This window comes from Pristis pectinata, chromosome 4, assembly GCF_009764475.1.
Source record: "Pristis pectinata isolate sPriPec2 chromosome 4, sPriPec2.1.pri, whole genome shotgun sequence".
In the NCBI taxonomy this organism is placed as follows: domain Eukaryota; kingdom Metazoa; phylum Chordata; class Chondrichthyes; order Rhinopristiformes; family Pristidae; genus Pristis; species Pristis pectinata.
Window position 1 is genome coordinate 14,839,253 of NC_067408.1, and position 255,766 is coordinate 15,095,018.

A 255,766-nucleotide genomic window follows, 5' to 3' on the forward strand; every position below is an offset into this window, starting at 1 on the left:
ATCAGGATTGAGTATTAATTCTGCAGTATTGCAAAACAATTGAAGTTCTATCATACTCAGTTGTGGTGTTGGGGAGATGCCAATTGTAATGACTGCATGAACAAAACTGTCTTCACGGCCATACAGTCTGGTATAATCATCTATTTTCACAGCAAGCTGCGTGGTTTCAGGGTGCAACCCCTTTCCCATGACAAAATGCTTGAATGTTTGCCACTATGTTCAAAAAGGTTAGGGACGTATTATTTAAATTGCTTTTCGTGGCTCACAAATGTGTCTTCTCTTAAATGAAAAAGATCTGGACTTTTCCTCAAAATATTCGCTGTTTTTTTATTTTAAAATTAAACTTCATAAAAGTATATGCAGGAAATACAATGCAATCAATACAATACGTGCCTTTCTTTACATTTATCGTGCTATCAAATCAATACATTCGTTGTGTCATCAAACCAATACATTCTTTTACACTCATGTCTCTTCTTTCAAGAATGCACCCTTGATGTGTTTGAAGGCCATTGCACAGGACCCGGCCTTCAGTGCCAAATGACAGCAGGACCTTAGACTGTGGTCTTTTTCCACAAAGTCTTCATGTTGGCTGCACCAAGCTTCAATGCACCCCACCGCATATACTCCTGCAGCCTGGAATGTGCCAGCTGGCAGCGCTCCCTTTGGGCATCTCATTGCACTGGAAGACCAACAAGACAGACCAAAATGTGTCTTTTACCATGTTGATGATCTTCCCACAGCAGTTGACGCTTGCCTCGGTATGCATCCCTGGCAACAGGCCATAGATAAGAGAGTACTCCATTATGCAGCTGCAGAATGCTGCTTATATGATGCTCTGTGTCTGAGATGCTGCTGCAAGTAAGTTTTTCATTGCACCTGTGCATACATGTGCTTGTTCATATGACAATAAACGACCTGATTTGAATCTCGACAAGGACTTTTGTATCCTTTTCCTTGACAAGTACTGACTCCACATATTCATAGTCATAGACTTACACAGCATGGAAACAGGCCTTTCAGCCCAGCTTGTCCATGCCGACCAAGGTGGCTACCTGAGCTGGACCCATTTGCCTGCGTTTGGCCCATAACCCTCTAAACCTTTCCCATCCATGTACCTGTCTAAATGTTCTTTAAATGTTGTAATTGTACCCACCTCTGCAGCTTCCTCTGGCAGCTCATTCTATAAACCCACCACCCTCTGTGTGAAAAACTTGCCCCTCAAGTCCCCTTTAAATCTTTCTCCTCTCACCTTAAACCCATGCATTCTAGTTTTAGACTCCCCCACCCTGTGAAAAAAAACATTCACTTTATCTATGCCCCTCCTGGTTTTATATACCTCTATAAGGTCATCCATCGGCCTCCTTCGATCCAGGGAAAAAAGTTCCAGACTATCCACTCTCCCCTTATAACTCTATAGACCCGGCAACATCTTTATGAATCTTTCTGCACCCAGCTTAATGACATCCTTCCTATAGCTAGGCAACCAGAACTGCACACAACACATCAAGTGTGGTCTCACCAGTGTCTTGTAACATGACGTCCCAACTCTTGTACTCAGTACCCTGACTGATGAAGGCAATTGTGCCAAACACCTTCTTCACTGGTAATTGTTACAACAGCCTAGGCAAGGGGCTGATATACAGTTAAGTACCAGTATCCAAAAGTTGCTTCCTTCCACCTTTTTATACTGGCTATATCCCCTCTTTCTTTCAGTCCAGATAAAGGGTCTTGACCCAAAATGTTGACTGTCCATTTCCCCCCATAGGTGATACCCGACCCATTAAGTTCCTCCAGAAGTTTGTGTGTTGCTCCAAAAGTTGCTGCCCCAGCTTATGTCACTCTACATTTAGGTTTGTGAGATTTGTAAGTAGCAGTCAGCATCATCATTTGAATTTGTGGGATAGGTGTGAAATTGCTGTATTTGCAGGAGATCTCTCTGGTAGCAATCCTGCTAATTGTTAATTACTCCCTGTTAACCTGTCCTTGAAACAAAACCTTACAAACATTTTCAGATATCAGCTATTGCTGGGAATTAAAAATGCGCCAAATATTAAATATAATTAATCTTAATGATTTAATGGGTTATTTTTCTCTCTCACTTAAATCCATTCTTTTTATCTTTTACTCTTCCTGTTTCAGGTTCAACATTGAATCACCAACCTACTGGTGCTAATTTTACATCTTGTATTCACCATGATTATGGAGATGAAGTTCCTTGCCTTGATCGCTCAGGTGCCAGATGCCCCATTTTGAGCTGTAGGATGTAGATCCTAATCTAATCTGATCTAACGTTAAACACAATGTCATCATCAAAAGCAAGTAATGTACGGAGAAAATATGCTTGAGCTTTCTGTATCCTGCTCTGTCCTCCTCTGAACATCTAATCCTGGTTTAGCAAGATGATCTTCATCCAGTTTGGAAACACTTTTATTTAAAAGATGACATAGAGTGACAACAGATGATTCCCCTGCAAGTCAAGCTTTTTGACATCCCAGGAGACACAAGAGACAACTGGTGCTGAAATCTGCAGCAGCAAACAAATTGCTGGAACAACTCAGTGGGTTGAGCAGCATCCACAGAAGGAAGTGGACAGTTGACGTTTCGGGTTGAGACCCTTCACCTGAACCAGAAGAGGGAGGGGAGATAAGCAGTATAAAGAGGTGAGGGGAAGGGGTGGAGCAAGAGCTGGCAAGCGATAGATGGATCCAGGGAGGAGGGGTGAGATGGAGGAGGGGAAATAAATAGCGACAGAGGCTGGGAGGTGACAGGTGATGGCAACAAAAGGTTGCAGATGTTGGAATCTGATAGGAAAGGAAGGTGGAGCATGGAACCAAATAAGGGGGGGTGGGGCGAGCAGATGGGAAGAGTGGGGGGAGCACACCCAGTGGGAGGAGTGTGTGGTGGGCAGGTGGAGTGGGTGTTTAATTCCTCTCTCCGTCGCCATTTCTCGGCCTCCTCCACTGCTGGAGTGAGGCCGAATGCGAACTAGAGGAATAGCACCTCACATTCCGCCTGGGTAGCCTACAACCCGATGGCATGAACACTGTGTTCTCCAATCTCAGGTAACCTGCTCCACCTCCGTCCCTTTTCCCTGTCCTCCTGATCAACTCAGTTCCTCCTACCTCCACCTCTGTCCCCTTTCACCCAGGTTCTTTCTTCTCCTCTGCCCATCTGCCCACTATCCACATGCTCCTCCCACTGGGTCCCCTCCCTCCACTAGTCCCTTCCCACCCTACCTCACTTATTTGATTCCATGATCCATCTTCCTTTCCTGTCATCAGATTCCAAAACCTGCAGCCCTCCACCAATCACCTCCCAGCCTCTGCCGCTATTTCCGCTCTTCCCTCCCCCATCTGCCTGTTACCCCTCCTCACCTGGATCCACCTGTCGCCTGCCAGCTCTTGCTCCTCCCCTTCCCCTCACCTCTTCATACCGGCTATCTCCCCTCTACCTTTCAGTCCAGATGAAGGGTCTCGAGCTAAATCGCCAACTGTCCATTTCCGTCTAAAAATGCTGACTGACCTTTTGAGTTCCTCCAGCGTTTTATTTGTTGTTCACGTCATATGTGTGCAGACTGAGATTAAATGTATGCAAGGAATTGATATGGAATTATCTTCCATTCACTGCATTTTCCTTGTAAAATTACCCTGCTTTTATTGGAACAAGTTGCTGTAGTTTCTGTTCCCTCCAATCTTTAAGCTGGCTCTGTTTTCTGCATAAATTAATTTTATTTGTTGTATGGTAGACTGTTAAATGTAAGTCACAAGCCTGCCCCACCTCAAACTCATTTATCATGAATAAGTATCCCTTCTTTCTATTTTTGCATGTGATATGAATACCATTGGTAAGGCCAGCATTTAATGCTAATCCCAAATTGCCCTTGAACAGCTTCTACACTGATGTTGTAAGACTCTTGGATGGACCTCTTGTGCGATACAGATGAACTCTTGATCTCTCAATCTAGCTCATCATGGTCCATGCATCTTATTTGTCTACCTGCACTGCACTTTCTCTGTAACTGTAACATTCTGCTATTGCTTTTCCCTTTGTACTACCTCGTTGTACTTATGTTCGGAATGATCTGTCTCGATGGCGTGCAAAACAAAGCTTTTCACTGTATCTCGGTACATGTGACAGTGATAAACCAATTACCAATTAACTATATGGCTTGCTGGGCCATTGCAAGGGGCAGTTAAGAATTAACCACATTGGCAGGCACGGTTGTGTAGTGGTTAACGTAACGCTATTACAGCACCAGCAACCTGGGTTCAATTCCTGCCGCTGTCTGTAAGGAGTTTGTACGTTCTCCTCGTGTCTGTGTGGGTTTGCTCCAGGTGCTCCGGTTTCCTCCCACATTCAAAAAGACATACGGGTTAGAAAGTTGTGGGCATGCTATGTTGGCGCTGGAAGCGTGGCAACACTTGCGGGCTGCCCCCAGAACACTCTCCTCAAAAGATGCATTTCACTGGGTGTTTCGATGTACATGTGACTAATAAAGAAATCCCATCTGTGAATCTGGAATCAAATTCGGACCAGACTAGGATAAGGGTAGTATATTCCGTCTCTGAAAGGCATTAGTGAACCAGATGGATTCTGATGACAGCCCATCACTTTTGTTATGATTTCCATTACTGACACTGACTTTTTAATTTCAGACTTATGCAGTTAATTGAATATAAATTCCTCAGCTGCCTTAGTGGGATGTGAATTCATGCTCTGGATTTTAGTTCAGGTCTGCAGATCCCACTCCAATATTAGAACTCCTACACCACAATTAAAGGCTGAAGAATAAGTTAATTTTGGAAATGGTATTAATGAAGTAATGAGAGGATCTGCAGAGAGCAGCTTACAATGAGTCACCACACTGTGGTGCTGCGGTTTGATTTTAAGTTATTGCCTTTGACCTGATCTCAAAACCCGTTAAGTGATTCCTCATTTCTCAAAATTGGGACCATGAAGGTAAGTGGAGAGTTTTAACTTTGAGTGTCCTGTTGATTTGCTTTCTGACTTTCTGACATCCACCTTGGCTAGAATCCCATTGCCACCAACCAGTACCACATCAAGTTCTACTCATCCAGTCCTTGTCGGGACCGATTTCACCCCTTTCCTTCTGGTGCATGGATTTCAAAGCCTTAATCTTGACTTTACAATCACTCAATGGTGCAGTAAGTAGAGCTGCAACTTCACAACTCCAGTGACCAGGGTTTCACCTTGACCACCAGTGCAGTTAGTGTACAGCAACAAACAATCTGCTGGAAGAACTGAACAGGTTGAGCAACATCTGCGGGGTAAAGGAACTGTTGACGTTTTGGGTCAAAACCCTGCATCAGGTCTGAGAGTGGAGAGGGGAGATGGTTGGTATAAAGAAGAGAGGGGGAGTGGTATGACAGGAGCCCGAGTCCACCAATCACCTCTGGAAAGGATGTTATTGAGCTGGAAAGGAGGCAGAAAGGATGGATGTTATCAGAAATGGAGGGCTTGAGATACAAGGAGAGGGTGGATAGGCTGGGCCTTTTTCCCCTGGAGCATAGGAGGTTGAGGACTGACCTTAGAGAGATTTATAAAATCATGAGGGGTATAGATAAGGTGCATGGTTACAGTCTTTTTCCCAGCATAAGAGAGTCTACACCTAGAGGGCAGAGGTTTAAGGTGAAAGATTAAAAAGGGACCTGTGGGGCAAGTGCTTCACACGAGAGGGTGGGGGGTATATGGAGCAAGCTGCCAGAGGAAGCTGTAGAGGCGGCTACAATTGCAACATCTAAAAGACATTTAGACAGGTACCTGGTTAGGACAGCTTTAGAGGGATATGGACCAAACACAGGTAATTGCGACCAGCCCAGGTAGACAACTTGGTCAGCACAGATTAGTTGGGCTGAAGGGCTTGTTTCTGTGCTCTGCTACTCTCTGGCTCCAATAGATTGGGCAGAGTCAACATGAATTTGTGAAGGGGAATCACTTACCTGTCAGAGTTTTCTGGCATTGCAACCAACAGAATCGATAAGGGGGAACCAGTAAATGCAATGTATTTGGTATTTCAAAAAACTTTCAATAAGGCGCTGCATGGAAGTTCATTAAAAAAGTTAGAGAACATGGGATTGAGGGTAATGCAATGGCTTGGATTAAGGACTGTTTAAATGACAGAAAACAGCAGGAATAGAAAGGCAAATTTTGAATTGAGAGGCTGTGTCTGGTGGGGTTTAAGGCTTAGGCTGAAGCTGTTTGCAATCTATCAGTGGTTTAGGTGAGGGGAATCAAGTGTAATATATCCAAGTTTGCTCACGTTGAGTTGGATGGTGATGTGAATTGTGAAAGGGATGTTAGAAAGGCTTCAGAGGGATAAAGGTGAGGACATGGGAGGTGGAATAAAATGTAGAAAGATTGTGAGGTCATCCATTTTGGCAGAAAAATAGAAAAACAGAACTTTTAAATGGTGAGAGACTGAAAGTGTTGGTGTTCAGAAGTCCTTGTACACAAAACACTGTAAGTTGCCATGCAGGTACAGTAAGCAATTAGGAAAGCAAACAGTGTGTTAGCATTTATTGCGAGAGGATCTGAATAGAAGAGAGAAGAAACCTTCATGAAATTATATAGGATTCTGGTGTTACTGCACCTGGAATATTCCATACAGCTCTGGAGTTCTTACCTAAGGAAGTATATACGTGTGATATGTCCTGATGCAGGGTTTCAACCCGAAACATCATCAGTTTTTTCCTCCCACAGATGCTGCTTGACCCTCTGAGTTCCCCCAGCAGATTGTTTGTTGCTCCTGATTCCAGCATCTGCAGTCTCTTGTGTCTCCATATACCTGTGATAGAGTGAGTGTAACACCAAAGGTTCAAAGGAATGGCACAGCAGACACAAAGGAACCATATGGCCTATTCCAGGTTCTATTTCTTGTGTTGGGCTGCATGGTAGTGTTGCGGTTAGCGCGACGCTATTATAGCGCCAGCGATCGGGGTTCGATTCCTGTCGCTGTCTGTAAGGAGTTTGTACGTTCTCCCGTGTCTGTGTGGGTTTCCTCCGGGTGCTCCGGTTTCCTCCCACATTCCAAAGACGTACAGGTAGGTTCATTTGGGTTTAAAAAGTGGGCTGCGCAGACTCGTTGGGCCGGAAGGGCCTGTTACCACGCTGTCAATAAAATTTAAATTTAATTTAATTCTTTTAATTGCGCAATCCTTGAAGTTGATCCATGCCTCAAAAAGCGTGTTAAGTCAGTGGTGTGTAAAAGCGATAGCTCATATCTTGTGTGAGAGATCCTGGCTGCAATATACTAATGTGCAGGAAGTTCAAGGTGCTCCAGGCAACAGAACAGACCTTGCTCACGACTACAGCTGGTAGAGGAACTGAGGTAGGTTGCAGGGGTGGGGATGTGGCATGGAGATGGACAGAGTGGCACAAGGGGACGAGAAATACAGTTTTAAGGGATCATGATTTTCAACAATGTGTTGGGATCAGTGGACTGGGACTGAAGGTGATTTGTACCAAACAGGGGGACACATAGAAGCAAGGGTTAAGTTAAAACCGGGAGACAGATCCTGGTGTCAAAATCCATGGTAATGAACCTGATAAGCCTTTAAGTAGTTCACACGGAACATAGAACATGGAACACTACAGCACAGTACAGGTCCTTTGGTCCACAATGTTGTGCTGACATTTTATACTGCTGTAAGATCTATCTAAACCTTCCCTCCCACATCGCCCCCCATTTCTCGATCATTCATATCAAGGGAAGCTTCACCTCCCTTGAGAAGACCTGCTTCTGCTTGAGTGATCTGTGTCATCCATGAACCAGGCATACACAAATAAATATGAAGCATCAAGTCACCTCATTGCATAGGCACATCATCTGATCATTGTTGAATTACATGAGCTGTACAATGTGCCAGTTTTGATCTAATTTTTTGACATAATATATAAGATTGTTGCACCATGCAACAGAATTTCTCTTTCAAGTTCCTTCCTGTTTCTATCTCCACTTATTGAGGCAAATTCATGCCTGAACAATTCTCCACGTAAAAAGATCTGACCCCTGATTTTTGCTTAACGTTGATTACCATACCCAAAGTGAATATGAAACAAACCAGAAAAATGCTAGGAGCACTCAGTTGTCTCTTGATATCCAAATACCTATTGTTCTCTGTCTTGAAAAAGTTAACACTTCAGAATCAGAATCAGAGTAAGATTTATTATCACTGACTTATATGATGTGAAATGTGTTGTTTTGCAACAGCCTTACAGTGCAAAGATATAAAATTACTGTAAGTTACAAAAAAGAAATAGATAGTGCAAAAAAGGAATAACAAGGTAGTTTTCATGGGTTCATGGACCATTCAAAAATTAATCTGTTTTATTCCAAGTCAATTTATCTAAATTCATCATGCTCTTTGCAATCTGCACTTTGTAGGAAAATGCCCTTAAATATTTTTAAAGGCAATTGCTTTCAGAGATGTGAAACTGTTTAAAATTTTTGGGTAAGGGAGAGACAAAACTTTGGCATAGATTCTTGAGCAGTGAAGAAATGAAACTGTGTAAATATGATGCTATATTGCCCTCAGTAGGATCAGTGGTGATATTACAACTCCAAGGCATTTATTGAAACTTCAATGAGTCACACAAGTCAGAGAGGAAATACAAACAGTTGCAGATAAACAGCAAACTACTTATGCACACGATCTGAAGAGATATGAAATATACAAAACACATTCAGTTATTTACTGTTTCTTACAGAGCATAGTTTAACTCTTTCTTTAATCAGACACTAAAATTGACTATATGACATGTAGAGAAGTGGATGACACAGGAGATTCTGCAGATGCTGGAATCTGGAGCAACACACACAAAACGCTGGAGGAACTCAGCAGGTCGGGCAGCATCTATGGAGGGAAATAAACAGTCGACGTTTCGGGTCAAGACCCTTCATCAGGACTGGAAAGGAAGAGGGCGGAAACCAAAATAGAAAGGTCGGGGAGGGGGAGGACCACAGGCTGGCAGGTGATAGGTGAGCCCAGGTGAGAGGGGGAAGGTAGGTGGGTGAGGGAGGGGGCATGAAAGGGAGTGATGTGAGAAGCTGGGAGGTGACAGGTAGAAGAGGCAAAGGGCTGAAGAAGAAGGAATCCGGTAGGAGAGGGCAGTAGACCATGGAATAAAGGGAAGGAGGTGGGCAACAGATGGGCAGGTCGTGAGGGTGGGGGAGGGGAAAGAGAAGGGGTGGGGGGGCCACAGGAATGAGGGAAAACAAAGGAGGGGCAAAGGAAAAAAAAGGAGGTGAAGAGGGGAGGGGTTACCGGAAGTTGGAGAAATCGATGCTGAGGCCGTCAGGTTGGAGACTCCCAAGGCGGAATATGAGGTGTTGTTCCTCCAACCTGCATCTGGCCTCAATGTGGCAGTAGAGGAGGCCATGGACAGACATGTCAGTATGGGAATCGGATGTGAAATTGAAGTGGTTGGACACCGTTTTGCGGCAGACGGAACAAAGTTGCTCGACAAAGCAGTCACCCGACCTGAATCAGGTTTCACTGATTTAAAGGAGGCCGCACCAGGAGCATCGGATGCAGTAAATGACACTCTCGGATTCATAGGTTAAAAAGTGCCTCACCTGGAAGGACTCTCTGGGGCCCTGAATGGTGGTGAGGGAGGAGGTTTGGGGACAGGTGTAGCACTTCGCATTGTTGCAAGGATAAATGCTGGGAGGGTCATCAATGGGGAGCAACGAGTGAACAAGGGAGTCACGGAGAGAGCGATCCCTACAGAAAGTGTTGGGGGGTAGGAGAAGGGGACGATGTTCCTGGTGGTGGGATCCCATTGAAGGTGGTGGAAATTATGGAGAATGATGTGTTGGATACAGAGGCTCATGGGGTGGTAGGTGAGGACAAGGGGTCCCTGTTATGTTGGGGGTGGGGATTGAGTGAGGTCAGACATATGGGAAATGGCGGAGATGCGGGCGAGGGCTGCATTGATGGTGGTGGAAGGAAAACCTCGTTTACTGAAAAAAGAGGACATCTTTAATGTCCTGGAATGGAAAGCCTCATCATGGGAACAGATGCAGTGGAGGCCGAGGAACTGGGAGAAGGAAATGGCATCCTTGCAAGTGACAGGGTGGGAAGAAGTTTAGTCAAGGTAACTGTGGGAGTCAGTGGGTTTGTAAAAGATGTCGGTGGATAATCTGTCTCCAGAGATGGAGACAGAAGGATCCAGAAAGGGGAGAGAAGTGTTGGAGATGGACCAAGTAAATTCAAGGGCAGTGTAGCAGTTGGAGGAAAAATTGATGAAATTGATGAGCTCAGCATGGATGCAGGAAGCAGCACCAATGCAGTCGTCAATGTAGCGGAGAAAGAGTTGGGGAGCATTACCAGTGTCGGCTTGGAACATGGACAGTTCCACGTAGAGGCGAAAAGGCAGGCATAACTGGGGCCCATGCGAGTGCCCATGGCCACACCTTTGGTCTGGAGAAAGTGCGAGGAGCCAAAAGAGAAGTTGTTGAGGGTGACTACCATTTCTGCCCGATGAAGGAGGGTGGCGGTGGAGGGGAACTGGTTGGGTCTGCTGTTGAGAAAGAAGCAGAGAGCCTTAGGCCCTCCTGATGGGGGATGGAAATGTACAGGGACTGGTAAAAATGAGGGAAAATGAGGGCCGGGGAACTGAAAGTTGTTGAAGTGATGGAAGGCATGCCAAGTGTCACAGACGTAGGTGGGAAGAGACTGGACCAAGGGGGACAAAATGGAGCCAAGATATGAGGACACGAGTTCAGTGGGGCAGGAGCAGGTGAAAGCAATTGGCCTACTGGGACAGTTACTTTTGTGGATCTTGGATAGGAGGTAGAAACAGGCAGTGCAGGCTGGGGGAACTATAAGGTTAGAGGCTGTGAGGGGAGATCTCCAGAGGTGATGAAGTCAGTGACAGTGCGGGAGACAATGGCCTAATACTCCTTGGTGGGGTCCTGGTTGAGGGGTAAGTAGGAGGAGGTGTCTGAGAGTTAACGTCTGGCCTCGGCAAGATAAAGGTCAGTCTGCCAGACTACAAACAGCATCGCCCTTATCTGCAGCTTTGATGGTAAGATTAGGATTAGTACGGAGAGAGTGGAAGGCAGTGCATTCAGAGGGGGTGAGGTTGGAATAGGGAACGGGAGTGGTGAAGTCAAGACAGTTAATGTCCCGTCAGCAGTTTGAGATGAAAAGATCTGGAGTGGGCAGAAGGCCAGGACGAGGTGTCCAGAGGAGGAAGAGGGTTTAAGGCAGGAGAAGAGGTCATTAGTGAGGGGTTGGGGAATCCTTGCTTGATGGTCAGATTAAGATTAGTACGTTGATGGTCAGATTAGGATTAGTAAGAAATGGATAAATCAAGTTAGAGAAATGGGTTATCAATATGGGTTGATCTCATGATTTATGGTCTATGGGCTTGACAAGTTTATCACTTTGGATAAAATACACCATTTCCTTTGGCTCATGATGAATGCTGTGTGTAAATGTAAATTGGTGTGTAATGTTTATAATATGAGGGCGTGTGTGTGTGAAATGGTATCTAAATATCAACAAGTGAGTGTATGATTTACTGTCTAATTGAGTAATTCCTTTGGCTTTGAACACTCTAATTGTAGTCTGTAAGTACAGAAATTAATGAATAAACAAAACATTGGATGTCTCTTGTAATCCCACATTCCCTGAAAGAAAAAGACCTGTATTTAAATAATGCTTACATGACCTCAAGATGTCCCGAAATGATTTACTTCCAGCAGCTAATTTGTGGAATCATGTCATGTCTTTCCTGCCCTTTTCAGAATGACCTAGAACACTCCATGACCAATGATGTACTTTTGGAGTGTTGCTGCTCTTGAAATGGAGGAAACATGGGAACCAAATTAAACAAGCTCACACAAAAAGCAGTGAATAGATACCTGGACGTGTGTAGGAATTTAACATTGCTGGGTTTTGGGAGGCCACAAAAGATAAGATATCTTTATTAGTCATATGTATATCGAAACACACAGTGAAATGCATCATTTGCGTAGAGGGTTCTGGGGGCAGCCCGCAAGTGCTGCCGCGCTTCCGGCACCAGCATAGCATGCCCACAACTTCCTAACCCGTACGTCTTTGTAATGTGGGAGGAAACCGGAGCACCCAGAGGAAACCCACGCTGATACATGGAGAACGTACAAACTCCTTACAGGCAGTGGCCAGAATTGAACCCGGGTCGCTGGCACTGTAATAGCATTTACGCTAACCACTACACTACAGTGCCTGCCCCCTTAACGCTATGTGTGTATATTCAAGAGTAGTGTGGGGTTCAAGATTGAATCTTGTAATCCATGTTAATCAGTGAGGTGGGTGACCAGTTTCTGATCCCTTCCCCCTTTTCCTTTCTGCTTGTAGATGCCTTTCCTCATGGATTCTGACTCCAGCTTCAGAGAAATTGGTACTAATCATTCACATTTTTCTGGAGGCATATCAGTCCACAAATGTATGTTTAAGATATACTGACAGACATCCTAGCTAAAGTGTTATTATTTAATCATAGCTAAGCTCCAGGTCATCAGTTCTCAAAGAGAGCAAGCCAAGTCCTAGAAGGTATAAGACTGCACTCTTTGTACTATGCTCTTAGGCCCTCCCCAGTCCTTTTAAGTTCGAAACTGATTCCTCCCTCACACTAAACTAGAACAAAGCGAGTGATAAGGATAAGTAAAATGGCAAACCATTATCGTCAAAGCTGTATCAGAGAAACCATGTTTAAACCTCTGAGCAAATCACAACAATCTGTGATTGTTCTGTCAGCTACTGTTTTTTTCTGATGGTCAGTGACAGGTAAAATCTATTCAAATTGACTTAAATAATTTTTTAAGAAGCATTTTTAAATGCATTTAATTAAAAACAAATGCTAAAAAATGAGAAGCATTGAAATAAAGTAAAATAATAGTAGTTCTTAAAGATTAAACTGCAGATGCTGGAAATCTGAAGTGAATGCAGAAAATGCAGGAAGTAGCTCAGGCAGTGCCTGTGGAAAGAGAAATTTGCATTAATGTTTTATCAGCCTGAAATGGTGGCTTTACCTTTCTCTCCGCAGATGCTGCCTGAATCATTGGGTACAGCATTTCCTATTTTCACTCCCTGGCTTAAGGTTGAGAGACCAGATGTGAAAGATGTTTACTCCTTACCTCCACTCACCCCCTCTCTCCAGCATGTCTGCACTCAGCTCAGTGAAAAGTCTGATTAAGCATGGACGGTCAGATGAGGCGACATGCACATCTGGGAAAGCCTGTTATGTGCCGAGTTCAAAACGGTCGATAACCTGGTGTGGCCTTACTGACTCAGTCCCATGTCACTCCTGCCATAACATCACTGCTGGTAATACGATAGTTATATGAAGCCATGCAAGCAAGAGTCAAATCAATTGACTGTATTAAGCTGGTGCACTTGGGTTTAAGCTGAATTCAAGATCAATGGAAACTGGCTGACAACTTTGAACATTGCAGAGAAGGCACAGCACTATTTTGTACTTAAAAACAAAAGCACTGCCAAAATCTGGGTGTTGGCAGTTGGGGTGTTATCAGCGGATGGCTGCAGACCTGAGTGGGGTCAGAGGCCGGGATGACAATGACATCACGTCGACTATTTCTTTCCTCCCACAGATGCTGCTCGACCTGCCGAGTTCCTCCAGCAGATTGTGTGTTGACAATGATGTGATATCGGGGGAAGTGAAAGAGTTTGGGCTGGGTGAGGCAGACGGTCAATGAAGCAGATGGAAACTGGGGACAGGAGGACAGTGATCTGGGGAAGTGTCTGGAGGAGGTTTAAATGCAGAATAATTATCACATTACTGCCTTCCAAACTCAACATTGAGTTCAGCAACTTTAGAACGTTTAGTATTTCTGGCATCTTTATTTCAGTTTTCCAGAATCCACTCTATATTCCTTCGGTAATTTTTGGTATTTGTTCTGCACCAACATTCCCTCCACTGACTTTAGTTCCCCATTACTCCCTCGTCAGTTAATCTCTACACCTGTCAATCCCATCAAAGACCTTATATTTTTCATCTTTTTTTAATAAGGTATCTTTATTAGTCACATGTACAGTACATCGAAACACACAGTGAAATGCAGCTTTTGCGTGGAGTGTTCTGAGGGCAGCCCGCAAGTGTCGCCACACTTCCGACGCCAATATAGCATGCCCACAACTTCCTAACCCGTACGTATTTGGAATGTGGGAGGAAACCGGAGCACCCGGAGGAAACCTACACAGACAGGGGAGAACATACAAACTTCTTAGAGACAGCGGCAGGAATTGAACCCGGGGAATAATGCCTTGTCTCCTCACTCTCCTTTGTACAGACAAAGGAGTTGCTTATGTTGGGTCATCCATTTATTGAAAAATTGAATAAGAAACAAAATTTGAAGATCTGTAATCAAAATAAAACCACGTTTTATTGAATTTATTACAAAATTAAAAGGAAAACACTTTCTGTACAAACATACAGAGAAACAATATATTACACACTGGCCACACAAATAAAACATGCCTAGAAATTCATGGTGCCAAATATGCTAGATAGTGGCATCAGTGTGTTGTCCTTTGCTGGATTTTGGAGACATGGTACAACACACTGTTATGATTATACAGTATACTTAACACTCCTGATTGGGATGAATTTCTGGGCTATATACTCACATTTTACTAAAATGGTTGAGATAACACATGTTAGCACACCTATACCAGTGAGAATGGAGATGTGCTACAACTTCTATCTCCAGTTTTAAAATCACTGTACAATGAGTGTCACTATATCACTGTAATGTTTACCTTGGCCACCAACGTGGGTCATTCTGGGAAGTTGATCAGTTTGCATCACCATCGGACACAAGACTCACATTGGTGTAGCACAATTTGTTATGAACCCTTGCAGACACAGAATTCTGTTAAAGTTCCCCCTCCCCTCCATAAAATATATGACCATGAAAGGCAGTCTCCAGGCTGTGGTCTTCAAACACAATAGCCAATTTTATATGTCAGTCTTCAGGCAGAAAGCCATATTAAAAAGAGAGACTGCTTTACATTCAAAGCCTAATTGAGGCCAATGGTTTGAATGGAATGGAGGGTAATGACTATAAGTGATTCTAGCATGTCATATAGGTCCAGGTATTTGATAGTGTATACTATTGTACATCATTACTAATTGTAGGAGTGTATTACATAAAATAAGTCTTGGTTCAATGTACAATAAAACTTAAGATGCCAGTTGTTGAAAGTGAAACCCAAGATAATATTAACTGAATGTTTCTGCATCAATTTGGATTCAAGAGAAAGTTTTATTTTGATACATCAAGTTCTGACCAATAATTCTTTGAGTATGTAGATAGTGCAACCACTTTCCTCCAATAAAATACAATTCAAGTCAGGTCAAGAAGCATATTATTGAAAGAAAGAAAAGCTTGCTTTTACGTAATGCCTTTCAGGATATCCCTAATAACTTCCAGCTAAGAAGTCTAGTCACTGTGAAAAGAAGGAAATATGGCAGCCAATTGTATAAAAGGTGCTTCCACAACAGAAATTGATAACAACCAAATAATCCGCTGTTTAGTAATGCTGAGTAAGGGATGAGTATTGGTCAAGACACTAGGGAAAATGCCCCTTCCGCTTTTCTTCAAAATAGTGGTGTGGCTATCTTTTTGTCCACAGGAGAGAAAACAGACAGGACCTTGTCTCATCTAAGTCAACCTAAATGTTTGTACTCAAGTCCTTGAGGTGGGATGTGAACCAAGAACATTCTGCTTCTAAAGTGACAAATCTACTAAATAAGCCAGAGTTTATATTACTAAGGGCCAGGGTTGAGTCCTTGCCTACAGTGCTTCAAGCCAGCAGCAAGGTACTCATCCAAGGCTGAGAGAAATGCTGAATTATCAAGTATCTAGGAATGCGCAGATGTTGCTCTCCCTCGGGCAGAGGAGAAGGCACTGCTTTTTTTAAAAAGTATTTTGCATATTAGAATATTATTAGATTTTGGATAACTTTACCCTTTTGTGGGGAACTTCTTTTCCTTCAGCAAACTCATTTGAAGCTCGTTCTGTTTGTGACTGAGGTTCACACTGTTACCTACTCTCACCAGCTCTGACATGCAGAAATATGCCTGTATTTCCCTGAACTACTCCTCAGTGATAAATTCTTTATGTAAATATGATTCTTTCCTTTTATAAGAATATCATCCACGACTTAGAATCCATTCCCACACATTTCGATAACTTGTTCAGTGGCCAATTGATTGAAATGGACATTGGACACAAATACATCTGCTTTATCACATCTTTGTTCTTTAAGTTGGAAGCCTGTTTTTACAGCTATAGGGGCTTGCCTGTAATTTCCTAAAGTTGAATAATTAATTTTTCATTTTGTGAATTGCTTGCATGAAGAAATGTAAAGAATGCTGGGGAATGGAATCATTTCTTTCTCAATTTATAGATAAGACTAATGTTTATTTCCTGGTCAGGTAGATTTAAAGTAAAGATTGTGTTCAAAGTAAAGACTGTCAGTGATTGCAGTATCAGTTCCCATGTAAAATAACAAAGGAGCTTTCTGCAACATTATAAACATTATCACAACCCAATCCCACAAAAACATGCTGAATTCAAATTGTGACAGTCAAACATGACAAGTATTAAATTGGCTTTCATGTTATTTTCAGACGTGCATAACCATTAAGAGCATACCTGATGCAAGTATCCATTAGCAAACAGACAGCATACAGAATATTGTCCACACTCTTATTATTTCAATACTTTTGTGGTTGGGGAGAGGTTATATTTGCATAGTACTAAAAAGACCAAATTTTCACAATCTCGCAAAGTTTACAGTGTGAAAAGTTACAATATGGTATGTGTTTTCTCAGTTTCTTGTCAGTCTTCGGAGGGATGTTAACACCCAATGTCATCTCAGTGCTGTGCCTGCTCTGCTGCTGTGCACACACATGGCCACAGGACCTGTCAGCCTGGAACACTAATAAATAGCCCTGTTGTCCAGAGGATGTCGAGACTCCCATTCCACTTGTACCCACAATGAATCTGTGAGGGTGGCCTTCCAGACCATGGCTTTGAAAAGTCATAGTGCATGATAAGAATTGTGAAGAAGTCGTCCCATTAAAACATCACCTCTTCACAGCTACCATAGTCACTCTCCATTAGATCAGAGTCTTCATAACAGGTGGGCACCACCAGGTGGGGTGTCATGCCCTGGGCATGCATGGGCCCACACTCCGCGTAGGACGGCTGGGCCACACTGAGACGGACGTGAACCTTCTGGTAGCCCTGATGAGGGGGGATGCCCGGCACCTGGGCCTTGAGCAGCTCTGCTGGGTAGTAGCTGATGGCAGTGTATTCGTTCTGGCAGCGGGATGGCAGTAAAGGCATCGGATTGCCGTCGGGAAAGTCCTCCAACCCCTGATCGTTGTACTGTGGAGGCAGAGGTGCCCGCTTGCTCCATTTGGGGTGGTGGTCCAGGGGGAATGGGAAGCCGTCAAATGTGTCAAAATGTTCGTTGCCCATTGGATGTTGGAGATTCTCCTCCATTCCTTCATAATGTGGGTATTCCTGTGTTCTTGAGGGCTGGTGCTGGGGAGACCAGACTGGAGGATCACCATGATAGACTGAAATTTCAAACAAATTGAAAGAAATGTTAACGTGCTTATTCTATCTCCACACAAATAATCATCAGGATTTTCAGAAAGAAACTGAGATTGTACACAGTCTTTTCTCTATTGTTACATAGTTTCTTGTGGCCTTTAGAGTTGTACCACACAGAAAGGAGCCCTTCAGCCCACCACATGCTTGCTGACCTCTTTGCCCATCTACACACATATTGATTCAATTTTTCTTAGCCTAAGCTAAGATAGAATCTTTATTAGTCACATGTACATCAAAACACACAGTGAAATGCATCTTTTGCGTAGAGTGTTCTGGGGGCAGTCCGCAAGTGCCGCCGCGCTTCCGGCGCCAACATAGTATGCCCACAACTTCCTAATTCGTACGTCTTTGGAATGTGGGAGGAAACCAGAGCACCCAGAGGAAACCCACGCAGTCACGGGGAGAATGTACAAATTCCTTACAGACAGTGGCCGGAATTGAACCTGGGTCACTGGCGCTGTAATAGCGTTATGCTAACCGCTACACTACTGTACCAGCTCATACAAGTCTGGCTTGTTAGGCAGGTTACTATTAATAACACAGGCCAAGAGGCAGGCAATTGCCCCCATGAGGCCATTTCAACTTTAATCACAGATATTCCCATTGTTCTACACATCCCTCTTCCACCTTCTCTCCTACTGAAAACTAACTGGTATCTGTCTCATGCATTTAAGGTGAGAGGGGAAAAGGTTAAAGGAGATGTGCTGGACAAGTTTTGTTTTACACAGAGACTGGCAGGTGCCTGGAACAGGCTGCCAAAAGTAGTAGTGGAACCAGATATGATAGTTGTGCTTAAGAGGCTTTTACACATGAACATGTAGGGGATGTGCAGGCAGGAAGAGATTTAGTTTACTTTGGCACAGACATAGTGGGCCAAAGGGCCTTTTCCTGTGCTGTACTGTTCTACACTCTATGTTCTTTCCTAGTTCTGCTGAAGGTTTGTAGACCCAAAATGTTGAGTGTTTCTCTTCCCACATATGCAGCTTGACCTGCTGAATTTCTCCAGCATTTTCTGCTTTTATTTCAGATATCCTGCATCTGCAGTTTTTATTTTTGATTTTCACTTACATAATTTCTCCCTTCTACCCAATTTAGAGTGTCCCTGGACTGTACCTCGATGGCTAATGCTGAAGATAAGGACCTTTCATCAGCTCAGCACACACGTGGTGAGGTATTCATATTCTCTACTGTTAATTTCTCTTTCCCTTCCAGGGTTCTGAACCACTATATCTTACTCCACTATTCCAGGTTTTTATGTTCACCCTCTCCAACATAACAAAGCCTACTCTAACCATTCACACATTATCTGGTCTCACCACGTTTCTTTCATTTGTCTGATTTCTCTCATTGCACCTTCTTTTGTCTAATGTCATTATCACTTGTGCTGGTTCTCCACCTGATCACTACACAGCTCATTGTTTCTCTTGTGTATGCATTTACATTCCTTCACTCACAGAATTATACAGCACAGAAAAAAGAGACACAACAGACTACAGATACTGGAATTTGGAGCAAAATTTCTGGAGGTACTCAGCGGATTCACAGAAGAAAAACATTCCAGCTATTGTGCTTGTGATAGTTCTTTGATGGACCAATTAGTCCCACTTTATACTTCTGATTTGGCCATACGGCGTGTCAATTTGAATTAAATAAGATGAAAGTTTATCTGGGGTGGCACAGTGGCACAGTTAATAGAGCTGCTCCTCATAGTTCCAGTGACCAAAGTTCAATCCTGACCTCTAACGCTGTCTATGTGGAGTTTGCATGTTCTCTCTGTGAACATGCGAGTTTCCTCTAGGTGCTCTGGCTACCTCCCACATCCCAAAGGTTAATTGGTCACTGTAAATTGTCTTAGTGTGAAGGTGATTGGTAGAATCTGGGGGGAGTTGGTGGGAATGTGGGAAGAGTAAAATGGGATTGGTGTAGGGTTAGTATAAATGGGTGCTAGATGATTGGCATGGACTTGCTGGGCCAATGGACCTGTTTCCATGCTGTATGATGATTTTACTGTTGGTCTCAATTCCATTTTCCTGTCTGGTTCCTCCACAGTCCCAGAGTCCAAAAATCTATCTACCTCAGCCTTGAGTTTACTTAATGATTCACAATGTTTAGAGTAGATAACTCTAAGTCATTCTCAACTGTTCTTTGCCCACAGACCTGAAAACTTTCTGTTCCCCTTCAGTTTTACAGCTGAAACATCTTCAAGTTCTGATGAGCATTAACCTGCCGCAAATGTCTACAAATCCTGTGCTGGACTTATGGTTTCTAGTTTTCTTTTGGTTTTGTTATCAAACAAAACAATTTGAGTTGTTGGCAGTTTTGTTAGTTATGTTCAAATTAGGAGCAGGAGTAGGTCATTTGATCCTTCAACCTTGTTCCACCATTTAATAACATCATGGTTGATCTGATTATCTCAACTCTGCTTTCCACTACTTACAGCTCACCCCCTGTCTTTTTAAGAATCTATTTAATTCTTCCTTAAAAATATTCAAAGACTCTGCTCCACCACTCTTTTGAGAAAGAGAGTTCCAAAGATTCACAACCCTCTGAGAGAAAACATTTCGCCTCATCTCTTTCTTGAATGGGCAACCCTTTGTTTGTAAGCAATGATGCCTAGTTCTAGACTCCCACATGACGAAACATCCTCTCCACATCCATCCTATCAAGCTACCTCAGGATCTTATAGTTTTCAATCAAATTACTGCTTACTCTTCTAAATTCCAGTGGATACAAACTCAGCCTTTCTAATACTTCCTCATAAATCAACCTGCCCATTTGATCTGCATATCCACACATGTTGTTACACTGAGCTGTATAGACCTGAAAAGTCCCAGGCTCATAGCCCGGTTTCTGCTGAATTTTCTGCCCTTTGCTCAATTTCTAGAATGCTTATATTTTAATATTTTTTATTTATTTTAATGTCTGATTTATTCTCTGCTTTATACATTTTGATTAATATTCACTATTTGATTCTTTCTTTACATTTTTTTCCTTTTCTTTAAATAATGCTTTTCCATTCATACTGATGATGAAGGGAGGTTCCAATTTGGCAACAGGACCTGACCTGCAAGACAGCTAACACCAAGGCGGCAGAGCCGCGGGGAGTGTAATAATGGTGGAGAAACAATTAAAGAACTGTCAAAAATTATCCAGGCTGTTGCAAGTGCCCTTTGGCTCTTGCATTTATCAGCAGCTGTGTCACAAAGATCAGGGAGGCCTGAAGTTAGACTTTTGGCCTCATTAACCACCTCAGAGCTAACAGGACTGAAGTGGAAGCAAATCAACCTCGACCCTGAGGCACTGTCTAAAAAGGAGAGAATGACTAAGTAGTCATGTGCAAAATAACTAACTACTTAATGGATGAAGATTACAAGAGAAACAGTCTACCTTCAATGTGGGGTTCAATAAGTTTCCTACATTATACTGATGGGTATATTTTAAAAGTACTTCGTTTCACTGGAAAGAGCTTTGGAATGTTTCAAAAAAGAGTTACATAAATGCAAATTTTTCCTTATCTTCTTGGTCTTGCTGGGGTAGATTTTTTTTCTGAACAAAATATCCCTAATTTACCTTATTCAGTAGATGACTAGGCAAAGTTGCAGGGCTCACTTTTAACTTTGGCACTGAGACAAAAACCTAGGAGAAAGAATTGTTCTGTTTCTGCAGAAAGGAGAGGATGAGTATGAACATTTTGTGTTATTCTGGAAGCAGATGTCACTGGCAAGTGCTATCCATCCTCAATTGCTCTTGGGAAGGTAATATAGAACATAGAAAATAGAACAGTACAGCACAGGAACAGGCCCTTCAAACCCACAATGTCTGTGCCAACAATGATGCCAAATTAAGCTAATTCCTTCTGCCTGCACATGATCCATATCCCTCCATTCCCTGTATATTCATGCGCCTCTCTTGAACGCCACTATCGTATCTGCTTCCGCTACCACCCTTGGCAGCATGTTCCAGGCACCTACCACTCTCCACATAAAAAAAACCCTTGAAACTTTCCCCCCTCACCTTAAAGCTATGCCCTCTAGTATTTGACATTTCTACCCTGGGGAAAATTTCTAGCTGTCTACCCTATCTATGATTCTCATAATTTTATAAACTTCTATCACGTCTCACCTCAGCCTCTGATGCTCCAGAGAAAACAATCCAAGTTGTCCACCTCTCCTTATAGCTAATTCCCTCTAATCCAGGCAGCATCCTGGTTCATGAACCACAGCAGGACTTCTAGTAAAGGTTCAGCCACAGTGCTCTTGGCAGGAGTTTCAGGATTTAGATGCAGCACCAATGCAGGAAGGGTGATATACTTCTGATTCAGGATGTTGTAATGCGCAGGTAATGGTATTTCAATGTATCTATTGTCCTTATCTTTCTTGGAAACAGCAGTTGAGGGATTGGGAGCTGCTGTCGAAGTAGACCTGTGAGAAATGCTAGTGAATTTGTCAAATGCTACACAGTGCTTTTCCTGAGCACTGATGTTGGAGGTAGCGAATGCTTAGATTCATGAATGAGGTCACAACCAGTGAGGTAAGTTATCTGTCCAGCAGAGTACCTCTTGAACAGCAAGGGTGAAAATTATTCCCATGTCCTTTAGTTCAAAATGCTAATAGATTTTCCTTTGCTTGTTCAATTCCGGAGATCTGTGACATGGGAACTGACTGTAATTCAGTGCCACTTTAGGAATCTGTTCTGCAAGTTGGGACAGGTTCGATTCTAAGGTTCTCAGGTGGAGAACAGTTGAAAGGCCTCCCAGGAATACTAAAATCAGAATTCAAAGTGGAACTTTCTTCATAAAAATAGGATTAGAGCTTAAGTAAAGGAGTTGTGCACCATTTTAATTCTGACATTATATGCTATCTCACAAGCAAACCAAGCGAGATTATTTCAAGATGTTAGCAAGACCATATTTAATGTCATGTCCAGGTATCCTAAGAAACTGGTCAGGTGCCTCTTCCCGAACTATCAGAATCCATAAATTAATGTTGCCCCAGCTTTATGTCAGGTAGGAATGCCACAATATTGGCTTAGATGTTGGATATTTAAGCCCATTTGGTTACTAAAGCCATTTCACTGTTCTATTGCAAGATTAGGTAACTAAGCATATACATGGTATTCATCCTGGAAATGTCCTGAGCTGCACAGATCATTTGCACTTAGATCAACTCATGAGTCTGATAAGAATATATCTGAGACAATTAACTGAGACAATTATCTGAGACAATTATAACTTGATTCAATAGATAAATCCAAAAGGAGGAGACTCCAAATGCTCTCACCCTCATACTCGCACTCCCAGGTGGTTTTTGGTATCGACTCATTATCCGAGTTAGACGAGGGAGGAGGGGGCAGGTTCGGTGCTACACTGCACACCACGGTTGGCCTGCCCTTGTGGGTTGGAGTGAAGGTGTTGAGTTCTGGCTGTCCCTGCGATCCGAATCCTTGGTAGGAATCTTTGTTTAGGTCATAAGTGGAGCCCTTGAGAATGTTGAGAGGGATGAGTGCTGATGAATGGGAATCACAGCAAAGGTTCTTGGCTGTTTCACTCTTGGAAAGCTCATTGCTGCCCAGAACACTCAGGGTGGGTTGCTTCTTCTTTTTGCACTTGAATTTACGGAAGACAACAAACAGTGCAACAAAGATGCAGACGGCCAGCACTGCCACTGCTATCTCAATGATTTCGTACTTGCTGATGATCAGTGGAGCGATAACAACGTGCTCTGACACAAGCTTCTCACACAAAGTGCCATTGTATCCAGGCACACAGGTGCAGTTAAAGGAACCATGAATGTTCTCACAGCTCCCATTGTTCATGCAAGGATGCTTCAGACATTCATTGAAATCCTCTTTGCACCTGGAAATTCAAAGCAATTAATGTTTAGGAGCTTTCATGGAGGTAACACTTGCATCTAAAGCTAACATCACTGTTTCTATACAAAGTCCTTGCCAACCCCAGCCTGGTCAGAGACTGAGAGCAGCTCCCCTGGGTTAAGGAAGGAAAAAAGGACCAGGCTTTATGGTCCTGTCACATAATGACTTTGGTTTTGTATTGTGTGAAGACAGAAAGCTTTGACTGTGATATCCTCCACAATTCAGAAACGTGGATAGCAAAGCCCATCAGGGAACAGGACTGATGCTAGCTTAGAATTGACAGATTTCAAAATAATCCTGATATACAAGAGTTGTTGACAGACAACAAAGGAAATTACCCTACCTTTTCCTTTTAAAACTTGTTATATTCAATTGAAATATTACTTTATGTTTCACTAGATCTCGAAGGGTATGAAGAACCTTGTGCGCTTATCTCGGAAGAAGCCGGAGATCTGAGGAAGGTCTTTAAAATTAAGAAGGGGTTCAATCTGACGGGCATGAAGGAACTGCTTCCGCTTGAGAGTGAGTAAGAAAAGGAGGCAAAGATGCAAAATAGTCGCAAGCAGATCAAATTAAGAGAAACAGATAGTGGTGAGAATATGAAGATTGTTGCCATATGGAGTAGTTGAACAGAATACATTTGGGAGAAAGTAATAGAAGGGTATGCTGTGCAGTTGAAGGTGAGAGAAGGCCCATTACTACTGCCATTGACATATTGTGCCAAGTGACCTGTTTTTTTCTGTCTACCATCTATAAAATGGAACTAAGAGAGAGTATCAGATATTATCTTCACTGCAGGAAGCTTTAGCACTACTTAACACGTAGTGTAATTCCTGTAGGTTTGGGTGGGTGAAGAGGTGAAAGTTATAAAAATCTTGGAGAGAAATAATAAATCAAATTCATTGTAAATCAATGCCAAGGAATGAGCCAATCAAAGAAGAATAAGGATTGAACTGTAAAATAAACAATGCCAATCTACAGAAAAAATCTACAGGTACATGGATTTGGGTATGGGTAGATCAGATACACAATGTGGAATGTTTGGAATGACTAAGGTTGACGGTCCCTGTAATATTATGCAGGGGCTAGGCAGGGATTTAGTATGATTATCAGTTGAGGGATGTACAAAGGGAATGCTGTTTTCTGAAATAAAGTGCTTTGTTTCAAGCAATGAAGCAACACATTGATATAGCCTGAAGCCAGTGATGTGAGAGATATTCTTTAATCTACCATAATGCACGGCCGTTCTCTTCATTAATTGGAGAGTTGGAAGGAACAGAGACAGGGAATGTAATTCGGTACTTACCTTGGTCCTGAAAACTCCTTTGTGCAGTTACAAGTGTAGCCACTCTTCTGTGGAATGCAAGACCCGCCATTTGAACAGGGCTTTGAGAGGCAAGGGTGGTTGATGTGTTCACAGTGTACACCAAGAATGTTCTTTGGACACTTGCAAAAATATCCTGGATTAAAGACATAAAAGAATAATATTTACATATTGTGTTATTAGCTGCACTATAATAGCCTTCTTTCCCTTTTCTGTTAATTTCATCTCAACCTTTCCATTAAACCAAGACACAAGGGACTGCAGATGCTTGAATCTAGAGCCACAAACAATCTGCTGGCTGAGTTCTGGCATTTCTTTTTTTGTAACTTCAAAATGAAATTAGATACTTGAGGAAATCATCACGTAAACATGTAGGAATAGGGAGGGGAAACGGATGCTGATTTGATTGGTGTATAAAGAGCTAGCAGAGACAGTGGCCTGACTGGCCAATCAGTCATGATGCAGGGTTTCAACCCCAAACCTCGACAATTCCTTTGCCCCACAGATGCTGCTCGACCCGCTGAGTTTTTCCAGCAGATTGTTGACATCATTGATACTTCCATTCTTCATTACGGAGCACAGACAATGAATGTTAATTATTCTACTGGTAAGGAGCATTTTAGTCATAAATCAGCTCACTGAGTTATGAGGTGAGGTGAGAGAAAAGCCCTTTAACTACTATATACAGGGCAAAACACCTTGTCTTTTACTGATGTGTGGATTACTTACCTCCAGATGGAGTTTCAATGCACATTCCTCCATTCTGACATGGTGCTTCCGTACACACTCCAGCAGGGGGGCAACAGGCTTCGATTCCGACAGATGTTTCAACAACCACATTTGGTTCACTTGTCACTTCCCCTTCACTCATGTTACCTCTCTGGAACTTAATAGAACCAAGGCAGCCTTTAAACTCCCTCATAATTTTTCTGTCATTATTGGGTCCTAGATTGTCCTCTAGAACTTCACCCCCAAAGAACACGAAAGCATTTCTGCGGCACGACTTGGAGAGTATGGCAGAACCAATGTGCACAGTGTCTAGCACCAGCATTGCTGACGTCTTGCTTATCTCAACCGCAACAGAGTGCCACAACCCATTGTTGACTGGTTCATTGTCCACTGACAAAACATTATTCTTTCCATCACAGGCATAAGTGAAGACCAGCTTTCCATTAATAATCTGTAAAACATAATCAAACAGAAAGATTTTAAAATATGGCCCTGGACAGAGTAGATGCGGCAAAGTTGTTTCCCATGGTAGGGGAGTCTAGAAAAGAGGGCACGACTTCAGGATTGAAGGGCGCCCATTCAGAACAGAGATGCAGAGAAATTTCTTTAGCCAGAGTGGTGAATCTGTGGAATTTGTTGCCACGGGTGGCTGTGGAGGCAAAGTCATTGCGTGTATTTAAAGCAGAGATTGATAGGTATCTGAGTAGCCAGGGCATCAAAGGTTATGGTGAGAAGGAGGGGGAGTGGGGCTAAATGGGAGAATGGATCAGCTCATGAAAGAATGGCGGAGCACACTCGATGGGCCAAATGGCCGACTTCTGATCCTCTGTCTTATGGTCTGCTAGATCTCTGGAAGTACTGATCCTAACAGCACTTGTTAATGTTATACTGACCACACAATCTCATCAGGTCACCTCCACTCCATTGGTTATTGGTCAGGTCCCCTCTTATTTCAGCAGTGTGTTTCCTATTTATTTTCTTTCTCATCACTTTTGCTCTATCCTCTACCAACAGTCATTCATTCTAAAGGTGCTATACCCCTCTCCATCCCTCACTGGGGTTAAGATAGACTCTTCACCACCTTGATGGATATTTAACGCAAAGGAGAGCTTCTGAGTAGGTACCTATATCAGCACCTGTTTCCACCTGGAACCAGATCATTCTTATAGGGTAGGAGGGCATTTGGCTCACAAGTCTGTGTAGGTTTCTAGAAGAGCACACAGAGGGTGGTGAATATCTAGAATGAGCTGCCAAAGGAGGTGGCAGAGGCAGATACACATTGTTTAAAAGGTGCTTGGAAAGAAAGGCATAGAGGGATATAGACCTAATGCAGGAAAAAGTGATTGGTGTAGACAGGCATCATGGTCAGCATGAATGAGGTGGGCTGGAAGGGCCACTTCCGTGCTGTATAATTCTATGATGGCGTATGATTCTTCTTTGAAAAAAGGCAGGCAGGTATTTATCGCTCAATCAATATTACTAAAACAGCTTATCTATTAACCATCTCATTACAGATGTGGAAGAGTGCTTTGTGGTTGAGAGCTCGATCCACTATGGCAGAGGGGAAGCCACATTTCAGGAAGAAAGAGGACATTTCAGCTACACAAGAGCTTTCAGGAATAGCAATTGCAGAGGAGATTCATCAGGATGTTGCCTCGATTGGAAGACTTCAGTTATGGGGAGAGATTGGATAGGCTGGGTTTGCTTTCCCTGGAGTAAAGGAGGATGAGGGTGACCTGATAGAGGTATATAAAATTATAAGAGACATAAATAGGGTATACAGTCAGAATCAACAAGCCTAATGCTGGGGCACTCAGGGGTCAGTGGTGGGAAATGGACAGTCAATGTTTCAGGTCAAAACCCTTCATTTAGACTGATAGAGAGCCAGTATGAAGAGTGAGGGGAAGGGGTGGAGAAAGAGTGGGCAAGTGACAGGTGGAGCCAGGTAAGGAGCGGTGATAGAATCTTTTTCCCATGGTAGGGGTATCATAACAAGAAAGCATAGGTTTATGGTGAGAGGAAGGAATTTTAAAGGGGATGTGAGGGGAAAGTTTTTTTTTACAGAGGGTGGTTGATATCTGGAACTCATTGCAAGTGGAGACGGTGAAGTCACATACAATCACTATGTTTAAGGGACATTTAGACAGGCACTTAAATAGGCAAGGTATAGAAGGATACGGACGTAATGCAGGTAAATGCGATTAGTGTAAATGGGCAAATAGGTTGGCATGGACATGGGGGCTGATGGGCTCATTCTGTGCTGGACAATCTATAACTATCAATAATTCAAAAGAACAAAATTGAGTGAATTTAGTCAAATATGATCTACCTTCTATAAAACTATGCTGACTCTCATTAACTAATGCAAACCTCTCTGAGTGCCTGTTCATATTTTCCCTGATCATTGTTCCCATAACTTTTTACATCACTGATGTTAAACTGACTAGCCTGTAGTTACCAATATCTTTAGCCATTTCTTGAACATCTTTCTTCCTATTGTGATTATACTACAAATAAAAATTCTCTGGGTTTTCCTGAATGTGAAAGACACTACTTAAGTGGAAGTCTATCTCTCTTTGCATTGAATAGATTACGTTTTTACCTCAAGGCGGCTAAAGTCAGTTCCGTGACTGTACATCACCACTGCCTCTGTCTGCAGTGTTTGCATTTGGAAGTTGATCTTTGTCTTCATTGGATCTTCTTCACTCAGATAACGATACTTCAAGTAACTGCCACCAGTGAATCTCAAAGAAGAATCTGAAATATTAAAATACCTTTGATGCATTTTTGGCTGACAACATATGTGGGTGAACTAAGCTCACATTCGAGCCATAATAGCGCAATACTTTGATGCTCATTTACTCTATGGGCCACATTTTCTGGCACAAGCCAGCACTTATACAGAGAATTGCCAGTTTACCAGAACTTAACAGCATACTCCCAAAGTCCAGTGTTGGCATTGTATTAATTTGGCAAGAGCTTTTTCCAACCTGCCATTTATGCTGCTAGCTGCCTGTGTATTCCATCTGTGGAGTCCTTGTGGACTCCAACCAGGTGGTGTGAACTTCCACAGACTTCTTAGCTCTCAGGCTGGGAAATATGGCCACAGAGCCCACGGCAAGTTAAACCTGACACAAATACAGCTGTCCCGTTAAAATGAATGGGAGAATTTGTTTTAATTAATTTAAATGTTTTTTAGTGCATGTGTGTTTGCGTGTGTGTGCATGTGTATATCTGTTTCTATGTGTGTGTGTTGTGTGTTTCTGTGTGTGTATGTGTGAAAGATATCAGGGATACAGGATTACAGCAATGAGTTTAGATTGGAGAAGCTGGGTTTGTTCTCCATGGAGTAAAGAAGGCTGAGGGGTAGAATTGATAGAAGTAAACAAGGTTATGACTGGTTTAGATAGGGCTGTTCACCCATTAGTGGATGCTTTGAAAACGAGATGGCACAGAACTACATCCTTTGGGAATAGATAAAAGGGAGATGAGAAGTAAAGCATTTCTTACACAGAGGGTCGATATGATTTGGAATTCACTGGCTGTAGGGGTGGTGGAAGCAAAATTGATTGATCAGTGCACTCAAAAGGAAGTTGGATAGGCATATGAGAGAGAGAGAGAGAGAGAGAGAGAGAGAGAGAGAGAGAGAGAGAGAGAGAGAGAGAGTCATTTGCGGAATTATGGTGAAAGAATAGGGGAATGGGTCTGGATTAATCTACTAAGAGCTGGCATAAACTCAATGGACTGAATGGCCTCCTTCTGTACCATAACAATTCTTTGATTTTGTGAATGCAATTAATAAGAATGCATTGGATGAATGTTTGCTTTTCTGGGATGCTGCTGAAGTTCAGATATTTGCTGTGTGACTGTATCACTTGGAACCCATTTATCTACAACTGGTTTATAAATTGTCCAAACAATCTGGATCTCTTAATATGTTAACGAGTTTGATTGGCTGACTGAATACATTTATATATCGACCCAGTAATGTTCTACGAGCATCTTGGCTGTGTTTCTATTAGACAAGATACTCATAAAGCATTGCTGGGCCCATATATTAATGTACTGATGATTCCATATACACATGATGTCTGACCAAATACCACATGAATTCCCTGAAGCTAACAAAAGAGATTTAGATCTTTAGCAAAACTTTAGCTGGTATTCTTTATTGCAGCCTTGACAATATAAGAAGATGAACACTGAATAAAAAGTTTATTCTTCACTGTTCACCAATCAAGAAGGGATTTTTATTAAATGCAGCAAGGTGTTATAATCTGAAATGCACTGACTGAAAGCACAGAGAAAGTAGACATGAAATCACAACTTAAGAGAATTGAACATGTAGCTGAAAAGAATAAAAAATTCACAGGTACAGAGAAACACCAGCAAATTGGGACTAACTGAATGGTTCTTTCAGAATCAACACAGCCATGATGGTATAAATGGCCTCCTTTTGTGCTATATGGTCCTCGAAATTAGTATTGAAGCAGTACAGCTCTGAACTGAAAGGCGGTTGTGTAAGAGTGATTGAAGGATGAGATCATCCTGAAAATCTTCTGCTTTATTTGCAGTCTGTGTACAGTTTCCTTGTGCAATAACAGTGGTGTCAGGGGATAGGCATGTTTGCCATTGGTTAAAGTGAACAGTCATTTTTATGGTTGACTCACGGTGAGCAAGAGGAAAAGAGAATAACAAAGATGTAATTATATATTGGTGAAGGCAATAAACTAGTGCAGTGCCGGCAAGACTTAGAAACAGCTTGCAAAACTGTCTAAGATGTGAAACAGGCTTAGCAAGAAACTAATGGACCATAGAGTTTGGTTATGCTTTGGAATAAATTGTAGATCACTAACATACATTCCTATAGCCCGTACACTGGTTCAGAGGGTGGTTAGTGCAAGAGGTTTATGTTGATAAAGATGGTGAGAAGGAGAGGGTAAGGAAGGGGATTGGTGCAGGAAAAAATGAAGATGAGAAAAAGGTCCTACTGAGGCAACTGAAGTCAGGGAGGGAGGTGGCAAGGTGGTAGGAGGGAGTTTTAGAGACCTGGGACTATGCCTGTACCAGCAGCAACGGAAGGTTGAGCAGGATACAGGAAATAACTCAGTGTTCAAAGAATGGATGGTTTGTTTCATAACACAGAACAGACGGGAGGGGATCAAAGAGATAGAAGGATTTGAATAAGGCAAGAATCTTACTTAATTTCCTAGCTCACAGGAACAAGACAAGCTTTGGCTGCTGTTCTGCAGGTATGTTTAGATATGCTACATTACATAGATGGGACTGCAATAGGTTGGATTCCACTAGACAGCATATAAAGGCTGGTCGGATGGTAAAATTAAGCACAAGTCTCTGATACAAAGAGCTTTCAAAGAACAAGTGTGTGTGCAGTTTTTTTTCTTTGCTGAGTCATATTTACTCTGAAGTCTCTATAAATCATGTTAATCACATTTTACAGAAAAGGTTGGAAAAACTCAGCAGATCATGCAGCATCTGAGGGAAGAAAAACAGAGTTAACGTTTGTGACTGAGAACCATTTGTCAGTTTTGATAAAAGATTTTCAACCTGAATCATTAACTCGTTCTTTTCTCCATGACTGCTGCCTGACCTGTTGAGTACTTCCAGCTATTTGTGTCTTTATTTCAGATTTGTAGCATCTGTGGTTCTTCATCAGTCATAGTTTAGGATGTCTCTTTTTATTGTGGCACTCTCGTAATTCTCAGTTGGTATTTATGAATGGTGTTGACAGAGACAGCCCAGGTATAGATCCTGGGATTCACTGTGAGAGCCAAAGAAGCCCTATAGTTGGCCTCAGGATTTCTGGAATATAGAAGGAAATATTCAGCAGGATTTTCTGCTCCTAATCACCACACAGGGACCCCAGCTAGGTAGCACATATGTGCATGAATCTTAAATAAGGGCAGGATTAGGCCAAATCATAATTAGGCTAAACCAAAGGGAGTATCCTAATGTCATTTGGTGTCTAGACTCTAGTATAAAGAATTTTCTGGAACTTATATTGATGGAGTAGCTGCCCAAAGAAAGAACATCGAAACAATCTAGTACTTATACAAGGTTGTATTTTCTAAACTTGTGTCCTAGTTAAATCGTTTCTGTAGTGAGTCACTGTAATGGAAGATTTATGCAAAATTCCATAGAGTTAAATGGCCAGGCAACATGTTTTGATGATAGTGGTCAAGGGATAACTGCCAGACCGCACTAGAAGAATGAACCCTCTCTCAATACGATGCTGAAGTGCAAGGCTGTGTGCTCATGTATACAGGTGGGGTCTAAACCCAGGAACCACCAACTCTAAGAAGACACTGAACCAGGGTTGGCATCCCCCACAGAAGTGGATAAACAATAAAGTGAATGGACACTTTGATTTAATGATCATGCCAAAACATCTTACCATCACATGAGCAGGTACGATGGCGTAGATACCGGGGAACAATGAAGCTCAGAATGGCGGTTGTGTACGTGAACACATTTCCCATGTCCAGTTGAAAGTTTCCTTGGCAGTGCTGTTGGTGGCAGTAGTAATCGGAACAGTGGTGAACCACCCTCACGATGTGAATTTCGTCCTTCCTTTCTAAATCCACAGCAGAGGAGACGAGCTTCTCCTGCAGAATGCCAGGTTCATAGAAAGACTCTTCCGATTTCCTTACCACCAGGAGCACGTCCAGGTTGGAAGAGCCCTGAGCTGGCTGCAAGCTGATGAGATCAATGTCATTCTTATTGACCAGGAGGAGACTTGCTAGGGATCTCTGAAAACTCCACCAATGGTCACTGATGAACTTTTCTGGAGTAACCTGAGCCAGCTCTATCAGAACAGCATGGTCTAGTGCATCTGGTGTCACACGCATGACATGTATTTGTGCTTCCACCGTGGTGATGAATTTTCGATCAGAGACACTGATATTAAACAGATAGTGACCCGTCTCTAAAGCATGCTGTGCCAACACTTTGCCATCAGTGCTGCCAACAGAAAACATGTTACTCAGGGGGAAACCTGGAGCAGTGCTGTATGTGAGAGTGTCATGTAGATCAAGGTCTGTTGCATGGATTTTTCCAACAAAGCCTCCGGGGAAATTGCTGCTTGAGGTCACAATGAAGACTTTCAACGGGAGCACGGATGGTGGGTACCGACTTTCCTTGATCACCCGGATGTTTATAAAAGATGAAGATGACAAAGGTGGCCAACCACTGTCTGTGACCTGAAGAAAGCACAGGTTTTTATTTTGAAAAACAACATTGCGTCAGTGTTCACGACCTTTTCCTTGCTGAAGTTAAGACAGGATTTAGTAAGTAAATGTTCTGCATAACAGTTCTGAACATGTGCCAAAACGAGACATGACCCAAGTCTTTGAGGTTTTCATTTGGTAAACCAACAGAATTATCCAATATCATAACCCAGCCTTTAATCCTCTTCCATTCAGAGTGCTTCACCCAGCAGAAATTTAGTGAAGTGGATTTATAGAAATATCAACCAAAGTTTTATTATACCTGTTACTGAAACAAGATGTTTTGAGAAAGCTGTGGCTGTACTGTCTAATGAGATAATTTTATATGCAAAGAATTAGGCAAGATCTTAAGCAGGGAGACATATCAATAGTGGTATTGTTTGCTGTGTTGTAATAATGCCAGTTAAAGATGTGCCTGAACAGGTTGTAGGTATGCTGTTTGCTGCAGCAGAAATAATCTTCTGCTGTATCTTGAAGGATCCGATGGTATGGGTCAATAGTACTGCCAGAAGTGTAGGACTATGGAGATTGCCTTATGTTTATTCATCGCCAGCAGTGTTAGATCATAAGGGTACATAATGTAAACCTATCATTCTTAAACACTGATATGATTGATTGATATGATTCACTGACCTGACTTCCCTTTACTTCTACCTTACCATAGGAAAGTATTAAGCAGAATGCAAAGTGCCTCGGTTAACCTACCTGGACCTGAAGAATGTATTGATCTCTCACTTTCTGTTGGAGACGTGCCTGAGTTTTCAGCAGTCCATGTTGGTCGATGTGAAAATTGTTCCCTTCGTTGCCAGCAGTGATAGTAAAAAGGAATGGCGGCCCATTGGAGGCAGAATCTCTGTCTATCACCAACAGTTGCAAGACACTCGAGCCAATTGCCTCATTCTCCTGAAAATGGAGAAACAACTTACAGTCTCTTGATTGGCATAAAGCTGACAATGCACAATACTTGTGCAAGATTGGTCATTGTTGCTTTACTGGCAATTAGCAATTCAGCCATTTAAAGGGAACAGATCAAATGTTTGGAAGGAATGCCACCTAGTTTTTGGCACTATCAACTCATGATTTAGGAATGCAATCAATCAGATTTGTACTGGCCTCTGGGGTTAATCTTCTGACCAGCAGTGCTTTTGAATATTACAGGGCCTAGTTCAATGCACGTTCCCCTAGTTTCCTATTCTATCCCTGAACTCCCCAATAAGAAAAGGAATTCACGATGAACCTTTATAAAACACTGGTTTACATTTGGAGAAATTCATCCAGTTTTGGAAGCCACAGAGAGGGAGAGTTTTTCCATGGCCTTAGAGAGGATACGGAAAAGAGATACTAAAATAATACCAGGAATGAGTACTTTAGCTGTAGAGTAATAAAGCCATACAGCACAGAAACAGGCCCTTCAGCCCACAGAGTCTGTGCAGACCATCAACCACACATTTACACTGATCCCGTTTTATTCTCCCCACGTTCCCATCAATTCTCACCCCCACCCCCCCCCCCCCCCACCGATTCTACCACTAACCTACACAATAGGGACAATTTACAGTGGCAAATTAACCTGCATGTCTTTGGGAATGTGGGAGGAAACAGACCACTCAAGGGAAACCCACACAGTCACAGAATGTGCAAGCACCACACAGGCCGTGCCAAGTACCAGGTCGCTGGAGCAGCGAGGCAGCAACTCTACCCAGCTGCACCACTGTGCCACCCATGGGTGGGTAGACTTTAGGATATAGGGCTGTTCTCCTTGGAATGGCGCGGGGGTGGGGGTGGGGTCTTGCAAGAGGATTTGACAGAACTATTTAAAATCATGAGGGAAATGAACAGAATAGATGGAGAGAAATTGTTCCCACTGGCGGAGGGGTCAAGAATTAGGGGACATATAGTGAAAGTGACTTGAGGAAAGCTTTCTTACGCAGTGGATGTGTAGGGTCTGGAATGCACTGCTGGTAAAGCAGATTTAAGCATGGTGTTCCAAAGGGAGCTGGATAAGTATCTGAAGGGAAAGAATTTGTAGGTTATGGGGAGAGTGTGGGGGAGTGGTTGGCACTCATAGAACAAATAACCCCTTTCCATGCTGTAGCCACACTATGCTTCTTTGAAATATGATGGACAAATGAAGTCTGCAATGGGTTTGAATGATGCATGCAAATGTCCCATCCAATTTCCCGATAGAACCATAGAACAATACAGCACAATACAGGCCCTTCGGCCCACCATGTTGTGCCGCCCTTCAAACCACACCTAAGACTATCTAACCCCTTCCTCCCACATATCCTTCTAACTTAAATTCCTCCATATGCTTATCTAACAATCTCTTGAACTTGTCCAATGTATCAGCCTCCACCACCACCCCAGGCAGTGCATTCCATGCACCAACCACTCTCTAGGTGAAAAACCTCCCTCTGACATCTCCCTTGAACTTCCCACCCAATACCTTATAGCCATGTCCTCTTATTTTGAGCACTGGCACCCTGGGAAAGAGGCGCTGGCTGTCCACTCTATTTATTCCTCTCAATATCTCTATTATGTCTCCCCTCGTCCTCCTTCTCTCCAAAGAGTAAAGCCCTAGCTCCTTTAGTCTCTCCTCATAATCCATACTCTCTAATCCAGGCAGCATCCTGGTAAATCTCCTCTGCACCCTTTCCAACGCCTCCACATCCTTCCTATAATGAGGTGACCAGAACTGGACACAGTAAAAAGCCGATGGTGAAACCAGTGCCAAAAATGTGTGCAAATGTTTGAAAATAGGGGAATTTTGCTTTCCATGAGCAACTTATTCATTAAAAAAAGTGTCCAATTTATAGGCAATTGTGTACATCTTTCTCTGAAGTCACGACATTGAACCATTAATTCCTACCTGAATAACCACGCTGTAGTTGAATTGAAAAAATGTGGGTGGGTTGTCATTCACATCTGTCACCTGGAGGTTTACAGTGGTATCACTGAATAGTGGAGGTATACCATTGTCTGTAGCTCGGACCACCAAGGAGTAACTGGATATCTGGGGAAAAGGCAGAGCATACATCACGGAACATGCTTAAATACTTATATTTCTATCATACTGCACATGCTGCAGAAACAAAAAGGAATCCTTCAGGTTTCACTGTACTGTGTGGAGTGGTAATGTTCTGTAACATGTTTAGAAGATTCCAAGTTTTATCAGTCGGTGCTGATTTAGTAGAGATGTACTTGGGGAGGAGACAAATGTTGGAGTTATTCTCAACAAGCCTGGCATTGGGAAAGGGAATAATCATCCAGGCTAGTCCTGATCCTATCTATTGACTTCTCCAGGCAAGTTCACTAATAAGGTTCAGAAGTAAACTGAGGTAGTCTGATATTCCTGGAGTCCAGTTGTCTGTCAGGATTCATTTTGCAGGTGATGAAACATGTGGAGGAACATTGGAGCCCTGCCAGTAACAAGAACACCTTGAATAAAACCCCTCTTATATTGGCCAATATTTTTTTTCATAAAGTACAAATACATCTGCTTTCAATATGACAATAGAAGCATCCAACCGTGAGACTAAATCCACTGCCCGTGACAATAACGTTTGCAGAATGTTCTCAACACTTAAGCAATAGTCCTGGGGAATGGGGGAGTGTAATTTATCACCTGACTCTGAAGATCCCTTAGGACATATGACCCACATCCGCAGGTAGCTTCAAAACAGTCTAATTTTGCCATGACAGGATGAAAGATACTCATAAACTGGGGACTTCTGGTCTCATTTGAAAAAAGAATGAAAGAATATTAACCTATAACAAATGGCAAAGCATTTGCACTCTTCAGTAAACACAAGATCAGAATTCCAGGAGTTTCCTATCTCTTTAACTGTCCCAATTTGTCAGAAAGGGACCTCAATCACTTCCTTTTGCTTATCATTTGAATCCTGGTGCCAGGACAGAAGAAGAGTTCTTCCGACCACTGCAAGGTCTACTCAAATGAGGCCTATACACTGTGCTATAAGGGCAATATTCTCATACAGACTACCACTTAATCATTCCTGCACCTATTCTCTTGGAAGGATATTGGCTTATTGACTCCACTTCCCAGTCCTTCAGTCAAAGTCTTCGTACTTACCTCCTCCCTGTCAAGATGCTGTGATAACAAAATCTCCCCATTCTTTGAGTTAATAGTAAAATGCTGGTTGGGATCTCCATTTATTATTGAATAATGGATCAGATTGTTAAGGGGTCCATCTTTGTCAGAAGCTGTCACCTGAGAAAACACAAGAGATTATTTTCAATGTGTTCAAAAATGGAAGAAAATCACTCACGTTGATTGCTCATTGGCTGAATGGTTCCATTGTATGCCATAAGGAAATATGAAAAAAAATGCAAGCTATTATCTTAACCAGAGGGTTCAGAGCTGACCCAATCTTTGTGCAGACTGCTGTGTCATCAGCCCAACGCTTTCCTCCACCTTTCTTGGTGCAATGGTCCCACTGACCTCCAACCAGCTTCCCATTGGTGAGAGCTAATTTCTGGAATAGGAAACTCTTCAACCTACCTTGCCTTCTCTCCAAAGCCAAAGTCCCTCCGACATCAGCAAGCTGCAGCATTCAGCTGAGATTGTGTATATACACGTTAAGGAGCTGCTCTCCAAATCATCATTGACATGTCAGAGAAGTCTTCATTAAAGGACTTTTAGTGATAACCCTAACTCTGTGTATTTGTTTATGCACAGTAACATATGTGAGCCTACAGACACTAAAGCCGCAGGTTGAACTCAGCCCTAAATATTTTACAACAATATGGATGTGAATGCACAAGGCTTGATCAGCAAGCTGGCAGGTGACACAAAATTAGAACCATAGAACAATACAGCACAATACAGGCCCTTCGGCCCACCATGTTGTGACGCCCTTCAATTAGGATTAGGAGGTGTTGTTGATAGTGAAGAAGGTTATCGTAGATTACAGGAGGATCTTGATCAGTTAGGGAAGTGGGTTGAGGAGTGACAAATATATTTCAATACAGATAAGTGTGAGGTGATGCATTTTGGAAAGTCAAACCAGCGTAGGACTTATACTATGAATGGTAAGGCACTAGGGAGTGTAATGGAACAGGGGGACCTAGGAGTACAAGTGCATAGTTCGTTGTAAGCAGTGTCACAGATAGACAGGGTAGTGAAAAAGGCATTTGGAATGCTGGCCTTCTTTGTTCACGGCATTGAGTATGGGAGTTGGGACATTCTGTTCCAGCTGCATAAGTTGTTGGTGAGGTCACACTTGGAGTACTGTGTACAGTTTTGGTCACCCTGTTATAGAAAAGACATGGTTCAACTGGAAAGAGTGCAGAAAAGATTTACGAGGATGTTGCCAGAACTAGAAGGACTGAGTTATAGGGAGAGGTTGGCCAGGGTAGATCTTTATTCCTTGGAATGTAGGAGAATGAGGGGCTACCTTATCGATGTGTTTAAAATTATGAGAGGCTTAGATAAGGTGGACAGTAATAGTCTTTTCCCCAGGATAGGAGAGTCCAGAGCTAGGAGCATAGATTTAGGGTGAGAGAGGAAAGATTTAAAAGGGACCTGAGGGGCTACTTTTTCATGCAGGGGGTGATGAGTATATGGAACAAGCTGCCAGAGGAAGTGGTTGATGTGGGTACGATAGTGTCATTGGATAGATACATGGAGGGGAAGGGCCTGGAGGGATTTGGGCCGAGTGCAAAAAATTGGGACTGGCTAGGAGGACATGGACTTGTTGGGCCGAAGGGCCTGTATCTGCGATGTATTGCTGTATGACTAATATAATAATAACTGATGACTCTCCAAAGTCTTTTGTTCAGTTTAAGATTCCAATTCTCACTCAGGCTAGTCAAATATTGAATTATGATTTTATTACTGGGGAGAAGAGTCACAGAGATTATTTTTATTTTGGAGTAAAAAGTTAATTTTAAAAGATTTTAGCTGACCTTTAATAGATCAGATATTTGCCTTCTGTGCAGTGAGGAGACACAGGGTAAAGGATTATGGATTTCTAGCCAGATCTTACATACCTGAGCTGTTTATATGCTTGAGGCAGGTGGGGTGGAGCTGGTGTCTAACTAATTTATCACCAGGATAAATTGTGTTATCATAGATATAAATTATCAGTGATACATGTTAACAACAGTTCCTTTCTTGTGTGTCAGTCTGAATACTATTTGATTGTAAAATAATTATAAAAATTTCCTTTACCACTTACTTTAAGGAGTAGCTCTCCCACTGGAGCATCCTCACTGACCTCAGCAGCATGTACGTTGTGGCCAAATGTGGGTGGGTTGTCGTTAATGTCTGTGACATTGATGATTACCGTCGTGGTGTCACTGAGCAAAGGCTTCCCTTTTCTGTTGCCATCAATTGACAGATAATACTCCTGGCAGGATTCATAGTCCAGGCTCCCATTCACATACATGGCTCCTAAACACAGGAATGGACATGACATTTACAGAAAAGGAAAAACTACAATAGATTTCTTTATGGAAAAAAAATCTGTCATATCTTCACTTGTGTGATTTAAAAAAGAACCTGAATATATAAAGAACAGTAGCAAATGTCTCAGAACTTCCAGAAGTTCTTCTTATGTAATGAAATTTAGAAAGTAAACTATACAAATGAATGTGGCACAACACACAAGATGCTAGGGGAATTCAATGGGTCAGGCAGCATCTATTGGAGGGAAATGAACAGTCAATGTTTCGGGTAGAGACCCGTCATCTGGACAAATGGTCATCAGTCCAGATGAAGGGTCTCAACCCAAAATGGGGACTGCCCACTTCCTTCCATAGATGCTGTCTGACCTGCTGAGTTTCTCCAACATCTCATGTGTTGCTCCCGATTCCAGCATTTGCAGTCTCTTGTATCTCCAAGTGAATGTGGCATTTGTTTTATACATGGCATTGTGTCACAAACTACAATGAAGTCTGAATGTTTCTAAGACAACAGAGTGTTTCCTGGAGGATTGCCTTCAATACTTGAACACTGACAGAACATGGGTTTTATACCTTACTGAAAAGCAGCAGTTTTAAGAATGCCGAAATGCTGTCTTCACTTGCAGAGGTGACAGCATGGAGTATGTGCCTCCACACCCAGCAGGTTTTGGCCATTCTACGCTGCTAGGCTGCCACTGGCAATATTTAAAATCAGCCATCATAGACTGATGCATAATAATGGTTTGTTTGACATACTGCATCTCAATGCAGACATAAAGAAAGTCTGTCGATTGGTGCAAGTGTTATTAGATTTGAAATGGCATCCTAGCTCTGGTTTCATTGTGTTCAAGGCTCAAAGAGAAGATTCTAGTACTGAGTATAAAATCATATTTCTCCTGAGGCAATGAACTGCTTCAGTATGCTTATGCAAATCTGGAGGAAAGTGATATCCTCTTCATGCTTTATTCCAGCCCATGTATATGTGTCACAATGCCCTCTAGTCTACTTACATAAAGAATGAGAGAGAATTCCTTCTGTATGTTGATGAAACAAGGAACAATGTTATTTTACTGCATGACCCCAAGCCCTTTATTTGTTGGTGTCCCTTGGGTGATAATGAGTTAATGACAAACAGAAAATTTACCAACAAGTCTTTCAGTAATTAAACAGAAGAACAGCAGGTTCACTGATGGAGTACACTACACTGCACTGCACTGCACTATGGACTACATTATGATTATCATTAAACAAATTTTAAGGCCTGTATATTTACCTGTTTCGGAATCAATGCGGAACTTGCTGTGCTCATTGCCATTCATAATGGTGTAAAGTATCTGTGCATTATTAGTGGCATCTCGCGTTAATGCTGACACACTGAGTATCAGTGCTCCATTGTTCACATCCTCTGGGACAGTGGCAACATACTCCCTTTGTACAAAGACAGGGATGAACTCTTCAATGCCTATGACTGAAACTATGACAGTGGCAAATGAAGAAAGACTCTGTGGAAGACCATGATCTCTGGCTTGAACAATAAGGTTAAAGGTTTTCTGCTGCTCCTTATGTAACGACTTTGCCAGGTATATGACACCAGAGAGTTCATCGATTAAAAAGTAGTCATTTGCTGATTCCACTAAGGAGTACGTGACCTCTGAATTGAGACCTATTGATGGAGAAAACCAGGTTAGAAAAAAAGTAAGCAAAGCTATCCAGTCACTCATTTTAAGCCAGGAAGTTTACTAAAGTGCCAGGGATCCCTCCTATGTTGTGCACACCATACAGTGCTGCACCATACCCCCCCCCCCCCCCCCCCCAACCCCACCTCAAACCACAAACTCCTCCAGGCAATTGTACAGTGCAGAGGCAGGGAGAATTAAGCTACTCACACCTGGCAGTCACAATTCAGCAAACCCATTACGTCTCCCTTTAGGTATTGATCTTGCCATATGTATCAATATGCTATTGGAGATCCAATCTCATTTATATATACCCCTTCTGGGAGAAAAACCCTTCACACATCTACAAATCGTGCTGGAAGAAGGTTAACTTCCTTTGTCACTAAATCCCTAGAGGGATGGTGAACCCTTACATTGAGCAATAAATTTGACATCAGTGCCCCAGTAAATTGGAAATACAGCCAAGTTTCAGAAGTGGTGCAAAATCACTATTAATTGCAGTAGGATCTGCCTGAGAAGTAATATCTTAACATATTCCAGCAACCCCAGATGCCATGAAGATCTCGAAGAGCACTAGTGGGGTCAAATGGAGCTTGGTTTCTCATGCAATGCCTGGAAGGCTTAGAATATAAATTGGCTAAGATTAAATTCTGCGTACTCAGTTAGAACCCAACAAGCCTGAATGAGAAAGCAAGGGGACAACACAGCTGTAAACAGATTTGGCAATCAGTGCACCATGAATTCAATAATAATTCAGTTCCAGCAGTAACAAAAAATAAGTCTGAAATTTGTAGTAGGTCAGTCAGTGGGGAAAAGAAATATAATTCAGGTGCAGATCCTTCTTCAAAGCAGAAAAAATAAAAAAGTGAACATGTATTTTAATGCAATAGAAAAAGAAGAGGGGGCAGATAAAATTATTGCTTATGTTTTATATAATGAAGGAATCATTAACGAATCAGGTCACCTCATATCATAATTCGACATGTTTCCTCACAGTAGATGTTTGTGTGGTCTGGCACTTATTCAACTATGAAGAAATCTTTGATGTTGGCTTGTCTATTGTCTCCACAGATTTTAGCTGGCCTGCCAAATGTCTCCAGTTGTATCTGTTATGTTTCAGATTTCCAGCACTGATAGTCCATTGCTCTCTTTGGCTAAATACAAACCATGTGCCCAGCGAATCCAAGCACCAGTTTTGTGAACTGCACAAGTGAGTGAGGGGCTGACCTACCAAACCAAATATCGATGCAGTAGCTGGATATCTAGGACCCTTAATCCAGTACCAAACACACTGACTGATCCACTTACCAATATCAGGATCCCTGGCATGGACAACTGCCACAGGGGTCTTAATAGTAGTGTTGTCAAAGACAGATACGGCATACTGAGAAGCAGAGAATTTGGGAGGGTTGTCATTCACATCCTGTAAAACAATGCTGATATCTGCCTCACAATATAGGCCATTCCCATCAGATGCTTTTGCAACCAGATTGTACACAGCTTGATTCTCACGGTCCAAAGTACCAACTGTCATCAGTTCCCCTAAAGTAGAGAAGAGAAACAGGAATTAATGTGATAATCTGCCATTCAAATCTTTAACAACACCCCAATGAGTCAAGTAAGTTCACCTGCTGTATAAATCAGCCATGTCAAACAGGAAAGTTCAGGTTCAATCCTTAGTCTGTATTGAGTCTACTAAACGCAGCTGGGACTGCTATATTGCCCTCGAGGTTCATGGGTTATTGAGAAGAAAGACCTGTATTTATATAATCACCTTCATTTGGTTTTCAGAACATCCCATGTTTTTTGTTGGAGGGAGATGTAGTATTTATGAAACAGATTCCCTGTTGTAATACAGAAAAAAGCAGTGGCCAATTTGTGCATGGTAAATTCTCACCAACAGCCAAGAGATATTAATCAGATAATCTGTTTTACAATTTGTGATTGAAGGACAAATATTGGCCAGCTTAGCAGAGAGAACTCTCCTGGTCTTCTTCAGAGTAGTGCTCTGGAATCTTTTACATTCACATGAGAAGACAGACTGGAGCTTAATTTAACATTTCATCTGGAAGCTGTCAGTTCTAAGATGTCAGCGCAACCTGTAGTGTCTGGATTCTGGTGTGCAAGTTCCTGGAGTAGGACTTGGTGCCAGAACCTGCCTAAGAGGCAAGAATACGATCACCTGAGGCACAGTTGATAATCAAACCAGAGTAAACGCATGCCTGGCTTCTCACTCCCAAGTTCTCTGCAGCAATCACGGCTTGAAGTGTGCATCTTTGGTTGACAGATGAAAACAGGACTGGGCTCTGTGGTTATGCCTCCACATATTAAAAACCCTATTCTTGCTCACAAATTCTCATAAACTCTCAGGCTCACATGAGTAAGCATCATTTTGGTGAGGAAACAATGGCTAACCTACCAACCAATGCCCACGGAACCATAGTCTATCTATATTGAAAAAAAGAGTGCAAGGAAGAAAATGGTATTACATACTGCTAACAAAGTGGAAGACAAAAACACTTACTTAAATTACCTCAGTTCAGAGTCCAGCCACTACTTTCTTGTTAACCATTTTTGTTTTACCTGAGGCTTAATTGCATGAATGTGTTTTACTTTGTCTTAGTTCTATTCCATATCTTTGTTTGTTTCAGTTTAACCAGTGTAGCGGTTAGCATTACGCTATTACAGCGTCAGCGACCCGGGTTCAATTCCGCTGCTGTCTGTAAGGAGTTTGTACGTTCTCCCCGTGTCTGTGTGCATTTCCTCCGGGTGTTCCGGTTTCCTCCCATGTACAGGTTAGAAGCTGTGGGCATGCTACGTTGGCGCCAGAAGAGTGGCGACACTTGCGGGCTGTCCCCCAGCACATTCTCGGTAACATAAAAAGGTGCATTTCATTGTGTGTTTCAATGTACAGATGACAAATAAATAAATATCTTAACTGAAAGTTTTACTCATATTTTCCTAAATTTCAAGGATGCAGGTGAGATAATTGGAGAAATGTTTATGGACACATATGTTTGGGCAGCACCATTGGTCTGTAGTTCAATGCATGAGGCCAGATGTGTGTACATTTAGAGTTATTGGCCTGGATTGTACTCATTTCCTCCGGCCATTGGTGCTCACATAGCATGTTAGCCTATTACTTTCACTAATCTTTTACAGCCACATGGCACCCAGTGAATTTGAGGCCTCAGTTCTATAACTGCCCTTCAGTGATCAGCACAGCAAAGGTACAGTCATTGAGAGTAGGAGGTGCAAGACTTGTCCCTACACCTCCTCGCTCATCATCATCCAGGGAGTTAAACAGCCCTTCCAGGTAAGGCAAAGCTTAATGTGCGTCTCCCCCAACCTGGTCCATTGCATTCAGTGCTCTCGAGGTGGCCTCCTCTCCATTGGCAAGACCAAGCATAGACCAGTTAGACCATTTTGCGGAGCACCTGTGCTCTGTCCCCAATGGCCATCTTGAGTTCCCGGTTGCATGCCATTTCATCTCCTCTTCCCATTCCCACTCTGACCTGTCTTTGCTTGGCCTTCTCCACTGCACGGTGAAGCCAATTGCAACCTAGAAGAACAACACCTCATATTCCACTTGGGTAGCTTACAGACCAAAGTTATGAACAGTAAATTTTCCAATTTCAAGTAACCCACATCCCCTGTGTTCCTTTCCCACTCCTTTCCCATTTATGAAACAGATTCCCTACTCTAATGCAGAAGAAGAGTGGCCAATTTGTGCACAGTGAGCTCTCACAAACAGCCAAGAGATAATAATCAGATAATCCATTTTAACAGTTATGATTGAAGGGCACATATTGGCCACCTAAGTTCTCTCTCTTTGTTCACCTTTCTCATTTCTACCTTCTCCCTCCCTTTTCCCCATCTGGCTCCATCTGCCTTTTTCTTTTTCTTTATCTGTTTCCACCTTCTGTCTCAATACTCCCCCCTCCCCCTCCCCCACGTGGCTCTGTTCATCATCCTCCACTTCACCTGGTTCCACCTATCACTGACCAGCCTCTGTCCCATCCCTCCCTCTCACTTCTTTATACTGGTTATCTTTCCTCCACACCCTCAGTCCCGATGCAGGGTCTCGACCTGAAACATCGGTCATTCCTTTGCCTCCACAGGTGCTGCTCAACCCACTGAGTTCCTCTAGTAGCTTGATTTTTGCTTGAGGACTTCTCATGCAGTTTCCATCACAAGGTGTGCAGGTTCTATTTCAGAACACGATTCTAGTTGTAAACTACCATGGAGTTGCTTTTACTGCATTTTTGCCCAATTTAATAATATTTCACTAATAGGCATCAGTGTTATTTGCGACACGTTTAACAGATCAACAATAAATTAAAATTTTAAAAACTGCACATGCTGGAAATTTGAACTAAAAACAGAAAAATGTTGGAAACACTCAGCTGGTCAGGCAGCATCTGCGGAACCAGAAACAGTTAACATTTCAGTTCTGGGACCTTTTGGCCAAACTCTTCCCCTGTCAGCCTTTGGATCAGCTGTTCTCTGGCTACCATGGAGTTGAGGGAACTGCAAGGGAGGGAGGTAGGATGGGGATCTCGTGTGTGGGCACTTCACACACCATCGGCTACCCAGACTGAGTCCCGAGTTGTGAGTGACTCCACGTTACCGTAAGGTTTAGGGATGACTAGTGATGCAGAGATCGCTGCACTGATCATTCCGGTTGCAGATAAATTGTTCACCGGCTGCGTCAAGCTTCATCTGATCCTTAGCGCATAATCCTGGCCCATAGTGTCTGCCTGAGTGCAGCATTTGGTCCTGGACAGTTCCATGCACAGGAAAGCAATGAGATTCAGGCAGACCAGGAGGGGTATTTCACTAAGATGATAATCTTCCAGCTGCAGCTGATATTTGTGTTAGTGTGAATGCCCTGGAACAGCCCATAGAGCACAGAGTCCTGTGTTATGTAGATGGTTTGTGATGAATCTCAACAAAAATCATTGTATCTCTTCCCAAACCTTCCCAGCTAACACTCATTCTAGGAATGGATGACGGTCTCATTTTAGCCACAGAAACATACCCAAAAAGCTAAGTTCTCCACTCAGTCATGCACTGGGAACCAATGATGCAAGTCTGCAAGTACTGCACATATAGCCAAGTGCAAAAACGAAGCGTGAAAGGGAACCTTGGTGGCCTAAACCCAGAAATATGCACTAAAGCAGAAACTGCGACATTCCCAATGGGAGCTCATGAAAATATCTGAACTGCAGCTTCTGTGTCAGGCTGATCACCGGGGAAGGTGCCAAACCTTAAAAGTGCATGCAACTTGGCACAGCATTAGGGATAACACCAATTAAAGTGATCGCTGAAACAATTAATCGAAATAAGTGGACCATGAGTCAGATTGTGGATTACTGATAGAGCAATCCTATAATTCTGCCTCTGTGTATGCTAGGAGTTGATGCTGTGATTGGATCCAGCAACTGCACAGCAGTTTATCCTGAGGCAGCTGCCATTATCCTGTCAGATTAAAAGTGAAATGAACTCCATTTTTATAAATGTTTGATCGCCACCCATGTCAGTTGAACAATTAAAGAAAGGCACGCATTGACACAGTCCCTTTCACATCATCCAAAAGTGTTCCACGGCTAATGAAGCATTTCTGAAGCATAATTACTGTTGTATTTTGGAAAGTGTGGCAGTCAGTTTGTGCGCAGCAAGCTCTCACAGCAGCAATGTGATAAAGACTGCTCTTCTTCACAATATCGCCAGGGGATATTTTATATTCACCCGTGGAAAGAGCACACAGGCTTAATGTTTCATCCAAATGGCAGAACCTCCAAAGTACAGCGCAGAAGTGTCCTGGGCTGTCTGGCTGAGGACTTATGCGAAACTCTCTGGAATAGAATGTGAATCAATAATCTGTTGCCTTGGAGGCAAGGACGTGACCAAGTGAGCCAAAATAACGCTTAGAACAGAAGAGCATTGAATATTTCACATCAAAGCTGAATCAAGAATATTATACCACGGATGGCAGAAGAAGAATAAGCTGGATGCCTATTTTGTCTTGTAGTTACTGTTCCTTACTCATGGCTTCACTGTTATCTTGTACTCTGGGAATTTCTTTTCAAAAATATAATTTACTCATAAAATATTACAAATGTATATAATACAGAACTTTCATGTCACCATTTTTAGTATAAACCAAGTCATTCCATTCATATTACATCAGCATGATCTCAGTTTCCTTTTACATACATTTCTTGAGCAAACTTTTCAAAAGGCATTTCTAACCAACAGAGACTGAGGCCATTTGGCCCATTGATTCAATACCAGTTCACAAAGCAATTCCATTCCCCTTCTAATTTTCCCTGCAAACTTTCCTCCCCCACATTGCGATCAATTCTACCACTCATACGGGGCAATCTACAATCACCAATTAACCTACTAATCCACACATCCTTCAGATGTGGGAGGAAATCAGAGCATCTGGACAAAAGCCATAACGTCACAGGAAAGTGCATATTTCACACAACTAACACTGGAGGTTAGAATTGAATGTGGGTCACTGGAGCTGTGAGACAGCAGCTCCACCAGCTGTGCCACTATGCTGCTGGCTTTGACACAGGTTCTAGCCCCTTCATGTGCAATGGTGGAAGCACCAATGGAGGAAGGGGTTTTCATGATGGGATAAGCAAGGCCTTGATATTTGTTTGAAAGATCTGGCAATGAAACATTCTGTCCAATGCCCTTGACAGCCTGCTCAGGTAACCACCCAAATTCATCTATCACCTCTGTTTCCTCAGGGCCTTTGACAACACTCATGCAGACCACGGCCTGATTGACTTGTGATCAAAGGCGTTCTTTATGGATGAAGTGGTCTATGAAGGACACATGGAGCGGCCCAGTCCACCTGAAAGGAACGTGCTGTGGCATTATGGCCAGACGATTGCCATTCTGTGGCCAGAATGAACTTCACTATGTTGTGTTTGTGTACCCAGCGTCTATGCACAGCTTGATGTGCATAGACATAAAAGGTAACCATTGGGATAAGGGACATATTTGATAAATGTTTCCTTTTTATCTCCAGAGGTGTCTTCATTGTGTTTCTAAATAAAATATTCATGGTGATTCTAAATAAAATATCCATTTTTGATCTCCAGTAAATAAAGGACTAAGGTGACACAGGTAAAGGGTGTAGTTGGGCAGGCACGGTAGTGTAGCCGTTAGCATGACGCTTTACAGCGCCAGCGACCAGGGTTCAATTCCGGCTGCTGCCTGTAAGGAGTTTGTACGTTCTCCCCGTGTCTGCATGGGTTTCCTCCGGGTGCTCCGGTTTCCTCCCACATTCCAAAGACGTACAGGTTAGGAAGTTGTGGGCATGATATGTTGGCACCAGAAGCATGGCAACACTTGTGGGCTGCCCCCAGAACACTCTACGTAAAAGATGCATTTCACTGTGTGTTTCGATGTACATGTGACTAATAAAGATATTTTCTTCTTCTTCTTCATACCCATACCACGTAAAGCAAAATCACGAACACCTGGGACCTAATGACCAGATTCCTTTTTGTGACCATGACTAGAAATGCAGTTTTCTCCTCATCTTAGCTTTACGCACCACCCAAATCTTGTACTCTTACAAGTACTGCTGAAAACTGTGCTCTGGATATGAGAAACTTGAGAACCTCCATAAGCTTCAGGCTGCAGAGTTGCTTATCACATTTTGTTTGATATGGGTAAACAACACCGTGCCATTTAAATATAAACTTCAAAATCAACTGTTTACTTCTTACCTGTCTGTGGGTCAAGTCGAAACCTGTTTGCGCCCGGCCCAAGCAGAGTGTAGGTAATCTGAGCATTGATGCCAGCATCTGGATCATCTGCAGAAACTTTCAAGATGAACTGCCCCCAAGGTGCACCTTCTGAAATGATCTCATTGTACATCAGCTGGGAAAGGAAAGGCCAAGGTCAAAATGCAAAATACTGAAGAATATTCTTGTCCTTGTTCTGAATTTGTAAACATAATGGAAAATAGGTGCCTTCTGCAATTGTTCCCTTTTTCAGGACATTGATGTCTGTGATGACTGAAAGAGGGAAAACCAACACATTCTTTGTAGAAGAATGGCCAATAGCATATTGTCCAGGTGAGCAACTGTGCCTCTCAGTTGGCTTCTGCACCTCTAAGATGGATCAGCAACATGGTCAGTTCAGATATCATGGGCCAAAGGCATGATCTTGGGGAAGGCACTGTAGTAAAGCGGTTAGCATAACGCTATTACAGCACCAGCAACCCGGGTTCAATTCCGGCCACTGTCTGTAAGGAATTTGTACATTCTCCCCGTGTCTGCGTGGGTTTCCTCCGGGTGCTCCGGTTTCCTCCCACATTCCAAAGATATACGGGTTAGGAAGTTGTGGGCATGCTATGTTGATGCCAGAAGCATGGCGACAATTGCAGGCTGCCCCTAGAACACTCCACACAAAAGGCGCATTTCACTGCGTGTTTCGATATACATGTGACTAATAAAGATATCTATCTACCTATCTATCTATCTACCTATCTACCTATCTATCAGTAAGGCCTAAACAGGCTCCCCACCAGTTAATTTGTGCTAAATTTCTTATTTACTGACTTTTATTTTAAATAGGCTACTGAAATGCTTGAAAGTATTGCACAAACGTAAATATGTTAATATAAATGTTTTTTTTGGTGGAATCTAAACTCTTTGTCGTGTTTTCTGAGTAGAGATAATTGCTAGGGATTGTGGTGGAGTTTCTTGCACTTTGCCATCATACCATTGCTGAAAGTTTAGTTATTGGTGCAGAAGTAGTTGTGGGATAATTACCGGTTGACAGTGTGGGCTGTTGTCATTAACATCACGGACAAGCACCTCGACCACAGACTCAGCCACAAACTTGCCATCAGTGGCCGTGATATTTAGAACATATTTCTCTCGCTCCTCTCGGTCCAAAGGTTCCTTTACATAAACCCGCCACTGGTCTTGGAATTTTTCAATAGCAAATTGGCCCAGGATGTCACCATCTATCAAAACAAATAGTTAATTCACAGGTTTTGATGCCAAACCATGTTACTTAAACTGTGACAGATCTAATTGCAGCTTTCAAATAAGATGCCGGAGGAACTCAGCGGGTCAGGTAGCAACTGTGGACAGTTGATGTTTCAGGTCAAGACTCTTTATCTGGACTCTGATGAAGACTTCATCTGGACTTCATCTGGAATTGTAGCCTTGTCTGACAACAATTAGATTTACTTAAACTGTTGATGTAAAATTTCATTCCAAGGCAATTCATAAACTAAAGGCTTGGAATTAAGAGAAGATATCCTGGCAATATTGGTAGGTTAGAAGAATGAAATAGGAGTAGGTCTGAGTTTTCTTTTAATGCTGCAGAATAAAAGGGGAAAATTGGGTTGTGAGCCCTTTCATAAACAGATGTACATATTCCTCCCATTGCTACGACAGACAAGACAACCTGCACTCCTATACTGCTAACCACATCTACAGAATGGGTGGCGCCAGCTGCATAATTTCTTTGGATCTCCACGGTTATTGCTGCTAGCTTCCTCGACTATCAAGAATGAGGTTTTGGCAAATGCTGAAGTGTACTTGTTTTAGGACTCAAACCTCTGGGCTTTTGGCAGAGATTCCACCAGGATTCTGCCGTGTATTATTAACGGAACTCTTCCACTTCCCCTCACCCCCAGGCCTAAAACAGGGCTGGAGAACGGGAGAATGCAACCTTCATTCCTGGTCACCAAGCACTGAAGAAATGCTTCTGTAAACTGAAGCCCATATTTCTTAATACTTGTATCAAGTATTGATCATTGCTTTATTAATGGTAGATATCCGGAAACAATAAAGATCTTTCTTTCTAACAAAGTATCTCAGTCCTGAAATGTAAAGACTGTTTCTCTCTTCACAGATGCTGCCTGTCCTGCTGAGTGTTTCCTGCATTTTCTAGTTTTGTTTAAGCTCTGAGAACAAATTATTATGATTGCTCTTTCAGCCATAGAGGATAGCAATTATTTAAAAGGAAGACAATTTGGGGAAAAGGTTAGGGTGAATTCGATCAACAATGAATAAAATTGAACAATTATTTCACCACCTTCACTGCCTGACAGTGAACTGACAGAACATATTTATTGTAAAATACGTCCAGTCAATGGGATGGAAATCAGGCACATTCCAGAATTGGTTGAATTCTACTCAGTGCAGATAGTGAAGGTAAAAATTACACCCATTATTTTGGTGGCATATAATTAAATTTCTAAACATCAGCAGTCATCACCTGAATGTACTTTGCCAAAGAGGTACCTGTAATGTAGCAGGTGGCTTGTCTGTTGGATTCTGTAATATCGGCATCTGTCATACTGAGGACAACAACCACTTCACCAGGCTTGCTATCTTCACTGAGTGAACCCTTGTAGATGTTCTTTGTGAATTGTGGGGGATTGTCATTTTCATCACTGACCTCAACTTCTACGATGGCAGTTGAGGACAGTTGCACTCTTCCGCCATGATCAAATGCCACCACTGCAAACTTGTACCTGCTCTTTGTTTCACAGTCCAGTTCCTTCAGTGTAGTAAGCCATCCGCTCACACCGTCAATGGCAAAAACATCCGCAACATCATCAAATTCACTGGAAAGGCTATAGGTCACGTGTCCATTGGTTCCTGTATCCTGGTCATTGGCAGTCACTTGTATGACCGTGGTTCCTGCTGGCATGTTTTCTGGGATGAAAGCTTTGTACGGATTTGCCTCAAAAATGGGTTGATTATCATTGACATCCTTCACCTGGATATTAATGGACACAGAAGAAGCAACCTCAATATCCCCATGGAAACACTGGGCAATTACATCAATCTGGTACCACTTTGTTTTTTCATGGTCAATATTCTTGCCAATTTTCAAGGTTCCAGTGTCCTTATCAAGTGTAAACACTCCATCCTTGTTACTTTCATCTGTATTTCCCTTCACCAGACTATAAATAACTGGTTGGTCAGACTCTGCCTTGATTAGACCAATTTCTGACCCAGCTGGGAGATCTTCTGAAGCTGAGAAGGAGTACAGTGGTTCCGAGAATCGTGGGATTGACAGTTCAGGTGGGATAACTTTGACAATAACGGGAACACAGGAGTCCTGCTGTGGAGAACCCCCATCCTGTGCCTTCACGTAGTAAGTGAATGAATTGTTCTCCAATCCAACCAAGCTCTCCTTGATTGTGATAAATCCAGTGAGAGGATTGATCTCCAGTATATCCTCGATCTTGTCATCATTGGAGGCAACAGAGTAGGTGACATCTGCATTCATTCCTTCATCAGCATCAACAGCCACAATCTGGACTATAGGGGCTCCCTTAAGAGTGCTGGCAGGGATGTGAACTTTGTATTCAGCAGCCTGGAACTGAGGAGCATTGTCATTTTCATCAGTCAATATAATATTCACAGTACAGAAGTCCACCTTGCCACCTCCATCTTTTGCCATTACTTTAATGGCAATGAGCTTTTCTGTTGAATTCTCACGATCCAATTTCTGTGAGGTTAAAATATGACCACTGTTATCTATGCTAAATTTCTCTCTTGCTAACTTATTTATAATTGTATAGTCGATGTTGCCATATGGACCAGAGTCTGGATCTACAGCTAGGAGTTGAATCACGTGTGTTCCCACCTCTGCATTTTCAGCAAGTTCAACCTCGTAGATGTTTTGATCAAACATGGGCTTGTATTTATTTGTCTTGGAAGTTCTAATTTGGACTGGAATAGATCGCCTGAAAACCCGGTCAGAAACAGACACATTCAAGTGGTAATGGTCTTCTAATATTTTCTTGCATGAATTAGACACAGAAATGATGCCCGATTTTGTCCCAATTGTAAAGTGTCTCTGTTCATTCCCTTCCAAGATGATATACTCAAGATTATTGATGTCCATGCTGTCTGAATCTCTTGCCTGTACCCGTATAACAAAATGGCCACAAGTAGCCACTTCACTTATAGTCGTCTCATACTGGTTCTGTTGAAATATAGGCGGATTATCATTAAAATCTGAAATGTTTACATTCAGAAGGACATCACTGCTTAATGGAGGAATACCATTATCCATTGCCCTAACTGTAAGAGTGTAATGCTGGATCTGTTCATAGTCAAGTTTACGTGTTGTTGTTACAAGACCATTAGAGGTGTCAATATGGAAGTATTCTGAGCCATTGGTAACAGCTGCAAACTGGTAGCTAATAACTTGATTTCTTCCAGAATCAGCATCAGTGGCACTCACTCTCACCACAGAAGTACCAATGGCCGAGGCCTCTGATATTGTTGCACTGTAGACTGTTTTTGTAAACACAGGAGGGTTGTCATTGACATCTTCAACTTCAATCTCAATGAGAGCCTCTGCATGAGATCCAGTTACTGAATCTGTGGCTCTCACTGTCAGCACGTGCTTTGTCTGGCTTTCATAATCTAAGGAATCAATTACACTCAGTACTCCAGCCTTGAACTCAATAGCGAATAAGTGCAATGCACTCTCAGTTACAATGTTGTAGATCACACGGAATCCTGAAGGGTTGTAGGCATGCACATGAAAAACTGGAGTGTGGGGAGAAATATTTTCAGGTACATTGACCTTGTAGTAGGCTTTCTCAAACATAGGGGTGATTTTATCTCTTACAGTAACAACCACTTCAGCCTGTGCATAAAGTGGAGGATCCCCTCTATCTTGAGCTATAACATTCAATATATACTTATCTGCAGCTTCGGAGTCAAGGTGCTCACTGAGTGAAATATCTCCAAGATAGGGATCAATCCAGAAGTACCTATGGTGATCCAGAAGGTTGTAATGGATGACTGCATTGTCTCCAGTATCTTTATCAACAGCAGTGACTTGGAATATAACATCACCTGGTTCTGCATCATCTTGGACAGTAGTTAGATAAGGCAAGTGGACAAATTCTGGTGCATTGTCATTCATATCCTCCACAAAGACTTTAACCAAGGTATGGGCAACCCTGGGAGGGTCACGCATATCACGGGCCTCAACAACAAACTCATATTCTTCCTGTTCCTCGCGGTCACACACCACTCCAGTTGTTTGAAAAGCACCTGATGTGTAGATTATCCTGAACTTTTCATCTGGATTTAATATGTAATAAAAGATGGGTTCATTCAACTGATTGCCAGAGGCTTTCACAACACCTAAGGTTTCAGCCAGAGTCGTGTTTTCTAACATTGAGAATGAATATAAGCTCTGAGCAAATGTTAGGCCACTTTCCTGTATATTGGATACTTTTATCTTTACCACAGTGGTGCTTTTATATGTACCATCAGATGCTCTAACTGTCAATTCAAAATGGCCCTTGAGACTGGCCGTGTCCTTGACAGAAATTAAACCAGTCAGCGAATCGATAGTGAATGCCTCCTCATTATTCCCATCCACTATACTGTACATAATCTTTGAGAAGCCATTAGAGTCTGCATCTGCTGCTTTAACAGTGAGAACAGCGGTTCCGTTGTGAGCAGGAGTCAGCAAAGTGGATTCATACAAGTCTTTCTCAAACCTTGGCGGGCAGTCATTAATATCCGTTACCATGATAGTGATACGTGCTACTTCCTTTGCAAATAGACTTGGATGCCCACGATCATGTACCTGCACTGTGAGATGAAAGATAGAGTTCACTTCATGGTCAATGACAGCAGCTGTGCTAAGTGTTCCCATATTGGGATCAATAGTGAAGTACTTCAATATATCAGGTTCCATGATCTGATACACCACCATACCATTGATATCTTTGTCTCGATCGGTGACTTGGATTATGAGAGGTGCATTTCTGTCATCCAACACAAGGCTATTTACTGGAGAATTCTCAATGATTCTACCAATGTATTGAGACTGAACAAAGACAGGAGCATTGTCGTTTTCATCCAAAATGTCTATTAATACCAGGGTGTTGCTGTACCGTCCAGCCATATTGGTACCCTGAATCCTTAGTTTATAAGCTGAAATTTTTTCAAAATCCAGCTTCTTATGAACTGAAATTACACCCGAAAATGAGTTGATATGAAATGTGCCATCTATGTTTCCATCCTTAATTTCGTAAGTGACTGCTGATTGGCTGGTTGCAGATACCATAACAACTGATGATCCAATGTCAGTTGCTTCACTGATTTCTGCAAAATACTCCTTCATCAGAAACTTTGGAGGTGAATTATCAGAAACAATGATGGTAATATCAACACTGACAAGTGTACTGAGTTGAGGATAGCCTTGATCCTTGGCTTTCACTGTCAAGCTGTAGGATCCTTTAACAGTTTGGTCCAGCTTCTTAGCCACAGTTATCTTGCCTGAAGCAGGATCAATATCAAACACATTGCCACTGTTGCCTGAAAAACATTTGGAAGGAACATTATTTTTTTTTACATGAACGGTAAATATGAGGATTTGCAGCTTAAGATATGAGATCTTTTGGGACTCTTTGAATTATCACCTGAAGTTTTAGGCAGTCTACTTCTAAATATCCACAGTTGTATAAACCTGTATATAAACTCATATACACTGTCGCTTCCATATATTTTGCTTGGTGTGTCTAACAATAAAGTTCCAAGGAAAAAAATTTTATGACCCAAAGTTTTACTGCCATGCACACAAACACTTGACAATTGACAACACACCTTCAACATCTCTTTCAGTCATAACTATGTAAAAAAAGGTAAAATGAATACTCCAAGATGCTATACACTGCTGAAAGGGAAATTATAGTGGAACATTCTATCTTGTCTTACACATAGTGCAGGGTCATTTGGGCCATTTGTTCACTTCTAGGTAGAGTGACAATTAAGGAATCAGTGAACCCCTAAAAGTGCAGAGCAAGGTCATGAGACCTATGGCTAGTTTGAGAGAATTGAAGAAAGAACATAGAGAACTGGGGAGAATTTTGCCTTTGTTCACCAGCTCAAGGTGCACAAATATCAGTATTCACTTGTGCACATTCAGCTCCATTGAAGTCAGCAGCACAGAGTGTGCGAAAGTCAGCACAACGCTGGCCAATATTCTCCCATGAGTAGCAGATGCATTTGATGCTAGTGACCAGGGAAAAAATTCCACCCATCCCCATTAAATTGTAAAGTAGAAGGTGGCATCATGGATTCAAGCCTGTGAACAGCAAGTTTAGGTATGACGTCCTTTGTTATACAGAATCAAGTCTTGGCATGATAGTACCTGGAAGAAACCCCCTGAAATTAGATAGCAGTTTTATTGCTGTAATGAAGGGAATGTAAATCTTTGTGGGCTAAAGCGTAAAAACATGTTAATTTTTTTAAAAATCCATGTGTAGCTATCCATGTTTAACAATTGCATGCAAGAAATGAGTGTCCAAGTTATCTTTAAGATATCTTGTTACCTGATTGAATGGAATACATGACTTCTGCATTCATTCCTGTGTCCTTGTCCAAAGCGGTTACTTGCAGAACTTCAGATCCAAATGGTGCATTTTCTATTATACTGCCTTGGTAAGCAGGGCTGGTAAACCTGGGTGGATGGTCATTGGAATCCTCCACATTAATATTGACTCGAACAAAGTTCCGCTTAACTGGAACTTCCTGGTCTCGCACCTGTCAAATACACACAAAAATATTATACCTGGAAAGATTTTCATTTCATTGACAATTTGGATTTTATCAAAAAAAAATTCATATATTCCTGAGCAAAATGAAACAGGTTAAGTCTGTTCTTCCAGTTCTTCCTTGTTTTATCACACCTCCTAAATAGGCATCAATGTATGCCCCATACCACTAACAATGCCCCATGGTGTAGCTTCACCAGATTGGAACCTTAGTTTATGGCATGCCTGGTGCCTCTTCTGGCAAATTCTCTTACCATTGTCATTGAACCAGGACTGTATCAAAGACTTGATAGAGGCAATAGAGTGGTCGTTATGTCATACCATGAGATTACAGTATTTGAGCTGTTATATCCATCTAAATCTCTCAAATCTACAAAGCTGGTAGTTCCACACAATGAGATGTAGGTTGCAACACTCAGCAATTCTGGCAGCATCTGTGGCCTGCTGAGTGTTTCCACTATTTTCTGTTTTTATTTCAGCATTTGCAGTTGCTTGATTTTCTTGATGAAGGCTGTCCTCAGTGCAAATATGAAACCTTACCTCCTCAAGAAATGTACGAGTGGTCTCTCCTACCAATACTACCAGACATTTTCATGAGCCTATGTAGCCTGAGGTCATGTAAGTTTTCCCCTATGTTAGCTCACTCACTTGCCTTAAGCCCAGCATTGCAGTTTTACCCTTCATTCTTCAGTCAACTTGGCCAGTGGTGGTCCTACCAAGACACTCTTGGTGATGGATTGAAGTTGCCCGCTCACAGTCCATTCTGCACCCCTGCTATCATCAGTGTTTCTACCAAGTGGGTTACAACATTGAAGAATATTGCTATTGGTATTGGTTTATTATTGTCACTTGTACTGAGGTACAGTGAAAAACTTGTCTGCATACCATTCGTACAGATCAATTCATTACACATATTGATTCATCAGCTAAGATAAGATATAAAACCATGATCAACAGTGAATAAACATTGCAGTAGATTGCCCTTTCACATGGCTCCTAATTAATCTTGACATTGTTCTGTACTTGATACATTGAATGAAAGCATTAACTTATCAAACCTGATTTTACAGACTGCAATTAATCTCTCTACAGTCATCATTTACAAATCACATTCTTCTGAAAGTGAAACACAGTCAATTTTATGATATTGGCAAAATATCCAAGAACACTATTGGAAGGCTGCCATTGTGTCCATCAAAGCCACTACTTACAGACAGAATCATTTACTGGGGTGAACAACAAACAAACTCAAGAAAATATATTAACCCTTAGAGTCAAGTCATTGTCTTTATGGTGGAACGTTATTGACACAGATCCAATGCCATTCCGCTTACCTCAGTTTGAAATGTTTCTATTACTTCATTGGTAAACAAAATGGAACCAATATTCTATGAATGATTTAACTTTTTTTAAAGACTATTCAAATGTCACTTGCTTAAACTTCTAATCAATGGATCTGATTACATTTCCGTTAAAGTTAATAATCCGTGCACCTGGTGACTTCTCATTTTCTTTCTTCTAATTTCTATTTAATAGGATTAGTGACAAAACCAAAACAAGAATAATCTGACCCTCAAAATGTTATTTATGATTTTTATGCAACAAACAGTCACTCAGCAGGTCAAGCAGCACATATGAGGGGAAAAGAATTGTCGACATTTTGGGTCGAAACCCTGCATCAGGACTGATTTTCATCTTTGTTTTCAAAACCAGCTGCAATATTTCTCTCTATCTCAGTGAAATCCAGCCAACAGTTCTTTGGGATATCTGTCCATTGTGAAAACTGGCCTCCTGATCATTCTTGAAAATTATTGCTCAATTATTGGCACCAGGAATTCCTTCCCTAAACTCTACTTCTCTGCCTCTTTCTTATGCTCTTTAAAACTAACTCCTTTGGCCAAGTATTTGATCAACAGCAACAATGACAACTTGCATTTATATCCTACCCTAATCCCTCTTTATACGGCTGAGTCAGATTTTGTTTAATAGCACACCTGGGAAGCCTGTTCAGGTGCTTCATTATATTAATGTCACAATGAAAATGCAAGTGGTTGCTGTTGTTGAATACCAGACCCACATTTGAAACAAACAGAGAAGCAAATGCCACCTCAGTTCCCTCGCTGAGCCTTGGCTACCATTCTGCAGAGAATGAATAATGGGAAACAGCAGCATAATTAATTCAAATCCAGATCCATCCTATCACTCTCCCTCTGCTGTTACAACAGCATGTCTCTATGTCGAACAACACTTGGAAGAAGCACACAAAATAACAAGGACACAGGATGAATAACAAGGGCACAGGCACAGATTGGTGGAATTCAATCTTCATTACTAAGGGTGGCTCAATAGGACCATCGATGTCTGAGCTGGCTGAAACTTGCGACACTTGTAAAGAATGTCAGTCATCATGACGTTATGTTGGCTACGTCAATGTGCTTTCTTACAAAGTTGCATGTCAACAACCTGCCGAGCTTTTCTAAGAGGCCAAACTCTGTTAATCAATGAATAATATGATGGAAAAGCAAAATAAAACTGCAGATGCTGGAAATCTAGAATAAAAATAGAAAATGCTAGAATTACTCAGCAGATCAGACAGCAACTGTGGACACAGAAACAAAAAAGACATTTCAGGTCAATGACGTTTCAGCAATATTGTGAACATCGTTTGAATAAGCTAAACCAAGACCCCATTTGTTTTCACGCATGGGTGTAAAAGATTCAACAGCATGTTTTACGAGAGCTCACCTCAGTGTCCTGGCCAACATTAATGCCTTAACCAACACTTGGAACAAATTATTTGATTATAACCACATTGCTCTTCATGCTGTGAGATGGTTTACGATGTCCTGAGGCCATGAAAAGTGTTGTATTAATGCATATTCATCCTTTCTAATTGAAAGCCACTTACAGAAGAGGATAAGTTTATCTTTGGTCAAAAGTACCAACCAACTATTGTCATGAAGTGTCCCTATTCAGCTGTGCTGAAGCCAAAGGAATTGAATACGTGGAAAGGAAGGGCGTATGGTGGACAATACTCTTACATGAGTTTAACACTAGCAACTATAGGCAATTTTCTCCTTTTTCACTGCTTTGTTAATGAACCAGATCTTTCCTGTGACATTTTAATCTATCCGTCTACTATCATATTTCCTGCCCAATACTTTACTAATTAGACATATGATTTAAAATCTCATCGTTGGCCATTAATCTGCCCAATTTCTGAACAACTTGATTTAAAAATCCGACTTCTTGAAATTGTTTTTGCTTCTTCATCTGAAATTTGTCATTCCATTAATAAAATGGATACTGTTGGTTGATTAGAACTGTTACAATGTCTTTTTGTCCGTGCTTATTGTCACTTAACCAGCTAACAATTCAACTTAAAAATATCATCTTAGATACTTTCAGCTGTTACTTTTCCTTAACCTCAGATACATTTCAGATGTCTATAAAATGTAGATCTGTCACCTACCCGTGTGTTATATTTAACAAAAGGGAGATAACTATTGCAAAATCAAGGTGAGATATTTTCAAAACAGGATCTTGATGCCGAAAAATGTTAAATGTTTGAGTCAGAAATGGAAATACCATATTCTATTTGAACAGATTTCCAGTTCAAACTCCTGAACAGTAGCCACAAAGAAAATATCATTCCATTGTTCCATTGTATTAAAGCCTACATCTTGGTTAAAATGGATGGTTTGATGTGCTAGGACATTGCATCATAGCACCTATGATAGAAAGTGAAATAGTTTGTCAGTTTGAAGATAGGGCGTGGTGAACACAGAATGGTTTACAACCAGGAAATCCGGCAAAGTAGGCTACAGAAATATTGTAGTTATGACCTTGAATCGAGATCGGGTTACCAGTGGTGCGGAAACTAATGTAATTTATCATTTTGTTCAATGACAGCAACCATATGGTGGATGGCACAGGTTTGGCTCAGCTCAGGGTTTTCCCATATGTTGCCAGGAATAATGAAAATTATTTCCAGTTCAAAAATATAATCCTCAGCCTCCGCAGAATCAGACTGTGAACCTTTCAATGGCACTGATGTGGAATCAAGTTGAATTGAAATTGCAATTCCCCAAGTAATTTATCTCAAACTGCAAATGGCAATGCAGTCCCTGAATACTAGTAGAAGAAATGAAGTCCAATGGAAATCACTGTCTGGTATAATCTCAGGCTTTCTGCAATTGCTATGGGTAGGTTATGGGTAAGCCTAGTAATTTCTAAGGCAAGGACATGCTCGACACAGCTTTGTGGGCCGAAGGGCCTGAATTGTGCTGTAGGTTTTCTAATCACAGTTGTCTGAAGCAAAAAACAATGTGCTGGAGGAACTCAGTGGGTCGAGCAGCATCTGTGGGGGGAAATCAATTACTGACATTTCGAATCAAACCTCTACATCAGGATCCTGATGCAGGGTTTCAGTCTGAAATGTTGACAATTCCTTTCCACTTGCAGATGCTGCTCAACCCACTGAGTTCCTGCAGCAGATTGTTGCTCCAGATTCCAGCATCTGCAGTCTCTTGTGTGTCCACAGTTGCCTGAACCTCATTTTACCTCCGCCCTATGTGCTATAATTCTTTCCAATCCAGCCTTCAATGCTTAATTAGCTTCCACATAAAATGGGTTTGGAGGGATCAGTCCAGTTCCCAGAAGAAATAAGAATCCAGCATACATCTGTACAGATTGTTACTTAGACCAGAGGTGGGCTGGCAGTGGAGGATAGAGAAATGTGTTGGTGGAGCAATATGCATTTGCTGCTCTGATGTAGACTATTGGGAGATGGAAGAAAGAAGAAATGTTAACTCTGTTTCTCACTCTACAGGTACTGACTGACCTGCTGAGAATACCCAGCATTTCCTGCCTTTATTTGTGGTTGATTGAAGGAGTTGCATTTACCTGACTATGGTAGACTTTATGAGGGCATATTTGTTGCCAATAATAAAGAACTTCCAAAGCTCTTTTTCACATTCATGAAAATTTGGTGAAAGCACCATTTATGCATCCAAATAGGCTTCCACCAAATTTCTGATGATGAAGTAGCGAGAGACCCAGGAAAGTTGCTGCATAAAATCTACCCTACCCAAAACATCCAAATGGATAAGAAGACTTTCTATACAGTCCACTGAAATTGTCAGGCTACCTAGTGCTTGATGGTAATATATTTCACCTACCATAATAGTAAGAGTGTGCAGCTGGATTGCTTCATAATCTAGTTCATCAGCAGTCAGTAGCACTCCACTGGCAGGGTCCAGGTAAAACAGCTTTAGGGTCTCAGCATCAACACTGCTCTGGATGGTATAAATCAGCTTGTTACTTCCATCCGTGTCTTGGGCACTGATCTGCAGAATTTCAGTCATGCGAGGTGTGTCTTCAGGAATCCATACGTCATATTTACTCTCTAAAAATTGTGGCCGGTGTTCGTTGATGTCAATCACCTTGACATACGCCTAATATATAAAAACAAAGAAATGACAAAGTGCTGATCTGAGTGTTGTTACTGAATGGTGCAAAAACAGGGGACCAAATTTTTCCCTTGGATTCAGACATAAACTGAATGGGCAAGCATGAGAAATAAGTCTGTTGACTTCTTGTGCCCATGACCCCAATCCTCTTCATAGCTTAACTCTTGGAATCAAAGCATCACTGAAATCTATGCTGCATTCTCTCTAATGCTCCTATATTTTTCCTGAAGTGTGGTGCCCAGAGCTGGTCACAGCATTCTAAGCCTGGTCTGATTTCTACCCCTTTTTATTCTGGTATCCTGGAAATTAAGACCAACAATCAATGAAACTTTTCAATCATTTTCTGTATATTGCCCATGACAGAATGATCCCTGAAATTGAGATGTTATGTCTTTTTGTTTCTCCACTGCCAGTATTTTTTCATCATTAAGAAAGCACTCCATTTTTCATTTTTTTGGTTTAAAGTAGATGACCTCATATGAGCTTTCTTTGAAATTTGTTCCCCACAATTTTGTCCATTCGATAATTCTTTTAATAGCTTTCAGAATGTTAACAGTTTTATTGCTCCGCTGCTTACAATACCACTACTTTTGTATCTTCAACAAATCTGGATAAATAATAACACAAGAACATAAGGAGTAGGTGCAAGAGTCGGCCAAATGACATTTCAGACCTGCCCTGCTATTCCATAAGGTCACGACTGATCTAATCTTGGTCACAGTTCCACTTTTTTCTCTGTTTTCCTTAACCTTTGATTCCTCTATAGACCAAAATGTCAACCACAGCATTCCAAACATTCATGTCTTCCTAAGAAAAGCTATTTCTTGTCATTTCCACCTTAAATGAGGAAGCTCTTATTCCAAAACCATGCCTTCCAGTTTTAGGTTCCCCCTTGAGAGGATGTAGCCTATCATTATCAACTCTGTCAAGTCCCATCAGAATCTGATGCATTTAAATAAGCTCATCACTCATTTCTCTAAATTCCAGTGAGCCGAGGCCTAATTTCCTCAGTCTTACCTTGTAAAACAACCCTTTTTTCTCAGGAATGAGTCAAGTGAACCTTCTTTGAAATACCCCCAGTGTAACTATATCCCTCCTTAAATAAGGAGATTAAATCAAGTCTCATTGTAGCCAGATTTCCCACTTTTGTACTCCATATATGGCTTTCTATTCCACTATCAACATCATTAATAAATACAACAAATAGTTGTGGCCACAACACTAATCCTTGCATGAAAGCTCTAGTCATATCCTGTCACCTTTAGCAAAAAGTTTTTTTGAGGAACTTTACAAATACTATCTGGAAGCCCAAATAAATAACATCCATTCCTGCGTCTACTGCATTAGCCTCCTCTGCAAAAGATTTATTTTATCAAATTTACCCACAGAAATAGTATTCAGTCTATTGCTTTGTTTGCACTTAAATAGATTTCATATATTAGAGTGCTTGTAATTGTATAAAATGGAACAATTAAGTCAGCTCCTGGTTTTCTGACCTTGTGCAATCTGATCTCTATCCAAGGACAGCACCTCCAAATTTACAAACACCCTCTCAGCAATGAACTGCTCATTCATCTCAGGACAGGCTTGATAACCCAACTCTCTACAGTGATCCATAAGCAGGGACAGGCCAAGTTAAATGCCCTCCATTGTGACAGCAAAGCTCCACAAACGTGTTCCAGATCCCAAAAAGCTAACACTGCAACTCTCTGCATTACGGAGCAAGCACCTTCTGCTGGTTGTGTCACAGAATGTTTCAGCACATGCCCTTCACAAAGCCCTGAATGAATTATGAAATAAATAGTGCACTCTGCCAACATTTTTTACTCTTATAGAACATAGAACAGCACAGCACAGGAACAGGCCCTTCAGCCCATGATGTTGTGTCAAATTAATTAAACTAGTAATTAAAAGCCTAACTAAACTAGTCCCTTCTGCCTACACATGGTCCATATCCCTCTGTTCTCTGCATATTCATGTGCCTATCTAAGAGCCTCTTAAATGCATCTATTGTATTTGCCTCTGCTTCCACCCGGCAGTGCATTCCAGGCATCAACCACTCTCTGTGAACTTAGCCCTCTCACCTTAAATGCATGCCCTCTGGTATTAGACATTTCGACCCTGGGAAAAAGCTACCAGCTGTTTATCTATGCTTCTCATTATTTTATAAATTTCTATCATGTTTCCCCTCAGCCTCCGCCACTCCAGAGGAAACAACCCAAGTTTGTCCAACCTCTTCTTCTGGCACATGCCCTCTAATCCAGGCAGCTTCCTGGTAAACCTCTTCTGCACCCTCTCCAAAGCCTCCACATCCCTTCTGTAATGGGAAGGCCAGAAATGAACGCAATGCTCCAGATGTGGCCTAACCAAAGTTTTATAAAACTGCAGCATAACTTCCTGACTCTTGAACTCAGTGCCTTGACCAATAAAGGCAATCATGCCATACGCCTTCTTTGCCACCCTATCAACCTGTGCAGCTATTTTCAGGGAGCTATGGACTTGAACCCCAAGATCCCTCAATGGTGTTAAGGATCCTGCCATTAACTATATACCACCCTTTACATTTGATTTCCTAAAGTGCAACACCTCACACTGGGCTGGATTAAACTCTATTGAACTTATACCTGAGTTGTGACGGAATCTGTTCCATTGGTCATTTGCACTGTCAAGTTGTAACTCGATGTCTGGCTGGCATTTAATGGTTTGGCAATGGTGATGGTGCCGCTATTCTTCTCGATTTCAAACTCCTCCTCATCATCCCCACCTGTTAGAGAGTAAGAAGAGATGAGTGGACCAGCCTGAAAGACATTTCAGATTCAAGGTGAGCTCAAGAAACCTTTCACAATGATACACTTAATTCATATCAAAAGTCGAACTAACCTTGGAACATAAATTGCACAAGAGAAAGCAACTGTGCTAATTGGGCATGTACTTGCCAAATAACACTGGAGTGCACTCTATGTAACCAGGTGAAGTAGTAAGACGAGGCATAAAAGTCTCACCACAAAGAAAAAGAACAGATGAAAGCATGTGGCTGTCTTTAACTGTCCTTCTCCCTACTCAGGGATCTACAGAGATACTATCGTCAGACAGGCCAATCCGGCAGCAGGTTCTTTTAAATTAATTTTTGGGGTGTGGATGCCACGTGCAAGCCAGCATTTATTGCTCATCCTTAACTGATCTTGAGAAAGTGGTGATGAGTGCCCTTCTTGGACTGCTCCAGCCCTTTGGGTGAAGTAACTCCCACAAAGCTGCCGGCAAGGGAATTCCAGAATTTAGATTCAGTAGCAACTGGAATATATATAATGGAATGACAATGTATTTAAAGGTCAGGATGGCGTGGGACTTGGAGGGGAATGTGCTGGTGGCAGTGTTCCCTTGCATGTGTTGCTCTTGTCCTTCTTGATGGTGGATGCCATGTGTTTGGGGAATGTTGTCAGAGTATCCTAATTAATCGCGAGAGTGCATTTTGCAGCCATGGTGTGTTGCTATTGGAAGGAATCAATGTTTAGGGTGTCAGTGCCAATGAAGTAGGATGCTTTATCCTGGCTGGTGTCAAACTCCTTGGATGTCATTGGAGCTGTCACCTTCACATCTCATGAATTTACCTGGTAGATGGTGGAAAGGCTTTGGGATGTCAGGAGATAAGTCACTCACCTCAGGATATCCAGCCTCTAATCTGCTCTTGCAGGCACAGTAGTTTTGGTGGCTGCTCCAGTTGAGTTTCAAGTCAATGATAACCTCCAGAGTGATGATGGTGGGGGACTCTGTGATGGTAATGCCACTGAATGTCAAGTTTGGGCTTTCTTTTGTTGCAGATGGCCATTGCTTGGCATTTGTTTAGCATGAATGTTACTTGCCTCTCATTAGCCTATGTCTGAATGTAACCAAGGTTTTGCTGCATATGTGCATGGACTTCTTTTGCTGAGGATTTTCTAATGAAACTGAACATTGTGCAAACATCAGCAAGCATTTCCACTTTTGATAAGATATCTTTATTAATCACATGCAGATCGAAACACACAGTGAAATACATCTTTTGCGTAGAATGTATAGGGGGCAGCCCGCAAGTGTCGCCACATTTCCAGCGCCAATGTAGCATGCCCACAACTTCCTAACCTGGACATCTTTGGAATATGGAAGGAAACCAGAGCACCCGGAGGAAACCCATCCAGATAAGGGGAGAATGTACAAACTCCTTACAGACAGCGGCCAGAATTGAACCTGGGTCACTGGCGCTATATGAGTGTTACGCTAACTGCTATGCTACCGTGCCTTTTACTGTGCATGTTAGCATTACCAATGTTATCTTCCATCACTCTGCTGAAGGTGAAGAGTAGAGTGATTGGATGACAATTAGTTGGATTAAACTGTCCTGCCTAATTAATTTTGACCTTCTGATGGAAGGAAGGTAATTAATTGACTAAATGGCTGAGGATTATTGTGTCCCGAGGACCTCCTGCATTGATGCCCTGGTGTTGAAATTATTGACCTCAACAACCACAACTCTCCTTTGTGTAAGGTATGATTCCAGCTATTGGAGTGTTTTCACTCTTATGCCCAAGTACTTCAATTTTACCAGGGCTCCATGATACCAAATTTGGTCAAATGCTGCCCCAACGTCACCTCAACATTTTAGCCCTTTGGCTCATGAGTGAACCAAAGATGTGATGGTCTGGAGGTCTGAGGCCAAATGGTTCCAGTGAAATTAGAATCAGAATTAGAATCAGGTCTATTATCACTGACCTATTTGATGTAAAATGCAAACTTGACAGCAGTGAACAGCTTATTAGAGAGTAAATACTGCTTGTTAGCATTGCCAATGTCATCTTCCATCACTCTGCTGAAGGTGAAGAGTAGAGTGATTGGATGACAATTAGTTGGACTAAATTGCTATTTGTGCATAGGATATACTTGGGCAATTTTCCACAGTGTCCGGTGAGCGCTAGTGTTGTAAGTATGTTGGAAGAGCTTGGCTAGAGGTATGGCTATTTCTGGAGTGCATCATCGATAGCAAAGCTGGTATTTATCTAGTCCCATTGCCTTTGCTTGGTAACACTGAAAGTGAAACAACTTGTGATAGTGGGAGTCGCACTGGGAGTCAGGATGAACCATCTATTTGGCACTTCTGGTTGAATATGGTCCTGAATATTTCAGCCTTGTCTTCAACACTCATCACTGAGGACCATTGTTGAGGACGGGGAGATCCTTGAAACCTCCGCTTCCTGTTCATTAGCCACCACCATTCACTGGCCACCACCATTGTTCATCCATGTGGCAGGACTGCAGAGCTTTTATGTGACATGGTGGTTTTGAAATTACTTATCTCTGCCAATTGCCTGCTACTTAGCAAACATGCACTTCTGTGTTCTAGCTTTACCAGTTTAGCACCTGATTTTCAGATAGAGCTGATGCTACTCCCTGCAAGCTCTTCTGCATACCTTATCTGAGCAGTGTTAACCCTTGTATTGAGTGCAATGGTAAAATGAGGGATATGCCAGGGCATAAATTAATATGTATATACAGGGAACGATTGAACAGGTTAGGACTTTATTGCCCGGAGCGTAGAAGAATGAGGGGAGATTTGATAGAGGTTTACAAAATTATGAGGGGTATAGACAGAGTAAGTGCAAGTAGGCTCTTTCCACCTAGATTAGGAGAGATAAGTATGAGAGGACATGGCTTTAGGATGAAAGTGGAAACATTAAGGTGAACTTCTTCACTCAGAGAGTGATGGGAGTGTGGAATGAGCTGCCATCTGATGTGGTAAATGTGGGCTCACTCTTAAGTTTTAAGGATAAATTGGATAGATACATGGATGGGAGAGGTCTGGAGGGTTATGGACTGGGTGCAGATCAATGGCAATAGTGGAATGAAGTTTCGGCACAGACTAGAAGGGCCGAATGACCTGTTTTCTGTGCTGTAGTGTTCTATGGTTCTACGGTGAACTAGGTGGGTTTTTACAACAATTCGGTAGTCTTTCGTCATCATTATTAGGGCGAGCTGAATTTAAACTCCACAGCTGCCATGGTGGGGTTTAAACTCATATCTTTGGACTGTTAGTCCAGCCTTCAAAGTCACTAGTCCAGAAATTTAACCATTGTGTCATCATTGGAGAAGCCTTAAGTATCATTTGAAGTGCAAACAAGATTAAAGAGTAATCAGTTTTGTGCAGTGAAAACAAATTCAAGAAAATCAACAAACTCACTCAGTTCCCTGACTACTTTCATCCCTAAATGACGACACCCTAAAAAGCTAAGATTCACCATTTATTCATTTGCTGCGCTTGCAGGTCATTGTAGACGCAGGATCACTACCTCATTGCCCTGTCTTCCAAATCCTACAACAGTCCTTGTCACTTTAAATTAAATAATGTTCATTCCTATATCAGCGTGCAACTGTAAGTATATCCTTGAGGGATTATCGAATGAGAGTATCTTGCAAACTCATGCTAATTGCCTATCATTTGATTGGCAACTCCTCATTGATCTCATCATCATCATTTGATCTCATCATTGCCTCTGAAATGGAAATAGAATTTCTGCTTGAAATGCCTATTTCCAAGTAAAATGGCTGTTGATTTATTCACAAATGAGTCTTATTCAGAATGTTACTTGATCTTATCAACTGTTCCATGTAAATGACTGTAAAATGTACATATACTTTAAAATAGTACATACAGTGAGATTGTACTGAATACTTCCATAAAAATATTATTCACAAGTGGAGCTTTATGTTTTCTAAAAAACATTATGAAATAAATTATTTCTAGCAGGCAGCAAAGAGAATAGCTTGTGCAACGAGAAAAGATTGTGCAATGAATTAATAATGTACAAAATAACTTCTAAATGGAAACTAAGCAACAGGAGACTTATTATATGTACAGCCAAGTGAAGGAATACACAGTGTGATGAGCAGATGGATTACCCAGTGGGAATGGAGGTCCTGCTAGATCCCAGATGGTAATACCATGAATGGAATGACATTGAGAGGGAGTAATGATGTTCTCAAAGCTCACTGAAAATGCTCTTCTACTTACGATATTCATTTTCATTTCCATACACTGAGCAGATACATCACTGGTTGCTTTACATTTTGCGCACAATTTGTACCTCTTGTCTCAGTGTATAAAACAACTTCTCCAACACTGAGACAGAGCTACCAAACACCAAGTAGGCATTGGGAGACAGAAGTGACTCCAGTGGTTAATTTGATAAATGAATGACTCAGTTAGAGCTGGATGGTACAGACCAGGAAAACACCAGGTACATGCTCTGCTATGTCCAAAGATGCTATTACTGATATGTTGGCATGCCATATTTACAAAAATGCAAGTCACCCAGGGTCTGAATGATATTCTGTCATAAGAACAGGATATTGTTCCAGGATACAGATGCTACAGGTGTGACAGAGGTGTAGGTATGAGAGGAGGAGGAGTTGCCTTCTTGGTCAAGGAGGACATAAAGTAATAACTGTCCTTAGAGAGGATAATCTTGGGGGAATCATCCAGTGAGGCCACATGGGTAGAACTTAGAAACAAGAAGGGGATGGTCACTCTGATGGGATAGTATTATAAGCCCCCCAATAGTCAGCGGGAATTGGAGGAGCAGATATGCAGGAGATTGCAGCTAGTTGTAAACTTAATAGGGTAGTATCAGTGGGAGACTTTAACTTCCCAAATATAGAATGGGCCAGCCATAGTGTAAGAGGCTTGGATGGAGTGGAATTTGTGAACTCTGTCCGAGAAAGCTTCCTTTATCAATATATGGAGGGACCTACCAGAGAGGGTGTGACATTGGACGTCCTCTTGGGAAATGAAGTAGGGCAAGTGGCAGAAGTATCTGTCGGTGAGCACTTTGGGTCCAGTGACCATAATTCTATTAGTTTTAAAATAGTTACAGAGAAGGATATGACTGGTTCACAGGTTAGGGTTCTGAACTGGGGCAGAGCAAATTTTGGAGCCATTAGATTGGATCTTGCAGAGGTTGATTGGGTGAGATTCTTTGCAGGGAAAAGAGCATCTAACCAAATGGGAGGCTTTTAACAGTGAGATGTCAAGAGTTCAGGACCTACATGCTCCTGTTAGGGTGAAGGGAATGCTGGTAGGTTTCGGGAACCCTGGTTGATGAGAGATATTGAGGCTCTGGTTCAGAAAAAGAGGGAGGCATACACTGTGCATAAGCAATTGGGAACTAGTGACTGTCATTGATGACTACAAGAAGTGTAGGAGTGCACTTAAGAGAGAAGTTAGGCGGGCAGAAAGAGGATATGAGAAGGATCTGGCAGGCAAGGTGAAGCAAAATCCCAAGAGATTCTATAGATATATTAAGAGTAAAAGGGTGGTTAGGGAGAGAATAGGTCCCCTTAAAGGTTGGCGAGGCTGTCTGTGTGTAGAACCAAAGGAAATGGGAGAGATTTTTAATTAATATTTCTCTTCAGTTTTTACTGTGGAGAAAAAGATAGAGGCTAAGAAAATGAGGGAAATGAGTGGTGATGTCTTGGACCACATACGAATCAGCAGGGAGGAGGTATTGGAGCCCTTTAAGTGCATTAAGGTGGATAAGTCGCCAGGGCCTGACCTGGTGCACTCTCGGACCTTGTGGGAAGCCAGAGAAGAAATTGCAGAAGCCCTTGCAGAGATTTTTGGCCACAGGGAAGGTTCCAGAGGACGGGAGAGTGGCTAATGTGGTACCATTGTTTAAAAGGATAGCAAAAACAAGCCAGGAAACTATAGGCCAGTGAGTCTGACATCGGTGATGAGTAAATGTTGGAGGGGATTCTGAGGAACAGGATCTGATTTGGGACAGTCAGCATGACTTTGTGTGTGGGAAGTCATGGCTAACAAACCTCTTGGTGTTCTTCGAGGAGGTAACCAAGAGGGTGGATGAGGGTAGGGCAGTGGACGTTATCTATATGGACTTTAGCAAGGCCTTTGACAAGATCCCTCATGGCGGTCTTGTCTGGAAGGTTAGATTGCATGGGATCTAGGGGGAGATAGCCAATGGGATTCATAATTGGCTCAATGGTAGGAAGCAGAGGGTGATGGTTGAGGGTTGTTTCTCAGACTGAAGGCCTGTGTCTAGTGGTGTGCCACAGGGGTCAGTGCTGGGACCTTTGTTGTTTGTAATTTATATAAATGATTTAGAGGTAAATGTACGAGGTATGGTTAGTAGGTTTGTGGATGATACTAAAATAGGTGGTGTTATAGACAGTGTAGAAGGCTATGAAAAATTACAGTGACCTTGATCAGCTAGGTATGTGGGCTGAGAACTGGCAAATGGCTTTCAATCCAGATAAATGTGAGGAATTGCATTTTGGGAGATCAAACCAGGTAGGACTTATACAGTGAATGGTAGGGCCCTGGGGAGTGTTATGGAACAGAGGGACCTAGGAGTGCAAGTGCACAGTTTGCTGAAAGTGGCACTCAGGTAGGTAGGGTGGTGAAGAAGGCATTTGGCAGCTTGGCCTTCATTGTTCAGGGCACTGAGTATGGGAGTTGGGAAATTACATTGTAGTTATATAAGACATCAGTAAGGCCTCACATGGAGTATTGTGCAGAGCTTTGGTCACCATGTTATAGGAAAGACATTATTAAACTAGAAAGAGTGCAGAAACAATTTACTAGGACGTTGCTTGGACTTTGGAGACTGAGTTACAAGGAGAGGTTGTGTACACTGGAACTTTATTACCTGGAACATAGGAGATTGAGGGGTGACCTGATAGAGGTATATAAGATCATGAGGGCCATAGACATTGTCTTTTTCCCAGGGAGAAGGTGCTAAAAACAAGAGGGCATAGGTTTGAGATCAGAGAAGAGAGATTTAAAGGAGACATCAGGGGCAGCTTCTTTATGCAAAGGATGGTGCATAGTTGGAATGAGCTACCAGAAATAGCGGTTGAGGCTGGCACATTAGCAACATTTAAAAGCCATCCAGATAAGTACATGGATAGGAGAGATTTAGAGGTCCATGGGCCAAACATGGGCAGATGGGACTAGCTCACTGGGCAACACAGTCAGTATGGATGAGTTAGGCTGAAGGGTCTGTTTCCATGCTGTATCTATGACTCCACGACAGAAAAATGCTGGAAAATACTCAGCAGGTCAGGCAACATGTATAGGGACACAAGAGAGTGCAGATGATGGAATCTGGAGCAAAAAAAACAAACAACTGGAGGAACACAGTGGGTCAAGCAGCATCTACGGATGCAAAGGGATAGTCAATATTTCTGTAGAGAGTGAACACAGTTAAAGTTCCAGGTCATGACCTTTCATCAGAACATGATGCTCTGTAATTTCGGCTGGGATATTTAAGGAATCAATAATTTACTGAGGACAAGCTCGCTTCCACAATAGTCACTTTTAGCCAATGCCTGCTTTTTGCAGACTCACAAATGACTCTGCACAGAGCATAGAAAGAGGCCATGAATCTTCTTTGAAAGAACTAATTAATTAGTTGTACTTAAAGCCAAGAGAATGCATTTTTGGCCCATTCAACTGATGAGCCAAAAAATTCAAATGGAGATATTTGAATAGATGAGGGTTTTTTTCTAAGCAGGACAAAACTGTTTCCTCTGACTAGTAAGAATGTGAGAGGACAAGTTTAAAGTAATTGGCTAAAGAATAGTAAAGATAAGACACAAACATCATAACAACTACTCAAAGGCAACTGAGGACAAACTTGAGAAGGATTGATTTGATGATTTATGGGAAATGAATTGGAGTTTGGGCCTAAATTGAGTAACTCTTTCAATGAGTCAGCACTCTCATGATGGACCAAAAGGCCTCCTGCTGTCCTGCCATGATTCTACAATGCTACTCTTTGAAATCCATATAGCATCTTAAAAAGCTTGATCAGATCACCCTTAATCTTCTCCATTCAAGGTACGTCTAATCTATGCAAATCTCAACCCAGCATTGTTGCAGCAGATCTGTGGAGTTCCCAGCCCCTTCCAACCTAAAATGTGGCACTTGGTACTGAACAGAATACTTTAAGTGGGGGCTTACGAGAACCTTACAGCATTGTAGAATATATGCCATTTTTGTATCGCCATTTTTTTGCACAATAGCCTATTGAAGCATCCCCATGAAACTCTTGTGAAAACTTATCTCCAAAGCACTAGCAGATATGAAAGCTTTTAAATTGATGTCAATGTTCCCAAGTTACATTTTGGATGTGTATCATAATGCTCGAGTAATCACAACCATCAGAGGGCACACTGCGCCATGGGTCAACCCTGTCTTTCACTAAAGTCAGAACCTACTGCCAATGCGTACTTTCTGAGCCTGTTTACTTAGTCAGCACCCAGCCAGATTATATCTACCTTCCCTGTTCTTAATCTGCTGTTACTTGGACTGAATGTTCGCAGGTGGTACACTCGAAGGAAACAGCTACTTTCTCGCAATTACTCGTCACTGTAACTAAATTTTATTTGGATCAGCAACAGAACAAAATTAACTTCACAGCAATCACAAACAAAGAGTATAAAAAGAATAAAGCAAGCTTGACAAAGCATCAGAAATTAAACCAATCATAAAATAGATCCTTATCAACAGGTGTAATGTAACTGAAAGAACCAACCTTCATGGCCCCACTTTCAAAAGCTAGGCTCGAGACAACACTTTAAACCTACAGAGACAGAAAAGGCCGGCACAGGCATGACAGGCAAATGGCCTCATTCTGTGTTTTATGATTCACTCTTACATCTCTCATTAAATCATGGGTTTATGTCTAAATATAGAGGTTTGAAAAAGCAATCTAAATTTGACTTTCTGCTGGATGATATATTGAACTGAGGCATGGACAAAGAAAGTCCTTGGCCAATAAAACAATGCATTATATAGGTGCAGTAGTGGAGAACAGCAGCAGCTTAATGTACAGAATTCCAGCATTATTCTGCAATGCACAAAGCCCAAGGCAACAAATGAAAACCATTACATATTAAAACTCACACAATGTCTTTCCTATGTTAGTTCTGTCTTTGCTGGGAGAGACCCTGGGAAATGGGGGGAAATGCATGGATAGAGGTGATTAGATACAGAGTTGGGGTGGGAGCTCAGGGGCAAAAATACAAATTTTGGGCAGCACGGTAGCGCAGCAGTTAGCGTAACGCTATTACAGTGCCAGTGAATGGGGCTCGATTCCCACTGCTGTCTGTAAGGAGTTTGTACATTCTCCGAATGACTACGTGGGTTTCCTCTGGGTGCTCCAGTTTCCTCCCACATTCCAAAGACGTACAGGTTGGTAGTCACTATAGGTTACAGGGAAATAAATGTGGGAAATGAGACTAATGGGAATGATCTGAGTGCTGGCATAGACTTGATGGGGCAAATGGCCTCCTTTGTTGTAAGAAAATATAAAAGTGTGGAAATAAAAGTTCCCGAGGCACTATTTTGTTGAAAAACAGGAAATCCTCCCTAATGTTCTACCCAATTGTTACCCCTGGTTTGACATCGGCACTCATGGAATCAAATTGGCTGTCACATTTCCATGTTAAACAATATTTGCACTTGAGAAGTATTTTATTGTTGCATAGCACTTACGCACAAATTGAAATTATAAACAGAGCAATATAAATCCTTCCTTTTACTTGAAATGATCTGTGCAATGTAGCTCTAATTGGAGCTTCTGAGTTAAATTGCATAATTAGTGCCAATTCAGGTCAAATTATGGGCAGATTTAAGTGTGAACATCTCTGTCACGTTTGTGCTTAAACAAGGTTATCAGAGAGGAGATATTTTTCTTCCTTGCAATTGGGAAATTGATGTTACATTAATAATCTGATGTGTTTTTCAACATGTTTATGCTTGGTTTGTCTAAAGTATATATTAAGTAAATTACAAAATTACGCTGCTCTAGGTCTTGATAACTTACCGATAATATCGAACCACAACTGGCTCTTTGTGAGTTCTGTGCTGGTCACCCCAACCATATGATTCACAGGGTCTGTCTCCATGACAGCAAAGTTGAAATGAGGCTCATCAAATACCAAAGGTTCGATAGATGGCAAAGGTTTCTGAATCCATTCAATGTGTAAACGAACTGTCGCTGATTTCTGGGGAGTCCCATTATCAGAGGCACGGATCTGAAAGAAGAGATTACAACAGTTGATGGCTTGAATTTTTGTTGTGATAGTGTCAGACTGTGAAATGAATTATTTAGTTCCACTGTGAATTGTCCTTGACTAAAGTGTGCTCTATAATCTGCTATGTGGTTACACTTTATGGTAGTTGTACATTGAACAGTGCAGCACCACATTGTAAAACACTGGCACCAAGACCAGGCTTATTGGCAGTTTGATAAAACTGTCCACTTCTGGAAGAGAAAGAAAACATTTTACCAATACACAAGTAAACGTGGTATGGACATTTCACATACTCACTGTTATCATTTACTCACACCTTAAGGTAACACCAAAGTGACATTGATTTCTGGAATCACTGGTGGCAAGGCAGAACTTGGAAGAAACTGATTACATTTCTTTTACTATTACTAATAAAGAATCTGTAATTTTGCCTGGTTAGTTGATGAATATAATTTTACTTGAAAGGCAAAATGCCAAGTTAGGAGATTTCAGATATTTTCCTCTGCAGTGCTACATCCTGGCCAAATTGTGCAACTTTAATAATAGACAATATTTACCTATGACAGTTCAGTTCTAAAGTTAATTAGCAATTTCAATGATAAATATTAACAAAAAATATCAATGAGGGTACGGAACTTGATGAAAGCATCAACACATTTTTATATAAATATTTCCATATCTATCTTTCTATCTATATGTTTGTGTGTGTGTGTGTGTGTGTGTTTATGTGTGTGTGTGGGTGTGTGTGGGTGTGTGTGTGTGTGTGTATGTATGTATGTATATATATATATATATATATATATATACACACACACACACATTCTTTTTCGATTTTCAAGCTATTAGTTATATTTGATAACAACATGAGAAAGAGAGCATTTTAGCAAGTTTTGCAATGTCACAATCCCCATTAACATGAATTAAATGTATTTTCAATTAATAAGCATTAAATTAGCTTTTTAAAAATGTGATCCCACGTATGTTTTTCAAAAGAATCTTGTATGGGCAACATTGTAACATAACCATAAGACTGTGGTTGTCTCCAATCCAAATGTGACATCCAACCCAACTTCACTTTAGCTGAATTATTTGTCTACCTGTTACTAGTTGTCAGCTCTCCACACCCAAATGATTTCTTTATAACTTTGATGTTGTTGCTAATCTCTGTAGCTGATAGCATAAGCCTGATGCTGAACATGAAGGAACTGGACTTTCCTAGCTGTTATGTAACTTGTTATTAACTGTTGGGAAACTGGATAAAATGTACACTTCTACCCAATGCCGTGCTCTGAAGCTGCACGGATGTGATAATGGAACATGTACTGCTCGTTATTTGAATGCCAGTTTGGTTGGGATTTCATGTGTAGTTTCTAGTTACTGTTGTGTCCTCTGCCCCATTTGGCAGGACCGCATGTGTGCTGTGTTAATGCTTGCCTGATGGATAAACAACAAACAGATTGTGACAACAATCCTCGTGTAAGATAATATAATGCCAGTGTTGCCAAAATGTACCCTAACAATCCAAGTAAAGGCATGCATTAAGCATGCAGGGAGCATCCAGCATTTGGCAACAAGATGAAGTTTCCTGTTCCCTTCTCAATTTGCAGAAATTCTCAGTTACTTTCAGGCTTGCTGGGAATTGAATGGAAGCCAAACTGGCTGTGGACACTGCTGTTTGAAATTTTGGACAATCCTATGTTAATAATCTTGATGGATTGCAATGACTGGAGATGCACTTCAACTTCAGTGAACCCCACTGCTGCCAGACATGGGTAACCTGCAGCGAAAGGCAGGAGGAAGAGTGAGGGGGAGAAGAGGGGCAGGGAAGCAGGACTTTTTCACAAATGTTCTTCTCCATCCAACTGTGCAGGCAGTAATGTTCAAAGAGACTCCATTTCTTGAAGGAAGTGCTCACAGGGATAAGACATACAGTATGCAGCAACCACAATGCAGCTACAGATCAGAGTGAGAACACTGGGAGTGGAAGAAGAGGAAATGGTGGATGAAGGAGGGAAGGCAACACCTGCTTTCTGACCAACCAATCAGGGAGCAGAACAGGAAGCTAATTCCTTTCATACTCTTCAGAGAATGAAGTAGTTGATGTCTTCCTGTAGCAAAACCTGGACAACAGTCAAGCATAGACTGATAAGTCTGGCAAATGCACTTTAAAACTAAATACAGGTAACATTTTCACCAACCAAGTGCCAGGCAATGTTCATCTCCAACGAGAGGACGCCCAATCTCCTGTTGATATTCAATAGCATCATCATATTCCTCAATCATCAATAACCTAAGGGTGGGGGGGGGGGGGGTATCACTGACCACAAACTTAACTGGACGAGTTCACTTCAGACAGAAGATGAATATTCTGTGACAAGTGACTCATCTTCCAGCTTTTCCAGCATCTACAAGATACATGCAAAGAAGTGGAGGTCTCACAATACTGAGGAAGTTCAATGCCATCCAGGAGAAAAAAATTCTGCTTGATACTCATGCAATGATGTCAGTTTTTGTGCAATGCTATTTTGGCATGTTAATGTCGCATTATACAACAACAGAACAAAGGCAATGCGTTTAAAAGCAAAGCAGGGAGAATTTGATTTATGTGATTCTTAACTCTCAGTATTACACATGCTGCTTTCTCTGATATCCAACCAAAAGCCCTTTATGTCAGAGGAGCCATCACTACCTAGTAGAAACAATATGCTTCCTTACAGATTAATATAGCAAAACAGAAAATGAAATGTATCACAGCACAAATGAAAGAGTCCAGGTTCTGAAATTCTCACACGAGATTAAAGCAGTTCCACCTCCACTAGATATGATAAGCACGTAAGCCATTTGCGATATAACCAGTTTATAAATGGATTGATAAATATCAGCATAGAAATACTCAAAGAAACCCATTCAAGCACTAAAAGGCCCCACATTGAAAGAAGAATGCCATGTTAGGACATTAGTGTAAATAGTCTGGAACTTATTTACCCTTGCTTAAGGGAATCCATACTTTCCATTTAATCTGGCTTTTCATAAAGAAATTGCAAGTTGACAGTGCAGTTGAGATCATAAGCCTGGTAAGGTTGTAATTACTATTGTATAACCAGTATTGCACCATTCCTTGGTCCGTCAAAACCTCTGCCGCCCGACTAATTCGGTCAAGCCTTACTTAAAAACTTTCTTTAAAGCAATCATTGCACTTAATTTGAAATTGCAATTGCTTATAATCTGCTAGACATTAATGAAAACTGCAAATGTGACTGAGCCACAAGTGTATTGACTCAGTGCCAGTATATCTGTTCACAATCTCCAGCATAATTAAAACAGACAGAAAAGGTACAGAACTATTGTCTATTCATGTATCTGGAACCCTCATAGGGGCATACACTCACAACACATCTGGCATTGATCAGTTCCAACTTACTCTCCAGCTTCCAATTATCTCAGTTTAACCATCTCCATCACAGTACAATTAATTTAATACAATTTTATTGCTCTTCTGGCCTCTTGTTCCTTCTAACTTTAAAATACACCATCCATCTCCTTATTGCTTCTCACCTCACTTTTTCCTGTATTATGCACTCTGGCCTTACCCTGGATTTCTTAAAGTCGAACAATAGCACACCGGATATTAATTTGTACACAGTACATACCATGCATCACTGATGTTGCTGGGATTCAACAAGAAAATTTACCAAAATTGACTGGAAAATCAAACTTGCTATTATCAGAGAAATTAAATTTGAGAGAGTCCATAGTGTCAGTTTTTCAAATGTTCAAAAGCACAGGGAATGTAATTGTAATATAGATCGCTGTTTCAAACTAGATTGGAGATCAGAGGAATCTTTAACACATAGTAGTAAACAGGGTGAACAGATTTTGCCTAGGGTGATGGCAGTTATTCTAATTGCTTTGAAATCTTGTTGGCCTAAAGGTTAATCCAGATTAGAAACATATCTTCTAGGGTTAAACATAGGCATGAATGATTAAGCAGTCCAAGATTCTGTAATATAAGCGTGAGAACGTCAAAAGGGAACTAAATTAATCAGGGCTGAAAAAAAGTAGATCATAATATTGGGTTGATTCTACCAATTTGTTCATTAGCTTGAGGGTTAGGTATTTCAAAGTTCACCCTGTGGTTTTTAACTTCTTTCAAAGATTAAATAGAAAATATCCATAACAAATGCCATTTGTAGTTGATTTTCTGAAATTCCAGGAAATGTTTGTTCATTCATGTTATTGTGTAATATCAGTTGCATCTAACTAGCTGTGTGAAATTCACATGAGTTTTGACACTCAAGGTTGTTTGCATCTGATATTGTACATAACGCTGATCTTTATTTTACGAAAAGAGAAATGGAGACGCTTGAGAAAGATTAACCAGAAGTGAAAGGTTACAACTAAGAGGAAAGACTGCACAGACTGGCAATCTTTTCTCCAAAGAAAGGCAAACTGGTGACTTAATACAGGTCTTTACAATTCTGAGGGATTCCGATAAGATAGTTAGAGAGAAAATATTTGCATTTGTGAGGGAATCCAAAACTAGTGGTTAAGAATGTAAAACATTCACTAGTAAATTCAGTAACAGATTCAGGAGAAGCTTTACCGTGAGACAGGTTAGAATGTAAAACTTCAGAGCAGATATATTGGTAGAAGCAGATAGCTGAGATGAATTTAAGAAGAAGTCAGATGGGATAAAAGAATAGAAGACTGCAAAGGGTAGAAGGAGAATCATGAAGAGCATAAACACTGTTCTCCATTTGGGCTAAATGGCCTTATTTTGTATGTTGTATGCAACCTCTCAGTTATAAATTTCAAGAAAACAAACAAATTATCAACCATCCTCAAGCAAAGGCACAGTTCAGAATGATTTTTACATTTCCAGTTTCCCCGAGGGCTCAGCAAAATCATTAACGTTTCAGTGTTCTTAAATAGAAGCCAAGAAGACAGTTTAAACATGCTTAAGCAATAATCCAAGCATTCCTTGCTTGTTCCTCAGCTATCAGATTTTACTTTTATATAATAGATTCCATGTCCACAGAAATTGTAAGTTAAAAGTTTCGAATTGCGCTATTTTTTAAATGTCATTTAGCATTCAACCAGCTATGCAAAGAAAAATTGGTAGAGCTTTTCCTGTTTTCCTACAAGCAGACACAACAGTGTGTTATCACGTTAATAACATAACTGCGCTCAAACATTCTTCTGGCTCTTCTCTCTGCCCAAATTAAGGCAGGTTTCCCAAGTTTTTCCAAGTCCCATTAAACAATCAGATAACAATGTTCAACATAATGATTTCCTCAAAGAAATATTTAAATTGATTAACTGGATGGCCACTTATTCAGCCACCACATCTAAGTTTTCTACCATTGTTTCTTTGCAATGATGAAGACTGAAGGGTAATTTGGTAGAGGTCCAACTATAACAAAAGGGAAATGATAGGCCATAAGTCAGACACTTACGTGTTTTTTTTACCTGTCATGGATGGGGACGAGGAAGCCCTGAAGTCATAAGTACAAAACAAATTCAGCATTCAGGATAAAATCCCTTTACTCAGAGAGTGTTCAGCATCTATGAGGCACAAATCAGTAATAAGATGTAATCCCCTCCAGTTGGCTGGATGAATGGAATTCTACAACTTTCTAAAACCTTGACACCATCTAGGACAAAGCTGCCTGCTTGACTGACATTCCATCGACTGCCCTAAACATTAATCCTTTCCACCACTGGTACAGAGATGGCTGAAGTGCATACCATCTACAAAATGCATCTGCCTAGGTTACTCCATCAGCAGCTCTCAGACTGGCAACCTCTACCACCAAGAAGGTCAAGGGCACCCCCCACATGAGAACATCACCACCTGCAGGTTGCCCTCAATACATACAGCTTTGTTATTTGTAAATTCATCACCAGTTCTTCATCATCACTGGGTCTAAATCCTGGAACTCCCTACCCAACACCTCTGTGGGACTACTTTTACCAAAAGGACTGCAGTGGTTCAAGAAGGCATCTTCTGATGGGCAACTAGGGATGGGCAATAAATACTGACCTTGCCCAGAAAGACATGAATGAATAAAAAAAATGGAGCTCTCTACCACATAGAGTAATTCAAAAGAACAATATTGATACACAGAAGGTGAAAGACACATTAATGCATCTGAAGACTGGGAAGAGTAGAATAAATGAACTAGTATGGAAGAAAGCTTGTGTGAAGCAAAAACCATCTGGGGTGAATGACCTGTTTCTGTGCAATTAATGCTTTTCCACTTTGGGAGAATCTAACTTATCTGCTCCAGAATTTTTTCCCCACAGCTTTGAGAGTGGATCTCATGGAACATAGGACATTACAGCACAGTACAGGCCCTTCAGCCCACGATGTTGTGCTGTCATTTTATCCTGCTCTAAGATCTATCTAACCCTTCCCTCCCACATAGCCCTCCATTTCTCTATCATTCATGTGTCTATCTAAGAGTCTCTTAAATGTCCCTAATGTATCTGCCCCCACAGTCTCTGCCGGCAGTGCGTTCCATGCACCCTCCACTCTCTGTGTAAAAAAACTTACTTCTGACATCCCCTCTGATCTCCTGCAATGAGCTCCATCTCCCTAAACTTCACCTCCAGAACCCTAGGAATCTCCCCTTAACTCCCTGCTGTTTCTCATCCACACACTGCCTCTTTCCATGAAGCAAGAGAGAGGTTGAAAGGGTGAAATTACTTAATACTGAAAAAAAGAGCATCAGAGCAACACGCAAGTCAAAATGACAAAGAAGATAATTTAGTGCACCGGCCTGTCAACTCTCTTGCTTTTGGTATCTGAAAGCCCTCGCTAGTTAGACAATAAAGAGAAAAACACAAGGAAAAGTGGGTAAAAATAAACTATCTTTAGCCATTGCCTGAAGCAAGTGTAAGCTATACAGCTTACTTTTAACAATGTTTATGTTTTTGTTAAGAGGTGACGCCTCAAGTATACAGCTTGCAACAAGGAATGTATATCCAAGATCTACTCCTTGATGACAAGGTTGGCTTAACTCCAAAATAATGCAGTGATATTTATAACAATTCTGGTAAGATATTCATTGGATGTCTTTCCTTATTGAAGCTGAGATGTAATGGGAAAATTAAAATGAGTTTTAGGAAAATTTGAAACTCAGGGACTGTTTTTAATTGGCAAGTTGATTTTCTGCCTGACACCACCAGTGATAAGATACTTGAACTTTAATGTCTACCAGTGTCACAAACCAGCAACAAAAGAAACACACTGAGCATGATTCAGTGTTAAAAACTATTTTATTAATCACTACTTATGATAATACGTAAAATAAAAGTAAAAATGTTAGTATGTTAGAATTCAAAAATGTTAAACCTCGAACGTTAACCCCAAAACTAAACTCTTCATGTGTGTGTGTGACAAAGTCCAAAACTCCCAGTTCCGGAATGGTTCTTAAAGTTCAGTTCCGCAAGCCATAAGGTGAAACATGAGCAAGGGCTTCTTCAACAACCAACGTTGTCTGAAGATAAGATGTAGATGTAGAAAAACATAGAGAGAGTACATACGAAATCCAAATGTTCCACGATGGAACCCAAACGACACTTCAGTGTTTACTCGGTAGTGACTTCCTCACCCCGAAAAGCATCCGAACCGTGGTTGTCCACACACAAATACCTGTTTCCTTCTACAGGTCAGCAACAAAGTGAACTCCACCGGATTACTTCCAACTTCCATACATGGATTTCAGTGGCAGACACAGTTATTGTTTCTCATCCATCGATAGAGAAAACAAGCAGGCTGGTGTCTCTCTCCCTTCTCTCTCTCTCTCCTTCTTCTTCTTCTTACTTCTTCAACAACGTCATTACGTCCTTTATCTTCTATTGACGCAAGCACGCCCCACACACACATACACACACTCTCTATCTTAAAGAGACTTTCACTGAGACCGTAACACCTCCCACCTAAAAAAAATTTTTCCCAAGAAAAATTTAACCGCGCATACAGTTAGTAATGTTAATAATTATCATGCTACACAACTACAGACTATCAGATTAGTACAGATACATGTTTCCCATTTAACATCGGGAAAGACAATCAGCAATCACATTATCTTTGCCTTTAATGTGAGTTATCATGAGATCAAACTCTTGCAAAATTAAACTCCAGTTTAACAGCCTTCTGTTCTTGTTTTTGACTCGGCTCAGAAACACCAATGGGTTATGATCTGTATACACAGTCAATGGTTTCTGAGCAGTGCAAACATATACACTGAAATGTTGCAAGGCTAAAACAAGCGACAGTAATTCTTTCTCTATGGTGGAATAATTCTTTTGATGCTCATTAAATTTCTTTGAAAAGTAAGCTACAGGATGGTCAATATCATCAAGGTCACCCTTCTGCAACAACACAGCTCCTGCAGCTTCATCACTGGCATCTACTGCTAATGAAAATGGCTTTTCAAAGTCAGGTGTTTTGAGCACAGGATGGTAGCATAAAATGGCTTTCAACTTCTCAAATGCTTCTTGACAAGAATCTGTCCAAACAAACTTTACTCCCTTCTTCAGAAGATTAGTTAGGGGAAGAGCAATATCAGCAAAGTTTTTACAAAATTTTCGATAATATCCAACCATTCCCAAAAATCTTCTAACAGTCCTCGTACCTGTGGGAATAGGGAACTCAGATATTGCTTGAACTTTTGCCTGAACAGGAGCTTGCTTGCCTTGACCTACAACATAACCAAGATACGTCACAGTGGCATGGCCAAATTCACTTTTAGCCAAGTTAACTGTAAGGTTAGCCTTGGAAAGTCTTTCAAACAACCTTTCTAACGCAGAGATGTGATCCTCCCATGTATCATTCCCAGTCACTAAGTCGTCAATGTAGGCATCTGTATGTTTTAACCCATGAATCGCTGAATTAATCATTCTTTGAAATGTTGCCGGAGCATTTTTCATTCCAAATGGCAAAACATTGTATTCATACAATCCAGAAGGAGTTACAAAGGCTGAAATCTCCCTTCCTCTATCTGTTAATGGAACACACCAGTACCCTTTTAATAGGTCAATCTTTGTAAGAAATTTTGCCTTTCCCACTCTGTCTATGCAATCATCCACCCTAGGAATAGGGTAAGCATCTGACTTTGTTACAGCATTCACTTTCCTGTAATCTGTGCAAAATCTAACAGTTCCATCAGGTTTAGGTACAATAACACAGGGCGAACTCCAATTTGAAGTAGAATGTCTAATAATATCATTTTCCAACATGTATTTGATTTCCTGATCAACAAGTTTACTTTTTTCTACATTCATTCGATATGGGTGTTGTTTGATTGGTTTTGCATCCCCAACATCAACATCATGGGTAATTATCGATGTTCTGTTTGGAACATCTGGGAACAGATTTTTAAATTTTAAAATTAATTCTCTCATCTGTTGTTTTTGTGAAACTTGTAAATGGTCCAACTTCCTTTCAAGGTTCTCCATGATATTTTGGTTTTTTAGTTTTGATGGAACAATATTTGGTCTAAATTGGCCTTCCTCAACATCAACATCAGGCATTCTAGAAACAACCTTTACACCATCCACCAAGGCCACAACTGAATCCCTCTCATAATAAGGTTTTAGCATGTTTACATGACAGAGTTGTGTTTTCTTGCGTCTATCTGGTGTTTTGATTATATATGTTAGATCAGTCACTCGAGATTCAATAACATAGGGTCCAGAAAAACGAGATTGCAAGGGATTATTTTGGCTAGGGAAAAATACCAACACCTTTTGCCCCACTGCGAATGTCCTAGGCCGAGCACGTCTATCAAAATATGTCTTCATTCTTATCTGGCTTGTTTTCAAATTCTCTCTCGCTAAGCTGGCAGACTCTCTCCAACCGAGTTTTAAATTTTTGGACATAGTCCAACAGACTCAAGTGAACTTCCTCATTAACCCATTGCTCTCTCAACAACTCCAAAGGTCCTCTCACCCTATGTCCAAACACAAGCTCAAACGGACTAAATCCTATTGACTTCTGGATTGATTCTCTAACGGCAAACAAAAGTAAATGGATACCTTCGTCCCAATCCTTGGTGTTTTCAAAGCAATAAGTCTTCAGCGTATTTTTGAGAGTAGAATGAAATCTCTCCAGAGCTCCTTGAGATTCTGGGTGATATGCAGATGATACAATCTGCTTTGCTCCCAGCTCATAGACTATTTGTTGAAAAATTTTTGACATAAAATTACTACCTTGATCAGATTGGATTTCTTTTGGCAAACCAAACAAGGTAAAAAATTTTACAAGAGCCTTTGACACCGTCTTGGCCTTAATATTTCTAAGGGGTATTGCCTCTGGAAATCTAGAAGTGGCACACATGATGGTTAACAAATACTGATTTCCAGTCTTAGACTTTGGTAAGGGGCCAACACAGTCCACAATCACCTTCGAAAAGGGTTCACCAAAAGCAGGAATTGGCTTCAAAGGAGCCACAGGGGGTTTTTGATTTGGTTTACCTACCATCTGACATGTGTGGCAGGTTCGACAAAACATCACCACATCTTTTCTCAAACCAGGCCAATAGAATTGTTTCAAGATCTTCCCTACATTTTTATTCACACCAAAATGACCACCCAAAGGCATACTATGGGCCAGGTTTAAAATCTCATCCCTATAAACTTTTGGAACAACAACCTGATGAATAACTTCCCATTCCTCAGTAACAGGAACATGAGGAGGTCTCCATTTCCTCATTAACACTCCATTTTTGACATAGTATCCAGTTGGCACTTTCTCAATCTCCTCACATGAGAGAGCTTTTTCTTTCAATTCTGTCAACTCAGGGTCCTTTGTCTGTTCCACCATAAAATCCTTCCTCGACAAAGACAAATCTTTAAATTCAGGCTCACTATAAGGATGTTGATCCTCCAATGAAGACAGAAAAGTCTCAGATAAGGCATCATAATTTTCTTCCTGTTTAGGACTGTCACAAGGAACTACATCAGACTGCACCGGACTCTCTGTCTTGGCTAATTCTTTAGCTCTAGCTCGAGTCACCGCACATGATGGGTAAACATCTGGATCATTCTCAGACTCATCAATCCTTGGTTTGGTCGTTAACCATACCACAGGAACAATTTCTCCATCTGCAAGGTCATTTCCCAATAACAAAGAAACTCCTTCCACTGGCAAACTAGGTCTTATCCCTATCTCGACTGGTCCTTCTACGAACTTTGACTTTCAAATCACCCTGTGAAAAGGGACAGACATGGTCTCACCTGTAACGCCTCGTACTAGATTTACTTCACCAGTGTCACTTTCTTCACCAAAATTTAAAACACTGTCCAGCAAGAGAGATTGACTAGCCCCAGTATCTCTAAGAATTTTCACTGGCACCTGGGGTGACTCATCATTCAGTGAAACAAAACCCTCTGATACATACGAACGGAATTCCTTTCTCACCTCCTCCAACTTTTCCGCTTTTCCCTCTTGCAAGGACTGGTCTTTAACAGCATCTCCTAAACCTTTTTGATTTTTAATTGCCTGAAAGCAAGCATTGGGCCCAGCTTCCTTCTTTTTCTTCAAAAGGGCACAATTAGATATCACGTGGCCAGGTTTCCTACAGTAATAACAAGTACGCTCAACAGGTTTCTCCAGCCCTGGCTTCTTTTCATCTTTTCCTTTTTGATTACCTCCCAATTTAATCTCCGGTTTACCTGGATTGTCTTTGTAACTCTTTTGAAAGGTTTTAGGTTGTCCCCATTTGGATTTATGGGTTAAAGCATAATCATCTGCCAACCTAGCAGTTTCTTGTAAAGTTTCCACTGCCTTTTCATTTAAATATGTTGTTAATTCAGCTGGAACACATCTTTTAAAGTCTTCCACCAGTATCAATTCTGTCAATTTATCATAATCCCCATCTCCATTTTTAGCCAGGCACCATCGTTCAAAACATATTCTCTTTCCATTGGCAAATTCCACATAAGTCTGATCTGCAGATTTCCTCAAGTCTCTAAATTTTTGTCTATAAGCTTCAGGTACCAATTCATAGGCCTTCAATATAGTTTGTTTTACCTTGGTATAATCAGCTGCATCCTCAGCAGACAAAGCAGAATAAGCTTTTTGAGCTTTACCTTTAATCACACTCTGTACCATAAGAGCCCATCCTTTCCTTGGCCAGTTTGAACTCACAGCAACCTTTTCAAAATGTTGGAAATACTGATCAACCTGATCTTCTTCAAAAGGAGGGACTAATCGAACCTCCCTGCTGGCTGAAAAACCATCATCAGAATCAGATTCCAAACTCCTACGCTTCATTTGTAACTCATGCTGCCTCTGTTTTTCCTTTTCCTCACTATCCAGCTCCATCCTCTTCAATTCCATCTGCTTCATTGCTAGATCGGCCTCTATCTTCATCTGAGTTAGCTTTTGTTCGGCCTCTATCTTTAATTGGGTTTGCTCTCATTCAGCCTCTAATCTCTTTTGTTCGGCCTCTAATTTCTTTTGCTCTCGTTCAGCTTCTAATCTCTTTTGTTCTCGTTCAGCCTCTATCTTTAACTGGGTTTGTTCTCGTTCAGCCTCTATCTTTGCCAGCTGCACCTGTGCCTCAGAAATTGCTATTTCACTGCCAGGAAACTGTTTTAACACTTCCTTCTCAAACACCTTCTTTTCCACATAATGGCCAGCTATCAGTCTCTGAATATCTGCCTTTCTCATAGACTGCTTTACTTCTGTAAGGTTTAGCCTTGTAGCAATCTTTATCAAATCATCCTTTTTCGCCACCTCCAATCCCTTTTGGGTTGGTGACTCCAAAAATGCCTTAATATCCATTGCTGCTGGTTTCCACACACACAAGCCAATTAAAAAGAATTTATCAGACCTCCCTCAAAAATCTTTGGATTGAATCCCGAACAAATCTCGTCAATCTGGGGAACGATCCCAGACAACACTCGTTAACCTTTGGATTGGATCCCGGACGAATCTCATTAACCTTGGGAACTATCCCGGACGAGCCCCCAATTTTGTCACAAACCAGCAACAAAAGAAACACACTGAGCATGATTCAGTGTTAAAAACTATTTTATTAATCACTACTTATGATAATACGTAAAATAAAAGTAAAAATGTTAGTATGTTAGAATTCAAAAATGTTAAACCTCGAACGTTAACCCCAAAACTAAACTCTTTGTGTGTGTGTGTGTGACAAAGTCCAAAACTCCCAGTTCCGGAATGGTTCTTAAAGTTCAGTTCCGCAAGCCATAAGGTGAAACATGAGCAAGGGCTTCTTCAACAACCACCGTTGTCTGAAGATAAGATGTAGATGTAGAAAAACATAGAGAGAGTACATACGAAATCCAAATGTTCCACGATGGAACCCAAACGACACTTCAGTGTTTACTCAGTAGTGACTTCCTCACCCCGAAAAGCATCCGAACCGTGGTCGTCCACACACAAATACCTGTTTCCTTCTACAGGTCAGCAACAAAGTGAACTCCACTGGATTACTTCCAACTTCCATACATGGATTTCAGTGGCAAACACAGTTATTGTTTCTCATCCATCGATAGAGAAAACAAGCAGGCTGGTGTCTCTCTCCCTTCTCTCTCTCTCTCTCTCCTTCTTCTTCTTCTTACTTCTTCAACAACGTCATTACGTCCTTTATCTTCTATTGACGTAAGCACGCCCCACACACACATACTCTATCTTGAAGGGACTTTCACTGAGTCCGTAACACCAGTCAATTAAATGCAAGCACCCACCAGCTACTCAATGGGTCAGAGAAAGGTAAGCAATGGCCACCAGCTGGCCATACTTCCACTAACCCTAAGCTCATGTTTCCAGCTAAATGGCAGGGAGAGAACTTCTTGGGAAAGTTTTACAGGAGGAATAGAAGGGCGAGTGAAAGGAGATACATTCCTCTTCCTCCATGCCCAATAAAAGAACACTTTACATTTACTTGCCAGCCTCTACTTTCTACAAACCTTTTGCAGACTTGTTTCTGCCTGGTTGGAAGAGATAAAATTGCACTGTGGTCCTTCTGGGTTAAAAGGCCTCATATTTGCATAAGGGGGAGAAGAGGAGGAGGGGTGGCGATACTGGTCAGGGACACTGTTAAGGCTGTGGAAACGATGCATGTTGTAGAAGGATCATCTCTCGAGTCCGTATGGGTGGAAGTAAGGAACAAGAAAGGAGCAGTTACTCTACTGGGAGTATTCTATAGGCCCCCCGGTAGCAGTAGAGATATAGAGGAGCAGACTGGCAGGCAGTGTTTGGAGACAAGCAAAAATAACAGGGTTGTTATAATGGGAGACTTCAACTTCCCAAATATAGACTAGAACCTGCTTAGTGCCAAAGGTTTAGATGGGACGGAATTTGTTAACTGTGTCCAGGAGGGATTCCTGACTCAGTATGTTGACAGGCCGACTAGAGGGAATGCCATGCTAGATCTAGTTTTAGGAAATGAACCGGGACAGGTGAAGGATCTATTGGTGGGTGAGCATTTGGGGGACAGTGACCATTGCTCCATAACCTTTAAAATTGTCATGGACAGGGACAGGTGCAGAGAGGACAAGAAGATATTTAATTGGGGAAGGGCGAACTATGAGGCTATAAGGAGAGAACTTGGGAGTGTAAAGTGGGATGTCCTTTTTGAAGGGAAATGTACCATGGAGATGTGGTCGATGTTCAGGGATCTTATGCAGGATGTTAGGGATAAGTATGTCCCGGTGAGGCAGAGAAGGAATGGCAGGGTGAAGGAACCGTGGGTGACGAGAGAGGTGGAACGACTAGTTAGGGAGAAGAAAGTAGCATACATAAGGTATAAGCAGCAAGGTTCAGACAGGGCCCGTGAGGAATATAGAGTAGCGAGGAAGGAACTTAAGAAAGGGCTGAGGAGAGCTAGAAGGGGAAATGCAAAGGCGTTAGCTAGTAGGGTTAAGGAAAATCCCGAGGCCTTTTTCACGTACGTGAAGGGTAGGAGGATGGCTAGGGTAAAGGTAGGTCCCATTAAGGACAAAGGTGGGAGAATGTGCCTGGAGACGGCGGAAGTGGGAGAAGTTCTCAATGAATACTTCTCCAGTATTCACCGAGGAGAGGGGTCTTGATAACGCAGAAGGTAGTGCTGGTAAGAGTAATGTTCTCGAGGTTGTAGATACCAAGAGAGAGGATGTGTTGAAGTTGTTAAATAATATCAAGACAGATAAATCTCCGGGGCCTGACGGGATTTTCCCCAGGCTGCTTCGAGAGGCGAAGGAGGAGATTGTTGAACCGCTGGTAAGGATCTTTGAGTCCTCGTTGTCCAAGGGGATGGTGCTGGAGGATTGGAGGGTGGCGAGTGTTGTCCCCTTGTTCAAAAAAGGTAATAGGGATAGTCCAGGGAATTATAGACCGGTGAGCCTTACGTCTGTAGTGGGTAAGCTGTTAGAAAGGATTCTAAGGGATAGGATCTATGAACACCTGGAGAATCATGGACTGATTAGGGACAGCCAGCATGGCTTTGTGAAGGGAAGATCTTGCCTCACAAGCTTGATAGAGTTCTTTGAGGAGGTGACCAGGAAGATTGATGAGGGCAATGCGGTGGATGTGGTTTACATGGATTTTAGTAAGGCGTTTGATAAGGTTCCTCATGGTAGGCTTCTTCAGAAGGTCAGAGGCCAAGGGATCCAGGGAAACTTGGCTGTGTGGATCAGGAATTGGCTTGCCTGTAGAAAGCAGAGGGTTGTGGTGGAAGGAGTGCCCTTGGACTGGAGGGCAGCGACTAGTGGTGTCCCGCAGGGATTGGTTCTGGGACCTCTACTTTTTGTGATATTTATAGATGACTTAGATGAGGGGGTGGAAGGCTGGGTTAGTAAGTTTGCGGACAACACTAGGATCGGCGGTGTTGTGGATAGTGTGGAGGGCTGTCGGAACTTACAGAGGGATATTGATAGGATGCAGAGCTGGGCTGACAAGTGGCAGATGGAGTTCAATCCGGAGAAGTGTGAAGTGGTACACTTTGGAAGGACAAACTTCAGGGCAGAGTACAGGGTAAATGGCAAGGTACTTGGCAGTGTAGAGGAGCAGAGGGATCTGGGGGTTCATATTCACAGTTCACTGAAAGTTGCCTCACAGGTGGATAGAGCTGTTCAGAAGGCCTATGGGATGTTAGCTTTCATAAATCGTGGGATTGAGTTTAAGAGCCGCGAAGTGATGATGCAGCTTTACAAAACTCTAGTTAGACCACACTTAGAGTACTGTGTTCAGTTTTGGTCACCGCATTGTAGGAAGGATGTGGAGGTGTTTCAGAGGGTGCAGAGGAGATTTACCAGGATGCTGCCTGGATTAGAGCGTATGGAATATGAGCAAAGGCTTAAGGTGCTAGGGCTTTATTCACTGGAAAGGAGGAGGATGAGAGGAGACATGATAGAGGTATATAAAATATTGAGAGGAATAGATAGAATAGACAGCCAGCGCCTCCTTCCCAGGGCACCAATGCTCAAGACAAGAGGGCATGGCTTTACGGTTATAGGTGGGAGGTTCAGGGGAGATGTCAGGGGGAGGTTTTTCACCCAGAGAGTGGTTGGTGCATGGAATGCACTGCCTGGGGTGGTGGTGGAGGCAGATACATTGGACAGGTTCAAGAGCTTGTTGGATAGGCATATGGAGGAATGTGAGATGGAGGGATATGCGGGAGGAAAGGGTTAGATAGTGTGAGAGTGGTTTGATGGACAGCACAACATGGTGGGCCGAAGGGCCTGTTTTGTGCTGTATGGCTCTATGGTTCTACAGTTTATGATGCTCCTTTAAGTTGGTCATTTCCTCAGCCTGCAAACTTGCACCAACGGATCCCTTTCCAAAATCCTGCCTATTCAATTTTATCTCAGAAGCTTTGATTCCATTCATGCAGAAGACATTCATCATTTCTTTTAATTAAAGGTAGGAAACAAGACATATTCACACTTACTGTCAGGATGTCATAGTCCCCTGGAGAGAATGCCCACGTGGATGACACCATCCCAGATTTTGGATTAATGCTGAATTTCTCTTCAGAGCTGCCTTCAATGCTGTAGGTGACATCTGCATTTGCACCTACATCTTGGTCAGAAGCAATCACCTTGTAGATGGGTTCTGGCTTGGTGGAGCTGTTGCGTTCCAGCAGTCTAACATTGTACAGGACCTCTGGGAACCTGGGAGCATTGTCATTTTCATCCATAATTTCCACCACCACTTTTGCTGTGGACTGTTTTGGAGGAATGCCATTGTCACTCACAGTCACCTGTGGGAAAGCAGAGAACAGATTTTTGCCATGGAGTCAAAAGTACCCCCCTCCACGTACTGTCCAGAACCAGTGCCACGTCATGAGCTGCTCATCCCACGGAAGGCACAGGAAAAAAATGTCTTACATTCATTTCAAATTGAATTTACCTCTCGTTTAGATACCCACAATAAAATGATACAGGGTAGGTTTGGAATGAAAAGGTTAATTGTTGATTTGGGAGTAATGTTGACTGTGAACTAATTTCAACTGTTTTTGAGACTGCAACAAGTATATTCCATAAAATTTCCCAGAGGAAATTTATGGAGGATTGGACGGAAAACTACATGTCAAAATGCCCATAATCTCATGGCAAGAGAGAATTCACAGAACAATCCCAGCAGGAAAGCAAAGGCAGCAGCACAATAAGATTTCAAAGTGGGAATGCTTCAAACTGTGAGATTTAACTTATTGCCCCAGGCTGTGAATCAAAAGAGGAGAAAGACACCGAACTGATCAAAGAATCCAGCTGAAATCTTTCAAAGCAAGGCACAAAATTAATCCTCCGTATGATCAGAACTATTTGTTGGATTATAAGCCTCATAATTTTTCAGGCACTTCAAGATAGGAAGATCATGATACTCTGCCTGCATCCTTGCTGACAAAAAAGGGTAGAAAGCACTCTGGAAATCTCTTGTTTCATCCCCATCTCCTGACTGTTACATGCTGGGCAAACTCTGTCACAGGATCACAGAACGGTTACAAGACAGAAAGAGGCCATTGGGTATGCCAATTCTATGCAAGGCTGGTTCAGCTCAACCATTCCCATCCTCTCCCCATACCCTTTTCATTTAACTTTCAAGTACTTCTCTTATCTATTTATGTTTTAGATGATATGACTGAACCTGCCTCCATTGCTCACTTTGGCAGTGCATTCTACATTTTAACAACTTGCCGCGTAAAAATTTTTCTCCCTTCACTTTGGTTCTTTTATGTAGCGGTTAGCGTAATGCTATTACAGCGCCATATTGACAGGATCCCAGCCAACCTTGACCCACTCACCTCTAGGTTGTGCTCATCTTTTTTTTCACGGTCCAGTTTACGAGCTGTGGTGGTGATGAGACCTAGAAGCAACAAGGACAAAACTTTTTAAAGGCAAAAGCTGCAACATTTCAGTAAATGGTGCATATTTACAGGAAGTATCATGACATGAAGTTCATCTGGTTGAGCTAAATGTGTTCCACCCTCCAGCATCCATTACGTTCCTTAAATGTCATAAGATCAATAGATAATTGATGATAAAATTAGTCATTATGACCAAAGGTGCCAAGAACTTTACACAATATTTGTTCAGTTACTCCAGCCAAATGTAGATGTTATATCCATAGCTGGGTGGCTGGGTGTAAGGAATAGGGTCACAGAGAGATACAGCACTGAAACAGGCCCATTGGTACACCAAGTCTATGCCAACCATCAAATGCCCATTTTTACACTAATCCTACCTAGCCCATTTTATTAGCCCCTCATTCCCATCAATACCTGACAGATTCTCCCATGCACCTGCACATTGGAGGCAATTTACAGTGGCCAATTGACCAACCAGCACATGTGTGGGATCTTCCCAGCAAACCATAATCAAGAATATCTCCAATCACTTTGTCAACCTCCAGTGATAGCCACTCAATTTTGGGGGATAAGTATGCTCTTTCTTGTCTCTATCACTGTAAATACAGTCTACAGTAATACAGACACTTTATGTCACTAACTTTCTCGAAAGATTTTGATCTTGGCTTTCATTCACCTTGAGCAGAAATCCATGCATTTAAACTCTGACACAATTTATATAAAAGAAAGCACTAGTGACACCCATCTTCCCTTGGTTGCCACGTGGAATGAAATCGTGAAAGTAGCCCAGAATTATCCCCACTGTCATCACAATTGTGCTGTCTGTTGGCCAAGCAACCTTTGGCCTAAAATGTAGATTATTGGTATTGGGATCTTCTGTTGAAAATCTCTCTGGAAAATATGAGAACCAATTTTTAGCTATGGCCAAAAGGTAAGCTCTATTCTATTGTATATCTTCTTACTAGGATGATGACAGAAAACAAACTGACATGCTGAACATCCAATGCGACCAAAGCACTCCTTGTATAATATCTGACAACTGGGCAAATAGCTTTCAATTTGCACAATACACAATAAAGTGTGCATATGTGTTTGCGTTACTGCCTCTTGAAGCCTTCACCAGTCATGTCTAAACAAGAAAATGGAAATCAAATTGCTGGTTTCCCTTTTTTTCTGGGATTAGGCTGCCTTTACCAACTACCTCCAGGGAATGATAGCAACACTATACAAGTCAAAAAAAAGGAGTAACCATCTGCAAGATCAAATTGACATGGAATTTATTTAAATGCTATTGATAAGTCATGGCAGTGAGTTGCTTCTTCTTCTAACCCGAAAGCTGCTTAGCTTATAAGAGTCTTTGTAAATATATCCTGATGTTGGTCAGATGATCTATTAAAGGCCAAGTATATACCAAATAAAGCAAACATTTCATTCTGGGACAGTTAACAAATTTAATGTGAGATCATTTTAATTAATAAATATTTTAATTAGTAAATGTACATTGTGATCATAACAAAATTCAACAGTGTTATTGAATCCAAATATTTTTGAATTTTATAAAATAATATTACCAAATAATTTGAGTAACTTCTTAGATTGGTAAATTTGTTTATTATTGTCACATGTACCAAGGTACAGTGAAACATTTGTCTTGCATACCATCCATACAGATAATTTCATTACAACAGTGCACTGAGGTAGTACAAGGTAAAACAATAACAGAATGCAGAAAAAAACTATTACAGTTACAGAGGAAGAGCAGAGCAGGTAGACAATAAGGAGTACGGCCATAACGATTGTGAGGTCACGAGTCCATCTTATCATACTGGGGGACCATTCAATAGTTTTATAACAGCAGGACAGAAGCTGTCCTTGAGCCTGGTGGTACATGGTTTCAGGCTTTTGTACCTTCTGCCCAATGGGAGGGTGGAGAAGATAGAATGTCCGGGGCCTGTGGGGTCTTTGATTATGTTGGCTGCTTTACCGAGGTAGTGAGACAGAGTCCGTGGATGGGGGGTTGGTTTCCGTGATGTGCTGAACTGTATCTGGATAAAATTGACCTCAAAATTGATCATTCTTTTTTCAGCCAATATGGTTGTGAAGAAAGCTTAAGCAAAACTATGCTGTCAGCACCTAAGTCTTAGGTTGCTGACGCACAGGTTTAAACTCAGGATGTCTGACTTCCACAAGAGAAGCGCTATGGGGCAATACAGACACCAGTTAGAGAAATCAGTTTTCTCAGCAAAACATTTAATCAAAACCAAGATATTCTGACAATAAATGTTAAACTTACTGTGAAGCAGAGTTGGTGGTGAGGACTACCTCACCATGTGCAAGACCCAAAATTCAGCAACTTCATAAAATAGTGAAAACAACAAACAGGAAATGAGAGTAATGACTTGCAGAGAACACAGTGTAAAAAAGAATTGGGGAAAAAGGGAACATAGAGATCAGGGAAATGTGAACCTGAAAATGTTCAGATCTATGCAACTTACTGAAGTTGTTGTGAGTTCCATAAGTTTGGTACTGACAAATTTCACAACATTTTTGATGTTGGCAATGAATTATATGGTTTAGGCACTGGGTAATCATTTAGGAAATGTATTATCATCAGATGTTAGCACATTATCCAATCCGGTAAATAAACTAAGCCCTGAAACCTCCTGCCAGGAGGAACAAAGTTTGTTTCTATTTTCATGTTTCCACTAATTAGGCAATTTTCCTGCAGCAGCCAACTGCCTTGTTGATAGTTTTAATGGCTTGTGATCTTTTCACAATGACTTTTTGATAATCTTGTAAATCCAATATCAAGTGTCATTATGTTGACATAAAAAAAATTGGCAAGAAATGTTTTCATATAAACAAGTTAGTTTTATAATTAGACTCATTAACTAATGTAAACTATTTCAAAAGCACATTCCAAATTATAAAACAAAATGATAATTATGTCCCATTTCCTAAAATGTACTGTATTGCAGTATTTAAAGATCTGTCAATATACTGTCAGAATCTTTAGAGTAATTTTGGATGTCAAAAGGTCTTGGTCTTTAGCATAATTAAATATTCTTCAAGTAAAGTACCTGTTGTTCTGTAGAAAAAAAATCAGTAAATTGTTGGCTTGAAGTAATTAAAAGTTGTTTGACTAGATTTATCCGAGAGCATGAGATAAATGCTCAACAACTTGACTGTGCCCTGTTAAGGTGATGCATTCTATAAGGAACTTTCCGTTACTCTGCTGGATTCAGTCTTGGCCTCCTGCTCATGGTGTTTTCAGCACATCACCTGCCAGCTTCATAGTTTCATACAAACATACAAATTAGGAGCAGCAGTAGTCCATTCAGCCCATCAAGTCTGCCCTGCCATTTCGTGAAAACAAGGTGGATCTGATTGGAACCTTAACTCTGCATTCCCATCTAGCTACAGTAACCTTGCTGTGCTTGCTTATCAATTATCTACCTGCTTCTGCCTTTAAAAGATTCAAAGACTCTTCTTTCACTGCCCTTAGGAGAAGAGGGTTCCAGAGACTCACAAACCTCTGTGAGAAAACACCTCTGTCTTAAACAGCTGACATCTTATTTCTAAACAACAAAAACCCTAGTTCTAGTTTCTTCCACAAGAGGAAACACCTCTACCTTATCAAGATGCCTCAAGATATTACGTGTTTCAAACAAGTCTCTTCTCACTCTATTAAGCTGCAGCAGATGCAAGCTTAGTCTGTCCAATCTTTCCTCACAATCCAGAAAAACTGCACAATGTATTAGCTGTAAACATTTCTGAACTGCTGCCAATCCATTAAAATCCTTCATTAAGTAAGGAGACTAATACTCCAGATGTGATCTCACCAACGCTCTTTTTAACTGAAACATGACCTTCCTCCTTTTGAATCTGCTGGTTTTTGTAATAAATGATAACATTTTTTTATCCCTGCATGCCAGCCTTTTGTGAATCATGCACTGGGACACCTGGATCTCTCTGCACCTCAGAGCACTATAATCTTTCATTATCTTTTATTTTATATTTTTCCAGTAATCTACATACTTGAGAACAGCAGCTGCACAGATGAGCCCCACTCTTGTGCAGTGTCCAGTGAGCAGGGCCAAAGGGGAATAGCTGAGCCTTTGCATATGGAGACACTAGAGATTGCAGATGCTGGAAATCTGCAGCAACACACATAATGTTGGAGGAACTCAGCAGGTCGGGCGGCATCCATGGAGGGAAATGGACAGTCGATGTTTTGGGTCAAGAAATAGGGGAGATAGCCAGTATAAAAAGGTTGGGGGAAGGGGTGGGACAAGAGCTAGCAGGCGATAGGTGGATCCAGGTGAGGAGGCGAGGGTAAATAGGCAGGTGAGGAAAGGGGAGAGTGGAAATGATGTCAGAAACTGGGAGGTGATAGGTGGAAGTAACAAAGGGCTGAAGAAGATGGAATCTGACAGGAGAGGACAGCGGAACATGGAATAAAAGGAAGGAGGGGAACTGGTAGGAGGAATATGTGGGCAATGGGCAGATTGAGAGGGCAGGGGAGTGGGAAGAGATGGGGTAATGTGGGATGGTGGGATAAGGGAACAAAAAGTGGACAGAGGGGAGTGGTTACTGGAAGTCAGGTTGAAGGCGAATATGAGGCGCTGTTCCGTTAATCGACGTCTGGCATCAACTTGGCAGTAGAGGTGGCCATGGACAGGGTAATGGGAAGTGGAATTAAAATGGCTGGCCACCAGAAGATCCTGGCCTCTACGGCGGACGTAGCAGAGGTGCTTGACGAAGTGATCCCCCAATCTGCGTCGGAGGCTGCACCGGGCGCACCAGATGCAATAAATGACACTAATGGATTCACATGTGAAGAACTGCCTCACCTGGAAGGACTCAATGTTTCAGAAACAGCTTCTTCCCTCCACCATCAGATTTCTGAATGGTCCATGAACCCATGAACACTACCTCCTTATTCCTCTTTTGAACTATTTTTGTGATTTATAGTAATTTTTCTATGTCTTTATGCCTTGCACTGTACTGCTACCGCAGAACAACAAATTTCACAACATATGTCAGTGATAATAAACCTGATTCTGATTCTGTTTAGTGCCCTGAATGGTGGTGAGGGAGGAGGTATAGGGGCAGGTGTAACACTTAGTGCGGTTACAGGGCATTGAGTATAGGAGTTGGGACATTATGTTGCAATTGTGTAAGTCATTGGTGAGGCCACACTTGGAGTACTGTGTACAATTTTGGTCACCCTGTTATAGGAAAGACGTGGTTGAACTGGAAAGAGTGCAGAAAAGATTTACGAGGATGTTGCCAGGACTAAAGGGCCTGAGTTATAGGGAGAGGTTGGTCAGGCTAGATCTTTATTCCTTGGAATGTAGGAGAATGAGAGGCGACCTTTTTAAAATAATGAGAGGCACAGATAAGGTGGATGGTAACGGTCTTTTCCCTTGGGTAGGGGAGTCCAAAACGAGGGGGTATAGGTTTGACGTGACGGGGATAGATTTAATAAGGGATCTGAGGGGTAATACTTTCACGCAGAGGGTGGTGAGTATATGGAATGAGCTGCTAGAGGAAGTGGTTGAAGCAGGTACAATAATATTATTTAAGAAGCACTTGGATAGGTACATGGAAGGGCAGGATATGAGTGATATGGGCTGAACAGAAGAAATTGGGATTAGCTGGGTGGGGCACTGTGGTCGGCATGGACTGGTTGGGCCGAAGGACCTGTATCCATGCTGTATTGCTCTATGACCCTATAAAATGGAACAGACAGCAGATCAAGCCAAATATGAAAACTAAGAAGTTTTTGTAAATGGCTGGTCCATAGCCTCAGGGAGAGACCAGAAGAGTCAGAAAACCAGGAGCAAATGACTGGCTTGCTCCTCTCTTTTGTCCTTACTGCTGAAGCAGAGTCCTACGATTCTCCCGTGTTGACACAAGGGGATTCAAAGACTTGAATTGAAACAGAATGCGAGAGCCAGGGATAATTGATATAAGGCATACATAATTAGCTCCTAAATTCTAAGGTTCATGGAACTGTGTGTACTTATACTGATGCAAGGATATATTCACAATGTGGCAATTTTACAAGGGTAAATTACATTATAATTAAGCATGAAGCTCAGAATGGAATTAAGTAGGCAAGGATATGGATATGTATATTATATCTTTAGCTGAAAGTTCAATCTTCTGAAACACCACTTAATGCTCTAATACAGGAAAGTGGAGATGAGGCCATCGATCGGATCAGGAATGAATAGCAGAGCAGGCTCAAGGGGCTCGATAGTCTTCTCCTGCTTGTTACATGATGTAACGTCCTGACAAACGATCCACTGATTCCCATTATGTCAGGCAACTTGTCTGTTACTATTACATGTTACTTGCAACTAGCTGCTGTAACATGAAACTGATGTCTTTTCCTCAGAAACAACAATTACATAATGACTAAAAGCAAGCGCCAAACCAAACAATGTACAACACCAAACTGCCATGCATCCCCTCCTCTAATCTTTAAGAATTTAACTTGTTTTAGTCTTGGCCAAATCTAATCACCAAATGATAGGTGCTTTTAGATTTACAGCTCTAGCAATCATTTTTTTAATGAAGTGAATAATTACATGTTCATGCTCAATAATAAATGTCATCGTAAGTTCAAAGCTATCATTAAAAGAAAGAGAAAGCTGGAAATACTCAACAGGTCAGACAGCATTTCAGGAAAGAGAAACAGAGTTAACATTTCAGGTTGATGATCTGTCAACAGAGTTAAGAATAGTTAGAAATCAAATACATTTCAAGGTGCAGAGAAGGGGGAGGGATGGAGTGATATGACAGAGGCTAGATAAACTGCATGACACAAATGGTGGTATCGGCTGAGACTGGATGATGAAGCATTATTTGCAGATAATCAGATGGGGGAGATGCGAAAGGAAAGTATAGATAAAAACAGGAGAGAGAAAGAACAAAGAAATTGCTGGAACTCTAAGATATAATCTTGAGTAGCAAAACACTATACATGCTAGAAAATTGAAATAAGAACAGAGACTGCTGTAAATACTCAGAAAGGCAGGCAGTATCTGTGGAGAGAGAAACAGAGTTAATGTGACAGGTTGATCACTTTTTATTAGAGGCAGCCAGTTTTGATAGATATTGGAGAGGCTGATCATTCAAAATTGTTGAAGTTAGGGTTATGTCCTGATGGTTGTAATGTGCCTGGTCAGAAGATGAGATGCTTGTGTTGGGCTTCATTAGAATATTGTGGGTATTCGAGAGAGAGATGTCAGAGTGGGGGGGGTTTGGATGAGGAATTAAAGTGACCGGCACTTAAAAGCTCAGTCACCCTTGTGGACTAAATGATGTGCTCTGCAAAGTGGTCTCCCATTCTGTGAAGAGGTGTCCACACTATGAGTGTGGACTGGAGTGCACTAAACTGGAAGAAGTACGTGTGTCCCTGCAAGATGGAAAAGGAAGAACTAAAATGGCAGAAGTTGAATCTACTGCCGTTGCATGGGAAGGTTCTGTGAGGAGGGTAGTGAGGGTCAAAAAAGACAGGGTGAACTAAAGTACTGTGGAGGAATGACCCTTTTGGAATGCTGAAAGGCAAGGGAAGGGAGGGATGTGTCCTGCAGTGTTATCACATTGAAGGTGGCAGGAATTGCAAAGAATGCTTCACTGAATCTGCTGTTTTTATTTCAGCTTTCCAGCATTTGCAACATGTGTTTCTCTATTTTATATCTCATGGCTCAAGCACTGGTTTCTTTTAAAGGTTTTCTCTGTTTTCTTTTGCCTTCTCCTGTGTAGGCTTCCTCTGGACAAGTCGTCTCGCTAATCTCAGCCAGCATCAGCACCACCACGTGTGTCTCAGTCTCTCCTAGTCTTTTTTCTATCACAGACACTCCCTTTGTTTCTCTCCACCCTTGCTCTTCCCTGCAGCATAAAATGTGCCTGATCTGTAACTATTTTCAGTTCTAATGAAAGAACATCAACCTGAAATGTTAACTCAGTTTCTCTCTACAAATACTGGCTGACTTGGTAAACATTTCCAGCAAGCTCTGGTTTAACATAGACCATAGAACAGTACAGCACAATACAGGCCCTTCGGTCCACAATGTTGTGCCGACCTTTAAACCTCGCCTAAGACTATCTAACCCCTTCCTCCCACATATCCCTCTATTTTAAATTCCTCCATACGCTGATCTAGTAAATTCTTGAATTTGACCAATGTACCTGCCTCCACCACCGCCTCAGGCAGCGCATTCCATGCCCCAACCACTCTCTGGGTAAAAAACCTACCTCTGATATCTCCCTTGAACTTCCCACCCATTACTTTAAAGCCATGTCCTCTTGTATTGAGCATTGATGCCCTGGGAAAGAGGCACTGGCTGTCCACTCTATCTATTCCTCTTAATATTTTGTACAGCTCTATCATGTCCCCTCTCATCCTCCTTCTCTCCAAAGAGTAAAGCCCTAGCTCCCTTAGTCTCTCCTCATAATGCATACTCTCTAAACCAGGCAGCATCCTGGTAAATCTCCTCTGCACCCTTTCCAACACTTTATTTCAGATTTCCTACACCTACAGCTCTTTGCTTTAGAAAACAATAATTTCTCCATTTTGCCAATATAAATTTACATTTCAGATTGAACTAGGCACCTTCTGGTGCTGTTAAGCAGTAATTGACAGTTTTGCTTTTGCCAAAGTAGTAATATTCTCCAGCCTGTTAATACGACTTGGGAAAAATTGACTGCAATTCTATATAAACATGGAACCAGAAAAAACACACACACACACACACACACAAAAGCAGCACTATCCCAGCAAACACACTAAAAAATAGTTTTTCCTATGGATAACTCTGGAATGACTGGACTATTGTAAATAGAGCAATACATCTACAAACATATCCATTCAGAAAACACCAACAAAGAGATTTATGCACAAGCCTTTGAATAGATGGAGGGTTAATCAGGGTCCATCTATATACAGATTATGAATCTGCATAATAATCTTTTCATGCATTCATATTTTGTCTATAAAGCTGTGGTTTATGAAAATGTTAACAAATCTGAACTTCCTGTCACTTGTGGAAAACTTAATGAAGAAAACATGCATTTGGAGTAACTCCATACACAACAGAAAATAGCTACCCAAGCAAACAAAACATGAGGAAGCAATGCATGGAAGGGTTCAGACAACAATAACATACCTGTCTTTGGGTCAATAGCAAAGAATCCTCTTGGGTTTTCACTACTGATCCTGAAGGTCAGCTGGCCCTGTGAGCTAGAGTCAGGGTCATCAGCCTCAATTCGAAGAACAGACTTATCCATAGGGGAGTTTTCCATGACTGAGGCATAGTAAACGGGCGCTGTAGTCTGAGGAGGATTATCGTTAATGTCCATAATCTTGATGAAGACCTCTGTTGAAGTTACCAGTGGAATAACCCCTAAATCCGTGGCAAGAACTGTCAGCCAGTAGTGGGGGTATCTTTCACGGTCAAGGGGCTCTGCTGTCCTTATTACACCTGCAATCAGAGGAAGCAGATTAATTTTACAGACTGACTTTCCTTCTATCATGTGGCTCACCACTAATTTTCTTTTGTTTTCTTTGCCCTGAAGGACAAGTTCTGGCTTTACGTAGAAAACAATTAGTCAAAGTCAAAGTCAAAATCAGAGTTTATTGTCATACACACAAGTACATGAGTGCACAAGTGCAATGAAAAACTTACTTGCAGCAGCATCACAGGCACATAGTATCATGTAAGCAGCATTCACAAGGAAAACATAACGTAAACAAGTTATACACATTTTTTACAAGAACACAATTAGAACAAAAAAAACCAAAAAAGTCTATTTTAATGCAAAGTGGTCAAAGTGGTCATAATGTTGCTAAATTGTAGTGGTGATTAGGGTTTTGCCGGTTGGTTCAAGAACCAAATGGTTGAAGGGAAGGAGCTGCTCTTGAACCTGGTGGTGCGGGACTTCAGGCTTCTGTACCTCCTGCCCGATGGTAGCTGTGAAAAGATGGCATGGCCCAGATGGTGGGGATCTTTGATGATGGACATTGCCTTCTTGAGGCAGCATCTCCTGTAGATACTACCGATGGTGGGGAGGGATGTGCCCGTGATGTATTGGGCAGAGAAGGTCATTTTAATCTAATGTGTTGAGTGGGAAATCCATACGATCAGGTACATCACTCCATCTGATTGAACAGATGAATAATATAGAGCAGGGGGTCCATCCACATAGTCTCTCCCACATGGTAGATTGCTCAGGAAGGTTCGAACACATGGGACCCAGGGTGAGCTAGCGATCTGGATACAAAATTGACTTGGTGGTTGGAGGCAGAGGGTGGTAGTGGAGGGTTGTTTTTCAGATTGGCAGCCTGCGACCAGTGTTGTGCCACAGGGATCCGTACTGGGTCCCCCGTTGTTTGTCATATATATTAATGATTTGGATTAGAATGTGGGTGGCATGACTGGAAAATTTGCAGATGACACCAAAATTGGTGGTGTGGACAGTGAAGAATGTTCTCGGAGGTTACAACGTGATACAGATCAACTGGGGAAGTGGGCAAGGGAATGACAGATGGAATTTAACTCAAACAAGTGTGAAGTGATTCATATTGGTAAGTTAAACCAGGTCAAGCCACTGGATTTTCAGTCAGAAGCAAGCTGCCAGTGAGAATTTGGGGCAAAGCGTCCATTAGATCCTCAGTGTTGAGGCTCTGTACCATGACTAGACCTTTCCTCGTGAAAGTCCATGACAGGGAAGGTTCAAACAAGCTCTGCCCATGAACCTGGTGTGAAAAAGTCTTTGACAGCCAGTAAGACTCACTCCATAGCTTAGCCTGTTGTCAAAGCTGTCAGAATGCTCCAGATGTTTCTGACATTCAGAAACATACAATAATATTCTTACTATTAAAAATCATTCGAGCTGTTCATTTCTTTTAAACTAAGAATTAGAAAAAGAACTAAAGTACTTAAAAACACTTAAATCAACTTAAACAATTAAAAAAAACTAAACATGTTAATATTTGCTTTAATGCTTCACAAAGCCATTGAAAGCAACAGAGATTTCCTGTGCTTGGTCCAAATTTGTTTGCACTGATTTCTCAGTGTAAGTGTGAGGGAATTGCTGTAACTTCATACTCTGTCACTTCGTTCCATGATGGCATGGGGTGATTATGGGTGGTGACTGCCAGTGGGGAACTCATACCAGCAAGATCTAACCTACCGACAAAGTGAGCGGAACTGCAGTAGCTGAATATCAATGCGTTGAAAATGTGAGGATAGTTCTGAATATCCTCATGCTCTACAATACGGAGATATTTGTGAAAATCTAAGAACAGTGGAGATCCAATGGGATTTAGGAGTTAAACTACACTTATCACTACTAGGGTACAGAAAACAATCTTAAAGGATTTTGGAACGAAACTCTTGAGAACCATAAAGAATATAATGGGAAGTATTGCTACATCTATATAAAGCCCTGGAAACCTGGAAACAATGTACAGTTTTGGAAACTGCAGCTTTGAAAGGTCATGCAATGCAGATATAGCAAAATGTTACCAGGCCTATATTATCATTATTAAGAGAAATTACACAAACTAGGTTTGTAGTGGAATGAGTTCTCTGGAATGAAGAAGGCCTAAGGGGTGCTTTGATTGAAAGCAATTGATAGAGGGGGAAAAAAATCCATTGGTAGAGGAGTTTAGAAGAAGGGGAAATAACCCAAACGTCAGGACCAATTTATTTGATGGGGGAAGCAGATCAAAAAACAGTCTATCATACAAAGGGTTGTAGAACTCTCCTGCGAAGCTCCCTCCCATTAAAAAAAAACACTTGACAATAGTTCAGTTACTAATTTAAAATCTGAGATTGATATAATATTACTGTCCTTCATACTAAAGGATATGGAGCAAAGATGGGTAGATTGAGCTTGGATCTGGATCAGCTTTGATCCTAAAAATGGTGGAACAAACTTGAGGGGCTGAATGGCCTATTCCTGTTATTGTGGACAGAAAGATTACAATTACAAGCCAGTCCCATCATCTTCAGGAAGCAAGGCAAGACATGTAACGTAAATAAATAAATAAAACAGTGACCTTTAAAATTGCCCACTTGTGCCTGAGCTAAAAGGCAAATGCCCAGAAAATGGAGAGTGTGGCACCAGTCTCTGTGTAAATTGCTCATTAGAGCCATTTTGTGCATGGTTTAATGCAATAGTGCCCATTTCCGGTTGAAGTCCTGCCCAATGGAAAATTGAATCTGATGCTTTCAGGTACGACTCACTTTGAGATGGTTGATGTTTGCCCAGCAGCTTTTGTGTATCCAACTCCCAGTAAAACAAGGGGCAAGTCCCAAGGGAAGTCAGGTAGAAGACATGAACTAAAGGTTCTTAACTGGGACACCGATGTGTTTATGTCTACGTCTGTCTGCCTGATTTTTCATTGCTATGTATTCCCAAGTCTTATCATCTTCATTGCAGACGTCCCAAATAGTTCACACAAGAGAGATCTGCAATCTCTGTCTTAATAATAAAACTGTGCCAAATATTATGGCCTGGGGCCACTCTTGTCACAGGACTCAATCTGTGAAGATGATTGACTGATAGTCCAGGCTGGGAAGAGGGGTTGGCCACATACACACAAGACACATACCCTCATATCCTCCACTTTTACCATCAGCTCCATGGTAGCCTATTTTGCTGCTGTACTATGGTTACCAAGGACAAAGTTCTGTAAGGCTACGACTTTCTTCCCATGATTCCTAGTTGCAAACATGCAACAGGTGTCATTGGGAACTGAGCAGGTCCCCTGTTAAAGTGATAGTCATAGTGAAATACACTCTTAACATTTTGTAAAAGTGAATTTTTAGGACGTCCCCTTATTGGCAATTGGTGCTAAATGCAGCAAGTGGCTAGCACACTGAATAAGAGTTAAATCTAACTTCTAAGATAAAATATCCAGTCTATTTATTGTGTGCTCTTCAGGTATGCCTATGATTTTCATTTTCCATATGTATTCAGATTTAGCAAATTTCAAGCTATGCAGCAACCCTTTGTGGAAATGTTTTTAAAATCTCTGGGCTCCTCCCTGCCTTCAGTTCTTTAAAACCACAAATCCAGCTAACGTATTTTCAAAGGTTTTAACCCAGAGAAATCAGAGCTGCAGAGAGTTCTTGAATTGCCAGGTAGTAGTGTGTTCCTCCTTAAATTTTGCTCAGTAAAATGAAATATTTTATAAACTTATCTCATCTGGCAAATTATACACTTCACACAATATTAAATTTCCATTCCATTGGCTCCCTCAAAACTCCCACAAAGATTCAATAAGATTAACATTCCAACTCAGAAACAGTTTTGTTATGTCAATCAGGAATATTGTTCAAGATGCCATAGGACTATTTTTTTCTCTGAATCTCTTGGGATTAGTACTGAGTTCTCTTTATCATTAATTTAGTTTCCAATATTAGCTGTAGCTCCAGTGCAGTTCATTGAGGAAATTGGAATAGTTGACATTAATTGCTGATAACAACATCCTCCAATATGACTTTGATTTGTGTAGTGCCAATACATTTTAAGGGAACTATAGAGGTATCCTACATGACTAAGTAGTGGTGTGTTCCACTTTAGGTAATGCTGAGTAAAAAGAAACATCTTATAACCTTAACTCATTTGCAAATTATATGTCCCTCTCAATATTCAGTTTCAAACATTCAGTAATTCCCATTATTCAAATTACCTTCAGAGATTACGATAAAATTAGATCATTTTGACATTCATCCAATGTAATTGAAATTATTATTGGGTAAATTAAGTGGCTGTCTGTTCTTGTTTAGCATTTCTGCTTACATCCTTACCTGTTTCTTCATTAATCGTGAAAACTCCAAGACCTGTTCCGCCCTTGATCCTGTATCGAATCTCACCATCCTTCCCTTTATCTTCATCCTGCGCAGTGAGTCTCATCACTGAGGTCCCCACATGCACTCCTTCACTGACAGCATCTTTGAATGCAATGGAAGAGAAGTGCGGTCGATGAAGGTTTTCATTGACGTCAGTCACTTCAATTTCCACATAGCACGTGCAGCTCAGAGAGTATGGTTTTCCATCATCGGCAGCATGAGCAGTGAGATTATAGAAAGGCTTACTTTCAAAGTCTAGTTGCTTATTGATGCGGATTGCTCCCACTCGTTTGTCAATTCTGAAAGTATTCTCTCTAGTTAACAGGCTATAGTGCACATCACCTCCATCTCCTAGATCTGGATCAAAAGCCTCTAACCATACTATGACAGTCCCCACTGGAATATCTTCGGGAACTCTCACCCTGTAGAATGATGGGACAAACTTCGGTGGATTATCATTGACATCTTTCAAGACGATTGTCAGCTCAGTGGTTGAGAATAGCTGGGGTTCCAAACGAGGCTGATCTCTGGCTTCAATTTTTAAAACATATACTGGATGATGTTCCCGATCTAATTCACCAGTGACATACATAGTACCTGAAGTTTTGTCGATGGAAAAGGTTTTGGTATCAGTCAGGAGTGAGTATTCTATTTCTCCATTGTCTCCTTGATCATTATCTTTCGCCTTCAGTTGGGTTACAATCCTTCCAATTTCTATGTTTTCAGGAACTATTGCCGAATAACTATCCTGTAAAAATACTGGTTTATTATCATTTGCATCTAGCACATGCACCGTCAATAGCCTCCAAGAGGATTTCTGGGGCCTTCCGAGATCATATATTGTAATGTTTAAAGTATAAAGATTTGTTGTTTCATAATCTAAGGGTAATACAACCTTCAGCTCCCCAGTCTCCATGTCAGCAATGAAGCAGCTATCATCATTCCCATCTGTGATCACATAGAGTAGTTTGCCATTGAAACCGGAGTCAGGGTCCGTAGCATGAATGTTCAAGATGGTTGAATAAACTGGGATGTCCTCTCTTACATCAATGGAGTTTGGAAAATTGACATCAAATTGTGGAGTATGGGCATTGACAATGTGGACATAAGAGAATGAATCATCTTCATGTGGTTGATGATGTGGTTTAACAGAGAGTAGGAGGGTCTCTGCTAGCAGTTTAATTGCTCCAGTGTCTTTGCAATGCATGCTGACCATTTTTGCATTATCTGTAATTGTGAGGTTAACATCCATAGCAGAAGCATAGTTCTCCCCATCTGTGGCTGTGATTTTAAGATTAAAGGACATCACACTGCCTGGACTGTAAGAGAAGGGATGCTTCAACATCAGTGCTCCAGAGACTGGATTGAGATCAAAGAAGTCCAGTTCATTACCAGACAACAGTTGGTATTTAATCCCTTGCAGTTCATCTGCGTCGACTGCTGAGACTGTGGTTATGAGGTGTCCAACAGGGAGATTTGTTGAAATGTTACCCTGGCAATTGTTCTTCTCAAATAGTGGCTCATTGTCATTCAGGTTCTTCAAGTAAATTGTGACAGGGACTTCCATTTCATAGTCATACGGTGAACCCCAATCAGAGGCCCAAACTCGTAGATGGTAGACTCGCTGCATAAGTTCATAATCCAGGTCCTCAGATGTCACAATGGTCCCAGTAAAAGGATGAATGTTGAATGGAACAGGGGCCACATTGGCAATGCTGTATGTCACATAGCCATTTTCACCCTGGTCTTTGTCAGTTGCATTGACTGTTAAGATACTTGTTCCAATTGGGACATTTTCATCAATACTCCCCTGGTATGAAGATGCTATAAACTCTGGAACATTATTATTGGAGTCTATGAGATCAATAAAAACTCTTGTTGAGATCTGACCAACACTGGTCTTCACTTTCAATTCAAAATGGGACTGTTCCAAGAAATTCATTGGCCCAGCAGTGGTAATGAGGCCAGTTCGAGGATTTATCCTAAACTTAGTACTGTCATGACTGCGTTCCAAATGATATGCCTGATTTGGAAGTTTAGGATGAGCTTTAACCATCACAACCGGGCTATTTGTTGGTGCAAACTCACATAAGTTAACCTCATAGAGGTCCTTCTCAAATGTTAATTCTTCTGGCTGTTTTGGTGGTACATGAATGACTTTTATTGGTGAATAGTTAATTGGGTTGCTTTTATCTCTCGCTTGCAGAGACAAATTATAACCATGGGAATTGCTTGCCCAATTGGCCTCATTGTTATAAATTAGCTTGAACTCCTGACTGCCATGGTAGAATGGAACTACTCGGAAATGACGGGTTGAATCCCCATCCACAATATCCACTGTTTCAACTCCTTCTTCTGCGGTGATAATAGCATATGTGGCACGGTGGTCAGATCCAGGAGGAATCAGACGTACAGAGAGAATACCTGGTACCCTTGGACCAACCTGCTCTACACTGACGGTTAACCTTGCCACACTACCAATTCCACTGTTTCCATGCAGCTTCATCATGCGGTCCACTGCCAAGATTTCTAGGTTATATTGCTTCAGAGTTGTGTAATTTAGGCGACTTGCCAGTGTGACAATTCCACTGGTGGGATGAACAGCAAAGACATCAGTCCTGTCTTTGAAGGCATAATAAAACTCTGCATTACTTCCGACATCAGCATCTGTTGCTGTGACTCTGGCAATACTTGATCTCAATGGGGTATCCTCTGGTATGGAGACAACATACGATAGTGGTGAGAAAAGAGGACGCAAGTCATTTCTGTCAAGGATTCGGATCATCACCTTAGTCCAGACTTCATGGTGGAATGTTTTTGCAGATGCCTGGACTGTCAGTATATAATGATCTTTCACTTCTCTGTTTAAAACAGCCATATTGGAGCTTCTGGTTCTTATGCGTAAAAAGCAGAAATCACCCACGACATATTCTTCAGCTTTGAAAATATTTGCATTGTCCCCAGAAACTATTTTATATCTAATGTCCCTGACAGCCTCTGTAATCTGAACGCCCATTTTTATGCTGCTTTCCACATAGGTCTTGGGGGAGGAGTTTTCATAGATGGTAGTGTTGTAAACATGATGGGTGAATTGGAGAGGCAAGGAGTGTGGTTTCTCCAAGTTCACTTCAGAAAGGCCAACCACCACCAAAAGGGCTACAAGTCGTAAGCTCTTTGCTGCCATGGTTCATCACATTGATGCGCTTCTTAAAATCTGTAACAGACAATGGAAAGTCATTAGCTCCTTGGCCTCACTAGTTCCTAACACAGTATAATTCTGATCATCCAGCACCCTTGTGACACTGGTGATTCCTGACCAGCAGATGTTCCAGACTATTGGATGTTACTCCTACTAATACCCAAACAAACTTTTATTTCACTTTTTTTATGTTACATAGAAGTATAACAAATGTTCTAGTGAACCCAGTGAGCTTAAGGGGAGCAGGAAATACACAAGCACCTGGGAACCAGCTCCAGCCTCAAGTCTACTCACGCTCCTGATCCCAGGTATTCCGGGCACCAACCCCAGTTTAGTCCACAATCTGATCCCCGGTCCTGGCCACAGTCCACACCCTTGGCTCTGGCCACATACCCGACTTGTGCTCTGGACCCCAGCTCACATTCCAGACTAATGAGTGAAGCAGATGGCAGGACCATTAGGATTTCTGAACAATTGGATGCCGGATAATTGGCATCTTATGGATAACGTTTTTGACTCTTATATAATGTTTGACCCTAATATGAAGTCAGGATATTCTGATGTAAGACTTCCCACTGTCCGGTCACAGAAAATCCAGCTGATCATGTTAGGCATCATCACCTCTAACTGCATTTGGTCATATTGATGGTATTGTGTGATTCTAGTGTACAGCCTTGATCAGATATCCATCCCTATTGATGTCAGTCAATTCAATTAATTCAAGGATGAATCAATTCTTGCAGGATGAATAACTAAGACATCTGCCCTGTCTTTGAATTAAGGATGAAACCTCATATCAGTCATGGTGACCATGAAACTACCAGATTTTCAAAAAAGAATTGCACCTTAGGGAAGGAATCCTCCCTTTCCTGGCCTGGCGTATTTGTGATTCCAAACCCTTTGTGGAAGACCCTTTAATACCGTCTGTACTTCTCCCATGTGGACTCATACTCAACCCAGGCAGCTCTAAGTGTATTATTGATGGTCCATCAACATCCACAAAAGCTTTAAGCTGTCTTGCTCATCAGCCAAGGTGACTTTATATCCCCTTACACCCTTAATAAACTTTGAACCTTCTCTTCTTTTTAACCATTTAATAAGTAGATATAAAAACCAAGGCAAGTATAGCATTACAGCAAGTACTAATTTGAGTATCAGTCAGATAACAATAAGAGCCACAGGTATTTAAACTATTTCTACCTAGTACAGCATCAATGCACAATGTGCCTTCATCTTCAAAAGCAAACATTTTAGCAGGATCTGTGATTCAGTGCTGTTGCTACATGCTAGAAATGTAATAGCTTACTACTTTTGGCTCTGGTGTTCACCCTTCAGGTCAAGTGTGCAGAAACTTTACCCTCATCCCCAAATTAACCTGAACATGTACCGATAGGAATGTATACATTGAATAAAAGTACCTTGGGGCATCTGTGTCCAATTGTACCGGGTGTAATAGGACATTCATTATTCTTTGGCATTTATCTGGTGTCACAGTAAATCTAACTTCTGAAGGTTCCTTTGGATCAATCATTGGACTCAATGGTTTGTGACACACGGCTTGGTTGCTAGTTGAGCCTGACCTTCCCTTTGTTTATTGGGCCTCTGGCAAACCAACCTTTCTTTTGGCCTCTGGTCATGTCTTGTCAAAGTGTGCAATGTTGCCAGAGCTAGAAATCATACTTGTTCCATAATTTTAATGGAACATAATTTTAAGGTGATTGGAGGAAGGTATAAGGGGACTGTCAGGGGTAAGTTTTTTTTTTACACAGAGAGTGGTGGGTGCGTGGAAAGCACTGCCCGCAGAGGTTGTGGGGGCAGATACATTAGGGACATCTAAGATACTCTTAGATAGACACATGAATGATAGAAAAATAGGGGGCTATGTGGGAGGGAAGGGTTAGGTAGATCTCAGAGCAGGATAAAATGTCCACACAAGATTATGTGCTGAAGGGCCTGTACTGTGCTGTAATGTTCTATGTTCCCTCTCTTTATCTTACCAGCATAAAAAGTAATTACCATCACCCTGTCTCAGTGAAAGAAATCCTGCTAAATTAAATCAATCCACAGAGTTATTTAATAACAGCAAAAAATAAGCTGCTGGATGAACTCAGAGGGCCGAGCAGCATCTATGGAGGCAGAGGGATGGTCGGAATGTCAACCCGAAATGGCGACCATCTCTTTGCCTCCACAGATGCTGCTTAACCCACACAGTTCTTCCAGCAGTTTAACTTTTCCTCCAGATTCCAGCATCTGTAGTCGCGTGTGCATCCAAGCTATTTAATGTTTAGTGGAGTAAGACCGCTCTTGATGTCACCAGGACTGCTCAGCTCCAGATCTCATCACAGCCTTTGGTCCAAACATGGGCCAAAGCATGTGCTGCTTGATTTGCTGAGAAGTTTTAATTGGAATTGAATATTATACAATCATCAGTGAGCATCCCCACCTCATTATGATGAAAGAAGGTGATTGGACCTAGGACTCATCCAGGCAAGCAGAGAGTATTCCATCATGCTCCTGACTTATGTCTTGTAAGTGATGGAAAGGGCTTGGAGTGTCACTCACCACAGGATACACAGCCTTACATTTGTATTCATGTGTCTGGTCCAGTTGAGTTTTCAAGTCAACAGTGGCCCCCAGGATATTGATGATGGGGTATAGGTGGTGGTAATGATGCTGGAGGTGAGATGAGAGTCACTACCCTTGATATCAAGGCAGCATTTGACCAAGTGAGGCGTCAAGGTGCCTGGTAGCAATCAAGTTAATGAGCATCAAAGGGAAAACACCCCAGTCGTTGGAGTCATACCTCACACAAAGGAAGAAACTGTGGTTCTTGTGGAGGTGAATCATTAGGGCAGTGTCTTAAGTCCAGTCACCTTCTTCCAATCATAATGTCAGAGGTGGGGATGCTTACTGATGATTGTATAATATTCAATTCCAATTAAAACTTCTCAGCAAATCAAGTAGCACATGCTTGCATACAGCAAGACCAAGACAACATTCAGGTACAGGTTGATAAATGGTGGGTAACATACATGCCACTGAAGTATCAGATGATGACCATTTCCAACAAGAAAAAGCCTAACCACATACCATTGACATTCAATGGCATCATTACCACCATCCAACAGTGGCCCCCATCATCAATATCCTGGGGGCCACTGTTGACTTGAAAACTCAACTGGACCAGACACATGAATACAAATGCAAGGCCACTGTGTATCCTGTGGTGAGTGACACTCCAAGCCCTTTCCATCACCTACAAGACATAAGTCAGGAGCATGATGGAATACTCTCTGTTTGCCTGGATGTATACAAATCCAACTACTCTCAAGACACTTGACACATGACTTACTTGATTGGCATCCATCAACCATACTAAGCGTTAATTTGCTCTGGTCCCAGTGCATTGTGGCTGCAGTGCGCACCATCTACAAAATCCACTAAAGTTACTTGCCTGGGTTACTTCCACAGTAACTTCCAAAGCTATAACCTCCACCACTAAGAAGAACAAGGGCAGGAGGTGCATTGGGACACCACCAGCTGCAGGTTCCCCTCCAAGTTGTGCATTCGTCCAGCTTGGAAGAATATTGCTGGTCCTTCACGATTGTTGGGTCTACATGTTGGAATTCGCTACCCAACTGCACTGTGAGAGTATCTTCACTAGATACTCTTATTTGATACAGATTGCAGCAGTTCAAGATGGTGTTTCACTAACAAGTTCTCAAGGGCAATTATGGATGGGCAATAAATACTGCCCTTGCAGTGATGCCTGAAAATGAATTAAAAATATAAATAATAGCCTCATTCAGAAGATAGAAGATGGCAGATGTGACTCTTCATGCATGCTAAGTCTGGCCCATTGCAACTGGCCTCAATAATTAGCGGGAACTGATACTAATCAGAGTTTCCTCCCTTGACTGCTCTCCAGTGACAACTGTTGGAAGAGTATGTGACCACATCAAAAACACTTAATTGCTTGCAAAGTGCTTTGGACTAACCAAAGGTCAAGAAAGGTACAGAATACATGTAATTTATTAGCCGGGTGAATACAGGACTGATTTCTACTGTGCATGTAACCTATAAGTAGCCACACAGGAATAATGCAGTGGAAAGCAACCAACACCTGTAGAACCTTACCCCAGCTGAATTCATAGAGTTATATAGCATGGAAACAGGCCCTTCAGCCCAACTGGTCCATGTAGACCAAAATGCCCCATCCAAGCTACTCCCATTTGCTAGCATTTGGCCCATAACCCTCTAAGCCTTTCCAATCCATGTACCTGTCCAACCGTCTTTTAAAAGTTGTTATTGTACCTGCCTCAACCGCTTCGTCTGGCAGCTGGTTCCACACAGATACACCCTTTGTGTAAAAAAGTTGCCCAAGTTCCTATTAAATCTTTCCTCTCTCACCTTAAATCTATGTCTTCTAGTTCTTTATTCCCCCACCCTGGGAAAAAGACTGAGTGCATTCACCCTATCAATGCCCTCATGATTTTATACACCTCTATAAGATCTCCTCTCAATCTCCTACACTCTAAGGAATAAAATTCCTTACAGCAACCTCTGTCTAACCTCTCCCTATAACTCAGTCCCTCAAGTCCTGGAAACATCCTTGTAAATCTTTTAAGCATTCTTTGCAGTTTAATAACATCTTTTCTATAGCAAGGTGACCAAAAATGAACACAATACTCCTATTGTGGCCTCACCAGCATTCTGTACAACCACATCATGACCTCCCAACTTTTATACTCAATGCCCTGACTTACGAAGGCCAGTGTGCCAAAAGCCTTATTCACCACCCTGTATACCTGCGACAGCACTTTCAGTGAACCATGTACTTATACTCCAAGGTCCCTCTGTTCTACAGCACTCCTCAGGACCCTACCGTTCACTGTGAAAATTCTAGCTGGATATAACTTTCCAAAATGCAACACCTCACACTTATCCAAATTAAACTCCATTTGACATTCTTCGGCCCACTTACTCAGCTGATCAAGATCCCCCTGTAATTTTTGATAACCTTCTTCATTGTTCACTATACTATCTACTTTAGTGTCATCTGAAACCTTACTAACCATGCCTTGTACATTCTCATCCAAATTGTTGATATAGATGGCAAACAACATGGGTCCAGCACCAATCCCTGAGGCACACCACTAGTCAATGATTCAATGATTTATAGGAAAGAGATACGACTGGCAAGTTTCTTAAGACAAGACTATTTTCCCACAGCTATCCTGGGAGTGAAGAGGTGAAGAAATCTTTGCGCTAAACAGCACTAAAAACCAAGGCCACAAAATGTTGGAGAATCAGCTCTTTTAGCAAGGTTTCTGTTACCTACGTTGATTCAGCTACCAGACACAGCTGAACAGCATTAACTAAATTTTGATATCAGGTATTTTCTGCATCCATTTCTTTGCTGGTAAAACTGATTTCTACTCAGAAATCAATGTTGTAATCATTATACTCCCATCCCCAATGTAATTTCATCCCTTCCCTCTCACTCTGCTGTTATTGGCTGTCATAGGCAAGTGTATTGTTAACCTCACCTGAAGACTATTGTTGGCTCTGGCTCAAGCTCATATCTCTGAGAGAAAAGGTTCTGTATCCTAGTCCCACTCCAGCACAAAAATCTAGACTGACAATCCAAGACAGTTACTATTATTATGAGACTTTAAACTGGGCCCTCATCTGAACTTGGACATAAAATATACTTGGGCGAAGACGAGAAGCTATGTCCTGGCTAATGACAGATTAGGGAGTTACCCAGTCAGCCTTGAAGAACCAGTTACCATCTTAATTGAAGTAGCTGTCATCTGCTTAATGGTATTTTGATTGTGAAAGGAATATTTAGTACATAATATGAAAATTTAATTTGAAGAACATGAGCACATTATGTGAAACTTTAGGGGAGAGGAGCCATCTGGAGGATGCTCAGTACACAAATTTCCAAGTCTGAAGATTATGGTTTCAAGCCGATGTCAAAGCTCAAGCATATTTTTCCAACATGCTTATAAGTGCTGTTTGCCGTTGTGTTATCTTTCCAGTAACTAATTAAGAATTTTGGGTACATTTTGAGTGGGGGTCAGCATGGAGGTATATCAAATGGATGATCAAAATATCAGAATATACACACTATCAAAGGGATTAATCTAAGAGATTCCCTGCTCCTCAAACTGACAGGCATCATTTGGCATAGAGTTGCCTGTTTGATTCCAGGGTATGCTTTTTTATACTTCTCAAAGCCTTTCGAATATTGAATTGGCTCGGGCTGAAATCTGCCTTGCTCCTGGAAATCAAATTTCCATAAGAGGAATCATTACTGGGCACTTCATTTAATATATTTACAGACCAATATCAGGTTTAAACAAAGTCAAAGTTGAGTTTATTGTCATATGCACAAGCGTGTGTATGGACAGGTGCAATGAAAAACTTACCTGCAGCAGCATCACAGGCACATAGCATCAGATAAGCAGTATGCACAAGAAAAACATAAATTGGTTTATTATTGTTACATGTACCGAGGTACAGTGAAAAACTTGCATACCGTCCATACAGATCAATTCATTACAACAGTGCATTGAGGTAGTACAAGGTAAAACAATAACAAGAGTGCAGAATAAAGTGTTACAGTACAGATAAAGTGCAGTGTGCAAGAAATCTAACAGTTTCAAGTCAGTAATATTTCAGGGGCAAAAACAAACTGCTGGAGGAACTCAGCGGGTCTGGCAGCATCTGTGGAGAGAAATGGACCATCGATGTTTCAAGTCGAGACCCCTCATGTGGACTGGGTGAGCATGTGGTCAAAGAGCAGAAGAACAGTAGAAATCACAGAGGGGGAGCAGTGGGAGAGGGTCTTACAGAACTCCCATCAAAGAGAGGAGGAAAACTTCTTCAAAGTGGACGCACCTTGAAGAGACTTTGCAGTGGAGTAGTAAAATGGAGACACAAGAGATTGCAGATGCTGGAACCTGGAGCAAAAAACAAACTGCTTGAGAAACTCACCAGGTCAGGCAGCATATATGGAGGGAAATGAACAGTCAACGTTTCGGAACGAGACACTTTATCTGGACATACTTTCAGACGTACTTGTGATATGGAGTCAATTTATAAGCAGCAAATTCATACAATAGCAATGTAATAAAGACTGGGTATCTCTTCATCAGCCAGGACATTGGGAATAACTCCCCAGCAACAAACAAACTGCTGGGGGATCTATATCTGTCAAGCAGTATCTGTAGTCAACATTTCGATTTGAGACCCTGCATCAGGACTGAGTCTAGAGGGGAGATAGCCAGTATAAAGGAGTGAGAGGGAGGTGTGAGGCAGGTGCTGGCAGGTGAGAAGTGGAACAAGGTGAGGAGGGGGATGATGGTAAATTGGTTTATTATTATCACATATACCAAGATACAGTGAAAGACTTGTCTTGCATACAGTCCATACAGATCATTTCATTACAATAGTGCATTGAGGTTGTACAAGGGAAAACAAGAACAGAATGCAGAGTAAAGTGTTACAGTTACAGAGAAAGTGAAGTACAGGAAGACAAGAAGGTGCAAGGCCATGACGAGGTAGATTGTGAGGTCAAGAGTCCATCTTATCATTCTAGGGGACTGTTCAACAGTCTTATAACAGCAGGATAGAAGCTGTCCCTAAGCCTGGTGGTATGTGCTTTCAAGTTTTTGTATGGGCAGATGGAAACAGTTGGGGCAGAGTTGGAGTTTGGAGATAGTAGCTGGTGGCAACAGAGAAGGAGATAGAAAGATTAAAAAAAGGGGCAGACAAAGCCAGGCAGGAGGAGGGGAGAGGGGATGTGGAGGCAGAGGCTGGCAGGTAATAAGTGCAGACACAAGAGGCTGCAGATAGTGGAACCTGATAAGCCAGGAAGCTGAGAAGTGGCTCCAGGTAAGGGAGGAATGATGGGCAGGTTAAACCAGTTGGGGACGAGGATAGGAAAGGTAGGCAAGGAGGCAAAATCCACGTGGATAGGTGTACCCTCCAGGTGCTCCAGTTTCCTCCCACATTCCAAAGACGTACAGGTTAGGAAGTTGTGGGGCGTGCTTTGTTGACGCCAGAAGCGTGGTGACACTTGCGGGCTGCCCCCAGAACACTCTACGCAAAGATGCATTTCACTGTGTATTTCGATATACATGTGACTAATGAAGAGATCTTATATCTTATCTTATGTGTGATGGGCAGATGGAACCACACAGGGGAGGGGAAAACTTGGGTGGATCAGTAGGAGGCAGAAAGTAGCACAGGGAGTGCAGGTCACCTGAAGTTAGAAAATTCAATGTTCACACCATTGGGTTAAGGATTACCCAGCTGGTAATGTATAAAATCATGCCAATGGCAGTACATTCTCAGTGCAGTACTAGAGTGTCCGCTGGCTAGCTAAAAGCTTTCAGGATTGGAGGGTATTGCAGGGACTGGAGTGCATCATGGACAAGGAAGATAATATTTTAATTTGAGTGGATTTGGTGTTGTAAATAAAGTTAGTTAAAAAGATAACAGACAAAGGAAAACAAAGCACACATAAAATGGGGGCCTGGGGATGAAGTCCAGAAAAAATTCTTGATGTCAGCCTAGGATTTTGTCCTTCAGCAGGTGGGGCTTGAACCCACTGCCATTGTGCTCAGAGGTGAGGGTGCACAACTGTGCCTCAGCTGACACGTCCTACTCATCGTGATTCAATAACATAAATCTTACTTTTTTAATACATCATCTCAGCATTATAATTTGTCAAGTGTTGAACTCAATTTCCTCAGAATCTAGAACTTGAGTCAAAACAGTTCTTCCACTGAATTCCACTCCATACAGCTGCTGTTTTACCAGTTTTGCAAAAGGTTCACTATTGTTGTTTATCAATTGTGTAATTGAAAAGCCCAATAGCTTTGGGCAGTGTGTAGCTTGGTGTCTCTCCAAGCAATGCAGACAAGAAACATCCTGGGTTCAGCTCTAAATCTGTGCTGGGTTTCATTGATCTCAATCCAAAGAAACATGTGTCATGTTTACAATCTTTCTCAACACCCATACCCAACTTCTGAGAAAAAGAAATAATCAGCAGTCCTGCTCTTGAGCACTGCAGAATGACTCAAACCATTCTGCAATTCTGTTGAACAACAACTGTACCTTGATGAACTACTATTCCATTACTGATCTATAGCCTGTTGAATCTCCCTGTCAGAGCTTAAAGAATAGTCTTGTGCATTGGAGATTTGCAAGTACCTGTGAAACCACACCTAAACATGGCACCAAAACAGATAATTCGAGTAAAAATTCAGGACTTTAATAGTTAATGGTAACTTATTATTAATTCATCAAATTTGGGTATTGCTAGTTATGTCAACAGATTTTGTCCCTTAGTTATTCCCCCTGAAATGGGTGCTGGGCTATTTCAGAATGCAAATAACCATCTGCTGTGGGCCCAAAAGGAGATTGTTCTTATGATAATTCGCTTGCTTCAGGTCTGTTTTTTATTCCAGATGAATTTAAATGTCCTAGTTGTCATGGGGTATTAAATTCCACATCACCTTTTTAATACAGAGAACTACAAATCCATCCAAAAACAGACCACTGGCAGAACTCAACGGGTCAAGGAGCATCTATAAAGGCAAAACATCAATACATCTTTTGATTCCACAGATGCTGCTTGACTCACTGAGTTCTTCCGGTGGTCTGTTACTTTTATAGGTCCAGAGCAACACGGTACACCCAGATTCATCCCTAACAGATCAGTGGGGAAGAAGATTTCTCCTGAATACCTTACAATGGATTTATTCATCATCATCTTGTACTTTGTTATTATCTTCTATTGTTAGAACATAAATACATGCAGCATTGCTTGCTTTCCTCCATATTTTGCCAGTTTATCTGCATTCAAAATGGAATACAGGTCTTCCCCAGCTCTTTGGAGACTGATGGGATGAATTTGCCTGCTGCTGCGGAGCTGCAGGCATCATTTGCCGTTCAGGATCTCAGTTTGCGGCTTTATTTCCGATTTGCGAACTGTTCGGGTTACGACCAGCTTACAGGAACAGAACCCTGCCGTAACCTGGGGAGGACCTGTACATCCATTCCTTCTGGCAAAATCAGTGAACCAGCAGCCATATACCCACTGTGGAGTGGTCTGCTGCTGAAGGTCCTCAATCTCTTGACTCCCAGCTCAGTTCCTATCTCTGCTCGTGGTCTTTAACCCAGCCTTCTCTGGACTCAAGCTGTCTCTGGAAGGAATGTCTCGCATTTAAAAAAATCTAGACGTAAGTGTCAGCTTCCTGTTAGCAATCCTTCCCTGCCTGACGAACAAAGACTGCAGTCCACACCAACTAATCAAGTTGCTTCCTTGATAGGTTTTGAACATTTACCCAGCGAGGTAATCTTTGCTTTGTTCTAACAGCATGCATTTCTCTCAAATGTTTATACGACCTGTGTCAGAGACCGGTATTTGCTTGTGTGGTGATCTTATCTTGTGTTATTGTGCAATGTTTTTGAGCACGGTAATGAATTCTTGGAAGTGTTGCTGATGTAGAATACATTGGCCTTAGATGCTGAGCAGTGCATGTTCACATGGACTGACTGCATGCAGTTTGTTTGTATTCCCATTAACATAAAAGACTGAGTGCTAGTCATAACATCAAGACATTTAAAATATTAAAAATTACTCAGGAAGGAAGGCAAATCAGATCAAAATAAAAAATAAACTGCTGGTGCTGGAAATCTGAAACAAAGACAGAAAATGCTGGAAATACTCAGTAGGTCAGGTTGCACCTGTGGAAGGAGAAACAATTAAACCTTTGAGATCCCAAACTGTTCATCAGAACTAATTGAATCTCTCTCCTTTGTAGTCAGCGGGGGTGGGGGGGGGGGGTGTTCGTTTTAGTACAAGGTGAACAATCCTAAAATTAGTTACACCATTCAAGATTGAAATTAGGAAGCTATTCTTCATAAAATGAGTATTAAAAATTTGGAAAGCTTTCTCCAAAGCTTGAGTAAGAATATTGGGACAACCAAAGCTTTCATGACCGAGACTGATAGATTTTTGCAAATAAATGCTTGTTGTTATAAATATTTAATTTTGGTTTTGGCTTAGATGGCAGTGATGGTTCTGCCTTCAATACAATAATCCCAAGCAAACTTGTCACCAAACTCTGAGACCTAGGACTCAACACCTCCCTCTGTAATTGGATCCTTGATTTTCTAACCGACAGACCACAATCAGTGAGGATAGGAAGCAATACCTCCGGCATGATTTTTCTCAACACTGGTGCCCCACAAGGCTGAGTCCTCAGCTCTCTACTCTTCTTCCTATACACTCATGACTGTGGGGCCAGATTCTGTTCTAACTCCATCTACAACTTTGCAGATGATACCACTGTTGTAGGCCATATCTCAAACAGCGATGAGTCGGAGTACAAGAAGGAGATAGAGAGCTTAGCGGAATGGTGTCATGACAACAACCTTTCCCTCAATGTCAACAAAACAAAAGAGCTGGTCATTGACTTCAGGAAAGAGGGTGGTGTACATGCACCTGTCTACATCAATGGTGCTGAGGTCGAGAGGGTTGAGAGCTTCAAGTTCCTGGGAGTGAGCATCACCAACAGCCTGTCTTGGTCAAATCACGTAGATGCCACGGCCAAGAAACCTCAGTAGCGCCTCTATTTCCTCAGGAAGCTAAAGAAATTTGGTTTGTCCCCTTTGACCCTCACCAACTTTTATCGATGCACCACAGAAAGCATCCTATCTGGATATATCACGGCTTGGTACGGCAACTGCTCTGCCCAGGACCACAAGAAACTGCAGAGAGTTGTGGACACAGGCCAGTGCATCACGGACTCCAGCCTCCCCTCCTTGGACTCTGTCTTTACCTCTTGCTGTCTTGGTGAAGCAGCCAGTATAATCAAAGACCCCACCCACCTGGGTCATTCTCTTCTCTCCTCTTCCATCGGGTAGAAGATACAGGAGCCTGAGGGCACGTACCACCAGACTTAAGGACAGTTTCTACCCCACTGTGATAAGACTATTGAACAGTTCCCTTATACAATGAGATGGACTATAACCTCATGATCTACCTTGTTGTGACCTTGCACCTTATTGCACTGCACTATCTCTGTAGCTGTGACACTTTGTACTGTTATTGTTTTTACCTGTACTACATCAATGCACTCTGTACTAACCCAACGTAACTGCACTGTGTAATGAATTGACCTGTATGATCGGTGTGCAAGACAAATTTTTCACTGTACCTCAGTACAAGTGACAATAATAAACCAATACCAATTGATAATTGGTTTATTATTGCCACATGTGCCGAGATACAGTGAAAAACTTTGTTTTGCATACCATCCATACAGACAATTGCAAAACATAAGTACATCGAGGTAATACAAAGGGAAAAGCATTAACAGAATGCAGAATATAGTGTTACAGTTACCATTACAGAGAAAGTGCAATGCAGATAGACAATAAGGTGCAATGTTCACCATTTGTAGGTTCAGACACTCCTCCTCAGTGCAGGATAGCAGAATCGTTTTCCCTGCCCCCTCACTCTTTCAGAAGACGTAAAACACCATCACACTATTTGAAGAATAACTGAGGAGTCCACCATCTCATATTTACTCCTCAAACACCCAGATGATCAGGTCGTTAATAAGTTACTGTTCATAGAAATTTGTGGTGAACCATTTTAACAGGAACTAATTTCAAACATATTTCATTAGATTCACAGCATTTTGGCATGTCTCCAAGTGGTTAAGCATGCACTATAAATTCAAATATTTTCATCAGTCTTCTTTCTCTTTAGAATGCAAGGAATTAGAGTCAGTGAATATAAGTGAGAAGTCCTGCAACAGATTACTATCCAATGTACCATAATAACTGCGCATGTGTGTGCAATGGGAAATTCCTGGAGGCATTCGAAGATTACAAACTTAAACCAGGCACAAAGAATCATAGAGTCAAAGAGAGGTTCAGCATGGAAACAGGCCCTTCAGCCCAACAGGTTTGCGCCAATCATCATACACACAGTTTCGCACTAATCCTACCCTAACCCACTTTACTCTCCCCATAATTATCTTAACTCCTCCGCAGGATCTACAATTCATCTACACCCCAGGGGCAATTTACAGTGGCTAGTTAACTTACCAAGCAGCATATTTTTGGGATGTGGAAGGAAACCACAGGACCCGGAGGAAACCCACGTGTTCACAGAGAGAACATGCTCTCCACACAGATAGCATGGGAGATCAGGATTGAACCCAGGTCACTAGAGCTGTGAGGCAGCTGCTCCACTAACCATGCCACTGTGCCACCCAAAATGGTCTACTGGACAACAGTAACCCTTGCCCTCTTACATACTTCTGTGACTTGTAATATCTTCAGGAGAACCTCAAATCACCGGAGGGTATCTGTTTCTACAAAATCCTCTACATTCACTGGAATTTCAATGTCCTCTCCCAGGCCAACATCCTCAAATGTTGAAATCCTAATTGCACTCTAATGAGCTCTAATGAGCATGTCCAACAGCAAACTCCTAAAATAGATCTCCTATTCCCATCTTTGTCACACCAAGAGATTACCAAAAGATTCAAGTATGTCCTCAAAGCCTCCTTGAAAAATTATTACATGCCACAGATTCATGGGAATCCCTGGACTGTTATTGCTCAATGTGGAGAAGGAGCATTCAGGATGGCATTTGGAACTTCGAGTCCATGTGTTGGGAACATGCATAAAGCTTACCATAAAGGGAAGAAGTAACATATCATCTGCTGTCCCAACACTCCATCTCGGCCCACCTGTGGCATATTCTGCCAGTACCACAATGGTCTCATTAGTCACCCACCTAACTCACAGAATCAGAGTGGAAGCAAGTTATCCTCAATCCCCAGAAACTGTCAAAGGATTCAACGTATTATACTGTGTACATTTCTGGTCACTGCCTAATAGGAGGGACATCATTGCACTGAAGAGGGTGCAAAGGAGATTCAGTAGGATGTTGCCTACGATCAGTTGCTTCAGTTATGAGGTAAGAATGGATAGGCTGGGTTTGTTTTCTTCAGAACAGAGGAGACTGAGGGTGGAACCTGATAGAGGTATAACCAGAATTATGAGAGGCAGAGTTGGGTACATCATAGGAAACTTTTCCTCATAGCAGAGGTATCTAAAACTCAAGGGCATAGGTTTCGAAGAAGGTTTAAGAGGTTGAGAGGAGATCAGAAGAAAATCTTTTTCACCCAGAGGGTGGCTGGAATCTGCAACACCCTCCCTGAGTAAAGACAGGTACTCTAACAATATTTAGGAAGTAGCAAGATGAACACTTGTATTGCTAATGCATGGAAGTCTATGGACTAATTTCTGGTAAATGGGATTAGTATAGATAGTACTTGATAGTTAGCATGGACAAAGTGGGCCAAAGGGCCTGTTTCTATGCTGTATGACCTTAAGATTCGATGAAATAGAGCACAATAAAGCAAACCAACTTTACATTGCTCTTATTTGCACAGTCAAAATCTATCTCAAAAGGTCCAAATGAAAAAAAAAGCTAACATCTAGTTGCCTCAACTCATAATGACACCAGGAGCAAAATGGTTCCTGGGTTAATTGGCTAGATTTAAAGAACAATGAACTAAACAGTAGAAAAAAAAGTGTGATCTTGAAATGTAAAATTCTTTAAACAGGATGTGCAGAGTGCTAACTGTTCAGCTGTTTGTCACTTCTATTTGTATGTAAAAAAGGAAATGATAGAGTTTGCATGAATGCCAGCATTGTCTGCCCCAGCACGTTTTTTTATGAAATGAGGTTGTACTCCATTGTCTAGAGAACAACGCCTCTGCTTTCTCTGGCAGTTGTACTATAATATGAACAATGATGGGGTTAAGGTCCAATTGCATGGTGACAAATAAACCAATTGCACCTCTGTTGCTAGAACATGCTGCTTTGTCACCTCCAATCTCTTCTTTTCTCGCACGCTCCTGGATGGCTTTTATCCTATGACCTCTAGTTCATACTATTCAAGTTGTTATTGTCCTTGCTCTCAGTTCTTGATCTCCAATCTCTAACTGCAGAGTTTTCAAACACGGATCTGCACCATCTAGGCAGCAGCACATGTGCAACTGTCTCACAGCTTCAGAGACCCAGGTTCAATCCTGACCCCCAGTGCTGTCTGTGTGGAGTCTGCACATTCTCCTTGCACATGTTTCCCCTGGGTACTCTGGTTTCCTCCCACATCCCAAAGGCATGCTAGTGGTTTAAGTTAAATTGTGACTGTAAGTTCCCCTGGCGTAGGGGAAATTCAGTTGGAAGTTAATGGGCACATGAGAGAGAATAGGTAGGAATCAGGGAAATAATTGGGGATTTCTCTGAGAGCTGACGTAGACTCAATGGACCAAAATGGCCTCATTCTACATTATACAAATATATGAAATATTGTATGAGGTATGGTAAAGTTAAAAGGCAGCCTAAATTTTAAAAGCTGTACAATTGGAGGGGGAGAACTAAGTGGGAGGGGAAGCAGAAAAGTCAAGCGCCTCCGAAATAAGGTGCAATAAAAATGTTTTGGAACTTCTGCTCTAATTATTCAAATTTTTAAGTCAGTCCACAGCCATACCTCTCCCTAATCTTCACCTCTGCCACCTCCTTTCCTCTCATTACCCTGGAACACCCTCTGGCTTAGTTGTCAGCACTCCTGAATCTGAGCCCCACTCTTGCTCTTTGTGATTTTTATAAATGACTTGGATGAGGAAGTGGAGGGGTGGGTTAGTAAGTTTGCGGATGACACAAAGGTTGGGGGTGTTGTGGATAGTTTGAGGGCTGTCAGAGGTTACAGAGGGACATAGATAGGATGCAAAGTTGGGCTGAGAAGTGGCAGATGCAGTTCAACCCAGATAAGTGTGAAGTGGTTCATTTTGGTAGGTCAAGTATGATGGCAGAATATAGTCTTAATGGTAGGACTCTTGGCAGTGTGGAGGATCAGAGGGATCTTGGGGTCCGAGTCCATAGGACACTCAAAGCAGCTGTGCAGGTTGAGTCTGTGGTTAAGAAGGCATATGGTATATTGTCCTTCATCAATCGGGGAATTGAATTTAGGAGCCGAGAGGTATTGTTGCAGCTATATAGGTCCCTGGTCAGACCCCACTTGGAGTTCTGTGCTCAGTTCTGGTTGCCTCACTACAGGAAGGACGTGGAAGCCATAGAAAGGGTGCAGAGGAGATTTACTAGGATGCTGCCTGGAATGCGGAGCATGCCTTATGAAAGTAGGTTGAGGGAACTCGGCCTTTTCTCCTTGGAGCGACGGAGGATGAGGGGGGACCTGATAGAGGTATATAAGATGATGAGAGGTATTGATCGGGTAGATAGTCAGAGGCTTTTGCCCAGGGCTGAAATGGTGGCCACAAGAGGACATAGGTTTAAAGTGCTGGGGAGTAGGTATAGGGGAGATGTCAGGGGTAAGTTTTTTACTCAGAGAGTGGTGAGTGTGTGGAATTGGCTGCCAGCAACGGTGGTGGAGGTGGATACGATAGGGTCTTTTAAGGGACTGTTGGATAGGTACATGGAGCTGAGAAAACTAGAGGGCTGTGGGTAAGCCTAGTAATTTCTAGGGTAGGGACATGTTCGGCACAGCTTTGTGGGCTGAAGGGCCTGAATTGTGCTGTAGTTTTTCTATGTTTCTATGACTCAAAGGCAAACATCTAGCTCGGGGGTACAGAGGGGACATGCTGCATTGTAAGAGGTGGCACCTTCCAGATGAGATGTTCATCTGAGGCCCCAACTACCCACTTACTTAGAACATAGAACACTACAGCACAGTACAGGCCCTTCAGCCCACAATGTTGTGCCGACATTTTATCCTGCTCTAAGATCTATCTAACCCTTCCCTCCCACATAGCCCCCTATTTTTCTATCATTCATGCATCTATCTAAGATTCTCTTAAATCTCCCTAATGTATCTGCCCCCACAACCTCTGCAGGCGTTCCATGCACCCACCACTCTCTGTGTAAAAAACTTACCCCTGACATCCCCCTTACACCTTCCTCCAATCACCTTAAAATTATGTCCCCTCATGTTAGCCATTGTCGTACTAGAAAAAAATCTCTGTCCACTCAGTCTATGCCTTTTATCATCTTGTACACCTCTAGCAAGTCACCTCTCATCCTCCTTCTCTCCAAAGAGAAAAGCTCAACCTATCCTCATTAGACATGCTCTCCAATCCAGGCAACATCCTGGTAAATCTCCTCTGCACCCTCTTTAAAGCTTCCACATCCTTCCTATAATGAAGTGACCAGAACTGAACACAACACCTTCTCTTGAATCTTTTCAAAAAGTGATCTTTTCAAAATTTATTCCTCATTTGGCATTCCTAAAACTGATAAATCTAGAAGCTCTTGTTTGTGAGAACTTGCTGAGTGCAAATCGACTGCCAGGATTTGTGCATTATGGCACAGTGACTATACTTCATTGGCTGTGGGTTGCTTTGGGATATTCTGAAAGAGATGTGAAAGATACAATACAAATGCAAGTCTTTATTTTAGTTTAGCTGATGCACATCTCCCCATCACACTAATGATGGCTGTGCTTCCAATCACCTTGGCGGAACTAAAATTCTGAACTCCTCCCTATAAACATTATGACCAATGTTTAGTCACATCTGCAGGATCTTCCCGCTCATTAGGGGACCACTGGCAAGGCCAGATCTTATTGGCCTCTGAGCTGAGCTTGAGAAAGTAGTGTTGAGTTTACTTCTTGAGTCATAGCAGTACAGATGGTGAAGGTGCTCCCTATTCCCTTTTGGCTTAAGAGCGCATTGAGATGCTGTTCTACCTTAAAAGTCCTTTATAAGTTAACACAGCTGTTGTTCCTCCCTGTGTTGGCAATGTCATATCTATTTGAATGCCAAGGATTACACTGCATGCCATGGCCCATTGTGTCTTTTGGTACATGAATCAGCCCACCCACAATAACCTGCAAAATGGTTTATTGCTTTTCTGGCTTAACATTAATATCTGGGAAGGTTAACAGCCAAAAAATATGAAACACTGAAAGTCATTTGCAGGCAAAACAGGATTATGACTTTTTATAAACTGCTCAAGTGTCTTGCTTTGTACATGCAGGTGGTTCATTGCTATTTCTAGTGTCTGAAAACCACCACGCAATCTAAATGGAACCAAATTTGGGGAGACTATGGAAAAGCAACAATAACTTGCATTTATAGAGCGCCTTCAGTACAGGAGAGTATCATTAGGAATTTCATGGGAATACAGTACAGTTATAAACATAACCAAGCTATTTATCGGGATAGCCGATGAAAATTTTGGCCATTAAGATATTGATAAGGGTCAGAGAAGAGGCAGACAGAATGATACAGGGCAGGATCTCCAACAAGACTTAGACTGGAGAGGACGCATCCATAAATGCTGGGTTTAAAGAACTGAGGGATGCACAAAAGTCCAGAGTTGGAGCGTTGCTGAGCTGGAGGGCTGGAAGAGATAACTGAGTTCAGGATGGGAAAGGTCATCAAGGGATCTGAAATTAAGGACGTGAATTTTTAAATTGAGATGGTGCCAGAGTGTAAGCCAATGCAAGTTAGCTAGCACAGGTGATGATGGATGAATGGCTCAGATCAGCGGAATTGTAAATGGAATTTAGTATATGAAGAATGGATGGTGATCTGTACCCAGAAGACCATTAGAAATATAGAATAAACACATTATGCAACAACATTCTCTTAAATTAAAAACAGAATACTGAAATATTTAGAAGCTTATACAGAATACTCAGTAACTTAATTAATATCCAAAATTGAAAGAGATTATATTTGCAAGTGAAATCTTTTTATCAGAACATTTGTTTATGGTCTTATTTCAGCTTTTCATGTAAAGAGGGCTTCTCTTATTTTACATTAGTGGAGGATTAATTGCTCTGGCAATATAATCATGCTGTGAATGATGTGGAAATGTTTAAGGATAAGGTTCAAAGAGGAGTTTAAATCTGACAAATCACTAAAAAGCAGCAATCAGCAGAGTCAGGTATGCGATGGAACACTCTTCACTTGCCTAGATGCAAGCAACTGCAACAACATTCAAGGAGCTCAACAACTGGGAGAAAGCCGTCCACTTTATCAGAGGCCCATCCAATAAATATCCACTTCCTTCATTGCTAGTGCATTCTGGCTGCATTATGTATTACCTATAGGAAGCACTATAGTAACTTCTCAAAAGTTGAGATTTGCAGTCCCTGGGGAAAGAGCCGGAAGCATGACTAAGGGAATCTCTTTTGAAGTACCAGTATATGGAAGGTGAAATAAATGTCCTTCTTTTACCCATGACGCTGCTTCAAGCTCTCACCATCCACCACCTAGAGCAACATGGAAACAATCACCTTCAGGTGTTTCTCCACGTTACATACCATTCTCATTTGACCTGTCTTAAAATTTAACTCCAATTGGCACTACAGTGCAGTAACATCAATGAGATGAGTTTTGAAGGCAGATTGTAATATCCTGACACAACTATATATTGTGTTTGGCACTACCCATCACTAATGAATTTCCAAGCAGTTGCCATTCCTTTCTATCCTGAAAATCACAATTAACAGCACTGTGGGAGTAACTGCATGGCATGCTCATCACTACCTTCACAAGGGCAACCGGGAAGTCAATAAATACGGGCCTTGCCGGGACTTCCAATGTCCCAAGAATTAATACACGAAAACAGAATACTGAACTAATGCAGCCAAAATGGAAGAGGACAATGCCCAGTTCAAGTGAATTGTTTAAACCCCAGAACTGGTTCAGAGCAGTCACAAGACAGATTTCAAGCATCAGATCACATGCTGCAAGCTACTAGTGAACTTTTAGATTTACAGTGCCTCAAATTATTATATCTAACAGATCTCCCATATTCTGTTCTCCATGTGCTGCTCAAGTGTTAACAGATACTTTTTACAGGATATTTGCGTTCCACTTATAGGAAATATGAGTGATAAGTTAGACTCTTAACAACTTCAGGAATTTTACATTATTGATAAAGGTTTATTACTTTGTTAACTTACAGTCACAGGCAAGGCTGTGACAGCCTTTGGCAGTAATCTGTATGTCATGCTGCAGCCAGTTTTCACCACTTTATCAGATTTGCTATTTCTAAAATCAGTAATTATTTGCCTGAACTTTTTAACTAATATCTGTCATTCACAAAAATGGCCAAAATACCTCATGCTGCATTCTTATATATTGTATGAAAATATAAATGCAGTATATATATGTAACATATGGGAATTATTAATAATGTTTAAACAAATAATTACAGACTTTAGAAACAGTAAATCTGATAACAAAGTCGTGAGAAGGGAGATAATGTCCACCTCAAATGATTGAGCAGATTGTGCACACCTTTTTCCTAACATGACCACCTCACTGCCATGGAAATGAGAATCAGGCTGATTCTACAATGGGGTGAGGAGGGGGAGCTGAGGTATTCATTCACCAGTCTACTAACAAGAATCAAAGATGAAATTTACCCCATTCCCTCACCAATACTACAAACTCATTGCAATAGAAATATAAATAAACCCAGGTCCATCAGGAGTAAAAGAAACACATTTAACATTGGCTTCACTGGAAAATTCATTGAAGTTTTTAAACATAATATTTTTTTTCTACCAAAGCTAAAGCACAACTACAGAATTAACAGGGTGGGTTCATAATGATGACCTTTAAAAGGAGCTGCTCTTGTGCAGTCGTAGGAACACTCATCTCTGAAGACTGCAGTATGACACACAGCTTATTGCTCAAGGCTGTTACAGTCATGCCCACTTCTAATTTGCTGATCACATCATTGTGCTCACCTTTGTGTTCAAATCCCTCATAATCCTGATGCTTTCTGCAATCTTCTTCAGCCCTTCATCTCTCTGGGATCCCAGTGTTGCTCCAACATTGAACTCTTGAACATCCCCAAACCTGCTGCACTACACTACTGCAGGTCCCTTGCCACCAACCATGTTGGTCCTAAACTTGGGGATTCCTTCACCGAACCCCTCCTTACTTGGCTTCTCTCACAGCTTTTAAGATGCACCCTAAAACAAACAATTATTCATCAGTCGCTCTTGTTTTTACATGACTTGGTGCCTTTAGTTTGAAAAATGTTCCTGAAGGATTCCTGGCAAAGCTTACCAAGGAACCCCATTAAAGATCCAATGTAAATACAAAGAATTGTTTAGTAATTAAAAAGTAAAAAAAAGGAGCAGAAGCAGGCTGTTCTGCAATTCAATAGGATTATGATTATTCAGATCATTGACCTTAATTTCACCTTCCCACCCAATCCTCATAGTCCAAAAACAAAACTATCCCATCTTTCAATATGCATAATAACTCAACCTCCACAGCTCGCTGGGCTCACGAATTGGAAAAATTCACAGTCCTCTAAGTAAAGAAATTCCTCCACATTTCAGCCTTAAATAAGCATCTCATTCTCCTACCCCCTCGCTCTAGAACTAGAAGTGCTTCATAAAACCCATTGGCGTTGCTTCTTTCCGATGTGCAGACATCACTCCTCATGTTAATGTTATTGCTTTTGATTTAAAAGTGTTAAAGCAACCATAATCCTGCCTTCGTTCTTTCTTAAATTGAGCTTTTTAAATCCAAGTGAGCACTTGTGTACAACTTTGTTTCAGCTTGCCAGATTCTTTCTAATTGTTATTTAATTTGTTGGATTTTGTAATCATGAAATCTCAGCAGTAGACCCACCTCAATTTTTGGCAGTAAAATGTAAAGTAAGAGAGAAAAAAAACAGTGATACCTTTTAATTGATTCAGTGGTAGGTCTCTCAGCTCTGACTCAGAAACTGAAGGCTCAAGACCCTTGACAAATTTTAGGGTTGGTACTTCAATGCAATATAGAGGGAGCATCGCACTGCTAGAGGTGCAATCCTTCAGGAGCAACATTAAACCCTTATTTCTTGTACCTATTATGTTCCTATTTAGTTTATTTGTGGACGCCACTGAGAGAGTGACACTTATTAGAGAGTCTCAGAGTCATGCAGTTCAGAAACAAGCCCTTTAACCACTATCTGCTTACTGACCATCTTTACTAATCTCAGTTTTTGTTTATATCTGAACTGAGAAGGCAGTTAATAGTCCACTGGATTCGTGAGCCTGTAGTTACATATAGACCAGGCTGGATAAGAATAGTACATTTCCTTAACTGATGTATATCAGTGAAACAGATGGGTTACTGTTAATGAGATGATTTTTTTTATTCCTGATTTATTTAATTACTTGAATTCAGATTTGAACTTGTGCCCCTGGATCAATGATCAAAAACTCTGGCTGCTAGTCCAGTAATTTAACTCCAATGTGACTGTACCCTTGCAACCACACTTCCACGAGCAACAAACAATCTGCTGGAGGAACTCAGAGGGTTGAGTAGCATCTGTGGGAGGAAAGGAATTGTTAACTGACATGAGTCCTGATGCAGGGTTTCGACCCAAAACGTCGACAATTCCTTTCCTCCCACAGATGCTGCTCAACCCACTGAGTTCCTCCAGCAGATTGTTTGTTGCTCCAGATTCCAGCATCTGCAGTCTCTTGTGTCTCCCACCGTATTTCCACTATGTTTTCAGGATCAAATTCATTTACCTTTATTTTACCATTAATTTATCTAGCTTTATAGGAATACCTTATGGTACAGATAGAGCAGTTCTTGCTCCCCCTTATGTGGCCTTAAACACAAATGCCTTATTACCATTACTGAACTCTCTCTCTCTTCCAGATTTCAATAAAATTGCTACTGTCCTGAGTAGTCTTGAATTTTCTCTTCAGACATAAAAATTTACCGTTATCTGAACTCTCTCTCTCTCTCTCTCCTGTATTAGTTTAAAACCACATCTGCCGCTCTAGTTAATCAGTTCACCAGGGCCCAGTGTAAGTGGAGTCTATCCCAACAAAACAGCTCCCTCTTTCAGGTGCAGCCGACATAAATTGATACCCCTAACTCCCACACCACTCCTTCAATCGATCAGTTCAACCTCTAATATGTTTATCCTTGTTCCCGTTTGCATGTGACTCAAAATGAGATTTTGCTTTTGAATTTGGACCGTTGTTATTGAAACTCCCTCAGCAAAACCCGGCCTCTGCTTCTACCTTCATTGTTGGTTCTTACATAGATCACAGTTGGATTCTGACCTTTCTTTCCCTAGTTCCTCTCCAGCAGTAAGGAACCAGCATGATCGCTGGCACAAGGTAAGTAAGAGAATAAGAGTTAATCCCCAACCCCAGTGCATTCTTTTTCACTTTTCTGATTGAATGGCATCCTGTATCAAGGAGTTAGTACGCTTTTGCCCCTCCTCCCACCAATCCTCACATCATCACCAGCAGCACGTGCCTTATACCCACTGAACAACAGCATCGTTTGAGCCTCCTCTGGCACTGCATCTGCCCATCCCTTTGTCTGCCTCAGTTACAGGCACATTCCTGGTCACTCTCCAAATTAAAATAACTACATTCCCAGGTCAAATTTGACAGTTGCAGATGTGTTTTCAGGAATCTCTTTGATCTCCACAAGTTATCTCATGCTGCAGAGTAGTGCAGATGGGTGCTTGATAGTTGGCATGGACGTGATGGGCTGAAGGATGTCTTTCTGTGCTGTATGACTGTAGGTCCCTATGGCTCTACGAGATATGACATACTTCTTGAATTGACATCTCTCTCCAACCTTGCCCTATGTATTTAGTTAATTATTTTCATGTAACTCTTTCAATTAGTTATTTCTCAGTAGTTATATTAACCTATGGAGCTCCTCTTGCCCCGCGCATTAATTCCCACAAACAAATTTGCCCTCAACTTTGCCCTCTGCTTACAATGCCACAGTTTAGTGCCCTGCTTCACAACAGGATTTATAATCTGGAGATGTCCCCACCTCCCTCACTTGATCCCATGCTCCACCTTCCTCTCCTATGAGACTCCATCATCTTCAGGAGACACAAGAGACTGCAGATGCTGGAACCTGAAGCAAGAAACAATCTGCTGGAAGAACTCAGCAGGTCGAGCAGCATCTGTGGAGGGAAAGCCCGATGCAGGGTTTTGACTTGAGACATTGGCAATTCCTTTCCTCCCACAGATGCTGCTCGACCCACTGAGATCTTCCAGCAGATTGTTTGCTGCTCCATCACCTGCAGCCCTTTGTCTCCTCCACCTATCACCTCCCAGCTTCTGCCAGCTCTTACTCTACCCCTCCCCTCCACCTCTTCATACTGACCATCTCCCCTCCATCTTTCAGTCCAGATGAAGGGTCTCAACACAAAACATTGACTGTCCATTTCCCACCATAGATTCTGTCTGACCTGCTGAGTTCCTCAAGCTTCTTGTATGTTGATCCAGTGGACATTGTCTTTCAAAATTTTGCATGATTGGGTGTCTAATATCTCATCTACTACAACCCTTTTTCAGCTCCTTGAGATGCTTCATTTCATTAAAAGTGCTTCATAAATGCAAATTGTTCTAATTTATTTTATATTCCACCTTGTGTCTGCACCAATGAATCATAGGGTTGTTGAACCTTCATAACCAAAATGTTTATACTTCTGAGTAATACAAAAAGGATTTAAGTCTACCATGCACTAATGGATTCATGAAATACCTTTGTCCACTATTTGTACAAATACCTGTTTAAAAGAACATGTTGTTACAAGCATCACCCAGCACAATTTCAATCTTATAGATGTGTGGGAAAGTGGTTTCCACATGAGCTGGGGTTTTTTGACATTGACTTAAATGTAGTTATCAACTGGCAGATCAAAGGGATAACTTAATAATCACAAGCATAAGATAAGAATCTGTGCTTATAGAAGGAACACAAATCGCCCTCCTTCCCTTTATTCAATGATCTACTGTCCTCCCCATCAGATTCCTTCTCCTTCAGCCCTTTGCATCTTCTACCCATCACCTCTCAGCTTCTCACATCATTCCCTTTCACCCCCCCTCCCCCACACACCTTACTTCCCCCTCTCACCTGGACTCAACTATCATCTGCCAGCTTGTGCTCCTCCCCCCTCCCCTGACCTTCTTATTCTGGCCTCTGCCCTCTTCCTTTCCAGTCCTGATGAAGGGTCTTGACCAGAAACATTGACTGTTTATTTCCCTCCATAGATGCTGCCTGACCTGCTGAGTTCCTCCAGCATTTTGTGTGTGTTGCTTCAGATTTCAGCATCTACAGAATCTCCTGTGTCTACAGATCATACTGGGTTCACATGAATGAACAGCACTGAAAGGCTAAAAGAAACAAATTTACACTCATTGAAATAAAGATTTGAAAGGCAATGAAGTAAATTATTTAACCATGACAGGAATCCACATTGTATGTGAATGTGTTCTTTCTGCTGCATTAAAAGAAGTGGGTTTGAATTGAAAATATTCAAATGTAACTTAACTGGAAACAGTTTCACTCTTTAAAAAATTCCTACTGACTTAAGGTGTCCTGGACAACATTTATACCTCAGACAATATTACTGAAACATATTGTCTGGTGATTATCTGTTTCTGGGACCTCGCTGCATATACAGTAAATATGCTGCAATATTTCCTGCATTGCAATTCTGACTATACATCAGTTCTTCATTGGCAGTAAAGCACTTCCTCATGTCCTGAGGTTATGAAGAGTGCCATACAAATGAAATATGTGCCGTAAGTTGACTGTCTATTTCCCTCCATAGATGCTGTCTGACCTGCTGAGTTCCTCCAGCTTTTTTGTGTGTTGCATACAAATGAAAGCTTTTTTCTCTTATGCATTGACATAGTTGATGAAACAAAATAATTTGGTGATTAATAATTAAACATGAAACAGAAGAATATGAACATAGCCCAGAAGCAAAAAATGTCCAGTGCTGTAATGGGTCTTTGGATGACAACATGAAAATTTTCCTGGAAAAGACCAACAGTTCTCCATGGATCTGTCGGTATTCTTCACTCCCCCATTGTAAATGTGACGAAGTTCAGGATTCCCTAAAAAAAACACAGAAATTCCAAAATTCTAGTTAGGCAATTTGCTGGCTTTGCCAACAATGGTGAAGACCTGCACCACAGAATGAACTCCCTGCAATTCCCTAGTACTTGTGCTGGGAGTCTGGCTCTGTAAACATACCAGCTTAAATCAAGCACACATGGATGGAATAAAACAGTCATTAGTTTAGGTTAGTTTAAGAAAATTTACATGCATTTAATTAATTGGGTTTATATATGTATTTTTATTTCTTTTTAGGAAGGTTTACCAGAACATAGAACATTACAGCACAGTACGGGCCCTTCGGCCCACGATGTTGTGCTGACATTTTATCCTGCTCTAAGATCTATCTAACCCTTCCCTCCCACATAGCCCTCCATTTTTTCTATCATTCATGTGTCTATCTAAGAGCCTCTTGCATCTCCCTAATGTATCTGCCCCCACAGCCTCTGCTGGCAGTGCGTTCCACACACCCACCACTCTGTATAAAAACCTTACCTCTTAAATCCCCCCAATACCTTCCTTCAATCACTGTAAAATTATGCCCCCCCCCCCCCCCGTGTTAGCCATTTTCACCCTGGGAAAAAGTCTCTGACGGTCCACTCGATCTATGCCTCTTATCATCTTGTACACCTCTATCAAGTCACCTCTCATCCTCTTTTGCTCAAAAGAGAAAAGCCCTAGCTCACTCAACCTACCCTCTTAGGACATGCTCTCCAATCCTGGTAAATCTCCTCTGCACCCTAAAGCTTCCACATCCTTCCTATAATGAGGCAACCAGAACTGAACACAATATTCCAAGTGTGGTCTAACCAGAGTTCCATAGAGCTGCAACATTACCTCGTGGCTCTTGAACTCAATACACAATAGTTTACAAAATATTCCATATTTTTACAGTTTTCACATCCAGCTAAGCCAAAGCAAGTCTTCTGTTAATGTTTTTTCCTCATTTCTGTAGTGAGGACTGCCCTGGCTGTACTATGTGGTGACACTTACTTCTAAAATGTCTTGTGCTCTGCAAAACTTCACCACTGAGGGTTGGAATGGCTTCTGCAAGGATATTCTCAATGGGGAATCAGCAGCAGGTGAGCGCAGGCTTGGTGAGCAGGGGATCATGAGCACAGGTCATTCCCACTGCCAGGAAATTCTAGGCCTTTGGATGTGGTTTTTGTAATGGCCATTACCTGACCTATCTTAGATCTGGTCCTGTCCAATGAGACAGGTAAAATTAACGGTCTTATAGTTAGGGATCCTCTTGGAAAGAGTGATCATAGTATGATTGAATTTCTGATACAAATGGTGCAATAATTCAATTGAAAACCAATGCATTATGCCTAAACAAGGGAACTACAACAGGATGAGGGAGGAGTTGGCTAGAGTAGACTGGAAACACAGGCTATATGGTGGGACAGTTGAGGAACAGTGTAAGACCTTCAAAGAGATTTTTCACAGTGCTCAACAAAAACACATTCCAGTTAAAAACAAGGACAGTAAGGGTGGGGAGAGCCAGCTTTGAATAACTGAGGAAATAAAAGAAGGCATCAAGCTAAATGCTCATGCATACAATGTCGCCAATAGTGGGAAACTGGAAGATTGGGAAAACTTTAAGAAACAACAAAGAACCACTAAGCAAGCAATAAGGAAAGGGAAGATAGATTATGAAAGTAAACTAGTACAAAATATAAAAACATATAGTAAAAGTTTTTATAATTATATAAAGAAGAAAAGGGTGGCTAAAGTGAATGTAGGTCCCTTGGAAGATGAGAAGGGGGAATTAATATTGGGTAATGTGGAAATGGCCAAGGCTTTAAATGACTATTTTCTGTCAGTCATCACTGTGGAGGACGTGTCTAACATGCCAAAGAGAGATGTTATGGACGCGATGGGAGGTGAGGACCTCGATACAAATGCTGTCACTAAAGAGGTAGTGATGACCAAACTAGTCGGCCTAAAGGTAGACAAGTTCCCTGGTCCTGATGGGATGCATCCTAGGGTACTGAAAGAAATGGCAGAAGTTACAGTAGAGCCATTTGTGATAATTTACCAAAATTCTCTGGACTCTGGGCAGGTCAAACTTCCTGGAGCTCTTTGAGGATATAATGAGTGCAGTGGATAGAGGGGATGTTGTATACTTGGATTTCCAGAAGTTGTTCGATAAGGTGCCGCATAAAACACTTATCCATAAGATAAGGATGCATGGAGTTGGGGGTAAGGTATTAGCATGGATAGAGGATTGGTTAACCAATAGAAGGCAGAGAGTTAGGATGAATGGGTGATAAATAGGGCAGCACAGTAGTGTAACAGTTAGTGTAAAGCTATTACAGCACCAGTGACCTGGGTTCAATTCCCACTGCTGTCTGTAAGGAGTTTGTACGTTCTCCCTGTAACTGCATGGGTTTCCTCTGGGTGCTCCGGTTTCCTCCCACATTCCAAAGACGCACAGGTTAGGAAGTTGTGGGCATGCTATGTTGGCGCCAGAAGCGTGGCAACACTTGCAGGCTGCCCCCAGCATATTCTAGGCAAAAGATGTATTTCACTGTGTGTTTCGATGTACATGTGACTAATAAAGATATCTTATCTTATCTTCTCTGGTTGGCAATCAGTGGGGAGCAGGGTGCTGCAGGGGACAGTGCTGAGCCCGCAGCTGTTCACAATATACATTAACGATTTGGAAGAGGGGACCGAGTGTAGCATATCTAAGTTTGCTGATGACACTAAATTGAGTGGAAAAGCAAATTGTGCAAAGGATGTGGAGAGTCTCCAGAGATATAGATAGTTTAAGTGAGTGGGCAAGGGTCTGGCAGATGGAGTACCATGTTGGTAAATGCGAGGTCATAAACTTTGGAAGGAAAAATAGAAGATCAGATTATTATTTAAATGGTGAAAGTTTGCAGCATGCTGTTGTACAGAGGGACTTCGGAGTGCTGGTGCATGAATCGCAGAAGGTTGTTTTGCAGGTGCAACAGTTTATCAAGAAGGCAAATGGAATGTTGCCCATTGCTAGAGGGACCGAATTTAAGAACAAGGAGGTTATGTTGCAACTGTACAGGGTACTGGTGAGGCCGCACCTGGACTACTGCGTGCAGTTCTGGTCTCCTTAATTGAGGAAAGATATACTGGCTTTGGAGGCGGTGCAGAGGAGGTTCTCCAGGTTGATTCCGGAGATGAGGGGGTTAGCCAATGAGGAAAGATTGAGTCATCTGGGACTATACTCGCTGGAATTCAGAAGAATGAGGAGGGATCTGATAGAAACATAAAATTATGAAAGGGATAGTAGATAAGATAGAGACAGGAAGATTGTTTCCACTGGTAGGGGACATAGCCTCAAGATTCAGGGGAATAGATTTAGGACAGAGTTGAGGAGAAACTGCTTTTCCCAGAGAATAGTGAATCTGTGGAATTGTCTGCCCAGGGAAGCAGTAGAGGCTACATCATTAAATATATTTAATACATTAGATAGACGTTTGCATAGTAGGGGAATTAAGGGTTATGGGGAAAAGGTAGGTAGGTGGATCTGAATCCACGGACAGATCAGCCATGATCTTATTGAATATTGGGGCTGGGTCGATGGGCAAATGCCCCTATTTCTGGCCCTGGTCCAATTTCTTATGTTCTTATGACCTCCCTACTAAGAATAGTTAAGATTGCACTAGAGTCCTTTCTGGGAATTGAGAGGAAAATTTCTAGCCTAAACAGTCTGATAAAAGTTACTAATACAGTGATCTTCTATAGAGTAGATAATACGCAGCTATTCCCTTGATGGTTGTCCCAAACCAGGGAGTGAGTCTGTGATCTACATTATTCAATCACACCTTATTATACTTCCATGCCTGTAGCAACTTGATAAGGTATCTCATATTCTCTCAAAATACTGCAAAACACGGTTTCCTTTTGCTTACATATCTGCTTATATCTTCCAGGATAATTTCCTCCCTCTTATTATTGATTAACGTAATGCAGCAATTGTTTTGAAATCCCACCACAGTCTCTTCTATATCACCATGACCTCTACTAGTCATACAATCCTCTGAAACCTCTACCCTGACAATTCTAGTTCCTTGCCTATCCCAAGTTCTAGAATACTTTTATTAAACCTGCTCTCTCTCTTTCCTAAGACACTCCTTAAAACTTGCCTTTCTGTTTCTCTTTAGCACCTGTCCTAACGCCTTCTTACTTGACTCAAGTGTAGTTCTTTTTACATAAACCCTCCTGACATTACCATTTTACCACTTTACCACATCGATACTGGGTAATAGCTATCTATCACTCTTTTTTGCCAACACTGGGGTATTTGTACTCAATTTTTCTGAAATGAGCTGGCTTGAATCAAACCATCATAGTGGTTCAAGACAAAGATTATTAACCACACTTTCAGCCCAACAAAAGTTGGGTAATAAATGTTGGTTTTGCAACAACACCCAAAGTTCGAGAATTAAATAATAACAGAAAATATATAATCACAGGAGACACAAGAAACTGCAGATGTTGGAATCTGGAGCAACAAACAATCTGCTGGAGGAACTCAGTGGGTCGAGCAACATCTGTGAGGGGAAAGGAATTGTCGACATTTCGGGTCGAAACCCTGCACATCAACCTCTCAAACCCTTTTCATATTATTTGCCATGTTTATATTGGCTCAAGGTTCCCATCGCCTCTTTACTGTGTACCACATTTAATTTACTTGAATATTTTCTCCCAGTTTTTGCTTTGTTTTATGGGTTTATGTAGATGTCTGAAATTGTACTTCAAATTGTTGCAGCAACAAGCCCCTTCAATAGCTCGTCTTTTATAAGTCGACATTGATGGGCACCCAGTTGGTAGGCAACATACATTAATGCAAAGACATGAATATAAAAGGCATAGGATGTACACAGTTCTGATGAGGGGTCATTGACTATAAACATTAACTTCATTGATCCCTGACCAGTTGAGTGTTTCCAGCATTTTCTGATTCTACTTCATATTTCAGACATTTGTTTCAGTGAGCACCTTATAGGAGCTTTAAGTGCAAAAGGCCACTGTATTTCCAGTGGCTGGCCATGGGTAAGCCTCAAATCCAATAAATATGAATGTGAATGAAGTATATATCCAATTTCCAAATTTAGTAAAAAGATAATAGGAAAACTTGAATTGTTCAGCATCTTTCACAAACTTAGAAGGACCCAAACTAATTTACAGCCAATAAAATACCCTAAAGGCGTGATAATTGTAGCAAAGGAGGAAGCAAAGCAGCCAATTTGCACACAGCAAGCTCCCACAAACAGCAACAAAATAGATGAGACAATTGTCCACCTCTTTGTGGACTGTGCTTTTGCAAAGAAGTCTTGAAAAGAATGCAAGGGTTCTTCTCCACTTTGGTCTGCCTGAAACTTCCAATACAATGGTAAATCGGTTTATTATTGCCACATGTACCAAGATACAGTGAAAAATTTTGTTTTGCATGCCATCCATACAGATTATTTCATTACAACAGTGCATGGAGGTAGTACAAGAGAAAACAATAAGGGACTGCAGAATAAAATGTTACAGTTACAGAGAAAGTGCGATGCAGGCAGATAATAATGTGCGAGGCCATGAGGTCAAGAGTCCATCTTTTGTACTAGGGGACTGTTCAATAGTCTTATAACAGCGAGATAGAAGCTGTTCTTGAGCCTGATGGTACGTGCTTTCAGGTTTTTATATCTTCTGCCCGAACGGAGGAGGAAGAAGAGAGAATGTCCAGGGTGGGTCGGATCTCTGATTATGTTGGCTGCTTTATCGAGGTAGTGAGAAGTGTAGACAGAGTCCATGGAGGGGAGGCTGGTTTCCGTGATGTGTTGAGCTATGTCCACAACACTCCGCAGTTTGTTGCAGTCTCAGGCAGAGCAGTAGCCATGCCAAGCTGTAATGCATCCAGATAGGATGCTTTTTATGGAACATTGATAAAAATTAGTAAGGGTCAAAGGGGACATGCCAAATTTCTTTAGCCTCCCTAGGAAGTGCTGGTGAGCTTTCTTTGCCGTGGCATCTACGTGGATGGACCAGGACAGGCTATTGGTGATGTTCACCTCTGGGAACTTGAAGCTCTCAACCCTCTCAACCTCAGCACCATTGATGTAAACAACAGCATGTGCACCGCCCCACTTCCTGAAGTCAATGATCAGCTCTTTTGTTTTACTGAGGGAAAGGTTGTAAGAGAATGGTGCAGCCTTGCACATTCCAGACTGCAGGAGTAAATGTTAAGGGATGCACTGAACCTTGGTGTAGCCAAGGCAAAGAACTTAAATCTAAGGTCCTGTTGCCACTGGACATTGAGGGGCTGGGTCCAGTGTAATATCCCCGCAAGCAAACACTTGAAGCATATATTATCCAAAGAGGCATTGGCATTAAGTGCTTTGTGCACAGAACATATTAACTTGATAATGCTATGTATAAATCTGATAACACTATGAATGTAAAGAAAGCCATGAATTGTTTTTGTATTTCTTTTTTTTATGAATAAGGTTTATTTTTGAAATAAAAAGATCTTCCATACCCTTCTTTGAACAGAGTATTAGATATTTCACTTCTCCAACAGGATAGACTGAGCTTGGCTCAACATACTATCTAAAAGTCAATATCTCCAATAGTGCAGAATTCCCTCATTACTACAGTGATTTGCCATCTTAACAGTGGACTGGATCGCTCAACTTGCTGAACGGCAGTTATGGCCAAAACTGCTGGTGGAACCATTCACCAATCACCGACCTTCTAACCATTCACTTGTGGTTCAAACTCATCCCTCACTTTGTCACTTGGAGCTCAGCACAGGATCACCATTTTCCGAAATTCTTGCCTTTGAGATGGTTTCTCTCCCAACCTGTCCAATCAGTATCAAGATTATTGGCAAACTAGAAACTGGGAAGGATGTGGACCCACGACCTCCTTTCAATTCCTGGTGGGAATGTTCAAACCCTCTCTATATCTTATTTTGTGAACTGCTGAATATTCTGTGAGATACCTCTGAAGTTTTTTTTTAAAGGGACAATAAATGTAACAGTGGCAATTAGAAGTGAATGTGCTGAATCCTGCTTCCATCCTTATTAATCCTGAAAAAATAAATCTGAATTTAGTTTGCCATCAGCCATTTTTTTAGAAACATAAATATTTAAATCTGTGCATTCTTTTTCTTTGCATTCCTGATTTTCTATGTCTAACCAGCCATGAGGTTGTCAGCTGGCAATCTCAAGGGCTTTTTAATACTTTTTGCAATGATACTGTTCAGGCAAGGGTACTGTGGTACAATTTTCCTCAGGGATCCACATTAGGTCCACTGTATATCTTAATTAGACTTGGCGTACGGTCACAAGTTCCAAATTTGCAGACACACAAATTTAGAAGGACAGTGAATTGCGGTGAAGGTGTTGATATACTTCAAGGGTACATATACAGAGTGTTGGGCTGAGTGGAAAACCAGTAGATGACGCTTCTTTCGGAAGCATGCAAAGTATAACACTAGAATAGAAAAAATAAAGGAATACAATATAAACTAGAAAGCACAACTCTAAAAGGTGGTCAGGAACAGGGGGTCCTGGTTAGGATCTGGAATGCAATGCTGAGAATTTTACTTCACTGAAAATATTCCATCTCCTGAAAGTTCTATTGGGTGCAAAAATGAGTCATTTCTGAGATAACTCTTAAAGTTTAGCCTGACCACGAACACCACTCTTACCATTTTAATTTGAATTTCCTGTGCTTGTTATGCTCCACATTCTGTTCTATAGACAAAAGGCATCGATTTTCAAGAATGTATCCACCTCTGCTTTAAAAATATTCAAAGGCTCAGCTTCCACCATCCTTTGAGAAGGAAAATTCTCTGCAAAAAAAAATTACTTCACCTTTGTCTTAAATAAATGATTTCTTATTTTCAAACAGGGACCCCTAGTTTTAGATTCTCCCATAAGAGGAAAAAACTCCTCCACATCTACCCTGTCAAGATCCCTCAAGATTTTATATCTTTCAATCAAATCACTTCTCTCTCTCCTAAAATCCAGCAGATACATATCAAATCGGTCCAACCTCTCCTCATAAAATAACCTGCACATTCCAGGAATTAATCTAGTAATCTTTCTCTGAATTTATTCAATTGTGTCCTTGAGTCATACAAATCAGGATTGGAATTTGATCCTTTACTAATACTGCATTATTGTGATCTGAGTTCGGGGCTATGGTGGGAAACTGTAAAAATCTCTACATAATATCCATGGAAGAGCAGCTACTCTTTTTCAATGATTTCAATATGTAAATGCATATGTGTGTATGTTTGTGTGTGCCTGTGTGTACATGCATGCATATGTGTATCTCTGCTTGTGTCAACAAGTAGGGACTTGGCTGAATTTCCAGAAGATGCTAAATAAATTATTTATGTTCCTCTGAGAGTATTGGCACTTTAAGAGAATGTAGCAGCATGAATACGAAGCAATAATATTGAAGCAAATGATTAAAACAACAGCCAGGTCAGTCAGGGGAGTTAGAGGTGGCCCAAAGAGAAGTTGGGCAACTGCAATGGCAGGATGGGGAAATGGTGGCCAGAGTGAATCATGTTCTTTAAACATGGGGTCAGAAGGGGGAGGACGCTCTGCCAGGCTCCACAACAGTACCCCATATCAACAATCATTGATCACACCGCCCTCCCCATCTCCCAGCACTACAGTCAGTATCATAACGTCCCCAAATGGATATCTGCTTCACTGCAAAGGAGCCTGGCAAAGTATAGCTCTCCAGTTTACTTTGAGACCAAGAGCAACTTTGGATTAGGCTTTGGGCCTAACTATTCTGATTCAGGAAGTATTCCTGTTACCAGGCCGTGTCTGCAAACCAATTTTATGCAATTTTCCTTCTATACAGTGAACATCCATAAGTATTTTCCCAGAAAGACGGATCACAAAATGACTCATTCTGTCGATACCTCGTATCTTCACAGAAGTACATTGAAACCATGGTCTATCGCAATCAAAAGCAAGAACAGAACCCAAGCCAATGTGCTTCACTTTCCTGCAATAACAATCCTAGAATCTACACCAATGAATAATAAATGCTTCCCTACCCAAGTTCAGGTAGTCTTAAACTCAATCCTCTTAATTGGGTGTGTCAATCGCAATGAAACATATTGTTAATCCATTATGATGAAATAATGAGTTCCACAAACAGATTCTTAAATGGGTGCTTCAGTGAAGAGTTAATAATGAATTGACATCAAAGGGTTAATTGCTTTGGGCACTCTCCCAGGCTGAGTGACTCACTGCCTAACCACAGGTACCAAAACCTATTCTTCTGCATTATTAAATGACCTGCATAAAACAGCTCACCTCTATAAGGAAATGATTCACACCAGATTGCTCAGTACAAATTGTGGTAATGTTAAAGAATGATTACAGAACAAAAGGAGGTCATTTGGCCCATCATGTCCATGCCCACTGTCAACCAAAACAATTAGTTCCACCTCCTTGTCCATAGCCTCGTAACTGTTTCCTCACCACATCATTATCCAATTCTCTCTTGATGCCCGCATTAGAACCTGTCTCCACCATGTCTGCAGACAATCCATTCCAGAGTCCAACCACATGCTGCCTAAGAAAGATTTTCTTCATGTCACTCATAATTCTCTTCCTCTTTATTGCATACCTGTAACCTCTAGTCTTCAGCCCCTACACAGTCTATCTAGACCCCTCATCATTTTATATATTTCTGTCAGATTTTCCCTCACCCTTCTCTTCTCCAAAGAAAGCAGTCCCAGCCTCTCTAATCCATAGAGACCTAAGAGACTGCAGATGTCAGTCCTAATGCAGGCTTTTGACCTGAAATGTCAACTATCCCTTTGCCTCCACAGGTGTTGCCCATCCCGCTGAGTTCCTCCAGCAGTTTGTTTTTTGTTCTCCAAACCACAGTTCCTCATACACCTTTTCAGGACCCCCTCCAATATCCCCACATTCTCCCCATAATGAGGTGACCAGAATTGGACACAATACGCCTTTTGAGGCAGGACCAATGTTCAGCATAACATCCCTGGTTTTATATTCTATGCCTCTATTAATAAAGCCCAGAATCGTGTACGCCTTATTCGCCGCTTTTTCAATTTGCCCTTTCACCTTCAATGACTCATGCCCCTGCTCCCTCTGCTCTTGTATCCCTTTTAGAAACAGTTTCCCTTATTCTATTTTGCCTCTCCACATTCTCCTACCAAAATACTTCACCTCATATTTCTCCGCATTGAACTTCATCTGCCAGTTCTATCAACCTGTTCATATACTCCAGCAATTTATCACTCTTTACAATTCACAATACTCTTCTGCAGTACCTTCACTATACCTCACAAATTGGTTTTGCTCTGCACTGGTTGACAGCCAGGGTTCGCAAAGAATCTATAACTTCTCTCCCTCTCTCTCCATTACTTGAACTCCAAACTGGCAAAGTTAAGTATAACTCTTTGAAAGTTTCCACTCCTCCTAATTTGATAAGGGTGCTAAAACAAGCTGGGGTACATTTCCAGAGACAGCAACTGCACTCTGGTATTTCCCTTGCTGCCAGAAGTGGGCATGTTCACTGATGATGGCACAATGTTCAATTCCAGTTGCAGATCCTCAGAACACGAGGACTAATTTTTATACATAAATGCATCTGTGTGTCTATGTGCATGTGTGCATGCACGTGTGTATGTATCAGATAAGATAGAGAAGGAATCTGGCTGAATTCTCCCTATAGTTGAGCAGCCAGATGACACACATTATCTTAGTCCTTCGAAGAGTATTGGCACTTCCATGGGAAAGTTGAGGCATCAAAGCATTTTTTTATATATAGTCATTCAAGGGACGTGGGCTTTGCACGCTGATCCAGCATTTAATTGCCCATCCCTAACTGCCTTTGAGAAGGTAACGATGAGGTGTCTTCCCGAACTGCTCCAGTCTTTGAGGTATGGGTATACCCACAATGCTGATAAGGAGGGAGTTCTAGGATTTTGACCCAGCGACAGTGAAGGAACAGTGATGTATTTCTAATTCAGGATGATGTGTGGTTTGGAGGATGGTGTTGCTCCTATGCTTTTGTTGTCCTCATCCTTCTAGCTGGTAGAGGTTGCGGGTTTTGTGAGTTGCTGCAGTGCATCCTGTAGATGGTACAAACTGCTGCTACAGTACATCAGTGGTGAAGTGAGTGAATGGTCGTGGATGGGGGCCTCAAGCAGGCTGCTATGTCCTGAATCGTGTCAAGCTTCTTGAGTGTTGTTAAAGCCCCATTCATCCATGCAAGTGGAGAGTATTCCATCAATCTCCTGACCCTAGCCTTGGAGAAGATGGACAGGCTTTGGGGAGTTAGGTGGTGATTATTCACTGCAGGATTCCAAGCCTCTGACCTGCTCTTGTAGCCACGTTGTGTAGGTGGCCACTCTAGTTCAGTTTCTGGTCAATGGTAATCCCCTAAGTATACAAATTTCAATTGATATGTAATAAGGGAAAGAATAGCAAATATTAATTTGGGAAATTATACTGGGGAATAAGGAGATGCCAGATAAATTAAACAAACATTTTGTGTCTGCCTTCACAAAAGACAAAGACAAGGTAACCATCTGAAAGTAGTGGAGACCTGCAGGTCTGGAGTAAATGATAAGCAACCACACAGTATTGGAGAAATCAATAGGGCTGAAGGCAATAAATCCTCAGGACCTGATGACGTATATCTTAAGGGATTGAAAGAGGGAGTTATGAACCTAGATTCATAGGCAGTCATCTTCCAAAATTCCATAGATTCTAGAATGATTCTTATAGTTTGGAAGGTAACAAGTGTTATCTCACCATTTAATTAAGAACATGCACGTCTGATAGCAGTACTAAAGAAAATGCAAGAACCTATTATTAACAAAGTGGTAGCAAGGCATTTAGAAAATAGTATTAGGACAAGGCAGAGTCAACATGGAGTGATGAAAGGGAAATCATGTTTGACAAAGATTTTTAGAACTTTTGGACATTCGCAGAACAGACTAGGGGAACGAATGGATGTGGTGCATTTGAACTTTCAGAATGCCTTCAATTAGTGCCACGTGAGAGGTTATTAAACAAAGTTAGAGCACATGGGATTAGGATAATAAATTGGCATGGATTGAGGTGGTTAATGGACAGAAAACAGAGAGTAGGGATACACATGTAACTTTTGGGTTGGTAGTGGAGTGCTGCAAGGATCAGTTCAGGGGGCCTAGCTGTTCACAATCTACGTGGAATTCATTGAGGGAAGCAGGTAAAATATATTCAAATTTGCTGATGATACTAAGCTGAAAGAACAAACAATCTGCTGGAAGAACTCAGCGGGTCAAGCGGCTTCTGTGGGAGGAACGGAATTGTCGACATTGCAAGTAGAGACCCTGAATCCAGTCGTGATGCAGGGTCTCGACCTGAAATGTTGACTATTCCTTCCCACTACCCCGCCCCCGCCACAGATGCTGCTCGACCCACTGAGTTCCTCTTGCAGATTGTTGCTACTCTAGATTCCAGCATCTGTAGTCTCTTTGTCTCCAAGCTGAAAGAAGTTGGTTTTCAGAAGGATCTGGACATGCACACATCATTGATAGCTGACGTGCAGCTACAGCAAGCAATTAGTAAGGCAAATGGAATGTTTATTGCAATATGATTTAAGGACAAGAATAAAGATGTCCTACTGCAATTACTAAGGGCCCTGTTAAGACAGCACAATGATACTGTTATTCCGGCACACTCAGGATTTTGATGCTGCCAGATGAGCAGATTTTCTGAGACCATTGGATATTATTCTACTAATACTCCAGCATACTTTTAATTCACTTTTTTTTAATCATGTTACACAGTAGAATGATAAATCTTATAGTGAACTCAGTAAGTTTCCAGGGAGTACAGGAAACAGATGAAGGTGAGTTTCAAGGAAGTGCAGGTACCAGGATCCCGATGAGAGAAAGGGAGCACAGGAAGCAGGGGCTCCAGTGATAGGGAAGGGGTGCGAGAACAGGGGCCTTAGTGAGTTGAAGGCAGTGTGGAAATTGGGATCCCAGTGAGTGGAAGGGAGCATAGGAACCAGCACCCAGTGAGCAAGATGCTGAGCCATCAGGATTTCTGAATAGTTAGACATTATATCATCAGAGTTTTACTATAACTAGATTAAGATATCTTTATTAGTCACATGTACATTGAAACACACAGTGAAATGCATCTTTTGCGTAGAGTGTTCTGGGAACAGCCCGCAAGTGTCACCACACTTCCAGCGCCAACATAGCATGCCCACAACTTCCTAACCTGTAGGTCTTTGGAATGTGGGAGGAAACCGGAGCACCCAAAGGAAACCCACGCAGACACGGGGAGAACGTACAAACTTCTTACAGACAGCAGTGGGAATTGAACCTGGGTCGCTGGCACCGTAATAGTATTACACTAACTGCTACACTGCCGTGCCTGGCATGGTCTCCCAAACTAATGAAGGGTATACTTGCAATAGAGGGAGTGCAACAAAGGTATACCATATTGATTCTTGATATGGTGGGGCCCTTACTTGCAGGTTCCTGCTTAACTCTCTAGAATTAAAAGAATGAGGGGTGACCTCTTTGGTACAAACAAGGCTTATGAGGATAGACGTTGGGATGTTTTCCCTAACTTGGCTGTCTTGAACTGGACATCATAGTGTGAAAATAGGGGATAGGCCATAGGATAGACAGGGGTGGGAAGAAATGGCTTTATCTGGAGAGTGTGGAATCCTGAGAATTTTTTTTATGCAAGAAGGTTGTTGAAAGGTAGCACCGAGGTGAAAGAACAACCATGATCATATTGAATGGCAGAGCAGGCTTGAGGGGTCAAATGGCCTACTCCTTCAATTTCTTGTTTTTATGTTCTTATGCCATTGCAGAGTTCCCCACTATAAACATTTTGTTGATCACACTCATCAGAAACTCAACTGGACCACTCACATATCTGATGTGGCTACAAGTGCAGATCATCTCCTGACACATGCAAGTCTTTCCATCATCTACAAGATGCAAGTCAGGAGCCTGGTGGTAATCTCTCCACTGGGTCTTCAACCTGAAACATTAGCTTTGTTTCTCTTCCTACTGATGCAGCCTGACTTGCTGAGTTTTTCCTAGTATTTTCTGTTTTTAATATAGAATATTATCCCCTTGTCTGGATGAGTGCAGCTCTAAAAGTTCAGCTCCAAGGCAGCCTGTTGACCGGCACCCATCCACCATCCTGAGCATTCATTCCTTCCACCACCAGTACACGGTGGCTGCAGTGTAGCCCATTCGCAAAATGCATTACAATAGCTCACTTACTCCAACAGTACCTGCAAGCTCTGCCACCACGAAGAATAAGAGCAGGCACAGGGAAACACTGAGATGAGGAAGTGTACAGGAGCAAGATAGATCAGCTGGTTGAGTGGTGTCGCAACAACAACCTCGCACTCAACGTCAGCAAGACCAAGGAATTGATTGTGGACTTCAGAGAGGGAAGTCGGGAGAACACACACCAGTCCTCATTGAGAGGTCAGCAGTGGAAAGGGTGAGCAGCTTCAAGTTCCTAGGTGTCAACATCTCAGAGGATCCATCTTGGACCCAACACATTGATGCAGTCACGAAGAAGGCACGCCAGCGGCTCTACTTCATTAGGAGTTTGAGGAGATTCAGTATGTCACCAAAGACACTTGCAAATTTCTACAGACGTTCGGTGGAGAGCATTCTGACTGGTTGCATCACCGCCTGGTACGGGGGCTCAAATATCCAGGATAGAAAGAGGCTGCAGAGGGTTGTAGGCTCAGCCAGCTCCATCGCAGACACAACTCTCCCCACCATCAAGGACATCTTCAAGAGGCTGTGCCTCAAGAAGGTGACATCCATCATTAAGAACCCTCACCATCCAGGACATGCCCTCTTCACTTTTCTACCATCGGGGAGGAGGTACAGGAGCCTGAAGACCCACACTCAATGTTTCAGGAACAGCTTCTTCCCCTCCGCCATCATATTTCTGAACGGTCTATGAACCCATGAACACTACCTTGTTATTCCTCTTTTGCACTATTTATTTATTTATTTACATAACTTACAGTAATTTTTGTCTTTATGTCTTGCACTGCACTGCTGCCACAAAACAAATTTCATGACATTTGTCAGTGATAATAAACCTGATTCTGATCCTAACACCATCATCTGAGACACAAGAGACTGAAGATGCTGGAATCTGGAGCAACAAGCAATCTGCCAGTCCTGATACAGGGTTTCAACCAAAACATCAACAATTCCTGCTGAGTTCTTCCAGCGCATTGTTTGTTGCACCATCATCTGCAGGTTCCCCTCTGTACTACACACCATCTTGACTTGGTAACTGCTCTTTCATCACCACTGGAACTAAGTTCTAGAACTCCCTACCCAACAGTTTTATGTGACTATCTTCACCAGACAAATTGGATTATTGGTATTGGTTTATTATTGTCACTTGTACAGAGGTACAGTGAAAAACTTGTCTTGCATACCATTTGTACAGATCAATTCATTACACAGTGCAGATACATTGAGTTAGTACAGAGTGCATTGAGGTAGTACAGGGTAAAAACAATAACAGAGTAAAGTGTCACAGCTACAGAGAAAGTGCAGTGCAGGTAGACAATAAGGCACAAGATCACAACAAGGTAGATTGTGAAGTCAAGAGTCCATCTCATGGTTTAAGGGAACCATTCAATAGTCTTATCACAGTGGGATAGAGTAGTTCAATTAGATGGTGCACCACCACCTTCTCAAGGGTGATTAGGAATGAGCAATAAATATTAGCTCTAATGATAAGATAAGATAACTTTATTAGTCACATGTATATTGAAACACACAGCAAAGTGCATCTTTTGTGAAGATTGTTCTGGGGGCAGCCCGCAAGTGTCGCCACGCTTCTGGCACCAACATAGTATGCTCACAACTTCCGAACCTGTTCATCTTTGGAATGTGGGAGGAAACTGGAGCATCCAGAGGAAACCCACGCAAGCGTGGGGAGAACGTACAAACTCCTTACAGACAGCAGCCAGAATTGAACCCAGGTAGCTGGTGCTGTAATAGCGTTACACTAACCGCTACACTGCCATGCCTGCCCTCGTACAATTCTCAAATCAGAAAAATTGATAAATAAATGCAAATTCCTTAAACATTTGTATCTGATATTGAATCTGATTAATGATGGTATTGAATGTCACCAGACCGTGCCACTATGAATGCATCATCAGCTGGTTCAATACTATCCTCACCCAACACCAATTTCCCGAAATGTCCCAGGATAAAAACCAGGAAAGAAAATCTTTGCCTGTGTTCATCGTCTTCAAACCTAAGTGTGTTCATTCCTAAACCTTAACAACCATAAGGCCATTAACAACACTTCCTCCTGTTATTTCCATTGAGTTCACCTAACACAGCACTGGTTGCTCATTTAGAGAACATAGAACATTACAGCACAGTACATGACCTTCAGCCCACAATGATGTACCAACATTTTATCTTGACATTGCTCAACTCTAAATGCTCTTGAGAAGGAGGTGGTGCAACACCCTCATGAACTAGTCCAGTTTGGTGTAGATAGTCTCATAATGCTGTTGGGTAGGTAGTCAGATCATAAACCCAAAACCTTTCTCTGGAGCTCAGTTGTATGTTGGCTATTTGGAGCAATCCTGCCACCCAAATGTGTGTCAAATCAGTCACAATAGTCCTGCATCATTAAAGAATGAGCACAATCTCTTTTTACTTATTTCTGAATCTCGAACTTTATTAATGGTTGCCCCACATATGTTGGATTCACCAGCCTGGTTGGTGCATGCTCTCTCTCCATCAAGGCAGTGTTGATCACTCCACTCCTGGTGAGCAACTATTCTTAGTCATGCCTCTGTGGTAACATTTGCCTCTTAGTCAAAAGGTTAGTGTTCAAATCAATATCCAAAGGTCTGAGCACATAATCTACATCTGGCACTTCTGTGCTGTACTAAGGGACTACTAAAGTAACTGCATGAAACTTAACTGAGGCCTTATTTGTCTATTCAGCTAGATGTAAAGTTACAGTGGCACTATCCAAGTTTTCCCTCTGTATCCTGGTTAATATTAATTACTTGTGCATTACCAATGGATCATCTTACTGCTGTCTGTGGGACTTTGTGCATATATTAGCTGCCACGTTTCCTGCATTACAATAGACGTAACACTGAAAATTCTGTGAAGGATTTAGGAACATCCTGAGATTATGCAATGCCTGATATCAATGCAAGTGTCTCTTTTGTTCCCTTTTGCAGTCCATTGACATGCTCACTGCTCCACCTTTTTAACAAGTTCATCATTTTAGCCCAATGTGTTTGCTCTGTCTTCCTAATGAGGATCCTATTGTATCTTATTTCTGCATTTAATTTATCACCTTGATTAGTATTTCCTCCCCCATTTGCCTACCAAGTCACTGATATCTTCCCGATCTGTGGCTGGGAACAGAACTTTTTTTTTGAAAAGGCTGGCATTTTTTTGACTGAGATGTACTCCTGTGGTTTGAGTAGTTGCAGAAATATGGCTCCACCCTCTGTACTTTTTAGTTGCTGGAGACATGTATGCACATGCTTGTAGAGCCTGCCAGCTAAATCGCAGAAAACATACATATCAGGTTTAAAACGCAGGGAGAGGCTCATCGAACAGGAGTTGCTGGTCAACTTAAGGAAGCTTAATAGCTAACCAGGCTGATGAGAAATTTTCGTCTTGAGAGTGATTCACTTAATGAAACTTTCATTTTGTTTATCATTTGCATTTGACACACTCAAGTAGAATGTGATTCTTTTTACTGATTCCAATGCAATGACTTGAACAGTGCAAAGCTTTAGAACTGCATCTCAAATGAACACTTACATTATTTAAAACAAAATACCATTGCTGTACAATGTAATCATTAAAGTTGATCAACTCTGATAAGCATGATAGAAAAGTAAACTTCTTGGAGCAAATCTATAAATTTTCCTCTGTATTTTAACAATGTCATATTTTCCTTCCTCTTTATGACCAGTACACCCTCTGTCTCTTCATTCTTGGGTTACAGTTCTATAGCCCTTGCATTACTTTGCCAAAGTGACCATTTTTCATCTGTGAACCCAGTAATTAGTTATGGGGCTGGTTAACTGTGGAACATAATTCTGTCTGTATCTGATATCCATATAGATTTTTTTTAAGATATTTATTTGTCACACGTACATCGAAACAGTGAAATGCGTCTTTTAGCATTACTGAGAATGTGCTGGGGGCAGCCCACAAGTATCACCACTCTTCCAGCGCCAACATAGCATGCCCACAGCTCCTAACCTGTAGGTCTTTGGAATGTGGGAGGAAACCAGAGCACCCGGAGGAAACCCATGCAGACAAGGGGAGAACGTACAAACTCCTTACAGACTGCGGCCGGAATTGAACCCGGGTTGCTGGCGCTGTAATAGCGTTACACTAACTGTTGCTAGTACATTCAGCATTGCTCACCAGAAGGAAATCTTAAACAATTTCCCCACCCTCCCCTTGCCTTTATTAATTCACTCCTGGAATGATGAGACTCATTGTAACATTCTTCCAGCTGCTCCTAAAATCAGTTGTGTTGGACACTGGATTTAATCCAGTCTTAAATTTAACTGTGCTATGGCAATGCTAGTGAAATGTACCCACCACAGAAGGAGACCATTTAGCCTATAGTGTTTATGTTGGATAATAAGAAACAATTTTGGATAATTTCACTTTCCAGCACCCAGTCCATAGTTCCATAGGTTACAGTATTTTATGCTCATCCAGTTACTTTTTAAGTGAAGGGTTTCTGTCTACTTCGCCTTTTCAGGCAATTAATTCCCAACCCCCACCACTCTTATTTTCTCAACCCTCCTCTAATTCTCCTACCAATTGTTTAAAATCTCCATCCTGTTACTGTCCTGTCTCTGAACAGATAAAAGTTACTTCTGTTTATCCTGTCTCTGCACATTATAATTTTATACACTCAATTAAATTGTACCTCAGCTGTAAAGAAAACACCACCAACCAAGTCAAATCTCTCCTCATAATTGGCATGCTCCAGCCCTGGCTATATCCTCATAAATTTCCTCTGTACTTTCTATAATATAATCATATCCTTCCTGCAATATGGCAAACAGAACAGTACATGTTCCAGCTGTGGCTAAGTACTTAATATGATTCAAGCATGACCTCTCTGTCCTATAGTCCATGCCTTGGCCATGAAAGTCACATGTACTTGAGGCAAATTGGGTGGATAAATCCCCAGGGCCTGACAAGGTGTTCCCTCGCACCTTATGGGAGGCTAGTGCAGAAATTGCAGGGGCCTATAGAGATACTTAGAACTTCCTCAACCACAGATGAGGTGCCAGAGGACTGGAGGATAGCTAATGTTGTTCAGTTGTTTCAGAAAGCCTCTAAGAATAAGCTGGGAAATTATAGGCTGGTGAGCCTGACATCAGTTGTGGGTAAATTATTGGAAGGTATTCTGAGGGACAGGATAAGTATTTGGATAGACAGCACCTGATTAGGGATAGTCAACATGGCTTTGTGCATGGCAGGTCATGTCCAACCAACTTCATAGAGTTCTTTGAGGAGGTTACCAGGAAGGTTGATCAAGGGAAGGTAGTGAATGTTGTCTACATGGACTTTAGCAAGGACTTTGACAAAGTCCCACATGGGAGGCTGCTCCAGAAGGTTAAGTCGCTTGATATTCAGGATGAAGTAGCCAATTCGATTAAACACTGGCTTAGTGGAAGAAGCCAGAGAGTGGTAATAGATGGTTGTCTCTCTGACTGGAGGCCTGTGACTAGTGGTGTGCCACAGGGATCAGTGCTGGGTCTGTTGTTGTTTAGCATCAATATTAATGATTTAGATGATAATGTGGTAAACTGAATCAGCAAATTTGCAGATGACAAAGATTGGGGGCATACTGGACAACGAGGAAGGCTATCAAAGCATGCAGCGTGATCTTGACCAGCTAGGACAATGGGCTTAAAATGGCTGATGGAATTTAATGCAGACAAGTGAGGTGTTGCACTTTGGGAGGACAAACCAGGGTAAGACTTACACAGTGAATGATAAGGCACTGAGGTGTGCGGTAGAACAGAGGGACATGGGAAAACAGATGCATAATTCCTTGAAAGTGGCATCACAGGTAGATAGGTTCGTAAAGAGAGCTTTTGGCACATAAATCAGGGCACTGGGTACAAGAGTTGGGATGTTATGTTGAAGTTGTTTAAGACGTTGGTGAGGCCAAACTTAGGGTATTGTGTGCAGTTCTGGTCACCTACCTACAGGAAGGATATCAATAAGCTTGAAAGAGTCCAGAGAAAATTTACATGGATGTTGCTGGGACTTGAGGACCTGAGTTACAGGGAAAGGTTGAATCCGTTAGGACTTTATTTCTTGGAGCGCAGAAGAATGAGGGGAGATCTTAAAGAAGTATACAAAATTATGATGGGTATAGATAGGGTGAATGCATGCAGGCTGTTTCCCCTCAGGTTAGTTGAGAATAGAACTAGAGGACATAGGTTTAGGGTGAAAGGTGAAATGTTTAAGGGGAATCTGAGGGGGAACTACATCACTCACAGTGTGTGGAACGAGCTGCCAGTGGAAGTGGTGGATGCGGGTTCAATTGTAACATGTAGAAGTTCGGATAGATACATGAATGAGAGAGGTATGGAGGGCTATGGTCCTGGTGCAGGCAGGTGGGACTAGGCAGAAAACCAGGCCAGCGTGGACTAGATGGACCAAATGGCCTGTTTCTGTGCTGTAGTGCTCTATGACTACATGTACCCTCTTAAACACCTCATCTACTTCTACTGCTGCCTTCAGAGATCTGGGGACATACACTCCAATATGCTGCAACATTTAATATCTCACCACCTGTTGTATACACCCTTGCCTCCCCAAATGCTAAAACGTTATACCTCAATCTCCATAGTAACACCTATCTACGGAGCTTTTCTGCCCATCCACAGATCTTCCTGCAGTCTACAACTTCCTTCCTTTGTATCAACCAATTGCTGACTTTGATATCATCTTCAAACTTCTTAATAATTACCCTACATTTATGTCCAAGTCATTGATCTATATCATAGAAAGGACACAAAAAACACCTCTGCAATCTGTAGAATTTTTATCAGTCATTACCACTATTTTCTTCCACTGGGACAACTTTGAATCCAACTTGCTGCTTGCCCTTAGACCCCATGGGGTTATACTTTTACGATCGGCCTGCCTCAAGAGGTTTGTCAGATACTTTGCTAATATACATGCAGACTCCATCTAATGTGCCACCCTTATCAAACATCCTTCTTTCCTCATTTGAGTTGGCCAGACAATCTTCCCTTAAAAATCCTTGGCGACTGTCCTTGTTTAAAGCCTGCCTTTCTAAATAATGCTTTACATTCTCGGTCAGGGTCATTTCAGTCATTGTTCCCACCACTGATACTGAACAGGCAAATCTGTAATTATTAAGTTTCTCCCTTTCTTAACTGTGGTCACTGCAACAGAATATTTCTGTTAATTATCAGAACATCTATTAATTGTGGAGAGACTTTTGGATAGGTACATGGAGCTTAGAAAAATAGAGGGCTATAGGTAAGCCTAGGAATTTCTAAGGTAGGTACATGTTCGGCACAACTTTGTGGGCCGAAGGGCCTGTATGTGCTGTAGGTTTTCTATGTTTCTAATTCACTTGTCTTAAATTTCCCCTCTCCTGTTCCCGAATGGATGACTCAGTGCTGGGCTTGGTTATACAGGTCCCAACATCTATCAAGCATGACATTTAAAAGGAAGTTAAGCAAAAACTTCACACATTTAACTGTATTTTACAATTCACATAACTCCATTATAACCAGTGAGATTTCACATGATCACACACTGTCAAACTTCTTTATTCATTCATCCCTAATTGTCAAACTTCTTTATTCATTCATCCCTAATTGTCCTTGAACCGACGAGGCAATTAAAAGATAATCACATTATCACATTGGTGGATCTAGAGTCATAAATAGGCCAGCATGGGTAAGGATAGCTAATTTCCTTCCCTGAACCAAATGGGCTGTTAATGACAATCTGGTGATTTTGTAGCCACCATTACTGACACTGGCTTTTATTTAATCAACTGTCTGGCCAAATCTGTCTAACCCTGTCCTGTTCTTAAGCAGGTGTTGATCCAGCTACTTTATAATGGAGTTAATTTGACCTAACACACATACTTTTGCAAAGGATTCATTCTGAGTACCAGTTACACCTTGTGTAAGTGTGTACATTTAAGACAAAAATTATTTATAGCTGACAAACTAATTCTATCATGTAGCAATGTCAATACATGAATCATATCAACTTCGTGAACCATTTTTCTTTAATGAAAACATATATAGACCAAAGAGACTATCACTCCTTTCTTATCCATCAGACCTGGATTTATTCTTTACACACTTCTCCAAATCCTATCCAGTGCAAGAATGTTCTCTTAAAGATAGGTGCGCAAAATTATTCACCATTCCTTTTATCACAATTGTATGTTGTGCTTTTAAATGAGAATACAAAAGGAGCCAAAGGTAAAGCAATCAGGAGTGATGGAAAAATTGGTTAGAGACATGGGATATCAAGATCTTAAAGTGGATTTTAAAACTGAAGACGGAGATTGAGCTTAAGTGGTAGGAATTTATCTTTGCGTCACCTGGTGGCTAGCGAAATGGCCTTCTTATTCTGCCCTCACCTCCAGGTTTCAATTCCATTCAACTGAGAGGCAACAGGTGACCCATTGCATTGGTGACCAAAGTCAACTCCAACCCCATTGATGACTAAAGTTGCAGTTGCCCATGTTGTGACAAAAGGAAGGGGGGAAGCACAAGAGGCTGGCATCATGGGCGTACACAAAATATTACTTATTTACTAGCTTGAACATAATCAACATCTGAGATATACCTCAGTACTTTGATTAGGTACTGATTGTATGGTTTGATGAGTGCTCACATATTTCCTCTTAATAATCTGATGCTCATCCTGATTTAAATTCATTGTCCATCCTTTCCTATATTATTTGTTCAAACCCCTTTTCATCTTGACTGCTTCCACATTACTTTTCTCATAACTAATTTCATAGACTATGACTATCATGGTGCAGCCTTGTGCCTTCAGAAAAGCTCACAGCTAAGGATCTGTCATGCAGACTGGAGAGATGACCATCCTCACATCATCCTGATCTCTACTTTGTGTTAGACCAAAATAAAGGAACAGTAAACATTTAACATTATACATTATCCAGTGCACAGTCCAAAGCCATGTAAAATCCAGTTTGTAGAATATACAATTCATGTAACATAATTTTTACATCCTGACCATTTTTGTCTTGAGCTTTAGACTCAGGACTTCGCAAAAGCCATACCTGGCATAGAATGCAAACCAACAATTATGTATTATAAGTTGTACTTAGTCTGTGAGCTTTCTATTAATATGGCTGGGAATAGCAACTGCTCTGCCCAAGACCACAAGAAACTGCAGAGAGTTGTGGACACAGCTCAGGACATCACGGACACCAGTCTCCCCTCCATAGACTCTGTCAACACTTCTTGCTGCCTCAGTAATGCAGCCAACACAATCAAAAACCCCTCCTACCCCGGATATTCTCTCTTCTCCCCCCTCCCATCAGGCAGAAGATACAACAGCCTGAAAGCACGTACCACCAGGTTCAAGGACAGCTTCTCTCCCGCTGTTATAAGACTATTGAATGGTTCCCTAGTACGATAAGATGGACTCTTCACCTCACAATCTAGCTCGTTATGACCTTGCACCTTATTGTCTGCCTGCACTTTCTCTGTAACTGCAACACTTTATTCTGCATCCTGTTATTGCTTTCCCTTGTACTACCTCAATGCAATGAGGTAATGAATTGATCTGTATGGATGGCATACAAAAGAAAGTTTTTCACTGTACTTCAGTAATAAACAATTTACCAATTTAATTTACCAATGTGATGGAAAAATCTGTTTCTAAAGCATAAATATGTAATAGAAAACAGCTAAAAATTACTAACCTAAGTTTGATTATTTCATTGTTCTGTGCCATTTTCTAGACATTTCTAATGACCTATTACCCCAGATGTTTTGCAGGTACATTGATCCATTTTTGTCTATTTTCTTCCCAATCACTTGTATCAAGTCATAGCTTTAAAAGAAGTACACTGCTTGATAAATATTCTACCTGAACATTCAATTTAGATTTCAGGTTCCCAAATCATGGAAGATTTCAAAGTTAGCTTTCCAGTACAGCAATCGATTTTTTGTTCTTTTAAAAGTCCTGAGCAAACAATTTTACAAATATCAATCTTTTTCCTTAAGTAACACTGCATCTTATGAACCAATCCCTCTGATAACAACAGCCACATGTTTAAAACTTCAGCATAAGGCTCCAAAAAAATCAATCATTTCACACCATGATCTGACTTCAGATTCAGTGTACTTAGATGGAGATTGAGGAGTTAGTGACAAAACTCAGCAGAGTCCTTTCGTAAGTGTGAAACATACACACTGGGATTTTCTGTTTGTTATGTTTGTACAAGGAATTTGGAGCAAACATTCAAAATGATTGCTGGAGAACTTTGTAACCAAAGAGCACTATTCAATACTGTGGGATCTCAGACCTGTTAAGTTTCCCAGTTTTGTTGTGTTCATCTAGAAGGCCCAACTTTGAGGCATTCTTTCCAACCTCCCACCCATCTATCCCTGGATCTTCCCACAATGGGTGCTTTCAACGCACCATGATTAACAAATTGCATTCTGTCAGAAAATGTCAGATGCAGCCCATGGTGACTGAGTTCTCCACTGTCTCCACAAGGAAACACTTGGCTACCATTCACCAGGAGGAGCCAAGTTCAGTATTCACTGTGTGGAAGAACGCGTGCATAAATCCACAACCTGTGGTTTCAATATGTTCCATCACCAACTGTCCCTCTTGTCAGGTGTTATTGATTTCTCCTCACCATCAGGGGGATAAAATGAACTCTCTCGCAGACTTTTTCAATGGAATTACAGAGTCATTATCCTTCTCAAGAAAGAAGTTTAATTTTCTTAATAGTTTGGTTTTAACAGAACAGCACTCGCGTCCCTTTCCCACAGACTTAAAGCTTATTCATTCTCCAGTTGACTTACCAATATCATTGGAATTAAAGTGAGCACCTTGCTCATATTTTAATGGAGCAGAAATCTCTCAAAAACATTTGCTAAACTTTTTTTTGCACATATTTACCCAATGCTCAATATTTTAATGCAAATCAGGTTAAAATTTCATTATAGGTGAGAAATGGCCCAGATTCATATGCGTATAGCATTATGACAGAAATGACAAATAGCTTTTAGAGTTATTTCCTTGTATCGCATGGAGCAATTCTTTTAATTTTACGCATTAATTTTGTACAAATGTGTAATTCTACATTAATTTTAGTTGTTTTGTTTAGATTAATGATTGAGAGCTTCAAGTGAAGAATTCCAAGGGTGAACAGAGTAAGAAAGAGGAGAGATAAAGTTATTGCTAGTAATTAGTTCAGATCAAGCTTGTCAAACTGGGAAAGACTGAGCCAGATTGAGATGTTCTAATGTTTTGTGTGACTGTAATCTTGCAATAATTTGAAGAACCTCCAAGATTGCTTGTGAGTAGGTCTGGGGTTTTTGTGCCATCAAATTGCATTGAAATTCATCATTTATATCTGGTATAGTTTGGGAGCTGTCAGATCACTTGAGTTAAATGGCAAACTAGAAAATGCTGACAACACTCAGCAGGTCTGGCATGATCTGTGGAAGGAGAAACAGAGTTAATGTCAGGCTAAAGAAGAATCAGAGACTGAAGCATTACCTTTTTACTCTTAGACACATGAATGATAGAAAAATAGGGGGCTATGTGGGAGGGAGGGGTTAAATAGATCTTAGAGCAGGATAAAATGTCGGCACAACATTGTGGACCAAAGGGCCTGTACTGTGCTGTAGTGTTCTATGTTCTATCTCTGTTTCTCTTTTTACAGATGCTGCCTGACCTGCTGAATGTTCCAAGCATTCTGTTATTTCAGATTTTCAGCACCTGAAGTTTTATGGTAGCTTCATTTAAACAACAAATTAGCTAGTTTATTTACTGCAAAACATTTTAAAGGAAAAAAGGAACTGGCAATTACATGGAAAATGTCAAAACCAAAGGACAGGCCTTTTGGGATCTAGCATAAAAAATGTAGCAGGAAATTTGCTCACAACATACTCCCATAAACAGCTCTGTGAGAGTGACATGATCATTTTTTTTAATTGATGCTGGTTTAGAGATCACTATTTGCCAAGAAAACCGGGAACAAATGTTCTTCATGGAAAGAAGTATGAACCCAGTCTCAAGTTAACAACTCATGAGGAAGAAAGGGCCTGAGTAACATTGCACTGCCTCAGTGCTGCAATGGAGTGTCCACAATTAAGTGCTCCCGTCCCCAGAGGAGACACAAAGTTCTGGCTCAAAGGCACGATGCTTCCAACAGAACCACAGCTGACACCCTATTACTCCAAATGAAAGTAAAACTCTTTCTCACCCCGTTCTGAACATGTATTTATGTTATCAGCGAGAAGAGGGATACGATTCTTGAATATTAATCTGACTCCGAGTAGAAGAATTGACGCTCCCACCTCCCTCGGCTTCTGTTTCTTCGGACTCAATTCCCCATCACCATGTTCACTTTAAATTTCATTTTAAGCTGTCCTTACATCAAGATGGATTGCATTGAACATTTCTTGCAAAACAAAATGACAGTCTCTTTATTTTTCCCAGTTCAGTTAACTTTTTTTTAAATCGAATCCCAAATTATACAGACACCCTCGCCAAAGATTAGCGTTCTAATGGTTAAAACAAATATTCTCTAACTTTCTGCAACGTCCATCAGGAACGACTACCCTAAAATATTATCTCTGCTGAAGGACCAAATCAGAACTTCAGAGCGCCGCATGCTCCGCAAATTTCAAATTAGAGACCAAAACACCGAGCAGGAATGAGACCAGCAACTTTGAAGAGGTAAGAACCGCTTACCTGGTTCGAAGTTTCTCCAGCGATATTCCAGAACAGCCTGACTTCTGTGCTTCCTGCACGATGCCCTGCTTTCGATCCGAGCCCCTCAGCTTGCCAGCCTTTCGGCAGAGCTGGGTGCCATCCTTCAGTGGCCGCTCAGTTCGATTTGCCCGCTCCTGCTAACATTCACTCTTTCTCCGTGCATTCCTCAGACCTGACTGAGCGCCAGTTCCGTGGGCTGTCATGGGAAAGAGGAGGCTTCAAGGGAGAAAACCTGGAGCCTCCTGGAACCTCGTCAAAGCTGGAGGGGAGCCAACTCATCTAGAATAATGAATCAGCGCACATACAGTGGAGGCATATTATTTACCTTTTTTTTTTAAAAAGTACTTCACCAAACCAGTTAAGCGATAAGTTTCACTTCTTTAGCGATATGCTACGCTTACTGGAGAAATGGAGAAGCTGCTTTTGATTGCATTATTCCAGCGAGTGATCACACTCACTCCCGTCTTGTCGATGACTATTTTAAATGTGAATTTAGTAGGTAAATTGACTATGGAACTAAATTGCCTAACTGCAGTTAATGTACAGATAAGCAAAGATCTAATTAAATATCAGAACGACACCCAGAGCAAAACTGAATGGCCTTCTGAGTCCGTTTTCCTCCTGTGGGTTGGAACTGCAGAGGCCCTGAGAGATTTAGGATCCATTCCCAATCTGCACTGGAATATCTAATGAGCGTCTCTGAGCAGCCAAATGGGAAGATTCCCACTCAGGTTATTATCCAATGATCTTGCCAGAAGCTATGGAAGTCCAAAGCCTGGTTGAGGATAGATTTGGATTTGACTATGATGCCCCAGTTGTTGAATAATTCCACTGGTAGAAAAAGCAGGCATGGAAAGGATGGCCTCTTTGGTGAGACACTGGGGAAAAAATAATGGAATTGTAACATAGCAACTGCCCATTTTGTGAGATGAGAAAAAGACGGAAAATTTGAAAATAACATCTCGCAAATGAAAAACCTCAGTCCACTCCTTTCTATTTTCCTAATCTTAAGTAGCCCTGGCCTCAAGTAGTACCTTCTTGCAGTCCAACATACATAATCTGTCTCCAAGTGTTGTTCTCAACACATTTCTATCCCGACATGTAAAGACATGAAGAATGAAAAAAAACAAGATGCTGGAGGAACTCAGCAGGCCGGGCAGCATCTGTGGAGAAAAACAGACAGTCAACGTTTAGGGTCTGGACCCTTCTTCAGGTCTGAAGATAGGAAAAGGGGATGCCCAATATCCAAAGATGTACGGGTTAGTAGGTTAACATGCGTTTAAATGGGCAGTGTGGACTCATTGGGCTGGAAGGGCCTGTTACCGTGCTGTATAAATAAATAAATTATAAAGGGGGAAAGCAGAGCAGTGATAGGTGGACAAAAGAGGGGAGGCGGGAAGGGCACAGGGTGGTGATAGGTAGATGCAGGTAGGAGATAATGATAGGCAGGTGCGGGGGAGGAGGGGAGAGCAGATCCACCGGGGGATGGGTCAAAGGTATGGAGGCAGGGCGCCCTATGAGGGAGAGGAGGGGAGGAAAAGAAAGAGATAGGTCCTGCCTCCATACCTTTGACCCATCCCTGGTGGATCTGCTCCCTGTATCTGCAAGGTTCAATTCTGGCCGCTGTCTGTAAGCAGTTTGTATGTTCTTCCTGTGTCTGCACGGGTTTCCTCCAGGTGCTCTGGTTTCCTCCCACATTCCAAAGACGTGTGGGTTAGGAAGTTGTGGGCATACTATGTTGGTGCCAGAAGCGTGGCGACACTTGTGGGCTGCCCCCAGAACACTCTACGCAAAAGATGTACTTCACTGTGTGTTTCGATGTACATGTGACTAATAAAGATATCTTATCACTATTTCTTACCTGGACCTGCCTATCACTATCTCTTACCTGCATCTATCTATCACCACCCTGTGCCCACCCTGCCTCCCCTCTTTTGTCCACCTATCACTGCTCTGCTTTTTCCTCCTATGTATTGGGCTTCCCCTTTTCCTATCTTCAGACCTGAAGAAGGGTCCTGACCCGAAACGCTGACCTTCTGCTTTTCTCCACGGATGCTGCCAGGCCTGCTGAGTTCCTCCAGCATCTTGTTGTTTTCTTCATCTACCTTCCAGCATCTGCAGTCCTTTGTTTCTCCTGAAAAGACATAAAAATGTATCTAATATTTCTACAACAATAATGATCTTGGAAGGAACTTGGTTAATGAGTGCACAGTTGTAATACTAATTCATCAGATGAAAGCTTTTCAATATCAACTATGGAATGCCAATTAGTTATAAGGAAATGATTAAATACTTCAGCTCTAAAATACTGACCCAATGTTAAATAGCAAAATCTGATTAACTGCACTGTGATGTTTGGGAAGTGTTGTTCCTGCAATACTAATTAATATCACAAGTCAATGGCACAGAAAATACAGATCATAGAACATTGACTAATTAAATACATGAAGATGATTAGAATTTTCTAAGAGAATTTCATTTTTCCAACATCGACTACTCCACTAGTATAAAAAGCAGAAAATGCTTGAAACACTCAGCCGGTCAGGAAGCAACTGTGAAAAGATAGACAAGGTTAACAGTTTGGGTCGAAGAGTCGGAACTAGGAAACAAAAAACACAAATTGAAACCACTTTTCTCATTTGCCTGGTTCTGATGAAGGGTTCTTGACCCGAACTGCTTCTCACCGATGCTGCTTGATTTTCTGATTGTTTCCCACCTTTTATGTTTTTATTTCAGGTTTCCAGCAATCTGTAGTTTTCTTGATTTTCACCAAGCACTCCCAGCTTCCATTCCACTTGATATTCCCACTATTAGTCACCTGCAATATTTGGCTTCACCATTTACCAATCTAGACTCTTTGCAGCCTATTGGATGATTTTCCACTGTTTGCCAAACAGTTCGACAATGTTACAATGAATGAAATTGTGTAAAGAAGATGAAAATATTGTTAAAAATCCCTGTGACTTTTTTCCCTGGGATTTTCCACAGTTAACTCATGCAGTCTTTATGGAAGTTCTGTAGGGCTGGCAACACAACGGCCCAATGTTTAATATGTCATTGATGTTTGTGAGTTCAGATCTTTGGCGTGAGGCAGACTTGAACAGGTGAGAATCTCATTCAAGAATATAAAGTGTAGTCCTGGCAGATTCCAACTGAGAGGGCTTAAAGTTGAATCTTGGTTAGAACATAGAACAGTACAGCACAGAACAGGCCCTTTGGTCCACAATGTTGTGCTGACATAGCTAATCCCTTCTACCTATAGAATGCCCATATCCCTCTGTTTTCCTCTCATTCATGTGCCCATTCAAGCCCCTCCTAAAAGCTTCCAATGAATTTACCTCCACCACCCTATCAGGCAACACATTCTAGGCATCCACCACTCTCAGTAAAAAAAAAAGTACCCCTGTCTGTTCTGATACTAGCCCCTCTCACCGTAAATGCATGCCCTCTGGTGTTGGATCGCTCAATAATGGGGAAAAGATATTGCTTGTCCACCCTATCTATGCCCCTCATAATTTTATACACTTCCAACAGATCACCCCTCAGCCTCCGCTACTCCAGAGAAAAGAGCCCAAGTTGTCCAGCCTCTCCTGATAGCACATGCCCTGTTACCTGATCAGTCATTTTAAGGATAAAGTGGCAATTAGTTGCATAGTGCCAGTGGCAGGAAAAGGCTGTTGCTAATCAGACAAGCCTGGGAAGGGAGTCTTGGGAAAATGAGGTGATTTCCCAGGGTCTGAGCTGGGAAGCATTCAATGGAAAAGCCCAGAATGGTAGTCCTGCTCTATCAAACCCCTACTTAAGTTTGCCCTAATGTGGCTTGCTGACACACCAGCTGAGTCACTTGCCCCAGAAATAGGTTTAAACTCCGTTGGGACCCCATGCATGTCATGAGACCCTGATTCGCATTTATGAAACAAGGAAGTTTTGTGAAATGTTTATAAATCAATGGTTAAGGCTCAGGTAGAGTAATGCATCCAATTCTAGGAAGAACACTGGAGTAGATGAAGAGGTTTACCAGAATTGGACAGGATTGACAGATATCAGTGATAGGGAAATTGGAGAAAGGGAGTTGATCTCCTTGTTAAAGGGTGATTTAGTCAACATTTTCATAATTACAAAGGGATCTGAAAAAGTAATTAGCTCTTTTTTCTGGGGCTGGATAGGTAACCAGAGGACCCAGTTTTAAGATAATACCTATAATATCATAAAATGGATTAATTACATGAAGCTGGTTAGAAAGTGTCTAATTTATGGCACTGATTTATTGCAAGCAATCTTTAATGTAGCTTGAGTGGATGTGGTAAGAAAGTGCATATCCTGTTAGTAATGAAGTTCATGTAGATGAATTATGCAATACCCCACAATATTTGTTATTAATCACCAAAGTATGAACTAATTACAACCAAACAAACCTGCACTCATGTCCTCCGCAAATCGAATTATAAACTTCAAATTATTGTGAATAGTTCACCTCTAAGTAGAATACAAGGACTGAAGGGCAGCAAAACATTTCAGTGTTGATTTTCCTAGTCAACTTTGAAAGCTAAAAGGGGAAGAAGTGTCTGGGAATGTAACCAACTAACTTAGATCAAGATTCTTCCTGGTCAAAATGGTTCATCAGAGACAACTATCTTGGGCCAAGTAGCCAAGGGCCAATGATGGATGTGAAACATTCAATGTCACCATTAGGTGAGAAGTGATAACCTAAGAGAACCTGAGGGCAAATAGAGGAGGAAAATTTCCTCCAGAGTGATTTAGATTTTATTCTCAATATCATTCTTGCTAATGGAGTCTAAACAGTTGCAAGGGTGATACATATTAATCATGATGTGACTTGAACCCATGCAGCTCTGAGAAATCAATTTGCACAACAGGATTTATTTCATTTACATAGCAAGAACTATTGCTTTTACATGTCAAGAACTGTCTCAATTACTTAGCAAGGGTACTCTTTGTTTGCACAGTGGGAGAAGTTTCCGGTATGTGGCTACCTGCCCTCACACTGTCGGTATAAGCTTCTAATTGACACAAATGGTTCACAGTGTAGTGGCAAAGCTTGTGAGACCTGTCATTTATACAATATGAGCAGTTTCCTGTAGATGCAAAACACAGAAATTCAATTTACTTATCAAATATAGTCAAGTGAAATCCCATTATTTCAGATTTAATCCAAACTAACATCTTTAGAACATAATCACATGACTGTTTAAAACTCTCTGCTATTTTGCTGAGCAAATGCATCTATTGAAATAGCCTCACACTGTGCAATTTGCAAGATGGCATACTCAAATTATTCTGGTCTGCAATGGTTCTGACAGAAGTTTGCACTTTCACCACTGGATGAGTGGGTCCATTCTCAATCAAGTTAATCAATCACCAATACATCCTCCAATAGGGTCCACTGGATGGCAATGAAGACAAGTTAACAATGAGCAATTTTTTTCTTTCTCTAGCACAGAGGTCAATTGTTGACCACCTTCCCCCCCCCCCCCCCCCCCCCCCACCCCCAAAAAGAAAACACAAGACGGTGATAATTATTCAGTGCAGGAAAACACTGCATTAAATTAGATAGCATTGAGCTTGGTGACAGCAGCTTGTGGTAATGCTGTACAGGGCTGTGCAGTAATTTCAACAGAGTTAACTTTGATTACAACCATTTCTATCCACTGCCTGTGAATCAGTCAAGCACTTTACTCTCAACCATTTTGACAACTGAAAAAGGCTTGTATTTGTATTATGCCTTCCACAAGTTCATGATTTTGCAAGGACTTTTTTTTAAAAAGTATAGTTACCTTTGTGTAAAATAGGAGACGCAGGAGCCAACTTGCATACATCACACTCCCACTCATAGTAACATGATAATGACCAGATAAATGTGCATGCGTGATGTTGACTGAGGAATAAAATTGCTCAGGACAATTTCTTCTTCAAAATAATGTCATTTACCTCTACTTGAGGGGGCAGATGGGGGTTGGGTTTAACCACCTTTAAAAAATAGAACAGTATAGCACAGAACAGGCCCTTCGGACCACAATATTGTGACAATATAGCTATTCCCTCCTACCTACAGAATGCCCATATCCCTCCAGTTTCCTCTCATTCATGTGCCCATCAAGGCCCTCTTAAAAGCTGCCAATGAATTTGCCTCCACCACCTTATCAGGCAATGCAATCCAGGCATCCACCACTTTGAGTAAATAACTTACCCCTCAACTGTTCTGAACCTACCCCCTCTCACCTTAAATGCATGCCCTCTGGTATTGGATCGCTCAATAATGCACTATTGATATTGTGGCAGTGTAGATCTGGAGTGTAGGCTAAGAATTTTGTATTAAAACATCTGGAGAGTCCAAAATCATTCAAGTCCAAGGGAGCGACCAGCTGAGCCAGAGTTTACAAAGGAAAACAGGCAAGTGTCACAAAAATAACAACAGTAACAAAAATGCACATTATACTGAATGTGTAAAATTATTCTTGAGCTATTTGTAAAGGCATGATAAAATAAATAAAAATTGAAAATGTTGGGGATGCTCAGGTCAGGCAGCATCTGTGGGTACATGTCAGATGACATTTGCCAGAACCACCTTTCTACCACTAGAACTTCCTCCAGTCTTATAATCCTCTTAGATATCAGTACTCTTCCAATTCTAATTTCTCGTGCTTTCCCCTTCCTGCATCCTTGATAAAAGAAAAATGACTACAGTGCCAAAGGTAGAGATGTTCGAAGGAGGTGATGAAACGTTTGGCCAAAGAGGTCAGGTTTTAAGGATGCAAGGAGGAAAGTTGGAGAGTTTTGTGAGCAAAGGAAGAAGTTGCGGAGTGGGAGAGACCGAAACAGCTGAAGTACTCCATCAATGGAGAGGGAAAGGGAAGATGAGATATATGAAGTCCAAAGAACAGAGTATGGCCAAAGAAGGTTAGAGATCGGGAGAGGTGAGGTCATGAAGGAATTTAACCTTGAGTCTGAGAGTTTTAATTTTGTGGTGGAGGGATAATTTCTGGGGGATTCTGAGGGAAACAGAAAGGGAAGGTATATGTAGAGACACAAGAGATTGTAGATGCTGGAATCTGGAGCAAAAACCAAACTGCTGGAGGAACTCAGCAAGTCGAGCAACATCAGTGGAGGCAAGGGCATAGTTGATGTTTCAAGTTATGACCCTGCTGCAGGACAGAGAATGTGGAAGGAACATAGAATACTACAGCACAGTACAGGCCCTTCAGCCCACAATGTTGTGCTGACATTTTATCCTGCTTTAAAATCTATCTAACCCTTCCCTCCTACATAGCCCCCTATTTTTCTATCATTCATGTGTTTATCTAAGAGTGTCTTAAATGTCCCTAATGAATCTGCCCCACAACCTCTACAGGCAGTGCGTTCCACGCACCCACTACTCTGTAAAAAAAAACTTACCCCTGACATCCCCGTTATACCTTCCTCCAATCACCTTAAAATTATGTCCCCTCCTGTTAGCCATTGTCGCCCTGGCAAAAAGTCTCTGACTGTCCACTTGATCTCTGCCTATCTTGTACACCTCGATCAAGTCACCTCTCATCCTCCTCCTCTCCAAAGGGAAAAGCCCTCGCTCACTCAACCTATCCTCATAAGACATGGTCTCCAATCCAGGCAAGATCCTGGTAAATCTCCTCTGCACCCTCTCTAAAGCTTCCACATCCTTCCTATAATGATGCGACCAGAATTGAACACAAGGTAGCAAGTATAAAGAGATGAGAGGAAGGCGTGAGACTAGGCAAAACACAAACTAGAAGAGCAGCTCATATTCCACTTGGATAGCCAACAACTCAATGGTATGAATATCAAATTTTCCAATTTCTTGTGTTCCTTTCCCACTCCTACCTGTCTACCTAGGTTCGCTCTCCCTATGTTCACCTTTCCCATTTCCACCTGCCCAACACCCACACACCTATCCAGCTGGGCCTTCTCCCCTGGCTGACCCTCCCTATCCCCTCCCTCATCTGGTTCTATCTGCCCATCATCCCACCCTTATCAGGTTTCATTTATCACCTTCCCCCTCCCCTCTCCCCACCTGGTTTCCATCTGCCCATTGTATTTTTTTCCTTAACTGGTTCCACCAATCACCAACCAGCCCGTCTCACCCCTCCCTCTCACTTTATACTGACTATCTCCCCTCCACACTCTCCTGCATTCCCTGGTGAAAGCACATAGTCTTTTTCCCAGGGAGGGGTCGCTAAAAACAAGAGGGCATAGGTTTAAGATCAGAGGAGAGAGATTTAAAAGGGACATCAGGGGCAGCTTCTTCATGCAAAGGGTGGTACGTATTTGGAATGAGCTGCCAGAAATAGTGGTTGAGGCGGGCACATTAGCAACATTTAAAAGCCATCTAAGTACATGGACAGGAGAGGTTTAGAGGGCCATGGGCCAAATGCGGGCAGATAGGACTAACCCACTGAGCAATACTGTCGACATGGAAGAGTTGGGCCGAAGGGCCTGTTTCCATGCTGTATGATTCTATGACTCTGTGACTCTCAGTCCTGATGCAGGGTAATGACCCGAAACATCGACTATCCCTTTGGCACCACAGGTGCTGCTCAACCTGCTGAGTTCCTCTGGCAGTTTGTTGTTTGCAAGGAATAGATTGAGTTGCTTTGTCTTCAAGCATAAGGACTGGCATTGATTGAGTCATCTACTGCAGAGAAGTAGGAGACAAGGAGAGATTAGACACAATGGTCACAGTCAGAGTGTTGTTTAATGGCAGCTTCACTATTGTGGGAGGATGGGAGCAAGACTTGAGACACTTAAGTAGAGAGTTGCAGGAAATTGGAGCCTGGATTACAAGGAGACAGCATAATCCGTGGCTGTGGTTCTTTCTTTGATGAATATGTATGAATATGGTGGAAATGACCACTGGCATAGTAGATATGTAAGTTCAGGGAAACAAGGAGGAAAGTCAGAAAGAAGGAGAAGAATAATAGTTAGGAAAAACGTTTAATTTATCAGTCACCGGACCACAAAGCCTAGTGTAGTTAACAAAGGCTCTTACTTTTTCAGACTTTGCCTCAGGAAAGTCAATCTGTCAATTGTTCTAAATTCTGCAGAAGTCAGGTGTTTTCCTTTGGTTGCAGGTGAACTGTTCCAAGCTCGTGGGTAGTCACACTCAATGCCATCTGTTGGGCCAAAGCACTGCTGCTCCAAATAACAAATTAGCAGGGCATTTGCTTTCACGCCATATGTCTCTGAGATTGCTGGAGGTGCACACAGTGTGGCACTGTTATTTACAGGAATATCTTCTAGGCGGATAATGATGTCACCACACATGACTTGTGGATCAAACCACTCATTCTGCTTCACCCCTGCTGTTTCCCTTCATTTAATTGTACTGCTAGGCAGTCCCTTATATTTCAATTTGTTGCATTAATGCAGTAACTCAGAGCAGTGTCATCTAATTTGTTTTTCCCAATCATCCTGCTTCTTGTGCCTCAACCTCTTTTTCCGCCGAGTTCCATCCAAGGTTACAATTTCACGGGTCCTAGCAGCTAGTCTGTACCTCAGCCAGGTTTGTGGGAGCTTGCTGTGTGCAAGCTATCTGCCCTGTTTCCTGACATTAAAACATTGGTGCTGTGGTACTTCATTGGCTGAAAGGTGCTGAATATTCTGAGGCCATGAAAAGTGTTACATAAATGTGAGTTATCTTTCCTTCTTTCCTCCATGCATAGATTAGATTATAACAGTCAGCAAACCATTGCGATTAATGCAGCTGAATCCAATTCTGTCTCATTCTGAGATCCTCACATGTGAATATTCCAGAATGGATTACTTTGTAATCCATACAATGAATTACAGAAAACAGGAGCAATCTAAACTTTCACTGTGATGCAAATATTTTTATTTGTGCTTTTCTCCTTACTTTATCATTTGAACCCATGACTGTACCACACACTAGTTCTACATGTGCAGTGAGTTCTCCAAAAGCTTATTTTTTCATAAACCAGCAGCAATGTATTCAAATTCTAATCACATAACAGCAAGGCAATTTTCTGTTGCATTCATATGTTGACCAACGCAGTTGTTGATCAATTTTACAAATGCATTATTCGACAATTGAAAAAATAATCAGCAGGAAACAGTGGGAGTGCATTGACATCACACTCCCATGAAGAGCTTCACATACCATGAGCACTTGTTCAGACATAGATATGGAAGACAGCAGAATTCACAATTTCTATTCATTAAAGTTAGGTAACTGAATTTGCATGAAGTAATAGACTCTCCTGCCCTGGGAAAATGGTTCTGACTATCTATTCTGTCTTTGCTTTATTCTGCCGTAGTTATGGATTCTCCTATGGAGGAAAATTCCCCTCAGCATCTACCCCATTAAGATCGCCTGTCGTTCTTTTAAACTTCAAGCTGCTCGACCTTTCTTCATTGAATAAACCCTTCATCCCAGGAATCAATTAAATAAACCTTCTCTGAACAGCTTCAAATGCAAATATCCCATGGGGTCTGATAAGGTACTTGCAGAGTTGATCATGCAGGTTGAAGGTTACAGAAAACACTTGGGGTATTTATTGTTATCAGCTGAGATAAATAGTATAAAAGCAGACAGATAAACTGTATAAAGCACTAGTTCAATCTGCAGCCAAGGTTATAAAACTAAACAAAGCAAATTATGAACTGGAAGAACAGCATCTCATTTTCCACCATGGAAGTCTACAATCCAACTGCATGAACATTGAATTTTCTGATTTCAGGTAACCTGCTCCTCCTCTGTCCCTTTCTCTCTCCTGAAATACCCAGGTCCTCCTACATACCCACTTCTTTCCAACCACCACCCCACCCCGCCCCCTATCACCCAATTTCTTTCCCCTCCCTTCCCTGCTCCATCTGCCCATCACTTCCACACACTTCTCCCGCTGGGTCCCCTATCCCCTCTCCCCACTGTTCCCATCTGCCCACCTTATTTGGTTTCCCTGTTCTTATCAGGTTCCGTAATCTGCGGCCCTTTGTCTTCACATCACATCCCAGCCTCTGTCCCTATCTCCACCCTTCCCTCACCCACCTGACTCCATCTACCAATCAACATCTCTTTACCTGGATCTACCTATTGCTTGCCAGCTCTTGCCTCACCCATCCACCTCACCTCTTCATACTGGCAATCTCCCACCTACTCTTTCAATCCAGGATCTCGACCCGAAACGTCGACTGTCCATTACCATCTACAGATGCTGCCTGACCCACTGAGTTCCTTCGCCAGCTTTATTTTTGCTCCAAATTCCTGTATCTGCAGTCTTGTGTGCTTCCAAATTATGAACCCACGAGGTGTGAGTGGCTTTAGCGTTGGCTAACACCTGAATGACCAATAGAAAGTATATCCTGAGGATTGTAAAACATTCTGAAAGCAACCAAGGCAGATTAAGGCATTGCAAAGGCAATGGAATATAGAATATAGAATATAATGTAACCCCAACATGTAAGAAAGGAAGAGGATAAAAAAAAGTTATAGACCAGTTTGTCTGCTATCAGTAGCAAGGAAAATGTGAGAAGCTTTTATGAAGGAAATGTTAACAGGACATTTTGAAAGCAATAGTAGGACTGGGCAGAATGCACAGAAGGGAAATCACATTTGAGAAATCTGTTTCTTTGAGTTTGCAAATAACAGAAAAGATAAGGGAGAACCGGTAGGCATGATGCATTTGGACACTCATTAAAGTGCTGCACAAGAGGCAAAATTTGAGCATGTGGGATTGAAGACCAAAGTGGATTGAGAATTGGTTAACAATAAGAATAAATGGATCATTTCTGAGTTGCTACTATTGGGGTACCACAAGGATTAATGCACCGTACCTGTTCATTATCTTTATCAATGAATTGTATGAGTACCAGAGTTTTATTGATAAAGTACTGGGAGGCAAGATGAGTTGAGGACGATACAGAGAAGCTTCAAGGGGATTTAATCAGTTAAAGTGAAACGTAATGTAGAAAAATTACATTCATCTACTTTGGATAAACAGCATATGAATGTATGTAATTTATGTAATAATATATGTATAATTGCATGTGTATAGTTGAGAATTGTTCTCTTTTAAACCAGCAGGGTTCATAGTCCTTTTTGGGCTTACCTTGTGTTACTCATTTGTTCTTTGGCCGACTCCAGTCTGGTTTCTGGAAGGAGACACAAGAGACTACAGATGCTGGAAACCGAGCTATAAACAAAATGCTGGAGGAACTCAGCAGGTCAGGCAGCATCTATGGAGGGAAATGAACAGTTGATATTTCCGGCTGAGACTGGAAGACTATCTCGAGACTGTCAAGACTGGAAGGGAACAGGGCAGATTTTTGCACCTTCTCTCTGTCCGCTGCAACAGCCAGGATCTCCCAGTGGCCAGCCATTTTCATTCCACTTCTCACTCCCACACTGACATGTTGGAGGAGCAACACCTCGTATTCCATCTTGGTAGTCTCCAACACGACAGCATCAACATTATTTTCTCTAACTTCCGGTAAACACTCCCGTTTTCTTACCCCCCCCCTTTGTTTTCCCTCATTCCTGTGGCCCCTGTACCCCTTCTTTCCCCTCCCCCACCCTCATGACTTGCCCACCTGCTTCTCTTTATTCCATGGCCTACTGTCCTCTCCTTTCAGATTGCTTCTTCTTCAGCCCTTTGCCTCTTCTACCTATCACCTCCCAGCTTCTCACATCATTTCCTTTTAACGCCCCCCCCCACACCTCCTTTTCTTCCCCCTCTCACCTGGACTCACCTATCACCTGACAGCTCGTGCTCCTCCCCCTACCCTTTTATTCTGGCTTCTGCCCTCTTCCTTCCCAGTCCTGATGAAGGGTCTCGGCCCAAAATATCGACTGTTCATTTCCCTCCAGAGATGCTGCCTGACCTGCTGAGTTCCTTCAGCATTTTGTGTTCGTTAGTCTCTGGAAGGATGGTGTTTGCAGACATGTGAATGTGTGAACACAGCAAGCTTGAAGAAAATAAGGAAAGTTACTGAAGGACAAAACTCAACATCCACCTTTCTTTGCATTTTAAGACAATAATATAGGATATTTTTAAATGGTGAGAAATAGAGATGTGTTGCTGTTCAGAGGGACCTGGGTGTCCTTGAACTCAATTCATTGAAAGTTAATCTTAACTTATAACAACACAGAAGGAGGCTGTTTGGCCCATTAGGTTCATGCCCACTTGTGATACAGGGAGTGTAAAGTGAGTTCACCAAACTGATTAGAAAGAGAGGACAGTCCCATAAGGAGAGGTTAAGTACACTGGGCCTATCGTTGCTAGGGTTTAGAAACCTCATTAAAACTCAAAATTCTTACAGTGCTTGGAGGGATGATGTTTCCCCTGGCACCACGCAACAAAGCAAGGGGTCATGCATTCAAGACAGATGAGGAGAAATTTCTTCAACTAGATCTAGATTTTAGTGAACCTTTGGAATTCTTTGTCCAAAAGAGTTACGGAATTGTAATCACTGAATATATTCAAGGCAAAGACTTAGATTTTTTAGTTATTAAGAGGATTTAGGAATATGGGGGCAGGACAGGAAAATGATGCTGAGGTGGAAAATCTTATTGAAAGGCAGAGCTAATTTACTTATCATATTCTTTCTTTGTAGAAGAGCAAGTAATGTTATTCCTTTAGTCTTGGCCAATCTGTCACCTTCAGTCAATGTTTCTAAAAGAACCCAGATTGTGTGGTCATGTTAGAAGGAACTGGATGAGCACTTGTAAGGTGTAACCTACAAAGCTAACGATGGAGAACTGGGAAATAAGGCTAACCTGAATAGCTGCACTTCTGACTGACATGTACGCAATAGGTCAAATCACCTCCTGCTGTACTGTGACTTTCAATGATTCTAAAAATGAAAGTTGGAGGAAGGTATAAACAGATACATGTGGAATGGTTGAGGAACAAGGGCAGAGTGTTATTATCTTCACTACTGAGCTCAGACATTAAAAGCAAACTTTTGGTTCAACATTGAATGCCTATATTTATCTTTGGAAGGATGCTGGAAGAAATAAAAGATGTTGTAAAATTGTGCTCTCACGATTATTTAAAAGCTTCAATTCAACAATTCAGAAGCAGCTTCTTCCCTTCCACCATCAGATTTCTGAATGGTCCATGAACACTACCTTGTTATTCCATTGCATTTGACATTGGCAAATGCAATGTCAGCATTCATTTTGAGGACTAGAATATAAAAGCAAGGATGTAATGTTGAGGCTTTATAAGGCTTTGGTCAGACCATATTTGGAGGATTGTGAGCAGTTTTGGGCCCCATATCTAAAGGAGGATGGGCTGGCGTTGGAGAGGGTCCAGAGGAGGTTTACAAGAAAGATTCCAGGAATGAAAGGGTCAATGTATGAGGAGAGTTCTGGGCCTGTACTCGCTGGACTGTAGAACAATGAGGGGGATCTCACTGAAGCCTACCGAATATTGAAAAGTCTGGATAGAGTGGACATGGAGGGATGTTTTCAGTAGTGAAGAGTCTAGGATCAGAGGACACAGTCTCAGGATAGAAGGATGTCCCTTTAGAAAAGAGATGAGGAGGAATTTCTTTAGCCAGAGTGTGGTGAATCTGTGGAATTCATTGCCACAGTCGACTGTGGAGGCAAAGTCATTGGGTATATTTAAAGCCGAGGTTGATAGGTTCTTGATTAGCAAGGGCATCAGAGGTTACAGGAAGAAGGCAGGAGAATGGGTCTGAGAGGAAAAAATAAATCAGCCATGATCGAATGGCAGAGCAGACTCGATGGGCCAAATGGCCTAATTCTGCTCCTATGGTTCTATGTCTTATGGTCTTAGTTATTTTTGTCATTTAAAGTAATTTTATATCTTTGCACTGTACTGCTGCCACAAAGCAACAAATTTCATGTCATCTTAGTCAGTGATAATAAATCTTATTCTGATTGAGGTACTTACAACCTGCATCACTCTGTAAATTTAGTGTTCTAATTCTTTCCTCCCTCATCAGGAAATAGGAACAATAGGTAGGCATTTAAAAATATATTTTTTGAGCTTTTATGTATCACAGAAACTATAAATATAGAATGACAAACAATTAATCCTAACTTGAGAATGCATTTTGTCATCAGCAGCAGAAGGAAAGAATCTGAAGAATCTGACACTTCCAAAGATTTGAGCACAAAATCCTTGGCTTACAGTCCAGCACAGTCCTGAGCTCTGTCCTGTTATAGGTGCTGTCTTTCAGACGGATATTATGTTAAGGACCTGTCTGATATCTCAGATGGATGTAAAAGACCCCATGGCACTACTTTGAAGAAGAGCAAGGGAGTTATTGTGAGTGCATTTGCCAAAATGTCTCCGTCTGTCAAACTGTCTAAAAATATGCAGACTACCTGGTCATTATCACTGATGCAAGGCAGTCCTTCAGGGTCAAGAATCAAATGTTCCCACTTCAATTCTGTGACCTTCGAAATGGCTGATAAGCTCAATGTGGGACCCAAAACCTCCACCACAGTTTGGATAGTAGCTAATGGGGTAAGTGCATAGTAGTTTGGGAAGTGCTATGCTGCAGCATTTATGCTGAGTTTTTGTGCATTCCCAATGAATGGACAAGGTTCTCAATGCTTTCTCTCCATTTTGAGCAGTCGTGGGCAGGGATTCCAGTGATTCTTTGGGTTGTTGGATTCCTTCACTTTGAGAACATGCTTACCTCTTTCTCCATCTGTTAGTTGCTTCCCATGATGGAGCTTGGAAAATAGTTTTAGGAGTCTGCTACTGGGCACAAGAAAAACATGACCTGCCCATCCAAACTGAATGAGTATAATTAGGGTCTCAGAGGTGGGGATGCGTCCTGGTAGAGAACAACTAGATTGGTTTACTTATCCTGCCAGCTGCTTTCGATGGCTTCATACACAGCTTTGCTGGTACGTTTGCAACACTTTGAGGTACTTGTTATAGGCAGTCCAGGTCTCTCAAGTGTAGAGTATGGGACAGATCATTGTAGACCATTAGCTTTTGCTAGATGTGAGGTCTTGATCTTCAAACACTGCTTTTCTCAGATGGCCAAAGTCTGTGCTCAGGCGTTGAAGGAGATGGTGAATTCATCATCAACATTTGCCTTCATTGAAAGGTGGCTATTGAAATATGAGAAGTAGTCCATATTTTCCAGGGTCTCATCATGGATATTTATCATTGGGGCTGGGGAGTGTTCTACAGCAGGGGTAGATTGGGGTTGGTAGGGAACTTTTGTTTTGCAGGTGTTAAGCGTAGAGTAATCTCTCACATATGCTTCAGTAAATGAGTGGATAATGCCTTAGACCTCAGCCTTTGAACATGTGAAAACACAATTGTGCATTATGTACTGGAACTCAATGACAAGACATTGGGATGATTTTGGTTCTCCAGTGGAGGCAATGGATGTTGAACTGTTTCCCACTTACCTAAATGTTAACTCCACTTCTAACAGGAAGCTGGATGGAGCTGAGGTGCAGCATTTCCTCCTCTTCCTAGATGTGGCAGGTGAAGTTGTGCATTTGTGACTGAAGTTCCTATCTAATAAGTTTTAGAACTTCAGCGATACAGTCTGTGCTTGAGCCTATGTTGTTTATCAGTTGGCCTATGGTCTTTCCGACTTCATGCCGTTCTGGGGTGGCTGATCAACATGCTCAAGGCTGGACCAGATAGTCTGTGGTGGAATGGAGCCAAAGCTGCTTGTGTCAAGGAGTGTTGCAGTAGATCTTGCTTCGAAGTTCCCCTTCTAGCGGGCACTGGCAGCCTCTCTGCCCTTGATAACTTCACATCAGTCCAGAGGTCTTAGCAGAATGGATCCTTGAACGTTTGGGCTATAGATGATCTTTATTTCAAAAATATACTTTATATCTACTTTATTCATTATATACTTACAGTGAATGCTATTGGCACACATCTTTCTCTATATTCATTTTACCATCAACTCAATACATTCTTTCAAACACATCAACATCATTCACAGTTCCTTCTTCAACTGTACAATCATGAATTGTTTGAGAGGCTGTTATGCAGGGCCCAGTCTTTCAGTGTCCAGATTGTGGTCTTTCCCCACAATGCTGTGTGCTGGCTGCACTGAATATCAGTGCATCCTTCAACATGTACTGCTGCCTCTTGGAATGTTCCCATTGGTAGCATTTGCTTGCAGACATCTCCTTACACCAGAAGACCAACAAGATTTAAGCAGACCAAAGTGAGTTTTTCCACCAAGTTTAGGACATAGATGATCTTGAAAGTGCCGAAGAAACTGTGCTGTCTTGTCTATTTAGAACTAGGGGACATAGCCTCAAAATTTGGGGGAGTAGATTTAGGATGGAGATGAGGAGGAACTGCTTTTCCAAGAAAGTAGTGAATCTGTGGAATTCTCTGCCAGGGAAGCAGCAGAGGCTACCTCATTAAATATATTTAAGACACAGTTAGATAGATTTTTGCATTAAGGGTTATGGGGAAAAGGCAGGTAGGTGGAGCTGAGTCCACGGCCAGATCAGCCATGATCTTATTGAATGGTGGAGCAGGCTCGATGGGCCAGATGGCCTACTTCTGCTTCTATTTCTTATGTTCTTATGTTTATGTTCTTATCAGTGGGTTGCTAGACCTCCAGACACTTTCCACCCACTATCTACTCTTTAGGTCAAGGGTTTTCTGTTCAGGAACCCGCAGAGTCATTTTGTTTCCTTTGAGACATGGTGAAACTATTATGTTTTGTGCAGAGCACAACTAATAAGTATCAAACGCAGATTAATTGTCCCTAGGGCTAATAGTCATCAGCTAACAATCTATAACATTTATTCTACATCCCACCTTCAGTCTTTTGGGTTTTGAGGTTTTTAACATTAGCTGTGGGTGTGAACAGGCCAGTACATGTGGCACAAACTGTTTGCACTGTGTTGCTATTCATAACGAGATCGTGAAATAACAAAAAAGACAAATGCAAAACAATTAATTCTTTTCAACTGATTTAAATTATAGTTATTAATTAACTCCCTTCTCCTCTCTGATCTGTGAGGTAACCTGTCATTATTAGGTAAGACAGTCACTACCCATAGCTGAACAACCTCTTAGAGGGACACGCCAAAGTAACATTGATGGTATGAAATCAGAATCAGGTTTATTATCACTGACGTATACCGTGAAGTTTGTTGTTTTGTGGCAGCAGAACAGTGCAAGACATAAAAATTACTATAAGTTACAAAAATAAATAATGCAAAAGAGGAATAATGAGATAGTGTTCATGAAAAAGATCTATGATCCCAAATGAGAAATAGAGTTGTGTAGAGGGTAAAGGGCTACACAATTTGTACCTACTTGGTGCAATTAATATTGACTATTATTACTCAAGAGGATTCCAATCAGAGTTTTGTACATGTAAAATAGAATCAAATCTTTTGCACTTGGCAACACAAATGGAAAGGGTGGTGAAGGCATACAGCATACTTGCCTTCATCAGTCGGGGTGTGGAGTATAAAAGTCGAGAAGTCACATTACAGCTGTATAAAACTTTGGTTAGTCCACTTTTGGAGTGTTGTGTGCAGTTCTGATCACTGCAATACAGGGAGGATGTGAAGGCTTTGAAGAGGGTGCAGAAGAGCTTCACCAGGATGTTGTCTGGATTAGAGGGTATTAGCTACAAGGAGAGGTTGGACAAACTTGGATTGTTTTCTCTGGAGTGTTGGAGACTGAGGGGCAACCTGGTAGAAGTGTGTAAATTTATGAGAGGCAGAGATAGGGTAGGCAGCCAGAGTCTTTTTTCCCCAGTGTTGTGGGAAAAGGTTCTTTTGGGATCTTAAAGATGGAGGACGCTGGACACAGGCTTTGGATCTTAAAAATAGTTTAATCGCAAAGGCAAACGCTGGAACAGAATGAATGGGAACGAATATACACTCACACACACACAGGAGACCACGAACGTGAGGGGAATCACAACGAGGATGAGATATACTCACACACAATGAACAAGGTACAGCTTATCAAGGGATAAAGACTTCAATGCCTGAACACCTTGACCCAAACAAGCATTGGCTCTAACACTCCCTGGAATCTAAGACACTCCCAAACCACATGGTGGTGCACACCCTTACCAGTGGTCTCTGCAGCACTGTCTCACTATTCCTGGGGCAGTCAAAAGAGGAAGAGCCAGGAATGTGCAGCACTCTTTATAGCGCTGGAAGGCTGGGTGGAGCCAGACCAGGTAATTTAGACAGGCCAATGGCTTGGGGGTCAAGGACAAAGGTGTTTGCCAAGACCAATTGTCAGGCAGGTTCAGGAACAAAGATGCTGCCCAAGGCCAATCCCTATTCCCACACCTGATGGGTGGGGTGGAGTTGAACCTTGATTGACAGTGGTGTCACTTCCGATCTGATAAGCAATGCTGTCCTCTGACCAGAGAGGTCAGTGTTGTTACTGTCACCTGACAGCCATGTGCTTTCATACTACACCCAGGTTGGAAATATCAAATTGCGTAGCTTTAACGTGAGAGGGGGAAAGTTTAAAGGAGATTTACGAGGCAAGTTTTTTACAGAGACAGTGGTAGGTGCCTGGAATATGCTGCGAGGGGAAGTGGAGGAAGCAGATACAAAAGCAATGTTTAAGAGGCATTTGGACAGGCATATAATCAGACAGGGATTGGAGGGATATAGACCACATGCAGGCAGATGAGAGTAGTTTAAATTGGCATCATGGTCGGCACAGATATTGTGGGTTGAAGGGTCTGTTCCTGTGCTGCATGTTCAATGATGGTCTATGGCAGGAAACATTATTTCGAGAATACCAGTGCACTTAAAGCAAGTCTGATGAAAAGGTGTATATTGACCTGCAGACAAGGTATTTCGTAAAAACTATTAAAGATGCATATGGATCCTTGGCTTTGTAACCAAATAGGTAGAATGCAAAAGGAAGAACTTTTCACCAGACTTTCAAAAGAGAATTGGTCAAATGTTGGAAGGGAAGCACTTGCAGATAACAGGGAAAGAGTAGGTCAACAGGAGTAATTTGATAGTTCTTTTAAAGAGCTAGGAGAGATTCAATGGGCAGAATGGCCTACTTCATTGTTGTAATGTTCTACGATACTGTGAACTAAAAAAGAAACAAAGGAGAATTTGTGAGTGCTCACTGACTATGTGCGGAATTATTAACAATAGGCCAAAGCCAATATGTCTCCTCGAGTCAACATTTCTAAAATAATTCAGATTGTCTGGACATTTGAAGATTATCTGGATGAGCAATTAAGAGTACAAGGCTACAGAGAGAGAGCTGGGAAACAGGACCAACCTGAATTGTTCAGTTTCTGGCTGGCCAGTACATAATGATTCAAACCAGATTTCTTTTATTTCAAAAATAAACTTTATTCATAAAAATTATATACAAGGAGTACAACAAAGATGCATGGCTTTCTTTACATTAATAGCGTCATTTAGTCAATACATTCACAGTGTTATCAGGTCTATATATTTGTAGTATTAGCACATTCTATGTACAATGCATCATCACCACTCCTAATGCAGGGTTTCAACCTGAAACATCGACAATTCCTCTCTCGCACAGATGCTGCTTGACCCACTGAGTTGCTTCAGCAGATTGTTTGTTGCTATTATTGCCACTCATGTGGATTCTTTGGAAGATTTAAACTTCAAGTGTTTGAGAGGCTTTTACACAGGGCTTAGCCCTTCAACGTCTAGTGGCAGCAGGGTCTTAGACTGCAGTCCTTCCCCACAAAGCCTTAGTGTTGGCTGCACCAAGCATCAGGGCATCCTGCAGCATGTACTCCTGCAGCCAGGAATGCAGACACCTCGTTGTACTGGAAGACCAACAGGTTTTGGACAGACCAAAGTGTGTCTTTCACCAAGCTGATGATCTTCTTGCAGCACTTGATATTTGCCTCAGTATGCATCTCTTGGAAGAGCTTATAAATTAGAGTCCTCTGTTATGCAGCTTCTTGGGATAAACCTCAACAAAGACTCTTAAGATAAGGTAAGGTATCTTTATTAGTGACGTGTACATTAAAACACACAGTGAAATACATCATTTTGCGTAGTGTTCTGGGGGCAGCCCACAAGTGTCGCCACGCTTCCGGCGCCAACATATCAACGTACAAACTCCTTACAGACAGTGGCCGGAATTGAACCCAGGTCGCTGGCGCTGTAAAGCATAACGCTAACTGCTGCATTACCGTACTGCTACACTACCATACCATGTTCTTGTATCCTTTTCCAGATCTTCTTTGCAAATGCGCAGTCCACAGAGGTGTATGGCCGTCTCATCCTCTTCACAGCTGTCTCAAAGGTAGCGTACACTGGGTGTGAGGATCCAACAGTGCAGGAAAGATTTGACGGGGAGGGCACCCTGCCCTCCCAACAAGCAAGGTCTTGGTGCTAATTGGTGAGTTCTGGCGATGGGGCATTCTGCCAAATGCTTTGGATGGTCTGCTCAGGGATCTACTCCACAGAATCCACCATATCCCCAAACCAATCATGTTCCATGTAGACCACTGGCTGAATGACCTGTATTGGTATTGGTATTGATTTATTATTGTCACTTGTACCGAGGTACAGTGAAAAACTTGTCTTGCATACCAATCGTACAGATCAATTCATTACACAGAGCAGTTACATTAGTACAGAGTGCATTGACGTAGTACAGGTAAAAACATTAACAGTACAGAGTAAAGTGTCATAGCTACAGAGAAAGTGCAGTGCAATAAGGTGCAAGGTCACAACAAGGTCGATTGTGAGGTCAGAGTCCATATCATTGTATAAGGGAACCGTTCAATAGTCTTATCACAGTGGGGTAGAAGCTGTCCTTAAGTCTGGTGGTACATGCCCTCAGGCTCCTGTATCTTCTACCTGATGGAAGAGGAGAGAAGAGAGAATGATCAAATTTGTGATCAAAGGTGTTTGTGTGAAAGAACTTTTCCGTAAGAACAGGTAGTGCGGCAATGTCCAACTGAGTGTAACAATGCGTGGTAACAAGGCCAGGCCCACTCTTCCCAACACTGCCAACAGGTAGAACCTCAGCACGTTGTGACATTTGGTGCCAACGTACTTCATTTCCAAGTACAACCTGATGCAGCCACACACAAAGATGGCCATCAGGACAAGGGCAACGTTGGGTATGCTTTTACCCTTATTGTCAAGGGTGATGTTGAGTATGCTTTTATCCCCATTGTCAAAGGTGACGTTGGGTATGCTTTTGCCTCTGTTTTCAAAGGTGACGTTGGGTATGCTTTTGCCTCCATTGTCCAGGGACTTGTCCATTGCAACGCGACAGGTACGTTCCATCTTGGAACCCCAGATGAACTTGAAGATGGTTCAAGTGACTGCCAGGATAAAAGAGCAGGGAATGAGCCACACCTGCATCAAGTCCAACAGCAGTGAAAGCACTTCCCACCCGATGACTAGGTTCTTGTGGTCACCATGAGGGAAAGCCTCTCTCACAGTCCTAGTTTACGTTTAACCCTGCATATCCATTCCAGCCAATTTTTGTTACATGCCTCAGCTCCTCTGATCCAGAACCCAAGCACCTTCAGGTGACTTGACGGAGAAGGGGACGGTGGACTCATTGGACCCGTTGCCGAAGAGCGTGGTCTCACTCTTCCTACAGATGACTCTAGCCCCTGATGCCAGCTCAAACCGATTGCAGATGTTAATCAATCTGTGGACTGACCTTAGGTCCAAGTCAAAGATGGTGATATCGTCCATGTCGAAGGAAGCTTTGATCTGAGGGCTCCCACTGCCTAACCATCATCACCCCTCTTATTCGTGCATCCTTCCTAATGGATTCAGCAAACACAACAGGGGAAAGAGGACATCCCTGCCATACTCAAGACTTGATAAGGAAGTTACCTTTTTCCCACCCATTGATTTGGACTGCACTACAGATGTATGCAGAGAGCAGATGGATCCAATTCCTGATTCCTTCTCCAAGCCCATTTTGGAGAGCACGTCCAGCATGTATGTGGGCAATATTCTGTCAAAGGTCTTCTTCTGGTCCAAGCTGACCAAGCAGATGTCCATCCCTCTATCTGGATCAACCAGAGTGATGAAGAATTTGTGCATGTTATGGTTGTAATTGAGTTGCCTCTTGGGGACTTTCCAGCCACCGTCTCCTTTTTAGGTCACAGATTTTCTGTAGAACCTAAAATTTCAAATGACTGAAGAATTGATTATTTTTCTTTAAAGCATGATGGAGCTGTTATATGTAGTCCAGAGAACGACTAATGAGGGTTAAATGCAGATTAATTTTCTTTAGTGTTAATAGTCACCAGCTGAAGATTTGCATCATACATTATACATCCCACCTTTGTTCTTCTGGTCTTACAGATTTTCAATGTTAGGTGTGGGTGTGAAAGGCCAGTACATATGGCATGACGTTTGCATTTTGCTTGCAACTTCTAATGAGATTGTGAAATAACAAGAAAGACAGACGTAAAACAATTAATTCCTTTTAACCTGGATTAAATTATAGTTATTAATCTAGTTCCCTTCCCCTCTCTATTGGAATTGAGTTCAGTTAAGATTACTAGGGAGAAGGTGCTAGGAAAACTAAATGGACTAAAGACTGATAAGTCTCCCGGACCGGATGAGGTGCATCCCTGGGTTCTGAAGGAGGTGGCTTTAGAGATAGCAGAGGCATTGGCGATAATTTTCCAGAAATCGATAGATTCCGGCATGGTTCCGGAGGACTGGAGGGTCGCAAATGTAGTTCCGTTGTATAAGAAAGGTGGGAGGCAGCATAAAGGAAATTACAGACCTATTAGTCTGATGTCAGTGGTGGGAAAGTTATTGGAATCTATCCTCAAAGACGGGGTTAGGGAATACCTAGAGGCGCAGGGCAGGATAGGTCCTAGCCAACATGGTTTTGTGAAGGGAAGATCCTGCCTGACCAACCTATTGGAGTTTTTTGAAGAAATCACAGGTAAGGTGGATAAGGGAGAGGCAGTAGATGTTGTATATTTAGACTTTCAAAAGGCCTTTGATAAGGTGCCTCATAAGAGACTGATAATTTAATAAGATGAGAGGTCATGGAATTACGGGTAGGATAACAGAATGGGTGGAGCATTGGCTGGTTGACAGGAAGCAAAGAGTGGAAATAAAAGGATCTCGTTCTGGTTGGTTACCAGTTACTAGTGGTGTGCCGCAGGGGTCAGTGTTGGGACCGCTCCTTTTTACCTTGTACATTAACGATTTGGATGATGGAATAAATGGTTTCGTGGCTAAGTTTGCGGATGACACCAAGATAGGTGGAGGAGTAGGGAGTATTGAAGAGATAGGAAGGTTGCAGAGGGACCTAGACAGTTTAGGAGAATGGGCAAGGAAATGGCAGATGAGATTCAATGTAGGGAAATGTGCAGTTGTACACTTTGGAAGCAGAAATAAGCGGGCAGATTATTATCTAGGAGGAGAGAAAATCCAAAGCACGGAAGTACAAAGGGACTTGGGGGTACTCGTGCAGGATACCTTAAAGGTTAGCCACCAGGTCGGATCGGTGGTAAAGAAAGCGAATGCTATGTTGGCATTCATTTCGAGAGGTATAGTGTATAACAGTAAGGAAGTGTTGATGAAGCTCTACGGGGCACTAGTGAGGCCTCATTTGGAATGCCGTTTTGGGCCCCACATCTTAGGAAGGATGTGTTGACATTGGAGAGGGTTCAGAGGAGATTTACGAGGATGATTCCAGGAATGAAAGGGCTTACGTATGATAAGCGTTTGTCGGCTCTTGGACTGTACTCGCTGGAGTACAGAAGAATGAGAGGGGACCTCATAGCGACATTTAAAATATTGATAGGAAAGGACAGAGTAAATGTGGCTAGGCTGTTTTCCTTGGTGGGTGAGTCCAGGACCAGAGGGCACAATCTTAGAATTAGAGGGTACAATTTCAAAACAGAGATGAGGAAAAATTTCTTTAGCCAGAGGGTGGTGAATTTGTGGAACTCCTTGCCACGTACATCAGTGGAAGCCAGATCAGTGGGGGCGTTCAAGGAGGAGATAGATAGATATCTAAATAGTCAGGATATCAAGGGATATGGGGATAAGGCCGGTAATTGGGATTAGAATAGTTTTTTTTCTTTTTCTTTTTTTTTCTTCTTCTTCTTCCCCCATTCCCCATTTCTCATTTCTATTTCCCTTTCCTTGGAGCAGACTCAATGGGCCGAATGGCCTGCTTCTGCTCCCTTGTCTTGTGATCTTGTGATCTATTCTGAGAGGTAATTATTAGGTAAGTGACTATCCAAGGCTGAAGAATCTCTGATACATTCATGGTATGAAAAGACGTATGATCTTAAATGAGAAATAAAATCGTGCAGACAATTATACTTCTTGGTGCAATTGATATTAATTATATTTACCCAGCAGTATTCAAATCAGATTTTTGTGACTTGTAAAGAGGAATCATGATACTTGAGCTCAGGGCCTTTCCACACAATGGTCTGTGTGCTGGAGGTACTTAATGCCATTGCATATGCTCATTCTTTACTTTGAGCAGTAATAGACCAGGGATTTCCCCAAGGCAATGCAGATGATACACTTTTTCAAGGGAACATCCTTCAGTTTCTTCCTGGTAATCTCTTCCCAGGACAGGGCTCAGAATATACTGCCTTTTTTTTAGGATTTTTACGTCGGGTATATTAACAGTGTGGCCTGCCTAACAAAGCCATCTGAGAGTAATTAAGGCCTCAGTGCTGGGGATGTTAGCATGGAGAGGAGACCAACATTAGTTCATTTGTCCCAATGGGTTTGGAGGATTCTGTGGTGACAGCAAGGCTGGTCTCTCTCCAGGGCCTTGAAGTGCCAAGTCTCAGTAGCATATAGGTGGCAGAGATCACTGCTGCCCAGTAGACCATGAAGTTTGTGCTGACCTCTATCTTTAAACACCTTCTTCTTCAGTTAGCCCAAAGCAGTGGTGATGCACTGAAGATGATAAGGAATTTCATCATTTTATTTGGCAGATGTTGTATGTAAGACCCGTTTTCCCATTTGTTTCAGTGAATGAGTCAATGACGACTTGGAGCTTGGTCTCTGAACATTCACAAATGCCAGCATCATCTGCATACTGCAGCATGAATACTGAGTCTGGTTCTGCAGTGCAGGTTGAACACTTTACCATTACTCCTGCAGATTAGTTCCATTTCAGCAGAAAGCTTGTTGAAGGTAAGGTGCTGAATTGCAACAAGAAAGATTGAGAGAGGTGTTGGGGCAACAACACAGCCAAACTTGACAACAGCCTGCACTGAGATTGGGATTGTTGTGAACCCATTGGTTAGGACCATGGCTTGCATGCCATCATGAAGCAAACATAAGATGGTGATGAATTTTGCTCACATCGAAATTTGACAGGCGTTCCTGATTGATGAAGTCAAAGGTCTTATCGATGTCATAGAAGGTCATGTATGGTGATTGAAGACACAAGAGACTGCAGATGCTGGAGTCTGGGGCAGTGTATAGTGATTGGCTCTGCTTCTTGCATTTTTCTTGGGTTTATCATGCAGTGAAGATCATGTCCACAGTGCTTCTTGATGGATGGGATCCTGCAATTCAGGGAGAGCTGTTCAGTCATTGGGAGGAGGCAGTTGAGGAGGACCCTGACTTTGACCCTTCCTCTGACAGAAAGCAGGGAGACCCACCCCAGAATCAGATTTATCTCATTTCTTGTAAATATTACAATTTTCGCATCTCTGACTCATCCTCCTCTGCCCAGATGTGGACAAAGAGGTTGTGGATTTGTGACTGAAGCTCCAAGCAGCCGTGTTTTATATCTACTGTTGGAATATTGTCTGTCCTTAAGGCCTTTTTGTTTTTATTTCAGAATATGGCCTTTTAAATTTCTTGTCAGTTGGGAGTGGCGGCAAGACTGGGCCAAGTAGTTAGCTGTGGGATAGAGTCAAGGGTGCGCATGTCAAGGGCAGAGTTGCAGTTGAGGAGGTCTTTGAAGTTTCCCTCCAGCAGGCATTGACTGGATCTCTGTCCTTCATGGGTTCACCTCTATACTTGTCTCTCAGCAGGATACGGTCTGGGATGTTTGGATCATAGATGTCCTTGACAGTATCGAAGAAATTGCACATGCCATTATTGTTACTGAGTGACTGAATTTCCTGTGCTCTTTCCCACCTAACCTCTTTTTCCCCATTTAAAATGCTTGATAGAACATTTTTTATTATATTTTCAGTGATGTGAAAGTTTATTTAATAATGTTTCTATGGAGTGCCACACAATACTTTGCTACATTAAAGATGCTAGATAAATATAAGTTGTTGTTGCTGGAACAATTTGGTAAAAGGTACAACTTGTTCTGGACCACATCTTCATGTGGAGTAGATCAAACCGATTGAAAACCGACTTCTGTGATAGTGGTTGGTCGAGAAGGAGGCTGAGACTGATCATGACTGAAGTCTTGTGTTTTGCGTTCATTGAGGTTGGAGATGTTCTCGTTTTAGTTGTTTGGCTGCTCACCAGCACCCAGCTGACACCTCATTCTTAGGTATGCCTGATATTGGCTCAGGCATCTTCTTTTATACTCCTCATGGAATCTCTGGTTTGATTGCAAAAATAGAGTGAGGAATATGCCAGCCTATGAGTTTACAGATTATGGCATAGTTCTGTTAATGATGATGGCCCAAAGCACCGCATTGATGGCCAGCTTTAATAGCTTAATCAATTCTGAATCAAACCCATTTAACATGGTAGTATTGTCACACAAGATAATGCCGAGATCTTCTCACGGAGGTCACTACTTCCTGTACTGACAGAGGCAGATGCATTTGTGACAGGTAGATTAGTGAGAAGTTCAAATAGGCCTTAAGTTAGCAATCACACCATTTGCTTCTGACCCATTCTGGTAGCAGTGACCTTCAGGAGAGGGCCAGGGGGTGTTATGTGGCCAATCTTGGTGATGGACTCTGAAATTCCACCCCAGAGTACATTCTTTGACCTTACTACCCCTAAAGCATTCTTCCCAAATGAAGCTCAGACAAAGAAGTACTGATTCATCTGCTGAGAAAAGTAATAAACAGGTTTCTGAATGCAATCCAGAAACTCCATAGCCACAGCTCAAATTAGTCTTCAAATTAAAATTTCAAATTATTTAATGAACAAAAGCTAAAAAGTTTCCATGTGTGAAGGTAGGATTTGAACAAATAGTCCAATATCTTTCTTTCCATGCTCCTACTCTACTAGTTCAACCACTACACTGTTGTTTATATCTAGAAGTGAATGATAGCCATGTTCCATCATGATGGAAATGTCACAAACCAGCAACAAAAGAAACACACTGAGCATGATTCAGTGTTAAAACTATTTTATTAATCACTACTTATGATAATACGTAAAATAAAAGTAAAAATGTTAGTATGTTAGAATTCAAAAATGTTAAACCTCGAACGTTAACCCCAAAACTAAACTCTTCGTGTGTGTGTGTGTGTGACAAAGTCCAAAACTCCCAGTTCCTGAATGGTTCTTAAAGTTCAGTTCCGCAAGCCATAAGGTGAAACATGAGCAAGGGCTTCTTCAACAACCACCGTTGTCTGAAGATAAGATGTAGATGTAGAAAAACATAGAGAGAGTACATACGAAATCCAAATGTTCCACGATGGAACCCAAACGACACTTCAGTGTTTACTCGGTAGTGACTTCCTCACCCCGAAAAGCATCCGAACCGTGGTCGTCCACATACAAATACCTGTTTCCTTCTACAGGTCAGCAACAAAGTGAACTCCACCGGATTACTTCCAACTTCCATACATGGATTTCAGTGGCAAACACAGTTATTGTTTCTCATCCATCGACAGAGAAAACAAGCAGGCTGGTGTCTCTCTCCCTTCTCTCTCTCTCCTTCTTCTTCTTCTTCTTCAACAACGTCATTACGTCCTTTATCTTCTATTGACCTAAGCACGCCCCACACACACATACACACACACTCTCTATCTTAAAGGGACTTTCACTGAGTCCATAACAGAAATCAATTACAAAGAAGCTGTTTACTTTGTTTTTTGGGCAATTCAATCAGCTTTTCCAGACACCATTACTGATAGGAAGCATTTAAAGGTCTCTAAAATATCCTGATATGTTAATGGATAAAACATTGAAAATTATTCATTGCATATAAATCAGAATAAAAGAAGTGGAAGTCCCCATTGCCGTAAGGCATTTATCACCCTGTTGCTGTTGCCAGACTACCCTGGCAAGTATTAATGGATGGTTTAAGTCTCAACACTTTACCTAGAACCACTCCGTGTGCCTGCACCATACCTCTTAGATGTGAGCTGGTCAATATTAAAACCTATCAATTGCCATTTTTTTAAAATCTCTTTCCCAAATGAACATGGACCACTTAATTAGGCAGTGACGGTTTCGTGTAACTTTTCTTGATTCAGCCTCCAGCGTCTGCCCCAGGCTGCAACGTGTAATGCACTTGAATTTATATAAATTAAGTAATTTTAAACCATACACTCTGAACCCTCTCCAGGATTCTGAAAACAAATGATGGCTTTGACACCTAATATTTATGGCAGGGAAATTACACTTAATTCATTGCACCTGTTGTAAACACTACACTGTATCTCCAGAGGTTTGAGACCAAAGTCTTTGCTGATGCTTCAGTGAAGCACTGAGGGAATCCTGCACTCTTGGAAGTGATATCTTTTAGATAAAAGTTACACCAAGGCCACATCCACCCCCCTTGGTAGACATGAAAGATCCCCCAGTATTATTTTAAAATAGACCTGCAATGAGTTATTCCTGGTGCAATAGTCAATATTTATCCTTCAATTAACACTCCTAAAACAGTTTATCTAGATATCATAACATTACCGTTTGTGGGAACTTGCTTAAGGCAGGTAGGCTGCCCTGTTCCTACCAGACAACAATGATTATGTTTAAAAGAAACACATTACTGGGTGCATAGCACACAAGGAAATAGATTTTTTGTTTACAATTGTATGAAATGTAACTTGAATCTTCAACCTTCCCACTCACAGGCACAGTGCCACCAACTGAGTCACACCTCATACTGCAGAGGAGAAATAATTCACCCAAATCATATAGTCTATTCCAAGCTTTGACATGGGAAGTATTGCCAGAACAGAGCAAAATGTTCAAGGCTGTCCTCAAAGCCTCCTCGAAAAAAATGCGATGTCTCTACTGACTCTGGGAATCTCTGGCCCATGACAGCTCAAAGTGGAGAAGGAACATATGGGGTAGTATTGAGAACCTCAAGTCCATGCATCTAAAGCACACAAAGACCATGTGTAAATGGTGGAGGGAGTGCACCACCTCACAAACAACCTACCTGTCTGTTTCATGAGGCCCCTCCAGCTCCATCTGTGGAAGAGCCTGTGGTTCTTGCATTGGCCTCTGTAAAATGCAAAGTCTTTCTTTTTCCTTCTTTTCACAGATATTTTGTTTTCATACCTCATGGTCAATAGCTCCTAAAGAAGCTTACCAAAAGCTCATAGATGAGAAATGTATAGAGGGGGTCAGAGTATTTTCAGGCTTTTCAGCAACCTTATATAAACACAAATCAATGACATCAAATGAGGGAGACAACTGAAGGAAAATATCCTGTTATGGTAGTTCTGATATTTAGTTCTCAAGTAATAAGTAGTCTTGTGCTGATGATATCTATGTCTTTCATTCAATAGGATTTAAGACTTGCATTTCTATTGGTGATTCTTGCAACATCCCAATGTACTCCACAGATAAGGAAATGATTCTGGCTTCACCTGAACAATCTATTTATCAAACACACATATGCGCAAACACGCACAACTTTATATTCCATGAGAAAGTTTGTTAAAACAAGGAACATAGACTTTCCTGTGGGGCCAACGTTTAATGTCCATTTGTAATTGCCCTGGAGGGGTGAGCAGCCTTCTTGAATTAATACAGTAAGCAGATGAATCATTCATCATTGGACACCCAGCTTCTGACCTGTTTTGCTCTTGTATTTATGTAGCTGATCCAGTTAAATTCCTGGTCAATGGAAACACCTGCAAAATGTTTGTAATGGAGGATTTGTCAATGGAAATGTCATTCTATACCAGGGAGTGTGATTAGACTTTCATGTGTTGAAGATGCTCGTTGCCTGGCACTTGTGTGGTGCGAATGTTACTTGCCTTTTATCAGCTCATACTTCAGTGTTGCCCAGGTTTAATTGCATGCTGTAATCTGAAGAGTTATGAATGGAAATGACCATTGTGCAATCATTGCTTTTACAGGTTCTGTGTGCCTCAGTAACATAAAGGGCAGAGCATTTACCTACGAAACCATCATGAGCACTTTGCTTACTTTTGAACTAAAAAAATACATTGGATAATGTGCTGGCAAAGTACCCAAAATAATAAATTAATATGGGCAATATGGCAAAATTAAAGCAAGAACTTTCAAGTTCACAGTTGCAGAAGTTTTAGGAAAATCTTTTGTCTCAGTCAATATTTGAACTGAATGTGCATGAGTTTATTCTTAGTTAGGAAATAGGAGAAGGTTACAAAAGCCTGTGTGCAGCTCATTTGATTTATAATAAAGATAGTTTTGTCTGGCATACAGGACTGGATATTCATGTTAGACTCCTTTAAATCATCAATCTTCGATTGAGGCAGTTATTGTAATGTCAAATTTAGGCTGCACTTTTCTTGGTGCTGTGTGAATTGCTCAGAATGTCTGGCACAAAAGTATATAATTATTGTTTAAAAATTATCACAGATTCATGAATGAATTGTCCTTCAACATCCCAATGTAATCTACAGATAAGGAAATGGTCATGGCTTCATCTGAGCAATCTATTTATTAAACACATATGCGCGCGCGCACACACAAACACACACACACACACACACACACACACACACACACACACACACACACAAAACATTATTTTTCATGAGAAGGTTTACTTTGTTACTTTGTTTAAACAAAAAACATAGGCATTCCCACAAGATCAATATTTAATGCCTTCCATAACAGCAGCATGCCTAACTCTGGTAGAATTCACCTGAGGAAGACTGGGACTTGAGAATGGCAGGTTTCCACTGCTACTGGGAATTTTAGATTGGCCTCATGCAGAATGGGATCATCTGCCTACCTCTTTTAAGGTCTAGGTTACCAAAAAAAAGTCCAAAAATCTCTTTCAGCCTTTTTCAATAAGATGCCAAAGGGAAGATGAATAGGATCTCAGGAGCAGGCGTATGTGATGGCAGGGCACTTCATTCCCAACACCAGGAATGTAGCTGATGTTGTGAGTTAAACAGGTGCTAAAGATGTGTTAATGACAGCAGGGGTGCTTGGGCTCTGCACAGAGTAGGTGCTCTTCCACTGATACCATAAACTCTACTATAGTATTATTCTCACAGCAGATGCCAACAGATCATGGTCTGGAGTCCAATTACTTAACAGGCTTCCATGTTGCTGTTGAGGTTAGGCTAGTTTATTCAGTACAGATCAATATTTCCAGGATAGTATGTTTTCGTAGTAATTGAATGGTGGTTTTATATTGGGAGATCAAAGCTATTATTCTGGGGGATTTTAAACGTTTGCAGAAATAAAACAAGGGTTGGAGCTTCATGTTTGGTAATTAATAAAAACCTGTTGACTATTAATGGAGAAATAATTTTAGTCATCATTTTGCAAAGATGTTGTTAATGGCTGTTTTCTAGTCACTCATCAATAACACAAGAGTCAAGATTCATCAATCAAAGAATCCATTCAACATCCAAAAGGACTTGAAGTACAACATTTGTGTATCTACTGTAATGGAACAGAAATAAAAGACATCTAGGAAAACTGATAGGTAACAGCTAGTTCTCTTTGGTCTAGTCAATAGGATATATTAATTCTATAGAGAGCCACTTCCAACAACCCATTGGCCAAAATCTTAATTGGAGGCACATAAATGCTGAAGGTACAAATTTCTTGTAAAATGCTGGGTTTCTTGTGGCAAGTGACCCAATCTCTAACACCCCAAAGCCTTTTCACCATAAGAATGCTGCAGGTCAGGGATATGATTGAATACTCTCCACCTATCCAGATGAATGCAGCTGCAACACATGGAATGCAGCGGCACCCCATTCACTGCCCTAAACTGTCACTCCCTCCTCCACCTGTGCACCATGGCTGCAGTGTGTACCATCTACAAATGCACGGTAGCTACTGGTCTAATATATTCTGATAGCACCTCCCACACCTATGGCCTCCACCACCAAGATAGGAAGGGGCAACATGTCTTAGCCTGAGGGTTCCCTTCAAGACACACACCACTCTGTCTCAAAAGTATATTTTCACTTCTTTATCATCATTGGTTTTAAATCTAGAGACTCCCAACCAACAGCTTCACCAGTGGAGTACAAAGTACCACTGTTACAATGACATGTTTTGGTGTATTGTGATTGAGAACAAATTTCTACCCCTTAGCGTCAACTGTCATTGAGAAAGTGTCACTTTGCCAATGAGTCAGAAGTTTGCAGATTCAAGTATCAGGAATCATGTAACTCTTCTCAAGACAGCCAGCCTCTGTTGATAAACTTATTATATTTCTATGGCATTTTATGTGGTTCTAATTAAGGTTCTGGTCAATGGGCTATTGTTTATAATTCATATATCATACACATATATCGTTAGTACTAATATATCCTATTCACTTGGCCAAAGGGAACTAGATGCTCTCCATCAGTTTTTGTAAAATGGTCTTCTATTTCTGTTCTATCATGGTGTATATATATATATATATACACACACACAGAGAGAGAGAGAGAGAGAGAGAGAGAGAGAGAGAGAGAGAGATTGCAACACTTCAAGAAGGCACCATTTTCTCAAGGGCAGTGACGGATGGGCAATAAATGCTGACCTTGCTAGTGACACCACATACCACAAATGAATAAATGATATAAGAAGAGATAGTACCTTTAAGAGAGGATGAGAAAATTGCAGACAGCACAGAACCAAATCATCTGACTGCCATCATTACAAAAGGTTTAGGTTTAATTCCTTAGGGACTTAAGATGGAATTTAGCGTGTCATGAATCATTGAACCATGTTCTATCAAAGCTCCTGTAGCTTGTGGCAGTACAATTTTCCATATGATCAGTCAACTCATGTAATGCCACAGATGTGGTTACATTGACTGGGAAGACTATTGAATCACTTTCAAGGGACCTTTCAGTATCAAATGAAAATCTGCCAGACCATTTTTTTCATAAAGCATCAAATGATAGGAATGTATGGGACAATAAATAATCATTGGGGTCCAGGTCCAGCCAATTGTTAAGGTTTTTTAGGTAATACTTGGGTGTTAAATTTTTTCTTCATTATATATTCCTGTGCTTCCTTTTTCTATTGAAAAATGAGTTGTCAGTTGAGAGTATTCAATGTTGTCATTGGGTAGAAATTTGTTTTTGATTTAGTAGTGGCTGCAATCACAACATTACAATGGAGTTGAATTTTAAGAGAGGAGTACAAAGTATAGGTGTTAAGAGTCATGCATTTCATGTTTTGTAATCAAGGACGTATTTCTCTTCTTCTTATGTAGTTCCTTGGGATCAAGAACAACTTGCTACCAACTCAGCTTTTATGGGTTCAAAGGCCTGTCCTACTGTGAACCCACGAAGTATGTTGCAGTGTGATCACAATTGCCAGAATCAGAATCAGGTTTATTATCACTGACTTATATGATGTGACATTTGTTGTTTTGCAGCAGCAGTACTGTGCAAAGACATAAAAATTACGATAAATTACAAAAATAAATAAATAGTGCAAAACAAAAAGGAATAACAAGGTACTGTTCATGGGTTCATGGACTGTTCAGAAATCTGATGGCAGAGGGAAAGAAGCTCTTCCTGAATTGCTGGCTCCTGTACCTCCTTCCTGATGGCAGTAACGAGAAGAGGGCATGTCCTGGATGGTGAGGGTCCTTAATGATGGATGCCACCTTCTTGAGGCACTGCCTTTTGAAGATGTCCTCGATGGTAGGGAGGGTTGTGCTCATGATGGCGCTGGCTGAGTCTACAACCCTTTGCAGCCTCTTGCAATTCTGTGCATTGGAGACTCCATACCAGGCTGTGATGCAACAAGTCAAAATGCTCTCCACTGTACATCTATAACATCTATAGAAATTTGTAAGAGTCCTTGGTGACATACCAAACCTCCTCAAACTCCTAATGAAGTAGAAACACTGGCATGATTGCATCAATGTGTTGGGTCCAGGATAGATCCTCCGAGATGTTGATGCCCAGTAACTTGAAGCTGCTCACCCTTTCCACCACTGACCCCTCAGAGAGGACCGGTGTGTCTTCTCCCGACGTCCCCTTCCTGAAGTCCACATTCAATTCCTTGGTCTTGCTGACGTAGAGTGCGATGTTATTGTTGCGACACCACTCAACCAGCTGACCTATCTCATTCCTGTAAGCCTCCTTGTCGCCATCTAAGAATTTACCAACAACAGTGGTGTCATCTGCGAATTTATAGATGGAGTCTGAGCTGTGCTTAGCCACACAGTCATGAGTGCAGAGAGAGTAGAGCAGTGGGCGAAGCACGCGTCCTCAAGTTGCGCCTGTGCTGATAGTCAGCGAGAAGATGTTATTACCAATCTGCACTGACTGTCGTCTCCTGATAAGGAAGCTGAGGATCCAGTTGCAGAGGAAGGTACACAGGTCTAATTGTAGAGAACATAGCAGAAAAGTTGCACATAGCAACGTTACTTAAAAAGCAATGAAGGAATGACCAGATATGACTATTTGTTTTAATTGTGCTAGTTGTGAAAAAAAATTGTCCAGGACATTGGGCATAATTCTCTGTTCTTCTTCAGAATAGGGTTGTAGAATACAAAACATCTGACAGTGAAAAACTCACAGCACTATCGTGGAATGCTGGCCCAGATTTCACACCCAAGTCTCTAGAGTGGGTCTTGAACTCACAAACCTCCTGACTCAGGTGACTGTGCCTCCCAGACACATCTGACTGATATACCGTGGGCAGGCACGGTAGTGTAGCGGTTAGCGCCAGCGACCCAGGTTCAATTCCACCGCTGTCTGTAAGGAGTTTGGTATGTTCTCCCCGTGTCTGCGTGGGTTTTCCTCCGGGTGCTCCAGTCTCCTCCCACATTTCAAAGACGTACGGGTTAGGAAGTTGTGGGCATGTTACATTGGTGCCAGAAGGGTGGTGACACTTACGGGCTTCCCCCAGAACATTACGCAAAAAGATGCATTTCACCATGTGTTTCAATGTACATGTGACTAATAAAGATATCTTAATTAATATTAATTTTAATATCAGCTTCCTGTGAGCAAGTCTGCAGCAAATCAATAGCAACACACACAAAATGCTGGAGGAACTCAGCAGGTCGGGCAGCATCTATGGAGGGAAATGAACAGTCGACCTTTCTACCTGAGACCCTTCATTAGGTTCTTTCCAGTCCTGATGAAGGGTCTCGGCCCAAAACTGCAACTGTTAATTTCCCTCCGTAGATGCTGCCTGACCTGCTGAGATTCTCTAGCATTTTGTGTGTGTTGCTCCAGATTTCCAGCATCTGCAGAATCTTTGAGTCTGCAGCAAATCAATAATGTAGTTGCGGATAAAATGAATAAAATTTAGACTATGTATGAAGTCTACAGTCAAGCTTCAGACTGCTGTACCAATGAAAAGGTGCAGCTATTTTGAACCCTCAATTTGATACCAAAAAACACATACAGAAAACTGCAAACTGTTATAAACATCATTTGGAATTTAAGCAATTCTCAGGCACTTAGAAATAAATTTGAAAAACACTACGAAGCTGGAGGAACTCAGCAGGCCAGGTAGCATTTGTGGAAAAACGCAGGTGGTCAACGCTTTGGGTCAGGACCCTTCCTCAGGACTGAGAAGGAGACAGGAAGACTTGTTTCTCCAGAAATAAATTTCATTTGCTCAAATTTGTCTGCATTTTTGTTCCAATTTCTTATATCAAGTGAACACTGAATTCTCAGTATCTCTTGCTTCTCTCCAGTAAACCCATGTTGTGAAATAACTAGAGTAAATCACATCAAGGTTTCAAGTTATGATTGGGTGTACACTGCCATTTGCCAACAAAGGAGCTCTATTCACCTCTAAACAAGATTGAATTTGTCTGTGTGTGTGTGTGTGTGTGTGTGTGTGTGTGTGTGTGTGTGTGGGTGTGTGTGTGTGTGTGTGTGTGTGTGTGTGTGTGTGTGTGTGTGTGTGTGTGTGTGTGTGTGTGTGTGTTGGAGAGTAGGGGGGCAGATATTCTGGGGAATTGGTTAGACCTGTTCAGATTCACCTTGCCCACACCCACATGGATAAATGTTACTTAAATTTTGATGGAAACATGTAACTGCCATTTTGCAGAAGATGGCATTCATCTTAACAGTGCAGAAAGGAAATCAACTGCAGACAAAAGGAAACTGTGGACAGGAATGATTCTTTTTCTATTGCCCTAATAGGCTATTTGGCTGTGAATCAATTTTAATTCTGTACTATTTTCTCTCAGGCTGGAAATGCATCTCTTCCTTATTTGTGAGTTGCTTCAGCTAACAGGAGTGCCTTGAATTCTGGTGCTTTTGCTTTGTGTGGGAACCTATTGCTCTAGTATATCTGAATCATCTCATTGAATGAATGTTATAGTTCTTCACTTTCCGAGCCATTTTCAAACCCTGCTTGATCCGCAAAAGATCCTCTTAGAATTTGACAATTTTTGTTTTGGCTTTTCAAACAGTTATTAATCTTGTAATATGTCAAATTGGTCACATCAGGATCACTGCTACTTAAATGCCTCACCCACTTTTGAATTTGATATTTGATCATCCCTAATATTCTTAATCCACATCATCTTCACTTCCAGATATAGCTATTCCAATGTTCCCTTTCATAAAAATTCTACTGCCCGTAACTTCCTCTGTACCAAGCCCATTAGTCTTTGCTTGCTGACCTGTAATGGTTCCCAATCACCCAAAGGCAAAATTTTAAATTATTTTCCTTCAGTTTAAATCCTTTTGTACTTTTCGCACTTCCCTTCTCAAGTCATACAGCCCTCCTAGACCTATATTTTCCTAATACTGGCCTTTACTGGCATTTACAAGTTCCTTTGCTCCACAATAATAGTCCCACAATCAGCTGTCAAGACCAGGTCTTGAATTTCCTCCCTGAACCTCTCTACCTCTCCACTTTTCTCTCTTCAGTTAAGATCCTCTTTTAAACCTATATCACTGATCAAGGTTTTAATCCTCCTTTCCTTTGACAAATTTTCTGGCTCAGTATCAATTCCTGTTACAGTGTATTTCTGTGGAACATCTTTCTGTATTAATATAAAACTGCTAGCTGTTGTTGAATGTCACATAAGCAGTCTGACAGCAAGGAAGCAGCAAAATGTTTAAAAGAGTTGGTGCCAAGGAAGAGTTGATAGCATTAGCGTACATCGGAAGCTGACCCAATATCCCAAAATGATGACGGTGACCAGTGGTGTTCCTCAAGGATCAGTGCTGGGACCTTTGTTGCGTGTAACATATATTAATGATTTGGATGCAAATGTATGTGGTCTGATTTGTAAGTTAGCAAATGACACAAAAATTGGTGGAGCTGTAGATGGTGAGGAAGGTTGTCAAAGAATGCAGCAAGACATAGATCAGTTGGAAATTTGAACAGAGAAATGGCAGATGGAGTTTAATCTGGAGTGTGAGATGATATAAGAGGAAAGTATACAGTAAATGGCAGGACCTTTAGCACCATTGATGTACATAGGGATCTTGGGGTACAAGTCCATAGCTCCCTGAAAGCAGAAACACAAGCAGATAAGGTGGTAAACAAGGAATAAAATATTTATTTATTATGGCATGCTGCCTTCATTCATCAGGGCATTGAGTATAAAAGCTGGGAAGTCATGTAACAGCTGTATAAAACTTTTCTTAGGCCAGATCTAGAGTATTGTGCACAGTTCTGATCGCCCCACTGTAGGAAGGATGTGGAGGCTTTGGAAAGGGTGCAGAAAAGGTTCACCTGCATGTTGTCTAGATTGGAGCGTATCAGCAGTTAGGACAGGTTGGACAGACTTGAATTATTTTCTCTGGAGCATCAGAAACTGAGGGAAAACCTGACAGAAGTATATAAAATTATGAGAGGCACAGTTAGCATAAATAGTAAGAGTCTTTTTCCCAGAGTGGAAATGTCAAATACTAGAAGGCATGGGGTTAATGTGAGAGGGGGGGAAGTGTAAAGGAGATTTGCAAGGCAAAGTTTTTTACACAGTTGCCTGGAACGTGCTGCCAAGGGAGGTAGTAGAGGTAAATATGACAGCAACATTTAAGAGGCATTTAGACAGCCCCATGAACAGGCAGGGTTTAGATGGATATGGATCACGTGCAGGGAGATGGGATTAGTGCAGATTGGCTTAGATGTGGTGGATCGAAGGGCCTGTTCCTACGCTGTACACTTCTATATTCTAGGGTGCTGCCTGAGCTCAACCGATGCAGCAGTGAGGGCCTCAAACAGGAGTTAGGCCCTCCATATGTGTTTGTAAGAGCATTGTCAAATGTTTTAGCTGCAGGACCTGATTATCAACTTAATTTTTTTGGTTGTATTCAATGATTATACTGTAGCCAATAAGCACAGTAAGAGCCTTGTTATTGGAACATGTGCCAAACCTAACAGGCCTGGAGCCTGGGTATCCCCTTTGTTGATCTGGCTGCTCCTTCAGCACTGCCCAGGTGCTACTTTGGTGCTCCCTTCGTGCTGCCTGAATGTCAGTCCGAGTACAACCTCAGTGCTATCCTTCTGCTAGCACAGTCGTTCCCTTGGCACTGTTCATCAACCCAGGCGCTCCATCAGTGCTGCCCCAACGTTGGCCTGGCAGCGTCATCTGTACTCTCCCTCTGTCAGCCCAACTGCTCCCTCAGTGCTGCCCTTCTATTTGCCTAGACGGTGTTGTCCGTCAGTCAGCCTTGTCACTCCCTTGGCACTATCCCTCTGTTGGCCTGGTTGTGGCTTCCAAACTACCAGGTACTGGAGCTTACTAGTTTGAAAAGTGATGGATAACCAAGATTTTAAGACAAATAGACAATGTTTATTTTATAATAGACTGCTGAGAGTCATACATCCTGCCCAACCTTCATCTCCTTTACTGGTGTAGTGTTGACAATAAATATTGTTTTGTTTTGCCTCCACCTATAAACCCAAACTTTCCTTTTGGGGCTTGCAGGAGCTCCTCCTGGCTTCACAGAATGGATTAAAAACATTTTTTTCTCTACTTCCCCCACACTCTCAATCTGTTGTCCCAGATTTGTCTGCCTAGAAACCTATATCAACTTCCACAATCAAGCCTGGGTCAAAATTATCAGCAACTTTTAATCATGCCATTAAGACCTAGCACATGTAAAGCAGGTCCCATTCACTTTGGGTGGGTGTCTTTGCTACCTGATTAAAATTATGGAGAACTGAATCTTGGCAAATATAGGGAGTTAAGTCAGGGCATTTTAATCCTGCACGCAAATAGAGTGTAAAATTATGCTCATCTTTTCTGCTGATTGCATAAGACCTCCCACACTTACAGTACATTTCCAACAAATAGTCTCCAGACAAGGATTATCTCATTGATCTCTTTTGTTATCTTTTCACCTGCAAAGTCCAAAAATGAACTAATATTTCTTCATGATGTTACTATCATTTGCAGATGTATCTTAAAATGAAACTTGCCTTGAAATAATGACATGTAGCCACAGGCATCCTCCTTAAGTTTGAATAATATTTTAGAACATCTCCTTCACGGGCAATATAATTGCTTATGGATAATAAATTGTAAAGATGTGTTCTGGAATCAATTTATTTAACAATTGGTTTAAATTGAGTAAATAAATTAAAATTATAAAATGTTTCTCAAAACTGGGAAATTCAGTGGTGTAAAACAGGTCGTTTAGAAAAGGTTGTTTACTTTTTTGCGAAGTGTGTTAATTGTCTGTTCTGAATCTTAAGGTGTTAATACATTTGTAAACATCCAACATGTTGTGGTAGTCTAACAACTTCCTGCAATTGAAGCAAGGACTTAACTTTATAAGCACCTTTCATAGTTGCTGTATATGCCCAAAAAACAGCTAATAGAAAGTTTTGAAATAAATCAGGCAGTCAGTCTGCACTGTTCCACAAAAAAGGAATGATACAACAACTTAGATACAGGGCCAGATCTAGCAGGACCAGTGGCACCACCTGGAATCACCACCCACACCTCCCTTAGACTCGAGTTGTATGGGGCCCTCTGCATCTCAGAGACCGGTGGAGGTCCCTTTACATCTGGGCCAGAAACAGAGCTGTAGGCAGTGTTGTGAGGAGCTTCCATTCCTGAAATTCTTTGCTGGCTGTAAAAACTATGGGACTTTTCACAGACTTTAAATGGTCCGGTATTCAGGCATTTAAAAACTATTAAAATTGAGGTAAATAATTTTGCTCAGGTTAAATAATTTTGAATTCTGCAAAACAACAAATTTCATGACATATGTCAGTGATAATAAACCTGATTCTGATTCTGAATTCATTAATAAAAATTAATAGTTGGCTAAAACACCTAAATAATTAAAAATATGAAGTTAATTTTGAAAATATAATTTACCTTCCTGTTTGATTCCTAATCCTTTCCTCTACCATAACAATCGCCATTAAAATCTGTCAGGACACAGATCCTACACCAGGTCAAACCAGGTGCACAATCTCAGAGGCAATTCCCCAATGTGATTCTGAAAAATCCCAGCAGAACTGACCTCCATAGATGGATTCAGAAGAGTGTATTGACAGTTTCGGTTTTGCAAATCAATCAGTACAATCAGGATTTCCGTAATTGACAGCCCATACCTGGAGGTTCTTGGCTTACTATTATTGAGACAGTCGACTGCCAATAGTTCCATTTGGTAATGGCCTTCAAGGCCAACCTGCTCCTATGTAATTCTGGCTGAGGCGACAAACGTTGGTCAGAAAAGATGAGAATAGTCTCTGGCCCATTCAAATGAAGACTTGGGATTGTCTACATCCATCCAAGACTGAAGCGAGTCTTTCGGTTTTAACATCCACCTAACACAGCACCTCACACTATGCATCCCCCACCACCACCCTGTTCATTACATTATGTAATGTGATGCCTTGGGCCTTAACTAATAATCTTCTGACTTGGTGGCACAAGTGATAACATTAAGAATGACCCAAATGATGCAAATTGTTGTGATTCATGAACAAGACTTCTCCCTCTTTCTTCTGTCCGAAAAGTGTTAGGATATTTGTGAATGGATGACAGCGACTATCTTCGCCAATTATATGTTTTTCTATACATGACTTTAGACATAAATAACTCTGCAAGGGTTAAGTATCACAGCCAAATCTGAGACTGCATCTGTCCAGTAAAAAGTTCATCTGCAGCGATTTTGGATTATTGACCTCGACCTTGGCCAAACCATCGGGATGCAGAGATTGACATATTTGGGCCAATGATGCATCCATTTACATCTAGACAACAGCTGAACCTCCTCAGGCAACTCACCATTGGAGAAGGCGATAATTTTGGGATGTTCCATCAAAAAGCGTAGCCCTTGTATAGAACCTGCATGGGAGAGGAGGGAAACAATCGGGAAAAAGGAGGTAATGGGCAGTGAAGAGTGTGAGAAAAGGAGTAAGAGATGCTGGTGGTGATTTTAATTTTGGGGACTGAGAAGCGATGGGGGAAGGTAGGGAGCAATGGGTAATGAGCAAAAATATTATGAGGGAAGTGAGGACCTTGTAATACAAAAGGGAGAAATGACAGAGTTGGGACTGGCAATGGTTTACAGCATTGCAGTGGACACAAGAGGAGCACTCCAACTCCTCCCAGCTCAACATTCAAGGACCATGTTAGGTGGTGGTCTCAAGCAGACCATGTTTTTAATAAAGGGCTGGCTGCACTCAGCTCTGGGGCAGGCACGGTAGTGTAGCGGTTAGCGTAACGCTATTACAGCGCCAGCAACCTGGGTTCAATTCCAGCCACTGTCTGTAAGGAGTTTATACGTTCTCCCCGTGACTGCGTAGGTTTCCTCCAGGTGCTCTAGTTTCCTCCCACATTCCAAAGACATACAGGTTAGGAAGTTGTGGGCATGCTATGTTGGCGCCAGAAGCCTGGCGACAATTGTGGGCTGCCCCCAAAACACCCTACGCAAAAGATGCATTTCACTGTGTGTTTCGATGTACTTGTGTCTAATAAAGATATCTTATCTCAGTTTTGCAAAGGAAACATAGGACAGTTGAGTCCTGTTAAAACAGTGTCAACTCCTGGTGACCAGCTTACTGCAAGACAACTGTCCCAACTATGACTTCAAGGCAATGCAAAGGTCTGCTAATAGTTTATTCAAATCCTCTATCCATTTTGTTCACTGTCTTCCTCTTCATTTTATTTCACTTCATCTGGCGTAATTGTCGTCTTATTTTATCGTCTGCCTGCAGCATGTCAAAAGTTAGAATGGTTTCTGCTTGAGGATCATTGCCTTCAGGGAACAGATTTATTTGACACAGGACTGAATGCTGAACACTACTTCAATATTCCTTTTTGTTTGTACTATTTACTTATTTTGTAATTTCAGAATCAGAATCAGAATCAGGTTTATTATCACTGACATATGTCGTGAAATTTGTTGTTTTGTGGTAGAAGTGCAGTGCAAGACATAAAAATTACCACAAGTTACATAAATAAATAAATAGTGCAAAAGAGGAATAATGAGGTAGTGCTCATGGGCTTATGGACCGTTCAGAAATCTGATGGCGGAGGGGAAAAAGCTGTTCCTGAAACGTTGACTGCAGGTCTTCAGGCTCCTGTGACTCTTCCCCGATGGCAGTAATGTGAGCAGGACATGTCCGGGTGGTGAGTGTCGTTAATGATGGATGCCGCCTTCTTGAGGCACTGCCTCTTGAAGACGTCCTTGATAGCACGGAGGGTTGTGCCCGTGATGGAATTGGCTGAGTCTACAACCCTCTGCAACCTCTTTTGATCCTGCATATTGGAGCCTCCATATCAGGCAGTGAGGCAACCAGTCAGAATGCTCTCCAACATACATCTGTGGAAATTTGCAAGAGTCTTTGGTGACATACCAAATCTCCTCAAACTCCTAATGAAGTAGAGTCACTGGCATGCCTTCTTCATGATTGCATCAATGAGCTAGGCCCAAGATAGATCTTCTGAGATGTTACCACCCAGGAACTTGAAGCTGTTCACCTTTTCCGTCATTGACCCCTCAATGAGGACTGTGGTGTGTGTGTAATTTATAGTAGTTTTATGTCTTTGCACGGCACTGCTGCTGCAAAACAACAAATTTCACGATAAGTAAGTCAGTAATAATAAACCTGATTCTGATTCTGATTCTTTCTCTCTATCCATGGGCATTTGAGATTGGCCAGAAACCCAGGTATGAGGCCATCCTATTTGCACGTGCAAATGATCCAACCTCTGTTCCAGGGAACATGAATGCTCTTTTATTGCCTTTACTGATACCACTCTTCCAGCAAAGTAATGAAGATGCATGTACTACCTAAGCATTTGTAGGTGCCTGGAAAATGAACCGGGCGCATTCAACCTCTCTGAAAGGGCTCAGAATTTAATTCCACATGACAGACAGTGGGAATTTCATTCCCTTGCTGCCTCATGTCCAGACATTGAGCTGGGGTCACTTGACTGTGATCAGCATTGACTGGCAGATTGAGGACGTTGCAAATTGAGAAAATGCAGCTCCAGATCTTCAATCAACTTAATATATATGGGATTTACAGTGTTGTTCCAGTGACCCAGGCTCAATCCTGACCTCTGTCTGGAGTTTACACGTTCTCCCTATGACAACATCAGTTTTTCCTGATTTGCTCTGGTTTCCTCCCACATTGCAAAGATGTGCTGATTGATACACCAGTTAGCTACTCAAAATTACCCCTAGTGCAGGTGGCTGGGAGGAAAACTGGGGGCTGTTAAGGGCATGTGGAAGAATATAGGTTACAGAGAAAATACATGAGCAAATGGGATTGATGGGATTGCTCTGAGAGCTGGCACAGACACGATAAATGGCTTCTTATATCATAAGGAAATATTAAGGATCTGAAAGTGCAAGATGCAGCCACATTTTCTTATCATTCACAAATGTTAGGCCCCTGTAGTCCCCAGATCATTGGTTAATAAGAGGCAACTTTCCTTCACCTGAGCTTTAGTTGGCTATCTCATTACCCAAGGTGAGCTCTGCCAGTCATAACCTGAAACCAGCTGAACATTTTGGTTCAACTTGCTTTAATAGGTTAGACATTCCCGCCTTGCACAGACCTGCCTCTCTGGCATGGCTGCAAGTGCCTAGAAGCGGGGGAGGCAGTTTCTGCAGTTTTCAGCTGAGCCTACTATAATAATGATTGCTGTCAGCTGTAATATTTTCTGAAAGTGATCCAAAACCAGAAACCTGAAGGCCCCCAACACAGAAACACACAGTAGAATCGAATAAAACAAAACTTGTCTTTTGAAAGCTCTAAGTCTTTGCTACCCCTCTCTTTCAAATCATACAGTTCTGTGATACTATCTACATCCCAGAGGAATAAAGTTGTAGGTTAAAGGCCTGAGCAGAAAATCTCACCTGATACTTCACTGAGGGTGTACTCCTCTGTCAAAGATGAAGTCTTTCAAATGAGGTTTGCACAAATTGTTGTTCACAAACTGGGTGATGTGTTCCTGTATTAGAAGAGTAAGTGCATTTCACTAGCTGTGAACTAACATTTGATTCAATTTTGACTGGAGATATAATCTGCAATTTTCTTTATCTCATTGAAAAACAACTTACTGATATAGCCAATTGGCATATTTTAAACAACACACACAGCAGGTCAGGCAGCTTCTATGGAGAGAAATAAATAGTCCACGTTTCGGGCCGAGACCCTTCATCAGGACTGGAAAGGAAGAGGGCAGAAGCCAGAGTAAGAAAGTCAGGGGAGGGGGAGGAACACAAGCTGGCAGGTGATAGGTGAGTTCAGGTGATAGGGGATTCCAGGTGAGAGGGGGAAGGTAGGTGGGTGGGGGAGGGGGGAGATGTAAGACACTGAGAGGTGATAGATAGAAGAGGCAAAGAGCTGAAGAAGAAGGAATCTGGTGGGAGAGGGCAGTGGACCATGGAATAAAGGGAAGGAGATGGGGAATAGATGGGGGCTACAGGAATGAGGGAAGACAGGGGGGAAGGAGGGAGAAAAAAGCGGGGGGAAGAGAGGAGGGGTTACTGGAAGTTAGAGAAGTTGATGTTGAGGCCGTCGAGTTGGAGACTGCCAAGGAGGAATATGAGGTGTTGTCCCTCCAACCTGCGTCTGGCCTCAACGTGGCAGTAGAGGAGGCAGTGGATAGACACGTCAGTATGGGAGTGGGATGTGGAATTGAAGTGGGTAGCCACCGGGAGATCCTGGCTTTTCATAGAGTTCATAGAGTTATACAGCATGGAAACAGACCCTTCAGCCCAGTTGGTCCATGCCAACCAAAATGCCCCATCCAAGCTACTCCCATTTGCTAGCATTTGGCCCATAACCCTCTAAGCCTTTCCAATCCATGTACCTGTCCAACCATCTTTTAAAAGTTGTTATTGTACCTGCCTCAACCATTTTCTTTGCAGTCCTTCCCTTGATTCCATGGTCCACTGCCCTCTCCTACCGGATTCCTTCTCCTTCAGCCCTTAGCCTCTTCTACCTATCACCTCTCAGCTTCTTACATCCCCCTCCCCCATCCACCTACCTTCCCCCTCTCACCTGGACTCACCTGTCACCTGAACTATCCTATCCCCTGCCTGCGTGTGTTCCTCCACCTCCCTTGACTTCCTTATTCTGGCTTCTGCCCTCTTCCTTTCCAGTCGTGATGAAGGGTCTCGACCCGAAACGTTGACTCTTTATTTCCCTCCGCAGATGCTGCCTGACCTGCTGAGTTCCTCCTTCACTTTTTGTGTGTGTTGCTCCAGATTCCAGCATCTGCAGAATCTCTTGTGTCTCCAACATATTTTAAACAATTATCTGTGCAGTACTTGTATCCATCAAACAGGCTTATATGCTTCACTATAATTTCTTTTACCATACTTGGTATGAAAGAGTTGCCACATTGCGACTCTTTAGTGCGATAATGGCTAACATGAAGGGACATAATTTTAAGCTGATTAGAGGAAGGTATAAAGGGGATGTCTGGGGTAGGTTTTTTACACAGAGAGTGGTGGGTGCGTGGAATGCACTGCCTGCAGAGGTTGTGGGGGCAGGTACATTAGGGACATTTAAGAGGCTCTTAGATAGACACATGAATGATAGAAAAATAGGGGGCTATGTGGGAAGGAAGGGTTAGATGGATCTTAGAGCAGGACAAAATGTCAGCACAACATTGCAGGCCGAAGGGCCTGTACTGTGCTGTAGTATTCTATGTCCTATTTTCTATGCATCTCAATGAGTCTTTAAAGAGCTTTGAAAACCTAAATATCCTTAGTCAATGTTCTGTTAATACAATTGATACTGTGGAAAGGTACTGAAATACACTATTCTAAATTTCAATATCATTTACTTTTTTACTTGCACGCTGTGTTTGCCACTGTATATCACCCTTAGTGTGTAGGTGAATGGTAGAATCTGGTGGGTGTTGATGGAAATACTTTTTACTGTGTCAGACTTGCAATTTCTGGCAATACTGTATTTTTCACCTTATCTCATTTTGCAAAAATTGTTCTCATTTTTGCTTTTCAGTACCTAATTTGATGCATGGATCCCATGATTTGTGTTCTAATTGTAGGGCTTGTTTGTATGGGGAAATTGTTATCTTTGATCTTGGGTGGAGCTCCAGCAGCTGTTCTGGGTTGGTACTAACTGAGCCATAGGAGCAGGTGTCCATTCTGTGTTGATCATGTGTGGGATATGCAAATCAGGGAAAAGAAAATAAATAATAGGAACAAAACTCAACTTCTATAGCTGCAATTCTTTTCCAGCTAAATGTAGAGAAACACTGGGAAAGCAGGACAAATTGATATAGCACCTTTTGCAAGCTCAGGGCAGCCCCAAAGACCTTTAAAACCAATGAAACATTTTGAAGAGTCATACAACATAGAAGCAGGCCCAATGAAAGGTCTTTGACCTGAAATATTAACTCTGTTTCTCTTCCCACTGACGCAGCCTGACCTGTTAACTGGTTCCAGCTTTTCCATTTTTATTTTAGATTTCCAGCATCTGCAGTTTTTTTTCATTTTCACTTCCATCAGCATCCCCCAGATTCTACCACCCATCCACACACTAAGGGCAATTTACAGTGACAAATTAACATACCAACTCACACATCTTTTGGATGTGGGAAGGAACCAAAGCACTCGATGGGAAACTCATGATGTCATGGGAGGATACCTAAACACACAGACAATGCAACAGGTCAGGATTGAATTGCAATTGGAGCTCTTCACTGCCAAGTTTAGAGTACCAATACCATCTGCTCCCAACGCCTTGTTATTTTTGAGAAGGGATATGGCCTTTTCAATTTGCTGGTCAGGAGTGGCGGCAAAGATGAATATTGGGATGATTTAGGGTGCTCACATCAAGGATGAGTCATGGTTGAGGAGGTCTATGAAGTAGTTCTTCCAGCATGCACTGTTTGTTTCTCTTTCTTTGTTTAGTTTGCCTCCATTCTTGGCTTTCAGTGAGAGGAGCCTTGGGGATTTGGGTCACAGACGGCTTTTACAACATGAAAGATTTCACATGTATCATGGCTGTAGGTGAACCGCTCATCCACCTCCGCTTTCTCCATCAACACACTGTTCATTAGGGGTTTTAAGCAGGACCTCTGGTATCAGGTGTCTAAAAACCTACATTTTATGCTGAAAGAACATAGAACATAGAACACTACAGCACAGTCCAGGACCTTCAGCCCACGATGTTTCGCCAACATTTTATCCTGCTCTAAGATCTATCTAACCCTTCCTTCCCACATAGCCCTCCATCTTTCTATCATTCATGTGCCATCTAAGAGTCTCTTAAATGTCCCTAACGTATCTGCCTCCCTAACCCCTGCCAGCAGTGTGTTCCATGCACCCACCACTCTCTGTGTTAAAATACTTACCCCTGAGATCCCCCTTATACCTTCCTCCATCTTAAAATTATGTCTCCTCGTGTTAGCCATTGTTGCACTGGAAGAAAGTCTCTGACTGTCCACTCAATCTATGCCTCTTATCATCTTGTACACCTCTATCAAGTGACCTCTCATCCTCCTTCTCTCCAAAGAGAAAAGCCTAAGCTCGCTCAACCTATCCTCATAAGACATGCTCTCTAATCCAGGCAGCATCCTGGTAAATCTCCTCTGCACCCTTTCTAAAGCTTCCATATCCTTCCTACAATGAGGTGACCAGAAAGGAACACAATACACCAAGTGTGGTCTAACCAGAGTTCTATGGAGCTGACACATTACCTTGCAGCTCTTGAACTCAATACCCCGACTAATGAAGGCCAACACACCATACGTCTTCTTAACAATCCTATCGACCCAAGCGGAAACCTTGAGGGATCTATAGATGTAGACCCCAAGATCCCTCTGTTCTTCCACACTGCTAAGAGTCCTGCCATTAACCTTGTATTCTGCCTTCAAATTCGATCTTCCAAAGTATATCACTTCATACTTTTCCAGGTTGAACTCCATCTGCCACTTCTCAGCCTAGCTCTGCATCCTGTCAATGTCCTGTTATAACCTACAGCAACATTCTAGACTATCCACAACACCACCAACCTTTGTGTCATCTGCAAACTTACTAATCCACCCTTCCACATCCTCATTTAAGTCATTTATAAAAATCACAAAGAGCAGGGGTCCCAGAACAGAACCCTGTGGAACACCACTGGTCACCGACCTCCAGGCAGAATATGTTCCATCTACCACCACCTTCTGTCTTCTATGGGCAAGCCAATTCTGAATCCACACAGCCAAGTTTCCCTGGATGCCTCCTGACTTTCTGAATGAGCCTTCCATGAGGAACCTTATCAAACACCTTACTAAAATCCATGTACACCACATCCACTGCTCTACTTTCATCAATGTGCTTTGTCACATCCTCAAAGAATTAAAGAAAGGTGTATTTGGGTGTACCTTATGTTTACAGTTAATTATGTCGTTGATCTTATGATCCTTCTCATCAAACCAGCTCTGGATCTTTTTGTTAGTGAAGTCAAGAGTGTCCTCACTGGTTCCACTTGCCTAGAAGCTGTGGATATTTTGTGACTCCTGCAGACTGGAGAGGGTTAGTTTTGTGTGATCCTTGAGAGCTTCAGCATTGATCTTCTTGTGGCAACACTTCTGTTGATGCTGATGTTTTGGGTCCAGATTAATGGAGATAATAGATCAGACCAGATGGTCATCAGTCCATCATTGATTGATTACCTGTCATGATGAGGACATCTTTGCAGTCCCTCATTCAGATGATAGGTGGTGTGTGACTGGAGCCTGGGACTGGGACCATGGTTAGTTGTCCTGAGTCTCACAGCTATAAAAACTCAAAGCCAAGTGTAATACTACACCAGGATTTAAACGCCATCAGATATCATTGCCAAACTCAGACTTCAAAAGGGCTCCACACAAGTCCCTTGTGGTAAGAGTTACTTGGGTGCATATTTAGTCACATGACTCCAAAGAAAGGAATTGTATTGTTGAAATTTATGTTAGAGTAGAGTGAAGCAACTTTGCAAACATTTGCGGTTGTCTTTTCACCCATTAATAGAGTCATCTCCTTCCAATTTTTGCTGGCACTTGTTTTTTGGTGTGAAACTCCTCCAAATGACATCAACAGTCTTACAACATCCAAAATTAGTCATCAGAGATTTCAAACACTTTGGTCAGAAAAGTGTTTGAAATCTCTGTCACTGTCACAGTCACTTTTCCCTCACCAAACAATCAGCTTTTACCAATGTTGATGGTTCTGAAATGAGAGCCAATTATGTCCAATTCACTGCCAGACGACTGTACACCAGGCTCCTACCAGACTGGAGTGGTGGGACTGATAATTGAGGAGAGATTGGGTCAACTCAATTAGTAATCACTCGAGTTTATAAGTTAAGATATCTTTATTAGTCACATGTACATCGAAACACACAATGAAATGCACCTTTGCGTAGAATGTTCTGGGGGCAGTCCGCAAGTGTCGCCACGCTTCCGGCGCCAACATAGCATGCCCACAACTTCCTAACCTGTACGCCTTTGCAATGTGGGAGGAAACTGGAGCACCCAGAGGAAACCCACGCAATCTAAGTGAAATTTACAAAATCCTTTACAGATTGGATGTGGAGTGGATGCTTCCCCTAGCTGGAGGTTTGTAGTCTTAGGTTACAGGCAAGAGATTTAGGACTGAAGTGAAGAGAAATTTCTTTATGGAGAAGGTGGTGAATCTGTGGAATTCACTACCATTGAAGCCAAGTACTGTCTAGTCTCAAAAGGCACCAAGGATTACGGAAAGAAAGTGAGGACATGGCATTGAAATAGAGGATCAGCCATGAATGACAGAGCAAGCTTGAAGGGTCAAATGTCCTACTCCTGTTCACCCACCTCAGTATCATGTCCCCTTGCTTCCCACACCCGTTCATGCCTTTTGTGTCAGAAATTTAACTTGTTCTTATTGCTACTGCACATTGTTTTCTTTTTATCCTCAGTAGTTTTCTGCAAGCAAAACTGTCTTCCATTGGGACTTGTCGAAACCTACCACTTTCTTGATAGATGACATGAAATTGCAACAGAGGCACCACAGGCATCCATAGAGACCATGTTGCCAGAGGCCTAGAAAGGCTCTCAGAGTACATTCACTTGGGGAGCCTTGTTGTTCCCTCAGTTTTAGAGGAACAATGACCGTGCAATCTAAGTTTCCACAAAGTAGATCTGTAAGCTTATAAAACCTCAAATACAGGATCATTTTCATCATCATCAATGCCAGGATCACTGTCACTTTCAATGTCATGATCTCAGCGTCATTGCAGGCCACAGCTGAAGTTTGCCAAAGTTTGCTCCTTATGGCTGCATTAGGGAAGTCACTCAAACATTTGGTACTCTGGAATAGGAAGTTTCATCCACTTCTCCTTCCACCACCAGGAGCAGGAATGGGGACTTGCTGCCATTGCTGGCTTCCCTGAAGTGTAGACACTGATAGACTGTGCTCATTAGACTACTGAAGCTACAGCCAACAGGTATTGTGTAACAGGAAGGGAGAGCATCCTCTCAATCTGCAGTTCAGTTGGTGATGGACCATCAGAGGACCTTTCTAGCGCTCAGTTCCAAATGTCCTGATGGCTCACATGACTCATTCATCCTTAGACAGTCAGAGATACCTGTTGTTACTTTTAAAGAGGCACACAGAGCTGTAGATGTAAAAGGTCTTTATTCAGCACTACAAGTAGGAATTCTGGAGGACACGGTGGAAGAATTTCTCTTGGATGAATTTGTCAGGAGAATCTCACTGAACTCAAATTACATTGAGGTTTTATACTCTTTCAGGACAAATATAACAGCAGGTGAATTAATACAGTTTCAGCTTACGCAATTTGCAAAAAACAAGATGCTGGAGCTGAAATCTGGACCGGATGCCAGCACCAGCAGTCTCCTGTATCTCAACATTTTGGGTGTGGGCAAATGGCTCTGCGGAATTACATATGGGAGCACAAGAACACCTCTGCAGACTTAAATGTGCTTTTTGGGAATCTAGGCACCCAAAACAGTCTTCTTTTACCATTGTATTAAGAGGTGGCTCTCTCTGCAGACAATGTGTATTGATCTAGATTGAAGACTGGCTCTCATTTGTATTAACTGGCAGCTATTAACTGTATTAGCCCACCTAACTATAGCTAACAAAACTTCTACAGAGGTACTGTTGAAAGTATTCTGACTAGTTGCATCATGGTCTTGTACTGCAATTCAAATGCACAGGAACATAAGAAGCTGCAGAGGAGCAGTGGACTCAGCCCAACACATCACGGACACATCCCTCCCCACCATTGAAAACATCTACATGAGGCATTGATGTCAGCAAAGCTCTGGCAGTGCTCTGCAGTATACAGTAGCCAGAAACTTTTAATTTAATGTGGTCTGCTGTGCACTGCATAACTTGCCCACCTGTTTCACATTGAATTAAAGTCAAAGATAAGCAACTCCTTCCATTCACAAACCATACAGTTATTCATCAAATGTCTTACATAAGAACATAGAACATAGAACACTACAGCACAGTACAGGCCCTTCAGCTCACAATGTTGTGCTGACATTTTATCCTGCTCTAAGATCTATCCAACCCTTCCCTCCCACATCGCCCCCCCCCCCCACCCCCACATTTCTCTATCATTCATGTGGCTATCTAGGAGTCTCTTAAATGTCCCTAATGTATCTGCCCCCACAACCTCTGCAGGCAGTGCGTTCCATGTACCCAGCATTCTCTGTGGAAAATAATTACCCCTGACATCCCTCCTGTACCTTCCTCAAATCACCTTAAAATAATGCCCTCTCATGTTAGCCATTTTCACCCTGGGAAAAAAATCACTGATTGTCCACTCGATCTATGCTTCTTATCATCTTGTACACCTCTGTCAAGTCACCTCTCATCCTCCTTCTCTCCAAAGAGAAAAGCCCCGGCTCACTCAACCTATCCTCATAAGACATGCTCTCCAATCCAGGCAACATCCTGGTAAATCTCCTCTGCACCCTCTCTAAAGCTTCCACATCCTTCCTACAATGAGACGACCAGAACTGAACACAATACACCAAGTGTAGTCATTACCTTGCGGCTCTTGATCCCAATACTACGACTAATGAAGGCTAATGAACTTGCAGTTGCAGCCAAGTTCATAAATGTAAAGTAAGATTGGCACAACATGGAGTTACCCTGCATTATTTTTGGATTGTTGAGAAAATACTGAAACTCTAGTGAGTCTCCATTACAAGCCTTTGTACAAGCTGCATGAGTCAACTGTTATTGTTAACATTAAATCGTCATACTGTAGAAGAGCCTGATATTTGCAGACTGCCACTGGCTGCATTGAATGCATTTATTAGGTAGTCTGGGTCACTCCACGTGGCTGCATAACTTGACACCTTGGATTCACTGGGCTAACTGACCTCTTAGCGGTTAGTGTAACACTATTACAGCGCCAGAGACCCAGGTTCAATTCCGGCCGCTGTCTGTAAGGAGTTTGTACGTTCTCCCCGTGTCTGTGTGGGTTTCCTCCGGGTCCTCCGGTTTCCTCCCACATTCCAAAGATGTACGGGTTAGGAAGTTGTGGGCATGCTATGTTGGCGCTGGAAATGTGGTGACACTTGTGGGCTGCCCCTAGAACACTCTACGCAAAAGATGCACTTCATTGTGTGTTTTGATGTACATGTGACTAGTAAAGAAATCTTATCCTTTGAACAGATGAAAGCACTTTAGAAGCCTGGACTAAAGATGGGTGTTCAAACCCCACCACAGCAACTGGCGAATTCAAATTCAGTTAATTCAATGTACATTTTTGGTCAGCGCACTCTGGGAGGGACGTGATTGCCCTAGAGATTCAGTAGGAGGTTAACTGGGATCGAGTTTCAGTTATGAGGACAGACTGAATAAGCTGGCTTTGTTTTCCTTAGAACAGAGCAGGCTGAAGGGGTGCGAGGGGGTTGCTGATTTAAGTATATACAGCATTATGAAAGGCATAGAAATGGTAGAATGTAGGGAACTTTTCCCCATAGCAGAGGTGACTAAAACTAGAGGCATGGGCTTAGAATAAAGGGTAAGGGGTTTCAAGGAGATCTGAGGAAGAACCATTTCACCCAGAGTGTGGTTGAGATCTGCCACAAACATTGAGAGTAGAGACAGGTACTCTCACAACATGTAGGAAGCAGCTGGATGAACACTTGAATCACCAATGCATAAAAGGCTATGGACCAAGTGCTGGTAAATGGGGTTAGAATAGGTAGGTACTTGATAGTGGCACAGACAAGTTTGGCCTCTTTCTGTGCTCTATAATTCTGTGAAGCTTACTGAGATGGATCAAAATGGGAGTTTAGCTCTTGCAGCACATAACAACTGTCTAATCTGTACCCATTTATGCAGGTATTTGGCATATGCTTTGAAATGACAGCTTCACAAACAATCTAATGCATTAGGCTGATAACCATCATTAAGTGAGGGTAAGGAAATGAGGGATGAGAGGCATGAGCAGAATTTACAGTCAGTTAAAGTAAGTGGTTTTACTCAGCTTCTGCTGAACAAATGAATCAACAACTTGAATGGTCACAAAGAAAATTTACTACAGCCATGGATCAAAACTTCCTCATCAATGATGGCTGTCTTTAATGATTTTCCATTAGGTTTGGAAACTTCGTCACTCTGCAGTGATACTTCACCATCTCTGATGCCAGAAGGCTGGATCCCTTCTTCGTTCCGAGATACAGATCTCGTCTCAGGATGAACTTGTGCTACTGATGGGCTGGCTCCAGACTGTGTGGTATTAACTGGTGCGTCTGCATTCTGGGGTGGCAGACTTGGGTACATTGGTGAGGTCAGTGCCAGGGAGACAGTGGCTGTAGGAGAGATCCTGATATCCTGAGAGGAAGTTTTGATCCATGGCTGTAATAAATTTTCTTGGTGACCATTAAAGTTGTTGATTCAGTTGTTCAACAGAAGCTGAGAGCAGGCTAGAGTCACAGTTTCTGCACTACTGCATGGGCTCTCATGATACTGAGCGAGTCAATGCTAGAAATGTTGTGGGACAAGTCCCAAGACTTCACAGTTAACAGCAATTACATAGAACACAGAAAAGTACAACACAGGAACAGACTCTTTGGCCCACAGTGTCTTTGCCAAACACGATGCAAAATTAAACTAGATCTTTTGTGCCTGCACATGATCCATATCCCTCCATTCCCTACATATTCATGTGTCTATCAATTCCAAGATCAAAGAAAGAAATGGAGAACTGACCTAGTGGAAGGGAGAGAGACATGGAGAGGGAGAGTCAGAGGGAGCCATGCATGGAGTGAGCTAGAATGGGGAAGACAGAATCAGAATTATTATCCCTGACATATGACGTGAAATTTGTTGTTTTGCGGCAGTGGTACAGTGCAAAGACATAAAAATCTAAAAATTGCAAAATAAATAAATATTGCAAAAAAAACCCAATGAGGTAGTGTTCATGGGTTCATGGATCGTTCAGAAATCTGATGGCAGAAGGGAAGAAGATGTTCCTGAACTGTTGAGTGTGGGACTTCAAGCTCCAGTACCTCCTCCCTGATGGTAGTAACGAGACGAGGACATGTCCCGGATGGCGAAGGTCCTTAATGATGGATGCCGCCTTCTTGAGGCACCACCTGTTGAAAATGTCCTCGCTGGACAGAGAGGAGGCTAAGTAGCAGGCATATAAAAGGAAGGTAGGCACATGGAGAGCTGTAGAGAGAGAGAGAGCACAAAGAAGAAGGAATAGAGAGAAGATGGGAGGAAGTATATTTTGTGTGCGTGCATGTGTGTGTGTTTGTGTCTGTGTATGAAGGATTGAGTGCGCTGTAGGGAAAGGTTATGAACAAAGATGAAGGCAAGAGCTGCTAGTCTTAAGTTACATGGAATCACATGTACAAACATTATGAGATTTTGAAATTCTTTGTGAAACTTATCAGCAGTGTTGGGAATGTTGCTCCTACTGGAGATTACTCTGGTAACCTCCTGCCAGTATCATCTGCAGGTATCCTGTGTGGCCCCTTGAACACAGGACATCCCTCCTGTGGATGAAAGTGTCCACCAGCCTCCCAGTAAGTCAGGAAACACACTCTCTGCTCTTTGGAATCACTGGTGCAGCCATGTAGATGTAATCATTCATCTTCAGTGCAGGTGTGCTGTGATGTATTCCTTTAAGGCCTGGCGGACCATATCTCAGCTGTGTGGTTAAGTGCCAGAAGTTGCAAAACAAAAATTGACCTGTAGCCCTTTTAATAATGCTAGCTGATTCTAAAACAGTGCAACATTGCATAATGGAATTCGAGAGCCTTGCTTTTAAAATCACATGGAGCGTGATTATATCCTTCTTAAAGTTTTTTTTTAAAATCCGCATTAGGGAGACCTGCAATGCTGTTTCAACACCAATAAAAATGCTGCTGAATAATTTCAAGCCATGAATCATAATAGGAAACACTGTTCATTTGTCCCTTCTGAGCTCAGGTCTGCTTTAACCAATGACTAAGAGTTTAATGAACCAATTCAGCCTAAATTATCATTAAATGAGAAATTCCTGAACTGTTTTTCTCATATCAAGTGGAATTCACCTGAGATAATACTTGCTAAGTCTCCCAAGTTTATAGATATGGAGTACTAATTTAATAGTTATGGAGTACTTTTTTTTAGAAGACTTACGATAAGGTTCTTCATACGAGGGAGGCACAAGAGGCTGCAGATACTGGAATTTGGAACAAAAACAAGCTGCTGGAGGAAATTGGCAGGTCAGGCAAAGGGATAGTCGCTGTTTTGTGTCGAGACTCTACATCAGATTCTTTACAAGATACTTTTCAAGGCATTTAAATCTTATAAAATTAATAGCACAGTAGTTGGATGACTTAAAAAAGTCCTGAGATTAAAGTGTAGAACATCACCAGGAGAAGTAGTGCCTGTTGTGACTAGTAAGATTCTACAGGCATCAATTCTGGGTGTTCTGTCGACTTGTAGAGTTATAACATTTACAAAGCCAAGTGTCAAACATACATTAAATGAATGTACACCAAAAGAATTCCAAATCAATTAAACACATCTGTTGAGCCGTAGCGGATTAGTGTAGATTAATTTGAAGTTCAACACTGTAGTTGCAGCTCCTAGGACCTGTACTCAATCCTCACCTTTGGTGTTGTCTGTGTAGAGTTTGTAGATTCTCTCGATGACTGTATGGGATCTCTCCCTCCCCAAGGCTGCTCCAGTTTCCTCCCATGTCCCAAAGACATGCTGGTAGGTTAATTGGCTTCAGTGAAGGCAATTGGCAGGAAGCGTCAAAGGGGAGTTGATGGGCATATGTCAGAGAAAATAACTTGCAGGGGGACAGAGAAATAAAGAGAGGGGGAATGAGACCAATGGGTGCCATAGACGTGATAGACCAAATGATCCCCTGCTATGACATTATAAGTATAAGATAAAATAAGCTATTCATAAGGCAAAGAAGTCATAGGGTTGTACAGCACTGCGTCCATGCTGACCTTTTTTGTCTATCCTCACTGATCCCATTTGCCTGCATTATGACTTTTTCCTTCTAGGCCTTTCCTATCGTCTAACTGCCTCCTAAACAGAGTAATTGTGTCTGAGTTCACCACCTCCTCTGGCAGTGCATTCCAGATATCAACCACTTTCTGCATAAAAAACTTACTCTTAACATCCCCTTTAAGTCTCCTACCTCCAAGTTCGAGTTCAAGTTTTAAATTCAAGTTTATCGTCATGGGCATACATATCTAGGGTATAAATGCCATGAATTAGCTTTTTGCAGCAGTACATTACAAACATGACAAACATAAATTACATGACCTTAAAATAACATAAATTTTACAGAATTACATGACAAGATAAACATAATGACATTAGTGCGAGTTGAGGAAAATATAGTCCGAGGTAGAACTAGGATTTTCAGGTTCAAAAACCTGATGGCAGTGGGGAAGGAGCTGTTGTTGAACATTGAAGTTTGGGTTTTCAGGCTCCTGTACCTCCTGCCTGATAGCATCAACAAGAAGAGGGCATGGCCCAGATGGTAGGGATCTTTAATGATGGAAGTTGACTTCCTGAGATATCACCTCTTCTAGATGTCCTTGATGGTGGAGAGAGCTGTCCCCATGATGGAATAGGCTGAGTCCACCACTCCCTGTAGACCTTGTGTTCCTGAGCATTCGAGTTTCCATACTAGGCCATGATGCAACCAGTAAGAATGCTTTCCACTGTACATCTGTAGAAGTTTGTCAGAGTCTTCGATGACGTGCCAAATCTCCTTAGACTTTAATGTTGACACCCAGGAACTTGAAGCCGCTCACCCTTTCCAGCACAGAGCCTTCAATGAAGACTGGTGCTAGTTCACCTGACTTCCCCTTCCTGAAGTCCACAATCAGTTCCTTGGTCTTGCTGACGTTGAGTGCAAGGTTGTTGTTACGACACCACTCAACCAGCTGACCTATCACACTCCTTTATGCCTACTCATCTCCTTAAACCTATACCCTCTTATTTTTGATACCTCTGCCAAGGGAAAAAGATTTTGATGATCACCCAATCTATGCCTCTTCCAATCTTATATACCTCAGTCAGGTCACCCCTCAGCCCCCTTCGCTCCAGGGAAAACAAGCCCAGCTATCCAATCTTTCCATAACTGAAGTCCTCCAATCTGGACAATATCCTGGTGAATGTCCTCTGCACTATCTCTAGCACAATCACATCCTTCCTGTAGGATGCGACCAGAACTACACTCCAAGTGTGGCCTAACTAGTGCTTTGTAAAGTTGCAAAAGTTGTAATAGTGTTACTGTTATGCAGGTTGTGGGAAGTTAACTGACAATTAAACCTAAGTCACTGTAGTGTTGGTCGATGACACACAGAGTAGGTCCACCTGCTGGAACAGAAAAAGGAAGAGAAGGAGGAAGACCTTTGACAGAAGGTTATATTCACCATGAACCTTCTAGGAGCAACTCATTGGGGTAACTGGTCGAGGCATCTGTCAATCAATGAGGAGAACAATATGGTCCAGCCACAACTTCAACCCCATAGCAGTGCAAGGATATCTGTCAGTGCAGTTAAGGTCATGGTGACCATAGACTTCTTACTCAACACACAAGACACTGGAGGAACTCGGCAGGTCAGGCAGCATCTATGGAGGGAAAGAGACAGTAGATGTTTCGGGTTGAGACTCTTCATATGGATGTTGATTGTCCATTTCCCTCCTGACCCACTGAGTTCCTTCAATGTTTTGTGTTTTGCTCCAGATTCCAGCATCTGCAGTCTCTAGTGTTTCCATCGATTCCTGATTACTGGGCACAATTCAGGCTGAAGTTGGTGGTGTCTGCAACATAACCCAGTTTGCTACCCACTGTTACAGATGTCACAGGGACATTCTCTTCCAAGGCAGCTGAGTACATTTCATTCTCTCCTGCAACTGAGAGTAGCAGGCAGACCAAGCAGGTGAATTCAGTAGGATCTAGACTTCCCAACGGAATAGGACAACATTGAGTGTAACATTCCAAGTATCAACTTGAAGATGTAATATCACCAGAAGGGATTACACTTCCAGAACATCCAGCTGATGTACCACCTTACACAAGCATTGTTCTTTGGTATTGGTATTGGTATTGGTTTATTATTGTCACTTGTACCGAGGTACAGTGAAAAACTTGTCTTGCATACCGATCGTACAGATCAATTCATTACACAGTGCAGTTACATTGAGTTAGTACAGAATGCATTGATGGAGTACAGGTAAAAAAACAATAACAGTACAGAGTAAAGTGTCACAGCTACAGAGAAGGTGCAGTGCAATAAGGTGCAAGGTCACAACAAGGTAGATCGTCATAGTCCATCTCATTGTATAAGGGAACTGTTCAATAGTCTTATCACAGTGGGATAGAAGCTATCCTCTGGTGGTATGTGCCTTCAGGCTCCTGTATCTTCTACCCGATGGGAGAAGAGAGAAGAGGGAATGTCCCGGGTGGGTGGGGTCTTTGATTATGCTGGCTGCTTTACCAAGACAACGAGAGGTAAAGACAGTGTCCAAGGAGGGGAGGCTGGTGTCCATAATGCGCTGGGCTGTGTCCACAACTCTCTGCAGTTTCTTGTGGTCCCGGGCAGAGCAGTTGCCGTACCAAGCCGTGATACATCCAGATAGGATGCTTTCTATGGTATAGGATGCTTTCTTTGATGTGACCTGTTGACTGTTTCACTTTCCACAGATGCTACATGATCTACTGAGGATTTCAAGCACTTTCCTAGAGTATTTGGCTTCCAGATGTTGCTCCAGGTGTCTGAGCAGCTGTGATATTGCAAGCAATGTGTGATGCATTCTACTGTGCCTTCAATATTTGAGTCCCAACAGGAAAGCAAATGGAGCTTTCTAGCTGACAAGGGCTTTCCGTTGGCTACATGGTCCCTCACCAGTGTGCAACTCTCCTACATGTAGAAAGCAGGCCAAAAGCGTACCTCATACTGCCATACAGAATGGGATTTCACAAACCAATGGCACTTTAAACAAAGATACTGCTGCCCTCACTGTGTTGGAAGAACCCTATGATACCAATTAGAGCAGGTCTGTGATGATCTGCCACATATAACTTCAAAGTAATGACCAGTCATCTGGGTATCTGCCCAAGGGATATGGGTATTACTGACGAAGAGCTGGAGTGTGAGCAGAATTTAAAGTGTGACTGTGAATCTTGCAGAAGTGCTAAGTCTATATAGCTCCAATTCCTGATTAATAGGGATAATTAGGCAGTAAGTGATTGGTTTACTTTTGGTGCAGTTGATGGGATATAGTATTGGTATTGGTTTATTATTGTCACTTGTACCAAGGTACAGTGAAAAACTTGTCTTGCATACCATTCGTACAGATCAATTCATTACACAGTGCATTGAGGTAATACAGGGTAAAAACAATAACAGAATACAGAGTAAAGTGTCACAGCTACAGGGAAGTGCTTTGCAGGTAGACAATAAGGTGCAAGATCATAATAAGGTAGATTGTGAGGTCAAGAGTCCTCCTCATTGTATAAGGGAACCGTTCAATAGTCTTATCACAGTGGGATAGAAGCTGTCCTTGAGCCTGGTGGTATGTGCCCTCAGGCTCCTGTATCTTCTGCCTGATGGGAGAGGAGAGAAGACAGAATGACCCGGGTGGATGGGGTCTTTTATTTTGCTGGCTGCTTCACCAAAGTAGCGAGAGGTATAGACAGAGTCCATAGAGGGGAGGCTGGTTTCCTTGATGTGCTGGGCTGTGTCCACAACTCTCTGCAGTTTCTTGTGGTCCTTGGCAGAGCAGTTGCCATACCAAGCCATGATGCATCCAGATCGGATGCTTTCTATGGTGCATCAATAAAAGTTGGTGAGTATCAAAAGGGACATGCCAAATTTCTTTAGCCTTCTGAGGAAGTAGAGGCACTGGTGAGCATTCTTGGCCATGGCGTCTACATGGTTGGACCAGGACAGGCTATTGGTGATGTTTACTCCTTGGAACTTGAAGCTCTCAACCCTCTCGACCTCAGGACCATTGATGCAGACATCAGTGTAGGTACTTGAAGGTGTGAGATAATTGACTTTCACCTCTGCCCCTGCCACCCACCCCACCACATCCCTCAACAACAGATGACATCCCTTTCTCCAACCCGGGCTTTGAGTTCACCTTAAATAAAAGCATGGATCCAGCTCTCTCTTGTATTGTGCTATGCCTGTTTGACCAAGTCACATTTGTTACCACAGTCATCCACAACAATTCCTGAAACCAAAATGCATTTCCCCTTTAAGAGATGCAGGTACTTTAGGTAGAGCAGACTAGCTTCAGCTGGAATCATCCACTTGATTTTGAGCTGCCTGCTAGGGTACGAGCTAACTTAATAACACAATTAACACCATCTGGATGCTGGAATACTTTTAATATTGAGTTGATTGGGCATGGGTTAATCAATGCATCATGATCCCTGTTCCCACTTTCTAAAGGTTGTTTAATGCATCCCACTAATCAGAAATAACTACAGTAGCTCCATTCTGAGAATGGTTCATTACCTCACAAGCTGTCTTTCAGGATGATATGAATTATCCAACTATGTGCCTTGTTTACACGGCAAGTAAGGTCTTGACTGTTGAGGAGGCTGTTACCAGATATGTTCCTGCCAACATTTCCTAACAAAGTTGCATTCAAAGGTGAGAACAGGTGAACAATTGTTTGAGAGTTATTGCCTCATTGAAAGTATAATTCAAACTAGGTGGAAGCACCTCAAGGATAAGCTGCCTCTTATAAAGTCTTCTACCGCCCACTTAGGTGTAGTCAAACAGTGAAATAGCGTCACTGTTTTCCACTGTCATCTTCTTCACCAAGTGATCCAGCAATTTCAAACTACTTTTCAACTCCTTATGCCCATACTTTTCTGAATTTACTCCCCTCGATCCACTTTAAGTTTTTGTTCCAAGAATATTCTATTTATATTCACAGCCTCTTCTTTGGACCTTACCATTTCATATGGCTTCTCTACTCCCATTTGAACAAAAATTAAATTGTGACACAAGAAACTGCAGATTCTGGAATCTGGAGCAACAAACAATCTGCTGGAGGAACTCAGTGGGTCGAGCAGCATCTGTGCGAGGAAAGGAATTGTCGAGGTTTTGGGTCGAATCCCTGCATCAGGACTGAGAGTGGAGAAGCGAGGTGACCAGTAATAAAGAAGAGAAGGGGAGTGGTGAGAAAGGATTTCGAGGTGACTGGTGGACTGAGGAGGGGTGTGAGATGACAGGCAGGTAGTGCCAGGTAGGGGAGGTGAGCGGGGGTGGAGTTGGAAGACAGTGGCAGGTGGTTGAGAGATGGAGGGAGACAGAGAGACGAAAAAGGGGGGAGAAAACAGATGGTGCAGAGGTGGAGGGGGCGGAGAGAGAGGAGTGTGAAGATAGGAGACGGCTGCTGGAGGGAGATGAACACAAAGCACTACCAGAGATGGATTCTGATAAGTAAAGGTGGTGAGAATGGGAACCATTCAGGAGAGGTGAACGGCAGTTGGAACCAGATGTGGAGGGATCCTATGTGTGAAGTGGGTGGATGGAACCAGGAGGGGGATGAAGGTGGGTGAAGGGGGTTGGGGGGGTGGTGGGGTTTGTGGGAAAGAGGACAAAAATGGGAGGGCCCAAAAACTGAATGGTGCCACATTAAAAGGTGATAGTGGAAAATGTAGAAAATGATATTCAAGGACATGCCACTGCAAAATTCAGTATTTTTGGAGATTCAAGGTGCTATATGCCATTCAGAAGACCAGATGTTAGGAAGGCCTGTCTGTTGTGTATTACACAGTAGTGGAAGGCACAAAGAAAATCAGCATCCAAGTTTGGGCTTCAGGGGCTGGGAGGGTGGAGTAGAAGTATCAAGAAGACTAGTTAAGATTATCAGGAAGAAGCATTGTGATTAGCTGCCAGTGGTTCAATCATAAGATCATGGGGACGAGAGGATACCATTGGCGTAATGCTTAGCCTAGGAGATCTACACTGGGGCTTGGCCAAGAATCATGGTGGGAGATCGGGAGTGAGTGGATGGGTAGAGTTGAATATTGCTTATGATCTGGAGGAGCAGGGACCACTATGGGAAATCCAAGGGAGAGTCACTGTTACAAGTTGTATTAGTTGAAAAGGACTTACCTGAGGCAGTTCCTAGCACTGATAAGATAAGATAAGATCTTTATTAGTCACATGTACATCGAAACACATAGTGAAATACATCTGTTGCATAGTGATTTTGGGGGGCAGCCTGCAAGTGTCGCCTCTCTTCTGGCGCCAAAATAGCATGCGCATAACTTCCTAACCTGTACGTCTTTGGAATGTGGGAGGAAACCGGAGTACCCGGAGGAAACCCGCACAGACACGGGGAGAATGTACAAATTCCTTACAGACGGTGGCCGGATTTGAACCCGGGTCTCTGGTGCTGTAAAGCATTATGCTAACCACTAGGTTACCGTGCCTGTCCTGGAATCCTGATCTCAGAAGAAAAAGGAAAACGGTGATCACTGCTGCCTAGTAGACTTGCTCTGGCAGTCCCACATTAAGTAACATTAAAACAGGTCCCATGACCACTGTGAATGCTGCTACTGCATGAGTGACCCACGCAGTCTGAGAACAACATGAGTCGACCAAAATCATGCAACTGATATCTAGATGTCACAGAAACCAGCCTCCCCTCCTTGGACTCTGTCTTTACCTCTCACTGCCTTGGTGAAGCAGCCAGCATAGTCAAAGACCCCACCCACCCAGGTCATTCTCTCTTCTCTCCTCTTCCATCAGGTAGAAGATACAGGAGCCTGAGGGCATGCACCACTAGGCTTAAGGACAGTTTCTATCCCACTGTGATAAGATTATTGAATGGTTCCCTTGTACGATGAGGTGGAATCTGACCTTATGATCTACCTTGTTGTGACCTTGCACCTTATTGCACTGCACTTTCTCTGTAGCTGTGACACTTTACTCTGTACTGTTATTGTTTTTACCTGTACTACATCAATGCACTCTGTACTAACTCAATGTAACTGCACTGTGTAATGAATTGACTTGTACGATCAGTATGCAAGACAAGTTTTTCACTGTACCTCGTTACAAGTGACAATAATAAACCAATACCAATACCAATGTCCATTGCTTGTTATTGGCCATCACTGGCCATGTTCAATCTACTCCAGTTGCATGGAGGACCCAAAGGAAATTTGTGGATATAGTGTTATGTTATTGTTAAATTAGGTTAGCCTTCTTTTTAAGGCTGTGAATAGTTCTGAGCATGCCCGGACCTTGGGTGTGACAAAAAAGAAAGTGGTCATTGTTTACATTCTATTCAGCAGTGAATCTGTATAATTAATCACAGATACAAGGCCATAACAGATACAGTTTATACTGACAACAAGGTTAAAAGACCTGGCTGTCAGTCTGAAACTTTTGTGTTTGTGGGTACCACCCCAAATGAATGTTCGCTGTCAATTACTTGATCAAGAGCCCATATGTAGGATTTCTTGCAGCTGTGTCTGCAGCTGTGTCAGCTTGCTACTGCTGAGAAAGCAAGTTTTTCAAAAATAATCTAATAAATCCAAATCTAAAAATATATTTAAATAAACAACAGTGCTCAGCACATTCAATAGCCTTACACTGCAGTTGCAGCTGTGTCGAAATTCCTTCACCAGGACCACATTATCAAGCCCACACTGATAATTTGGTCATAAGTGTGCACATCTATGAATACATTGTAAGATAAGATTTCTTTATTAGCCACATGTACATCGAAACACAGTGAAATGCATCTTTTGCGTAGAGTGTTCTGGGGGCAGCCCGCAAGTGTCACCATGCCTCCGGCGCCAACATAGCATGCCCACAACTTCCTAACCTGTATGTCTTTGGAATGTGGGAGGAAACCGGAACACCTGGAGGAAACCCGAACACCTGGAGGAAACCCACGCAGACACAGGGAGAACATACAAACTCCTTACAGACGGCGGCGGGAATTGAACCCGGGTCGCTGGCACTGTAATAGCATTCCATCCAAATAATAACTTTATTTTCATTCTAAGTGCAAGGTGAGGGTATACAATCGGGGGGGAACCATGACAAAATTAGTTATGCTATCAGTGTGACCCTGCATCACAACAAGGACCTTGATATGTTTTACGAAAGAGTCAAAGAGGCAGGATATGCAATATTTTAATCTTGGATAGTGGTGTTCTGTGTTGACATTTTAGGTCGATCCAAAATGTAAGCCATAGCTTCAAAATACTTTTAATTCCTGAAATAGATGGAATCTGTTAACTGGCTTTAAGTGTGAGCAACTCTTATAGCATTACTCCAGTCGTGGTTTTGTTCTTGCCTGAAGCTCAGTTATTCTGCCTATTTCAGCTTTGCTCTTCACGTTTGGGCACCTAAAATAATCCTTTGACGCTTGCATATTGTTATTTTGTGCCCTATTTTAAGTTTTATGAAAGCAGTGGGAGTTCGTCTTACAAAGATGAACTGGAACTTACTTTGTATGGGAAGAGAAATGAAGAAATATGTAGTAACATGGCATCTAGAAGAATGCAAGGCAAACTTAAAATACAACAATTTACAAATTTTCTAGCAACATAATATTGTTGTGCTTTGGAATTTACATTAATATATAGGTGATTTTGTGGTTTTAATTTTGTATCATTGTTGTGCCAAGGTATGAATCTTGATGGGAAAAGGACGGTCAAGGGGCAAAGCCATTAAAGAGTCAAGTATGGAGGAAAGCCAGCCCTTGTAACAGTGGCAGATATCGGGTTATCTGCTTTTGCCTTTCTGCCCTTGTACTCTATGGCATCACCCATGTGGACTAAATATGATGAAGCAAATACACTGAGAACTAGTAACTTCATTGTCTTGTTACTGTTAGGTTCATAAATTGAGGCTATACATCACAGCTGTCTGTAGGTGGTTAAATTGAGTGACCGACTGCTCTTGCAGGGGTTCAGAAGGAGCACTTGGACCAGTATTAAAATCCTCAAGTCTATGAATTGGGAGAACACAAGAGTCCTGCATATGCATGGAAGGAGTGCACTGCTTCATAAACTACCCATCTGCTTGCCGCATCAGGCACCTTCTGCACCATCTGTGTAAGAGTCTGCTTTTACCACCTCAGAGCCCACAAAAACAGAATGGAAGCAAGTCATTCTCAATTTCCACTTCTGTCCTCAATGGCCTATCTCTTTTTTGAGATTGTACTCATCATTTATTGCAGCCAATTCATCAGTGATTTAGCTACATTGTCAGCTCCTCTGTGCCACATATCCAAAGCATCAACAAATGGGAACAGACTGAAGCTCAAAACCTGTAGTTTGCCTTGAACTAACAGTGTTTAACAGCCACCTGTATAACTGCTTACTGTGACTCAGAGAAAGCTGGTGTAAATTTGAACCTGGTTGGTCAATTGTATTTTCGCACAGAAAACCAAAATTTGTCAAACATTGATCATCACAAAGGAAAGTGGATCACTAACCCCAGTGGAGCAGGATTATTAATAGATAGAATGAGAAACACAGCAACACTGTGTTTGACAACAGGAATACCATCAGCTTCACTCATTTTTGGGTAATATTATCCTGAGCTATTTGATAGATAAACAGCAGCCACATAAATGTGACAAAGCCAAGAAAAACAGCAGGGCAACACATGAAATTTAGATCCATGCAATATCCAGTTGGGCAGGCAAGCAACGTTGTATGATGTGCAGCTACTTGAAATGACCATCACAAAAGGATCCATAATCACAGTATCACCTGCTTTGTAAGTCATCATGTGTGTCATTCTTCAAAGTACTCGATGCTGCACATAGCAAGTTTTAGACCAATATGTTGGTCACAGATATGTTCATCTCTGAACACTTCCTTTTACTTCTTGCCACTCCCATACCCTTCTCTTTTCTGAAGTTACTTTCTTCTGTGTGCATTTCTGGAAAAGAATTCTCTCCCAAGACATTTACAATGACTCCTTCAAATTCCACCTGTCCTTTAACCATGACATTTCTTCTGCAATCAATGCATTTACCACCTCCTTTTATGCCCTTGACCAACTAATGCATTACTCACCCTCAGCCCAGGTCAGTACAGCCCTCAACTCCATTCCTCTAGGTATAAGAGACACAAACTTGAAGGTTTATGGTGGGCAACCAGTTTAGTTTGTCGGAGAACAAACTCAAGACTCTGGTCTGGAAATCCTGGTATTAGACAGCATTTTGGAATGAGTGGCTCAGTCTTGCTGGTTGGTAGACAAAGCACAAGCAGAGTGTCAATAGCAGATCAGGATTTCTGTCATCCTGGATATGAGTCTATATTCCTGCTTGACTGAGACACCATCTCCACTCTATGATGGTGCATCAACAACTCCTGGACTCTTCAGGATTTCAGGGTATTTTGGCAACCTACTAACTCCTTTGAACAAAGGTGACCGCAGCAAGGATAATAATAGCCTGAGCTTCCACTGCAGCACACACAGACATGGTTATTTGTGCTTCTTTGGAAGCTGATACATTGATCATCAGATGACTGCATTATGGTGTGTCTCTCACTAGAACCAGTGTGTGACCTTGTCCTGTGTGTGTGCTGACATCTGGGAAACTTTATTGAAAAACATGATGATGCTGTAAGAACTCAGCAGGTCAGGCATCACCCGTGGAGAAAAGCAGGAGGTCAACGTTTCAGGTCAGGACCCTTCTTCAGGACTCTGAAAGTGAAGTTGTTAAGGGTGAGGACATGTTCAGCCAGGTGCAGGAGAGTGTTAGTGGAAGGGGACTGGTTCTGTCTCTGGTCAAGAAAGAAGCGGAGGGCGGTGAGGCCGTCATGATGGGGAATGGAGGTATGTAGGGACTGGATGTCCATGGTGAAGATGAGGTTGTGCGTGCCGGAGAACTTAAAGCTATGGAAGAGTTGGAGAGCGTGCGAGTCCTGAACAAGGGTCCTGACCCGAAACGTTGACTGCCTGCTTTTCTCCATGGATGCTGCCTGGCCTGCTGAGTTCCTCCAGCATCATCATCTAGGTTCCAGCATCTGCAGTCCTTTGTTTCTCTGGGAAACTTTATTCCCCAGCTTTGGTTTCAGGTTATTCATGGCCAGTAATGCACCACTTGCAGAGCCCACACCTAAGCTAACCTCTTAATTAAGCAAAGTCTGAGCTGGTGGCTGAGAATTTTAATTGAGCACCATTATGTTGACTCTTCACCATTTACTTGCTCATCCACCACTGTCTGGCCAGGTACAGTTCATGGGTATCTGAATGGAGAAAGTACAAGGGTAAGAAGAGGACAGAGGAGAAATAAGAGGTAGATGCTTACATCATTTACAGTTTGTAGGGTAGGTCGGAAAAAAATTGGGAAATCAGTAGCAGTGGGTTATGAAAACAGGAATTAGGAATTTAAATTAACTTAATTAGGAATTAAGAATGAGAATTTAGCTCTGCCATTGGCTACAGACATAGTTATGAAAATTTCAATTATGGCGAAGGTTGTCTCATCCATGAGGATATGGTGATGCATCAATGCCAGTTTCACTGGCACTTAGATGCTGGTGCCTGCAATTATTCTGCAAGAGATGGGAAAGTATGTTCCTGACTGGAATGCATGTTTTTGGATGATGTGGTTGTCATGGCTGATCAGCTGACAGTGCGCACAAGCTTTGAAATATGGGTGTGTGCGATGGATCATTTGAACATTAAGTCTTAATTGCTAAACATTGTTGGTAGGTGAGTAATGAGGGAGTGGTGTACTGGATGGAGTCTGAAGCCAGTAGTGCAGTTTCATTAGCGAGAAACGAACTGCTGTAGGAACGCAGCGAATCAGAGCAGCATCTGGGGGAGGGGGGGTGGAACTGTCGACATTTCAGGTCGAGACCCTGCACCCTGCATCTGGACTGGGTGGCAGTTCCGGTCACATTTGACAATTCATCCACTGATCCCACATGTAAGATAATTGAATTATTTTCAGCAGCGTGTCCAGTGCTGCCAGTTACTCCCATGGCCTTTGCACTTATGGCCCCTGCAAAATGAGCATTTCTCCTTCTCTCCACTTCCATCATCTTGTGCAGCCTTGGAAAACTGTTAAAAATCCCCTTATCTCCTGTTAAATTTGTCTGAGATTGACTTCCAGAGGCCTCCTATTTAGGAGTTGCAGGCTGTCTTGAAGTAGCGATCACTGGGAGGTATAACTGTCGCTAAGCACCCTTTGACACTCACCAACTTTTATCGATGCACCATACAAAGCATCCTATCTGGATGCATCACGGCTTGGTACAGCAACTGCTCTGCCCAGGACTGCAAGAAACTGCAGAGAGTTGTGGACACAGCCCAATGCGTCACAGAAACCAGCCTTCCCTCCTTGGACTCTGTCCTTACCTCTCACTGCCTTGGTGAAGCAGCCAGCATAATCAAAGACCCCACCCACCTGGGTCATTCTCTCTTCTCTCCTCTTCCATCAGGTAGAAGATACAGGAGTTTGAGGGCACGTACCACCAGGACAGCTTCTATCCCACTGTGATAAGACTATTGAATGGTTTCCTTATACGATGAGATGGACTGTGACCTCATGATCTACCTTGTTGTGACCTTGCGCCTTATTGCACTGCACTTTCTCTGTAGCTGTGACACTTTACTCTGTACTGTTATTGTTTTTACCTGTACTACCTCAATGCACTCTGTACTAACTCAATGTAACTGCACTGTGTAATGAATTGAACTGTACGATCAGTATGCAAGACAAGTTTTTCACTGTACCTTGGTACAAGTGACAATAATAAACCAATAACAATACCAGATTAGGCCTTTTACTGAGGCAATAAGCCAACAAACAGCACAGCTGGCATTGACTGCACATGGCAATGGTACAACTGAGGGAGCAACTCAGGGTTAGTGTAGTCCTTGCATCGAATGTAATGGAATCCATGCATCCCTTTTGGGGTTAATGAATTTAGCACTTTCCCATCTGTGGTCCCCTTGACCAACACCATTCTTTAGCCACTTATTCATCCCTCTCTCTGGTTACTGTCTGAGTCTGAACCAGACCTTTCACAAACTTATCTTCTGATTTGACTCCAAGGTGAGAATCCAACTGCTTAGCTGTTCTACAACAAAAACAGAAAATGCTGGATATACTCTGTAAGTCAGGCTACATCTGTGGGAAGAGAAACAGAGCCAACGTTTCAAGTCAGAGACCCTACATCAAAACTAAAAAGGAGACAAAAGAAAATTTTACGTATCTGTTCTGTCTCCCACTTGCGCCCTCCTGCCCTTCCAATTCCAGGACAGCCCCCTACTCCTGACCCTTCCTCAATTGCTGAAACCCTCAGATGTGCCTTTGTCACTCGACTATTCTAATGATTCCTGGCTAGCCTCCCATTTTCCAATAACTTGAATTCATCCAAATTACTGCTGCCTCTGTCCCTAATAACAAATCTTGTTCATCCACCACCTTGGTTATCAATGATCTACATTGTCCCCTTGTCTGGCAGTACACTGATTTTAAGCCCCTTTCCATCTTTTCTTTAAGCCTCCTCCAGCCCAACAAATTTTCAAGATCTCATTTGTCAATCACTTCACAGCCACAATTTTAATTGCATTTGTGGCCATGGCATCAGCTTCCTGAACTATAAGCTCTGAAATGCCCTTGATAAACCTTTCTGCCCCAGTCCAGATGTAGGGTCTCAACGCAAAACGTCGACTATCCATTTCCCTCCATAGATGCTGCCTGACCTGCTGAGTTCCTCCAGCTTTTTGTGTGTTGCTCCAGGTTCCAGCATCTGCAGTTTCCTTGTGTCTCCTCTCTGCTCTTTTTCTCTCTCTTGTCCTTGAAGATACTCCTAAAATTCTACCTCCTCGAATAAGATTTTGGTCAATTGTCTCATTATTTCCTTTTGAGGAGTGGTGTCTTCTGTCTCTGAGAAGCATCTGGTGATCCTTTTACCATGTTAAAAGCACTATTAAAATGCAGTTTTTGTTATTAATTATGTTATTAATTATTACAAAAAGAGTGAATATTACAGAGGCCCCCTTATGGAAAACAGAGAAGAGCTAAGAGAATTAGAAACTACAGGAGAACCCCAATCTATGTCTCTGTCTCCTCCAAGCTTTATTCTAATACCATCAATATTGGCTTGACTTCCAGGCTTCATAAAATCCAGGATGTCCAAACTTTGGCTGTATTAGTGTTATCCTGCACAAAGTACTTCTCACCATTCCCCTTAAGATCACTGTCCTAGGGAACCCTTTGGCTCCTGGATTCCCAGCGCCACATACTCAAAGCTTTCTGATCCTATTTCAATTTTTCTTCATCTTTGATTTCAGCAGGCTGGGCCTTTCACTCTGGAATTTCCCTGAAGCTCTGCTGACTTTTCATCTCCCCATAAGGTCCTTAAAACACATTTCTTTAGCCAAGCTATTGATCATTTCACCTTTGTTCACACAATGTCACTTATTTTTCTGATTATGCATATATAAGGAGGCTTGGGGCATTTTTTCTGCAAATGTCAGATATTGTTGCTGAATATTAGAAGGAAAAATCTCTGCACCTTTACTGCTGAAACCTGCTTGAGCCCTAGAATTCTCCAAGATCTGTGCCCTCCTCCAATTCTGATCGTTGTGGCTATGCCTCAGTCGTTTCTCTGGAATTCCTTTTTGGCCTCTGTACATCCTTCTGTTTTCTTTATGTCCCTCCTTATATCCTGTCATTTTGACCACATTCACTACATAATATCACTTTGGATCTCTTCCTTCTCCAACTTAGCTTAATAGCATGCTGGTGAAACATATAAGATTATAAGATTTCTTTATTAGTCACATGTACGTCGAAACACACAGTGAAATGCATCTTTTGCGTGGAGCGTTCTGGGGGCAGCCCACAGGTGTTGCCATGCTTCCGGCGCCAACAAAACATGCCCACCACTTCCTAACCCATACGTCTTTGGAATGTGGGAGGAAACCGGAGCACCCAGAGGAAACCCACGCAGACACAGGCAGAACATACAAACTCCTTACAGACAGTGGCCGGAATTGAACCCAGGGTCGCTGGCGCTGTAAAGCGTTACGCTAACTGCTACACTACCGTGCTTGCACACTACGGTGCCAGAAATTACAATGAGGACTATGTTAAAGAAGTGGAATAAGGTCATTGCTGAGTTCAGAAATCACAACTTTTCCTTGATCCATGAGAAAATACTTATTTATACTTCTAACAATAGAGAGAAGGCCATTCAGCCCATCAGGTCCATACCCCCAATTCCCTCTCTTCTTATTTCCCTGTACCACTTAAATGTATCCTCTCTGGTACATTCCCATCAATTACCCTTTGATCCTTTTGCCATTAACCTGCTCTAAGGGGTAATTTACAGACGTGAGTTAAACTACCAGCACATCCTTGGGATGTGGAAGGAAGCAGGGTCACTAGAGGAAACCCACTCAGTTGCAAACAGAACATGAAAACTCTGCACAGATAACACCAAAGGTCAGGGTTGAGCCCAGGTCCCTGGAGAGATGAAACAGAAGCACTAATTGCCGACCTTAACAATCCACCTCATTCCAAGGTGAAGGAATGGAATCAGGGAAGGAATTTTTTTTATTTATGCAGGCAAATGGACAGCCGACGTTTCGGGTTGAGACCCTTCATCTGAAATGAAAAATACAGGGGAGATAGTCAGTCTGTCTCCCCTCTATCTTCCAGTCCAGATGAAGGGTCTTGACCTAAACGTCAACTGTCCATTTCCCTCCCTCGACGCTGCCTGACCTGCTGAGTTCCTCCAGCATCTTGGGTGTTGCTCCAGATTCCAGCATCTGCAGAATCTCTTGTGTCTCCTGCCTGAATTTTTTTATTTGCTAGCTACCTAACAAATATTCTGGTAACACTTACATTTTCTTTATTTTTAACTAAACCTGGAAGGATGTTTTTGTGAATTTTTATGTCTACCAGTGACAAATTAATAATTTTCTCTGTTTTTAAGACATCTTGGGGAATAGAGCTCTGAAAATTTGTAATTGGGGTAATATCTCACGGTTACTTTTAACCAGAACATTGCAGGTTAGCAAAAACAGAAATAAAAAGTTCCACCCATGGTCTTTTCCACACATGCAAAAGAAAATTTTCCTCAGGGCATTCAGACGCAAGGACATAAACAATACTGGGAGTTTCTGGTGAGTATTATGGGTAACCATGGTTTTGCTGATTCAGCTTTCATGAGTTGAGAAGGAAATTTTCAATACTTTTCTTGAAATTGACCACACTTTTCTGTTCTTTCTTGTTTGTTACCAACACTATAAAATCTGCATTACTGATTGTTGTGCATCAGATTGTATTACATACAGAATAAGGCAAGCAGTTTTCCTTCCCTTTTATTCATGTTCATACGGTTTCAAATAACAGCACCTGTTTGCAGACATGTGATTCATTTCTTAATCGCACAATAATAGCCAATGTCAGTCACTTGTCTTTGTGAGTTTCGGGACTTTGATGTTGTCCTTTGCCCACATGTTCTCAGGTGATCTGTAAGCTCAGTCCATTGCTTTTTCATTTGCATCCTTGATCATAAAATTAATTTTTCTAAAACGATTCTATCAAAAGCCATTCTGAAATCTGCAATGCGATCTGCAGTAATTTAGGTCTTCTGGCTATGAAGGCATTTGTCTCGAGCGTATGGACAGTGGGCTCTGTCAGAATGAGGATAGTGGTTCATGCTGAGTGAACCTCAATACCCTGCAGTCATTGAGGAAGAAGAGCTGGCGTTGTTCCCAGTGGAGTGGAACATGCTGGTGCAACTCTGTGCTTGTATTTTTTTAAACTAACCAAAAAAAAAGGAACTGTATCTTACAATTAGGAGAATTTTAAATGTTTACCTATATGTTGAATTGTCACATTATCCTTTCATCTGCTAGGGTGTGTGAAGAGGTATGTATCTACCAGCTCACATTGCTCAAAGCAAACTGCGCTCATGCAGGTATGCTGTCTACTGTTGTAATCACTGGTCTTCACCAAGAACAACTGCGCCTGCTGTGACACTACCTGATCAAACATGTTCAGTTGCCTCTGACAGAAAACGCTTCTTTGGACATTAAAAGCTCTGTGTTAATGAAGACAGAAAAGCCATACTTTAGGTGTTGAACTTGCCAGAAACAAAATAACATTCCCCTGTTCTGGCAACTACCCCGTTCACAACAGGCAGTGAAATCATTTCCATTTCTGCAAAGCAGAGACGGTCAAACCATTCGGGCCTATAACTGGTGCTAATACAGTCATAAAGAGATATAGCAGAGAAACATGACAGAGTCATAGAGAGATACAGCACATAAACATAAGATATCTTTATTAGTCACACGTACACTGAAACACACAGTGAAATGCACCTTTTTGTGTAGAGTGTTCTGGGGGCAGCCTGCAAGTGTCGCCACGTCCCTGGCACCAACATAGCATGCCCACAACTTCCTAACCCCTACATCCTTGGTCCTTCAGCCCACTGAGTCTGCACGAACCATTAACCACCCATTTACACTCATCCTACATTAATCCCATTTTTTATTTTTATCAACACCCCCCAGATTCTACCACTCACCTGCACTCAAGGGTCAATTTACAGTGGCCAATTTACCTACCAACCCACACACCTTTGGGACGTGGGCAGAAACCGGAGCACCCAGAGGAAACCCACACAATCAAAGGCAGAACGTACAAACTCCACAAAGGCAACCCACAAAGTTAAGATTGAACCCAAGTCCCTGGCAGTTGCTCGACAGGTTCTGGTTCACCTCCTCCTCTCGCATATCATCTCACCCTTTTCTTTTCTCCCTCAATTACTTGATTAGCTTCCCCAGAAGGGGATCCATGCCATTTGCCTCAATCTCTCAACCTTCCAACCACTCCTTGAATAAAATGCTGCACTCTTTTGTAATATCTATAAAAACACTGACATGTTACTTTTTCTTAAGTTGAAATTTGTGTGTAGAAGTGGGACTGACGTCAGACTTGGGAAGAACCCAGCCCTCTTGGACTCCTTTACCATTGTTACTCCAGCCACAGATAATCCAAATCCCACCTCTAATGCCCCACCATGACATTCCAGTGAATATTGGAGTGTGCAGCTGGGACAGTATTGGACTCTCGGATGGCTGCTGAGCTCTGAACTGATCTGTTGACAATGGGATCTTTTCTTTCCTGAATATAATAAGCTTCAGTTAATTTAAATTTATAAATGAAAAACTTGGCAGGCTTTATTATAAGATTGAGACACTCTCATTCTCCCATATTTGGTAAAAACAGGTAAATGCAAAATAGGAAAATCTGTCTTATCACCTTCACCACCGTCAAGAGGGAAAATGGTAAAGGGGTAAATGTCACACATGAATACATAAGCAAAATACTGCAGATGTTGAAAATTGAAATAAAAGAGGGCATGCTGGAAATATTCACTAAGTTAACATCAATGGAGACAGAATCAAACTTAATAATTAAGTTCAATGATACTGAAGGTCACAGTGGCACAGATAATAGACCTGCTGCCTCACAGCTCCAGTGACCCAAGTTCAATTTTGACCTTCAGTGCTGCCTGTGTGGAGTTTGCATGGTCTCCCTATGACTGTGTGGGTTTCCTCTGTGTGTTCTAGTTTCTGCCCACATCCCAAAAATGTGCAGGTTAATAGGCCACTGTAAATTGCCCCTGGTATGTAAGTAAGTGGTAGAATCTGAGAGGAATTGATGAAGATGTTGGGAGAATAAAATGGGTTAGGATAGGATTAGTGTAAAAATGGGTGCTTGATGGCAGGCACAGACTCAGTGGACGAAAGGCCTATTTCCATACTCTATCTTTTCATGGCTGTATGACTTTTCATCAGAACTGAGAATAGTTTAAGATGCAGAGAAAGGCTTGAAGTGGGAGAAAACAAAAGACAAGGTCTATAGCAAGATCTAAATGACAAAAAGGATGATAGTACAACGTAACAATGGCCTGAATGAAATAAAAATGCAGAACAATTATGTGAAATTCCCAAGGGAATTTGGAAGGCATAGTGGAAAGTGGAATCAAAATGCTGGATTGCTAATTATATTAAATTGCTGAACTCAGTATTGAGTGTGAAATGCTGTAGTTGCCCTGTCAGAAGATGAAGTGATACTCCTCAAGTTTACACTTAGCTTCATTGGAGCAGATGCTGGCCAACATATTCATTGAATAAGAATAGACCAGTTAAGTTTACAATATAAGGGATTTCACAGAGACACATTATTATATTTACATTTTAATATTACACAGTATGATTTCATACAATTTTTCAAAGGTAGTTATATTTTCCCCAAATGTTTACCTCTTTCTCCTAAACGCACTGAATTACTGAGGTACAGCCCCATAAGTGTTAGCAACCCCTTACACTTCTGTCAGTCTCTTTTTATTTTTGCTTTTCTCCAGATGTTCAGTGCTAACAACCAACTCACAACTGGATGTAATTGTGACCAAGCTCGTTGCTGCCCTCATATGATTCTCAACTGACTGAATTGAACCTGGGATTTTCAAGTCAGCATGGCATAAGAGCATAACAAAGTAATATCTTTCTTTGTGTTCTTTCTTGTAAAAATTGTGCATAATTATATTTAATTTTTTCTTGTGAATGCTGCTCTTAAAGTTTTCATTGCACCTGTGCATACATGTACTTGTGCATATGACAATAAACTCGACTTGACTTTCACCACAATGAAATAGAACAAATACCAATTACTTTTGGCTAATGTGCAAATTTTCATTCATCCATCCAATAGCTATAGATTTCTTACATGGTTTCTACATCGCTGTATCTATGCTATGCAACTATTTAGTAATGGCTATGGATGTAATAGAACTGAATACAAAAGATTCAAGAAAATATTTTTTGTGAATGCTCAGACAAATAAGATAAGACAAGATATCTTTACTAGTCACATGTACATCGAAACACACAGTGAAATACATCTTTTGCGTAGAGTGTTCTGGGGGCAGCCCGCAAGTGTTGCCACGCTTCTGGCATCAACATAGCATGCCCACAACTTCTTAACCTGTACGTCTTTGGAATGTGGGAGGAAACTAGAGCACCCAGAGGAAACCCACGCAGACACGAGGAGAACATACAAACTCCTTACAGACAGCGGCCGGAATTGAACCCGGGTCGCTGGCGCTGTAATAGCATTATGCTAACCGCTACACTACCGTGACTGACCTCACTGCACAAACAGACTAGTTTCATGGAAGAGTTCTTTTGTTTTGCCTGCTTTATGTATGGTGATAGTAGGTACTCCATTTATTTATTTCTTAATTCTTTTTTTTATGATTATGGGTGTCACTGGCAAGGCCAGCATTTATTGTTCATTTCTAATTGCCCTTGAGAAGATTGTGGTGAGCCAACACCTTTAACTGCTGCAATCCTTCTGACAAAGGTGCTCCCACAATAGTGTTGAGTTGGGATTTCCAGGAATTAGATGCTGCAGTGATGAAGGCCAACAATATATTTCCAAGACAGGATGGTGTGAAATTTGAAGGGAGACTGCAGTTCCTAGTTTCCATGCACCTGCAGCTTTTTTTCCTTCTTGGTGGCAAAGGGTCTGGGTTTGGGAGGTAGCAAACACAGTATTTATATGGCACTTCCAACTGAGTTTCTAATCAATCCCCAGAATGTTAACGGTGAGGGACTCAATGATGGAAATGCCATTGAATTTCAAGAGTAATAGTTAGATTCTCTCTTGTTGGAGATGATCGTTGTCTGGCACTTCTGTGGTATAAGTGTTATTTGTGCTTGTTAACCCATGCTGGAATGTTGTCTCGGTCTTTCTGCATGCAGGTACGGAACAGTTCATCTGCTAAGGAAATGCAAATGGAATTGAAATTGTGCGGTCATGAAATGGAGATCCCCCTTTCTGACCTTGTGAAGGAAGAAAGATTATTGATGAAGCAGCTGAAGATGGTTGCACTGAGGACACTGTCCTGATGTCTTGGGCTGGGATGATTAACCTCCAAAAATCACAACCATCTTTTTTTTTGTGTAAGGTAGGATTCCAGTCATTGGAGTGTTTTCCTGTTGATGACTATCAAGTTCAATTTTATCAGGGCTCCCCGATGTTGCATCCAGTTAAGTGCTGCCTTGATGTCAAGCGGAATCATTCTCACCTCACCTCTGAAATTCAGCTCTTTGGTCCATGTTTGGACCAAGGTTTTGATGATGTCTGGAACCACCTAAACTGGGCTCAGTGGGCAGGTTATTGGTGCATACATGCCATTTGTGAGTAATGTTTGCAACATCTTCCATCACTTTGCAATTTTCTGCATTGTTGGGTAGATGCCAGTGTGGTACCGGTACTGAAACAACCTGGCTTGAGGCACAGCTAGTTCTGGAGTGCAGATCTTCAGTACTACAGCTGGGATGTTGTCTAGTCCCATTGTCTAGTCACACAGTGTTCTCAGCCATTTTTGATAGAAAATGGAGTGAATCTAACTGATGGAAGACTGGCTTCTTTGATGGTGGAGATCTCAGAAGGAACTGTTGGATCATCTATTAGACACTTCTGGCTGGACTTGGTTGTGAATGCACTCACATTCTGGGCCCAGACATTGTTTTTCTTGGATCCTATTCACCTTGTTGGCTGTTTAATTGTCCACCAGCATTAACTGGAAGATATGGAAGAACAGCAGAGCTTCAGTCTGATGCTCTGGTTGTGAGATTGCTTTATCCATTTGCACTTTGTTTTTGCTGTTTAGCACCTATATAGTCCTGTGTTGCAGCTTCACTAGACTGGCACCTCATCATTTTTCAGCATGCTGGCTGCTGCTGCCAGCAAGCCCTTCTGTACTCCTCATTAAACAAGTTTGATTCCCCAGGTAATTTTCCATATTGTCAGATAGATGCCAGCATTGTATCTGTAGTGAAAAGGCTTGACATAGTGTGTGTAAGGTATAATTCTGTGAGAATGACTATTTCAGCTCTCTCATTTTAGACACAATTCCCAGATGTTTCTGAGGAGGACTTTGTGAGGTTGATTGAGCTGGGAGCAACTTTGCTGACAATGTCGGGTTGCCTGCTAGTTTTACTTTTCTCTATTTTAACTTAACAATTAAGGTACAACTGAATAGCTTGCTAGGCTATTTAAGATTCAATCAAATGAAGTGGGTAAGGATGTCAAGGTTATCTCCCCTGAAGGAAGTGCTTGAGTAAACCAGACGGGTTTTTATTGACAAGTCACGCAAAATGCTGGAGGAAATCAGCAGGTCAGGCAGCCTCCATGGAGGGAAATAAACAGTCGATGTTTCAAGTCAAGACCCTTCATCAGAACTGGAAAGGGAGAGGGCAGAAGCCAGAATAAGGAGGTCGGGGAAGGAGGAGGAGCACAGGCTGGCAGGTGATAGGCGAGTCCAGGTGAGAGGGGGAAGGTAGGTGGGTGAGGGAGGGGGGATGAAAGGGAGTGATGTGAGAAGCTGAGAGGTGATAGGTAGAAGAGGCAAAGGGCTGAAGAAGAAGGAATCCGGTGGGAGAGGGCAGTAGACCATGGAATAAAGGGAAGGAGGTGGGGAATAGATGGGCAGGTCATGAGGGCATAGGAGGGGAAAGAGAAGGGGTGAGGGGGCCACAGGAGGGAAGACAAGCCAATAGTTTTTGTGGTCAAATTTTACTAGTATTAGTTGTTATTGTTTTTCCAACTTCCAGGTTATCAACTGAATTTAAATTCCTCAGTTGCTGAGTCAGAATATGAACTCAGGTCTCTGGATTGTTAGTCAAAGCCTCTGGTCTCCTAGCCTGGTAACTTAACAGCTGCCTCAGGACCATATCTGCATTGACAATGAGGGTAATTTTGCCCTAAGTCCAAGATAGAGCACAGGTGATGGCCAAAAACGATCATAAAAAGATGCAACAACACACTCATTTTTCCAACAAGTGGTAGAGCCCAATGGTGTTTTTTTTGTGCTTTTTCTTGCCACAATGTCTAAACTGTTTAACGTTTACATCAAAATCACAGAGGGAAATCTTTGTTGCACTTTCAACAGCAACAGCAACAGGAGACAATCACTGACAACAGAAATGGCTTTGGGTAAAGGAAGACAGGCTCGTATTTGTTTTGTACCTTGCATAACCTCAAGAAGTCCTGCAACACTTTACAACCAACAACATTTTTTCCTTTGATGTATAGTAACGGATGCAAAGAATGAAATATTAGCACAACTAGTTTCAGATGTAAAATTGTGTCCATTTGACAGAAGTCTTATATTCCAAGTATTTAACTGTGATGACTCCAGCTAATTAAGCAGGGTTAAAAGTTATATCTTGCGTATTTGGAATAAGCTTTTGTTTGTTCACTGGAGTTATTATTTCTCCAGAATAGAATGCTAGAATATTAAATAAAATCACTATTTATGGAACCCAGAACATAGTTCAGGAAAGGACAATCAGATAATGATTAACGATTAGACAATACAACTGGTATTAAACTACAAATAGGACACAGCACCAATCATCCTTCAGGCTTGCTAACCGATACAATACTGTGGGTACTGCTCTGCATGAGCAAAAATAATACACAGCTTGAAATTCCTTAAAACTTGGACAAACCATCTGCTTTCAGTATGAAAGCCATGCTCTGATACACAATTAGTGCATTGCCCAGGTAATCAAAGCCTACCTCATGTTCTTTTGTTGGTTACCCTTGTAATATGTAGTGAGCTCATGAACATGTGTGCAATAACACTGCATGCCAATGGAACTACCTGCTGTCAGTTTTATTCAGATTTATATGCCCCTTGACTCAGGCACTACAGGTTACCAATTGCAAACTCATTCATAAAGTGATAACATACTGTGTAATATTACTATATGCAACTTATGGTTTCTGCCCATTGAAAGAAGTTGAACATAAGATACATTTTTTTTTCATTTCCAATGTTCTGCTGCCCTAAATCACATGAGAGAATCATTACAGCACCATTTAGCTCAATGATCCCACATTAGTTTCCACAGAGACCATTCAGTTAGCCCCATTCCTTGGCTCTTCCAACAAAGCTCTGATTATCTGGCTAAAATTGTATAGCACAGAAATGGACCTTTTTGCTCCACCTCATCCATACCACCTGTGGTACTTATCAATACTAATCCCATTTACCTGCATTAAGTCTGTATCCCTCTACACCTTTCCTATCTAAGTACCTGTCTAAATGCCTTCTAAATATTACACTAACTGTTCATCCTATCTTTGCCCCTCATAGTTTTGTAAACCTCTATAAGGTCATACTTCAGTCTCTGACATTCCAGTGAGAATAACCCCAGCCTGTCCATTCCCTCCTTATAAGTACAGCCCTCCAATCCAGGCAACATCAGTTCTTTCTTTTCCCAACATGATTTTCCCAGACCCTTGACTGGTGTTAAAGGGCTACCAGGAGGCATTAAATGCAGAAATATGAAATGGATCAGAGCACATAAAATGAAGGAACTAGTGAACCAAAATTCAGACTGTCTCTCCCATGGGTGCACTCCACTTCCTGGGAAATTTTCTTGTGCTTGCCTTACAGGAAACCCAATAGCTCCTGTGCAGAACCAAGTAAATCAACGTTGTGGACTTTGAAATGAAAAAAAGCCCTTTGTGCCACCCTGAAGCCATAGTCATCAGTAATTTCACTTGGGTGGAATTGCATTGATTGCCTACAACTAATCTAAATATTGAGGAGAACATATAACCTTAGCTGTAGTTTGCATTATTGCCAAGTCAGAATTCTATCTAAGAATATTGATCACTGATTGTTAAGCTGTTTTCATTGAAAATAAAGGTAAGGGATCAGTGATTAGCTACAATGTCACTTAAATGGGGAAACAACCAAGGTTCCTGCTCTTTAACACAATGCAGGAATTATACAGAATTTAAACCCTAAAAACAGTCCACTCAGCCCAACTGATATGTACCAGTGTTTATGTTTACCTCATCCAATCCTATTACTCCGTTCTCTTTCATGTACTTATCTCACTTTATCCAAACTATTTACCACAATTACTCATTAGGGTAGCAAGTTCTAAGCACATTATTGGAACTTATTAAGCATGGTCAGAAGTTCACAAGATCACAAGACAAAGGAGTAGAAGTAGGCCATTCAGCCCATCAAGTCTGCTCCATGAGCTAAACTAATACTATTCCTATCTAGCCCCAATTTCCGGTCTTATCCCCATATCCCTTGATACTTTGACTAATTAGATAATTAGTTAATAAGTTGGCATAGGACTAGACTTTATAGTAATGCATGGCATGGTAGTGTAGTGGTTAGTGTAACGCTATTACAGCGCCAGCAACCCAGCTTCAATTCCAGCCACTGTCGCTAAGGTGTTTATATGTTCTCCCCGTGACAGTGTGGGTTTCCTCCGGGTGCTCCGGTTTCCACCCACATTCCAAAGATGTACACTTTAAGAGCTGTGGGCATGCTATGTTGGCGCTGGAGGAGTGGCGACACTTGCAGGCTGCCCCCAGCACATTCTCAGTAACACAAAAAGATGCATTTCACTGTGTGTTTTGATGTACATTTGACTAATAAATAAATATCTTGATATCTTGATGACCTCTATAACTTTCATCATTGGAGCTCTTTATTTTAATTTATCTTATGGTTTGTATCCATCAGTGCCAAATTCAGTGTCCAGCACACTAATTTTGTTCTTTTAAAATTTATTCATTGTTCAGGATACGGGCATTTTTGGTGAGGCCAGGATTTGTCTCACATTCCTAACTCTCCTTGAACTAAGTGGCTTGTTAGGTTAGTTCAGAAGCCATTTATAAGTCAAGAGCATGAGTAAGTCAAGAATCTCATAGCCTAGAAGGAAATAATAGGGTTTTTATGGTACTCCAGTAGTTTTGTGGTCATCATTACTTCTGAGTACTTTTTTAAAAATTCCAGATAATTGATTGAATTATTTTTCTCAGCTATCATTAAGGGTTTAGAACTCAGATTTTAGAAGTACTAGATCAGTAATATAATGACTGCATTATCACCACCACCATCATATTGCAGAAGGAGACGGTGGTATGCTCTCCTTTTGAAACATTGCAGTCCCTGTGGTGAAGATTGAAGTAGGTTGGTTCAAGTGAACATCTTGCCCAGCTATTTCAGAGAACAGTTTAGCTCACCCATGTAGTTGTGAATTCTAGATTCACATGGATAACTTCCTGACTGCACATGAACCGGAATGGCTTTTATGATAATGTGAAACTTGATTTTCTTAACTCCAGATTATTACAGAGTCATAAATTGCAGAGTCATTGAGTACAGAAATAGACCCTTTGGCCCATCTTATCCATGCCAACTATCAACTACCTATCTGTGCTAATCCCATTTATCAGCACTTGGTCCATATTAGGTCCATTCATTAGTGATTTGGATATTCAGCTAGCTACCTCCTAAATGTTGTGAGAGTATCTGCCTCTGCATAGGCAATGTGTTGTAGATTCCAAGTACTGGGTGAAAAAGTTCTACTTCAGATGTCCTCTAAACCTCTTACCCCTTATTCTAAACCATGCCTTCTAATTTTAGGTACCTCTGCTACGTGGAAAAGTTTTCCTACAACATTCCCAACATTCCCTCTGCTAATTCTATATCTACCTCCATCAGGTTCCACCCTTTGCCTCCTCTGTTGTAAGGAAAACAAACCTAGCCTTTCCAGTCTTTCGTCAAAACTGAAACACTTGATCCCAGTCAATGTCCTGGTGAATCTCCTTTGCGCCTTCTCCAGTGCAATCATGTTCTTCCTATAATTTGCTGAACAGAAATGTACACAGTACAGAACTTTGAATTAACTGAATTTAATTTCCCCAGTTGTAGTCTTGGGATTTGAACACACATCTCTGGATCTTTAGACCGTGCTCCTAAGTTACTAATCCAGTAAATCAACCACTATGTTGTCATTTCTGATCCTCCATATCATGAGTCATAATTGGCCATTGGGTAAGGCATAAGATAGAAAACTCTGCACATATAACCATACCCTATTAAAGCGATCAAAGCCTTCAAGAACTGGAGACATGATTGAAGAGATAATCATGGGAAAATTAGTGACTACAATCAGTTAAGAGCAGAATACTTATTAGATCTGTTAATCAATGACAGCACACTGAACATCACGCAATGGTCGTGAGCTGGCTCCCCAGAGATCAGGATTGAATACAGAACTTTTAGGTTTACATTCTTCACCTGGAGGTACACTTGGGGATTAAAGACACTTTTGTGCTCTGATCACTAAGGACAGTCTTGCTTAAGGACTAAACTCCAGAGAGTGAAACTTACATCCACAAGGACCTAATGAAAGCAAGTTCTTCCACCAATTGCAATAGTGATTCCACCTACATAAAAATTTGATTTGGAACTGGCCACTTTGGGGAAATTTGGCAACCCAAGTCTGAGTCTCCCTCTTTATAAAAAAAATTAAGCTGTAGCTCAACACAGGTCAGGAGTTTTCAATCTAACTCCAAACTAGCATAAAATCAAGGCTAACAGTTCAATTAGTTATGCTTTCCTCGAGGTGCTGCTCTTCTGACAAAAACATTGAATGGAAGTCTTAACCATTCCCTCAGGTGGAAGTAAAAGAGGTAATGGTGCTATTTTCAAGGAGAAGGGTACCACTTCTTGATGTTGCGTCCAACACTTATCCCTGAACTAATATCACCAAAATCCACATCTGATCCTTATGGCTATGTGTAGATTCTTTCTTTATTGGTTGCCTCATTTCCTACACTCCAGCACATCAAAATTACTTTAGTTTTGTAAAGCACTTTTCTGAAAGGATTCATACTACATAATTTCATGAGCTTTCTTTCAAAATGTCATTTGCTGAAAAATTCATTGACTGGAATGTTGAAAATCGAGAGGTAAATAAAGTCCTCCACAGCCACATGCAAAGAATATATTATAAAACTGAGAAAACTACTCTCAGGAAATCAAAAGCAAGTATGACCAATATTTAACAAAGCTCTTTTCAATGTTAATATACAAATTAAAACCAAAATATCATACAATTTATACTGAAATTCTGGCAATCAACAAAAAAGCAAAATTTAGTAATTTAGTAAAATGCTAGCAGCAATAACAGACAAAAGCACAGCTGAAACAGAACTACAAAGAAAAATACTAATCATTATAACAGCACAACAAAATAAGTAGCTCCTTTGACTTTGAAAAGATCACAAATAACGATATGAGGACATGAGTCAAATACCCTGTGACAATAACATGTTATCAACAGCAGATAATGTCTATTCCTTTTAATCAAGATATTAGGTCACATTTCACATACAATTCCTCAAGTTTACTAACTTTGTTCCAGTTGACAAAATCTTATATCTATTGGCTCAAGATGTTGATTCTTCTTTAATGTAAATGTTCCCAAGCTTACACCGCTAATGTAAAATCACACTTGACTTCCCCACATATGGGCATTATAGCACCTTATGTTCACTCATGTTGCATATCCCATGCTGAAAAACTGTGGCATTGAAGAGGTTTTGTACATTATATGTGAAGTACGCATTCCACAAATGGTAAACTTCATTAACTGTCAATCTAAGACCATATGCCTCAAGAGCTATCAATATGCTGGATCTTGCTAGACCAAGTCACCCTACCTTGTTTTAGTGATGCTGGTTGAGGGAAAAATGTTGGCCAGGACATAACAGAGAAATACCTTTCTCTTTCAACCTTTTTTCTGTACTCTTCAGTTGTACAAACATTTGCTGACTGCTTTGTTTTAACTCATTTGCAGGATATATGCATTGCTGGCATGATACTCAATTATCAGCTATCATTGACTCAGAATTGAACTACTTCAGGGAATAGTTAAGAGGCAGCCATGTTCTTGGGGTACTAAAATTACATTTCTCCTCCTAAAGGACATCAGTAAACTAGATAGGGATTTAAATGATAATCTGGGTTTTTTAATTCAAGTTTATTTAATTAATCATAGAATCATAGAAGAGTACCCTGTCATCCAGATCATTAATAAAAATCACAAAAAGCAGAGGTCCCAGAACTGATCCTTGTAGGACACTGCTAGCCACAGCCCTCCAACCTGAGTGCATTCCCTCCATCACAACCTTCTGCTTTCTACAGGCAAGCCAATTCTGAATCCACATGGCCAAGCTTCCCTGGATCCCATGCCCTCTGACCTTCTGAAGAAGCCTACCATGTGGAACCTTGTCAAATGAAGTGAATTTAAATTCACCAGCCAACTTGGTGAGTTTTAAACTCATATCGTTGGATTGCTCGTCCAGGAAATTAACCTGTACACTACCATATCCTCATGTGCAAGGACCCAGTGTGCAGGTTGATAATGTGCAGCCAAAGGTAAATGGGGACCTGGGACTTAACTGAATGGCAAGAATAGCAATCAAACAAAGCATTGAGAAAGAAACAGAGAAATGACACAGAATGACGGTAACCTTGAGTCACGTCAAGAATTGAAGAGAAATAATGGGAATGAGAAATGACTGGATTAAGATAAAGAAAATAGTCAGAAAGAGAAAAAAACAAAAAGAATTAACATTTAATATTTTAAAGACCTCTTACAATTCATTCAATGAGATGCAACGATTTAAATTGTTCCATTTCTGTGCCAGAGAGATTGCTTCAGAGTACTCCAACAATTATCTCATTGTCATAACGGCACACTGTTAAGTTCCAGCTCTAACAATTTGCAGTGAGCTTACTTGGCAAATAATGTATCAATTCGGCATTTTAAAAAAAAATGGAGAGGTTAGGAGCAAAATGCCACAAATGGTGTAAATTCAGAAGCAAATTCCAGCAATTCACAACTCTGTTAATTTCCTGTGTTTAAAAAACAATTTCCACATTAACAACAGTGTATTCTGTTAAAGTGTCATTACTTTTCCCAGCAAAATCTGACCCAAGGTGACATTAAATGAAATCATGGAGTGAGATGTGAAAGAAGTTTACTTCAGGCATGATGTAGGGAGCCAGCTGTGGTGGATGAGCCACATAATTTGTCTGGCCAACTGTAGACTCCTGAAAAAAAGTCACTTCTGCAAACACCACGATGGTACCAGATTTCCAAGGGGACAACAATATGATTCAAGGATGTTCTCAAAGCCTCATTGAAAAAAATACAAAATTCCTCACCGACTCTTAGGATCTGTGGCCCCTCAAAATGGAGAAGGTGCATGTGGGAGGGCTTCAAGCACCTGCAGTCTATAATGGGAATGCACCCACAAACAGAGGAAAGAGAACATAACATCCCAAATCACCCAACGATCAACCGTGTGAAACACCCCTGGCCCACCTGTGGTGGGGTCTGCAGAACCCATTTCAAGTTCTTAGCAGCTTCAGAATCCACATGATTGGAGTGGAAGCAATTCATCCTTAATCCTGAGGAACTCCTAAGAGAATGAATATAATTAGAATAGTGAATGTTTCACCAAAACTAACTATTGAAAAGGCTATTGTTGTTGCAAAGGTCATACAGTAAATATCTTTAAAGAATAAAAGGAAGTTGTGGGTAAATTGGATCAGATTAGATCAGAGCAATTGGAGTTGGTACTGACTCAGAGACACTGGGCAGGCAGACTCCTCCGGTGGCTAGGCTGTTATACAACTGGACTCAATTCTGTGAGTATCAGTATTTAGAAAATGTTCACAAACCAAAGTGGGAAGGAAGTTTTGCAGATTAGTAAAAAAAGAGACCGTGATCCAAGAAATGAAAGGAATAGTCATTCTTGCTCCCTTAATTCCTATTGTTTTCATCTTGCCCCTCCTCTCCCAAATAGAGTCATTCTGGCCACATTTTGATAGTAATAGTCCTCCATTAATAAATTTCTTTCAAGTGCTATATGAAAAAAAAGGAGAATTTGGCTTGAGGTAGTAAAGTTTGAAGATTTTCTTTTTGTGGAGAAGACAATTAATTCAATTAATCTAGATTTGGTTGATGGATGCCAGAGGCAAAAGTTGGGGAGTGCCCTTGATGTCCACAGAGGCCCACAACACAGAAATCCTTGGCAGATATTATGTCAGTGATTCTCCAAATGCTCTTCAGTGCTGCACTCCTCATTTACATTGTTGAATTTACTCAAATAATCTGCATCTGATTTCAATGGACGAGATTAGCTGTGTGAAACATGGGTATATGTCCTTTTAATTGTTTGAATTTATTTGAATTTTTAACAATTTTAAGTGTTTTTTTTGTTGTTGATTTGTTTTGTAGTAACTTTTAATAGCAATCAATTTTTGAGAGTCTTGGAATGGTTTTGAGTGTTCTGTAAGTGTTTTGACAGCTTTGAAAATTAGCTAAGCTTGGGGCTGTGGCTAGTCAGTTGCCAGATTTTTCTCAGCAGTTCATGAGCAGGGTTTGTACTGACACACCTGATAGGATTTTATGTGTAGAAGGCCCTGCTGTAGAACTACACTAGATCTGTGTATCCCTTTGACCAGCAAGTTCTCACTGGGAGATGCAAATTAGTTAAATCTTAAACATAGTGGCATGAGCATCTCACAAGTGACTGCAAAATCCAGAGCACATAAATGCAGACCAAATTGGGGAAAATATAAAATCTAGGAACTTCATTTCTGGCCCCCTTATGCAATTGAAGTAAATTCATCAATCAACCTGGGCGTGATCTTCACCTCTGGACTTCCCATTTCTTTTGAAATATAGTTCTTGGCAAGGATGAGCTCAAAACTCTGGTCAGATTATTTGTGATCCATCCTATCACTGAATTCTTTGGTAATAATCATCAGTGGCATAATTATACTAGGAATATGTCATACATCTTTGAAGAGACACACAAGACCAGAAACAGGCCATTCAGCCAACCACATCCATGCTGACCATTGTACCTATCTATACTAATCCCAGTAATGTTGTTTTTTTCTGTTTAACTTCAGAAACTGACCTTCAGCACAAATACATAACACAGTTTCAAAGCGGTCTACATTGTTACTGGAATACTTGCTGTCTATTCAAATGGAACTTTAAACTTGCTTCAGATGAACAAGTTCTAACACATCAGGCTAGAAAAGAAGATCAAGCAACAAAGAACAATAAACACTGCACTTCTTTTTCTGGTGACACATTAAATCAATTGTACTTGCAGACTTAAAAAAAACTCCTCAAAATTTAATGTGGGATCAGGAAATATTTTATCTGACCATAAGCCATTTGTGAAATATTAATTAATGACAATAGACACAGGGCCTTCAGGTGAGACGATGGCTATTGTTGTGTCAGCTAAAATGAAACATCTTACAAAACAAATGAAATTATTGGTACAACCCATCATAATGAAAATTGCTGCTGATCTAGCATGTATTAATATGAGCAATTAGTTTAACATTTCATAGCCTTAAAACATATATGTTGGAGCATATCTGTGTGCCTGCAACTCTATAAGTGCGCAACAAAGGAGGCGCTTCTAGGTTGCATTAATGAAGATGAGCATCCACGATCTCAAACCTTGTGAAGGTATTCTAAGCAGATCTTTGAAAAAAAATGAGTGTTTAAGGAATATCACATTCAAATAATTTATATTCTTTGGATGTTAAAGTGCTTATTAAATGCATGGGATCGTTATAGAATTTAAATCATGGAAGAAAGCTGCTTCATCAAGAGCTACTCTACCTGTTCTCTCAGTGAGATGAGATCAATCCCAGAATGCCATTTCAAAGGAGAGTAGGAAATTTATTGCTGATGTTCTGGGCAATATTTATCCCCAATCAACATATTTTAAACAGAATATCTGGTCATTATCATGTCCCATGAAGTAGACTTGTTGTGTCCAAATTGTGTGCCATGTTTCCAGCATTACAATCTTGACTAGACTTAATTATTATGATGTGCTTTAGGAAGTTCTGAACAGGACAGAAAACACTTTATAAAGACAAGTCTTTTTTTTTAATATGCTAATCCAATTTATCTGCCTTCTCCATTTCCTTTTAAAATGCTTTCATCAAATAATTTTTTGGTTTCTTTTAATAATTCTCTGAGACTGTCAAAATCACTCAGAAATGTCTGGCTCTCTGACCAATGCTAGTCCTTGTTCCAAATCTTACTACATCAGCACATTCAAATAACTAACAGAACATCATTGTAAAGCTTTGAACTTCTTAACAACAGTTGGCCTGTTAGGTGTTTGCATCTTAAATTTATGGAGACACACAAAATTAGTGCTACATGGCACCAGGGAAGAAATATTGGTTCAAGTGTTATAAGGCAACAAATTCAATCTTGGGGAAAGAATTAAAAACAGAAAATTTGAGTCACTCAGTGGGTTGAACGGCATCTATTGAGAAAGCAAAGCATTAATATTTTAAAACAATGACTTTTCATCAGAGCAACATCTCAAAGGAGGAGAGAACTGACATGTTTTATGGGGCAAATTCCAGAGCTTTGGGCCTGGATGGAAAGCACCATAAAAACTGGTATACAAGTCTCACCGGTGTACAAGTCACTACCCACTTTTTGAGAATTCAGATGTAGGAAAGCACTTTTCTTGGGGTTGAGATACATTTCACAGTTACCTCATTTGCTTTAGATTAATAATATAAACAAAGTAAACTTAAGTTTTGAAACCCTCTCTCCCAGGATCTCTCTCTGCTGCGTAGCTGATTGGCAAACCTTCACTCCCTCACCTCATCTCTCTTTCATGACTCTTCTTGTAGTCACTGGTACCTTCTTTAAGTACTTGCACATTAGTGAACCACCTGAAATTATTTTTATAATGTACAAATCTTACTTATAAAGAGGCTGCACGTTCTACGCCACTTTCAGAATTTACTTCTGTTCAAATCATTGTTTAGCATAACCAACAAGCAATGAAGTTATTGCCAGGTGTGAAACATGAGATCCAATGTGGAGTTATGAGGTGGGATGTTGGCAATTAATTGGCAAGACAAGCTCTCAACTTTCTTTTTAATTGCTGCACCAAATACCTTTACCTGCAATGGTGATCAGAGGGCAAGAGTTCACGTCACCTAATTGCACACAGTGGTTAGGGTCAGAATATGTTTCATCCATGAGGATCATCAACTATATCTCTAGCTTTATCTCCATATGATGTGACAACAGAGAAGACCACACCACCGTTACTGTTTCTATAAGCTTTTTATCCTG

General features: G+C 41.7%; 1 protein-coding gene across 2 annotated transcripts; it reads right to left on the minus strand.

The window, feature by feature from the left end:
• Positions 1-14,394: 14,394 nt before the first annotated feature.
• On the minus strand, positions 14,395-163,753 carry LOC127569976 (protocadherin Fat 1-like). 2 transcript variants are annotated; one of them, XM_052015107.1, is made up of 24 exons: positions 163,521-163,750; positions 107,243-110,498; positions 102,590-102,904; positions 93,345-93,406; positions 91,992-92,303; positions 74,874-75,084; positions 64,626-64,765; positions 61,711-61,986; positions 56,309-56,519; positions 51,231-55,292; positions 49,743-49,939; positions 48,693-48,846; positions 42,244-42,477; positions 40,533-40,922; positions 39,034-39,248; positions 36,927-37,064; positions 35,703-35,846; positions 33,536-33,733; positions 31,999-32,803; positions 28,186-28,340; positions 25,584-26,034; positions 24,837-24,990; positions 22,939-23,513; positions 14,395-17,622 (listed from the first exon to the last, which is right to left on the minus strand). In XM_052015107.1, the coding sequence occupies exons 2-24, from the start codon at positions 110,466-110,468 to the stop codon at positions 17,117-17,119; spliced, it is 13,131 nt and encodes a 4,376-aa protein (XP_051871067.1). In that variant the 5' UTR covers positions 110,469-110,498; positions 163,521-163,750; the 3' UTR covers positions 14,395-17,116. The 2 variants fall into 2 exon arrangements, with proteins under 2 accessions (XP_051871067.1, XP_051871068.1); XM_052015108.1 differs by lacking the exons at positions 14,395-17,622; positions 22,939-23,513; positions 24,837-24,990; ... (16 more) ...; positions 91,992-92,303; positions 93,345-93,406 and adding an exon at positions 94,927-95,604 and having other exon boundaries at positions 163,521-163,753.
• Positions 163,754-255,766: the final 92,013 nt, after the last annotated feature.

Excerpts from the sequence above, each read along its gene's own strand:
- LOC127569976 (XM_052015107.1), bottom strand. The coding sequence starts at position 110,468 with ATGGCAGCAAAGAGCTTACGACTTGTAGCCCTTTTGGTGGTGGTTGGC. Across the intron at positions 40,923-42,243 it reads TGCCAGGGATCCTGATATTG|GTCTCAATTCAGAGGTCACG; the intron begins GTAAGTGGATCA and ends CTCCATCAATAG. Across the intron at positions 17,623-22,938 it reads CTGGGAGTGCGAGTATGAGG|TCTATCATGGTGATCCTCCA; the intron begins GTGAGAGCATTT and ends TTGAAATTTCAG.